Below are 288358 nucleotides of genomic sequence, written 5' to 3' on the forward strand. Positions count from 1 at the left end.
TGCATTATAACAGTCACTCTTCTGGTCATCTAGTTCTTTGTAGGGAATCATCTTCAGGCTGTAGGGAGCTGATAGCAGAATTTTAACAGGTTAGAAAAAGCTGCTTTGAAACTAAAGTATCAAACAGTTTCTAGGAATGAGGGAGATGGGAATATTTTGCTAGGGTGAAAAACAGCATAGAAGTCTGAGGAATTGCCAGAAGGCTGGTGAACAACTCTGTATTCAATCCCAGCTGCTTATGACAATACCACTCCCACAAGAGTTTGACTTGAGGCATGCATGCCTGTCCTAGGTGAGGTGTACATATACTATGAGGATAGTTAGGGGAATACGGGCACATATGTGCCCCAGAGTACACAATGTAAATGCATGCTGTGTCCCTTACCCCATGATTTCTGCATGTTGCTGCAAGTCTCTTCCCTTTGCTGCTCTGTTTTCCACAATGCGATGCTGGAGTGAAAAACTGGAGGTTGAAAGGACTCATGGCTGTAGTGATGCAATCTGGTAGAAGAGTCTCTGCTGCGGAAGAAAGGTTTTGCATTTCTTCTTTAAGAATTTACAGTGATTTTTTACTATCCATGTCTTACTCTTAGGTCTTCTGATTTAAAGTAAGCCTTGAGATGTTTTTAGTTTTATTTTATTTTTTGCTGTATATATCCCTCTCAGCAACATGAAGGAATTATGTCATCAGCCTTCCACAAACCATAATTCCCTTTAGCATCTGGCTGTGTCTAGAACAACAGTAACAAAAGAAATCAAGGGGGTGGGGTGGGGAAAGAATGTCTAGATAATGCACAAAATTTCTAAGGCTTAGGTGGGGTCATATCTAACTGAGGTATGGTTGAACACTTGTTTTAGCAGTACTGTTTTTGTGATTTTTAACTTAATATGAAAGCTCTTCCCATCAGCATAGGTCAAGTATACATGCTTTTTTTGAGAAAAAAATATGTAGAAATTAAATGGAATCTCTAGAGAATACAGATGGTGTAAGTTAGAATGCATCCTGAACAAATTCTTTGGTGATATATACAAAAAGCACATTATCTTTAATAGCTCTAAATGATTTGGACATTGGATTTCTGAAACACTCCTGTCAGTGGCATAGAACATAGTGCCAAGTAATGGAACAATACAAAAGCAGGATAAGAAATCCTGAATCATTATTAAACTTTTTACCACTTTTAGATCTTATTTGCTGATTCCCTTTGAAGCCTTGATTAAGTTTCATGCTGTTTATTTTAGCAAGTATGATATAATCATAGTTCATAATAGTGTGAAAATTGGGAAAATAAGTGGTGCATAAGTGAAGAGAAACAGGTTTCTTTTTTCTTCTCTTCTTCTATTTCACTGTGGTTTCTCTACTGCGATGAAAATGTTCAACGGTTTTAAAAAAAAGTTTCAATGTTTTCATGACCTATTCATAGAATAGCAACAACATTTGTTTAGGAGTCTAAAAATATTTTTAAAATGCATACTTCAAATTTTGTACTAAAAGTTGAAGAGCAAGAGAACATATGGTCAGGCACTTTATGAGTCTTTAGGTTGCTAACTGCTAAAATTGCATACAGAATTAAATTGTGCACAGATAAAATCTTATTAAACAGTTAAAATGTGCAAGCAAGGAGTACTTGTGAGAGCCCTTGATACACAACAGAATGGTAAAAAAGAAAACATAAACCAGCCTTTTAATTATTTATAAATTTTTAGAGGCAGTTTCATTTATAATCTTGATGTAAATGGAATTAAAAATTCAATTTATTTGCCCCCCACCGTTGTGAAACAGAGTAAATCCTCAGGAACTTACTACTAGTTGTTCCACCACTACTACATCAGCTGTAGGATTATTTGGCAGTAGATTTTTTGTTTGTTTTTGTGCCTTGGGTATTCAAAGTGTCATAGCAGGGGAAAAAGAAAGTTAAAAACAAGTGAAGTATTACAGCAAGACCCAATCTGGGTAGTGCCACAGACTGTCTGTGTGATCTTGAAAAAATAATTTAAACTTCTTTCCCTGTGAAACAAGACAACAGTACTTTCTTACTGTAGAGTGATGCTGTGAGCTGATCTAACTGTGTGGCAGTGAGGGATAACATTGATTTCTTCACAGGTGAAAAATGCTTTATTGGAGTATCATAATTGTGGAAGACACATTTCTTCATAAGAAGACATTAAATATTTCAAGAGTGTTATTTAATTTAAGTAGAAAATTATCTTTGATCTATAGATATTTTTTTCATACAGGCTGAATTTGCCATAATGTTATTACTGTTTTTATTCTTCGTGTTACTCCCCGTTAACTCAGTTTCTACCATGAACAGCTGTCAATTTTAGGAGAAAATTTCACCAGCTGAATGACTGCAGAGGTGGATCAATATCACAATTTGGGATCAATACTTGTATTTAATCTAAAGGCTGGTCAGTGCTAAAAGGTGTTGTTTCTTTCATCTGTCTGTAGTAGGTGCATGTTTTTGTTTATGTGCTGTGATTTTTTACTGGAGAAGGCTGTTAATACCAACCATAAATTAAACTGGTTAATTAAAAGATAACCAAGTAATTAATTTTCATCCTAAGGGTTAAATTGGCTGTAGGCTTTGGTTTCCCTTTGAGGCTATTTAGGGCAAGAAGGGAAATAGAGAGGATGGGGCTTTGCTAATGAATTTCCTAGCTGAAACACAACTAGGAAGCAGGAAAATGGTCTGTATTGAAGGGAAGCAGAAGCTATAAAGCAACTATAGTGTCGCTCTGTAGTAACAAATGCCACTGTGTTAGAACAGCTGCAGATATTTTGAAACAGTAAAACTACCTATAAACTGGGCATTTTGGCCTTCAGTTCCACATTTCCTTTCAGGTCTTAAGCATTTCTTCTTACACCTTTCGGTAACCTTACATGAAGAAGCAAAGCTGCAGGAGCAGACACATTCAGTCCCATAATCTCATTACTTTCCTTGATTCTTTTTTCTTTTTTTTCATGACCTGTTCTTCCTTTCAGTTCTTTGCATCATCACTCATACTGCCTAGCTGCCTCCTTGGCACAACTCCTGAAACATGTACTTCGGATGACAGCATTTCCCAGCAGCTTTATGACAAAATAAACTGGCTGGGTTTTTTCCCCCTTTTAATCTAATTCTATTACAATATGCAATAGAGCAAAAAGATAAATAGCCACTTACATGCACTGTTCAGATATGGCATTTTAATCATCATTTGAGCATCAAGAACAATCTTATTAAGGCAAAAAAGCAGAATTCACTTTATTAAGAAAAGATTCCTAAAACCATGGCTTTGCAAAGCAGGGGTCATGACACCAACGGAGTCCATGGCGACTGCAGTAGAAGACTCACTAGGGATCCCATTTTATCTGCTGTTTAAATTAATGTTACAGATTATATAAAACAACTGTCATGTAACAAACAATTATTGTTCTCTTACAGAGGAGAATCACATGGGATATAAAGTCATACTAAAAAATGTTAAAAAAATCAAAAGCTTCAATAGTAGACTTGCCCAAGTATCATGGAATATATCTCACTTAAAATTATTGCACTTATTTCAGTGTATTGATAAACTTTTCTTGCATGGATTTAGAAAGCATGAGTCAAATATTGCATGAACTGAACCATCAGGCATATGTATACCACAGGAGGATCCCTCCAGTTTTTATCAATCTTGTGCTGAAAGACTGAATAAAATCTAGCTGGAAAAAAATATTAACTCAAGAGAAAAATTCAATAATATTTCTATTTCCATATTCTTCAAACTTATTCCAGGTATAACAACCTCACCAACCAAATTGTTAGACTGATGAAGGCACAGATGTCATGCCCATTTTTTCACATCTATATTCACACGGGTTCTGCTCCACAGGAAAAGAATCACAGTGCTTGTACAATATGGAAACCAGACAATGGGCAAAAGACAAAAAGCAAAAGCTATGTTGAATGTATCTGACCAATGAAAGATGGTGACCACACTTAAGCCATGAGACAGCTGTGCCTCACTGCCCTCTCCTGGTATTTGGATTGCTCCAATTTCTATGCCTGCCGAAACTGTCTTCCAGCCCATGTAACTCGGATTCCTTCTCAGAGAAACCAAAGCACAGAGTGAGGAAGAAAGGGGAGGGTGGGGAGCAGTTGTGAAGGTCCTGTTCAGACCTGGAGCAAAGCCATGGCTTAGGTTTATTCCTTTGTCTCAGAATAAAGACATTGCTAGATCTAAATTTAAAGTAATGGATGCCCTAGCAGTGACTATACTCAAGATTTATGGGAAAGGAAAAAAAGTTCTGGGAAGGGATACTCAAATTGCTTCCTGTCACTTATTGTCATGAGTCATTTGGATGGAGTATTGCATCTGAAAATATGCTTCTGATTTTATAAATCCTGTGTCATTTCTGACACTCCAGTCAGCATACTATCATGATTTTTGATAGCATGTACAAACTGTTCAAAAACAGGAGAAAAAGGGACTTTTGCTCCATCTGATCCATTGTTCTATCTGCTATGCATAAATAAAGAACTATGCAGACAGCAGGGCTATTTGCAATTGCAAAAGTCACCTGAGAGTCAGAGTTGTTGAGGGAAACCCAAAAACTGGTATTGTGGAAAATCTAAAGAATTGAAGAGGAGAATGAAGCTGGTAATAGCAGAGTCCTCTCTTCCTTCTTTTTCGGGAAGGAAATTGTCAGCATAAATCACACTCTTGGGCTTCCTATTTATTTCCTTGATTTGTTTATACTGTTCACCTGTAATATGCAAAACAGAAAGGAAAGACAGTAAATTAAAACATGAGAACATATTCTAGCTCAGTTTTTTTCAGAACAAATCTAGGTTTTGCTAACTAAGACCACCTTGGAAACTAAACCAACACATGGTAAATACATAAATACAGAATTTGGAGATTAATTTTAAAGATGTACTGCTCTTCTGAAACAAAATATTAATGGAGATACAACCACTGACTCCTGCCATCACTTTTCCCAGAGCAAGTGCTACTTACATTATGTTGTGCTAACTTAAAACTTAGTTGCTAAACAAAAATTACCATCATTTTTCAGGGGATGATAACATGAGGTTTAAACAAACTAAGGATATTTGATTTTAAAATTCTGAAGACTGAAGGTGGGCTAGAAAAAGGAAAATAGGGTGTTAAGTCAAAGACTGTGTTTAGCAAACAAGATTTTTATCACCTCTTTGAGGCACCTTGGAAACTGTGGCAATATTTTTTATTCGTTGTCTGCACAATAAATTATGAACCCTGCTATAATTTTTCCATATGTAGGAGAAATAATCAAAGATAGGCTTACACTGAACGGTAAACATGTCTTACCCTAAAACTTCTAAAGATTTTCTGCAAACTTTAACCCGGAACCCGTGCAATAGATCCATTCACATAACTAAAGATATAAGACTGTATTTGATCTATTTTATAGCTGACAGGGAGGTGAAACGCACTTGGTACTTTCTGGACTGGCAACACACAGTTGGATTAGGGCAGAGTTTGAACTTAATCAGCCAGTGTACCAGCGAAGTACAAGCATTGCAGAGGTAGCATCTGCCTCTGTTTTAATATGTTGACCCTTATTATCTTACTGTTAGGCTTCATAAATTCCAGTTGCTTAATTTAGCTATGTGGTAGATTAATCTGGAAATCTGGAGAAAATAAATGGCCAATAGTTTAAATAAGATGTCCAGAAAAACAAATCATTATTGCATCAAAGGAACATATTTCCATGTATCTGGAGTGGAGTTCAGCTGAAAGCAAACCGAAGCTGAGTAATTCTGCAGTGAATGACTCACTGGCACAGAAAGGAGCTACCAAACAGTTGTCTCACTGATGCTGAGAGGAAGTTAAAAGAGAAAGGCAAGAAGAAAAGATACATTAGTGGAGACACTGAAATAATCTGTGAGAAGATTCTACCTGAATATAAGTGATGGTGAAAGCTATTTCTGGTTAGTTAAATGACCCATACTTTTCTTTCTGGTTTGTAGATTTTAGAGACCTGCTTGACAGGACCAAAGGCATGGATAGATTTCTCTGGTGGGTAGGGCCAGCACAAGCAGAAGGCAAGCCACAGGTCAAGAGTTTGTGTCAGATTTCTAGGTGGAAGCTGAGAGCCAAAGTCAGGTGATGAAAACCATGACAGTTACTATGAACACAAGCCAGGAATCAAGAGCTGGGCAGAGGAGCAAAACAAGTGTAAGAAGTTCAAGATAAAAATATGAAAAAGAGCTATAGAGAAAAGTACAGAAAAAGAGACTAGCTTCAGTTAAGAAAAAAAAAGAAAAGAAAAAAAAGAAAAAAGAAGAATGCTTCCGAAATTTAATCAAATATTTTGGAAGCTCAAACCTTCTAGATGGGGCCATGACTGAGAAGAATCAATCACGGAATGAAACTTACCCCTAATCCACAGTCAGTGGTCAAGACAAGAAGTATTTAATCAGATTTGTTAACAGTTAAAAGTCTCCATCCACTGGAAAAAAAGTAGTCACCATGCCTTCCTGTCTTGAAGTTTACATCTGTCTTACTTATGACTTGAATTACAATAATGTTATAGGGCATGACATTAAGCTGATGCCTCACTGTCAAAAATGAAACAAAATCAACACTGTCACAATCAATAGATTCAGGAGATATCAGGAAAAAAAAATAGGGGAGAAAGTCACTAATCCCATTTTACAGACCTGGAACTGAAGCACATGTGAATTTTCAGAGTCAGAGGATATCTGTAGTAGAGCTAGAATGAAGGTGAGACCTCCTGTATGAGAGGAAGCAGGAGTTAACACTACTGTCAGATTGGCTTATTTTGAGACCGTTATTTTCCATTCATTGGAATATTTATGTTGTAGTTGATAAAAGAAGGCAGTGATACCAGAAGACATCTCCTCTTCAGATGGTGTGGGGAACATGCTAAGCATGCTGAAGTCAAGCTCCCTTTTCTCACCCTGAGATGGACAGGAATACAGAGTAGTGCTTGTGATCCTGATTTGCTTACCAGACCTCTGAATGGTGAAATGAGGAGGAGCAAGAAACAATTGCAATTTTATGGGTACATCATACTAGTTAGGAAATCTTACAAATTAAAATCCTCTGTTCAATTTTCAAAGGGAAAAATGAAAAGCACAGGCAGAACCAGGGAAAATTAAATAGATTATTTTGTATATAGTAAATTATTCTACAGAAAAGAGTAACAAACAGGTGTTACAGGGTTCTGGCTTTTCTCCTGGTTGTTGTTGTTGTTGTTATTTTTGGTGGTGGAGGTTTGGTTTTCTTTTGTTCTGTTTTGTTTTAGTTTAGTTTTTAGTTTTCATTAACTTGTGACTTCACTCCCTTGATCTACCACCGACTCTCTAAAGAAAGAACCAGCCATATGCATCTTTGTATACTGGGATTAGCAGGTCAACACTAGACACAGAACATGCAGTGAACCAGATACACTATGTTAAATGCTTCTTGCCATTTTATGAGTCCCTGAGAAGCAACCCTCAAGGCTATTCAGGCTACAACAGGCATATTGATCTTCTTGCTCTTTATTTTATTGTGAAGCATTAAAAAAATATTTTATCATGATCCAATAGAAAATACATGTTTAACTTTGTGAATCCTGAATCTCTGTCAAAAGTGTAAAAGAAACTTTACTTACCAGCTGTCAATCCAATCCCTGGCTAATAAATCAGCTTCATTCATTTTATGACAGTTTTTCTGTTGCAGGGATTATATGTGCTTCAAGGGCAGCGTAAATATAATTGTAAGCAATGTCTCTTGAAACTCAGTAGAGCTAAGCAAATACATTTTCTTTAACATTATATATATATAAAAAAAGAGAAAACAGAGAAGAAAAAATATATTTTCTCTGCTAGAAAGTTCCATGATGTCAGGCTGTTGATCAGCAGCAATGGAGCCAGGTACCCTAGATGTGAGCTGAGAAGCATTCTTCCTCCAAATAAAACAGCAGCCAAATGGAGACAGTAACTCACTCAACCAATAAGGTGGAAATAATGTCAAGGAAAGCACACAGCTACAGGTACAGTTAATATTCTGTCAGAAGGATCTGAGCCAGGGAACCTGTCTTCAGTTATTAGTGGTGGAAGTCAACTCTTGTAGCTTTAGCCATTTGAAAGATGAGAAGCTTTTTGTCTTTGCTTCCTTTGTAGTCAAGAGAAAGAAAGAGAAGGAAGTGCCTCCATCCAGGAAGCTCATCCTCTCTATGTGGTATAATTGTTTCAAATTAGATGATCTACTTATTGAGCACCTCTCTCACCATTGTATGTAGGAATAGCTAACTACCTCAGAGTAACCCACTAACTTTTAAGATGACTAAAACTAGATGAACTGACTCTTGGTGTTCACAGCAGCAAGCCATAAGTAAGAGGGAGCTTTCTGCAGTGAAATATGCAGACAACCAAAAACTGGTAAAGCACAAAATGACCACAGCTTGTCTTATGGTCAGTGCTCTCTACCTTTCTCGGGTCACAGGAAGACAAAAGCCATCCCATTGAACTAGGACCTCAGTGTTATTCACTGACTGGTACCAACGGCAGCCAATGCCAAGTGCCTCAAAGGATGGTGTCCCTTTTAGAAAAGTTTTTGTGTTGTCCTCTGAGCATAAGCTCTGCTTCTGTGTCACCTGGAAGGTATTTTTTTTTTCCTAAGGACAGACCCAGAAACTCAGTTTTCAGGACAGTATCAAATCCACTGGACAAGTGGGAAATATATGGTAGCTCTCCATTTCTAAAGTTACTTTACAGTGATTGTTAATAGTTAGCTTGTGGTGAATCATGAATGAGTCTGGTAGTACACATTCTGGAAGTGGGAGTTCAACAGACCAGCCCCTGCTCTCAAGGATCATTTTCTGCAGAGTGAATCCATTTCATCATAAAAGCTTGAGAGGTTTTCTTCATTCCCTCTCTCCAGTACTTACTACTGGATATTAGAAAACTGTACAGTCAAATTCTGATCCCACCAAAACCGTGGACAATAAGTATTTCCTCTTTTGCTAACTTTGTTAATCAGCTCTTTCTGTTTCCCCTGTAACATATAACATTTTTTTTTTTAAAATTGCTTTTCATTTCTCTTTCCAGTTCTGTAGTTAAATAAAACAAGTAATTATGTGTCCCACCTCGGTTTTGTCCCTTCCTCTTTCCCCACATATATAGCCAATGGTGACACTCACCCTCAGCCCCAGGAAGAACACCATATTCATGCTCTTCTGTGCAGGAGGCAAACAAAGGTGATTGATGGCATTTTGATTTCAACTCAGATGCTGCTCTGAATCCTACGCTTGCTGAGAGATCCTGACTTCACTGAAGGAAATGGAAAAAAATACTGTTTGGTTCAAGGTGACTGACACTGCAGTGTTATTTATGCAATTTAAGCTTGTGAAATAATACAGAAGGATAATTTCCAAGTTGTTCTCATTGTTACACAGCTGCTAAAATTTTTGCTGGAAAATATATTAGAAAGTATTTACCATTTTAAAATTGAACAGGTGAAAGACAGCATGAAAGCCTACAACTTTTGCTTTACCACCCATGCAGTACGTGCCACATCTACTATTTTCTTTTTCTGTGAGAAATGGTTTTCAAAAATTTTTTGAAGGATAATGATGCCTTCGTAAAAATGCAGCTGTAAGATGGGATTGGGGGGGTATACATATTTCTCAGAATGTATTTTAAGAAGTTAGTTTGTTTTGTAGCAATAGTTTTATAAAGAGAACTTAAATTTAAATACATGTGGATGACAATTATTTTTACATGCATTGGGACTACTTCCAGAATCATACAAGGAGATTAAGAAAACCTGGAGTCAAAAGAAGTCTCTGTCAGTATGGGGAATATTGATGTCAGACCCTAGCTGTCAAAAATTAGTAGAGGAACACAGACCATCTAGTAAGTCTGAGTGGATATAATTCTGTAATTATGCTGTGGAATAACTCTCAGTGGAGATAACGGTACAACTGGAAAATTATTTTCCCTTTACACAATATACTAAAGTTTTAGGTTATCTTTTTTTTTTTTTTTTACCCCCTCTTTTCTCTTTTTTGAGAGTTGGTTACATCTTTCTTCCTCTCATTCTCTCCTTGTGTGCCTGTTTGTTAGCTAATGAAGATTTTAATGCTGAAGTATTCACAATATTACCAGTATCCTTTAATATGATTATGTAGTCATCTTGCATAGTTTATTTTTTTTTTTTACTCTAGAAATTCTTAAAATGGATGAACTAGTGTTTACGATCTCTGTAATGGTGACAAATGAGACAACCAAATTATCCTTCCTATTATACCTTCTAAATTAAGTATTATATCTAGACTAAATGTAGAAACAATACCTATATTCACATGCAAAAGTAGAAATGGTATTATACTCTATTCAGTGCACTCTCTGGAAATTCTAATAATAAACAACTAAGTGAATTTGAACAATTAGAATAACTGAGAATATGAACACTGATATGTGACGAACATACTTTTGACAAACAAGTATTAATTTATAATGAGGTAAGCTATTTAAGATAGACCTGGATTAAGACCCAAGTCTGAGAAGTTTCAAACGTTTGAGAAACATGAATCTGCATGTTCAGTTTGAGTTCATTTCCAATTACAGTGTCTTATGCAGAACAGAAGCTCAGCTAGCAAATTAATATAATTTTCAACTGGAGAGCAAGTGAAAAGTAGAACACATCACTGTTTACTTCAGAAGTTACCATTCTGTGACTTGATGCATACATATATATTGCACATAGAGAATTGCATTTGCAAGGCTGATGGTATCTTTTTCCAAAACAGGAAAACAAGACTCAGATTCCAACTCTGATTATTTAATCTTTTTTAAAGGTTCAAAATTAAGTATTATGTACATTTTTTCTTTGGAAACTAAACAATTCTGGCATTTTATTATTCTTTAGTCTAAAAGCAGTTTTACACTGGAAAATGACACCCAAAATAATTTTGTGTCCTTGGCATATGGAGACATAGAAAGATAAAAGTTATACCACGTTTACTATTTTGCTTTACTGTAATTTTAACAAGACATTAGACATTGTTTATATTATTAAAAAAATTGAGAAGTTGGGACATAGTGTCAGTTTGTGAGCATCCCTGATGAGAAGAACACTCAAAGGAAAACTGCCAGATTCAAATATGAAGGGGAGTTCAAAATTAGGCATTTAGTCCCCTGGCAGATCCCCAAGGGGAGCCAGATGCCTCAGAAAAAAGTTGAAAACAGCCACTCAGAGAGGGAGGACCTAACAGCTTGCATTTGTAGTGCTGTCACTGAGCACCACTTGACAACAAAATCCAGACAAGTCACTGAACCTCATTCTTTCACTGGACTACATAAAAAAATTCTCATTACTTTGCAGCACCCTCCAGGAGGTAAAAGTGTAATTTTTTTTTGTCAAGGGCAGAGGGACGATCTCACATTTACAGCCCAGTTTTTAGATGGCTTGCCCACAAGTGAGATGTAGAGTTAGTGTTCTCTGCAGCTTTTACACCAATACTCAATGTCTCATGGTTGCTTTGTGGTGGGGTTCATTCTCTTCCCACCTGCTGCCACCATGTGCTACCTTGGAAAGACAGGCACATAGGGAACGGGGCTGGAGGAAGAGGATTACAATTTGTAGTCCCATGCTTTTGCATGTTTGCCTGCTTCTAGGACAGTTGTATTTTTCAGCATTTGTTGATACATGTAGCACTGAAACTAGCCTGACCAGTGAAATTCAGCATCTTCTCTTTGCTTATAAACAAAAGCTTCTCTTTCACAGGTAGTTTCCAGCCTGATAGGGCAATTCACAATGAAGTCAAGATAGGAACATGAATTCAGGCAGTTTGGTCAAATGCACGTCCTTCCATCTGTGCTCCAACACAAAGCAGTGTCCTCTCATAAAGTATGCCCTAGGAACAGCCACTAGATTAAAGCTCACTAGGCACAGCTGTGGAGGACTCTTAATGGCTAGATAAAATACATACTTAAACAACTTGATCATTTCCTGAATCCTTCAAAGTCCTGCATATGAAAAGAGGATCTTTCATGGACCTGTAATATCTCCAAAGCTAAGCAGAAGATGACCAGCATTTTTCATTCCTACAGTTTTGAATTTAGGGACTTAGTCTTACCTAAGTCTGCTTTAGCTACTAAATCCGTTTTTGGACCTAGCTGAAAGTTTACTTTAAGTTACTAGAACTATCAGAAAACAAGGCCAAAATCAACAGTATTGGTTCAAAGACAGACATATTTACAGTTCACACTGACCTTATATGTAAGTAAAAAATATTCAATGTAGGATTCAAGTTATTATAGCAGAGTGTAAAATTATACTCATGAGGGTTGACCTCACTGTAGCTCTCAAGGTGAAACAAAAAATGAAATTGCCAGCAAACATATTACAGCTAGTGATTAAGTGGCTTTTTATACACTCTTGGGAATATTGGGACAGACAGTTCTGATGAGAAAGACATGATTACTTCTGATTACACTGTACTATCCTGCTACAGAGGTCTGATGCCACATTTCAGTGGAAAAATAGTTACAATAAACATGTGAAGTATATATCATGCAACCATCATAAGTATCCACAGCTACAGTGAAACTGAGTTACATATCATGAAAAATTACACATGGAATGTCCCTTTGAAAGGTTATCTTTATTATGCTTTTTTCATTTATGTCATAGATAGAAATCTTCAGAGCTCAGGCATTTAAAAGGAAGATATATTAAAAGGAAAAAAAAAAGTCCTTGTGTGAGGCTTTTAAAAATGAAATTAATCCTATTTTATCATGTTTTAAAATACGAAAACATGCTGCATACTGTTTATTGTAATGGGTTACTAAACTTGGTGTCAGGAGAGGCGTAGGGAAGGAGTATTCATGTGCTATCTTTACTGCTATGACTGTGAAAGGATGAGCTTATTCAAATGATATATGAGACAAGGAAGCCCTACCAGATTTTTACTTTCTGTATTTAAAGCTTGTTACACTTTTGTACTTGCTCCCTGCATAGGTTGAAATTGCATGGATACATGCATGCTCAGCCTTATGTAGTCAGTTACATGAATCAAGGAGTAATATTTTATAAAGCACTATGATATGTTGGGACATTAGGAGGAATCATTAGGAGAAATAAATATTTGAGAGGTGAAAAGTGTGACCAGAGCTCTGGCACTCATAAGATAAATAAGGAAAGGACAGGAATGTGTGACCATGAATTTTACAACTTCAGCTTGTGCAACTGTCATTCAGCAAACATTCATTACCATTATTAATAACGTGACATAAAATGGAAAACAGCAGACTTAATCCATATACTTGGCAGATATATGAAATAACAGATGGCACTTTTAATGGGATGGGGGAATACCCAGCAGATACCAACATTGCCTGGCCATAGACCTGGCATTTATATAAATGAACGAGACAAAATCTGGACCTAGCAAAGACCCCACATGTACACACTTGTGCACAATTATTTTTGTGTCTGCTAGGAAGGTCATAATTCTGGCTACGACATTCTCTCTCCCTCATCTGGGAAACGTTCCAGCCATGTTCAAACTGGAGCTCTAGCAACATAGCCACATATAATCCTGCTTGGGAACAGAAGATGACAGAAGAAGATTGGCAGGGTCCTGCTCAAATGTGTGTTCTCTGTGACACCAAGGAACAATCTAGTTCTTGCCTGTCTCTTGAAGTAAAACAATATGCTACTTGCAACGTGTCACATAAAGCCAATACAGCTTCCTATGTGGTATAAGGGTTATAGCATTCCTAAGTAAGCCTTTTTCAGAGCACTTTGTTAATGGATCCCAGTGCATTCATATGTGAGTGTACTTAACAGTCATCTGTACAATGTAATCATATAACTGTAAGTTTATTACACCTCACATAATGACCTTGGTTTATTCTATGTCATTTAAGAGAAATAAGAAAATTTAGGAATTTGTGTGATCCTTTCTAGTGGTTGTATAATCTCAAATGTTGCTGAAGTCCAGAAGACACAAGGATAGGTGATTATTCTTTCTTATAAGACACATTCAGCTGAACATACCTAAGCTATTTGTGTTCCACCTTGGTGAAAAGGCTACACTAATAATAACTTCTCCAAATCCAGACAGTTCTGAAACCCCAGGATCTCTTTTCCATTGCTCAGGAAAAGACTATTTCTAGACTTGGTTTGATTGTACTCACTGAAGAAGACTTTCATAATGTGAACATTTCATAGGTACATGGAGTAAATAGACAATTACATTACAACAGATAATTCTGATGAAACACTGTTAGGCATAGAACAAAAATTGTGTCAAGGCTTGCTTGAAGCAACTCCCACATATAATCTAGCTTCACTTAATTTTGCATGCACACAACTGTCAAATCTCTGACTGATTTTGCAGGCACATTTGAAAAATGAACTTCTAAGAACTAGATCTTATTTAATAAGTCACTTTCTGATATTCTTATATTGAAAAACAACCCTTTCTTACTTTTTTTCCATTGTAATCCAGGATCAAAATACTGCAAATACACAAACAATTACTCTACTATATTAACACATATCACTTTTGAAGGCTAAAGAAATCAGCATCATAGAAATTATTTTCATTGTATTAATGCTTGACCTCATAATACTCTCCTGACCTTCAGTTCCAGATCTACTAATTCTTAAATGTTTTGCAGCCTGGTCAAGGAAAATTGTTAATTTCCACCTTTGTGGCCATAAGAACAAAGAAATCTTTGAAAACTTACACAGCATATTGAGAATAAATTTTCGGGGGGGGGGGGGGGGCTGCTATTGTATCTGCAAGTCCTGTTGCATGAAGTCATTTCACACTAGGGCAAATTAGTGTAGCAAATTCTGTTGTGGATTTTCCCTTCTTAGTGAAAAACAGTGAGGAAAATTCTATAGGCATTATCAGTGATGAAAGTACTTATTTTCTTCAAGGAACCATTTCATAGGCTAACCTCCTGGCATGGACAATAGCATGGCTTCTGGTGTTAAAAAAACAGTCATTTTTACCTTTCACTTTGCTGAGGGTTTTTCTGTCCTGTCTCTTAATTCTTCACCATTACAGTGTCCTTTGGGAGATTTTTTATTTGGGTCAGCAAGTAGCCAAATCTATTTGTATTTGAACTCCCTTATGAACAGCATAAGTCATTGTCTGTGCTTTTCTGAAAGTGACTCATTATGAGTAGAAGCACAGTGAAAACAGTTGAATTCAGTGGCAGTTACAGATCCTTATTTGGCACACAAGTCATGATCAGTCCTGTAGGTGTGCAAATACTGCCAAGTGACCAGTGTTCAGAATGCAGAACAGTTAACCCTGAATAATGGCCTTGGTTATTTAATCTTTATAGGCAAGAAATAAGCATGTAGTCTTCTCATCTTCCTCTAGTACTGTTAGGTTTTGGGAAAAACTTCTGTAAGAACAATGCACAATACTTAACATTTTCATGGCTTACTGTGACATAATATTGCAAACAAAAAAGTGTCTGCAGAATAAGAAGAACTTAAGCTTGAAAATTATACTTCTGTTTCGCTGCCTTTCTTTCTCAGTGGAAAACTGTGTAGTGTGGTATTTAATATTCAGGCTAATTTACCACATCAAATGAGTTTAGCAATTTATATCCAACACATTCTATTTTTCCCATTTTACTTTTTCCTGCACAAGAAAAAGGGACTTGAATTGCTCTGTGTACACTTCTCCAACGCCCTTCTGCTGGCAGCTTTTTAGGGCACTTAGTGATGGGGAGATGAAATACCCTTAGGCAGGAGGGAAACAAATTACCATCTCCCACTCACTGGAAGAGTACACTGAGTACTGAGTGGTTCAGAAAGAGAATCCTAGGGAAATAAAGCAAGGTAAAATATTAGTTGCTAAACAGTCACAAAATTTACTAGGTTGAACAGGAACCACTTCAGAAGAGACTTGAGCCTTAATAACTAACCCTCAGATTTGGATACTCCATACTGGGCTCTGAACTGTGAGCCCTCTTCAGGAGGCAGGTCCATTTTTCTTCAGATGAAGATGAGAGACTTCATTCCAGTAGTAGCTCAGAGGTTACAGCTACCATGCAGGACAGCAAAGACCCATTTGCAAATCTCTGCCTGAATGGCAGGGCTGAAGGCAGCATACCTACTGCACAGCTCAGGAAGGACCAAGAAGGGCAAGAGCCTGAGATTAATGCAGCTCTCAACTCAAGAAGCAGAGAGCTCACAGGCAGAAGCCTCAGATGAGACTTGCCGACGTATTTCAGGTGCATTGGTGCACTCAGGGCTCTGACACTGAAATTTCTGCTGGTGTTGTGGTATTTGAATATGAGATTCAAATAACTGAAAATGTCAGTTAGGCTACTGAGACTCTTTGTTAATCTCAGGCTCTTTGGGAAGATGCTATATATTATAAGAAATAATTTTAAATTAATCAGCCTAGTAAAAAGATCTATCTTGAATGATCCAATCAATATCCAGAATTAAAATAGCAGTTAATGGCAATGAAGGCATTTAAAGGGTGGCAGGTTTCAATTACTGAACAGAAAAGGAGGGTGACAAAGGCTTCACAGTAGAATAGACACCACTGTCAGAAGGAGTTATAACGTTTTGGACAGCAGACATGGGCGGAGAGTTGAATTAGTCTAATTAATAGAACCTTCCTGGAAGAAGTGGTATATTACAAAGACTGTGACATGTAAATCATGAACTTACCTGTTCCTGATCCAAGATCCACGACAAAAGCTCATGTGTACCTGTGTATCACAATAATCATCACACTTGTGGGTATTTGAGAAAAATATTTCATTAGCCAGTCAAAATGATAGAAAGAATTTTTTTTTTTCAGTTATGAAGCCATTTTCTGTAATGTGTATGCAACAGTAGTGTGATCTTTAGGTAAGATACAACACAAAACAACCTTCCTTTTGTATTTTTAAGACCTATCAGGAAGACTCAGCCACATAACTGCAAAACATCCTGATGTTAACCCTACCACAGTGTAAGACAGTCCTTGCAAATATTTCCTCAAAAGCTATTGTTGCCAGCAGGACCAAGTACACCCAAAATTGTAAAGAACACAAAGCTAGACCTACACTTTTGCAAAGTTTTCCATGATTTCTCTCAATTAATAGCCTTGAGACTCAGCTTTTCTTCTTCAACTCCCTCCTTGATTACACTATTACTAAAACAAGGAGTTCAGTATAGTGTACTACCTACTGCAAGAAGGTATATATTTTTTTTTGAATGTCACAAAGGGAAAAAATAAAACTGGAATCAGGAAAGTACAGGCAGCACTTCACCACTTCTTCCCAACGTTTTTGCCATCTCTCCTTTCAATCTATTTTTATAATCAGATTAGATTATCTGCCATTGTTCTAAATTCTTCAAAAAACCCAAATCCTTCTTTTTTTGCTGCCTTTCTGGGGATATAGTGAAAATAAATAGTAACAGCAACCTCCATTACAAATGCTTGGTTTTTACTAACTAGTTTATATAGAGATGGCCAAACAGGCAGAAAATATATTTACTGAATGCAGTGGATGATGCATTTTAAAGTGTTCTGGAATTTACCAAGTATCAATAATATTTGACTACCTATTCTCTGGAGATGTTTGAATACAGCAGAACAAGTATACTGTGTTTCTTAAATCATTTGGGGAAAATAAAATGAAATTTATCATTTCGCTCAGTTGCCAAAAACTAGACTAGTGCCCACAGCAATATTTCAAAGTACCCAGCTCAGAAGAAATAGAACCATTCTTTTTGTTTAATGGCTGATACTGTTTCAGACTGGAAAAGACTGAAATCTTGTCCTTTCTTTTCCATTGACATATAGAAGATACTGCCTCTCCCTAGAAATTTTGTCAACCCTTCAGTTGGATTTAAACAGCTGGATCAGTGAGATTTACTGCAAGATTATGCCACTTCTGAAATGGAAAAGGGTCAAAAGAAGGGTTGGGGACAACCGTTTGTTTTCTGAAAAAATTGTCCTCTCATTCTGTGTAGGGTGGGAGAAGATAATTCTTGACAATATTCTACCAAAATTCTAAGCCCTAAGCACAGTTACGGAACTGGACAAAAAGTTAGGGCATTAAATTTCCCATCAGTCTTTCACCTATCCTAACCCTTTGTACATATAGCATTAAAAAAAATATTTTTCTTTTGGATGGTATTTGCAAGCTCTGCTTTACATAAACAGGTTTTGTGGTTTGGGTTTTGTTGTTTGTGGTTTTGTGTTGGTTTTTGGTTTTTGGTTTTTTTTCAAAATGGCTATGCTGTTGGCTGCTTTTTTTTTACAGAGAGATTATCCATTCAAATTGTAATAATGTTTTGTTTATTTGCACTAGGAAGTAAAGTTGAGAATAAAAGATAGCTCTCCAGAACTGTACTATCTCAGCTTTGATCTTTTAAAAAGTCACTCGAAGATACTTTTTCATCATTGCAGATGGGCTATCCCAAGAGCAGGAGGCCCATTAATAAGCAAACCTTCAAGCCTGTTGTGAGGCTTGAGAATGCTGCTTCACTCCCATTTAGAATCCCACTTATATCTGCACTGTGAGTAAACTCTCAGCTTTAAGTTCTTGCGGCAAGTTGCCTTGTATTTGCATAAACTCACATCAAAAGACTACTATTACCCAGACTACTTTAGCGAGGCTTATATGTACTACAGGCTATATACTACAGTGTCTCCCATAGAAACACGTGTTCCACATTTATATAAAAAAAATTATTATACATCTTATTCAACTTCACTAATCTTAATAATGAAAGAGATGCTACTAACATGAAAACAAGATTGCATGAAAAATACTTCTTCATGGTCATAGCTGTGTGTTGCAGAACAAACAACAGAGGTAAGGCTTTATGATCTCCTTCAAATACCTCAAATACCCAAATCCTTGGCACTCTGAAATTTGAGTATTCAAAACTAATCCCTATACATTCTCCAGCTTTCTGGAATTTAAACCTTACTCAGTTCCCTCAATTAGGATTCAGCCTGAATGATATATTTCTTCTATAGCATAGCTGCTTAGTACCTGGCCTTTGCATTTTCAGACAAAAATCCAACAACTTGTTTTGAAAACCTTAGCCCAAGTGAAGCTCAGGACAACATTCCCACTGCCGTCAGTGGATTAATGATCTCATCTATAAGGGAACAAACATTTTATCTGCTTCAAGCAGTACTGGAAGGCATTCTTTCAGAGTATTTACAGAACATCAAAAAATGTGTTTCTGGGTAATAAAATTGAAACACTTTATTGCAAGCTTTTAATTTCTTATTTAAAAATGTATGAAATAAAGCAAGCTTCTTATGCAAGTTTTGGAAATAGAAAATCTGTATTTGTTCATTTCAATATAACTCAAAAATAGGGCATTTTGATGTTGCAATTTGATCAGAAATAAAAAAGAGAAAAAACCCAAACAATACACATCTTGTATCAAAAATGTCATCTGAAGCAAAACAGCTTTCCCTAATGTGAAGCTATATTTTTGCAGACTGGTATAACTGTGTCTTTCATCCTTGTGTACAAGGTCAAACACAGTTTAACACTAATCACACACTTATAACTGGAAAACAAATTGTAAATACATAAAGACATTCTTTAAAGCATTCTGTGGAATGGGAAGGCTTTTAAATCTTTTCAAACAATAATATTTAAGTCAATGTATAGAACTGAGGCAAGAAATATTTAGTGTTCACATAGCCTAATATTTAGCCTTTTAATGTTAAAGGGTTACCACATTTTTGAAGACATATCTGGAAGAAAACACTTGACTTCACCATGACTGGTTGCTGAAGGCTTGGTTATTTAACCTTAACATTTTATTCATGCTCCATTTGTACATGGATTTTATAATTTGGAAAAGGACTTTGTGATGAAAGATGCTATATAAAGTTTCTATGTTTATTTCGATTACCACTGTAATCTGTACCTGTTACTCAATTATGATGATCAAATGCCTCTTCAACCCCAAACAATGCAGTAATGAAATGAAAAATGTATTTTATCTGTAAAATTTTGGTTTGGTTGATTAAACAATTAGAAATCATATATGAAAATATAAATTAAATCTCCCTTTATTTTACAAGACAGTGAAAAATTTGAAAAGAGGCAAGCAATAGGAGTGAAAGCTCCATCACTGGCTCCTGGATAAAAGTTGGTTGCCCAAGTATGTTGTTATGGTTCTATTTAGGTGGAGGAATTAGTTAAAAAGGGATTGAATTGTAAATTAAAACAGAATAATAAATAGGATTTTATCTTTTTATTATAATTCTATGAAAAAAACCCTACCTGTTTTCAATTAATCAATAAAAAATGTGAACACGTAGCACTTTTGTCTCTTTCTGTCCCCTTTACAGTGGAATAAGTTTCTTATTTACAACCCTGACTATATTAGAAGATTTTGTTTCAATAGAGAATGTTAAAAAGTTAGTGATTCTAGGGACAGTAATGTATTTTTGACATATGTACGACAAGGAGTTTAGATGAGATATTTAACTTTAAGGCAGCTAAATTTTAATAATATGAATTTGGTCTTATGCAATGATATTGCTATTTGTCTTGAAGCTATATGCATTGGCTTTCTTTGAATTAATGACAGGACAATGGCAGAATGTTATAAAGCAAACACTGAAACTAGAAAATATGACGTAAGTATTCAGTGAGGAATAGTATTTGTGCTTAATATATATTTATTTCCATCCTAGGGCTTGCTTTTCCTTTTGCTGACTTTTCATGCCCTTTTCAGATGCTAAATCAATACACTGAGATGTATCAAAAAAAGACCCAAGAAGAGTATATTTTCATCAAGAAAGAATTGCTAGTGAGAATTTTCATGGGTAATCTGTATCGTAAAAAATTGCTAAAATAAACTTTACCATTTTGCTGTCCAGAATCAGGCATAAAAGAGACTCAAGTCCCATAAGAACACTGCCACAGTGGAAAGTGATGCTGTAAGTTAATTGACTACACCAGCTGCCAGTCTAAGTAACTCTAAAGGTTCAGGGATTTTTCTTTTTTTCCTAAAGAACAGCCATTACTAATAATTTTTCACAGAAAAACAGTCTACTATTTTAAAAAAACCCAAATAATTCCTACTTTGAAGAGCTTGTGGGCATAGCAAACGATACATCAAGTGAAGTGTCATCCTAATGGCACCATAAGGTACATGTACTAAGCAATCTGCCACTTCAGCAATAAGCAAGGAGTCTAGTCTCTCTGGTGGTGTTGTTTTAAACAAGAATTAAAGGAACTGTGCTACTCTCAAAATGCATCATCATACTGTATCCATTTGGTCTGAAACCTTGCTTATTTTGAAAATATACAACATAAACCTCTACATAAATATGTGACACAGCTGCAGGACTTAACAATCAAGCTGGCCAGAAACACATTCATACATTTGAATATCTTTCCTGATATAATATTTTAAAATTATAGTAAATGTTTTTTAAGTTCCCATGAAACTGTGAGCTATTAGCTAGTTTATGAAAGAGGGCTAAGATATTTTTTTGCATCTTTTTTAAGGATGTACTTAACAAGCCAACAACATCACATGAAGTGTATCCAGAGAATGTCACTTTGGAGTACAATCACTGTAATGTTTTAAGCTAAAGCAAATAAATTATTTGGCTCTTCAAATAGAGAATTTGTTTCAGCTTTAAACAAATAAAGTTATAATATTCTCATATAAACCTCACAATATAGTTACTTTTTCAAAAACAAAAAGAACTCTCAATCTAAGGATAGTTCAACTCTAAATGCACATATGAATTTCTGAAAGTTTGGAATTCTAACTCAACTCTTATAAAACACTCAGGAATAAATATAAAGGAGTTTTCTATACTTAATAAACAGTGATAGACATCATAAAACTGTCCTTGATGAAATATAAGTACCAAGCTGTGACTTAGAATCATAGTTTTGAGTAAAAGCAGCCACAGAATTATTTCAGTAATTAATTGGGATCTAAAAAACATGGAATCATAGGATTCATATAAGGGTATCTCATAGATACGAATTTTCAATAATCTAAACGCACACTTTTCTTTTTTTTTCTTTTTCCATTCCACTATGTTTGAGCCTAATTTGTGCAGCAATTAGCTTTTGGACCAACTGCAAGGAGAACAAAGAGTTAACAGTTTGGCATGTAGAAAACAGTCTTACTCAATTTTTATTTTTATATTTCCAAGTAGCACACTGGTCAATTGAGAGAGATCTTTAACAAAGAGTGAACTGTATCTTTAAATACTTTCTTTGTGGAAAGTCACAACCCAGATTCACTGTTTAAAGAAAGTAGGAGCTCAGTGCATATATTTAGACAGTCTTGCTGATAGCAAATTAGTGCTGGAATTATATTGCTACTGTGTTCTCAAGTGACTGATTCTACTAAACGTTTGTTTGTAGAAATTTAAAATCATCACACTTGACACCTATGTCTTTGACATGAACATGGTTAATACCATATGGAGATAAATTATGAACTTCGTAATACTCAAACAAGCATCACGACCCAAGAAACCCTGTTAAATAGGGTTGCTGTTTTTTTTTATTCTAGCGTGCCAATTTAGTTGTGAAGTGTGTTGTCATCACTTGAGATTAATCACAGTAATGACATGTTTTTCACTAAGAACATTATTAAAAATTATTTTAATATGGACCAAGAGAAATTAGTCAAATGATATAAACATTGAAAAATGGTAAACAACTAATCTTAAAGGTAGGTTTTATGTGATTTCCATTTGGAAAAGGAAAGTACCAAAATGAGGATGATACTATAGGCAACTCTGTGGCAAGATTTTACCTACACAAAGATAAATGCTTGACAAGTTAATATGAAAAATTGTCTTATTTGGGAAATTAGAGACTGATTAATCTAAAGAAATTAATCTTTTAAAATATCAAATTATTTATGAAAAATGCTTCATAAGTGATGAGTGGCTTTTTAGTATTAAAACCCCCAGTTTATATTTCACATTCACATTTGGTTTTTATCCAGAAGACTAAAACTTGAGTTTTGGGTTGGATGTGACAGCACCAAAATCTTGTGACCTTTGTAAGCAAAAGCCTCTAACATTATAAGGTTTGCAAATCAGCTGTTTTACCCATTTTTCTAATCCCCTACATAGTTCACATTTTGCAAGATTAGATGCCCTCATATGATTTTAACCCTATCCAGGAAATAAGATTCCACAGCTAAGGGTCATTTCTGGTTCATCCTATTACAGAGCATCAGGTTTGGATATGGCAACTAAAGTAGGAACACCAGTGTGATAGTTTTGTGTGCTACCAAAGAGCAAATAAATTGCAGATTAATGAATATAAGAACTACAATCACTTCCAGAGCTTTGAAATAAACTAGAGAAAACTGGGAACAGCTGTGCTCTGGTGAAGGTGTTCTGAAAGCTGGGATTCAGAGGAAGTCTAAGGTAGAAGTTTTCTTCTGTCATTAAATAATTATTGTAGTATGGTATTCTTCCATCACCAAGAGGATATATTTCAGCACTGGAGTATTTTTGCACCATGTCAGCCTAAAGAAAGCACTGCTCCCATTCTGGAATTTATTTTGTCCTTTGGCCAAGGATTGTGTTGTCATTTGGTAAAAACCTGATTTATTTAAAATCCTATGGGATAGATTTTTTTTTCTTTTTTCAAATGTGCTTCAGGTCTTGAGTAATTTTGTTGCCTCAGCCTCTGTCATGGCTTCTGAGTCGGTGGTCAAAAGTTCATAGCCTTCAGGCTGCTTTGCTGCAGTTCAGTGCCAGAAAAGGGCAGCCTGATTCAGCGAGGGCATAAGGAGAAAGAAGAAGTAAAAAATAATGCCAGGAGCAGAAAAGGCCTGAAAGGAGGGATTGAATCAGTGCAAAACATTGACAGTGTCAGTGAACTAAGAGGAGTGGAATGGTAGACATTGATCCCAAGATTATTTTGCAACATAGATCTCACAATTATTATTTTTTTTAAAGAAACGGAGACAACTTGAAATGCTTGCAAAGGACCTGTTCATGTTCAAAGAGTCTGACAGTAAGAGTAGGGCTTATCTCAAAATTTTAGTCTCCTAAAAATGTTTTGTGTTAAATTTAAGGTCACCTGCATTCCCTGCGTAGTCCCTGATATGGGACAGGCACCTCATAAATATACTTTACTGTTCTGGTTCGTTGTCCTATACCTAGGATTTCTCTCTAAGTTGCCAGCCTGGAGAGGTTACCTTTGACTATAGACGGAACACAGCCAGCTTAAGTAGACTCTGAACTTCAGTTAGCTAAAGATATGTGAGGCAAATTCTCTTTGTCAGGATAGGACTGACCAGAAATTGGTCCATTCTCAGCCTGAAATGGCTGGACTCTCTTGGCATTGGTGCAGCTCTGCTCTTCTCTGAGCATCTGATTAAAATACCTAGTTTATCAAAAACATAAGTTAACACTCTGCCACCCCACACACTTTCCTTTATGCTTCACTGGTTAAAAAGATATCTTGCCTGAACAAATTATTCAATTAAATAACAAAAATCTGACACCTTCTTAAAAGAGATGTCAGCAATCATACATAGAGCTATACAGGACTCTAAATCCTTTTCTGACATAGCGAACTATAATCAAGCCCAATTTTAAAAGCAGTTAGGTTCTTTGAAATTATTAGGCATAATTTCACCTCCTTACTCTGGCATAATTTCACCTCCTTACTCTGGCATAATTTACCCAGAGGACAAACAAAAAAACCCTCAGAACACAGAGGAAAAAAGTGTGAATCACATTTAGGGGTAGAAATCCTAGAATTTATAGAAAGTTCTATGAGAAATATAACTCTTTGGTTACCACCTCTGCAATGAAATATCAAGCTTCATAAGTAAGTATGCAACAAATAAACCTTCCCTGTATAAACACAGCCTCTGGATAGTTTACTCAAAATCCTAAATTCAAAGCCATTAGGGAAGCTAAGAAGCATGAACATTTTAAAGATGATAAAATATCTAAGCCTCATTCATGCAAACTGGCAAATTTTGCTTTGCTCTAGGAAACAATTGTAAGATTACATTTAAGTATGTGTGTAGTTCCAATGCATTGAACAGTATTCCTCAGATTTCTGATCAAATTATGAATGTGGAAAGCTAAAGACATGCTCAAGTGTTGAGATGCCACAGTGCTCAGTATATTCCAGAAATGGAATGTGAGATGCAGTGAAGAGTATCTTTGACTTGAAATTTTACAAAGAAGTTAACTGTAGCTAAACTGCTTACATCATATGTTCAGACAAAAAAAACCCCATTGTCAGGCTAAAAAGACAAGTTTCAATCACTTCCTGAACTCTTGTTATGTCTCCCATGACCTTATTTATTTACTACATGATTTAGAACATTGGTCCCACCATGAGATGTCTGAAGCATCCCATAGGATGCATTCACATGTTGTTTTCTATAGAGAAAAAACAAATATGTATTTAGAGTTTAAATTCTTTGGAGATGGAGTAATGTCTTCAAATGTGATCATAGACACTGATACTGGCTTTACCTTCAGTACAAATTAGAAATATTAGTATAAGTAGCCCTATGTCACTTTGTCCAAAATTATGAAGCTGATGTTTATTGCTAAATCAAATAACTTACCAGCCAATAGGTGGCACTGAAACTATTTAATATTTATCTACATCTTCTATTTTCGTTTAGGAGACTCCACATTTCCCTCAAGTAAATGGTATATTATGCTCACAAATTAAAAGCCAAGGCACATATTGAATTCTGTCATTTAAAATATTCAGTACTTTTAAATAGTTGGAGAACTGTTGAGAATTTTAACAATTCCCTGGAAATATGAACAAGTGCATCATACTACTTGTATCTTTGTCGAAACCAATTCTAAGGCAGGAGATCTTTTTGAGATCCTGGGACCAAAGACATTCCAGGGAGTACCTTACTATGAAGTTTAAACTGTAAATATCTTGGGAAACTGTAGCATTCCAGGAATTGGCTTATACTATAGTTTTGCATGCTGCATGTCAATTTGTAAATACTTTTTGCTGCTTTCATTTTTGCAATCCTGTGAGGAAAGAAAGAAGATTTTGTAGCAAATATAATATAATTTTTCATCAATAGTGTTCACCTGAATTTTATTAGGACAAACTTTACAAGTACCCTCTGCATTCTCTGCGGTAAACAAGCTCATAAACTATTCTACAAATAGAGTTAATGAGACATTTCAGATCAGATTTCCAAAGAAACGTGCCTTAACATAAAGAAGCAAACTTTCCATGTTAAGCTTTTGCTAACTTTAAATGTTCTTTGAGCAAATGTGATTCAGAAGATATTAAGTATCAGTGTAATATATATTATGCTGACTGTAATGCAGTTGCTCTCTGTGCACCATGTTTCATACCTGCCCATACACTTCCTCCAGGCTTTGTATTGAAAGATATGCCAAGATGGTGAAGTAGGAGTGACTTGTTCTGAAGAAAATATAACATTGTGATACAACATAGAACCCAACTATTCCATTTTCAGACTGCTTTTCTACCACCTCTATATAACAATCTGTCTTAAGAACAAATGTAGGCCACCTAAGTTTCAGCTATATCAAATAAAATTGTGGGAGGATTCACTGTGTTGTCATTAACTACAATGTTACAGAGGACAAGAAGCGAATAGCACTGAAATCGAAGTATGTCCAAAACCGGATGGTACGGAGGGATAAACATTAATTTCTGTGGTGCTGTTTAGTGCTACCTTGCTTGGTACTTCAGTATGTAATGAGTAATGTTATCGTTTGGATCAGAGGGGAGAAAGCCATCACATCATGTGTCAAAACAGTAATTATACTTTGCTTACAGTAAGAGCTCTACTTTTGAGAGAGCTTCATTTACCTAACTGTACAATGCACCTTAATTACAAGCTACTAGGAGCTTTTCATACATTCCTTCCTTCATCATGCCCTGCTAGCAGGAAAATTAAAGTGCCTTCAAATCACAGAGCAGTAGAATTTAATAATTTAATGTTACAGCACTAGGCCTAGGCATGGTATAAGACTTTCCAGCTTTACCTGAATTGGTTCTGGAGACTTATAACACCACAGTTGGTCAGAGAATTTAGGTAGCACATCAGAAAGTATTTCCAATTAAAACTCAAACCACTAATTTAAAGTTAGGCATTGTTCTGTCTGTTCAGGAAGTAAAGCAAGGAACTAAATCCAAACGAAAGACTAAGCGAGGATGCATTCTCCATTAACAATACAACTTAAAATATCATCCTTCTCAGGTTATTTGGAATATGAGTGGGTATGAAAAAAAGAAATACCAATATTCTGCTATGAATGCTTGCCCAACTTACTCCTATTACAGAACTTCTATAACCTAATATGTAACAGACTACTTTCAAGGTATAAGCAAAAAGGGAAGTATGAATGAATGCATTTGTAAATATTCTGGGAAATAAAAGTATGGAATGTTACTGGCATCTTTGTTTATGAATATCTGCATAACCACAGCCTGCTCACAAAATGTAAAATTGTTTAAAAGGTTGCATGTCTTGAAAATACCATATCTTCTTTATAACAATTTGCAATTAAATACATTGTTGATTCCTTCCAGATGCATACTCAAAACCTCTACTAAATTAAACATTTTGAGCAGCCTTCAGATAAATGATCTGATATTGATTATTTTATTATTTACAAGTTTGGGGATAAGATATTATAAGAACCTTATATAATTTTAGTTTAACATCTGATAATTTGCAAATAGGTACTTGAGTAGAATTTGAATAGATCAAATAAACAATAAGAAAAAGCTAATGCCGCAACATCCCTCTCAAGGTTATGAAATAAGTGAGATACAGTATTTCATAGGAGCTTATTAATGAGAATATTGCATCCTGAGCTCCCCATGAAAACCCACAAATCATGCTTTGCAAACTAGAGAAAATAATTTCCATGAGGGAGATGCAATAAGTCAGAGACCACCACTCTAACAAGAGGATCATCTGTGGCTGATACAGACTCTCATAGTCATGATCACAAACCCAAGCATATAAATAAAAAGAATGGAATGCATTGTTTTTCTTTATTTATTGTTGAAGCATATAATGATATGCAAGACAACAGAACCAGTGCTTTATTCAAAAGCCTGAATTTATCATACAACCTTACAATTTAGACTATTATTTACCAGAGCTATTTCAACCATGTTCAAAAAAATTAAATCCAATTAATATATACTGCCTTTGCACTCCTCCCTACCTGTCAATATTTCTTAAAGGATTTACTAATTTTGCTGGTTTTCCTATAACAAGAATGCATTTGCACAAACATTATTCCATGGAGCTTTTACCAAAGTTTTGTAATGTGCTAGTTTTCTGTAAGTAAATCTCGGTGGTAAGTATCAGTGGTGTAAAGCAGCTCATAGAATCATATCACAGAATCATTCAGGTTGGAAAAGGGCTTTGAGATGATGAAGTCAAATCGTTAACCCAGGACTGCCAAGTCCATCACTAAACCATGTCCCTAAGCACCACATCTACACATTTTTTAAATACCTCCAGGGATGGTGAATCCACCACCTCCCTGGGCAGCCTGTGCCAATGCTTGACAACCCTTTCTGCAAAGAATTTTTTCTTAATATTCAATGTAAACCTCCCCTGGTGTAGCCTGAGACTGTTTCCTCTTGTCCTGTCATTTTTTATCTGGGAGAACAGACGTGACACCCACCTCGCTACAACTTCCTTTCAGGTAGTTATAGAAAGCAATAAGGTGTGTCCCCCGCCGAGTCTCCTCTTCCCCAAATTAAACAACCGCAGTTACCTGAGCTGCTCCTCATGAGACTTGTGCTCCAGACCCTTCACCAGCCTCATTGCCCTTCTCTGAATGCACTCCAGCAGCTCAATGTCCCTCTTGCAGTGAGGGGCCCAAAACTGAGCACAGGATTCGAGGTGCGGCCTCACCAGTGCTGAGTACAGGGGGACAGTCACTGCCCAGGTCCTGCTGGCCACACTGTTTCTGACACAAGCCAGGATGCCGTTGGCCTTCTTGGCCCCCTGGGCACACTGCTGGCTCATGCCCAGCCGGCCGCCAGCCAGCCCCCCAGGTCCTTTCCCACCGGGCACTTCCCAGCCACTCTGCCCCGGCCTGTAGCGCTGCGTGGGGTTGTTGTGACCCAGGTGCGGGACCCGGCACTGCTCCTTGTTGAACCTCATACAACTGTCTTTGGCCCTTCGATCCAGCCTGTCCAGATCCCTCTGCAGAGCCTTCCTGCCCTCTGGCAGATCAACACTGCCACCCAGCTTGGTGTCATCTGCAAGATTACTGAGGGTGCACTAAGATATTAAACAGGTCTGGCCCCAATACTGAGCTTTGGGAACACTACTTGTGACCAGTTGCCAGCTGGATGTAACTCCATTTACTACCATTCTTTAGGCTCAGGGTATTCCCTTTTAACTTCACAGACTATCAAGCATGCCACAACTTCCTAATCTGCCTTTGTTCCTCTGGGTAAATGTCATGATAAGACCTCATAAAGTTTGAGAGATTCTTAAGAAATTGATATGCAAACTTTTCCAGTTTCATACAGGCAATACTTTCTGAATTCACTGCACTGTTCATTCTGTGTAGACATCCTCCTTCCCAGACATCTATAAGCACCTGAACAAGAAAGGAGCAGTATTCTGAATGTATACTGAGGTTTGCTTGGAATGGTGGTCAGACACTAAGTGTATTTATACAGCTGATTGCACCTCAATATATATTCATTTTAGGCTATATAATTCACCCTGACGGGTCTTGGGAATCCTTTCAACAGTCATTCTTTGTTCACATGGATTCTGCTGGTGAATCCCAGTACGTCTGTGGCAGGTTGCAAACACTGATTTCCTGAAGATGATAATCCATTATTGAACTTCTTATTTTATGTTGTTTAAATGCTAGATTAAACTTTTTATTCTCTATAATTGTTTCTGTCTTTGTAACAACGTTCTAAGAGCAGATATCCTATGGTTCTCTACATGGGGTCCTGGTCCAAAATGATTTGTCCTGTAAAAATCATCTCTTATTGAGCATGTTATTTCTGGTCTACTCCATGTTCATGTTAGTACAGAGCAGCAGGATACAGAACTAGAAACTAGGGATCAGAACTCAGGATCTTTAATGCTTGTCATACCTGCAAAAAGCACCACAAGAAAACTCAAGGTGGGGACAACAATGTGGTTATACTTACTTTGGATCAATACACTAAAAATCAACTTGTCATATGTAAGCAGAATGTTTATGGGATTTTTTTTTCCACTTACAAATAAGCTTTTTGTAGAAAGTTCCACCAGGATGAAATGACTTTCAGCATATACTTTCTTTACATTTGCTACGCTAATGGGATTACATGTATAAACCACACAAGTAAATGAAAAATCAAGTCCTGGATGTAAATTACTTGGAGGGGTTCTTTCTTTGTTTGGATTTTTAAAAAATTATTTATTTAATTAATTACACCACACACCCCCAAGTAATAACGTAACATAGCCAGCTCTAATTGGGTTTGGATGCTAGTTTAGAAAGTCTAAAGTCATTACTCGTTCTTGGATATTTTTACAAGAAGTAGAAGTTTTTAGCTAATGAAGGAAATCAGATCTTGCTATAATGAGGAAACCAACAAAGTGCTGTCTAATGGGGGGACTTGTTAAAACTCTTTTTGAAACATCGCCTGGTGCTAAATGAACAGGCTTGGCAGGCACGAATTAAGAGACAGTAGCTATTGTAACCTGCCAGGGCTTTTTATGATGGGATGATCATGCTAATACAGGGAACTACTAAGGAGAACTATTGCAAATCTCCAAGTAACTGCCAAGGATGAGATTTCACCTTATGCTTCAGTGCATCCACATTCTAATTAATGATGGGAAAAATTCAAAGTAACTTTGGAATTAGCTGAAATGCAAATAAATAACAGGCAATAAATCTGTTGTTCACACAAAGGAAGACAAGGTCAGCAGGTAGCAAGGCCAGTGCACCTTAAGCTAAGTCTTTCTTTTTACAAATAGTCAACAATCATTAAGGAAATGAGGGCCCTGACTAAGACTGCAGTATTTCATTGAGCACAACACATGTGCATTAGCTCTTTTCCAGTAGCTGCCAACCACACTGAGAAGGACTCAGTCTGTTGCAGACACCAGTTGTCTCCATCCTCATCTTCCTGTCTTTTCTTTCCCTCATTATTTTCACCTTCTCTTCACTAGTCTTTTAACATTTTTCTGCAATGACATAATGTTGCAGAGCAGAACCTGTGCCATTTCAATCAGAAAGTGACTACTGTAAGTTGGGTAGTTGAAAGGTTTGGAGACAGAAAAGGCTGGAACAACCAACTGTGAATGGGACCAAACAAACAGAAAAAAGGAGATGGTACGTGGAATCCAAAGTTAAATGGGAAGACAAGTAAACAAACAAACAAAAAAGATTCTTTTGTAAAAAAACCCTAAAAACAAAAAAACCCAAAAAAGACTGTTTTATAAGTATAAATGTTGATAATATGATTCACTTCAGTATGTTTTACCTTTTCATTATAAAGCTCCAGTCTATTTCTCAGTTTCCCAATGCTAATCGAATGCAATGGTTGCAAAATTAAGCCCTGACAAGTTGGGAAATGTCAGTTGGTCTACTGGAAGCACATTATGATACAGACTCTTCCATGTAATGACCCCACTTAATACAAAATTCCTTTGGGGGTGCAGTGCTCCATTCTTCAATGTATTGTTTTCTACCCTCAGTTCAAAGTAAACAAGCAACTGTGCAGCCTGGTACTGAGTCAAGACTTGACCTCAAGTTCATTCTCAGCAGTTCTGTCTGTGAAAATTCCAGGAAGCAATAAGGGTGCTTTGAAAAAGAGGGTCTTATAGATCTCTGTGGGCTTCAATGCAAGCTCAGACTTGTTCTTTACTAAGAGTCTAGATACTCCCAGTGGTCACAACCAAAAAACATGGTTTCATTGATTTGCCTAAAATCACACTGTAGTTGTAAGGCTAGCAGCACTGATATTTTTCCTGTCCTCTGTCTTGTCACTACATAAGGCAAGAGCAGCCTCCTGTAAGTTCTGAATCAGCCTGATGATTCACACAGCTTACCAGGAGCACTGAATAAAGGAAATATACCACCAAAACAAAACACTGTAACCACACAAAACAAAATTGCATCTAAATATATACACATTTGGTTAAGGCTGCAAAGACAACATAAGTCCTATCATTTCCTAACTTTCCAGCACTTGACTTTGCAGTCTTATGAGGAATGTGTTTTCTGATTTAAAAACAGAAGAAAAATCAAAGAACGATTAGACATACTCCTGATGTTTAAGAGCATCGAAGAAAAGACTGGAAACTCAGCCATGGTACAGCCTGCTGCTCTTGGACATAATAGCACACTTCATAAAAAGTACCACTGATTTTTCATCCAGTGCGTTGATCTACCCTACAGATTCAAGTTATACTGGTAGGTGTCACAGATACTTGCTGGCAACTAGCACACTCTTAACTCAGGGGTCTGTTCTGGTGCCAAATGTCAAGTCACCTGTTCCATATTGAGTTACTAGAGCTTCAGAGTAACACCACTCCAATGCTTTTACTTGTTTTTAACTTGAAAGGTCAGTGTAGTTTTCTGCAGTCTTACTCTAGGTAATGGCTATACACTGTTTACTGATGGTTTCCAGAGAAATTCAGGCTAAGGCAAATCTCTCAGATGGAAGGTTTCACCCCAAAAGCTTAGAACCTAGCAAAGCTGAGAGAAATTGAAGGTAGGCTCTTAAAATGCTTGTGAAAATTAGATTCATAAAATGCTCCCAGACTATTTTGCCCTAATAAAAACTTGTAGGCACAAAAGTAATTTTGAACCAGAATTTTTATTTGATCCAGGCAGCTGCAGCTTTTTTTTTTTTTTTTTCCAGTGGAAGAATGTGTTCTGCATGCACATCTGTAGCAGAATCCAGAATTTCCACACTACTGTTGGTCAACAGAAATAAGAAATCCTCCTTCTAGCCAGTCCAAAAAGAAACTGGCACATAGTAACATCCATCATAAATAATGAATGGACCAATTTCAAAGTGTAACATTACATCAATATTCACACTTTTTGAATATTGATGTAAATTGGTTTAAATTGACCAGATGCTCTGAAGATGGCATAGACAGGTGCAAATTATTTCTCTCCTGTCAGAAAATCCCATTAGTCTTTAGAAGAGATGCACTATAAGGGAAAGCAGCTGTTTGTTCCCCTTAGGGACTGCATAGAAAGGCACCTCTAATGTCCCCTGGGAATTTTACAGGAGTGCTGAAAATGCAGAATAAGCTTGGGATCAGATCTTTAATCAACACTTTACCTTGACTGACTACACTTTTTACTACCCATTTCTCAGTACAGTGATTCTGTCACAGGATTATCTATGCTCTGTACCCTTTCTGAAGCCTGTGATTATGTCTACAAAAGTAAAATAAAAGAGACTAGGGCCATTTTCTAACCCTGAGGCCAGGTGATGCCCTAGTTCATATTAATCTGCTTAAGCGCTCTCCTTCCAAAAGGAGAGAGCAGAAAACCTGCCAATTTTCTCAAATATTTCTACTTGATTCAAAATCTTGACAGTTACTCATTGCATTAACAATTAAATTATACATACATTCACACATTAATGCTTGATTCTACAAGGTAATTCTGTTTTATTTACTGGTTGAGCAAAGCCTTTAAGCACAATGAAGATTTCTTCTTGAAGTTTGACTACTTATCTCTTTTGGTTTGCATCTGCATATCCATCCCAGGGGCTCTCCACCTTTTCTTTGTGACCAGTGACCAGCTTTTCCAAAACAGGCTTCTCCTCTTTCCTTGATCCTCAGGGTCACAGATGACCCTGCTTAGAAAGCAGTCTTATTTCTAGGTGTACTTAAGTCTTGACTATAAACTCAGCATAAAAACATAATTAAATTATGGTATGAGTAGAGCTGCAATGTAGTTATGCTGTTATGCTAATTGTACACTATTATTGTGCTACAGTAGGAATTGTGCTGTGTGCAATGTTGTGAATAGCTAGCCTTTATAACAGTTATACATGAGATAATAATGCATGGGGCAAGGGAAAGAAAAACAGTGTGGTGATTGCTGGAGCAAGAAAACAAGATCAGAATCAAACAGAGCAACTAAACTAGCTGAGAAAAGTATAAGAGGAAGGAGTGAGGCCATGTTAGCAGGAAAGGATGATTGTGTGCAGTACTGCAGCCCTGGTGCTACCAGGGAAAATTAAAACCCTTACCCTCTTCCCCCCTCCCTCCCATCTTTGACAAATCATTGATCTTAAAATCTTGCAATTTTGCAGAGTATTTTGCACCCTCCCCTCTACCTCAACATGCATGTAACAATAGTTTTACACTTAAGAGATTATATGGATATCATTAATATAAATTGTCCCTTCATGACTGAATATAGAATCACAGAATCATTTAGGTTGGAAAAGGCCTTTAAGATGGTCAAGTCCAACAGTTAACCCAGGACTGCCAAGTCCACCACTAAACTGTGTCCCTAAGTGCAACATCTACATGTCTTTTAAATATGTCCAGGGATGGTGACTCAACTACTTCGCTGGCAGCCTGTTCCAATGTTTGACCATCCTTTCAGTGAATAAATCTTTCCTAATGTTCAAACTAAACCTCCCTTGGTGCAACTTGAGGTCATTTACTCTTCTCTTGTCACTTGTTATCTGGCAGAAGAGACCAACACCCACCTTGCTACAACCCCCTTTCAGGTAGTTGTAGAGAGCAATAAGGTCTCCCCTGAGCCTCTTTTTCTCCAAGCTAAACAACCCTAGTTTCCTCACCACACAATATGCATTTTGAATATTGGCTTCTAGGTAAGTGTGCTGGTTTTAACTGGTATAGAATCAATTTTCTTCATAGTAGCTAGTATGGGGCAACATTTTGGATTTGTGCTGAAAACAGCATTGATAATACAGGCATGTTTTAGTTACTGCTGCTTAGTGCTTGCACAGAGCCAAGGGCTTTTCTGCTCCTCACCCCACTCCACCAGCAAGCAGGCTCGGGCAGGGGGAACAGGAAGCTGGGAGGGGACACAACCGTGGCAGCCAACCCCAACTGGCCAAAGGGATATTCCATACCATATGATGTCATGCTTAGCATATAAAGCTGGAAGGAGAAAAAGGAAGGGGGGCACCTTCAAAATATGGTGTTTGTCTTCTCCAAGCAATTGTTATGCATGATGGAGCCCCAATTCCCTGGGGATGGCTGAACACCGGCCTGCATATGGGAAGTAGTGAATGAATTCCTTGTTTTGCTTTGCTTGCATGCGTGGCTTTTTCTTTACCTATTAAACTGTCTTTATCTCAGCCCATGAGTTTTCTCACTTCTACTCTTTCAGTTCTTTCCCCCATCCCACTGGAGGGGAGTGAGCAAGCAGCTGTGTGGTGCTTAGTTGCTAGCTGGGGTTAAACCACAACAGTCAGTTTTAATCCTGTTTTGTATGCAGTGTTTGTTAGATATGTTCTTTTGATTCCTTTCTGAAAACCCATGAATATATCATACAGCAAATTATCAGTTCATCTTTTTTTCTTTTTACCCCTACCCATGCCTATTCGTGACAAAAATTTTATTTACTTTCCCCTGAAAACAAGGTTGTCCTTAATCATTACATCATGCTAATTCCTTTTGCTACTAGAAGGTGGATGTATATTGTCTGAAGGCATGTATACAACATATACACATGAAAATCAGCTTCCAACAATGATTGTTCCATTTGCATCAGATTGCTAAGCCTTTAGAAGCTTTCCAGTTCACATAACAGTGAAAATAGGGCATATATCTTCGAGTTTGTGTTGCTGTTCCTGTGTGTTACGGGAACAGCAGCTTCATTTCTGCATTCCATACCAAAAAAAAACCTAGCTCAATAAATGAAACAGAATATATGACTGTATTTGCAAACCAACCCTCCCACCTTGCTGAGTGTGACTCTTCTGTATGACCGTCTGAGATTCAGACAAAATCAAATATAAACTGCTATTGCCACTGTAGCCATTCAGCTTCATAAACACTATTTACATGGAAGCTTTGGCAAAGACATGGGCCAGGATTACAGGAGATTTACAGAGAAAAAGAAATGGCCAGAACTGGCAATGCAAATAGAAATAGCAGGAGAAGGTAATGCTATCAGAATAAATATTGGAAATGCAACTAGGAAACTGGATGGAGGCAACCAATTTTAAATCTTTTCTCTTCTGCAAATATAAAAGCTTGGAGTTACCTGTCTCTAAGGTACATAGCTTGAACCTTCCCAGTCAATACAGCTGCCACTGAAAAGGCACTGAAAAAAACAGTTGATTAAGAGAGCAAATGTGGAAATTAAAGTAAATAGTTGGGGATTCACATTTTTTGGCAGGTCAGATGCCAATGCAAGAATGCTAGTAACTAAATTTCCCCCAGTAATCTAGTGAAGTTTGAAGTTCCCAGTCTTTCTAAAAGCTACCATCTCTAGGATCCTCTGAGATCTTTCACTGAGGCTCTATTACCACATTCTTTCCTGTGTGATCTACTGCACTGGGGTGATACATCCACGTGGAATTAACAGGGAGACAGGGTGAATAACATGCTGTACAACATGCTACCTGCTATACTAATGATATCACAGTAGCCCATTTGAAAGCACATTTGAGTTTCATACCCAACAGATTTCAAAGAATTTACATGGCTATTGCATTGAAACACATTTAATTTTCCTGTCCCAAAATCAGGTACTCCTTTACAGCTGAATTTATGGACAGCATGAATGTGGTGTAGGACTTAAACTCACAGTAGGAAGAAACCTTTGGGATTCACTGGGATTTCTAAGTGTAATGGCTTAATGGTTCTCCTATCATTCTCATAATGAAAACTGATTGTAAACAAAATAAAATTTAAAGTAAGCTAAACAAAGACATTTAACAACATCTGTAGCTTCCCCCTACAAAATTTCAAAGGCTTCTGCTCCCCCAGAACACAGTGTAATAATTCATACACAGTCATTAGCAAAGGTGCATCTTATTGTCTGGAAGTATTTCACTGAGATCTGCTAAAATCACTTCCCCCTAACACATAGAAGGTAGGCTTTGTACTGGGTGAGATCTCCATTGATGCAGTCTTCCACCCAAGACCATTCCACACTGAGACGGAATCCCACACCAGAGAGTGAAATTCAGATGTAAAAACTGCAGGCTCAAACCAACTTTAATTATAAAGAGAAAAAATGTGGACAGAGAAGTTATCCTTCAACAGCTGTTGCTATTTCAGTTTGAAAGCTTGGGAGGGGGGGAAAAGTACCTCATATTTAAAATGGTGCAAGAATATATCAAGCCAAAGGGGAAAAAATATCTCTGTTTTTAAGTAAAAGTCTTATTTACTGGATGATAACTACAAGTTGCACACTGGCCTTCCTGTGTTTAAGGAAAAACTGATCACAGATTCATAAGAAACTAATCCAGTCACATGTTCAGACATGCAGTCATATGGTTGGAAAGATTAGGTGATATAATTAGCAAATGAGATAAACCAGACACCTAAAATAGATGGAAAAAATATCCTTCTTTGAAAACTCATTGTTTACAAACAACATATCAATAACCTCCTACCCAAAATAAACGGGCAAAACAACGATCAAGTAACACAGTAAGGTCACAAAAATCAGAAAGAGTAAGAAGCATGAATAAAGAAAATTTTGCAACTAGAAGGATAAAAGTGTCTTTAGATCTTAACTTATCCAGCCCCTCAGACAATGCATAGTTGCCCGCTGCAATAGCTTTTGTACAAAACTATATGGCACACATTCCTAAATGAAGAAGGGCTCCCATATCAGTGTGCCGTAAGTGCTCAGTTACAGAAACAGCATGAACAGGAGCACTTCAGGAGTGACACTTGGGGAGTGCATTCATATGCCAAGAAAATCTACAGCTGAAGGCAAATTACAAAGTGAAGGCATGCCTGCCTGCTCCCTCAGCTCCAGCTCCATGATCCAAGCTGTGAGGGAGGGATAAATTTCAATAAAAGGCCCACAAGCCAAAGGCCCGAATGCTTCATTACTTTTTCAGGCAAACCCAAAAGTCGTGTACTAATCTCAAACATTTTCTGCAAGAGAAAGGATCTTAAACTGTCTAGGGAATTAAGAAGTACAACGTTAGGGTTTGTTCTGTTTTTTTTATTGAAGCTGGCAATTATTATCCATAAAAAGGAGCATATAATCAAGGTCAGGGCCCAAGTGAAGGGCTGCAGGAGTTGGTGCACTGCAGGACGTAGTACACTACACAGAAACCTGCCACAAAGACAAACACCTGCCAGAGATATCTAGCACACAGAGGAACTGCATAAGCAGCCAACTCTTCTAAGGGACAGAATTTTCTTTTCCCCACCTACAGTGCCTTCCATAAATAACTTCCTCACGATGTTAAAGCTGCTGTAGAACTGCACACTGTGAAGCTCTACAGAGAGAAAGGATAACTGAAGATAATGCTGTACTCTTTTGGTATCATTGCTGTGTTTTAACACTGGCATTTGATATAGAACTTTGGGGGGGTTTTAGCCTTCAGACTGGCCAAACTGCCTATAGGAGAGCCAAAACGGTGTCAGGGAACAGCAAGAGATGACTGCTCCCTCAGGGCTGAGCAGCCGAGGAGCATCAGCCCCAATGGCTGCTATCCCACTGGGGCTGGCCACCTCGAGCAGGGCTGGTCACAGGGCCCGCAGCCAGCCCCAAAGAGAGCAGAGAATTATACAGGGGATCCAGTCAGGAGACAGGGCCAGAGGCAGATCTTAACCCAGGTACAACTACACCCTAGCTTAAACCAGGGCTGCTAGCCCTGGCCTGAGCTTACATAAGGACCTCAGAGCAATGGGCAGGGTGTGGGTGGGGAGCCCCAGGTGAGGCTGGCCAGGGCAGCTGAGGCCTGCTAGTGCCCTCAGGGGCCTGACAGTTAGCACCAATACAAGCTTAAGAGAAACTTCCAGAGAAACAAAGATCCCTAGCACGTTTGAGTTTCTTATAGCTCCAGACCAGCCAGCACAGGCACCGGATCTGCAGGGCAGCTCGCTGTCCTCAGTCCCCTCATGTCTTCAGAGTGCTTCTAGACTATATGTTCTTCCATGGCTTCTGCAGTAGGTTATGGGCTACACAACAGGCTCCTACAACTGAAATGTAATCCAAAGGTATGCAGCTGCTATAGGAAAAGTCAGACTTTTCACTGAACATTTTTCACAGTCAAGGAAGGAGGAGCGGGATTGCATGGATGCTAGAACTGGAAAAAAGAAAAGAGGATCTGTCTCTACTTGGCTGTCCATGGTACACCCTGCTTCAACAAATGAATGGATCGTGAAACAGATTGAGGTACAGATCTTGCAGAGAAGAAAAGAGGACTGAAGAATATCCCAGGTGGGAGAGAAGAAAACAAGGAGAAAGGACTGGCAGTTAGCAGGGCTTCAGGGCATAGAGCTGCTGAGCTGAGAAGAGTATATTTGATAATCAAACAGGGGAAGGAATACAGATGCAGTCAGATTAGGTTCATTAGAACTCGACTAAATATTAAGGATCAGGCTAAGCAGACAAACTGGGCAGCCTCCAGGGCAAAGTAATGTTAGGTGGCTGTTAATGTCTGAGAACTAAACACTGATGCTGAGGGGCTGGTGTGCCCCGTTGCTCACTCCAAGTTCCTATTCCCCCCAGTACACATCCAAGACAAGTCCTGGGTGCACCCAGACACACCTTGGCTTTCTTGGCAGGAAAGCCAGCTGTCTTGGCAGGGCAGGAGCTGCAGTGAGAACAACTTCCCATAAGCCTGCATGATCCAGAAACTAGCCCTGCACTTGCAGCTATCCTGCAGGTAATGAAATTTCTGTCCCTGGACTCATTTCTAAGGCAAACTTTTGTTATTTATCAAGCAAGCTACAAATATTTTTCTAAGATCTGAGAAGGAGGCAAGGTCTGCACCTCTCCTTGTATCCAAACTGGCTCTCCTTGTGTACAGACGTCAAACCAGTTTTACGAGAATGTTCCAGAGGTGTTGCCTTGCAACACAAAGTTATACATTACTTGTCCTTCAACAACCCCTTCCAAAGAGACAACACACACTGCTACATATTTGCTCTGTGTTCCATTGCTCAGCATTTCCTCTGATCCTTTTGCACTCTACAGTTTGTTCTCTTTTAGAAGACAGGCACAGAGTCCACCTCTTTCCCACCTCCTACTGATGAAGGCTCTGAAAACATATTTTATATATTGAGACCACTGTTTTCTTTGCCCATATTTCTACATTTAATTTGTATTTCAATAATATACACATAACCCAGATCTATAGTGTTAACAGATTTGATCCATTTTGGCTATCTGTCTCTATCCATCTTTATTTCTGTTCCATATATATGCATATATTTGTATATATACGCAGGTACACTCCCCATAATCTCTCACAGTGTTTACGACAGCATACAATAACATTATTTTTGGAAAATAATTTAATGCTCTGATTCCACTTGAGCAACATCCGAGTGGATGACTGGGAAAGGATCAGATTCAAGGATACTACCCAGTAACTTAAATACAAAATTAGCTGATATAATTTTATGTTGATTATTCATTTTTCTGGTGCTACCACATGTGGAAAATAGCAACCAACTATCTGAAATCAACAGAGAATAAAGCCTGTTGTTCTTAAATATAGTATCATCTGTGTCATAGAGATCTGCTTCAAAGTTGTTATAAGGGCAAGATATTAATAGCTATCACTATCTTTGGCAGCTTGATTTTGTGCTGCAGCTTGTGCAGTGACAGACCATATCCTCTGGGAGATGACTGCCACATGTTGTGAAGCGGTTTTTCTGACTAGGCTAACCTAGTTCCAGTATCAGACTCCTATGTCTTCCTACTTAATTTCTATCCAAAGCTGAAAAGAAATTTTCTGTTACCACAGTCTTTTCCTCTTTCATATCTGCTTGTAAATCATATGACTGAAACTGAAAAGGAGAAATTTCTGAAATTCAGAAGCCTTTCTGACTTTTTTGTAATCCTCTTTCAAATTCATGATCTTTTTCTATCAAACCTGGTCTCCCTTGGGAAAAATCAACCAACGCATTTCCTTCCTTACATATGGTACAGCTAGATATCCTTTTTCTGTTTCTGCACACTGACGTTCAGATTCAGTCCAAGCTTTGGAAGCATGTGCTATGAGTCTCAAGCAATCAACCTGCTTTTGCACAAGCATGCCCCCAAAGCTCTTCTTACAAGCATCAGATCACAGATTTGTCTGGCACTTATTGTACTTTAATGTCAGAACAATTGCTTTCTGTTTGAATTGTGTAAGAATTTCAAAATCCATGTCTTGATTGGTATCTTTTACCTGTTCTGCACTTTTACTAATTAAGACAAGCTGTTAAGAAACAACTGGACTAAGTAAAAACTTTCCCCAAAACATACTGTTCCCACAAATTTTTGTACATAATTTTCTTTCTATAGGTCAAGGAATCACCTCTATCCTATTGACATTTACACATATCCCATCAAAAGACACTTCTCCTAATTCTATGGTTTCTTTAACCTTATATTTGTTGTGTTTTAAATCTGCAACATGAACTATTTTTAGAGCTTATCGGAACACCTGATTATGTTCCTGCATTGTTTCTTCTTACATTAGACAATCCTCTGTCTCATACCTTAATAATCTGAATAGCTTCATCTATGTGTATCTTTTGGGACTGTACTTCAGGTACAAAGCATAACTCTAAATGTAAGCCAGCAGAGCCATAGTTCCCCAAACAAAGTATTAAAAGTTTACAAACTTCTTTTTAAAGAAGAAAAAATAAATCACAATCAATGCATAATATTGAACACATATTTTTTGCCACAAAATTTCTTCTTTAATAACTAGGGGTCAGAGTTTTTTTAACATAGTTGTTCAAATCCTTTGTGACAATCTCCTCCCATTGAAATCTAGCTACTGAAAAAATCCGTTCAGCATGTTCTTGAACTCTCTAAAATACCACATAACAAATCTACCTAAATTATCACTGAGATTGAGAGGTTTCTTTTGAGCATAGTAAGACTATTTTTATTACATGTATTCCAGGATAATTGGGTTCTCTTATCTGTTTCATATTCAGCTGATACATTACCTCTTCTATTAAAGATGTATGGGAAAGAGATTTTATATCTAAGGATTTCTGCCCTACATTACAGTCTTTTTTTTTTCTTTTTTTTTTTTTTTTAAAAAAAAAAAAAAAGCATGCCTGATCTGCTAGCCTTGGTATCTCTTTTTCTCAAACAATTAGGAAATCCATCTAATCAAGATCTGTTTTATCTTTGCATCCAGGTAAAATCTCCCAGAGTAGGAATGATTCTACAGCTTCCCAGTCTGAATTTTTGTATGTTCCACAAGACCCGGATTACTCACTACATTTCTTAGTGTGTCTCCAGCCAGAGTAATAGGTTGCTTTCAAGTGTCCGTGTATGTTCAATTTAATGTTCAGTTTTGGAGATGTAGCTCTCTTGAAGTCTCCATCAATAAATTTGCTATGTTTTCTCCTGCTGCTGCTCTTTCTGCACAGAAAAGGTGCACTTCATAACCTTATAGACACATGGTGTGCTCCACTAAAGCTTAGGTACCTCTCAGATGGCACTCCAGTTTCCTATCATGCCTGCTAGGCAGAACTGGAATCATCTTTCTCACTCCCAGCTGAGTGCCCTAATAATTGACTACAGACAGACTTTTCTTCTCTCTTTTCTGTCCACAGCCACAATGAGAATGGCTTAATTTTATGAGAAGGGATGAAGTGCCTATTCACACAGGATCTCTTAGAATCTGCTATGAAAGTGATATATTCTGTGTTTCAGTCCGTATGACCACCAATAATTATTTCCTTAGATGGACCAAATCCCAAAGGAATAGAAGCACTCGACATTTCCTATTATTCCCTACTATTATTTCCTATTTTTCCTTCCTTTCTTAAAAGAGGAGGGAGGTGTCTAATTTATAACTGGACTTTCCTCTGGGAAAGTTAAATTTTCTCTATTTGATACAGAAAAAAAAGAAAAATGAAATGAAAATTCAAAGTGTGGCTAAAGATAAACTGATCTCATAGCTTCCGATGTGGAAATCCTAACTCTACTGCATGCCTTCTGCCAACTGCATTTTTGGGACTCTACAATATCATAGACTCACGGAATCACAGAATGGTCAGGGTTGGAAGAGATGTGTGGAGGTTATCTAGTCCAACCCCTTGCTAAAGCAGCTTCACCTAAAGCAGTTTGCAGAGGGTCATGTCTAGGTGGGTTTTGAATATCTCCAGAGAAGGAGGCTCCAAACCTTTCCAGGCAGCCTGTTCCCATGCTCTGTCACACTCAAAGTTCTTCCTCAGATTCAAATGGAACTTCCTGTGTTGCAGCTTGTGTCTCTTGACCCTTGTCCTGTTGCTAGGCATCACTGAAAAGAGCCTGGCCTCATCCTCTTGATACTCACCCTTAAGATATTTGTATGCATCAATAAGATCCCTTTTCAGTCTTCTCTTCTCCAGGCTAAACAGGCTCAGCTTTCTCAGACTTTTCTCATAAGGCCAATGCTCCAGTCCCCTAATCATCTTTGTAGCCATTCACTGGACCCTTTCCAGTAGTTTCCTGTCTCTCTTGAACTGGGGAGCCCAGAACTGGACACAGCATTCCGGATGAGGCCTCACCAGGGCAGAGCAGAGGAGAAGGATGACTTCCCTTGACCTGCTGACCATGCTTCTCCTAATGCACCCCAGGATCCCATTGGCCTTCTTGGCCACATGGGCACACTGCTGGCTTGTAGTCAACTTGCTGTCCACCAGAACTCCCAGAGCTGCCTTTCAGCAGGTCAGCCCCCAGCCTGTACTGGTGCAAGGGGTTGTTCCTCCCCAGGTGCAGGACCTTATACTTGCCTTTGTTGAACTTCATTAGATTCCCCTCCATCCAGCCTCTGCCCAGGTCTTGCTGAATGGCAGCCTACCATCAAATATTCCTATTCAATGAGAAAAATTGCATGAAATAAGTATTCTAACCCACAAAAAAAACTTTCTCTCACTTCAATTCCATGAACTATCGAGGTAAAAAAAACAACAACCAAGCAAAATAAAAAGCCCATAAGTCAGCACCATGATGGAGATGGGACATACAGTCTAAGATCAGTTTGATCAGGAGTTAGAACAGTTTGCCTACAATATTAGACCCCACCCTCCATGCAGGGTCTACCTCAAACCAGACCGTTTTTGCAGATGTGATTCTCCCTCACTTTACTTAATATGGAGTTTAAATTATTACTTTATCATTATATGTCGCTGTATATCAATATATACTGGAGCTTTTACACAGCCTGCTGTTTTTACTTGGAAGGCAGAAAACTGGATAGCAATATTATCATTAAAGACTATCTCAAAACCCATATACAATCTAAATAGGGTTATACAGACAAACAGATCTGACATTCAGCAATTTTTGAGTGACCAGCTTTACAGTCTTCAAAAAGTTCTCTTCAGTAATTGTCAATTGCTAATAAATGACTAGACAATACATAGCTGAAATTTCTCAAGGGATTTGGAAGATGATCATTCAAACAATAAAAAATAAAATTAATAAAATGTTTGTGTGTTGTCTTAAATTAATAGTGGATGTTTAAAATATCTGTTAGTTATTTTAGTTAAAGCAGAAGTTATCTTGAAGAGCAATGCAGAGAAACAAAGCCTCTTAGTATACTGCCTTGAGTAGACAGAGATATTAAATCTAAAAGCTTTACATGCTAATAGATCATTCTTCACTCTGGCTAAAACCAATTTGTCTATTTCTTTTAATTTTCATGATGAAGTCTTGGGTTTTGCTCCATTACCACTTCTGTTTCTGGTATCTTGTCTTGCGTCTCCTTTTGTGGGATGCTACATTTGCTTCAGCAGACCCCTGAAGTCTACTCTACATTGTAGCTATGATCATCCATGTCAAGGAGGATTAGATACTGCTAATGAGTTATCAATACCCCTCACCAGGCTAGAATAGCTGGAATTAGCTAGAAAATTTGCCTAAATCAGTATACAGCCACAAAGAGCTATCTAGATGAGGAATTAAAATCAGGAACACATTTTTTTCTTTCAGGGGCATAAAAAGCAGTGTGGGGGAAGAGTCAGTAAAGCTCCTGTTCCTGTCTTTGCCTCACTGCTGTTTGCCCAAAGGAGAAATTGGTACAGTCACATGCAAGAATTCAAAGTGCAATGCAAAATTCACAGATCAGAAGAAAGGAGTGGATGAGGGTGTGGGGGGTCCTGAGGGATAATCTTAAAAACCTGTGTATTCCTTTGAAGTGGAGTGTGACCGATTCATATCCATTATTGTTAAATCTCTTGAAAATGAGTGATTACTAACAAGATGATATTTCCAAAACATTTTTCCGTTTTATAGATCTGTCCCCTGAACAGGCTGAGTTTGTAAATATGCAGAGGTTGACTGAGCTACCGTCTGTTGACTGAGCTACAGTTTTATATTGGTGTAGCATATCTTGATTAAGAGTTTTCAGTAATGTAGATAAACCCTAAAACATAGACCCCTAACACTGTCAAATCCTTCATTTGCTGAAAGGGCTTTTCACTATAAAACCTTCTTTCTTCAAAACAGATAAATGAGATTCACCAGGTAGGCTGGGCTGTGGATCTCTTTCTATCCTCCTCTTTAAGGCACTGCTTGTTACATTTTATTTTGATTACTTGTTTGAAATCACACACGATGTACTACCAGACTAAATGGTTCACCTGAGCTTTGATTATCTCTAGAAATAACTCCCATACTAAACAAGCAAAAACGAATTCAAAGGAGCAACTTGCATATTCTCTCAGCATTCACTCTTTCTGTGGAGGTGCCAGCAATGACTCTCAGTTAGTGAGACTAACTCTCTGTAAAGTACTTTTGATCATTTACAAATCCCTACACAACCACGACCCATTTTATTTCAGCAGCTGTTATCACACTCTTGTCCGTGATGATACATCCAATTCTGAAGATTGCTAGTCTGTGGGTAATTGTGAAAATTAACCTGATCTCAGTGCATACCCAGATTTTAGATTCTGTTTCTTCTTCCACGATTTAAGATCTTTAGGATTATTTCATTCTTTGACATGAATCATAAATAGTATTTGCTATCGTTAAAAGATTTTTTAATTCCAACCAATAAATGTCTCATTCTGCTATGTTTTCTTTAAAAAGAAGTAATAAAATGTGCTATTTTAGAGGTTAACAATAGTCACTAGTTTCATTATCAAGCTCTTATTCCTTAGATGCTATTATAATGCATATGATATGTAAACAAAGATCTGAATGGAAAAAAGTGCATATTTTGAAGCTGCTGGTTACAAAATTTAGAACCTAAGACAGAAATACTTCATAAAATGTATGAAGTCAAACTCACTTCCTTCTGCTCATACTTGTTAATGGTCAGGAAAATTAATAATGCCTTTATTAATTTATGACTTTACAGTAAGTCATATCTGCTATATACTTTAATAAAGCTTAAGCACTGGCAGAAATTTCTACATGGAACAATAACCAAAAATAATATAAGCAATATGAACTCAAAGACTCTTTATTCCTATATGAAACTTTGAAATTATCCATGTTATCTAAAAATAAACAGAATAAATTTTTTGGTTAACAACACTGAAAAATACTATTAAGGAGTTATCTCACATTATGAGGTAGAACAAAAATACTGCAATTTCAACATGCAAGATGAAGTAGCAACAGAAACCATCCATGTTAGTGAATGGATGCTGTGAACTTAGGGGTTCACAATTTTAGGTTGGGCATCTTCTGCCTTTGCTTCACAGAACTTAAAGGAGAGATGATGTTAAAAATAAAAATATGAATAAAATATTTTCACATTTTGGGTAAGATATATTTGATGAGCAGCCACTCTTGAAGACAAAAAAGTCTCAATATTAGGGTTAATCTGGTGTCCTTTCATTGCAGGTGAGGAAGGTGTTATTTAAATATTGATGTTGATAATGTCCCACTAAACAATGAATTATATCATGGGAAGGATATTTTACGTAAGAATAAACTCATTGATCATGTTATGAAAGCTGCATTTGAAAGACCTAAGTTGCTGAGGATCCAGACTTTGTGAGTTCACCTGGGGCAGCAGGCTACACATTATGGTGCAGATGCAGTATTATCCAGATCTGAAATAACGGCATTATCCAGAAATCCTGAATATCCCCAGACACTGGGAGTTGGTAATACTTTTTCTGTGTAGCACTGCTATTCCAGTCACGCAGTTAAACGTTGATAACACCAATCCAGCTCAACAGCTCCCTAACAACAGCTGTAGAAGTACTGTATTCACATGCAGCCTCTGTGTTACAGTAATAAAGGCAGTATTACACAATCCTATATTGGGGTATTTTTATTACTTTTTCAGATTCACACTATTATCCACCATGCACTTCTAAAACTGTATTGAGACAAAATGTTATTTAGAGGGTTGCTGGGTAAAATCTAGAACTACAAAGGTCTTGTTCACAGTCAAATTAATGTCTAAAAGATATCTGTATTTTTTGTTTTCTCCTTTGCTTTCTGCCCTTTTTTCTTTTCCTTACTGCCAAAAGTTTTATCAGATAGAGTTATTCTGTTAATTACAGTTGTGCAATTTCAGTAGCTGTTCCTGCAGGTAGAAACTGGAGATTTATTTGTAATTATCCTGCAGCATGAAAACACCTACCTTGTATGTTATGATCCAGACTGTGTGGCAATCTGGCATTTCATTTTCATAATGTTGTAAAGTTTAAAACTTTAGTAAAGTCATTGATGGATTTTTTGAAAACAGTTTTTTGGGGTTTTGTTTGTTTGTTTGTTTGTTTGCTATGTAGTCTCTTTCCAAGGTGAAAATTGGAGTATTTGTTAACAGAAGGGAGCTAGGAAATTATTTGATTCCATGCTCCAAAAGTCACTTTCCTAAAGGAAGCCTTGCACAACACTTTGAAAACTGAAATGTTTCTAAGGATTCTCATTTTTTTGATGAATCATGTGTTTATGACTTTCCTTAGATATCTTTATTCATGGCTCCCTAATGCCTTTTATCACCTCATCAGTAATCATCCCTTGTACAATGTCATTGCATGAGCGTAGCTGCACCAGAGATGAATTTCTCTAACATTCTATTTTTGCTTCCACAGGCCCTACCAAATTCTTGATCAGTTATCATAGTCTCCTTTCATGTTTTGCTGAGTGACTGGTGGTTTGGCAATATGTTTCTCTCTTGAGTCTCAAACTTCTCTCTTAGGACAAACAGAACAAAACTATTCACTTTTGCCATACAAAACAATGCCACAGATATCCCCAAGTTCAAAAGAAATCCGTAAAACTGTATTTTATTTTTGGGCTAAACTGCCTGCTGGAATTCTTGCAGATTCTGTTCTTGATCTCATTCCCTCTGGTATTCACAATGCTTCTGTTTCCTACTGCTCAGTCCCAGGACAACTATAATCTTTCTGCCAGCAGCACTACAGAGAAACCCTTTGTGCCTGTCATCTGCTTCAGATCCCAACTCCAGAGCTTTAAATCATGAAAGCATCTTCTGACCTTACCTTATTTTTCTTACTGAATCCCATGCATTCTTCTCACGTTGCTCTAGTCCACAAACTTTTTGCATGCCTCCAAGTATGTACAGAAACTCCTAACAGCCACATAATCCCCTTCCCCATTTTTCCATGTTCTGTGTGAAATGTTTCTTGGCAACTTACCTTGGCATGCAGCAAAATCGTGTTTGTTTGGATGTGAACCATGTGGTACATAATAAATGCCTGACAAAAATGCCTTTCACCAGGATTTAAAATATCAGTACAGTCATGTTCTTTTCCAGAATGTTTAATCCAGTGACTTTCAGATATCTGAAAACAAGAAAAAAAGGAGTTGATGTGTGTGTAACTTAAACTTGTGAATATCAAGAAAAATAATGCTAAAATGTGTCAGTGAAGCATTGGCTTTACTCTTCCACCCCATCTGGCAAAAGTCCACATGCATTTCAGCTGGATTTACTGTGCTAACTGCAGTGATACTGAATGGTGATGGGATTAGTTGGAGCAGCTTTGCAGTATGAGATCTGGGTCTGAGCCAGTACTGGGTGTATTCAAGAAGAGAGGTGTATGTGTCATCAGTGCAAAGAAATCCAAGCCTTGTTTCATCATGGAATTTTCAGTGTTGTAAGAGTGAAAATTCTGCAGGAAAATCAACTTAATTTATAGAGCATGCAAAGGGATTGTAAAACATTGCATATTTGGGGTTACTTCCTAGCTGTAACACATGTGGGGATAGCTTCAACACATTGTAGTTCACATAGCCCTGCCTTTTACCTTTAAAAAGGTTAAAAAAAAAAAAAAAAAGATGTTAGATATTGTTCTAAAGTTATCAAGGGCTCTGTTTCCTCTGAAATATGACCTTGTTGGCAAAGGCTAAGTGTGAATCTGTATATAGTGGACTTTTAAGGGCATTGCTAAAAGATGGCAGATTAACAAGTTCACATCCTATAATTCAGAATTTCTGGTTTTAAAAGGTTAAATTTCACTGACCCTAATCCTTAAGTAGGGCAAAACCCCACAGGCAACCTTAACTCATAGTTTATGAAACTCTTTTGTCAGAGAACATCTGTGTTGAATTGAAAGAGCAATATCTTCTTGAAAGACAAATGTGGCACCAATTACATAATAATTGCAATACCTGTGAAGTTGTGCCTGCATATAAATGTATCTGCAAAAGAAATGTTGTTAGGGAGTTATTGTCATTTTTTGCATCATTCAGACAAAACTTTCCATTAGAAAAACTCACCGCAACTTTACAATGGAAGTAGATTGTTATTTTAGCTTTATAAATAAAGGAATATGGGGCACAGAGCTGTGAAAAGCTATTAGCAGAACCGTGAGTAGATTTTGGATCTCTCATCATTGCCCAATATTACTATTGATAAATTTCCAAATAATTTATGTTCAGCTTTCTATTGTATATGGATACCTACAGGATACTGGTATACAGTAATGGAATATTTGAATGGTAGTATCTGAAGGGGTGTGTGGCAGAAATCATCTATATTCCTGTGACATAGATGATATAGACATTACTTAACAACTTCAGGAAAAAAATATGCAGCAGGATAAACTTACAACATATAACCTCTATCCAATTTACCAGATAGTTTGAGCCTTTTACATTAAGACTAGATGGAAAAAACATAGGGCTCCACAGTTTGTGCAAAATAGAAGATACCCACCTGTAGGATGTTCTTTCTATCTAAAGTCAAGGGGTCTCCAACACAGATATCAGGACAGAACACTTGGAAGTATTTCACAGTCTCATCATCTACATTGCCTGTCCTAGAATCAGCTCTTATATATGTTTGTTTAGGGGTCACCTTTTAATTTTAAAGGTATGCCACTTCTGCCTCAGTCAGAAACTATCATTAAAAAAATTACTACCTGAGACCCTTGTAAACAGTATTTTCCTAAATTTTGGACCTCAGTGCTACAATGTCTCCACCTGAACTTTTCAGTAGAAATACATGTGAAAACTTGTACTTTAATGGCAAATGCACCGCATGCAAAGAAGCAGAAGTACAATGGTCTGAGAAACAAGTTATATTAGTATGGGCTGAACAGTGCTCAGATAAGTGAGTAACCAAGCCTGCTCTTCCACAGCACACTTCAATATCCCTGCACAATCACAATACTGCCTAACACATATAAGTCTACCAAAAAGTCTTCAGGGAAGAGAACATCTTTATGGAGGTTCTATGGCATAATTCCAGTGGTGCTAGAAAAGAGGTGGTCAGTCATGTCTGACCACATCTAGATGCAAGAACAGAAAAAATAAAGTAATCAAAGTATTAAAGTCAGTTTCCACCAAATACCAGGTGAATTATGCTTCTCCTCATTAAACTGATTTTTCTGGAGTACTGAAATATTTAGCTGTACAAGTTAAGCAACATTTTCTGCATGTTTTTTGTTGGAGAGGCTGCATAAACATACCTGTGAAAAATAGAATTACAGCAAAAAAATGTTTCAGTTAAGATCACTCTTCTGCAAATGCCATGGTCCATCTTTTCCACATTATCACCATCATCTGAGACTAGATAGATAAGTCACTACTTTCAGTTGAACTTCACTACAAAGCCATTGTAAAAGACCAGCCCTGAAGTATTGTTTTCACCATATAGGAATGCCATAATCTGTAAATCCTCCAGCAGAGTAAGAATGCAACTCAAAATTTCCTACTTATTCTTATCATGGTAGTCAGTGTTCAAGCCAAATAATTAAGAGATTTAAAATGCCTTACCTTCTGTACTGACCACTGGTATTAATATATTTTCCCTGTAAGTGAAAAGAATACTAACAATTAAATTAGTTTACTTTCTCTCATCTATCTGTTCAAAATGTAAACTGTCAACACTGGACGTTGCCCAATGCAAAGGACCCAGGGAAAAATATACCAGTAGTCTTGGTATATATCCTTGCTTTATTCAGAATGCTCCTATTTATCCCCCACCCAGTTTTTGTAAAGATGTATGGAGAACATTGACATACAGGAACTGCAAGCGATTAACAAGGTAATGCAAGACTGAAGCAATAAGTAAGTTTCATATTGTCAAAAGTTCTGACCTGACAAAACCCCAAAACTTCCATTACTTTTGCCAACCAAATTCACATGGAATCTAAAGCCAGTCTCTCATTCCTATCTTGTCAGCCCAGTCTTTTGTCCTATATTGGTTTAGTATGATCACTACTGAAGTAAATGGTTACAGACTACACTCTCTAAAATTATTCCAGTATGTCTACTATTTTATAATGTGTACATGCTCTAGAAGGCAACATTTCATTGCCCATCAAAGGGGCAATATCATTACATTTTCTTTTTTCTTTTTCAAAACCCTGTCTCTGCAATAAATATCTGAAGTCTTCTAGAGAGGGCATTTGATGGGAGCATAACTAAAAGCTAATGAAAGATCCACAGAAACCTTTGATTGCAGTTAACTTCTTGGGTCTAATGAAGTTTCTTTTTTCTTCATGAAGACAGCTTCTAAACTTCCAGCCTAAATAGATTCATGGTAAATTTAAAATAATTTGATCATATGCCAACACTGTCCCGTAAGTTTAATACTTCTTTTTTTTCTCTAGCTTTTATTCTTTTGATATATTTATAAATAACAAAAATATTCTTTCACAAGTAGCCTTTTGCTCTTGCAGTATCTGCTGGTAATACTGACCCTTATTCTCCACTCTTTCTAGTCATTTACATATTCATGCATCTTGGCTGTCTTGATCATCAAAGGTGACAACTTAGTGCTTAAGACAATACATCACCAGTGTCTTTAATACTATCTACCTCTACAGAAAACATCAATGATTTCTCCTATTAGGTTTTTTCCCCCAAAAAAATATCATCCTGTTGACTTGATGACTGATTAACATATAACAGAAGTTGCATTATATGACTCCAGCTGCATCATCTGGTATTTGCAGAGCTAAATTCCACATGACTGTCAGATACAAATGTCCTGAGAAGGGGTGTAGAGAGGAGGCCTCTGGCTGGCCAATCCCACCTTCCCATCTGGGACGCATAACATTTCTGGACAGTTCATCTCTCAATGGGGATGCTTTCTGATGATAACTGTATTATTAAGTAAGCATGATTTCCAAAACCTTTGGTGAAAAGTAAATCAAAATTCCTAATTCCAAAATTCAATTTGGACCAAAACCACAGTCAGAGAATGCTGCAAACTGTGCTCACACAACCTGACCATTACAACAACTTTCATACTCTGGACAATTAACGATGCTTTTTCCTGTTTAACAGAAATCCCTCTATATAGGAGTAGCCCCAAGTATTCTGCAACATGATATAGTGCTTTTAAATGCATTTCAAAAGCTTGCAAATTTAGCTGTTTTTCCCCCCATATTTTTTTTAAGCAAAATAATTAACTGTGAATTGGAAACTGACAAGTTATAAACTTTGACAAGATTTCCCCCCAGTTTATATTGCTGGAAAATGCAGGAGACATTATTGTTAAGCTAAGTTCTACCACCCAAGATCAAAGAACATAAGCAGTTCACTTATCCAGTTGGAAGTACTGGGTTCAAAAGATAAGAAAAAGTTGGTCATCTCCTACAGTTCCTATGATTCCCCAAATTTCAGGCCTGTAGTCTTGATTTCTGATTTGCTCCCTTGCCTCAAGTAAGGCTATTGATCATAAATGTTGGTTCATGAACGACTTATAGCCATACCTTGAGGGAATTTGTCAATCAAAAAACCCCCAAAATTTGAAAATGTCACATAAAACCATTTCTCTATGTACTGTCTTATCCTGATAATCTTGATGGCCTACTAAGGGATCATTGCATAACTCAAATGTTTCCCTGTTGTGCCATTTCTCTAGATACAATCTATAAACATGCCTGTTTTTCTACACATACTGTATCTAATGAAGTCCCTGTAGTCTTCAGTACTGTCAACAGGAGACCCACACTTCACCTCACAGCCAGCCTTGAAATTCTCAGCTGAAACACAGAGAAATGTGTGGCTGAATCTTGTTACAAGGTCTGGAATCTAAATAAGATGATATATCAAAATATGTTACACTATGGTATCTACATGGAAAGGTTTTGTAGAGCCTTTCTGAGCCCTAAGATCTTTCACATGTTTTAAAAGGATATTGCAATAATCCAATTGGGAAACTCAGTGTTAAACTGTATTACTTTTGCCTGAGGACAGAAATTAGAAAACAAAAAAAAGAAAGAGGTGATTCATTCTGTGTCAAACCCTTTATTTAATTCTTAATTTCAAATTATTATCAGAGAAAATGCATAAAACACAAGACGGCATAGAATACTTTGCTACTTGATAGATGCCTCAGTCTTCAGTTAAGAGAAAGAATATGAAGAAAAATTAATAGAAATTATTTCAAGAGCAAAATTCCCAATGTGTCTGTCTTCCATATCTCTTATGCAGCTCAGCCGAGGTTGCTTTTATTGCAAAAAGAATTTTGGTGGACTCTGATATGTACTGGCTGTGTCTGCTGTCTTGGTTATTTTCCTACTGGTCCCTTAGGAAACTCATAATGGAAACAACACACTGACATTGTTTTATCATCTGTTGCCTGTGCAGAAATCCTCATTAGCATTAGAATTTCCCTTTTTATTTCTAAGGTATTTCTGTGAGAAAAAAAAGAAAACAAAAAAAAAGCAAACCCACAAAACAATGTCTCTTACTTCATATTCTAAAACATGCCTCTCTGGAGCTACTTTTTTCTCTGTACTTAAACTATTAGTTCAGTATATGGAATCCTGTCAAAAAATGCAGCTTTACCAGCAGTAAACTGATACTGTTACAACACCTTTCACTCACCACAGAAAGAGGTTGCAAAGAATGTATGAACTTATATTTCTCAAAACCTCCTAGTTCTGATGATGCTCTGTCATATTCCCACTTTCTGTCAGGAATTTCCATTTCAGTAAAGAGTTTGACATTAATGCTATCTTGCAGTATTATTTCCTAGAGGGGGAAAATATAGCTCTATCATGTCCTACCTGTAGCTCCAAAAAGCAAATCAAAATCTCACTGACTCCTGCTTCCCTATAGTATTCCATTACTTATCACTTCACTTTGAATCTTTTGCTGCTCAGAGAACTTCTCAGCTTTACTTAGATTCAAATTCCAATCCAGGAATAAAGATCTCAGCCTTCCCTGCTGAACAACAAACAGCTCACCACAACCTACCAACAGTGCAAAGAAGTTTCTAAAACCACATTCCAAGCAACCGGTTAAAAGATCTTCCACCCTTAGTACCAGTGAAGCTAAAGATGAACAAAACTCCATGTTACTTTAGTAGTTATCTTGGCTGGAAGAGGAAATTAAGGCTTTATCACCTGAGAAAATGTTCTTAAAAGAGATTATTGTCCCTCACAGGTTTATAGTGCTGAGGTAATGAGGACATTTAGCAACAGTCATAGTGAAATTGCTCTAAAGGAAATATACAATTGTAAACATTTTCAGGACAGTTGGAAGTGCTAAAATGTGTTAAGCTTTGTAGTTTTCTTCTGTATCATGTACACTTCATTATTCTTAATCTAAATATAAATCTAGTAGTTCCAAAAGAACAGGACAGCCTCAGCCATCTCCAGTCAGGCACAACTACATCATGTAGGTAACTAACACAAATATTTTTTTTTTACAGAAAAGCATTTTTGAATGTATCTCATCTAGGATTCTTTAGGATATGTTTGATTTGGAGGACTGGCTATCTCACTTGGGAGTGACAATTATGATTCTTTACATTGTGCTGAGAACGGGATCTGGTTCAAAATATTAATTAAGGTAAGGTACATAGGGAATTAGGATGGCAACTGTTAAATCTTTGTAGATTTGCAGATTCCTTGTATAGGTAAGAGTATTTAGCCAGGGACCAATTCCTTAAAGGCAGGCAGAAAGACAGGGTGGGAAACAAGCTGATAAAACAGTTCAACAAGTAGAATAGCTGCATTATGTTAAAGTTATTGCGTTATAGACCTAGTTACAGAAATGAACGCTGAGAAAAATCTGAACCGAATCACATAAATTCCAGAAATCCTGGAAGTCCAGAGATTTTGAGATTTCTGCATAACTTGTGTTTGTTATTACTGTTCATTCACCAGATGCATTTCTTCCATGTCTACAGTGCATACTGCATTTATGTTAATGAGTTTAAAACTAGTTAGAGAAACTTAAAACAAGATAGTAAAATTTTGTGTTCCATTCTAAAAGTCCACTGAATAATGACAAAATATGGAGTGATGTTCCCCACATATTATTTGCTGGAAGTGTTTTGCTTTGAAATTCCAATTCCACCAGTAGCGATAAACAGCAGCGATAAATACTCTGCATATTACACTTGTATGCAATCTAGTAGTCACACAGTCATCTTCCACAGAAGCAATGGCACCAAACATATTTTTAATCAGTTACTAGGGGCATCTTTGCATACAATGATTCAAGAAATTTTGAGTGATTCTTCCTTAGTTGGATATTTCTTTTTGTATGTAAGATGAACTGTCTTTTCTACAAATTGTCCTACTTTCATACACACTATTTCTCATCAGACATGAAGCTTGAAAAATTCACATGGCAATAGAGAAGATAATACCAAGGAATTTTCATGCATTAAATTAGCAGCTTGGATATTAAAACTGTAGTTATAACCCAAAATATTGTTAATTTATCCATCCAGCAAAAGAAGATGGAAAATGTTCATAATTAGCTTTAATTTCCTATAGAAAGCACTTAAAGAAGAGACATGAGATATTTAGCAATCACAACAAAAAGGGCCTGATCCAGATACAATTTGGTGTGTACTTTTATTTCACAGGCATTCAGACTTCAGAGAGGATCTTTATTGCCTAAACAGCACTTCTTTTATTAATGACTTTTTCTGAAATCTTTACATAGGGATATGTTTAGTCAAATTATATTTTTTTCTACTTGAACTTACTTAGTATAGTTTGACTTCTTTTAGGCAACCATCATGTTCTACTGACTTGTTTCTCTGATTTACAGGAGGTAGGTTACATGCCATGGCTCCTGGCTTGGCCACAATTCCAGATTTCCTTTTATGTTAACTAGGTCACGAGTGGGAAGGAGATAATGCACTCCCGTTATTTTGGACACAAACATGAATCTGTGTCCAAAGACCCAGACTGGGTGTTCCTGGATTATATATTTTAGGCATAGTTGCAGGCAGCCATTAATCACTTTCTGAAACTAAACCTTTATTTCATTTCATGTACTAGAACAAACTAAGAAACTACAATCATAAGATTAATTTCAGTAAATAGGTCTTCCAACTATCACATAATATCTCAATGGAAAAGTTATTTATGTTTTCCTTGTAAAATATTTATTCAACTGTGTAAACATATAATGTTCATCTTGTCAAATGCAATGTTTTTTCTGTGGAAGAAAGAAAGAAAAAAATGCACCAAACCTTTTTAAAGCAATGCTTATATTTCTCTGTAACAACATATAGACACAAAAGAACAGTTGCTTTCAAATCTTGCAAATTACATGTAATTTCTATGAGAGTATGGCATTCAACACCTAGAATTGGAAAACAGAAGAATGTACTTTCATGATAGCAGAAGATTATATATTCTATGAGGCACAGTTTATCCTCCGACATTATACCTGCAAGATTGAACTGGTTGACTGCCTTCTTGTTTTAGAGGAATTCTGTTCATCTGCAGCAACTATTCTAAAATAACATTAAGTTGTCTAATCATTGCAGCTCTATTTTCTGATTCATTCAAGCATATGCTCCCTAGAGTATCATATGTGGAAAGAATATAAGGATTTCCTTTCTTTTTAACTTCTATAGCTCTCCTTTGATGTGTTTCTGAGCTCTACACATACTGATTCTAGGGTTACCTAAAAACATACTGCATTCATTCCTTTGACAGCATTTTCACAGAAAAGTGAGATTCTGAAAGACTGAAGAAGTATATGAAGACACATTGCGAAGGAGATTTTGACACTCCAACATCATATTTGAAATTTTAATGTTTTTGCTGTCATGAAATTTTATTATAATCATCATAGTTTGTATATTGAGGGGTTTTTTTGATGCAAAAAGAATTGCTTGCTCTGTTTGCAGTAGTTATATGATTTCATAATTCCAATTGGCAGATTCAAAAATATATAAATATATATCAACATATATATAAATATACGTATGCCTGTTTATGCACAAATGTATGTGAGTAACAAAAAAAGATTGTAACATAAAACCTAGGTAATGCTTGTAGATCACATTCTGGCTGAATATTTCTAGTGAAAAATGAAAAAGCATTACTTGGAATGGAAATAGATCTCTTTATAATATGAACTATTTATTCATAGAAATGGCATAATAGCCATAACAGTAATACCAGCATGCTAAGAGCAAATTATATTTAGAAGCAAGGCTGACCTTATTTGTCACAGACTTATTTTTCATTTTCAATTTTGTTGATAATAGTTTTTCAGAAAATCAGATGAAAATTTGTTGAATTGATACTGTAGCTTGTCAAAAGCTAGGCAACTGAATAACTGTAAGACCATTATTATATCCTATTGAGTCTACCTTTGTCTCCAATACGCATACAAAAAAAGATGACAGGCAGAGCTCTGGACCGCATGTCCCTCTGCATAAATGGCTGGTTTCCTCAAGACTACAGCTCTAAACCCCATTCTGAAAAGAGGCATTACAAATTATCCTTCTCCCTTGTCCTTTCCTTTGGAAGGGGAACAGAACATCTATGAACTAGCTTTTATCCACAGCCACACTTGTGAATCACGTGTATTTCATTAAGTTTTTGAGATGGAGCAATCTGTCGAGGGAAAGAAATTATTAGAATTAAATTTGTAAGGCTAATTGTCTGTTTAAGATAGGACTTGGGAGAAAACTGTTTTGTTTTGGTTTGGTTTGGCTTGGTTTTTTTGTTTTGCTTTGTTTTGTTTTGTTTTGTTTTGTTTTGTTTTGGTTTGGTTTGTTTTGTTTTGTTTTGTTTTGTTTTGTTTTGTTTTGTTTTGTTTTGTTTTGTTTTGTTTTGTTTTGTTTTGTTTTGTTTTGTTTTGTTTTGTTTTGTTTTGTTTTGTTTTGTTTTGTTTTGTTTTGTTTTGTTTTGTTTTGTTTTGTTTTGTTTTGTTTTGTTTTGTTTTGTTTTGTTTTGTTTTGTTTTGTTTTGTTTTGTTTAAATGGGGATATTAGGCCAATTTGCATGATAGAAAGTTGATGAACGGAGACCATGCATAGGTCACATGACTATGAAAGGAAATGCTTGGAAAATAAGTGGGAATGTCAGGTGTTCAGAGAAAACTCCTCTTTTATATTTATATATATATATATAAAAGTTTAGAAAATAAAGCTGTAAAGATTCCAGATAAAGTTTAAGCACCCTGAACATATAACATGAGGAAACACAGCACAAGCTATGCCACCCTTCATTTTGTGTCTCAGCAGGATCTTTTGTTTGATCTTGTTCGGCCAGTCTCATGAAATCTTTAAGAAATTTTCTTAATGACTTATGTCAACTCTCAGTTGATTTGCACTTCTAAACAAAAGTAAACAACTACCTCCTCCTCAAACAGAACTAAACTACTACCTAATCCTCAACCATTTCCCACATTTTTCAGTATCTAAAAACATATTGTACGTTGCCATATAGGTTACTTTTCCATGTTTTCAGCATGACTTTGCCTATATACAGCTATGTTATGGACTCTTAACAAAGTATTGAACTTTGGGAGATCATAAACAGTCTGAAAAAGATCAGCTAGATTTGAGAATGAATCCAATATTTATTTAAAATTTGGAGATTTTCCTGAACTCATCTGCCCTTTATACATGTCAGGTGATTGTCTTAAACATTAATATCTCTATGGAGTTACTTCTCTTTATATAAATGACAAAATATTCTTGGTTGAGAAAGGGAAACTAAGAAACTGTTCTGAAACTAGAATTCACTCTTGTGAAGGACCACAGTAAGGTTGAAATCTCTTCTTCAGTTAATATCTATATATGTGGAAAATGACATGCAACAGGAGATGTAGAGACAGACCTTTTCTGGTTGTATAGCTGTCTCATGTTTTGGGTATTAATTTGAGAGAAGAGGCAGTGAGGTTCAAAATATATTCATTAATGGAGGATGGACAGGTCTCACTTAGGAAAGGAAAAGTATTTTAATGAAAAAGAATCTAGAATGTATGTTGTTGTGAATTATTTTTTATTGATTTGAACTTTTCAATAAACTGTTCCCTCAGAAGGATCCTCTCCTGTTCCACTTACTGCCCAAAAGTTTAGTTCTGAATTCATGAGAGTTTACCAACTCCTTGGAACAAAAAGCATTTTTGCTTTTTTTTGCTTTCTCTAACTTCAGTGTTGATGTCCCATGTATATACTGACACCATACTAATAATACCACAAAAAGCTACAAAAATACCAAAAGCAGTCTGTAATAATCTGAAAAAAGAGAAGTCCAGAAAAGAACTATGTTAAATAGGGTAGACTTCTACTGAAAAAAATTTACAATGAAATTTGCTGTGGAAGGCACTTTTTCTCATTAGCAAGTAAAAGACCAAGGCATTTGTTAAGATGAAAGATAATCTTTATTACTTAATAAAAAACAAATGTAATAGTTGCCATAACAAAAGGGACACTCCAAGAATAAAAATACCACATATTTCATATTTCTGATTTTAGCACAAACATAACTTCTTTATACTACAAATCACTGCACATTTTCCCTGGTTCTTAATGGATATAGAGAATAGTAATGGCTTGGAATAAAATAACTTTTATATTCAGTGCTTAAGAATAAAAAGGATAATGTTCATTAATTCTACTCAATACTCTTCCATAGCTAAATCTGCACTCACTCCTTATGATACTTTTATTTTCCTCCTTGAACATAGGACTATGCTCTCACTGGACCTGGTCAAACTCCCGTATTTTTAAGTTGGACTTTTCCTACTGAACGTAAAAAGTTCAAGTTTGCAACCGTACTGTGTTGTGCATAAATATACAATAAACGGCATATTTATGTACCTCATTTCACATCAGCTTTATAAATTCAGTTTAAGATACATGGCAATGCTAAGCTAAGAAAGACAAGAAGCAAAAATGTGTGGTAAGGGAGTACGGGGAACAAAATGTCTTTCTGTCCAAATGTTGCAAGGTGATAGCTATGAGTGGCAAACAGCTGACAGAGAAATGCCTCACAGTTCTTCCATTAAGAATATGCAAATGGTTAATACAAAAAAATGTTCCAGACCATTAAGCGTGCTAAAGTCAACAATAATTTTATTAAATCCTTCCAAAATCTGACAGGAAAGCTATGCAATGTCTGAAGGACAAATTGTACGTACTTACAGTGGGGTGGTAACATCACGAACAAACTATGTTAGAAATTAATTTCTCAGGTAACAATAAAAATGGAAATCCTACAGCCTTAAAGAGATAAAACCATGCAGGAAAATCATACTCACATATACAATGTGGTATTTTGGCTGTAGTTGAGTCTTACTACAACTAACTTTGAACTTTAATTATAATCTTTGCAACCAGGTCTTTGGACTTGGATTTTACACTGACTTTTTGAAGAATAGGAAAAAGCACCATGGTTTGCAAGGAAACTGAAAAACTATTTCATTAACCCATGACCTGTTAGCCATTATTACTATTTCATATCTTCACATTCTATTCTTATGATCACACTGCTCTGAAAACATGTTTTCTTCAAAATAAGCAGACATTGTCCAGAGATGAGCAGTAGATACAATATACAGACTCTCCTCTCTCTGTTGCTATTGCAAACGAGTGCCAGAAATAGTTTTGCATCCCCAATTGATACTGGTTTTTTTCAGTTGTTTTTGTTGTTGTTGTAGTATAAACTGCTGTCTAGTTGATTTCTCCTGTGTTAGAGATTTGTGGAATAAGATAATGGCCAACAGCTGATGACAAACTAGCCATCAAGAAGTAAAGTGACATCTGATCAATGTTCCATCTTTATAAAGGATTTCTTCCAGACAATGTTGGAGACCAAAGACCTACCATCTCTATGCATGCACCAAAACAGTCCTTGAGCTGTTATATGTATATTTTATATAGATGTTATGTCTAAGTTATAAAGATATGGATGCTGTATATACAGCAAATAAACAGGGACACACACACACACATATATATGGCAGAAACACCGGTAGCACATTACTGTAGCTGAGGCAGTCACTGTAAGCCATCTTTACAATTAATGGATGGAAATAGACATCTCAAGGGCAACTAATAGGAGCAATTTTGGATTAATATGTTAAGGTGAGGTGAAACTCTCTTGTAGTGTCTATTTCCCCCTATTGATTAGACAACATATCTATGGTGAACAGCTAAGACTCAGGTGTCTAATTTTCAAACACTTAATTTAGAGCAGATAAATGTAATCCTAAAGAGTATAATGGAATATGCTGAATTATTTGTCCTTTTGAGAAACAAACATGTCTAGCATGTACTATGGAAATTATATGTCTGAAGGGAAAACAATTAGAATTTGGAAACCTCAAGGTCTTTATTTAATTTTTCACTTGTCCTAAGCAATTTATTACTCTTACCATGCCACACAGCCTTCTCCATGATTTTTAGAGATATGGAGATTTTTATGTGTTTCCATTTCCAGAAATTCATGAAATATTTACAATTTGCAAATACCACTTTTACGCATTGGTGTAATTACATTTCCTGTTTTGCTCTATATTCCTTTGCTAATAAATCTTATCACTGTGATTGGTTTCTGACCCTTACTGAGCATCAAGCTTAGATTGCCTGAGAGCTAACCAAAAAACTCCCAAGATTTCTTTCCAAGTGGAAAGAGTTACACTGATGCATGTCAATGTATCTATAGCTAGGATTACTTTTCTTCCCGTGTGCATTTCTGTGCAATTATTGGTGTTGAATTTCATCTGCAGTCTTTAACAGTCACCTAGATCATTCTTCAGCTGCTCAGAATCACCTTCAGAAACATTTTGGTACAATGCTTGTAAGTCCATCTGCATATTTTTCCTTTTCTTTATATAATGTGGGGAAGTAATTCACAAACAGAAAGAAAAAATGGCTATGGAATTGTTTGTTCAGGTTCATTATTATGTAAGCCATTATTTAATAGATCTTTCTATCAAAGTACCTGCCCCTTAGTTTTTTCTAATTGCTTTAATTACCCATCTGGCATAATGCAATTTTTACTGTTACCAGGATTCATTAACATATTAGACAATCTACCAATAAAAAGCTGTGTCATAAGATACACGGATGTTTAACATGAAGCTTTGCATTCACAGCTTAAACAATATATCAAGATTGTTTTAATAATGCTTATAGTGATAGCAATTAAATCCTTAGGAATTGCTAGCTTGTTAATTAGAAATATCAGACCTTTCTTGGGTATAAAGGTACTGTTTCTGTAGTTTTCACAACTTATTAAATAAATGTGGATTCAACTGTTACTGATCCTGTACATTTTTTCCTTAGTGATGAAATTCAATTCACATTACAAAATAAGAACGTTCTAGAAAATAATGGTAGATTTATTATCCATGAAAAGAAAGGTCAAAACTATTTGTAGAATGTGGTTATCTTACACAGGAAGCAAACAAAAGCTTCACTTTACATTTCTGAAGTTGAGGGCCACTGATTTGTTTACTGAGAAACATCCATTGAAATGCTTTTCTTGGGTACAGCCATAACGTGTAAAAAAACTGGTGACGTGCAATACTTCAGCTGATCTATTAGCTAGCGAAAGAATGCTGTGACTATACAGCCACATAATCAGGAAAAATGCCAGTAAGTTTGCCACAAATACTTTCAAATACAGTATGAAACTGTTGTGTCGTCAAGGAAGATATCTGCAGTCAAATATTAATTCCCAGTTACTTGGAAATGCAGCAGTTATTCAAATAAAATACAGGGCCAAATTCAGCTACAGCATAACTAGGCTTATTTACATAATTACAAAAAATAATAATTTCTCCTCATTGGAGTTTCTCAGAATGGGAATTCTGCTCTTAAAGGCAAAATGAAAGCGACATTTTAATTTCTGTTCTGAATTGCATGGAGCAGGAGGTTGAATGTGGCATCATCTCTCTGATGTTGAGCTGTCCCTTTCCTTTTTATTAATCTGTGTTTTCTCTCTCCTCCCAAAAATGATTCACACTTGTCCTGACAAGGCATTCAGAGCCTCCCAAACACCTTGAGTCAAGACATCTGTTGTGTGAATTGTATTCTTTGCTTTGTGAAGGCAATTAATACAAAGAACATTTCATCACCAAGTCTCACAACAACCCCTTCCAGTCCTTGTCAGTGCATTTTGGCCTTCTTGCTTCACCCACAGTGATATTTGTACATGTCATCTGACCATGTTCTCTTGCCTTTTAAGATGCAAGGACATAGAAATGTTTTCCAAATGTCGCTGTCAAATAACACCACCTGTGGAGAGTGCCTGATAACAGTACAAACCAGTCTGTCTTGCTATCTGAAAATATCACATAAGCCCAGCAAAAAAAGAGCTTTGGCAGCAAGTTGTTTAGTTCCAACATGGATTTACTTTTCTATAAGAATGAAAAAGATGCTTTTATAGCCATGTAGGGCCAATATTTGCCTCTGTTGGTTCGAGGTGGAGAACTGCATATAGGTGAGGAAATTAATTTAAATTATATTTCCTTGTGATTTAGGGTTGCCAAGGCAGCAACTCACAAAACGGTAGCAAGCAGAATCTGGATGCAAGCCATACTCTTAATAAATTACTTGACTGGGTGGCTAAGGCTGATCGTCATCATCTCATCTATGCAGATCAGAGATCTTTTATGCAAGGCAGTTTAAAAGCCTTTTAATACAGTATACACACACTTCACTTAAGCTGAGTTTATTGAGTTTTGTGCTAGTAACCTGCCATCAAAAGCAGCAGTACAGCACCATTTATTATTCTACTCACAAAGGAAACCCAAATTTCTCAGGTTCATCAGTACGTGATTATAGTCCTTTGGGCTACATTCTGAAAGAGAGGTCCTTATGGTACAAAGCCCTCATGCTAAATCTGTTCTCAGATCTTCATCTTTAGATGTTAATGCAAAACATAGAGCTGCTATTCAAGCTTTCCCCACTGTCATTTTTGCTAGTAAATGATGTCCTTGATTCAGTACCTTCGCAGCTTTATATGTCTGTCAAGGCACTAAATAATGACAGGCTAGTGCTCCTGCCACAAGTAGATAGACATACAGTGCAGGGATAGTCAAAAGAATTAAACGTGTTAAAGTTATATCTCATCCTTCCTTCCCTGACTTGTTTTCTTGATTTCTCAGCAAATATTCTCAGATTTGCTCATCCCCTTGAAAAATTAAAAAGAATATTTTTCAGAGTCACACTATAAAACCATGTCCATGGGATTCTAAAAACAGTGGGCTGATGATTTACTTTGCAATGACAAAAGGCTTGGTCACCACTTCTTCAGACCATTATTCTGTGAAGTACCTCTCATAGTCTCTTAAAAATCATAATGGAAGTAAAAGGTAAAAGCACTGCATGGAGAATGAGCTGCCAATGCAGTCCTTTACAGATCTACATTTCTACTGGAGCCAGTGCACCTGGCTGAGGGTGTAATCTTGGCACTAAATTTGTCTTATTGAAATAAATAGTATAAACATGTAATTGATAATCAACTATAATGTTTTAAAAACTGATTTAACATTCATTTCAATAAATACAGCACAAAACCAACAACATGGAGTGTTGTGAGGTAAACGACACAAAAAGATTTTTTCAAGGAGCAACAACGGTGTTCTGCATTTTTAAAAAACTATTACAACTGAATTTTAATATAATTGCAATTATTTTGCTCTTCTTCAGGTATCACATCATTATACAATACGTATTGTTGCTTTGTTTTGTAAACCTGCCACCTGCAAAGACTGTTGTAATTTCTGTTGCCGTTAGTAAATTGTCTACAATCATCTTCAACCAAAGATACACAAACAATAATAGTAAGAACAAGAATGTAGTATAAGAATATTTTGGCAATCTACAAAATTATCACTTAGAATAAAATGATAATGTGAAAATCCATAAACTCAGTAAGCAATTAAACTACTGTATTTCCTTGTTTATACTTTGAATGCATCTGGATAGTTATTATTTTATTGTACTTTATGGCCACATTGCCTCCAGAACTTTCAAAGAAACAGGATGACATGTATTTTCATAATTTTAAAGTCAAATAGATTTGGAGTCCAGAGTTGGCCAAAGATGTATCAGTTCATTTTTAAAAATCAAGTCATTTTTCTGTTTTTTTGACATATATCTAGACTCATTTATTACTTTGATCTTCCATTTGAAACAAACACCTGAATAGTAAGTATCACAATATTACAGCCAACAGTCCTTCTAAAGTTCTATTGTGGAACTAGGGTGAAGGTGTCATTGCAGTCTTTGTTGTAGATATGAAAGCCCTACTCAGGACTCCTCTTCACCCATTTCTGTAGTTCTGGGTTTATAACATGTAGTTCTTTCTTTGCACCTCTGTGATCTGTTTTTCTGTTTTATTTATTTTTTTTTTCTGCACTGGTGTCCCTGCAGCATTCCCATTCTAATAAAATCCACAAAACCTGTACATGCAGCACAGGGTAAACTCATAGTTTACTTCAGCTGTGAAGGGGAAAAGCAAGTCTTTTGTGCTACCTTTGTTCAGTACTTGTTATTGAAACCAGCCTGATGTTATCTGCCCCTGTCTCCTTATCTAGTCATGTTTGAACATTATTTTTTTTCTGGATTAGGGGAAAATGAGCTCAGCAGTAAAAACTTATCTCAATTGGCTATGTCTACAGTGCTAAATAAAACAGGACTAGAGAACAAGATCAAACCCTGAACCCAACCACTTATACCACTTAATTATTAACATACTCTCTGGCATGGTTTTCACCTGTACCATCTGGTACTCTCCTAGAAAATGCTTGGGATTGCATGAGCCAGGAGCCACTCCCACACCCAGAGTTTTCTTCACCCTGCTACTCCACCCTGCTATCCCCTACTAACCTGCTACCCATCCCACCCACCTCCAGTACTATTTCAGAAAGTCTTGTATCTTAAATACACCCACAAGCCCTGTCTATGATACCCCAGAACCTGTAACAGATACCCTCAGTAACATGCCCTAAAAATGACATACTGGGATACAATGTTCTCTATATTGTTTCAAGCATATTAACTGAAAAATAAAGAAAATGAGAAGTTGTTATGTGTCCAAGGATACCATCCCAGGCACAGGTTCAAGGTCAAGAATATTGCACAGATGTGGCCATTCTGTACCAGTTGGCCTTAGAGCTGAAGAGTGTTCCCTGGCTGTTCACAAATACAGGTGTCACTACTTGTTGCTGGGGGTGGGGATTCAGGTCAGTGCTACTGGTGATGCAGAAAGTTACTGAACCTTGCAAGTTTTAGCTATTTGTAGGTCATGCATTCTCAGCATGGAAATCTGGAGGAGTCTGGAAGTCTGAAGAGGCTAGAGGAACGTTAACAGATATGTTTGACTGATCATTTTTTAATTTATTTTTTTTTTTAATCTAAAGAGGCTTCCTAAGCATTTTGGATTCAGGTGCTAAGTCCTTTCCTTAGGCTAAATGCACAAACAGTCAAACAGGGCTCACCTTTTTTAAAACACGCCTGATACTACCTACCATTGAATGTAGCCCACTTTAGAAATATATTGTAAAGAATTATTTATTTCCCTTCAACTCCAACAAACTTGAATCCACAGCTTTCACATCTCAAGCAAATGCCCTCACAACAAGTCCATAGCTTAGCTTGGGCTGACAGTGATACCCAAAGCGTCCAGTTAGAAAATTTAGGTTTGGATCTCTCCATATCAGGTGAATAATTTCTGTTGTTGTTACTATTATTATTTTGTTTTAATCCCAAACTGAATTTCATGTGCATAAATTATCTAGGGAGCAGTGATTAAAACACAGGCATATTGCTTTCCACCTGATTGTTCCAACCTTTAAACAACATGCCAAGTACATGGACAAGAGTAATCACATCTCTCTTCCCAGCCATGGTTTCTGAAGGAAGCAGTTGTGGCTGGGCATAGATTGAATCTGTGTTGCCAGTTAATGAGACTGTCTGATGTGCAGAAGTCACAGAAGAGCAGGTGCTTTCTGAGATTTAGATATTTGATCTGTTTCAGGTATGGAAAGCAATGAACCCAAAATTCAGTCTAAGAGCATCATGGAAAATAATTTTGAAAAGTCTTAGCAACAGACATTGCTCCATCAAATTAATATAAAGGCTACTATCCCAAATAGAATAGCTGCAGCAAATCTGAAACTCAGTGCTGAAGGAGATCAGAATTATGTTCTTGGTTTGCAAAGTAAGATGAAGGGAAAAAAAAGTGCTGTGAGGGAATCTTCCTGGCCTCTGAAGGCAGCAAAGCATCACCAGCTTTGAAGGGAATAGCTACTTGGTTTTGGCATAATTTTTACTGTGTGCTTCCAAACAAGTTTTGTGCTTGAGTCACCTCAAGAATATAATTAAATCAAAGGTTGACTACTGTTGTGAATAGCCTCAATCAAGAACCAGTATAAACTTGATAAATTAATGAAGGTGATTGTGTCAGTACACTTAATAATGGTCAGGTTGATCTAACTACATAGAGCAGTGAAGGAAAATATTTCACTCTCAAATTCACATCCCGAGTTCTTTGAATGAATAAGTTTTATCCTTTCATGAGTCAATAAGTAGCTAATGGGCCAATTAATTAGGGAAGCAACTTGCAGCTTGAAAAAAAGAAAAAGAAGACATCTTCAAAAAGGTAAGTCAGAGCTTAATGTAAAAAGAGCTTTGTCAAAATAAGATAAAGATAAATATGTCAATAAGGAGCGAATGAACCGAAACCTTGGATATGGTTGATATTGTATCCCATTTGAGTATAAAGAGATCATGACACTTATCAGAGAGGAGAAGTTCCAAAATGCATCTGTCTGAAGCAAGGGAGTGTGGAAAGAAAACATTGAGGAACTCTGGGAAGAAAAGTTCATGTTAATATAGATGCCTAAGCCTCAAAGTTATTGTAACAACATAGCCAGCAATAGCAGAAGACTTAACCTGATTGCCAAAGATATGCTTTAAAATACTGTTTCTGAGATGTATAAAAACCAAACATCTGATGGTGCTATATATGCACACTTCCTCTCAACAAAAGTTTAGCTTCACAGTCAGAAATTTTCCTGACTTTCCTAGAAACCTTAAAACTGCATAACCAAGAGTTCCTTTACTTAAAAAAAAAAAAAAAATTACATTATTGTTGTTTCAAAAACAATTTTTTATAACATTATAGGTTAAAATGACCTCTTGTTTCCCTTTACCCATTTTGATTTAATCAAGGCTCTTACTTTATCTACAAAGTTTTAAACCATCAGGTTATGCAAAACCACCTATTCTTAATTTTCTGAGTGCATGCCTGTAAGTGTAGGTGGCACATGGAGAGGAAGAGTTTTGTATTAAGTAGGTGCTAATGTAGCAGGAAATAGCATCTGTTGTAATTCTGAAACACACTGAGAGACATGACAAAGAAAACAAAGTCTGTCAAAAATAAAGTCAGGGAAGTCACTAGACCCCATGAGCAGAGGACTAGAGGGAGTGACTGCCATACTGCTAAATTGCCCTTGTTCTACAGTCATGTTCCAAATTTGCAATACATCAGCATCTTAACATTTTTTCCTGAATCTGCATTTATGCATTTCAATTTTTTAAGTCAAACAATTTAATTCTGTAACTCCAACGTTTGGTGTACTTGAGAAACTAGAAATAGTTCTTCTCCCGTTTCCTGTAACTGCAGTAGTTTAGTGACATGATGCAAAATGAAACCTATCCCATACCAAACACCCTTATTGTGCTAAGGGTTCCCAATGGTATCCCTTAATTTTGTTCCATCACAACCCATTGAAGGACTGCAGCTATGGCTTTTGTCAGATGAGCAGAGATGAGTAGAGATAATGATGATGTTGATGATGATTTGACAAAGTATAAATTCCTCAAAAAATGCATTTTCAGTCACTTGAAAATGATGTGAGTGCAAGCCAAATGTGCTCATTACCAGAATTTTGAAAATTTCATTACACACAAATGTAGAACTATCATTATGCCTGCTTAATCTAGTGCTCCTGACATTCATGCAAAATTTGGCAGTCCCTGCTTAAATTCCCAGCTTTTTCCTAGATCCTAGGTTAGCATCCTAATTTCAGAGTACAAAGCAGAAATGGGAGGTCAGATTTACCTTTTACTGCAGGGGTCCTCCAACTATGGCCCACGGGCTGGATACGGCCCCCCCAGGGTCCTCAATCTGGCCCCCGGTAAATACTCCTCCTCCGCCGAGGGTTGGGGGGGAACCAAGCAGCCGCAGATGACTGCCTGCCACTGCATCCGCGCACCCGACCCCTGTTTTACTGTGTTGTTTTATATTAGTGTTTTAAATCCTGTGGCTCTTGAAAGGTTTTCTGAACCCAGTACTATCAAGCTCTTGCTCTATCTGACTCAATGGTGATGATTTACACAAAACGGAGTACCTCCAACACAGGGATATCCTACCCACAAATTTCCTAGGCATTGCATGCTTCACATACCACCTGTTATGGTGCTTGTCTGAACTCAAATCTGTTCTCTTTCTGATTGAGGGTAGGAATCTGAAACAGTTTATTTCATAGGTTAAATTAATACCTTCTTCCAAGGCTGTAGATATTCTAAGAGTAATGCACAAAAGAGAGAAGATAAGACTTCTGTTATTTCTAGAATTTTTTTTTTCCTTACAAAACCATTCACAGCTTAGCGGTTAGGATTAGAGGAGTTTATTTCCTTAAGATTTAATTCCCCTAAGGTGAACTGAAAACTAAACCTAAACTGCGCAATGCAGGTGGACAGTCTAACACTCCAATAGAAAAAAATGTGTGGTTTTCTCCAGTAGCTTTGCCTGAATCTGGTCCATCTTCACCTTTGCTTTTTCTTACCTGTGTTCCAAAAAACTGGTTTGCATAAGGCCACAGAATACTTTGATATCAGACTAATTGATTTTTTTTTTCATTGGTCTGGGATCTAAAGTAAAAAAAAATGCACAAACAAAACAAAAACCAAAACGCTGGCTTCTCAGAATAAAAACTATTTCTATTGCTTAATTTAGAAGCTAAATTAAAAAATCAATTCTTTGCACAGCCTTAAAACATAATCAGTTTCTCATTGACATAAATGTGCTGAAGTACACAAGTAAATTGAAAAGTATATTCCTTTTTTTATTGCTGAGATCTGTCACAAGTAATTTTAGAATCAATTATTGATCTTTCATTATCAAGATTTAGAAAAGCACTCGTTTGCTAATCTGGGCACTTCTGACTTCATTCACAATAAAAACATTACCATAACACCACCGAAGTGAAACACCCAGACAGACAGCAATAAATTACCCCTAATACTATCCCACTATAGAGAGAACTTTTCCCCATCAGAATTTTTGGTAGGGTTCTTTTTTGAGGGGGGATGCCTGCTTGTGGTTTATTAATTTTTTTTCTTATTTTTTAAGCCAGTTTCTCTTCACCTCTTTCATTTAGGGTATTGACAGGAATGTACAACAAAGAAGTAAAGAAACACAGTTCTTTAAGATGCAAAATTAATTGTATAGTCATATATGCATAACAAAACATGAATGTTGGTTTATAAACAACGAATCAGTCTCATTGTTCTTGCTCAAAACAATTATCTATAATTTTTCTATCTTTCCTTTAAAAATTCTCACTGAGGAAATTGAATTCATCATATGTAAATCCAATTTGGCCTCCTTTGAAAATCATGCTTTATTTTGTTTGATAATTCTAAATAATCAGTATCACTACAAGAAGACTGGTAGTTTTTTTTTTAATGAATATTACTTCTTTTACTTATTTTTATAACTATGGTTAGCTAAATATTTGATGAAGGCTGTAAGAAGCAGAGAATATAGTTTTCATATGTGGGAGAAAAAAACCTCATGAAATACCAATATTTCCTATCAAAGCAGAACATAGTTGAGCATGAAGTATTTCCACCTGTGCCAAGTCTGAATACACTTGGCAAAGAGATGTTGCGTGCAGGAGAAAACTGTCTTCTCCACGAGTATCACAGATTGGCCGCCGGCTATGTGCAGGTCTTTGGTAGCTGCGTTGCTGGCCTGGGTTCATTAGCTGTAGCTTTGGACTTGTAAATGCATAAAACGCTCCTGCTCCTGCAGATCTTTATGGGGGTTCAAGCCATCTGTAAGTAGACTCTTTGTACCTTACACAAAATACAACTGCAGCAAAATTGTGTCTTTTTTTGGCTTCCGTTGTTACTGCATCTACACTACAGAGTCTATTCAAAGCATGCTTTTCAAGTAATAGCCCATATGGAGTACATAAAAGTAGTAACCTGCAGTTAAAGCATAGTGAACTGACCAACAAAGTTTTAAATCTTTATGTTTAGGGGCATATGTTGATGGGAAAGCTGAATCAGGATGAAATTTCTCTTACTGTGTCAAAAGTAAAATCGGGAAAGCCAACACAATCCATGTCTTCACCATCTTTGTCATTGTTCAGTGTTGGGGACTACAGGAGAAAGTCCATTGCTCTGAAAATTCATAAGTTCTCATGTATAACTTAATGGCTCTTTGTTTTTATTTTCTTCAGCTTAACTAACAATGTGGTTATCTAGTGCAGAACTATCAGCCACAATTGGAAGGCTGTGATAAGTCATTGTAATATATATAGGACACAGAGTGAATATAATGAACTATTGAGCAGTCAAAAATCAGCTAAAGGCAGTATGATAAATCTGTTTTGAGTCCACTGATCGTTTTTTTCCCTGAAAAAGGGTGGCAATATGCAAACAAGGGAAAAGTTAGGATGGAAGTCATTTCACTTAACTTTAGGGTTTTTAAACTGCAAGTGTTTATACCTGTACTAATACCCTGGGTTGTCTTTGTAGTCAATAGAGACAAATGGGCAGTTCTAGAACACAATTCCACTGACTCATTTTAGACTTTTTTTGATTAAATTGTGTCCTTCAGATGCCTAGTTCTAACCACTGAGAATAAGGGTAGCCTAGACGCTTAGCTCTAATGTAGCTGCTACATTCCAAAAGTCCCATTTGGTCATATGAATCTCACACGAAATAACTGAAATTCAAAATGCTCCCCCCCCCCCCCCCCCCCCCCCACCAACTGAACTCTTCAATGTGCAGTGTCTGGGACCTTGCTGGCCTTTCCTATGACCTTCCTGCACACACAGAACACTACAAGCCCTTTGAAAGGGACTGCTGTATTTCACTGTATCTGTCATCACAACAGATACCTGTTTGAAAGATAAAGGATAGGCACAGTGGCTTGCGATCATAGATGACAGGTCATTGTACCCATTCTTCTGCCCTCAGACAAGATCAGACACAGTTTTTATCAAATGTAAAAAAATGTTTTTACATTAAAGTTGTTAAATGGTTTTATGAATTATTACTGAGCAAAAAATAACCATACCAGGAAACCTGACCCTGTGATGTTCAGCTACCTCAGATCTGTGAATAGGTAGGCTCTTGAGAATAAAAATCCTGACAGAGCTGTATTCAAAGGCTTTGGCCATTCTAACTGCAGTAACTGTAAAATGTTCCTACATTCCATTTTATGGCCATGCTGCTTTTATAAAAAAACCTATATCCATTGTTCCAGCAATTTGTATGGGACAGAAATATCTGTAGATCTATCTGGTTAATGTGCAAGCTAATGGGAGCTACAGGGTAATAGTCTGCCCTTAATTCACTGACTTCTTTCAAAGATCCAGCTCTCTGTGCAACCTATTAATCTACTAATGAGTCAAACCATTTCTGAAGTATACAGGCACCACTTCCAGACTTGCATTTGTTTGCATCTCCCTGGTTTTCATCAATGTCAAAGTGCTGTCCACAGCATCAAGCTAGTCTATTTTAAGAAGTACTTTCAGAAAGGGTGTCCTTATCAGGAAAGATTTTTGGATTTAATAGGGGGGGAAAAATACACACAATGTACAGCACACATGATTTAAAATTTGATGAAAAAAATTCTATTGACATAAAAAAGTATGTAAGGGCTTTTCATGTTGGATACCAGAGGTCTATAGCATATTTTCATAATGGAAAATTGAAAAGATTTGGAGGACTGGTTTTGATATCATCTGTATCCATGGCCAATCCCACCTACCTGAGTATGTCTTACACAGAATAATGGGGAGAGTTAGTTGCAGACAGCTGTGGGTCCTCTGCAGAGATCTTTTTGTACTGTATTTCTTCTCCTCCTTTCTGTTTAATTGTCTGGTTTTCAATTGCTAGGCCTTTGGGTCAGGGTCTGCAACTATTTTGTGAAGCAATAATATGCTTTATAAATAGGATAGGAAAAGTAACCTTTTTAGCCAGTGGAGATGCGCACAGCTCATAGATTATATCTGAAAAATGTACTTCAGAGAGAAACAGGCCTTTTGTAAATAGGTTCAAAGAACAATTGAAGTACACCAGACAGAGTATACCATCATGACAAGGGAGCTAGTTGGGATACTAAAAGCAATATACCTGAGCTCACAAATCCTAGTTCCCAGCCAAAGAATGATAACTAGGATTATTTTTGCATAAACTGAAACATGCCTGTGAAGGCATGGCCTTTCTTTAATAACTCTGTATATTATGTATTTGAGGGCACAGATTGTTATGTACCTATTGTATAATTTTTTTAGAACTAAATATGTCTCAAAAGATACTATTTTTTAAATACTTTCGTTATGAGAATTTCTGTTTGAAAAGTTGCACAAGCAGCTTCAAGGACTTTGTTTCCAACTAGCTGTTGCAATTCTTGTCACAGTATATAAGGTTCTTATATAGCTTGTTTGTTCTGTATTAGAGCAGCTTATATCTGAGATTTAAGTCCTCCTCCTTTTGGCTTCATCTTCATCTGTTCAGGAATGCTGGCTGGCTGCCACTGCCCTGCAGCTGTCTAGGCTCTGTCTCTGTAGCTGTCCTGGGTTAGTAGCCACCCTGTGTAACCTTAGTCCAACCATACCTTGAATTGTGTCCTTTGCTATTGCTTTCTGTTTTTACTTGATGGTTGGATTCAAACCTTCTCTCTGGTATATCAGCTGCTGAACTTCAGATTAACCCAATGCTCTAAACCAATACCGGCTGTTGGTGCTATGAGAAGTAAAAATCTTTAGGCTAAGGCAGAAATTACTTCCCTTTCATGATATATACAATCACTGCAAAGAAAACGAAAAACTATGTTTACAGGAAAATATTTTATTCACATGGAACAGGTGAGAAAGACACTCAGACACCAAATTCAGAATAACCTTCTGCATCAACAAATACAGGCTACCAACTCAAATAATCCTGTTAATATCTTAAAAGTATTGAACAAGCCTGAGAGATTCAAGAACTGACATCATCACATTGATACACATTTTTCAGCATAAAGGAACATAAAAATTACCCAAGATTGCTTTTACTTGGCCAAATAAGCATTACCAGTTTAGAGTATAGAGGTGTATGATGTGCAGTCACAGCCAATGACAAGAGAAGATTTGACAATTTCACAGAATTCTAATTTATCTTTGGAAGAAACTCAAAGTTCTTCACACTATTTTTGTCAGAAATTTAATGATTACAGTAGAATATTTTTCCCGTTTCTGGGAGTTGCGTCATATAGAGAACTGTAAGAGACAGAAAATTACAGTACATTTTACAAGATGCCATAATTTTGCTCTGAGTTCAGATGGAGCCTAGAGAACAACTCATCTCATTCTGAAACATACGCAAAACAGCTCGTCAGCTGCCGAGGCACTGAGTAGGCTCCCCAGCTTGCATTAACTGTTGTCTAGAACAGGAGTTTATAAGTATAGCTTACACTTGAGCATTTCCATATAGATGTCTAAGGCATCTTAATCTCCACTGAAGTCTCACCCTAGACTACAATAAACTGCTGTAGAATTGAAGCCATTTGATAAGAAGTGGATATTTCAATAAAGGATATCATACCTGTGTATCCAAAGACATTACTGGCAATAAGACAATGATTGACAATAAAATGGAAACGTGGGAAATAAATTTTTATTACTGAATTTGTGGAATAAGTAAATCAGAACAGTGTGATCCCAGGGCACTAGCAGAAGCTCCAGCAGTCCTAATTGTTACAGAATAAGAGAGTCACCAAAAAAGCATGTGCAAACACATAGCTGCCATGCCACATATCTGCTGGGGAAAACAGGGTTTGGGTTAACAGTCTGAAGCCTTCCCCATAAATAGAGTTGACTTCTGCTTCCTCATACTTTCCTGAGGAACCACACACGTGTCATGTGGTTTCTTCTTCAAAAGTCTCCCAGTCTCAATTTGTGTGTTGGAAGAAGGGCGTGTTGGGTATATAGCCCCCAAAACTTAAACATATGGCTACATATGAAATCTTTTATAATACCTTTAGCTTGACAATCTACATCTTTGACCTAATCAGTAAAGAAAGTAAATACATGACATTTTGAGGATTTTTACAGCTCTGAAGCATGCAAAGCACTAGTAATCCAAACATACTTCTATTTCTTAGGTTTTACCCACTTTGGGAAAACATGACTACCCCAGAGGAGAGTTGCAAAGTAAATCATGATTTTAATAAGAAGACATAAAGCAAGAAGTAAAAGCTTTTCATGTATGACTCTGATCATATAGTCCAGTGCTTTCAACACAATGCATAACAAATGAAAGTACTGAAGATGAATTGTACATTCAATACACTCACAGCATTCAAAATGTTCATGACATTCTGTAAACCAACTCAGGAGTTGGGTTTTCATGTCACCTGAGTGCAGAATGTGATCCCATCAGAGTGTGCTCATTGACGCTTAATGTTTCTGCAAACCAATCTACTCTTAAAGGCCTTATTTAAATTATTATACCTGCAGGATGATTCGGATGTAGTTCCTTAGGCATCCCATCTCACATATAATCAGTGGGTTAAGTGTGTCCATGAGTGAATTCGGAAGCTTTAAGGAGGAAGCCTTCTCCTTTCCACTGACGGCACAGCAAATATCTTTGGGAACACTCAGCTATGAAGTTTGAACAGTTATTTAGCTTATGTTTCTATGTAGAACAAACACCTTCATCCCCTGAGATTCAGAGCACTAAATTAATTTTTGAGCACAACCAGATAATGAAGGATGCCTCCTTCCATGCACAGTTAGGGAACTTGACCAGAAACACATGCAAAGACCTCTCTCTATTTAGACCTCCTATAGCAGTACCTGAATCACAGTTACGTAGCCTCAGGCTGAGCTGAACTATTTATTCACCACTTTTCCTGTTGAATCTGGATCACAGCATAGCAAAAGACTGAAATATTCAAAGGCTTCATCAGAGGGAGAAAAAAGTATAAAAGATCTGTTTCTATCCTGATTACAAGGATGCTTCCCTGCGATTGATGGTTTCTTACTTCTGGCTCCATATATTATCTTAAGTATTATTTGCACTGTTTAGGACAACATGTTCTCAGCATCTTGTTAGTTGATAATTACTAATATACGGGACATATATTAAGGCATATGTATTAAGGCATACTCTAGAATTTTATCTAATAAGCAATTTTTTGGCCATTTCTCCTTCATCTTCTTTTGAGAACAAATAAAAATACCTAAGTCAGAAAAGGAAATTCTCCTGCTGCCTAAGAAGTTTGTAATCTAATTAAGTTAGGCATAATTTATAACACAACGGTAGTAATTTACTTGTTCTAACAAGCTGTATAACATTTAAACTGAGAAATTGGCCCAGAGTCTATCACTTGAATTATACTGGCACAATGGAAAGATGAATCAGGCCTCAAAATAGCAAATGGCCATTTTAAACTTTTCATGTACGTAAGCTGTCATGTATGTAAACTTTGATCTTTTCTAATTTTAGCAGTCATAGAATGAGATATGAAAGGAAAAACACCCTCAGCAATCACTTAGAATCAGAATCTACAGAGACACACGAGTAATTCATGCCCAGTGGCATAGTAAAACAAATATTAAAACAATACATAACAAATAAAACACGTACAACAGTTACTTTTTAAGAATTACAGAGACTGTTCAAAGGACTCACATTATTTATGCAACCAGTAACATGGACACATCGAAATTTTGTTAATGAGTTTTGTGAATTTTGTATTTTTCTTTCCTGGTTAGGACTTTATTTGACAGTGATAACTAATATTCTGAAAGTATTTGACACGTGTCTTGCTTTATGCTCTTTCAGTGTAACTCTTTTGGTACAGACAGGTATTTTTTAAAGCATTAAAGCATCTTTCAAAGCAAATTGAGCAGCAGAAGTATTTATTCCTTTTTTTTTCTTGTTTGTTTGTGTTTTTTTTGTTTTCAGCTCCACAAGAATTCTCATTACACTGACATCAGCTACTTCCTGTGGTCCACCTGAATGGTTTAACAAAATAAAGACAGATGTCAGTGGAGTAATTTGAGCACTCCTCTGGTGGAAAGATGGCCCTGATAGACTTTTCTGTGCCCATTCCCACAGAAATACTTCCTGATGCTATCTCCTTACCACCAATATAGTCCTACAAGATCTCGGAACCCAGCTGAAGTTATCACATGGTATGAGTTTCCTTGCATGTTCATGCAAGGTTTCACACTTTCCATAGCCAGGAATTCGAGAATTATAAGAGTGACTTGAAAATAAGGGTGTTTTGTAGGACTGTTTTAGTATATAGATACTAAAACCACTGCATTCTTTTCCTCATAGACATGGGCCTTTCCCTCTCTGTGCTCATGGCACGGAAAGCAGAATGGTTCAATTATTTTAAGTAGAAATTACACAAAAAAAGAAAACACGAGGACTATGCTCAGTATGGCAGGAATACTACATGATGGTTGTGCTGGCATTATAGACATGGCAGCATGGAGGATACGAAGTGGGTGTAACTAGTTTTCCATTCTGGTAACTGTGATTTCATGAAGGGTCATGGTGCTCCTGTCTTTCAGCAGCATGATCCTTCTTCATTCTACTGCAATAGTGATTTCTATAACTGAATATGTCAAACTGCATTTCCAACAACACCTTGAATACTACTTCAGAGCTGATAGGCATGAACTGCTACTGTATTTTCAGCAGTATTAGACACAGCACTGCTCTGGAAGTTGAGTTCATCAGTGACCTACCTGAGTTGTTACCTCCCCTCTAGAAGAGAGGTTTATTATCTCTCCCAGGTTTCCAGATTGCTTTTCTATTATCTATTTATCTTCTACACTTCTACTGACTACCTGCTTCAGCTGATAACTGCCAGCTGCCTCAGATTCTCTGTGATGCCTGATAGAGATCTTTTGCAGTCAAGTCTATTGCTGTAGTTACAATGTGCCGTGTTCTGTGTCCCCGGGAGCTGTAAAAGAAAAGAATTTTATTGGGCCTGGAATAGACATGGTTGATGCTTATAGAGAAAACTGATATCAATAGAAAGACATGCTTTGGCTATGTTTTATCATTAGAATTCTACAGTCTAATATTTATATGAATTTTATCACAAAAATTGAAGTAGACCTATCTCTTTCACTAACAGAACTAGGATTAAAGTTTTATGCTACCAACAGAGCTATTGGTGTGTATGAATGAGGGTGGAGACACAGGCTGAGAATGATTAGTTGTTGATATAAAGCCTACATTAGTTATTTATAAAAATTATATATCAATATAATTTTGATGATAATACTCTGTGTATTTGCTGGAGATGAGGAGCATGCACACCACACCAGCCTGCATATGGACATGAGAGAAGTTTTATTAGCATATTTATGGAATAGAAATCAATACAGGAAAAAAAACCCAAACCCACACCATAATCAGAATGTAGTCTTACGTAGGCCAGAATGACACACAATCACAAACACACACCCTTTAGGTCCAGACTCTACAACTAGAAGACATAGGCAGCAAAGCAGCAGAGAAATCGAAGCTTAGAAGAGGACCTGTAAAATTCTGGGTTCAAATGAAACTGCATGACAAGTGACTTTAAGCAGAATGCAGACACCAAGCTGTATCTGAACTTGTGCAGACTGTAGGCCAGAATCACACACCGTTATAACTGCAGCTAGCCTATGTTCAGGCTCCGCCTCGGGCTAGAAAACTCAAAGTGTGATGAAGCACACAGTAACAGTAAGTCAATTAAGATGCATACACCTTTTCTAAAGAGGGTGTTCTGAAAAAGAGGTATGGAAAGAAACTGCATGATGCCCATATGTATAGACAGAAAAAATATATAAGTCTTCATAACGGTTAACATATGTTAATATAATATGCTATTTCTATATACATATGTTAATGTATGCAGTAGTAATATAAATACAGATTTATTATATATAAACACAATACATCCATTTGTACTGCACGTAGCAGTTATACATGGGTGTGCATCATGTACTATGTAGTACAGAAAATACTGTGATATACCTTATCACACATATCACCATGTAAAAGTTGTCTATAATACATATTGTACACAGTTATAAATTTAAAAATATATATTTATATAAAATTATATCTATAGAGCTATATATAAATATAAATCTATATTTATTCTAGTTAAGGCACATCAGTGGAGGAAATAGAACCATGCAGTGAAAAACAGTTACCATTTCTATCTTCATGTATTTATTTTTCAGCTCCCTTTGAAAGTCACTTTCCTAACATTCTATAAACCAGTATGTAAACTGTAATATTACAGTGTAAAAGACAATGTACCCATGCTTTGCATTTTACAGTAACTGAGGTCCTACACAGGCTATGATTTTCCTCTGGGCATACAAATGTACTTGAATATGGAAGAGAGTTTAACACCGGCTGTAATGCCAAGTATACAACTTTGATTTCAGCTCTAGCAGCTTCTCTATGAAAGATCTTACGTCAGATTTCATCTTAATTTACACATTTTTTATCCTGTAATTGTAGGCCTGCCTGGAAGTGACAGTGTGTTTGACCATGGGTGTCTGTACCCAAGCTGCCTTTGCTTGCATGCCCAATAGTCACTGCTCGTTTGCTCTTCCCTCCGCTCGGCTTAGTTGGTCCCCCTTGAGTGCTTGTTGGTCTTCCAAAGCCTGTAGTACAACCTGCTGCTGGGCCATACACTGTGACCATGCAGGACACAGGCTCCTTTCACGTACTTGCACAAGAGATGACTGACACCACCATCTAAATTAACGCAGCTGTGACTTCCACGAGCTGCCCTGGCAGTCACCATGGACGTTTGCTCCTAAAAATGTCCCTGCACTCAGGTACATAACTATTACTTGGCTTATGTGATGTCACGAAAACAACTCCAAACTCTTCAGTCTGTTTCAGGAATAAAGATGTTTCCTGTCTCTACCAGTCAACTACTTGCTGCTCCTTGCGACTGCAGTGACCTGGCTGCTTTACTAACATATGACACAGTATTCTCTCTTGAATCTGACGAACTTGCAGTGGAAGCAGATGATACATAAATTATAACAGTAATATCCTAAAGAAAGAAGGAATGATAAAATGTTACATTACTGACATTTCTGGGTGTGTCTCCTGGTTTAATGATTATAGTTTGAAACAGAATAATGCCTAACACTTCTCATATAAAAGCAAACAGATTCACAAACGGAGCCAAAGCTACGAACTTGTGCTTCAAGATGGCAGCCCTCTATGGATGGATTTTTTGATGTGTAATAGGTATTGCCACTCATACTGCAGCTTTTTTGAGGGATGTCATGCTCCTTTCCAGATTATTTTTTTAAAAAGTTTGTTCATTGTGGCTGATGCTAGCTAAGGGATTAAAATGTTATTAATGGAAAATAAACAGAAAACCCTATCAAGTCCTTCCTTCCTTCACTAGCAGCTCAGAAAACTGGAGTATCGTCAACTACAACCCAAGTTCTCCGTCCTCCTGTTCACACACAAGCAGGTTCAGCTCCTAAACATGTCTGTAAAGAACCTCAATGCTCTGGCTAAGTGAAACACATGCAATAAAGTGTTGTTTTTTTTTTTTTAAATAAGATCACATGATAACCACATTTACTTTTGTACATATTTTGCAACGTAATGCCAACAACTGTAATTAATCCGGCCTCCCCACACTACTTTAAATGTTGCACATAATGTGCAACCTTTACCCATGAGAATAGGCATTCTGGCAAAGGCTTTAATCATGCAATTATAGGATTACGTTATATCTCTTTCCTTACAGGATTTTAGCCTTAAGGACAGAATTTCTGGAGAATTAAGTGGCCACTTTCATAAAGATGTTCATGACAGACACAAAACAGTTCCTGTAACTTTTATTTATTTTTTTTTAATGGAGAGAAAAAAGGGGCAAAGGAATTGGTGACCAAGTTTTTAATCAACAGCTGATTGCCAACTGGCCAAATTTGTGTTCCTGCTTCAGAAGACGAAGGCGCCGCGTCTAGCATAAACAGGTCTCTGTTAACTCCCCCCGCCCCCCCCCAACAGCAGCAACGTTTTGATGTGACTTTCCATAACTTTTTCCGCAGAACAGCGAGTGCAAACAGCGCTGTGATGCGCAATACTTGGCATCCCCAGAGCCGAAGAGGAGGAGAACGGGGTGGGGCCGGGGCCGGGGGGCGGCCGCGTCCTGGGCCGCCGGCAGCGAGGCGGAGGGCGCGGCACGCACCGGCGGGGGGCTCCGCGCCCCTCACTGCCCGGGGAGCGCGCACAGCCCCGGCCGCGCCTACGGGCGAGGGGGCTCCGCGCTCGGCGGCGGCCCCGGGCAGGCGGGCGGGCGGGCGGGGAGGGCTCACGGCTCGCCCCGGCGGGCGCGGGGGTCCGGTGCTGCCCGCCGCGGTGCGTCCCCCCTGCCGCGCTGGCTCCGTCTCCCCGGGCCGGGCGCCGCGCCCCCGCCGGCCCCGCGGAGCCGGGTTGGGCAGCCCGGGAGGCGGCTCCTCCGCAGCTCCCGCCCCCCCGCGCCGGTGCTGAAGCGCCTCGGCCGCTCCCCGGCAGCACCCCCGGGACAGCGGTGCCCCGTCGGCCCCGCAGCAGCACCCGGGCCTCCCTCCCTGCCGCTGCTCCGCTGCCGAGGACACCTCATGGGAAATAAATAAATTAATTACCCCACTCACCCCCGCGGCAGGGAGAGGAGCCGGCGGCGGCCGCGGGATTAGATCCAGCCCGAGCTAGAGACCAGGTAACGTAACCTACCCGCCAGGAGGGAGGAGGAGGAGGAGGAGAAGCAGCGAGGCCGCTGAGGTCGCCCCAGCCGGGGAGGGCTCCGGGGGACGGAGAAGGGGCTGCCGCAGCCGGGCCGTGCCGGCGTGGCCCCCGGCCGGCGGCGTGAGGGCGGCTGCCACCGCGCCGTGCGCGCTGCACTGTCAGTCACACACGCACCCACGCACACACGAGCCGCCGCCCACGCAGGGACGGACGGACGGACGGACGCCGCGTGGGGCGCAGCCGCCGCCCCGCCGTGGGCGCTGCCCCCCGGTACCAAAGCAGCCACCGCAGGGAGACGCCGCCCGCCCCGTCGCGCCCCGCCGGCCCTTCAGCCCGCGGCGCCCCGGGCCCTGACAGCGGGGCAGGGAGGCGGGCGGCGGGGCCGGGCCGAGGCCGCAGCTCCGGGGGGCGCGGCGCCATCCCGCCCCCTCGCCGCTGCGCGCATCCCCGCGGGACGGCGAGCCGGGCGCCGAGGCCGCCTCTGCCGCATCCCGGGCGCGGCGGCACCGCCCGCCCCGAGCGGAGCGGCGGTTCGGGGCGCCCCCGCCCCGGGGGCAGCTCCGCTGGGAAATGTGGGCGGGGAGCCGCGGCGGCGGCAGCACGGCCAAAGCCGCGCTGCAGCGCTGCCGTCACCGGGAGCGGGCCTGCGAGGAGGCTGGTGTCACGGCTCTGTGGTCGAGGTGACCTTGGGAAAGGTGGGTCCCGATGGACCCCCTGCTGCGCCGTGCCAGCTGCAGCACTAGTCACCCTGCTCTGGGCTGCGCCGAGCCGGTAGCGCGGGCATTATCTCCAGGCTTTAGTCAGTGGTTGTGTGCTGAGCTCCCAGTGTAGCTGATGCCAGAGCCAGGAAAACGCTCCTCCATCGTTCTCTTTACTCGACCTCTGCCATCACACAGTGGACTCAAGGCCCATGAGGGAAACGTTCCCAAGAGTCTCCCTGGCAAGGGGCAGTCATCCCAAGAGAAAAGGAGTTCTCTGTGCCCTCAGAGACCTCTGTGTCCTGGGTTCCTGGTTGTCAAACTGGCCCGTGCAAGACACTGCAGCAACCTTAGATGAGACTGAGAACTTGCCCTGTTCACATTTCAGAGGCCAGGGTGTCCCCTGGTACTCCTAGGAGGGCATGGTACCTCTCAGGCCTGCAGCGATGCAGAACAGACACACATTTCCCACTGCTTTTGCAGTCAGGTGGATACTTAAAACAAAACACAACAGAATGATGTTTAGAGATGTAATAGCATTTTTCAGAAGCTGTTTTGGGAAAAAGAAAGAAACTGAAGGAAGCCAATGCCTCATGGAGGCGTCCATCCTTGTTTCATTGGTCTCTATAATAGTCACTCCTGTTTCCATAGTGACATCCATCTCTGGCTCTCAAGTTACTTTATCAAATAGTAATGAAAGAGGTGCTTGCAGCTTCCGCTGCAGGAATGGGGCCATAAACCTAACAGCACACCAATCGAGCCAACAAAATACTGCCTCAGCTCTGTCTAGATGAATCATGATACAGAAGTTAGTCTTCAAGACAGAGGGATGTAGACTGATATTTAAAGGAAGGAGGAAACTGACAAGTGGTTCAATAAAGTGGTAAATGCTTTTATGTACAAGTATTAAATCTGGGAATAATGTGTGATTCCCTTCTTATTTTTAAAGACAGTACTCTCCTCTCTCCTTCCATTATTGTCTGCTAACTTTGAATATCATACTTGAGAATGAGTGCTGAATATCTACCGCTTCCACATGGTAGAATAAATTTGGAGGAGAAATTATACTCCAGATGTTTCTATTATTTGTGCAATTTATTACAGAACTGTAACTCTGTGTATCTGTAAGGGCCCAGCTAGCTTAGTTTGCAACATAGTGTTTATGATGTATGTGGCTTCAGAGCAAAACAGCTAATCATTCTGAATAAGCAAAGGATGGATGGAGGTTACGGATTTTCTTTTATGGCAGCTGTGAGTAAATCTGGTTAATGAAGTTAGCTTCATTTTATTTATATGGTGGAGGTGTGGAATAGCCCAAATATCAACTGTGGTCTTCATGGAAGGTCTTCATGGGTGGCAGAAAGCTGAATTCACACGTTTTATGGGTAGGAAAACTCGTTGGGTTATGTAGTGGTAGGACTGAAGTGAACAGGTATTTTACATGTAGAGGGGGAGACTTTGAAATATTATAAAGTGATACATCAAAGAAACAGTGTAGTTAAACATTGTGGCTCGACAGCTGCAGTAAAGAGAATCAAAATTCTGTTTCAGCAATTTTCACTGTAAATGAATGCATCATTAATAGTATATTAAACCAAATATCCATCCAGGTCTTTAACCTTAATTCTGTCTGTCATTCTCTGGAGTACATATTGCATGTTGTATTTAAGCTCTCTCAGCTCTTGCTATGGCAAAATCCTCATTCTAGAATCTGAGTTTTATGGAGGCAGGACATGCTTTGGGCAGCTTTAAAGGAGGAGCTGTTATTTATGGACAGGCAGGTTATGGGAGAGAAGAGAGCACTTCTCCTTGAATCTCAAGCTGATGTTTTTTAAAACATTTTTCTTTCATTACTTTTCTTTCTTGGATTTGGTTCACTATGTCATACTTCTCTTATTTCTTTATATATACATATATATATATATATATATATATATATATATATGTATATTTCTGGCACCCATTGTTTTTCTTTTCATTTATGCTAGAAAATAGTCCTCTTTGGTATCCTTTGTTTCTTAAATAAATTACCTTGTCATTTTTTTATGATGAGCAGGTGGTTTTGCTTTCAGTAACTCTGGTTATTATCGGAGCCCTTCCAGCTCTAGAAAAGAGACCAGCTCACCTGATGGTTTTTTCCTATTGCAACATCACAAGATGCTTTTAAAGAGTTGCATTTTTCCTGAGGAGATGTTTGCTTTAGCAAAGATGGTGTCTGAACATAATTCTAAATTAACTGTACCCTTACACCATTTGCTGGAGTTAAAGCTGTCCGTTTTCTTATATGAGCATCAAAAAAAGAAAAGTGTTCTTGTGCTATGCTAATAATCTGTGCTGTTAAATGAATTTTCTGTTTCAAGGTCGGTGTGATTATGAAAATGTAATTGTCTTTTGATTTTTATTTTAAAAAGTTAGGTCATAGCCATTAATCATTGATATGGAATAGTACTCTTTTCTGCATCTGTTCATGTAATATATATGGCCTAATGTTTGCACAATACCAAGGAGGAGGTTAGATAGGAAAAGGACCTCACTGACCAACTGATTTATGTGTCAAAGGAAAGTGAGATGCAGGCTGCATCCAACATACGCATCTCAGTCCAGATCTGCATTTCTTGACTTGCATGTATTTGTGAGACGTTGTGCCAACTTTCAAAATGTTATTGTGAATCTTGGAACATTTGAAGAAAAGTTTGCATTTTTCAAACAAAAGTAATTGGGCTGTGGGAGTAAGGGGGTAATATTCCATGACTTGAGGAGTAGAGGATGTTGGGCAGGCTGACTTGGGAGCTCTATTTGGCTTTACAATCTGTCACATCTTTCTGATATTTCTTACAGCTGTTGGTCTTACAGCCAAGCAATCAAAATAATATTAAGCTTTTATTGAAGAGCAAATGTCTAGCTAACCAGGTCATGGTGGATGACAAACTGGAAAGGGTCTTAGTTTGGTTTTTTCCCCCTGTAAATCTCAATATTATTAATCCTTAATATTTGTATGTATGTGTGTGTAGATTCATCATCATCAGCTCGTTCTTTTGTTGATTATATTTGTAATTTTAGTTTATGCAGTATCTTTAAGTAGTTCCTTTGTTTGTTATCTTCAAGGTCAAACCTCCAGTTACATGCTAGTATTTTTTTCATTTTTGGGACATGGTGCATTCCTGTCTCATGACACTTGCAGCAATATGTAATCAGAGGTGTGCATTAAAAACATCTGCAGATTAAAAAAATAGCATTTCCAAAAGGATAGTAACATAATAGGGCAATTAAAAAAGTTCCCACAAATGAAGGAGGAAAATTAATGGGAAAGAATGGGGCCTTAGCATGATACACTCTTTCCCTTTGTGGTTGTAAGACTTAAGATGTTAAGAAATGGAATTACTGTTAATTCACAAATCAGGAAGCCCTAGTGAACAAACTTAAGCCATTGGTTTTTTTAGTTTAGTTGTTGATGCATTTTCTTTCAACTTGGTGAAAGTGATTGCTGAATGTGAAGAATTGAATGTGTTGCAGTTCCACCCAAAAAGCAAGCAGTGCTCTGAATAATAGTGTAATTCATAGAGAAGTGGCTAATAACTTTAGACTGTAGGAAACTTACACTTTTAAGTCAGCTATTGACAAACTGCAGAAAGCCCAAACATTGTGGAAGTTGATATATTTCAGAGTTCATGAATTTGATATTCTTTTCACATGTTTACTATGAATGGCAGCATCTGATTTCAATGGTCAAAGCATAAAACTGCATGGACTGGAGTTGCCCAGACTTGCAGGATTGTTTAAACAGTGTTTGCTTTCTTCCAGCCTGAGTATTTGTATCCCCCAAAGAACACTTCCCAGTTGTTTTGACAGCAAGCTTGGTAGTTACTTCACTTTATCTCTCTTTGGGGTTTTCCAGTGGAGTACTCTGCGGTAGGTGATGATCAAGGTGCTGTGGGAATGCTCAGAAAGCACATTGCATGGAAGACAGCTCAGAACACCTCCTGTATTTCATGGCTTTTCTTATCTTTATATATTTTTTAAAATTTCTGGTCTTTTAGAATAAGTCATCTTCCCACACCTGCTAGCAGACTCCCACTGCAGTTTCAGGCATGACCATTGTGTAGTGCCCTCCCATTGTACAGCCTCAGTGATTGCAGACTGTTGGCAGCACTTGCAAGTTTGGCACTTAGGGCTAGCACATGTGACAAAGCATTATAATGGTGTTCAAAATGTGTTTGGCATCAAAGAACTTTAGGTGTTTGCTGTCACTACAGTGGTGGTAATGATAGTGCACTGATGTATGTTGCATGTATTCTGTGCAATAGAAATTAGTAAAATCAGTCACAAAACAGCACTACATTATCCCAACAGATGGAAATGACTTTTTTTTTTTTCCATAGAAATAGATTAATTAAGGTATTAGCATTCATGCTTGCCACTCATCACTTAGACACACTTGCATTCTATGGTACAAGCAAAAAGGAGACAAAAAAAGATGAAACCTCAATTAGCCTCTTTTATTAGTTTCAGATTCATAGTGTCAACTTCAGACATGTACTTCTCAGTGCTTGCTTTCTGCATCAAAGAAATAGAGACAAATACATATTTTACAGTACTAAAAACATGTGAAGAAAGAAACCAAAAAGAACTTACCATTTCTGTGCTGACAAAAATGGCAAAAGCATACACACAAAATGTTTATTCGATATTTTTAAACAAAATCAGTTCCTACTGTAATGCATTTGATTAGTATTGCAGATAAAGAAACACACTTTTAGCACACACTTTTGAAATTACCTGTATTAAGACTGGGTTTTTTAAGAATACAAATGAAGTGCTTTGTGGCATTTTTTTCAAATCTCTGGGATAATGATATAAATACTTGGCAGTGAAAGTTAGAATTTTTGAAGTGACACAGGAGTTCAAACTACCAACTATAACAACTTGTCTTCTGAGAGACATAGCTGCTTTTCTCTGCTGACCTTATTGAGAGATGGAAATTGGAAGCCTTAAATTGTAGGATGTCTCAACAGTTTGCCATGCTATTGAATTAAAATGCCGTAGGAGTTGCGATTCCCAAAATGAGTTCCTATAGTTTGTGTTCTTAATATGGCCCTCAGGGCAGGTTCAAAAAAGAAAAAGAACAAGTTAATGGTGCAAATAAGCTCCGCATGGGAATGTAGATGTCTGATTTCTTAACAATTGGAATTTTATGTGTTAAATTCCTTGACAATTTAACCTTTGCTGAGTACACTCTCCACCAAACAAGTCTTTTCTAGAAGTTAACTGCTTTTGCATGTTATGCCAGGGATGGATTTGGGTCTGCAACTGGGTACTGGACCCTGTGTTCTCAGCAATGTTGTTAGAAATGGGAATTGGTGAGTTATAAGCTGCAAACTGGAACTGAAGACTGGATTCAGGGGCAGAGAAAATGTGCCTAGGACAGAGTCTCTAGCTCAGTGAGCAAGGGGTTGCATCTGGGAGCTGGTGAAGAGAACAGACCAGGCTGTGGAGGGGAATTAGTGCTGGAAGCTGAAGGTGGCCAAACCTTTTTTAAGATGTACAGCTTTATAAGAATTTGTACATAGTGTAAATCTAAAGGCTTCCTTTCCTTCCTGAGGAATTTATAAGGTCTCTGCTCATTGTATCACACAGGGGTCCTAACTCCCTGTCTTCCATTAGGCACCCTCTTTCCCTTCTTCTCACCAACTCTACAAAAGGTGAATCAGGGGTCTCAGTAGCCCATGATTAGAAGCCACAACACCAGATTTTAGCAAGCAATGACAAAAGTGTGTGTATTTTGAGACCTCTGGGTTGTATATTGAAGGAAAATAGGTAGAAAAGAATATGTTGTAATAGCCTGTATTTACAAAGCATGAAGTATGCACTGTATTTGTGAAGAATAAGAAAAAAGGAGATCCTGTTTTCTTGTTCATGTGCAGATATAATTATGTTGGTTAGAGGCATAACATAGTTTTTGTTCTCCTATTTTTCTGATGTAGTTATCCAGAAAGAGATGTCTTGATGTAGTTATGCTGGATATGAGGGTTATTTATTTCAATTTACCTTGTTTCCTGATTCACACGTAATGATGTATTATAACACTAGAGCATTATGACTGCTGTGCATGGCCTGTTACAGTTTTAGCTATATTAGAATAGTGAAAGAGGTTTATAAGCAGAGCTAATGAATGTAAGGGCCAAACTCAAATGCAGTAGAGAAACCCAGGAAGGGCATTTAAAACTGAGACCTAAAAGCACTGTGGTGTTTTCTCTCAGTCAAAGAATATGTCATTGTTGCTTGATTGGCATTTCCTGCTTCTGTGACTCCAGGTCCAAACTTGAGCTCCCCTCCTCTTGTACAGTTCCACTGGCTTAAAAAGGGTTACTCATGGTTCACACCCAGTAATGGCTGAGAAGACTCTTGACTGCTTCTGAAGACTCAGTCTGTCTTCCGGATCACTTGCTTTGGCTTGCCTGATGAGTTTAAATGGAAATTATTTCTCCTAATGATTACCAAAATGATTTTTTTCTGTTTCCAAACAAATACGTTCATGTGTCCATCTTCTCTGTCGCTCTTTTTCCATCTTTCCTTCTGTGGGAGCATTTTCCTTCTCCCCATTTATCAGAATAAAAACCTCAAGGTAAAGTATCAAGTTGTTATTCTGCTCTGTTCATCCTACTGGCATACTGGGTTTTCCATACTAAACCTGGAAACTGTCAGAGACATGCTTGCTTGTGGGACAGCTTTTATATAGCACAGATGATGCTTCTCCATGGTAACCAGTATTTATGTTTTATCATGCTATTTTTGTCTTTAGAGTTACAAATGTTTACATTCTTTGCCCTTCTGTTTTTTAATTCTGCCTTTCAGGTGTTATAATTAGGGTAAACTAAAAATGTAGCCTGAGAAAAATGACAAATGGAGAAGGTGAAAACAGAGTAGAAGAGAAAGAGACGTTAACGTGAGGAAATATTATTTTGAGGATTTTCACAGAGGCAAATATCTTCAAGCTAGAAGAAGTGGAATAATGTGTCATACTTTCAGTCAGAGTGGGTTTTAATTCTCTTCAGATTTTTAGGGTTTTTTTATTTATTTTTGAGAAAGCTGTAAGAGAGAATATTGATCTCTGCTTTTATGATTTCTGTGTGATAATTGATGGCCATAGCAAGGTTTTGTTGTTGATGAATAGCTGTGTAGTCTGATCACCAAATGGGTGTCCATTCTTGGCAGTGTTGTCATGTATACCAGTAGATGCATAAAACAAGATGTTAATAAAGAAACGAACATGAAATATATGAGAAAAAATTAACAAACAATTGAGAAGTGCAGTTCTCAAACATTAATATTGCAACCTTAAAAATAAAATGCAATTGCTGAACTTTATGGTCTTTGTTTAGCCTGGTGGTTGAGAATGTCTTAAATTACAGGAGTATTTTTCAAATAATGTAAGATGCATTCAAAGCCATTACACTTAATACTGTAAAATTAAATAAAGGCTAGAAACATCATGTTGAGTAGTGATGGCCTGTCACCTCAGTGGGAGACAATATGGACTCTGCTGTATGGATTTGTTTGGGTGCTTAAGCAATGGGCGGGCAGAAAGGGGATGGTTCCTGACTTAAAGCTTGTGCAGCACCATGAAGCCACACAGCAGCATGCAGTCTGGTAACGCATCCCACTGCGCCTGTTTGTTAGGCTGATCAGCATGTGCGCAGGTGACTCTCTTTAAGTGTGAAAAAGGAGCTCTGACATGTGAAGTGTGAATATGACACTTGTATGTGGCTGTGTCCAGCAGCACCCAAATGCATATGGGAGTGTTGATCCTGTCGACAGTTCCTAGCTCAGAATTATTTTTGTGATTAAGAAAGTAATAGTGGCTTCCGCTGTTTTAGGCAATCTGGAAAATACAGTCATATTGTGATCATAATGTAACAGGATACAAAAGCCTGTCCTTTCCATGATTACAATAGGTTCTTCTGAATGTGATAGCATAGAAAGGTGTAAATAAAACAAGATGTTCTTCCTTCACTAGCTAACCAGCTTGCACTTCTGGATATACTTTAGCATTGCTGAAATATTGTATACCTAAAATGGTGACTGAAATTATATTGTTCTGAATGCAAATGTATTTTACCTATGAAGCCATGGTATTTTTTTTGTTCTTGTAGCTATTTCCTGAAAAATTAGCAAAGCTACTGTAGTGACCATGCCAAGCTTACTTTTAAATTATTATACTTAAATTGCTAGTCTAATAGAATAGCATTCTTACAGAATACTGAATGATATGTTTATTGAGGATTCAGAATATGTTTTTAATAAGGTAGTCACAAATTTTTACTTTTCTTTTTTTTTTTTCCTTTCCTCCCATTAACCGGTTTTATCCCAGGTATATAAATAACAACAGTTTTTGTATGCAGCACAATAGTCTTGTGAAACCTAAATTAGCCACCTAAATTAGGATCTTTAATTTCAGTGTTACTGGAACCTGGGTAAGTAGGTTGTTACCTCTTAACAACCGAAGCTTAAATCCTACTTTTAAATCAGGCCTCTCTTCTGACTAACACTCATACAGGATGACATCAGAAGTTATAACCGCATGCTGAACGGCCTATTTTATAAGTATTTTGAACAACAGTTGTTTGATAAGCAGAGAATATTGCATTCTGGTGTAGTCTCAAGGAAGCATCTACTTGTTTCTTGTTATGGCAACTAATTATACATAAGTGAGTAGATAGTTTTCTAATAGAAATAATCGTGTGTATGTATACGAATACAAAAAAAAAATAGGAAGAAATATGCAATATGCCGTATAGTAGGAGATTAGGTAGGGGAATGAAGAAAGCACTGGAAGAAGTGCAGGTATATTCGTTTGATGTTTCTGGAAGTTCAAGTGTTGCAGTGTGGTTTTTACAGCTTATATTGATCTGTCATGAGTACCATCTATACATGTAGATGTATTTTTCATATGAAACTTTTGACTCCTTTGGAACACTTCTGTGACCACGTGCATAGGAGTAGTAGATCCTGATGGATAAAAAAAAGAAGAGCGTTTCCTACAAGGAGACCAGTGTGAAAGAAAGCACGTGATTGATGGAGGGGAGCCTGCAAGCTGGGAGTACAGGATTGTGAGGAGATGTGGAACCTGCACCCAGTAAGAAAACAGAGGGATCGAGTGCTTGGAGAAGACATTTCACTGACATTGCTTTGACTTATCATGTGAACTGGCAGAACTGAATGGATGATTCTTTGGTCAGCGTGTAATAGTAAATTTAGCCTCGTAAAGAAAGAAGGACTCCTGTAATCAAGGAAGTTTTCACTCATCCAACCAAAGCAGAGCAGGGTCTGTCTTCCAGTGCCAAGTGGCTAAGGTTTTTTGCTTTATAGCTATTCTTGCTGCTCCGAAGGCGAGTTTGAACTGTTTGGTCAATCCCCGCTGGGTACATTAACTTTTGTGTTTGTTTCTGTTACCCCATTGAGAGGGAATGGTTTGTATTTGTGTTCCTAAAAGATTGGACCTGAATTATTTAACCAAACCCCACTGAGCATGGAACTTTTTGTATTTGGTTGAACTTGTGCTCCCAGGGTCATTTTCATCTGGTTCTCTGACCTTGCCAGAGGGAATCCCTGTTTATTTCTTCATTTGGTAGGACTGTTTATCTGGGCCCTGCTGAGGATAGAAAAGGGCTGTCTACTTTCTGCTGCAAATGGGAACCATGAGGCACTATCACTTGTCCTAAGGAGAGAAGAGCTTATTTAAGACTCTTTTCTTTTTCCTTCAGAGAATTGGTAATTTCTTGTCTTGGGAGGGTGTTGCAGTGATTCTTTAAGCCGGAGTAGAAAGGGTGGTGACAGCAGTGAGAAGACACAAGGTCTTGAAGGTAGAGGAAAAAGGAAAGGTATGTGATATGAGCTGTCAGGCTGCTGGGCTTTGATTCTCAGGCAGTTCAGCCATGCACCAGCTTGTTTTCTGCCCTGCTTTTGAGGAAAGCCATAGTAGCATGAGCTACCTAAAAAGACCTCTGTGCCTCAATGTGGAGGGAATACAGAGCACTGGCTTTAATTTCAGTCTGAAATGCAGCAGCATAAGTATTAGAGCAGGTTGAACAGTTCTGTTGTGGACCATGGGCTGACTTTTGAGAGGCGGTTTGTGTTACTGCTTGGGGTTACTATCTTTAAAAAATACATGCACAAAATAGCTGCTATAGAGCTAAAGTGAACCTGTACATTGATCTGAATCTTTTACCTGTGGGAGCTAAAGGTGGTGTATTTGTCTCAAATAGATGTACTCTCGGTGGCTTGAAAGAAGCTGATTAGTCCAGAGAGCAAAAATAAGTGAGCTGTAAGGGAAAGGTGCTGCTGTTGCGGTATTCAGGCCAGCTGGGAGTTGCATAAAATTTAGCTGTCTCCTGAGGAGCCTCAGTTGGCAGGATTTATGTGGATTTCTGCCCATAAAAATAAACCTGCTTTACCCTGGTAGAAGCTACAGCCAAGAGTTGATCCCTCAGGGGTGAAAGCTTCTGCCAGCACAGCTGCCCCTCTAGGCAAAGTAGAAAGACATTATACTACACCCTTTAATCACTATGGGTTATATCTCCTTCTTGTCTTTAAACAAAATTACTTCATCAGTTGCTGATATTTTTATTCCTGTGCTTATATGTTAAAGTAATATATACCCAAGTACAACTGTATGTTCCCAGTATAATGTGCACCTACATTTATTGCTTTCTTGCTTTAAATGCCTCCCTTAATTACGTTCCAAATCTAGTTGAAGAGCTGAGTGTACCTCCAACAAATATAACACATATTTAGCAATTTATCTATTTGTATGCAAATCATAGATTTTCAAACTGGAGACCATCTTGTATGCTCTTAACAGACTTGAAAATATTTTTTGCTTAACATAATAAATATGCAACTATAAAAGTTTGCTAAGTGAAAGCTAAGAGTTACAGGCCTTCACAAGATGTATGCCATTTTAAAAACTAAAATGCCAGTAAAGGTCCTAGTACCAGTCCATTCAAGCTCATTTTCCTTTTCACTTACATTTTGTAATGTCCTTATGGCATCCTCTCCCCTCTGAAGAGCATCCTTTATTTTCTAATACTCGGGAAGTCTCATGTACACGCTCAGTTCCAGTGAATTAGGCTCACATACATAATCTGATCAGACTAGAAAAAGGTATTTTTCTACTCTAAAAAACACACACTTGCCTGCAAATAATTTATGAAAGACAAAGGAAGGAATTTGGTATAAGAATCTGAAGTGATCTGAGTAAAACAGGAAAATTGCAAACATATTTTAGTGACTTCAGCATGTTTTCTCTTCATTAGTTACTGCAGTGTTTTAAAGAAGCAAGAATGTTAGTGGCCAAGTTTATACTTTTTTTTAAGGCATTAGGTGTTACTCAAATAAGTCACAGCTTAAATCTGCCCTGATACACTAGACTTAAAATTTATTTTGCAGGTATTGCATTTAGTTTGAGTACGATTATCCATATATTCATACAGATACATTTAAATACAAGACAGTGAGGATGACTGAAGGGAAATCGGGGAACGAGGCGAGACAGGAACTATCAGTCTTGTGGTGAACAAGCCTTAAGTAAGTTTTTCGTTACCTTGGACTTTGTGTGCTGGTTTGTTTTTGTGTTACTAAATTTGTTGGAGCAAAGGGGGTGAGTGAGCCTTTGAGGCTGGGGGATTAGAGGGGGGCAGCAAGGATTCCCATGGAGCAGGCTGAAGCCGCAGTCGCCGTTGGGGAGGGCTGGCAGGCTAAGGCAGGCTGAGGGATGGGGTGGGGGAGCATGGGTCTGTGCCACAGTGCCACTGCAATGAAGTACAGGTGTTGAGAAGGGAACTACTGATATTCCTCTTTAGTCTGTGTGTTTGCAACTTGTGTACAGGCAGCCTTTAACCCACCGATGTGTCTGGCTTGTTCTGAAAGGTGGTTTACAAGAGGGGAGAGGTATTGCCATTTTGGAGGCAGATGAGATCTCTGTCTTTTGCATTGCCCAGGTAAGCAGGACTGTTGTCCATTTGTGGTTCCTTACGGTCTGCATTCACTCCTTACTATCCCTTGATGCTAACCACTGAAAAAGAGTGCTTGCGGGAGAATCAGGCAAGAATCAGCCCAAAGGGCTGTGTGTTGGGCAATGTAACGTGCAACATGCCTTACAGATTTGCATTTTCTTCATACCTAACGCACTCAAACTTGTGCACTGTCACACCCTATGGCAGATCTTATTACTCAAGCTCTTGTGTATCTGCAGTTATCTAAGCCAACAAAACTTCAGGCCTGAATAATAATACTTTTTGAATAATTCACAGAGAATCATTTTAAATTATTATGGCCTTTTTCTTCTGCAAACAAATTTACTATATTCTTGAGTGTATTCAGAAAGACTTGGCAGTATCTCTGGCAAACAGTTACTGTTTTTCTGGTCATTTGTGAGCAGTCCCTGACGCATATTCGGTATCTGCGTCATCAGAGACAGTCCTTGTTATTCTGTTGCCTTGAGTAAAATATATTCTGCTGCCTCTACTCCAACATTTGCAAGAAATCATATTTAATACCAAGCATTTTTTGTAGAATTTTAGAATGCCACATATTTGGTTATTATGAAATATAGTCTCACAAAATTCTGGAGAAATATGAGACAAAGTATTTTATGTATTACAAAAATTAATGTCTTACTAGCAATTGAATCAGCACAGTCACAAATTGGCTCTAAAAATGCTGCCTCTCCAATTTTGCATCTCTCGGCCACTGCCCAGCCTTTACGTAAGGCAAGCTGTCCTCAATGTTGTTCTGTAAGTCACGGAACATTGTTTCAAGTTTTAATTGGATGGTTTATGCAGTGACTTAGTTGAGTAAATTGTGAATTCAAATTGCAGGTTTTAAATTTGTCACTGTCTTTTGTCTAGCAAGACAAGACTTGACTTGAAGATTTACTCTCAGAAAGTATTAGTTGCCTATGGTATGTACATAAAGCATGAGATAGTTTATCTGCACCTTCCATAAATTTTCTTTTCTGCAGCCACGATAGCCACAAAAATGTTCATAATGCAACATTCCCGAGTTGCATATTTTACAAACACAGCAACAAAATATGGGTACTGCAGCATATACTTTTCAAAGACTCATTACTCAGCCAAACTGAACATATTTTTCTCAGCAATACAGAAAAGATTACAAAATTTCGGATTTCAGCATTATACTGTTATGCTGTAGATCTATTTCAAAGAAGACAGAACATTTTTAGAATCTAGAATGTATATATTTCACTTTCTTAATTTGTAAGAGTTAAATAAACGAACTGGAAAACCCTCCTCCTACCTACCCCAAAACATGTATGATTTGAAAGTGTTAGACTGGAAAAAGGAACTGGGTTGTTTTCAGTCCCCTGCAATACAAAGAACCTATATTATGAACATAAAGGGCTGGGTTAATCCAAATTCAGAGCTCAGTAGCATAGGTAGCTATAATTAAGCAACTTATCTAGACTCATTTTATATAATATATACATACGGGCACTTGTAGGCCAAGTACCATTTCATTATGGCTTAGATGTCTAAAACAGGTCATTGAGATAACGTCCCTGAAGTCATTTCTGCCTGTTGAATATAAGTGGAACCTAGGTATCCAGATCACATGTAGATGTTAGCGCTGTCGATGTCTGAATATGTCTGTGATGAATCCCACCCTTACATCAGAAAAAGTCACTAATTGCTTGTAAACCAAAGAATATTTTACAGAGCTTTATTACAAACTTAAGTCTTTCCTAAAATGTGAAAAGCTACAACTATATACTAGTAGGAGAAACAGGAGAAATGGAGATTGTCACCCAATATCTAAGGTCTTGCAGGAGATTAGACTGGAAAAAAAAATACCACACCAACAGAAAACAGTTTGTGACCAAACCTTTGTTCTTAGAACAAACTGCTATATAGCTTTAAGTACTATGCCACTGCTAATGTAAAGCATCCATTCAAGAAAATCAACATCCTTGGATTGTGACTGAAGAAAAAATTTTGTTGTACTATTGATGATATCACTTGGCTGTGTGGAAAAGTGATTATTTTTTCAAGTGTCTATTAATAAACAGACATTGGACTGAAACAGATATTAGTGAGTAGCCAACCTGAGCTGTAGTTCAGGTCGGCATCCAGACTAAATGGTTATGGTGAACTAACTTCAATTTTAACAGTTAAAGCTCCTGGAAGAAAACTTCAGCCTCGTTCTGGTGTCTTTCTCTCTTCCAGGAAGGAATAGTGAAATTTAATAAATATATGCCTATGTGTGAGTAGGCAGCAAGGTGAAGTAAAGCAACTACATCTAGACACCTGTCTCAGAGGATCTTTCAAGTAGCTGGATATACATTTAAAAACCCACTACCATTATTGTCCACAAAATACACTGCCAGATTAGTATTGTATGGTGAGTGGAGTAATGGCCCTGCTAGTATCTCTACGTTTTTATAGACAATGGTCCGAGATGGTATTAACTTTTATTTTTGTCAGGGTCAAGCTGACGGTGAACTGCAGGCCAGCTGCCTGCCACTGGCGTGACCTGTGCCAATTAGCTCTGTCACTCAGGAGCACACTTTAGCTTTAGCTCTGACCTTCTATCTTATGCTCGGTTCCCTGAATTCAGAAGATCAGCCTCAGTGTAGGCACAGCTTTAAGCCCTTCTGTTTGCTCTCTGAAGTGGATGTACAAAAGGCAGCTGCAGTCTGCCAGTGTGATGCCAAGGTGGGGCTGTGCTTGCTCATATTGACCTTGCCATCAGCATCCTCAGACGACAGCTGCAAGCTCGTCTTCTAGGGATATTGCAGTGGTGCCTGCTGTTAATCCCTCCTTCTGTGGCTGCTTTTCACGGATGCAGAAAACTTGAGGCCAGAGATGATCTTCTCTTCCCCTGCCTGGGGCGGGATGGGGATCCTGTGGAAGGAAGGATCTGCCACCAAAGGGCACGATGGGGGGGAGCAGCTTTGCTGACACAAGCAAGAAGCTGTACCTGGGACTAAACACAAGTTGTCAAAATCTAACAGAGGGTGTCCAGCACGAACAATGCCTTGCTTCCTATTTCTCTCCAATAATAGGAAATGTGGTATTGTTGTCACCACAGGGTCTCCATCAGAGTTCAGCAACCCATGTTTACTTCCCTTTTTGTCCTCTTATGTGCTTGTGTCAGCAAACACATTGCCTTCCTGCTGTTGTCCTCAGTGCTGCGGCAAGCACCCCTTGCAAATAGTCCTCCCCACAGTCTGACATTAGATGCCTACCCATCACTGCTACGTATTATCTCCAATATATTTCATTCTTTCCAAAGGAACCGTTTCAGATACAAATTAAAGTTGTAGACAGTATAGAGATCAATTAAATGATAATATTTTTTCATGATTAGGCTGGTCTTTTTCTTTAGGCAACTCTCACATTGGGTGTGCTTTCAGTAGTTCTAGAACTTGTCTTTTTGTGAGAGATTGCCACAGGTCTTAGAAATGCAGATCATCATTAGCATCATTGTTTTCGGATAAATTAAGAAATTCATTGAGAGAATTCTTTCCTTGTGAATATTCAAAGTGGTGGGCAGCGAAAGTAGCAGCAGTTTGCTCATAAAATCTGTCCCAGAGACTGCCTAAAATTCCCAAACAAAGCACTTCTAAGAGCTTTGAGGCTTTCATATCAGTTGCACAGTGAATATCTAGGGCAAGAAAGTTTCATTTTTTTAAACCTGAATTGTCAGAATGTTTTTTCTGTTTCGTTTGGCCATGTCGTTGAATCTTTTGGAGCATTTGTTGGGTCAAGGCAAGTATGGTGTGTGAGTAAGGTGACAAATAACAATTGTAAGGACACATACACCTTTTTGTTTACTTCTCCAATAACATAGTTAAGGTCATTTTTGCAATTAAAAAGGAAGGGCTTTTGATGGAACTTGTAAAATAATTTTGCTTAGAATTCCTGAGTGAAGTTATGATCTGAAGTACAACTTTTCTTTTATGTATGCATTTATTTTATCATCAGTATTGCAGGTGATTCAGGTTTTTTTCCCATACAAAAATGGCGATTTTTTTGTAAAATTTAAGAAATAATGAAAAATAATTTTTGGAGTTCTGAAGCAAGCTCTGCATTATCTCCAGCAAAATATGGCTTTTAAAATAATGTAGTGGCTAACATTGCTTATTAGTATAAATAATTTTTTAATTGCTCTGTAAAGCCTAATGCAGTACTTTACTGTGCCTGTTAATGGAGCAGTCTAAAAAAGTCTAAGTTAATTGCATATTTGCTGTTAATAGCTGGACAATTTTGTTCAAATGAGAAAAAAATTAGACTTCTGCAATTGTTAGCTGCACTGAGTGCCTCCAATTTTACTTGTAAGCTTCTGCTGATGATCTTTAGAGCATTTTTATTACATTTTTAATTTGCTGGAAGAAACCCACCTATTAATGCTGATCTTAACTTATATATGTTTTAAAAGGCAGGTTCACAGTCAACATCTCAGTATGTGCTGAACTCCTGTAGGCGTAAACTACATTCAGGTGTCAGCAGATACTAGCGCTCGTTTTAAACGGTATAGCATCTAAATGCACATTTGGACATGAACAGAGGATGATAAGGAAAAAATCCTGCACATCAGAGAAAGAAACTGTGAAAGAGACCCTAAACAGATGATGTAGTATTCACGAACCAAGGATGCCCTTCTTTGGGATCGTGTTCTGAATGTTGAGCTTCACCATAACCTCCTGTACCTCAGTAATTTGAGATGCTGGCTGGTTTGACAATTGGTCACACAAAATAAACTATCCAAACATCATGTGTGAAAATCAGCCAATCAGGTCTCCAAAGAGTCTTTAAATGTTCAAACTGAACAAAGGCTCTGTATCTATGAAGTTCAGATCATTGTCTTGGACAGCAGCTCTCTGCCAGGTAATGTGCTGTTTTTCTATTTCCTTTTGGCTTGACTTAGTAACGATAGGTAGTTTCTGATTACTGTGGTAATCCATGTAAAACTAATTGATTACTTAAATGCAAGACAAGTCAATGCACCAGAGCATGTTGCACAATATTTGCTATTGGCTTTTGAATGATTATCTAGGATATATTGACAAAAGAGTGTGAAGCACTTTAAAGAAGAAATATATTTAGACCAACTACTCCTAAAAATTTGTAACAAGGATTAATGACTGAATGATGGCAGTCCTCAGTTGTCAGACTCTATAGATTTGATTGACATTTTTTGTTCATATATTTTGCTGACATTTGTGAGAAAATAAAGAGTTCAAATATGAAACTTCTAAAGACAAACTTTAAAGAAAAGGAAGCATCAGTTTAGTTCAGGTCAGATTTCAGGACTGATGGATGTGAAATGTGGAGCAAAGGATGTGCTGGAAGTGGTTCTGTGGCTGTGTGACTTGGACTGAATTAGAGGAATGTAGGACAGTGACAAAGAGTGCAAGCAAAGTGTATGGCAGAAACACAGCTTTGAAGATGCTCAAGAAACTCACAGCTAATGCGGCAAAAGGTGAATAAGGCCAGTAGAAGATTTGAAGCCAGGCTGGACATAGCTGAGGCAACAGGCAAGGTAGATGTGCTGTGGAAGCATGTGTGGGAATGAAGACTAGAGCCTGGGCTGGCAAGGAGAATTAATCCCACGTGTTCTGAAGTAACACATAATTTGTAAATGCAGTATCAATTTTACTTACAAGACAAATCTTCACGATAAACATCTTATTTTCATAAGGATGTGGGAGGGCAGCAATAACATAATCCCCCTGAATGAAACTGAATGATGGAATGAAGGATATTAAGCCTTGCTGAGCTCTTAACAGTCAGTTCTTCTGCAGTGCCAGAGATTTTTATAATAAAGAATGATGGATTCCTTTAAAGCAAGCAATACGGGTGTATATTTCACTGACACAAGTAGCTCTGTTTCAGGCTTTTGTGACCTCAGAACTCAGTGTCCTATGTCTGGTTTTAGCCATAGGTACATAAAAAATACTAGATTCCTTTGACTGAAGCAAGTGCAAAAGTAATTTCCAAGTCTGTTTTTCATATGTAACAACCCTCTAAAACCTCCAACCAACCTAAACAGTTTTGCCAATAGTTAATACACTAGCAGTTTTACAATGGCTGTTGATTGGAGAAAACTTTACTGAGTTTATTTCATGGAGAAGACCTGCTGATTTTGGTGCTGTTTTTGTTATCCCTGTTATCAAAGTTTAAATCCTCAACGTCTAATTCTTTGCTTACTGAGCTCAAAACTGAGTGCAAAGCTGTCTTTGATTTCATTAGAGCAGGCTGATGGCTTAGCGGCCAGAATTTTGGCTGTCATCTTCACAACTCTTCTGACGTCAGAAGCACTTACTACATAGTAAGCCTGTGGGCTTATTGTAGACTTCATGAGGCAAAATGCAAAATAAAAAATTACAAAACTGGTCAATGGTGACAGTTCTCTTGCTTATTCCCGATGCGTATTTTTATACCTTGCTTTATATTTTTTCATTTATATTTTGCTCATTATATGATTCTCTGTAAGTCTACATGAAATGTTATTCATAAATAATTTATGGAAAAAATAAAATATTGGAGAAAATATTGGGGACATAAAAGGAAAAGTAGTTTTTCCCCCCACCAATGACTGGGACTTCAGTGTATATTTTCATAGTCCCGTCCTTGTGTAGAACTGATGAAACTCTCCAACAGTAGAAACACTTGTGTGATAGCAAAAAACAGAAGGAGATAACAGAAAGGTATTCCTGTAGAGTAACAGCAGAGAGGTCCCCGAATCCTTATATAAAGGAATCATGTTTGAACAAGTGATTTTCATGATGCTTAGTGAAGTTTCAGTATGAGGACAATTCCTTCTGCTTTAACTTACCTCCTAAAATCTGCTTTTTCAGATTGTCACACAAAATTGATGTAGCAGTACAACTTCCTTTCCCCTTAAACAGTTACATGATGGAAAGAAACTGAGGGGGAAAAAAATCCCTAAGTCTCTTCTGCCCAAAGTCACAGAGAAAGGAAGTGCCGTGCTTGGCTCACATAACAGGAGAAAGCAGGAGAGTGAAAGATGTGTGCGCAGTGTAGTTACGGACATTATGAAACAATCGCTGCATGATGTTTAAACATTACTTTAAATATTCCTATATGTTTCCACTGAGATATTCCATTAGTATGTGATGATAATAAATTGATTGTCCTTCACTGAGAGCTCTTGCCATGGCTGCATACTTTTCTGATTTTTTTTTTTTTTTTTTGCTGTGGATTGCACATGGAAACGGGGCAGGGGGGAATTACTTGAAGCGCATAACCAGAATAGAAGCAATAAAACTATACTGTTACTTAGAAATGGACAAACTTTTCAACAGAGTTTCATTTCATTTTGTCAATATTATTTTATTCAAGTTAGAAGTGCAGCTTTAAATATTGTCTTGTGGGGAATGCGAAAGAATGCCTTTAAAACCGTCCCTGGGCAGTGCATATGTGTTGACAAAAGTGAAGGGTTTAAATTCCTTTTTTTTTCCACTTCTGTAGACATAGCTTGTCTACAGCAACTAATTTGAGAAAGAGCATTTTCAGCTAAAGAGAGTGACTGAAACAAGAAAAGTGCTTCTTTACTGGTAAAGCACTCAACATCTACAGCATCTGAGTTCAGCTGGCAATGTTTCTGCCAGATATAACTCCCACACGCTCAGGTGGGTAGGTCTTCAGGGCAGGGAGAAGTGCCATCTGGTGATTCAAAACAATACAAAACTGGTGGAATCAGCTTCATGTAGATGACAAATAGAACTGGTCATCAACCTCAAATAAAAGTGCTATATGTGATGTTTGCTCCTGAAGATCCGGAAAGCTGACAAAACACTCAACTATCTCCATTGTCGGATTTCCATTTAAAATTCTGTTCTTTCATTATACTGCAGCAAATTAATATATGTTCAGCAGCAGTAAATCATAATTCATGTATTTCTGCAATCACAAAAATGTCGGTGTATATGACATGTGCTGGTACAAAATCTGTATACCATATATATGCCAATTATATAAATTATGAAAATTATAAATATATACTTATATTTGTCCTTTTACATTAGATGTTGAACTCTAATATAGGGATTGCGATTTACATGGGTATTATATAGCATGTGTAAAACAGTAACAGTAATGCGTGATGTATGGAGAAATGAGAGAAATAATAATATGTTAGAATAATAATTCAAAGTATTTTAATACTAAGTTAAAGAAATTGATAGTTGATAAGCTGATGATGCACCTTTAACTGTAGGACTCAAATTTAAGAACACAAAGACCACAAAAGTGGAAAAGGGTAGGCTGTGGCTTTGCAGAGAAAGAGAAGACATAAAAATGGCAGTATTTCATTCAGCAAGTTCAACTTTTTCTGAGTAGCATTGTGTCTGGTTTATATTCTGGTTTGTGGCGAAGGTGAATTAATAGCTGAGAGAGTAAAGCAAACTCAATTTTAGCTCACTGCCTTTGTTTAAAGGCTCACATCTGTAAACATTTAGTCTGAATATTAAATTTATTTGTATGAGTACTCTGAATATCCTGTTGTTTTTTATGGAGTGCATTATGCAAAGTTGTGGGGTTTTTTTCATCAAGACTCCCTTTAAGAAGCTCATCAAGTGAAATATAATGCTGCAGGGTCTAGTAAGAATATGCACAAGTACTAAAATGCTGTGTGTAAGCATTCACAAGAATTGCTCCTTCAGTTCAAATACTGAAATACTTTTTGATAATAAGGAAGAAGCTGTAAAACACACGTTGCTGTTCTTAGATTTTCTTTGAAGTCAGTAGGCATTTAAAAAGAGTCAGATTGTATATGTATTTCTGTAAAGTGATCCTTCAGGTTTTTTTAAAAAGGAAATATATAGTACAAAAATAGCTTTTAACGAATATTAGATCATATCCATTTTTAATTCATAATTTGTGTGTTTAAAAAGGATTTACTACAGAGTTGTGTTTACACATCACTGTTAATATATAACTTTTTTACTTGAAAGCCATTTTAAAAGAGAAGAAAGGCATAAAGAAAAAAAATGTCCCGCTGAACACTTAATGGCTTTGTATGGGATTGTACAGGTGCCAGTTGCATAAAATTTCTAATAATCTGCCAAGTATGACCTCAAGGTGTCTTGTCATACCCTGTGAAGTTATAACACTTTTTTTATGCAGTGCCACAGACAATAATGCAAAGCAGCAGTGTTTCTCAGCCAAATCCTATTTTGTAATCCCCTTTAAATTGCTTGTTACATTTTGTATATTCAAGTATTGGTTCAGCTTTTCCATTAGTTTATATTAGTGCCTTGTAATTTAAACCCTAGTGTGAAACTAGCACTACAAATGAATACTGTCCTCTGATACTCTGTGTATGGCATGGTATAGATAACTTTATCCATAATAGACAGTATCTCTATTTTAAGGAGGTAAGACGAGATAATTCTTTATGTCGGCACACAACAACTAGGTCAGGGTGTGTTTGCATAGTGGAATAAGCTCCCTACAACTGTGTCCAGTCACCTTGATAATAATAAATGGCATAAATGTGTAATTTATTAATATCTTCTCACTCAGAAGGTCAAAATGAACTGGTATCTTAATTTCTGTTTCCACAAGTTTTCAAATGAGTTTTACTTTTTTTTGTTTTCTAGTAATTTGAAATATCAGAAGAACAGAATTAAACTCTAGGTGTCTGTACAAAGTTAAGACAATGAATAAAAGATAAATTCAGTTCATTGTAAATTTCAATAACAACAGTCTAATCTTAATGCAGCTTAGCTATTTTAGAAGTCAATTGATGGTCAAAGCCATCTTACTGTAAAGCAAAGTAAGTGAAAGCCATCATCCTTGTGGTGACTGGGACGGATGATGACCTTTTTGTATTTATCATATGATTAGGAAAGCAAAGAATTTTCTCCTTCAAGGGCAAGAAATCTTAAGCTGTCAAAAGGTATTTCAAGTTCTGTTCACAAAAACGGAGAAGGTTACAGCATGCTTTCACCTTATCTTAAGCAAAAAGAATTTATAGAACTGACTAATTAATTTCCAGCACAGACAACTGATCTGAACTATAAATGACTGGACTGTTTAAGGAGTAGATAGACAATTTAAGAAGTTATTTTAATTCTTGGACTTGACTGTGGCTTAAAGCCAGGCCTCCTTTGGAAGGCTGGTGTTGCATTAGAGTTAGAATTCCTTCTGGACAGCATGTGCTGCAACAGGAGCTCTACCAACCTGTGAGGTGGAACAGCATATCCCCATCTGTTGCTGGCCAGCTGTCCTATACATCCCCCTCCTTTTCATGAGATCAGCCTGACAGCAGTAGTTATGCTTTCGAGCCATCATGCAGCTGAGCTGCAAACATGAATCAAAAAGGGAAGGTGCGCTTCTTCGCAGTCATTTGCCTGTCTAGAATTCAGTCCCTGGCTGTGTTGGGCTTTCTAGCTCTGATCCAGGAAAAATACTTAGCATGTATTTGTGCACTGAATCACTGAAGAGTCTTTTCCTAGAGACAAGCATACAGCTAGGCTAGATAATGAGATTGTTTATTGAAGTTCGTTATATGAAATATTGTTGGAAGATGTGAGTGCTTTCCTGGTAACTACTGGTTTACAATGCTTTACAACGGTTTACAATGGAATTTTATATTTCATTAAGTTTACCATTGCTTTGTGTCAAGAGAGCTCTCATCACTGTCTCTAGGGACTAACTCCCACATTTTGGAATAATAATTACTCTCCCTTTTTCAAAATGGTTAATTTTGCAATATCATCAGGAAATACTCTGACAGTAACTGCAAAATGTGGCAGTCTGCACAGTGTATTCTGAAACCTAGACCTGTGTGAGAAGGATAAAACACCAAGAAAATGCCTCTCTAATGCTTGTTCTGAGAGAAAGGGATGGTGACGTGGCTGTCAGGATTACCTGAAGAGTAGGATGTCTAAGGGAAGGGTAGTTTTTGCTTGTTTGGTTTTTTCCCCTATGTTTCATGCAAGGTTCAAAGTTTATTTAGGGAAATAGAATGGAATACAATTCACTTTTTGTGAGTTTGCCTTAAAAACATGCATCATTAAAGAACCTACCTGATTGTTTCTTTGAGCAGCTCCTCATCCTTGTGAGAAGTAGCAAGAAGTTGTTACCTGCTATCCTCTTCTCTACAACACTGAGTTTTTACAGTGTCACAGACACAGAGCAGCAAGAATATGTGATTGCTGTTATTACAGCATCTTTAGATTTACTGGGAAGAGCCTTCATATGTTTTCCACTTTATTCTATCCACAGTGGCTATCTGTGGTGGCTGTATGAAGTGTTAATTTGTTTTTCCATTTTCCGTCATTGCTATCAGATTTATTTGAGCTGAAGTGCTTGCCCTGGTTGACACTAAACCTCTGGTATTTACGAAAGAAGAGTACGATAGAAATGGATATTACGAAAAAGGGATACTCATTAGATGACACAGTATGAATGTTTTGGGCTTGTGTGTTTGTTTTGCAGCCTGCACTTCTTTGGCAACGCAGCCATGGAGATGTGCTGGTGCAGCCTGGGTACCCAGGTTGCTGGTGGAAGGGAAGCCCCTGGCAGGCTGTACACAGCAGCCAGTGCTCCCAGAAGAATTTAGGAGATAACCTGAACACATGCTTATGCCATGGGTTAGCCCTTGCCTGAAAACATCTGAATTAGGGGCCAGGAGAAGAAAAACTTAATCTGCAGTAAATGGCAAGTTCAGCCTGAGGTCATTCTAACTTCAGCTGACAGCCTGTTGGTGGTGTGCAGCTCAAGCGATCTGCACTGGTGGTGTGGTAGCTCTAGAGGAGGTAGAAAAGCAAAACTAGAATAGTTGATCTATGGGAAAGAAAGTCTTTTTGAGCCCTGTAGATTTTGTCCCTTTACACAAAGGGAGTGATGGCAGACATGAAGTAAGGTGAGACCTTGAAACAAAGCAAAAGGACTGAGGAGGTGTCTGGGATGAAGAAAACATGATGTACAAGACCATACAACACGAAGAAGGCTCCATAAGAGGCAGCCAAAACCCCCCTCCTTTTGGTGTTTTCTGGATTAAGGCAATTGAGATGATGTTACAAGAAGGAGAATCAGCTCTTTTTGAGCATGATTGAGTTCAGTTATTCAAATGCAGAAATCTTTTAAGCTGTGAGAGAGAAAGCCATCCCCTTCTTCCCAGATAGTTTTATAACACCTGTCATCTTAAAGAGTAGAAGTCAACCTTTGAAAGGATCTGTTTGAATGAGGGCAAAATTGCATCTTCTGCAAATCAGAAGACTAAGCATAGTGTGAGGAGGAAGCAATTTTTCGATTTATGCACCTTCATCCCCACTAAACAGACACTTAAAATAAAGATGACGAGTAGTGAAATAAAGAAAAATGGAAATGGGAGAAGAAATCCCACCTAATGAGAAATCAGGAATCTTTAAAGAATCTGACATGACAGTCACTTTAAGTAACTAGTCATAAGTAGACTATCACTGTACTAAAAATACTGGTATAATGAACCAACCATCTAAGTGCTTTTGGGTGTCTATTTCTGTATCATAACTGCCTTGAATTCATTCATTCTGTATTTTTTTCTAAGACTTTTTAGAGAGTATCAATTGAGTTTAGTATCACTGCAGTACATAAAATTACTGATATATCCTCAATTTTCAATTCTACATGAGTTATTTTTAACTTGGAAATAAAAAAAACAGGTGAACAGGAATGTAACTCTGTAGAGTAGGAATTTTTGCTTTATTAATGAACTCTCTTCACATATTATTAGGAAACTAATTTGTATCAATCAGCATGAAATACACTGTTGGAACAAACATTAACATTTTTTGCCTAGTAGTTCATCTCTGACTTATGAGGAAAACTTTCTATAATATATGAAAATATTGAGGAGTTAATGGCAGTCTACAAAAAAGCCTTGAGATGCATTGCATCCTTCACATAAGACACATTATTTTCTGTCCATCAGAAAGTACTTTATTTGTTCAAAATGATCCCATGATATTAATTTCTGACTTGACAAGAATGACATAGATCAACAGTATGTACTAACATCTGGCTGTACAGTGCAGCTGAATTACTCGTGTGATGGCAGTAAGGGAAGAAAATGGCATAGAAATATACATAATTTTAGGCTCAAGGGCCAAGTATTCTTGTGCAACGCTGGTTAAACAGACTGACAAAGCAGAGACACTTCGAGATGTTAATATGGGAAAATGCAATTAGTTCTAAAATAAAGTTACTGTAATTTGAGCAGTAGATATAAACTGAGGAAAATAGTGCTGGCCCTGTGTGTAATCATATCATACCATAAAGCTGATGATCTGTTGGATATTGTAGAGTTGAAATAGAGATTTGAAGAGAAATTACAGAAGCAAATCCTTCACAAATAGAAGTATTATATATACCACAATGAAATTTATCAATGATAGAAATGCAGCTTCATTAGTTATTGCACTTGGCCTATCAGCTGAGTCACCAAATTGCTCCTAAGGACTCGGGTGACAATTGGTGTCTGTTCTTGAGGAGCATTTAATTTCTAAGAGAAAAGCGTCCGAAGAGCAAGTTAACCTTAAGTTCATAGAAAAGCGGGTATTCATTAATTTCCTTATGTCACTAGGGAAATCTAGTTCTTTAGCTAAATATAAATTCCTCACCTCTCCTTATCTTTCCTTGCCTACTAATCATAATAGTGAAGAAGTTGAAACTGTCTTTCCTTGCCTGCCAATACTCAATGAAGAGCAATTAATTTTCTTCTCTCTCAGGTATCACTTTATCCCCCTTTTTTTCTCTCCTTGGCTCTTTCTTGCACCTTTTTTTCCCCTTTCTTCCTGTTCTTTCTCTTCCTTCATCAAAATACACACATTCACATTTTCCTTATGCAATCTAGGTACTATTAAAGCTGTTTTTCGAGATGCCACACAGCTTCTATTACCTGGTAATAGAAGCCATTGTCATTAAGAAGATGGATGTATTGGCTTTTTATTTGCGACATGAAATGTCCACATAAAGTACAGACTGTCCTGATGCCTGTATGATGCCTGCTGGCCACATGATGGGGCATCAGACAAAACAGCATTGCTTGTCAATCTGGGAGTAATTTTAAACTGGTAAGCTAGATCTTGGCCTTCGAGGTGTCTCAATCCAGTATCTCAAAGTGGCAGGTAAGAGAGAGGCATACTTTCACATGAAGGTTTACTTCCACTATTTCCTCATTTCTTATGAGGACAGTATCTGAACTTGCTTTCAGAGCATTGCTTATTTATTTATTCATGGTGAGTACTACAATTTCAGGAATATTTTGCCTCTGTAATGAACTGAAGAGAGGATTTTTCTTAGCGTGTAGCATGAGTCAGAAGCGCCTAGTGACAGACATTTACCCACTTCTTGATCTTTCCTTTTGTTGCACAGGATGAAGAGTACAAACGTGATTCTGCCTACTCAGAACTGAAAAGTTTTATCCAACATTAGAAGTGCTAGATTTCCAGAAAATCCTCGTATATTCAGACAATATTTCTGGCAGGAGATGTCAGAGAAAAATCTGACAGCATTAGAAGTTATAAAAATTACTTTGCGTTACGTTAATACTGCCCCGAAGTTACCTGTTTTTATGTAAGCACTTTTTCTCATTTTTTTAATGCTCGATTTTATCTTTTAAACTTCTATTCTTTTTTTTATTCATTTTTATTTTCATCTTGATTTCTATTTTTTCCATTACATTCATACATTTATATATTAATAACTGGAAATGCCTTATCTATTTAAACAGGTATTGGGATAAAATGCAATTTTGCTTCATGGAAGTCTCAAAGACACATCCACCTTTTTCTGATTTTGATCGTCCTAACATCTTTATGAACAGAGAACCCACTTTATTTCTTTCCTATGCCCTGTGAGGATGAAATCCATTAAAGATAATGGATTGATGCTATCATGATATAATAATCAAATATCGATGCATTCTTCTAGCCTAAAGTCTGCTGTAAAAATTCTCATTCCAGTGTCTAATATGTGCATACCTGTAATACTAATAACAATTATTTTAGCACAGAATTAGTGTAATGCACAGACTAACAAACAGTCATGGAAATACTTAGAAGAAAAACAGTAGGCCCAGCTTCAGGGAAGCAGTTATTTACTGTGACTTTCCTTTCAACATTTGTCACGTGTGATTTTCACAAGGTTTCTTTTATTACCCTATGCAGTTGCCATAATAACAGCATGTCTGTTGTTGGAAACCTCAGGCTGTATTTGTCACAAGCATGCCTTGCAAGTAGGAAAATTGCACTTAAGCCTTGACATAATATGGCATGACTTGGTTCATTTATCTGGATTCAGCCAGCTGAGGGTGGTTCAGCATGCTACTCTGTTAGTATAAAATTTACTTCCTTGTCATTTTTGATGGATCATTAATTTTCCCTGTCAGGTAGTAGCAAAGGGTTTTGTAGTTTAAGTCCTGCAACAAGTTTGGTAGAATGTAGGGTTATTTCTGAGGTGTGCTATGTGGAATAGAACTAAAATATGGCTGGGTTTGTTTTGGTTTGGGTTTATTCCTTTTGACATAATTTCCAATGTTTGTTGCTGTGCTTTAGTTGCCTTGTTGCTCACATTTTATAAAATACTAGATATCATATGTGACATGCTTAAATTGGTTTTGCTACCTAGAAATCAGTGTCTTGGATATGAAATACTGTGATCCTGTTCTTCATTTGCATTATCAAGGGGAAGTTTTATATAATTCCTCAGAAAGGAAATTTTAGTTTTGAAATTGGAAAATGAATTGGACAGCATTTCTGCTTGATGAATTCTGAATGAATAGATAATTTGTAAATAAAATTATTTTGCCTTTCATAAAAAACCCCAGATATAAATGCAAAAATAATTCTTTCTAAATGCTATTTATTTTGTATATGACAAAGTGATGAAGAAAGGATGAATGATGGGAAATGGGATTGCCAAAAGTAAATTAAAACACAGCTGATAATATGAAATGTATAAATATTATCCAGACTATTAAAATAGGCAGAGGAAGGGTTAATCTGTGTATTTCATTGCAATGGGGTTATGCCTTAGTTCAGTACATCTAGAAGATATTTGTACCGTGATGTACAGGTCATTGTTTCTCATCTGGAAATCTTTTCAAGTCAGAATTTTAGTACTTTTTGCAATTATCCAGAAATCTCAGATATGTCTGTTGTTGGATGCACCGTGGTCTCCTATAGCTTGGTATCTGAGTCTTATTGCTTCTTTTTCATGTAAAACCGATGTTCATATTCTGCCCAGAAAAATACCAGGCCTAGGCAGAATTAATCTAAAATCTGGATATTGGACACATACATGGTCAAAGGTCTTTAAGCCTAAAGCTGCTGTAATGTTTGGAATCGGGTAATGGTGGGAGCTCTACAAATGTGGATATTTGCTTTGAAAATATATTGAATTTTGTTAGTTGCTGCTTGACAAAATTGGTCAGTGCCATGCATACACAGAACTGGGTTCCTGTTGCCTTACACCTGTGTTACTTTGCACAGTGTGTTTTCTAGTTTCTGAAAATTACTCTTTTTTTTATCTTGACATGAGTTAATTACTCAGAAATTGAAACTCATGGAATAACTGGTCAATTTTAAGAATAATCCTTTCTGATTCATCATTTAAAGCTTAACTTTTGAGAGCTATTTTGTTTTCTGGAGCAGCTTTTTATTTATATGCATGCACAGGTGAGATAGATATGCTTCAAATAGAGCATGAGTCTGGAGAAGTACTTCTTAGGGTTTTAAAATCATATTGATTTCCTTTGTTTACCTAATTTAATCTGTATCTTTTTCTTCTGCTACTTTGTCATCAAAATTAACATCTCATATGGCTTTTGTCTCAGAGACATGTTGGGGATAAAACAAACCCAAAGCTCCAGTTTCAATAGATTTAAGTGTTGGACACTGCTATTAAAGGAATCTGTGAAAAGGTTTAAATAATTTGGGATCTGATTGTTCTAAGATAAAAACCAGTTTTGCTGCTGTGTTTCTTCATTGCAGCTGATCTTTGCTGTGCCAACACTACTCTGTTGGCCAGCAGTATTTTGGAAAAGGGGATCAAGCCCATGCATCTGTATTTTTTGCAGGAAATAATGAATCTGGTCATTGCAAAGAACAGTTGGATGTATGCTGGATGCCAGGAAACAAACTAAAGATTAAGAAAACAGTTACATTTTCTCCTAAAACTGGTGTTTATTCAGACCACTTGTTTAAGAAGGTATAAACTTAAATTTCCATGAAATTCTGTGTTGATAAATTCTATCAAATAAAACCCAGCAGTTGTGCCCCGTTCTACATTGCTTCCTAAATCTGTTGAATGATTTCATAGTTGAAAGTTGTTTGGTGCGGCAGTTCTTCTCCAGAAATTCTGTGGCATTCTGCACTGGTCAGCTGAGGCAAGAACAGCTCTTGGAAAAAGTGCTGCAGGGTGACAGCAAGCCACAAGCCACAAATAGCTTTTTTAAATGCCTGTTACTGTGCTATACTGTACAAAAGAAGATACCTTAATTATTTGTGGGAAAGCACAGAATTTTTGTCTGGCTTGACTAAGAAAAGAACAGAAATGAAGTGGCAGCTGAAAGACCACCGAGAGAAGCAAATGCAACTGAGAAGGGAGAGCCGAGTGCTTCTTTTCTAGGAGGTGCATGTGGTTATGCTCATTGCTGAGCCTGCCCACATTTCATTGCGTAATCCTTCCCACCTCCTTGCATGAATTAACTCAAAATATAGTAAGGCAGGGTCAATGAGGGTGAAGCCAAGCCTCTAGTCATGAGGCTAAAAGGTGACCTTGTTCTGCTGTGATGCCAAATACTCTGAAAACTCAGCAGAGTCCTGCGATATCCTGGAGTGTAAGCATAGATATTAAAGTGTTGGACAAATAAAAGACAGTTTAAATAAGATAAATGTGATGATATGGAAAGCAGAATGGATGAAAAATACAATTGAGGCTTAAAAAAATATTTTGGATGACATGTTAATACCCCAGAATGCTTTCCTGTTTTGTTTATGGTGACTCTTTCTTTTTTATGAGTAAATTCTACTTTGGCACAGAAAATATGCTAATCAGCTCCTCTTTCTGTGTCTTTTAACAAGCACTTGCTCATGCTTCAAAATACAAACAGGCAATAGCTTGGCTAGTGCTGAATGTGGGGACTTTGCATATATGATTTCAGCTAAGTAACATATGTCACCCAAGTCAGCATTGATTTTAACTTTTCCAGTAAATCCTTACATTTTGGGATGAATGCTGGGTCCTTAACGGATTGTTTCTTTCATTTGTAAACAGTAAAAGGAAGAGGTTGTTGCTACATCATAATTTCAAATTTTCAAAATCATGATGTGTTTTTGCTGTAGAACTTGGACGCTGTATTTCCACTTGGCCCCCTGAAGATGAGATATGTTGAATTCAGACTAACCAAAAAGATACATTTGCCTAAGAGAGAGAAATAATGGGGGATGAAATGTAGAGACTGTTGCTGTCATATAATCAAAAATAAAACTGCTACTAGGCTTCATTCACTCTCAATTAAAAATGTGATTGGCATTGAAATTGCCAAGTTCATACTGAAGACAAAGGGGAAATTTTTTGCAATGTCTGAAACACTGGCTTTAATGTTTTGTGGTTTCTTATATCGATAAAAATTCTCCTCATCTGAAGTGGTGACTTTAATGCTTTTTGTCTCTTTTTCAGCTAAAAAAAGATGGTATTTTTCAGCCTGCAAAATATATGCAGCTATAAATCTTGAATGAGTGTACTAAATTAAATAAGAAACATACATTTAAAAATCTGGGGGTGTGTGTTGGTTTTTGTTTTTCTTTTTGAAAAAGAAAGTGAGAAAAATGTTTCTGAAATAGCCTTTTCCCCATTGTCTTCAGATTATGTGCATAAATAAACCTTTGATGGTTTTCCGTGAATATAGGAAAATAAATAAATAAATAATATTTTAGAAACGTTTTGCAATTTGGGATTCCCCACTATCACTCTCATTTGGGAAAGTTTTGTGCAGAGCCTAATTTTTTTGTCTGTCTGCTGTGATTGTTCCAGAGAAACTTCATGGTATCACAGCACTCAGAACACAGAGATTCTACTGCCTACCTGCAAGTAGCCTGCATGTTGTTTTTTAATCTTTGTACACCACTCTGGGGGCATGCCACAGTGAAGAGCACTTTACAAATGCGGATATTTTAAATAGGTTTTGAGATTGGCTTGTGCAAAAGGCAGTTTTAAAGAGCAAAAATAATACAGTGTTAAAGACCTTACCATTGAGAAGCATACATATGCTCTCAGACTGAAGACTGAAAAAAGAAGCAGCTGATAGACAACATATTCTGCAAGAGTCCCACTCATCACTGAATTCCCTTATTGGACAAAATAAAGCCAACAAAACTATCATATATATGCACTTAAATGGCTGGAGAAAATGGTCTTGATAGCTGTTTGCATCAGAGATGTATTTGGACAGTTGTCGTTATCCCTCAATTCAATACAATAAAGTTTGGTACAGAAAGGAGTATAAGCTTCATATGTAAGCTTGATATATAAGCTTCATACATACATGATAAGAAATACAAGCTTATATATAAATTTCAGAAATCAAAACCTCAAACAGCTGCTGTTACGATAGTGAAGCCCCTTAAATTTCTTTTCCTAGTTGGAGTGCTAACAGTCTGTTTCTTAGCACGGTCAGAAATGCCCCAGCCCTGATTGTGCTGGAAGTTTGCTACCATTGGGGTCTATTGGGTAAATAACATGAGATTATTTGATAGCTCTGAATTGTTTTACGTTTTTAGAGCTTACCTGGTCAATAGAGTGTCACACTGTTGGTTGTGTTAGGTGACACTGGCACTGCCTTTTCAGGCACTTGTCAATGATCAGAACATTACAAAATGTTCAGGTTTCTTTTTTATCCAAGAAGATTCTAGCCAGCATCTTTGCCATTTCAGGAGGGTACTTCAGTTGTGAGACTGTTCAAGAGGACATTGTCATTTCATCTTGATAAAATTGTTCTGTTCTGGGCATGATAATCTTATATTCTTTGGCTGCTGAAAATGCAAGTACTACCAAAATTTAGCCTGAGGTGGATATGTAGACTTCAGGTTTTCCTGCAGTGACTGTCTTTCCACTACAGGCATGTTAGAAACCTGTAACCAGCAACCAGTTAGCAAAGCTCTTGAGCTAAATGTTTTGTTTGAAATAAAAATGGATGTATGCATGTTCTTAGACTCTTTGTTGAACTGGCACATGAAAGGCTTCCCTAAAATTGCAAGGAAAGTTTGATGCAGAGTGAGAGAATGGGTCCAGATCACCTGAAGCCCAAATCATTGCCTTGAGTGGAAGACTATGCTTCCATGTCATGCACGGAGTTAAAAATAGTCAGGTGTATACTTAGTATTATTGGTATGCTCATATGATAAATATAGATAATGAAAAAACCATCATTAGGATGAAAGACTAAATATAGTAGAATCTACTAAAAACAAGAAATTGCAAAAAAGGAGGAATTAAATGTGTCAATCAACTTGACCCATACCAATCAACTCATACTGCACTGGAAGTATGCCCCAGGGTGAAAGAGCTAATAATGGACACCTTGAAAGACTTAATACATCTCTCCGCTTCATGTTTCCTGTCTTGGGTACAGCAACCTGTTTGTAAAACATCATACTTCAGAAGGGCTGTTTATTTTTCACATTACTCAGCATTGACATCCAGAAGAAACAACAATCTACAACCAATTATTATATTTAAATGTATCCGTATGTTTTATTCTTCTGTGAAGTGTAATATCCTGGAATGCACATTATAATACTATTTTGGATAGTGCTTTGTTGATGAAATGTATTTTTCTTTGTAATTGATAAGGATAAAGACATCATCTCAAATTATATAGTAGCTAGTTTATGTCAGTCCCATGGTGCAAATATGCCCTAGAGCCATCTTTCCTTTGCTTAAATAAACAGTTTATTTCAAGTGATTTATTGGCAATTAACAATGGGTTTGCAGTTACTTGGCAGCAAAAGGTAGAGTAATGTTACATTATTTTACAACAGAGCAGGTATGTATAATACATTAGAGCAAATAAGCCAGTACTTTGCTCTGTTAACAGACAAATAATTTTCTTAAAGTAAGGTGTAGCTATGCATAACTTCATCATAAAGACTTGTATATAGTGTATGTGAAATACGTAACTAAGTTATTTTTTCCTTATATAATTATGGAGGAGGCACAAGTACAACTTTATCTGGCTCATGTCAATCTCATTGCTATCCCTTAGTCATTTTCATGATTTTGAATGATTTTTTTACTTTATATAATGATTCACAAAGGCTGTTGTCTTATTTCAGTTTCTTAGGTTTTTAGAGATAGATACTGTTTGTAAAGAATTTTCTTTCAGACCATGTTAGCTTTTAAATAACTATGCTTTTGCTAATTTAAAAAAATTGAATTTTAGAGTTGTATGAAATTATTTGTCTAATGAACCTTGGAGGTGTTCCTCATGCAGAAGCCAAAAATACAGTGAATTTCAGTGAGTGATATAAGAGCTTTGAAGAGGGTGAACGTGGGTGATTCAAGGCTCAGGTAATGGTCAGAATAACCTTTTACAACACTTAATTAAAAGCAACCCATGGCAATGAAACGTGCAGATAGATATATTTTTCAATAGGTTGGCTTTTATTTCTTGATCTTTAAAGAAATAAAGATAAACAGAACCATTTACAAAAGCACAATTTATATTAGATGACCCAGCCACTGGTCTGAAATATATGTGCTATGCATTAAGTGATGAGTAATAACTCAGTCTTATCCTTGAGTCTACCAAAGTGTTGCTTTAATATGTTTTACATGTGATTTTATCCTACATGCCTCAAAGGATTTGAGTGCTTTTTTTTCTATATTGTAGAAGGCATGCAGCTTTATTTGACAAGACTGCTGGTTTGTTTATGTTTTCTTTTCTTACAGTGCTTCTGGTCACAATTTTGACCAAATTCTCTTACTAAGAACTATATTGTCTCTGTGTTTGGCTGCTCTAATAGTGCAAATTCAGTATAACCAAACAAGTATACGAGTGCAGAGCTTCAATCTGTTTATTTTATACCTGAGAACAATTCAAGAATTACAGTACCTGTTCTATTTAAAAGAGGTTTACTCTTTTTTTTTTTTTTTTTCCTTTGTGGGACTGATTTTTTCTGGCAGTTTTCCAGCTCAGAATTAATTGTAAAATCCAAATGAAGTTTGAGGGAGGTTTTTTTGGGTTTTTTTTGTTGTTTTTTATTTGATTTTATACTTCAGGGAGCACTCATGCTTAATTTTGCAGAAGATAGATACATAGTAGTTAGACTTCATAATCTTAAAAGTTTTTTTCCAATCTAAATGATTCTATGATAAAAATCCACTTCTTAGAAACCACTACTAGTTCAAATGTGGGGTGTGAGTGTCAAAAGTACATAAAAGTTTGCTATCACTCAAAATAATTTGCATTCTATTGTATTGCTTTTCCTCTGTTATACTGAATTGACAGATTGTAATGTATGGAATCCCCACCATGTCTCTTCCAGAAATATGACCGAAGTAGTGTACATTAGAAAATATTTTATTCATTTACATACAGAATTTGTACATCATCTTTGCATTACTATGTTGTTTTTGTTTAAATAATTGTAAAAAAATCGTGTGAACGAACATGTGAAAAACTCCTACAACAGCCTTACTTAGGGATGGTGCTGGAAAAAGTTTGTATTTTTCTTTGATTGATGGAAAATTAACACTACTTTGTGTTAATTTACCATTTTAAGTATGCACGGCTATCATAGGTAATAATAATAGCTATTTTGTAATGCATATACACTACAAATGTATGCGTGACTTTATAGAATGCAGCTCACCCTACAAGGCAGGTTCAGGTCTGATGCATAACAGAGAGAAGCTAGAGCCAATTGAAAAATTCGTAAGTAGCCAGAACTAGACGACATCTCATGCGCTCCTCCTCAAAGTCCTATTTTTGTTTTGCAAAGAGGATGAGTCATAGCTTTACTAATTTTGAAGATGAAAACAGCACTATTTGCTTCATCCTTTTGCACTCTGATATTTGCTCAGGAATCCTGAACAGAGGTATATTCTGTTACTGTCCTTTTTTCACTCCCTAAAAATTCAATTTTTATCAGTGCTGCATCTTTTAACAGTCAGCTTATTTCTGCAGGGGCCAATCACACATTTCCCCATAAAAGGCAAAAGAAAAATTCAGTGCATTAAAATTTTATTTCATAGGTACTACTACCTACATACATTGTACCATTTTCTGAGGTGCACAGGCACAGAAACTCAATTTAGGTATACTTTTCCATCCTGTGCTGCTTTTATCATGTAAATGGTGTGGTAAGTGTATGCGGCATTTTACAGACATAGTTTTTGAATCTGTAAGTTATACTAGGGAGAAGAGAAAGAAACAACCCATGCTCTTTCCTGACATGAAAGCCATACAGATTTATTTGGATTTAGGGCAGAGTTTGTTTCACCTAACCTTTGTCTTTCAGTGTAACCATTTTGTTGACTGAAGAGGTGAATCTCACCCTACATAACTTACAGGGGGGAAAAAACCCAACAAACAAAACCTGAATTACATGTTTAATATACAAAATGCAAAATATCATGAAAAGGGAATAATAATATTAAGATTGAACAGAACAGAGATTTTGTGCTTGAATCAGATTAAAAGAAGTACAACCTCCCCTCGGGAACACCTAGCAGTACATCCAGAAATATTTTGAGAGATCCGTGTAATATTGAGAAGTGTGTTTGGAGAAAAATCTGTAAAGAAAAAAAAAATGCTTACTTAAATCTAGTCATCCCAGAGGGTGGTGGTTGTTTCATCTGCAGCTGTTGACTGAGAAAGGATCTAGCTAAATGACAACTAGAAATACGGATTTGTAGCTCAAATCCATCTAAGCTCCTTTGAAGTCAGTTGGGCTGTATGTGAAAGTAAAAGTCTATGTATAGGAAGTGTATGCAAAGTCTATGCGTACCTATGGATAGGCAGAATAACAGTTTAAGACTTCAGCAGAAATGAGTAAGAGATGTCTTTAATGGTCTTTAAAAAACATAAATTCCAGGGTTGGGTAGTTTGTACACAAAGGAAAGTAGTATTGTCTTGAAGACTGAGAGAGTAATCTTCAGCGGACTATAATGCTTTTAGGCTCTGAATCCTAGAATTGTGTCACTTTCTCAAGGAAAAAACCTCGAGATTTAAAAAACTCCACTGCCACTTCCTTGTCTTGTTATCAAGACAAAATTAATAGATTGTGGACTGTGCTGCTCACATTTTTACACATTATCAACAATTTTACATGGAGAAAGTTCGGCTAACTCTTTGTTTTATGTGTAGGTTGGCCTTCAGCAGACATCATGTAACAACCAAATGTGTCTATGTATCTGCTTTTCACAAGAAAAAGCACAAGTCAGTTTTTTGCCTCTGAACTGATTAAACTTTTGTCCTGAAAGGGTCAACAGAGTCTTTCCTTAGACTGATGCACTCATTGTCCTACATTTGATATGGCTTGTTCTTGATTTATTAAGATTCCAGGTAAATATGATTTAACTAGTCTCTTTGGTGAATATTTTTACTCTGCCCTTTTGCTAATTGGAAGCATGGAAATACCACAGAGATCTTTATATTTCTTGTCTTACTTGCTATGTATTTTGTGCTGTTGAAAATGTACTGTTTCCATTGCAGCTATTACAGTGAAATTTTGAGGATTTGAATTATTTTGATCTAGATTCTCAATAATGAGAATAATGAGTGTTATGTTATCTCAGTTCACAAGAGAACAACCTGAAGTGTAAAGATTTCGTGTGATGATACAGAAATGTAAAAGCTAATGCTCATGAGACTGTTTAATTTTGTGTGGTTTTGGCAAAGAAGGGTCACATCCTTTGGTACATGGGATGCGTTTTACATATATCAACAAAAATGCATCTTGTGGATTTTTTAGGTTGCTTTTGAGTAATCACCATATTCTCTGTCAAAAATGAGTAATTTACCAGCTAAAACAGATCTATTGCGATAGCAAGTTCATATCGTGTGATTAGCTGGCTACTGCACTCCAGGAATTCAGTTTTCTGCTTTTTGGGTCTGCAACCCCAACAGTGGCCTGTTCGGATCACCCATTTGTAGTAAGAAAATTACTTCCTCTTGTCTTAGTGTCTGAAAGGAGCACTTTCATGACGGGCTAAAATAGCTGGTAAGTTCTGGTCAAAAGGCTCATGTTCCGGAAGGCTTATGTTTCCCACTGTAAGCTGTGGAAATGGATGCTATATAAGACAAATACAGTGCTGGGATTAAATAGAAAATCTATAATGGGAGCTTCAAATATGGAAAATAGGAAACAAATATGGGAAAAACTGGATTTCTAGATTCTTCAGAAATTCCTGATGTCAGGATGAGGGGGGAAGTGGTTCCAGAATTATGTACCACTTCTCTTGCATCCTTCAGCGGCTGGTCTTCAACTCTTGGAGTGTATTGACAAGCACTAAACAGCTTTTCAGTGCCACCATGCCAGAGCAGAACCACAGGCTTCACGCATGTATTCTAGATTTTCTATGGGGATTTAGTAAATGGCAGAATAGAAAAGTTGCAAATGAATCACCTAGGAAGAATATGATTTTTATTAACCTCTTGATGAATTCTAACACTTGTTGCAAATTAATCAAAGATTGTTTTAGCTCTAGCATTGTAGAACTATACTTTGGGAGGTAACAGCAGTGTGTTGTACTCTTTGGGTGTTGTGTACTGTGTTAGGAACAGACAAGAGAGGTTTTTTGATCTCCCCATGTCGAATTTCTCACAATGGGTGGAGGGGTACACATCAGAATTTGATTAAACCATCGTGGTCTTTAAAGTTGTTTTGTATATAGATATCAGCAGGTCACCTCATTAACACTTGGACAAAGTACATAGTAAGTTTGTAATTAAACATCCTCTTCCTTCCCATGGAAATCAAATACAATCATAGCTTCTTCCTTCCCTGTATTTGTTTATGCTAAAACATTGTCATTGCCTTAAATTATATTAGTTTTGGTACCTACTTCAAATGAATTTTTTATCATCATGTTCCAGACTGGACAAATAATCATCATACATGTACTTATTTTATGTAGCACAATGCCATGGTACCCAACTAGAGCTAAGCTGCCTCAATAGGATACTGAGCAAACAGCTATTCTGCTCCTACTAGCCGTGTTAACCATCAAGAGACGGCATGAGTATCTGTGTAGTATTACATTGTCCCATGTAAAAGTATACCTCCCTCATTTCCTTACCAGTGTGCTCAAAGTTATGGGCTGTCAAATAAGAGTAGAACTTTTACCATCATTTACCAGCACAAATACCAGCGTAAGAAAGACTGAAAGGTGAATGCGCTGGACATAGCTGTTTAATGCTAGGTGGTTAGAGATGTTACCTTTCCCTGCACAGTATTCAAGGTGCTATTAAAATCTGATTTCTCTACTTAAGAAATGGGAAGTGCATCTTCAAGGACGGCCCCTGCATGGGGCATGGGGCAGATATGCTCACACAAGCACCAAGCTGGCATATCTGCATGATTATCTATCTGCCTGGAATTGGAGACAGCTGGAGCTAATAGCATAGCTTACTGTCATGTTTTGCTTTTTCAGACCCATGGGTATCACTGGTCATGAGATTAATAAAATAAAAATTAATGCCTCCAGCTTGAGAAGACTGTCAGGTAGACAATGTGAGAAAAATGTTGGTATTTTTAGAATTCTTCCACTTTGTTTTCTAAAGCCAATGATTCAGTTCTAAAAAACATTTTTTTAAAATGTATAAAAAGTTTTCATCTCTGTTAAATTCTGTTAAGGTGGATGAAGTTATTTTCCTTCCTTCCTTCCTTTTTCCTTTCTTTCTTTTTTCTTTCTTTCTTTCTTTTGTTTGTTTGTTCTTTCATTCTCTCGTTCTTTCTCTCTTCTGACCTTATATATTTTAGTAGTTCTGGAAGGACTTCTTGACTGATTTATCTTTTGGCTATATTGTGCTTGGAATCCATGACTCATATTTTAACTTTCACTGGCAGAAAGAGCTCACACATCAAGCCTTTACGGGGCACAGCTGTATCAATTGGAATTTACAGTTTGAATTATCTGTATGTTTTTAATTTTATTTTATACAAATAGATGGCTTGCTTTCTGTACTCTCACACAACTTTAAAAATCTACATTAATCACATAGCTTCTTACTTATGATGTAAATCTTGAGAAGTTTTTTAGACTGAATACCTATAATTGAGGAAACTATTCTGGCTTTTCCAAGATACATTGGTTCCCGAGTAATTTCTTTTAAAAGCTCTCTTCCTCATTATAAGTTTTAGTGATTCTGCCTATTTCCTTTTTGCCTTATTTATGTAATTTTCTATATAGTACATAAGTTAACTGGAGCTTTGCTAATAGATAACCTATAATTAATTCAGTTTCCCAGTTCACACTTCTAAAAGTGTCTGTGTCATCAGAAGTCTTCCTAACTTTTTCCATTTTGTTAATAATATAGAAAATATTTCTTAAACTAGTAACAATTTCCAAACAGGCAAGAATAAATGAAATGTGAAGCCTGTATAGCTTTTGCAGTCTGGATTTATTTTCCAGCCTTGGCCTGCTATGTGTTTCCTGTCATATGCTTTTAGGAACAGAATCCAGATCGGTTTACTTTCTATTACATAATCAAAGTAGTTGTCACTGAGACTTAAGCATTAGTAACTATTTCCACCCGTGGGAGTCATGTGCTGCATGAGAATAGAAGAAAAATATTTTCCCAGTATGTGTGAGATGATGCTTCCAGGCCAAGATTTAGGCGAGGTATAGGACATATACAGAAAGTACACTGGGCCTTTCACACTACTACAATAATATTGAAGTAGAGAGGAGAGCCAGGGGTTGGATTCTGATCTCCAGAGCACAGAGTAACTTCTGATAAAGTTTACCGAAATCAACGTCAGCAGAATTTGAATTCGAATCTGTTGCATCTTCATAATGTCAAGTATTAAGCTAATAGATGGATGTGAATATTATCTTAAGCAGTAAATGAATTAAATATTACCTGTTCCAAATTGTATGTTTATGTAAAAAGATACAGATTTTGTTTTTGAAAAACTTAAGAAATAGCACAGCCTAAGAATAGACTAGCTTTTCCCATCATGGATTTTTTTTTTCTTTTTCTGCAGCTAAGTATTGAGGGAATGATATTACAATGAATATCTGTTATTATTGATAATGGAAAATCTGCTACTTCGGAAAGATTATGCTATTTATTTTTCAAGCAATGTGCAGCAGCTGTGGAGACAACTCCATTAATACTGACTTGAAACCTTAGTTCTTCCACACATAAAGTATTACAAAGAAGTTATAAATCCACATCTTCCAAACATCAGAACTCTTAAAAATATGTATCAAACATACAGCTCCAGATCTTTAAGACTTCTGTTATTCTGAATATTCTTTTTTATAACATTCACTCAATGTGGATTTTAAAGATAAGTGTTGTGATGTACTGAAAAGGCTTACATTACCAAAAATGGTTCAAAATTGGTCTATACGAAGTTAAAATAATAATCTCATACAACAGATTGTAAAGCTGGTAACTACCATAGTTAAATATGAGGGAGTGGCACTAAAATTTAAAGGATGGTACGATTGGTTAGAAATTAATTAATAAGTGGATCAATATTCTTGCAGTGTGGGGAACCACCACTTCAAGTTATAAAGGACAGGTTTAGCTGAGCTTATTAAAAGTAATTCTTTAATGGCAGAACAAAGTTTTGGGTTGGGATTTTTTGAAAGGTTGATTAGTTTGACGGTTTATTTTTTTCCAGGCATTCAGATTTTTTTATGAATCTCAATCAACTAATTGTTAAAACTGATTATATCTTCAGAGTGGTTGGCTAGCATTTTCAATTTAGCCATCAACATTTCATTTCAGTGCACTTCAGTGTGGGTGGAGTGCCACACTCTTTAGGCTAGATATTGTATTGACTGCTTTTTTTTAAGTAATTAAAACAGAATTGCAGTCGCTTTGGTTGGAATTCATTTCACTTAACTTTAGTCATCTAGGCATTTAGTCATCCAGAGTAAGCCAGTCATTTAGGTCTCCCTTAAAATCAATGAAAAAGGTAGTAACAGAAGGCATGATGAATGGAAGTCCAAGCCATGACTGTGATTATGAATACAGGTTATGGTTTCCCAAGAGAATGTGGCAGCACAACACATGACATTAAAAAAAACAAACAAAAAAAAACCAACCCACACCCCCCCCAACTCCAATGAGTTATAAACACTGCATTACTAATAGTTTTGACAAGTTACTACTCACTACTGACTCAGCAGTCCTCTGATTACAATGATGTAACCATTCCAAGATAGTTTAAATGTGATTTTTTTTCAGATGGGTGTTCCAGTTCTGTGAAAACCTGACTTTAGTGATAGTAATTTTAGTAATAGCTTTTGGCCTCAACCTCTATTTAAACCATGGTGAAATAGGGCCTTAGTGTGAATGGGATTTTAATTACAGTGTCACAGCATAATTTTAAAGTTTTTGCTTTTTATAGGGCAATATTTTACAAGGTTCACTTCTGTCTCTAATCCTGTTTTGAGTCCTCAAACAGGAAAAGGAATTACGTGACATATGCCCTTATTCCAGTCTTCTTGGTAAAAGTGAATTAGACCTTTAATTATTCCCACAGCCACCAGGAACTTACATCTGGAGTCATCCTGGTTTAACTCAGCAAGGTGTCTTTGCTTTTACATCCAGTTGTCTGCTCAGCTGATGCTGTTAGTAAGAATCGGCCTGTTACAATGCCAGACCCTAGGAAGAAAAGTTACTGGGATTGTTCATTTATTTTATGTGTGCCTTTCCCTCCCTTGTGCTTTCCTCCATGGAGCCCGCCTCTGCCAGCCTCCTAGGCATTTGGAGGAATGATATTAATATGCTTGCTTTGGATGTGTGAGGGGCTATTACTTTCTCACACTGCCTTCAAGCACATACTTGTCTTGTTACAGCTTCAGTGGGAGGACAAGTATACTACGATATTGATTCTTAACTGTAAATTATGGATGGGTTGAATAGCTCCATATTTGTTTCATAGATGTGAATATTTGGAATTAGTTCCTTCACCCTCTCTTCTTCTCTTCAAGAAAAAAAAAAGGTTGTTTTTTTCCTATAAGATACAGCTTTATACTGAAAATACCTGTAATGGTATATTTTAATATTGTTTGATACTGAACTATTAACGACTGAAGTGAAGTAGGTTTTAAAATAAAGAAAGGCTGGTGAATTATTTTTTTTTAATAGTTGCCTAGACTTCTAGCAAAAATAGTAAATCCTAACGTAAGCCCCATAAATACCACTTAATTGACTATAAATATAATTTATATTATTGTTGCATAGACCTCTGAGAAACATTCACAGACATGGCCCTTTGATTCAAGACTGTTAGAGAAACTTCACAAAACCCAGCAGCTTTCTAAAATGCCAGGTAGCCTGGGCACATTTTAGCAGTTTTGGTCTCACACAGGGTGTTTTTGTCCTGCAGGTTAGACCCTAGTGGAAAAAAAGCAATAAAGTCAGATTCCGAGTGTATCTTTCATCTACCTGGATTTCATTTATTGCATACCCCTCAGTCTCTGGATATAGATATGCAGACAAAATGGAGAGTGTTTTCCTCTTCCAGGACAATTAGCCATTTCTTTAAGGTTGGGTACCACAGCTCATTAGGAGCTATGTTGCCTCTGGAACTGAGTAGAGCTAAAAGCAGACAACAGGCTCTCTTGATCCCTTCAGTCAGAGTCTTTCCTCATCCTCCCTTTTGCCATAAAAAAATCCCAAGTCAGAACAAAACCTTCTCACAAAACTAACAATTTTTTTTTTTTCTTCAAATACTGAATATTGCTCACAAGATAATGACAATAGCTTGTAGGAGTTGGTGAGGCAATGCCATTTGATGATACACAGTATTCTGCCATGCTGCTTGGAATTCATTAAAAATCTGTTGATAAAAATAGAAAATTGATTTTTTTGCAGCTTTTAAGCAAGGATCGTTTACAAGAGTATAATTCCTATATAACTCATTGTTTTCTAATGCTACCACAACGTTGTTGATTTCAAATATAGCAAAGTTAGAGCAGCTGACTATTCCAACCTGTAAAGCAAACATTGTATCTGACCCATACTCCTAGCTCAAGCATTAAGCTATACAATTAATCAGCATTTGCTACTTAATGAGCTTCTAAAACACACATGTCCTTAAAATTCTCAGTCATAACTCACAGCTTACTTGGACATAAGTCCACATCCCAGCTCTGCTGCTGAATTGGGACACAACTTAGGTTTCTTAGCCTGTTACTATATTTGTTTCCCATGTCTGAAAGTGGATGACACTTCTTAGACACCCCACAGGGATAAGACTGAATTTGCTCAAGTTTGCAAAGCTTTTTGTGGTTCTTGGCTTACTATGCGGAACTGGAATGTGGCACACACATGCCAAATAGTCCTACAGCAACTGGGGACAGATTTTTCACATACCAGCTCTTTTACTCTGGGACAAATGGCTGCTGAGTCAAGTGGTGATGGGGCACATTGAGGACAAGGCTGATAAAATGTAAGCAGGAAAGCAAATAGTTACTTTAATGTTGCAGAAAAACAAAACTAAAACTCCCAGTAAAATCACTCTCTGTAAACAAGAGAACAACATAACCCCTTCTCAGAAGACTTTGACAAGCTGTTGTATTGATAGCTGATTCTGGCAGCTGCAACTGTAGAATATTAATGAAGCATTGGTACAAGAGCAGTCTGAACAGGTTGATTATGACTGACTGAAGTCTACAGTGCATGATATCAAGATACATTATTTGTCTGTAGCATTTGCTCTTAGTTTGACCTTGTTGCTTGCTTGCTTGCTGCATTTTTCTTTTTCTTTGTTCCCCTTTTTTTCTTCCTTTCCCTTCCTTCCTCCCTCCCTTTCTCTCTTTCGTTCACTAGTTCTCATTTGCCTAATTAAATTCAAATGTGCTGAGACCTAGATAAGAAAAAACGTTACATATCAGATGTTTGGAAAGTGTCCTCTTGCTCCGTTTCTCTCCTATTATTTGTTAGTAGGCACATGCAGCACTTACTACAGTAAGCTATGTTCTTGTTCACTGCTTACATAAATGGGATGTATACAGGGGAACTAGAAGGAGCTTAGGAGAAAATCCCTGTGCACAGTCTGATTGAAGGTATAGAGAGGCTGCGAAACCTCTCTGTATCTTATCGAGAGAAAGGAGATTGATGGCTTCACCCAGGATGCGCTTCAGTCACTGTTCCCCTGGTGCTTCCTTGGGCAGAGGGCAGGCAGTATTCCTCACCCACTGCTTGCCTATAGAAGCATAGGTATGAGCGGTGCTGGCTTGCCAGCTTTAAACACATGATGAAATCTGTGTGACTGACTGAAAACACTGGTGGTGACCTTAATTTACTCAAGTGATGCTTTTTAATTTTTTTTTTTTTGACTGGTACCATGTCCTTTAGATGAGCATCACACACACCTGCTTTTTATGCTTTCTGCCATATTTCTTTTTATTCTTCACAGTCCATAATAAGCTCTGAGAGCTCTGAAGTGGCATTTTGCTTGTCACTGCCATTCCTCCCTCTTCTGCCTCTTCTTCTCTTGTCAACAATTATATCCACTCATCTAAAATGCTGTTTTATTTTGGTTGCTAATGGATTTTGCACTAGTCTGTATACTGCCTATGCGACCCAAATCTGAACTAGTTAGGCTTAGAGTAGAGCTAGGTCTATTAAAATGTGCTAGACTGCTTTAGAAGGAGTTCCGTTTCAGTGATATTAAGTGCAGATTTTACAGGAGAAAGTTGATTTAGCTCAAGAGCAGGTAGGGGATGTTTGAGATACTAGATTTAATATTCCTGAAAAAAATGAATACTTTATTCCTCTTGGTGCAAATGTATTTTTATTTTTTTTCCTTTTCACCTTTTGTTTATCTGGCACTAAAATTGGCTCTCATGATCATAAAGGAACATCAGGGAAGCTATTATTAACTCTACTCTGTGGGATAAACAGGAGGTGTGAGATACAGTGATCCAGGCTCTTTGTGACGGTGTCGTGTCTAGTGTAGGTTAGCAGACAGGGCCAGGCAATGGGCTTTGCACAATGTGCCTCTAGGCTGAGGCACAGGAGCAGCCGATGCCCCTTTGGCCATCTCCTGAATGCCCCCTTAGTTTACTTGAAGATTTTGAAGGGAGGAAAGCACTAAACTGTCAGAGCCTGTTCTGCTGCCCTAAAAGGGTGGATATAATGGGATCTTTCCAAAGCACCGATGCCTTAGGAATTCAGCAATATTCAGCATTCATCTGATTTAAGGTGGTGACATTGATTTTCAAAGTGGTTGTATGTTATTTTTAGGTTAAGGAGTGCTTCCTCAATAAATTGATAATCCCTTTCCATTTCTGTGGAGAGCAATGCCTTGATGTCCTGTGGCATTACTAAAATTTATAATAGAGATAGAAATGATGTCATATGAATATGAAATATGTAAACAAATATGCTGAAACCTTTGAAGTGTAAGAAAACAATAGTTAACAGGGGGGGCGTTAGTAAATAACCAAAACTTTTCTCAGTTGAGTAGAACAAGAGCTTTCTGGGACAGATAGCAAATTCTCTTGTTTACTGTCATTAAATTCACAGAAATAGGGTTCTGCTTTTCTTGCCAGTTTGGGGCTTTTTTGCTGTTGAAAGCAATTGATAATCACTATGTGTGTTACAAGTTGCAGTGAGCTTTCTGAAATACTTTTCCTTGTAATGAATCCTGATTCAGTAAAACCAAACTGGTATTATCTGCTTTGCCAAAGTTAAGTCTTAGGCAACCAGAATTGTCTCTACCTGTCCAACTTTTAGCGGCAGACTAGGGTTTTCCTCACTCGTGTATTTAAGTGGATTAATACTAAGACGAGACTAGGATAAGTAGAAACAAAGTACATGACAGAGGTTCTTTCTGGACATGCATATATAAAGAGATGGATATGCTCTGTGTACCGAGCAATAGGTATGTATTGCTGCCAGCAGCAAATCTGTATGATATGATGCAGAAGTCAAACTACCTGGGTTTTTGCAACCTTGCATAGAAGCCAAATATTATAGTGGCTGATTTATCTTCCCCCTGGAGGTCTGCCAATATCAGGGTGATGTCTACAATCAGCTTCACTGAAGTGGAGAATCAAAAGTATGGTGGGTTTCTATTATAGGACTAGCCTAGCGATAGATAATCTTAAAAGGAACACTTTGCTAGTTTTGTGGCATGTATTGCACACAGTGCTGCATGGTGTTTACCCTGAAAGTACTCCAGGCACTATCCTGAGAGATTAATATAAGGTGACACAGTTTGGGTTTTAGTTTTTGTTAAGATAATCATACCACTCCCACTGCTAATGCAGTTTGCTTTAAGAAATTGGAGTATGCCGTATGTGGCATGGAAGAAATCACATAGGAACTTGCTGGTAATCATAAGTGTAACAGCAACCTGCACACCATTATCATCCACAGCTTTTGATACTGGTATGGCAGGAGACCTATCAAGAGTAATAGTTGCCTAAATGCCCAAGAAAGAAACGGGGAGGAAAGAGGACTTTTCAGTTCATGCTGTCTGTGTAGGCGGGAAGAAAGCACAGTGGACTCCAAATCTGCGTTTGACAATAAAGGGACTTGATAGTGCAAAAGTCTCAGAATTACAAAGTAGATTCTAGCTACTACATGTTTTCTAAATAGGTTATGCGAAGTGTAGAAAGCTTAAGGTGTTAGACATCAGGATGATAATAACTATATGAAATTTATTTCAGGCCTTAGGAGTTTTATATGTATTTACCTATGCTTTCTTCCACTGCCTGAGTGTGTTGATTGCATCTCTTGGAACTGCTATAAGATACCACTCTGTTGGCATCTGTTATGGTAAATTCTAAATTAGAGAGTAGCTGTGGAAAGTTCGTGAGGTTATTAGTGGAAGACTTCCTGATGTCTTCTGACATGTGGAAGCAGAGCAAAAATAGTACCATCAAGCTCCACCTTGTTCCTGCAGGTAATATCAATATCAACTAATGTGAAGATGAAAATTTTAAAACTAGGAGTGCAATATGGAGTTTTAATATTTTCTATTTTTTATAATGGATACACAGGGAATTTAAAATCTATTTAGAACACACTTTTTTGATGTTCTCATGAGATAAGCAAGTTTTATGAACAATGGTCAAAAGTTGAATACTGACAGCATATGATTAAAAAACTGTGTAATGCATTTATTCCTTGCTGTTGTTGCTGATGATTTTCCTGAAGTACAGATAAATCCTGCTAACACAATGGCATTATCACATTAGTGGTAATTTACTGTACGTTTTTTTCATTGGTTCATGTAAGTTCAACTTCCAGGCTTTTGTGTTGTTTTTTTTTTCCATTTGATTCCTGTGCTAAACCCACACTGTAGATAGTAGAGTTATGTAAATTAGCCCACACAAAAACGTCACTTTCCAGTAAGTGACTAATTGCAAACACAACTTTAGTGACTGCAAATTGTAACAGTTGCCACATACTGAACAGGATATTGCAAATATTCTTGTGACAAGTTTTATTGCAGAACAGATTTTGCTTCTAAACACAGGTACTTGCGTTCTGCGGTCCCATGAAAGCAGGAAATTGGTCTTTGCTTTGCGGATTCTTTAGAATCCCTGCAGATCATGACTGAATACTGTAATTTGATAAAGAAAAAAGGAAAACTGTTCGAAACTCTGTTTCTTCTCTTCTTTTTCAGCCTGGTTCGAGACGAGACAGAGACCAAAAATGCCACCAGCATCAGCAGCGCCACAGTACCCACCTCCAGATGGAGGCTGGGGATGGGTTGTGGTCTTTGGGGCTTTTATTTCCATTGGGTTTTCCTATGCATTCCCCAAAGCCATCACAGTATTCTTCAAAGAAATACAAGAAATCTTCCACACATCATATAGTGAGATAGCTTGGATATCATCGATAATGTTGGCTGTCATGTATGCAGGAGGTAAGACATTTGTGAAATTTGGAAATATCATAGTTTGGGGGGTTTTATGGTCTTAAAGCATTTCAGGTTAATGACTACCTGATTTTATCATTATTACCTGAAGAATTTACCAAAATACATGCTTCATTTTGTATTATACTTTATCAGAGATTACTGGTATCCACTTCATCGTTAATGCACCATTTACTTTCTCTTTCAAAATATTTTGTATTCTTTCCTTTTTCTTTTCCCCTTAGGGCCTTTTATTTGTTTCTCTACCTAATTCTGTTTTGCAAATTTGCCCTAAATTCAGTTTCTGACAGTCACGTTTTCCAACAAAGCAATGACTAAGTAACTTTTCCCGGGACTGGGGTATGTTTGCTCAGTTTCCACTGTCTCGGTGAGATCTCTCAGGTAGGTCAGATGATGGATAAACACAGAAAATTATTACAGCAGTGAAGGTTCATTAGTCAGGCATAGGTAAGCCTCTGTAGACAGGGGGTTTATATCTCGTCCCTGTTTGCTCTAAATTAAAATCCTACTTTCCATTTAGGCCAAAAGCCATGTGTCATACATGCCATCTGTATGACAGCTAAAATACAATCTTATTCTTAGGACTGAAATGAACGGTGAACATAAATTCTCTGATATCTTTTTTCTTGTGAGCGTGTAAATAAAGAACAAGACAGATGAAAAAGGATTTTGAAGTATAAACCCATCCTTAAGTACTAAGTGTCAAACCTGCTTTGGCAGGTTTTGTGTCTATCAGCCTCCAAGACTAACTGTTAAATTCTGCTTAATTCCTTCATTCTTTCAGATTATTTTTTTTTTTTTAAGTATTGGTGGGAGCTAGCTACTACTTTGGCAAAACACTTTTTTCAGGCAGTCCAGAGGTCCAAAAAAGAGGTTATATCAGGCAATAGATCTGGTGTTGCCCTGTCTTTGGATCTTATGAGGTAATCAATTAGAGCATCTCAGACTGTTTGCAATGATGGAGCAATTAAATTCTCCATATATATTGAATATTTATATGTATGTATGTATATGTACCTAAGTATAGAAATATATACATAGGAACTGAAAACATTGTGCCAGTAGCACATTGAGAATTCAGTATCTTTAAGCACTGAAGAGCATCACTCCAGTATTTTTCAGAAGTGTTATCTGTGTGATAGTAAAGTATGGTATTATCAGGTCCAGTAAACAACCTATTGAAGGAAGCATGGAGTCTTAGTTTTAGCATGGTATTTTTTTATCTCTGATTTCAGCCTACCTAAGTTTCAACACCTGAATGACCCTAACTCCTTTCACAGTCAGGGAAGAGAGGTAGATGCCTACAGAGAGGAATTCAGGCTACCTGAGTTGCTCTAAATACCTGTGTTTCCTCTCTGACTATAAAAATGAACCTGCAGCCAGCATAGCATTAGCTTAAGCACCTCAGGTAAATATTTTTCAGTTAATGGGATGGAAAAATAGATCCTTTCTTCAAATGCTGACAGAGACAGGACCTTATAAAGTCATCTTGACAAGTGGTGTCAACATCAACAAAAGCTTGCTTTTCAGACACTTTGATCCCATTTTTATTCATATATTAGTAGAGAATCATAAATTATTCATAGATTAGTATAGAATTACAAAGGATTTTATAGGACCAGCAACAAAACCCAAGTGATTCACCAAAATTCACCAGGTGAAGAAGTAACTTGAACTAAAGGAAAAAAGAACAGGTATATCCCGTCACTCAGGTTCCCTCTAATGTAATCACTTCTTTAGGATACATCAGCATTTGCACTGTGGAGTGTACCTGTGTAACCGTGGAGGCCGGTGAACAAGCACTGGACCCATGCAGAAGAAGGGAAAGGCACAGGAGTTTGTTTCTGCTTTCCCTATGCTGTGGCTTTTGACCTGGACTCTTTTTCACCACATTTTGTAATCGGAACTAAATTTTTTAAGGGTAGATTTGCATTATAGCACAGGTGCTGTTCTTTTGTTTTAACCTTTGAATTACATTTAATTTATGCCATTTCTGTCATCTCAGAGCTCACTCATGTTTTATTAACAGTACAGGTGCAAATCATGGGACATTTAGCTGTGGTCATTTTTACCTGTGAGGTTTAATATTCCAACTTTTCATGTAAAATACAAAACATTCAGTATTTCTGCCTTTTCTCTGATACTTCTTTTACTGTTTTGAGTACTAGCATACTAACTTCACCTGGACATCGACATTAAACATTATAAAATGGTTTACTATTCATTCTGCTAACACCTACCTCAGTCACTATGAAGTTTATCAGCACAGGAACAGTAGACCAGGTTGTTTGGATATCTTGTTACAGACTTGTGGTTTTAAAATGCTAAGAATGACAAGCCTGTCTGATATAAACACTCTTTGAAGCCATAGCTTCTCTAGAACCACTTCCTAAAAAATAGGCCATTTAGACAATCACTGGCAGAATATGAAATAGCAATCAGGAAAAACATTTCTGAAGGAAATCAGTCCATTGTTTTTGCTGTCTGAAGGTTTGATTCCTTAGCATTTGATGTGCTGTAATGTGAAATACACATTCAGACCATGAGTACAAGGTGTATTGTTTACTATGAATTGTCATACGTACGTCTGTGATGAACGCTCTGTTCATCATACCACTAATTAAGGTAACCTGAAAACATCTAAGATCTGTCATCCTCATTAGTGTTTAGCATTCAACCTATTAATCATCACAGTGGGGTCAGTGAGTAAGTTTAGTCTGTGCAGACACTTTTTGCTTTGGACGCCGCAGCCTCTTGCAGTAATTAGCTGGCATCTGTGTTTCAGTAACAAGGTATTAACTTACCTTTCAGTGGCTGAGAAAAAAAAAAAAGAAACTAATAAAAGGCATCCAGTAAGAAGCTAAAAGAATGTTAATTATGTTTATCAATTACTTCATACTTAGAATAAATGGCATTAAATTATAGCAGACCATCTGGCAATCCATATGGTCTCCTGCAGTCCTAGTTAATTCCAGCAAATAGGTCAAGCACAGCATTCACCCTGTTAGGAAAGCACTGAACAGAGGTGACAAATCTGATAAATCAAATCAATATGAAACACTTTTCCCCTCTCAATCTGTTGTAATATGCACTTTCATAGTGGTTTTTTGTGGTTTTGTTTATTTTCTTATGCTTTCTCTCCCCACCCCCATCTCCTGGATGTTCATTAGAGTTTACTAAAAAGCCATCCCAAAAAGCCAGATGCTGTGGTGTGACCCAGGTTACCAGTATTGCACAGGCTCTACTGTTCAGCCCATGCCTAAAGAAGGCATTCTCTGGAGAGGAGCAATAGTTCAGTCTCCATGGCAACTCCTTTTTCTACCTCTCTAGAGCAGAGACTGTCAATGGTATTAAATTAAGGGTGATGGTTTTGTGATGGACTCCCACACTCAGGGGACTGTGACTTGAGACCACCAAACTTTTGTTACTGTAGGACAGAAGCTCGGACAAAATGGAATTAGTTGAGTTATCCTGACAGGACAATCTGTGTTTCTAGATGTGTATGAACACATATGCATATGCATATAAAATGTGCTTACATGTATGTATTCTTTTATACATAAACTATATCTGTATTCATATTCTTATAGAGCCATATTTATGCTCTAACATACACAAGCATTAAGGAATTCAAGAAAAAGATCAAATAGATTTGACCTCAAGTTCTCTCAGTTCATTCTTCTCTTTTTCAGAACTTCAGCTCTCGCTTTGCTGAGTGTTAGCAGCCAAAGGTGATTAGAGAGCTTCTTATCAGAGCTCGATCTGTTTCCAGTAAAAATGTTTTCATTACTTTCAGTGTAGGTTTGATAGAAGCCTTAGTGGCAGCTATGAAAGCCATGTGACAGGTCTGGTGATTTCAGACACAACTGACCTTGAGTTTTAGATTTCCTCAGGGAAAAAACAGTTGGTTTACTCCCTTGTCTTTAACTCATTTTTCCAAGGACAATTTCAGTTTGGATGTTTTGGGGTTTTTTTGTTTTGTTTGTTTATTTGTTTTTCCAAAACAATTTTTTGGGTGTAACATTGGTTTATAGAGATTAGCTTGAGAGCTGACAAATCCTTCAAGCCATACCCAGCTGCGAAATGTATGCTAGTCTTACTGAAATTCAAAAAAGAAGAGTTAATTTAAATTCTAGATAATATTTCTAAGTAAATAATTTTTAAAGCACCTTTGGACCCTTTTTGAACAAAGATGCTATATAAGTGTAAGCAGTGGCCGTTACTTTTTTTTGAAACACACTTATAATTTAAAAATGTGGAATTTAATAGCTTCCTCTTTTTTATTCTGTATTTCTTAAGTTACTCAAGTTTGAGGTTAAGTGTTTCCAAACAGTAGGGAAAAATCCCTGAAAGGATTTTTCATGTGACAACACAAAAGTAACCTATAGACAAGTTCTCATTTTGACTTTGTCAAATATTAATTTGGAAAATAATGTATCATATGGTATGTTCAAAATATTTGTGATTTTATCTCAGTGGGTGTTTTGGTGATATTGCTGTGAAGATGAAATGGCGTGCACAGTGGAGATGACAGTTGCGAAATCCATGTAACACAAACAACAGATGGTTATGGATTTTTACTTTTGGACAGGACCTGGGCTCCTACACTTTTTTTTCCTCCCTGGTAACATTTTCTTATTTTGTTTTTACAAATATACTGGCACAAGGAATTCAGTGGCCATGGATAAGGAGATTAAGAAGCTTTCTTAAATTGACCTGTGTCCTTTGTTGTCAAGGGCAAGCATTTTTCTCCATCAAAATATGCAAAGTGTTGAATTTTAATCACTTCATTTAGAGTGTCTTTGAAAGCAGAACTTACCAGCTTTCTGAATGCCTTATGGGCATGAGGAAATGCTTCACATTTAGCCTAAAATATATGTAAAACATCTATGTCAAGTTAATTTGAGACTTGGAGATAAAGGAAAAGAAGTCATAATGAGGTGACACAAGAACAGAGCGTTTTGAATCTTACTAGCAAATGGAGATCAGTACAAAAAAAAGGTATCAAGAGTAACAAAAGTATTATACATTTACGTAGTTCAGTTTTAAAGAAAGAAGTCCTAAATGCTAAGAAAGCCTGATAAGGCCTCTGAAGTGTAATACTGCCACTTCTTATGTTTGGAAGGCTTTTAGTTCTAGTAAAGTTGTACCTTTTAGGGTGGTGTTCTGCAGTAGCAATGGCTATTTAGAACAGAGGCCTTCCCTAATTTTCAGAAAACACTCTTTAAAATGGTCATGGGAAGAAAGATGACAAATCCCAGATCTGTTGTGGGTGGTTTTATACATTTTTTTCAAACTGGTTTGTTGTCCTATCTACAGGAGCAAGTTGACTTTTTAACTCTGCAAGTTGTTATGCCTGGCTGAGTGGCTAAGATCTAATCGTTAAATATTCAGTGACTTTTGGGGATCCAATTTTTTCAAGTTTTCATGAAACATAGTTTTTACTGGGGTCTATTAAGCCACGCTCAGGAAGCCATTCTCAAAGTTAAAGACATGCTGCCACCAAAAGAAATAAGGCTTTTTTGTCTTTTGTTGTACGCTTATGTTAATTTTGAATAACTGTCCGAAAGACATTATGCATCAAAGAATTTCCAGTGTGCTTCTACCAAGCTCTTTGAGTATCCAAACTGTAGGTTATTAGTAATAATTTGATGCATATCATAGAAATATTTGTGGTCACTTAAATCTAATTAACTCAAGCCCTTTACTAAAATAGTTCTCATTTACATACAAGTAGGCAATGTGGATTACATAATGAATGTTAGTTAAGCACTCTCCCTATTTAAGGCTTTGTGTTTGTCTTGATCTTCATTTGTCTTTATAGACAGGGATTTCTATAAGTAAAGTAATCAATATTGACAGCTCTTTTATCTGCAAAGAAGATTCTTTTTTCTTTCCTGCTTAGTTTCAAGTCATGGGTCAAAGTCAAACAATAATAAATAACATGCATCATAAAATACATTTTCTAACCACTAAAACTTTGGGTTTGTTTAAGAAAGATATCAAGGGACAAACTCAGGCCTTTGATATGTTCATTGAGCTTGTAAAGCTTTGACGAAAGAATGCTTATTTTGTGTGTACTAATAATGTTGGAATAGTTCCCATATAGTTTTTCATATCACTGGATCATACAATGGTTGTATTTGTGATGTGTGTCGGGTAATTCAAAGGTAATAAAACAATGGTCTAACACAACTGGGAATCATGAGATATTTAAGCAGATACCAGAGAAGTACTGTGGGGAAGGAAAAGTCTGTGTATACCATTGTAGTCACACCAGCACTTCAAATGAAATAATAAACCCAGCACTTTACAAAGAACTTATTATAGAATTTTACTGGTCCATTGTTTTGGAATGTCTAAGAACTATTCCCTTGTTTATTTTGAAGGGTATATTCAAGGGAAACAGAGTTGTACTGATATGTTTAGAAAATGTTCTAATCCAGTATCAAATCTCAACAACTGAGACTTTTACTGATTCATAAAGATATGTAGATCTGTACTCATTAACAGAGGTAAGTGGACCAGGGACTTAGTGACAGATTTATGCTGATGCCAGGGGAGCTGCAGAAATCAAAGAATGAGGTGGTTTTAAATTATCTTTTATGATTACTTTAAACACCCTTTTAATTGATTAACTAGATTTGAAGATTTTTGCAGATACCACATATGACACAGGTACATAAACATATATACCGTATGAAGAGTTTTTGATCAGTCAGAGCCTTTTTAATCTTAACAGTGATATTCTATTAAGTTTGCATATGTCAAAAAGCACAAACAACTGCAGCTTTAGAAGGTAATATACTTTTCATTGGTGCATACAAACAAAAGAGAAGCTTACTTTTCTTTTCCAAAATTTTGGCAGGATTTTTTTAATTGTCAAGAAATAGTTAAGCATTTTCACTGCAGTTTTACCTGACTTTTGTTCAGGTGAATATGTACTAGACAGTCAAATGAAAGAATGGGATTAAAATAGGAGACTGTGATTGTGACATAAGACGTTGATATCCTCATCTAGTTCAAACACATCTTGCAACCCTTAGCCACTGATGACTGGAACATGTCCCTTTTGGTTTTCTATGTGTACTGCTTTGAAACACTTATCACTAAGTGCTTTGACTTTTAGTAAACTTTGAAGGAAGCAGTGCTACCCTTACAGCCTTTTAACAATAGTAACTGGAGATTATATGGACAAGACTCACGTGTTTAATCTTCGTCAGCATAGGCACCTACATCTGATGCAGTTGCCTAGACATCTTCTGTTGTCTGTCAGTAAAAACAGGAATTTCTGATTCATCCTTTCCTAACACACCAAATGAATCTTGTTTTAAAGTTCAGTGTCTTTTTTGAGTGCTGAAGTAATATAGAGGAAGAGTTCAGATGTCCATTTTGCACAGATCTGTGAGCGCCGCCCCCCCCCCCCCCCACAATTTTTGCCCTATACTAATACATTAAGTATTAGTATAGCCCTAGAGACCTTAAAATCTAACATTCCTGTTAAGAGATATGCACCCATGATTAGTGGTTTGAACTTGTTCTGGTTAAGGTTTGGTTTTCTTCTTTAATCTTCCTCTCATTATGTTGTATGGGTTGTAGTTCTCTCACATTTCAGTGACGCTAACTCAGTTGTACTAGTTGTGATACTATTAAAAGTAACTGGCAATTTTGAAATTACTTATTAGCTTGTAAATCTTCTCTAATCTTGTATTGACTTTCCTCATACCAGTAATTCCCTCTCTTCCATCACCAGCTAAGAAAAAAACACAACTGGGAGAATAGCTGGTTTGTCTAATAATTGACCGTTTACATTCTTTTGTAGCTGATTATAAGCTGAAAAAAAACAATGGATCTGTTACAATTACTTCTGTTCTGTGAATGATTTGAAAGTTGAATCCACTTCAGCATCTTTGTAACAAGGTCCCCAAACACTTCCTTATCAGTATCAGCTGGTGGTACCGATTTTGACACGGTACAAACCTTATTCATGCTGCTCTCCTATGGAGGGCTCCTTTGCTTTTCCAGGAACAGAACTTACTTGTCTGATTTTTTTTCTTCTATTACAAGAATGAGCTGCTCTGTCCCACCCATGCTGCTTCCAGATTTGCATATGTGTCCTAGCTTTTACCTTCTTATTGCTTTCTACATTGTAGAATGTAAGTTAAAGCTAGAACTTCCCAAGGAGTCTGCAATGGCTTTCAGGTTAGGACTGGCACAAGAGAAGGTGAGGGTGTCCTGTGTGACCTTCCCTAGAAAGGGGGTGGGTGGATGTGTGTACTCTTGTGTCCTTGGAAGTCAAATTTCACTCAGAATAGCATCAAGAGCAGCTCTGTTCTGAGTTGTTTGAATTATTGGCATATACCCAAATGGCAGAATTAATCCCTCCTTATTGTGATGTTTCTAAACTTTGAGTGTGTGTAATTACGTAGCTGAATCTGTTACTATTTGCATAAGCACAACAGTTGTAATTTCCAAAGCATCAAGTAATTAAACAAGGTGCAGGAGGTTTTACTACTGGATGTTCTACTTAAAGACTGTCTTTGCAGGAACTGTTCAATCCATAAGAAACCAAGACTGTAACTGTTACCATGAACATTTTGTTAAGGAACATAAGGTTTTAAAGCTGGTGAGAAGTAGCGTGATGTTACTTATGGTGAAATAAGATTTTTTTAGATAGTTAGTTAGTTAGTTGGTTTACCTGGACATCTATCCAGCAAAATGCAATAATGATGATGATGATGAAGATGATGATGATGATGATAATAAAGTAAAATAGCTACATTATTGCTAAAGAGCTTTAGGTCATGTACTGCATATGGTGAATCTGCAGGTCTTCTTCGAATTTATAGCCAAATGTTCTAAAGTCACAGTTTGGCTAGTGACACTGGAAAAAATAAAAGATGACAGTAGGAAAACTTACAACAGATCCATTGACACACATAGTGATGAATGACAGTTTTCAATGATGATGTTATGCTCTTACCAGAGACATGTAAAATAACTGCGTGGCACTCCATTCCAAGTATGGGCATCATGGTGCTAATCTGCAATATGTGCTTAATTTTAAATGTCTTAGTGGTCTCATAAAGTTCAAAGTTAAAATAATTTTTTCACCTGGTTAAAGTCAGCATATAAACATGTTTATATATTTATGCAAATATGTTTACCCATAGGTGTTTGTAACATCAAGCTCTCTTGACAGTGTACCTTCAATGACTTAAGTGCTCCCAGAGGCACTCATTAAAATCTCATTTTTATTTATATCAACCTTAAAAAGACATTATTCATAAATGATTCATGTTTCTTCCCCAAAATAAAATACAAATAAAATATAGATTAGCTTTGAGGATTTACAGTATTCGAGCAAAACTGGTGGTGTTCACTTTATTAAAGCAATCATTTGATTAAACTTTTGACTTATTTATCAGTAAGCTTATTTCTGCTTCATAAATAAAAAGTAAAAATCTAGGGACACAGGACAATTTGACCTTAAGTATGATTCTCCTAACTTCAATTTCAGTTTATTGGATTCTGTAGAGTTCCAGTGCTGCAAAGTACATTGAGGGGTGAAGAATCAGGCACCATGAGTGTAAGGATTGTTCTGATTATTCATTGAAGCAACGAACTTATGTAACATAACACTTGTAGAATCATAGAATCAGAATGGTTTGGGTTGGAGGGGACCTTAAAGATCATCTAGTTCCAGCCCCCCTGCCATGGGCAGGGACACCTTCCACTAGACCAGGTTGCTCAATGCCCTATCCAGCCTGGCCTTGAACACTTCCAAGGTTGGGGCATCCACAGCTTCTCTGGGCAACCTGTTCCAGTGTCTCACCACCCTCACAGTAAAGAATTTCTTCCAAACAGCTAGTCTAGAGATACTCTCTTTCAGCTTAAAGACATTACCCCTTGTCCTATCACTACATGCCCTTGTAAGAAGTCCCTCTCCAGCTTTCCTGTAGGCCCCCTTCAGGTACTGGAAGGCTGCTATCAGGTCTCCCTGGAGATTTTGCTTCTCCAGGCTGAACTTTGAGGTAGTGACCTGAAATTGTATGATTGTCACATGAGAAGAGAATGTTGTCAACGTTAGAGATAATTGTAGGGGCCAGATGGCCTGAATAATCATTTTTTCTTAACACATTTTTATTGTCACAGAAAGTTACAGAAAATCTAAAAAAAAAAAAAAAGTTTGACAAAGCACTCCACAAACCCCTCTCTCCTGTGGGCTGCACTTGCAGAAGGACTACACATTGCAGAATGTCACGGGGCAATTCATGTCAGGGTGAAGTCCAATGTGTGTTACGTGACTACATATACAATAATGAGCAACATAGTCCTGCAATTTGGCTTATATTAAAATAAAAAAATAGAGAGCTGCAATGTTTTTAAGACGATTTGGTAATGAAATGCGATGTAGTACCGAATGACCTGAAACAAGATGTTTGTGAATATTTTGAAAAGCTAAGAGGAAAAGTTAGATCATGGGAATGCCAGATATTTGTATTAGTAATTTGTTTATTCGTACAACAGAAGACGTTTGAGATATTTCAGAGTGACTTATTTGAAGACTTTTAGTTCAAATGAAAATTCTGAGGCTTGAAATTTTTATTTCAGCTTGGGAATAAAATGGATGTTTAAGCCAAAAGAATGTTTCATGCAATGCTAGTTCTAATTTTATGTATCATTCCTTAAAAATCAAATAGCATGTCACAAAGATAGTACACGTGGGAGTGATTGTCTTGTCTTTCACACAACACCATAATTTGTACCTGTGCAAAGAGTGGGCAAGGTTATATAAACCATTGCCGTTGTGATTTAGAAGCTTTTCATATTTACTTACTCAAATGTAAACAATAACCTGAGTGCAAAGCACTTGACCCTCTGCTCAGGGAAACAGAGCTGAAGTGGCAGATGGGATTAAGACAAGAACAGATTTGTATCATAGAATTTCCTCTGGATCATTTCTCCCGATGTTATAAAAATTTGCGTGACAAGGTGTTCAGATATACATATTGCCCAGATCAGTCAACTTTCTAACCAATTGCTTGTCAGTAAAATGTATTAAAAGTTACTAAAGAAACATAGTTCCTCCTGTGGGAAGAAAATAATTCTTTCATTAGTAAACCTAAGTTATATTCTTTTCACAAGCATAAATGTTAAATCCTTGCAGAAGCAGGTATATTTCAATGGATTATTTCAATATGTTCAGGTTCAAGAATACCAACATAACTCCTTAGATGAAAGCTCGCTCCAGGAATGCATGATGTTCGGGCAGTGTCTGTAATACAAAACATGAGAAGCCTATATTTCAATGGGCACTAATTTATTTTGAATTTATGATGCATTACAATCATTAGAAGTAAGCTGTTTGGCATTACTCAGTGAAGAATAAGGTTTATGCCAGTGGTGGGTTGTTTTATTTCTTTACAGTAGGTAAGAAAATATGCCTGGTTCAAAAGCCATACAAATATTATCTTCAAGTACAATAAGATGGCACTAGGTCACCAAGCCACTTCATGTTGCTTTTTGCAGCAGAACTGAGATATCCCATGATTATATAAGCAGAGCACTAGGCTTCCCCAGCCCCTCCACCCCGCCATTTTCAGAAGAACTTGTCTATGGAGATACATCCTCTGCTGCTGCAAGGGAAGGGACCGTGCAGAGAACGTTATACATGCTGTTTCCTCTCTAGTCCAGGCAAAACAGAAACGCCATAAATACCTTTGCCCAGATTCCTTGTAATATATTCCTTTTCCACTGCTTAAGTCCCAGGCTTCCTCTGCTAATTTTTTATGATTCTTTCACTCCTTACTTGGTCATATTAACATATGAAATATTGTTTTCATAAAGGAAGGCATACTTCTCCCCTCATTAAAGGAAGTCATCATGTTTTTATTGGTAAAAGTCCATGGAAAGTGTATTTGTCAGCCCAGCCCACAAAAGAAATGGCATGTGACTATACATAGGAAATGTCTAAATATTTGAATGACCCATCAGGTAAAGCTTTTCCCATTGTAGATGCAAATCTAGAAGTGTCAACTTGATGACAAATTCAACTCCGATGACAAAAAGTATATGAGGTGGGTATGGGAATATGCAAAAATAAACTGACATCTGCTCAGGTAATGTACAGACTAAAAAAAAAATGCATCTGGCTGCTCTTTCAGTTCTGTTGAAGAGAGTGTCAGGCATGCACATTTTGCTGTAAAAGGCTAGAGAGAAACAAGGGAGAAAGAATAAGGAGAGAAGAGATTAGAACTCATTCTTCAATTATTGATTAATCAGTAAATATTTTATTGAAGATTATTATTTCTAAAAAGCAGTTAAATGTAGGTTGCCTGAAGTTTAAGTAACCTGGAAGATGCTGTGATCTGAACCTGTGGGACACTTTTAGAGTTCTGGACCGTTTCACTAAGTTGTCTACAAAGGTTCCGCGTCCTCTGGGGTCTAATAAAGGCTACTGCGGTGGGCACAGCTGAAATAAAGAAATGCTTTGAAAGATAAATAAATCTTGTTAATATTGTTGATCAAGAGGCTAATCATTTGATAACTTCTGGCTTTTCGACATTCTACTTTTGATTTTTTCTTCATGCTTATAGCCATTATACAGTTTGTATTGCATTTAGTCTTTTTGACTGGGAAGAGGAAATGTTTAGTGTTACATTTACATATCATTCTATAATTAAACAGATTTTCTCAGTATACATACATGTTATTTTTTCACTTGTCTGAAAACAGGAAAAGAAAACACAAATGAATTCCCCCAAAGTTTCTCACTTTTAATTGACAACTGAATAATCATGTCCGTTATGTGTCCGTCATGTTGTGTGTTCCCCCACCCCCTACCCCCACCCCCCAGTTTCTCAGTCTCCCCTTTTTCAAAATACTGGGAAAAATGCAAATTATGTACCAGGTATGATCCCATTAATATTCTACATTGTCTGCACTTACTCTGAATACCTTAGGTGCCAAAACCTAATGAGAACACTCAGTTCCCATTTTATATATCTTTGAAACACAAATTCCCTTCCCTCTCTTATTTCCTTTTCCCTTTTCCTTCCCCTCCCTCTTCCCTTTCCCTCCTTATGTCTCTCTTCTCATCCCTCTAGTATGTTTTTAACTAAATATTATGAAAATACATTTACCTTATGCAGTTCTTCAGACATGATCTAATTTATGGGCTGTAAAGGAATTTGGGAAATTCCCACTCTTAAGCTTCTAATTATTACCATTGAAAGTCACATATGCATTTTATTGGATATTATTAAAATACAATTATAATGGAAATAATGATAAAATAATGTTTTAGAAAGTTGTGGGGTTTTTTTATAAAGTACATTTTAAGCTTAATGATACATATGTGTTAAGTAGCAAATGCATTTGGAAATAATTTTACAATCTTATTGACAATGACCTAAATATGATGACTTCTCAGGACACTTCCAAGTTATAAATACATCCAGATTTATACTTCTCATTACATATATTCTGAATATGTAGATGAGATTTAATGATCCACTCATGATCCATAATTCACAGTTAGTGGTTCATGGAAACATCATAGGCAGCAGATTGAGTATTTGCAGTTTGAAGTTTAATTATACAGTGCAAAATGGAGACCAGAATGTAATATATTAAAGGAGCAACTAGGAAGAAGCATGTCTTGTGCTTTCTCTGAAATTACGTATTATTGCCTGTAATAATATATAAGAAATCATTTCCAAGTTGGGTGAGGTAATAGTACTCTGGAAGAAAACAAATAAACTGTAGGATGATCTGCAGGGTAAAAATGGGATGTTGTATGAGCAATTAGTAGAAGACAGAGAAATCCAAATGACAGTATTAACTGAAGTTGGCTGGATTTTTCACAATGAATTCATTATCTGAAAAATGTAATGATTTGAGTTGCAGAGAATATAACCTAAGTTCATAAAAACTAGTAAATAGCCTGTGCAAGGTCTTTCCAAAGTGTTTGCTATGGTTTTTTGCTCTCTGTGATGTCTGCTAAGCTTCCAAATAACAAAGTATTGTTCTGCTTCCATGACAATTTAGATTCATGCCAACCTATGAAGTCCTGAGGAGTAAATTGCAGTTAAATATTAAGCATTAAAAATTCATTGTCTTTTCTTCTGCAGGAAACTTTCATTTATTCTTCCAAGTATCTTGTATTTGCCACTGAATTTTCTAACGTTCCTGTTGATACACTACATGACAGTTACTGCTTAAGTTACAAGCTGGTTGCATCAGTTTTCTGAGAAGAAAAGAACATTTTTCTGAGAAGACTGTTTGCAATGCACATATCATGTGCTGGTGCTGATGCTATTTCCAGCTGTCCCCATTACAGAGGCATGCAGGCCACTTTGTGAGAAGTATGTGCCTGGTGTTAGAATGCCTCTATTTATATGCATCACTTTTACATAGGTGCTTTGATTTCATATCGTGATTAGCTTGTTCTCACCTTTCTTCTTTCATTTTTCTTGCCTTTTTCCAAATAGAAAGACTAATTTTTGCAAATATCTATGCATGAGCTTCACTTTACTGAGAGATACTGAAGGTAAATATAAGGAGAGTTTTAAAAATGTTGAAATATTTTGCTGCATCTGACTTCATTTCACAATAAATGTGTCAGTGTTAAATGGGGGCAATTAATTTTGAGGCAACTTTATTTGTAGTGGGTGAATATGAATGTTTCTGAAAACTGGCAAGTGGTCAGCAACTCATAGAATTACACTCATTTCCCATTAAATATTATGAAGTTTCATATTGCTAATTTCAAAAGAAATGTCATAAATCATCATAAAGTCTTCTGCTTTGTGATCAAGCATTTTAGCCTTTCATGAAAAAAATGCTGTAGTGGAGCATGCAAAAGATAATTAATATAAAGCTTCAATATATATCCATGTAAATAATAATCAGCATGGCTTCTCCTTGATTAAAAACTGGGCAATTTTCCAACTTTGAAAAGTGCATAGATATAGAGTAATTTGCTAGCTTGAAGATGTTTTCTAAATTACATGGTCCCTAACTCCATATACATTTGCACCCTGACAAACAAGTAAAAAACCTGTAAGCCAAACAACAGCTTTAATTAAAATAGGCAATGCCCTTGGTTCATGTCTCTGATGAATCACTGGGGGGAAAAAAACCCCAAACCCACAAACAACAAAATACCAAAACAGATCAAGGATCTTTAATTTCTACACAAAAGCAATATATTTAGTGCAAGCACCAGTGCCACTGATCACTTACTGTGTTTCTTCTGAACTTTTCAGGAAAAAGGCAGCCATAGTTGCACCAGGCATACATGTTCCTGACCTGAGCACATCAGTCCAAAATTATCAGATGCAGCTTTTTTGGAGGGGGAACCATGAACAAGCAATCAGTGTGCTGAGGCACTCTACCATCAGCCAGAGCCCTATGAATTACCCCACAGGACTGCCGTATTTTTTAAAAGTCCTAAGGAATATCTGAAGGTCCAGTTAATCCAAATAACAGATAAAAAACCAAAAGATAGATACTTAATAGAATTCAAGGATCCTTCAGGACACAAGTGAGAATGTGTAAATTCAGGATAATGGTGCTGAGGAAATGTAGTTAGAGGAGAGGAAGTGGTGAGCAAAGTGTGATGGATGGTTGAACACCTGACTGCTTACCCCCCAGCATGCTGGGCTTTCAGCTGCTGAGCTACCTTAATGCATAGGTTGGTGACGCTGACTCAGTGTTAGCCATTTCTTGTCGGTGATATTTATTGCAAGAGTATTTTTTTCTCTTTGCTTTCTGTCAAGGTTACTGTATTATCTAGATTTATGGAATCAGTGCAGCCAGTTGTAGATATTATATGAAATGGAAAAATAAATACTGCCAAATGCATAGAGGAACTACAAATAAAGCTTTCCAATGATTGTTGAACTATGTTAACTTCATTGCTGTTACAGAAATGCATAGGATATGTCAGAAACACAGGTTACCATTCCCAGAAATGTGGTATAGAATCTACAACACAAAATAACACAAAAAATCTACAACAAAAAATAACACCCAAACAGTTGCATGACATTTTAGTATTTTCAAATTCATTGATACCTTTTTGTATTTTTTTCTCTCTGTCATCTCTAAATTCTATCCAAGAGTAAAAGTATTTAGCGAAAGGTTTTTGAACTAGAGATAAGACTGTCACAAAAATACTCAGTTATTTTTAGCTCTGCTTGAGAAAAGCAGCATATTTTTGAAGTGTTTTCCAACTTAATTAACAGGTTTTAAAGGTGATTAATTTTGAGTTGCTTTTCCTCTGTAAGCCAGAGATGACATTCCAATAGTAGTAGTAAGTACTTGCTTAAAGCATTTATGGTTGAAGGAGTTGTTTTAAAGTGAAAGATAAGGCTCTGCTTTAGAAAAAATAGGGGATTCTTTGCCAAACAAAGCAAGTCAGCTCCTGCAAGTAGATCTTATATTTTGGGGGGAAAGAAAAAGAAAAAAAAAACAGCAAAAGAAAAAAACACCTCTGACTGATATTAGCAAGTAGGTTATCCTGATGATAGTTCTTGCAGCTCCTCGGGTTTTTCCAGCTTTGTAGGAAACAGAAATAAAAAATAAAGCTGGACTAGAAAGATAGCTGTATTGACTCTGCAGAGCAGATGGCTGCAAATGTTATTGTGTTTCAGTCACTTGACTTGACAGTATGCAATCTCCAATATTGCATTAGTGCAACTTGAAATATTATTGCGTTTATTTTCAACTTCTTTCAGCCATTCACTTTATTTAAATAAATGTCATATTGTTCAAACTGAGTCATTTCAGGTTGCTTTGGATCAATGACACTATGAACACTGTATGGCATTGTCAATATATGTTTAAGGAATTATCTTTATATTAGGAAGGTTCATCTCTAGTTCCATACTAAAAATAATGCAGGTAGCAAAGTAAAAAGCATAAATACATTGGCTGTATGTGAAACAAGTTACAGATGTGAATGATCTTTGATTACATCACTGTATTATAGCAGTGAGAAATCACACCAGAATGAATAAATTAAATACTGAAACCTAGATTACATACTTTGCAAAGACACTTTCATTCCTCCAGTGAATACAAATACAGAATAGACCCAAAGATAACTTTATTTTGGACATAAAAGACAATTACGGCAGCTTGATACTGCTACAGACCAATCCCTAGTATTGTAACCATTCTAACTAGTTATTATACATTTAAGTTGCTGAACATTTTTTCATCCCTCACAGAAAGTGGTGTCTATTTATGGGAGAACTCTAAAGTAATTTTTTTTTCTTTTGTTCAGTTTGGTAAGAAAAAAACTGATGGAAAAGAGAAAAGGCAGCAAGAATTCTGGTGTCCTAGATTCTTTTCCTCTTTTAAATTAATGGAGTGTACCTAATACATTAGATCTTATAAATGTTATTCTACTTGAGAGATGAGCAAGATGTGCATTTTATGCCAAATAAATCTTCCTTTATTCTATTTCATGGCCTTAAAACTAATCTGCCTGTACTATTACCTCAAGGTATTATGAAGTGGAAATACTGTTATCTGGTTTGCATCCTTTAAGCTTTTAAAAGATACCAGATATGAAGACTCAGATCATTTTTTGAAGTTTATGTTTTCTTTAGGGCTGAAAAAAGCAAATAAATGGACAGATATGTGTATATGAGTGTGTGTGTATCTCTGAGAATGTAACTATAAGAGAAAGAATATTAAATTTAGAGTGTATAGTTTGAGTCCTCTATTCATTTCCACAAAAATAACAAGCAGTATATTTCTTTAAAAAGAAACTTTAGTGTTCAAGTTATGTTTAAACCATATTAGCAAAATAAACATCTTTTAAGGGGAAAAAAGGTGATTATTTCTTCAAACATCTGCCTTTTGAATCTACTTATTGTTCACTAATGTAGTCTTTTTTATTGCTTTTCATTTACAACAGTATGCCTTAGCAGAAGATGAGGATTTAAATGGTGATAGAAAAGATAAACTTGAAAGTGAGAGGAAAATATGGTTTATTGCTACTTTTCTTATTACAAGAAGTAATCTATCTCATGTGTATACAATACGTTTCTTCTAAGAAATCCTGGTATTCACTGAACACCAGAAAAAGCACCTTTGTCCTCACATTTTACACAATACAGATGTGCAAGTGAATGTTCTGCTGAGCGGTCAAAACAGAACGTAGACATCACATTATTATAGATTTTGTATAAAACATCATAAACAGCTCCCAGATGCATGAGCCAGTGTCTGCTTACATAGCTGAAATGACTTTTGCCATCTTTCCTTTGACATATGACAAACAATGTGAAAAGCTGCTATTTTTTGTGTTCTTCTAAGTCATTTGTGTCCTGCTGCACAGGCCTTCCTGAAACTGTTCTTCGGTGGCATCAGTTACAGTTGCTGCCTTATTCCTTCTCACATTCTGGTCATTTGCCTCAAACAGACAGATATAAAACAAAAATACAGCCAGGAGACTGTTAGCATATTACGATAATGGTCTTAAATTTGGTTTAGGGAGTGTATAGTCTTATGTGGCTGATGGTTTGTAGGTGCTAAGGGAGAGATCAGATTAAATATTCTTGTGGGCTTCCTGACTTAACATCTGTTATGTAGTTACTTCAGGCTTCGTGAAAGTAGACTCAGAGATCCAGCAGTCCTTTAGTGCATTAATGTGCATTAATGTATAATGTGATTTTGGTAGTGTTACAGTGCTAAAACGGCATAATCTTCCTTCTACTAAAAAGAAAAAAACTGCAAGAAATATAGATACGTGCTGTCATGTGAGCATTGCTTAAATAATTGTGGAAGCTGTTAGATGTGAAATGAAATTTGTGTATGGCTATAAAATGTGTGATGATAGACAAACAGCTGGGATTTATGTAGATTCATATACTTCAAGGTATGAATATGCATTATTTCATGAGACTCCAAAACCAGGTGTATACGCAGATGTCACAAGAAAATGTTTAAATTACTCATTAGATTGGAAAGGTTCCTGGGTAACTTAGGGAGTAAGCTTAAACTAACTTTATGGCTTATAGAACAATTAGTATTTCCCACATGCACAAATTTTAAATCAAAATATTGGAATGTACTAAAAGAAAACCCAAAATTAAATGGAGATATGATGGAAAATGCACATCATTAATTTGAGAAAAACGTCTCAAAGAGACTATTAGGTTTAAAGGAATTTTAAGTTTATAATCCATTCCAGCTTTAGGTCATTTGAAAGTACAGAGCTTAGACCCATCAGACAGTTTTGTCTTTCCTCTGGTGTCTTCATCCACTGCCTACCTAAATTAATACATCCATATTTGACCTCAACTAACAGGTCTTGTAGGTGGGGCTAACATTACCTGCTTTGATCTGAAAAGCTGTAATTTACAGTCCTGGCCTAAGCACCACAGTTAAGATCTGCAAAGATGCTGTTTTCTTATTCCTGATAAGGAACTCTCTGCAAAATTATTTCCCTCAAAGGAGAGGGAAACTTGCCATTTCTGGACAACCTCTAAAAAAGGCAACCAACCAAACACTGAAAACAAACATCTCCCCCAAATCCCTAAACAAACAAGTATCTGGCTCATTTTTCTGTCCTACAGAAGGAAGGAAGGATTGACGGAAAAGTATTAAAGAATATTAATATTATAGTCAGTACTCTTTAGGGGTGAATGTTACAGCAGAGCTCATCTTTGTCCTTGACTGTCGTTGCAAAACATTGTCAGTGCTGTGCAATGCTGTCTTTTTGATCCATAATTTTATTTACAATGCTAACAATATAGCGATATTGCACAACAATATTTTTTAATGCCATTCCTCAATTTCCAGCACTTGATAGCCTGCTATGTGTGGATTTACCTCATCTTTTTCATTTAGTTTCACACCTATCCTTCTGGCCTTTCAAGCTGTCTTTGTTTAATGAGAAAAGAAACAGATTGCTAACAGGTCTATCCACATCATAACTGAAGCATTTATGTAAGGGTAAAACTCAAGTTGCCTGTAGTGAATAAATCTGTAAATAATATGGTCAAATATTTCCCTGCTACGATGCCTCTTTGCTACATTTTTTCTAAGGATCAGCAAAGGAACATTTTAAGTATGACTACAGCAAGGCAACAGTTATTACAGCGGTAACTTGCAGGTAGGTCAGAATGATAAGAAATACTAAACAAATTTTTCATTTACAGTTTTGTAAATACATCCCTCTCATCATGGGAAGAAGAACTTGCAATAATTTTAGGAATCTGTATTTTTTTATCTTTGATGTAAAATACTGTTTTGTGTTTAGCCTTTACAACTTCTTTTTTTTTCCAGAAAATTGACTTGGTTTTATTTATTTTCAAAAATAAAAATATTACTTGATATTAGGATGAAACTTTTTGCTTGAGTTAAGCAAAAAGTTCCAGTAAAAAGGTGGGGTTTTTTTTAACTAGAGAAAATATTTGTATTGTTCCTGTATTTCAAAAGGGCTTTCTTTTTAAGTGAAACATGAGCCAAATACTGATTGTCCAAACATAGCTCTATAAATAGCAAAATCATGATTTAAGTTATTCTTCAGCATAGTTATGAGAGCACAAGTTTATTAAGACAGGAGAAGTAAGCATGATATATTTGCAAAGTGCTTGGAGTGCAATTTGTTCGTTCTTCATGTCTCACTGCTTTCTCCGTATGGTCTCAAAGGAGAAAGCCCACCTTGTCACAGTTCTGCTCAGTGGTCCCCCCAGATGGAAGTTAAGAAGTGTTAGTTATCTCATAATATAGGCTGTCAGTGAAATGTTTTAGTGCTTCATATGTGATTTAAAGTCTGTTACTAAATCTCTGGGCTGTTGTATATTTGGTGGGCCATTCCATGCTATGGGTGTTTAAGTGTGTTGGGTTTAATACATGGTTATGCTTAAGCTGCAGTTCAGTGAGCAGCAGAGCCTGATGTCCTATGCTTATGTCCGTAAGATGAGACCTAATGCCTTCAGCCTGAGCATCCTTTACCTTCTCGGTAAAATAGCCACCCTGTTTATCTTCTATGCCCCCACCTACCTGGAATGGTACAGCTGCCTGGGCAAGAAGATAGATTGCTTTTAGTGGTGACAAGCTGGGTGTACTGGCCATGTTTGTGCTGCCTGGACAGGGAGCCTGAAGGAGCTTCCCTAGACTCCTTGGGACCCAAGCTGTTTAATCAGTGCACAAACCATAAGATCTAAACATCACTCAAATCTTTGCTTTTCAGTCAAGTTAACTTCAAACTGACCTCTGGATTCATGAGCCATTAGAAACAGACAGGTAGGCAGAGGGCAACACTATTGCAGGAGCTTATTTCTGTCAGCTAAAAACTGATCATTTGGCATATGCTTAAGACTTTTGATATGTAAGTAGCAAATAACATTTACATTACATCCATAATAATACTTTAATACATTTAAGGTGATTAAAAAAGTGGGGTCTAAGCTAACGCTGTACCTATGAAAACACACTTTTAAATTTGATTGAATTTGGCTTTTTCACATTATGGGATTTCTTGGATTTATTCCTTTAGATATTTATAAAAATTAAAGACTTTAAACTGTTACCAGTACAGTGAATGATTTGCAGTGGAATCAGATACAGAGCTTGGCGTTCCACTTTATGCCAGGTGCCTGCTTTACCTTGAGTTTGAATTTTTTTGCTTCTTATTATAATTGTTTACTGGGTTTTGTTTTTTGGTTTTGGGGGGGGGGGGGTTAATTGGATAAGTTTAGTTATTGCAAAAGCAAGACTATTTGTAATGGTCTGGGCCAAATATAGTGCATTCAGATGGTATGCAGGTTTACCTAAAGAGCTTTGACAACCTCTTAATCTTGATATGTAGCATCACCGTCTATTCTAGTCATGGTCATTTAAAAAAACATATAATGCATGTCACGCTAAATTGCACACTAGCTGTTTGTTTAGTATGGCTGTAATTACACCATAAACTGAATTGCAGTTGAAACTGAAAAATGGACCTGTAGCAATATTTTCAAAGTTTATAGGTCTTTATGCTAAACCACATCTTAGGTTTTCCCAGACAACCTATAGTCATCTTACTGCCCATTAACGCTCCTTTCTGGATGAGGTAAGGAAAAACGAGCCTCAGGGGCCAGAGATTTACATTCTGATTTGATGATACTTTAAAGCCTATGTGTAGTTTTAAGTAGGGGTCCAGTACATGCTACAGTATTAAGGTCAGTTATTAGTTTGCTTGCCTGGAGATTTCCCCTGCTCTGTGAAGTGTTTTGTTATCTGCCTCATACTTGAAATTCTTCAGTCTTTGCACTTTCAAAACTTCCATTGACCGATCTCAGTATTGATTGCTTGTGAACTGTAACAATCGCTCTTGCTTGTCTGATGTCTTTAATCTTTGTATCCAGTTCCATGTCATGGAGGCAATATATCTACATCCAGGCTCGTGTATCTGCAGACTCACAGGGGATGTTTGTGAGACAAATTGCTGTGGAAACAGCTAAACGTTTTCCAAGATGGAGGAGGAACGCATTCCAACATATCATAAATACGAAACATGTATGATGGAGTTACCCGTTAATGTATTTTCTTTTTTCCCAACAGGTCCCATAAGCAGCATTTTGGTGAACAAATATGGTAGCCGGCCTGTGATGATAGCAGGTGGTATCTTGTGTTCATTTGGAATGATTGCTTCCTCTTTCTGCAATAGTGTCCTGGAACTTTATCTATGTATTGGTGTCGTTGGAGGTAAGAGTCCTGGTCAAAAGGTATTAATATATTATATTATATTATATTATATTATATTATATTATATTATATTATATTATATTATATTATATTATATTATATTATTTCTAATACTGTTCTACCATTGAGCCTTACTGGTCAAGAACCCACTGTGCAAGGCACTGTACAAATACAAGCCAAGAAGGTAGCAAGATCAGTTCATTTCAGCTATCTGAACTATCAAATTGTTTAAATTAGCTGGTATGATGTTAAATTATTTCATAGGGTATTTCAGGAACAACCGATAATTTCATTCAATAAATGCTGTATGTATGTATTGTTCCACACAGCACTGTAATTATGGTATAAAAATTGATTGGCTCATGACAGCACCTATTACAGTCATTTTGTAGATGTAGAATGTAGAAATTCACATTCCTTCTTTCAGCTTTCAATCGTTGCACGTCAAACAGAGTGGCAGAGGCTAGCAGAAATCTAGTGAAAACATGAAAGCTAGTGCCAGCTTTCTGTAGGTTCGTACATACATTTACTTTCAGTTCAATAGGTTTCTGTTTGAAATCCCCAGGGCCAATCCCCAAATAAAATTATTCATAATCATCCATCAGAGGCCTGGATATTGCCTCAGGCAATGAACTAATGTGATCATTAAGCCAGTAAATTAAATAGCCTTCTTCTATCAAAAGTTGTGGGTTTGGTTTTTTTTTAAAACTACATCCTCAGAATAAGGAAGGCAAGTGAGGTGAAATATTGGCAGGTAGTAAATGAATAAGGTAATACTTGTTCTTATATTCAAGCTTATCTTTCTTTATGTTGGGACTAAAGGACTCTGTCTTCGTTCAGTGATTATTTCTTAATGCTCTTATTTTTCACATCCTAAACCTGGGGTCTACCGAAAGAGTAAAGTCACAGTCCAGGAATGAGCCTATCTTGTCCCCTGTGCCATCCAGCAGATGTGTAGCTATGCAGACTTTATTGCCTAGATGTCTTAATACAGAGAGAAGGCCTAGAGGTTCAGCTTATACACTCGGCTGATGTGGATTGGTGCTCTGCTCCCATGCATGTCCTCTACAACTCTTCCACCTTTAGCAGTGACTTCCATACTTGTGGAAGTGTAGCTGAATGTGTCGCAAAACAGTTAGCCATTTTAAGCTCCACATTTGTACACAAGTTTGATCTTAAATAGAGCTGGAAGTAAGAAACGAGGACATTTATGCATTTAAATACACCCTGCATTCATTGTAGCTGAAGTGACATTATGTTACTTTTGTGAAATGAGCCAAGAGAGAATTGCATTATAACTTAGTAAATTTAAAAGTGATGAGTCAAGGCAGTGACACCATCATTCCTCTGTGATTCCCCTGTCACTATCACTGCTGAAATACAGTAAGGAGTTTTGGCTTTTATTGCAGTGCTATAGGGGAAATGGCAGAATGCCACCACGACACAATCTTGGCATGAACACGCATAGGCAGCAATGAAACTGTCTTTCATTCTCTGATGCTGGTTGGTTTCTGTCTTTATTGGGAATCACTGGAATAGACACTGGTCATTTAAAAATAACTTGAAAGAGGTGTGATGTGTTTTTCAGTGCATGACCTGCAATAATACTGTCTTTTATGTGTTTTTTAGGTCTGGGTTTAGCATTCAATTTACAGCCTGCCTTGACCATGATTGGCAAGTACTTCTATAAGAAGCGTCCCATTGCTAACGGACTGGCCATGGCTGGAAGTCCAGTGTTTCTGAGCACATTGGCACCTCTCAACCAATTCCTCTTTAATGTGTTTGGCTGGAAAGGAAGCTTTCTCATTCTGGGAGGACTTCTTTTGAACTGCTGTGTGGCTGGGTCACTTATGAGACCTGTTGGACCGAAAACAGTCCCGCCTATAAAAAAAGATGTTGAAAAAGGCACAGGAGATTCTCCCTTGCACAAAAACAACAAGAAGTCTTTTTGGCAAACCATGAATAAATACCTAGATCTTTCCCTCTTCAAACACAGAGGGTTTCTGATTTATTTGTCTGGGAATGTCATTATGTTTATCGGTTTCTTTGCTCCAATAGTATTCTTGGCTCCTTATGCCAAGCACAAGGGAATTGATGAATATTCTGCTGCATTTTTGCTGTCTATCTTAGCTTTTGTAGACATGTTTGCTAGGCCTTCAATGGGACTCGTAGCAAACTCCAAGTTTATCCGGCCAAAGATTCAGTACTTTTTCAGTTTCGCTGTCTTGTATAATGGCGTCTGTCATATTTTGTGCCCTCTGGCAACAAATTACACTGGCTTGGTGATATATGCTGTATTTTTTGGGTTTGCGTTTGGAATGGTTAGCAGCGTTCTTTTTGAGACATTGATGGACCTCGTTGGGGCTGCCAGATTTTCCAGTGCAGTTGGACTTGTCACCATCGTGGAATGTTGCCCTGTGCTCATAGGTCCTCCTCTAGGAGGTAAGAACCTCTTTTATACTGTTTTTTTCAGGCATTACAGCATAATCTTGCAATTTAGCGTTGCATTAATATAAACATTGTTCTTAATGTTATTTAATGTTTTCACTGTGACTAGGGACATACTGTAGCAGTAGTGTACCACATCTGTTATCTTTCGGCTTTACAGCTGCAGATCCACATGAAAATATAAAGGCATATATTGCATGCATGTGCAATAGATAGATTAAGAGTGTATCTCTACTGGCACACAAATCCAGGTGATAAATACATGTTTTCCTGATAGCACATAGTGCTAACTTTTCAACCTTGATTTACATGTATTCAGTTCCAATTTGCTCATTGCCAACATAGTTGTTACTCTCTTGAATTGATTGAATCCTCTAGTAGTTTTGTGGAGATCTCACAGATCTTCTAACTAGATTTCTCTAAACTAGTGGCAGCTAGAGGAGCACACACTTAAGTTTAAAATAGCAACTTTAGTTTGTATAAACAGAGAGGATTGGCATTTCTAGAAAAAAGAAGCCAGCAGGGAGGTACTAGAAAGGACAGGGACATGCTCAGCAGCCTAGGCAGAGTGCACGCATGGTGGGATGCCAGCATGGTGCTGTGGAGTGTTGTCCCCTGGCATAATTTCACACCACTGCCCTGCTCTCCGCCAGTCCTTTAGCCTGTTTCTATAGCAAACAGATAATGTGTAAGGCAATTCAAGAGTGTGAACTGGCTGAAAGATGATAATGTTACCAACTTTATTCTTTTGAGTGTAAGGGGAGCTTAAAGGGAGCCTATGTGTATACCTTAGACTATATTCATAACTTTTGGGCTTCTAGCACCAAAAATTTTGAAGAGTCTTATCTAAAGTGTTTTCTGTTTACTAGAATTTAGTCACTATTTAGTAATGTTAAAGTGTTTTCTGTTTACTAGAATTTAGTCACTATTTAGTAATGTTGTTAGTAAGTTTTGTAGTTTTAAGGTTTCTGATGATACAAGAAACTAAAGAAATAGATGGTCAAATATTATTGAAAAGTACTGGTTAAGAGAGTGTGTATGTGTGTTGCAGTGTAAGCCCAACTTGTGAACATATACTATACCCACGGGATAAACAGTGCCACAGAAGTCAGCAAGATTATGTGTGTCTAAAAAACATTTATACATATCAAAGTATTTTGAGGATTATTGTCAGTATTTCTATAAACAGCATTGTTGCGTGAAATTTTAAATATGGCTAAACAATTCCACTCACTTAAGTACAATAATATTTGTTAAAGTAAATTTTTAATAGTCCTCAAGATAGTCAGTGTTTCTCTCATCTTTTAACATAAAAATTCCTTTTGGTAATGGTAGAACACAACAGATTCTCACGCAGCCTCTTGCTATGCCACCTAGTGGGCGGACTGAGCCGGTGACTGCTGGAGCCCAGCCTTTTCGGTCAGGTTCTAAAATCAATGTTAGTATTAACTCTAAAGATATTAAATTTAATATTTATGGGGCAATAGCACACGAAACTATTTATTTTTCAGTATATTAGCTTTTCAGGAGTTTCGAAAAGTATGTGTTTGTGCTATAACTCTATGAAAAATTGATTTATCTTATATTATGCTGAAGTAATTTTAATGCAGAATTTCATTTTTAATCATCAGTTTTATGAGTCTGCTCGTTGAGAAAAAACAGTAAATTGTACTTTTTACGCTAATAGGTGAATTATATGCTTGCAGTGCTATTTGAGTTTTTCCTAATACTAGGCTTGTGAAATAAAGACTAAAATAATTTGATGGCTTGTAAATGTGTATCAGCTGAATAGGCTGACATTATGGCTTCAACCCAGTAAAAGCATCTAAATGCATACAAAATTGAAGTGTGCAGGCTATCCTGTGGATTCCAATGCTAGTGTAGCAGTATTCAGAGCTAAATACTTGGATACGTGCAGATGTTGATTTGGGAGTTGGGAAAATCTGGGAAGAATGGCTCATAAAGTGGAAGAACAGTTATATTTTATTTTCCTTGTCATGACCCAACTAATCTCAGAGGTGTGGATGTAATTTTTAGGTACAGGTTTCATAGTTTAAAACTCAGCAGTTGAGTATGATAGCTTGAAGGGACAAACCTTTCTATCTCTTTCACCAGTCACAGGAAAGTAAAAATTGCAAAGTTGATGTACAATGACAGCAGCATAAAAAGACACATACCTCTTCATCCTATTGTCTGTATGCAGCCTCTGTGAGTGTCAGTCATTCCAAAACAATAGGAAACAAAATTAGGAGGAAAATAAAATAAAAAGGCAATGAAATAATGAAAATTAAACAACTAAAAAAATGTCTGTCATTATTCATTAAGCTTTACTTACATTGTTCTTCAATATTTTATCACTGTCAGTGATTCCAATGACAATTGCTACTTTGACAGGTTTTGTTAGAGTTCTGATATATATGTTAGACAATTTGAACATGTTGAAATGCTTTGCTGCTCCAACTCCAAAACCAAGCTATATATAGGTATTTCTCCTAGGAAAGCATCTGGATTGTATTGGGCATCCTATTTTAAAGATGTTTTTTCTCTCTTCTTGTCTTTGTATTTCAGGTTGGTTGGTAGATGTTACTGGTGAATATCAGTACATGTATTTCGTCTGCGGAGTGATTGTGATTGTGGCCAGTATCTGGTTATTCATTGGCAATACCATTAACTACAGGCTTTTGGCAAAAGAAAAGAAGTTAGAAGATGAGAAGCAGAAAGCACAGAAGAATGCTGACTCAAAGGAAGCCGAACCATTAACAAACAATGAGAACGAAGATGCTGCCAGCAGAGCTGATAAAGCTCTTGAAGATCCTTCAGAAAGAGAAACCAATATTTAATCTGCAGTATAGCTCAGAAGGCAACATTTATGACTTCCATTAGAAATATGTCTTCAAGACACAGGCCAGGTTTTTTTTGGTAATAATGATCAGTCACAATATTGGATGGGAACAGATTTTTGCCCTGTGGCAAGACTCTTAGTTAAATTACTATCTACAGTTTATTTATTTCAGTGATACAAAATTGAGATTAAAGAGGTACTGACTCCATGCAAATGAGTCCATCAGACTATGACTGGACAATCAAGAGTCAGGTAAACCAGACAATAAAGCCTTCCAATAACAGTTTTGTTTAAAATATGTATCTAATGCAAAAGTATCTCCTAGACTTATTTAGGAAGATACTTTGCTTTCTTTAGAATATTGTTAAAGTCTGTTGAAATCATCTGCCCAAACTGTATTTACCACTAATATTAAAAAGAATATAAGCTCAAAGATTTTTTGAAAAGAGACAGAGTACCTGAGTGAAGCACACTGAAACTTTTTTCTCTTTTGTATGCCCACTAGATCAAAAAGATACATTATGCCTGTATAAACAATTATAATATGGATGTAAAAATTAAGGTTAGGAGACGAACAGTTGGTGGGCACCATCTCTAAAATACAATAAACAGCTGAATTACAATATATTCCAGAAGTTGTTTCCTCCTGTGATAGCTGACTACATTGTATTTCAACGTACATTTGAATCCAAAGTATGTTCAGACTTTGCTAATTCAAACAGAGCTAAAATCTGTCTGTATATAAAAGGATTTAAACCCAAGATTTACATTGCTAACAAGAGTGGCAATTAGGTGTTTTGCTTTTTTTTTTTTTTCATTATGTAGTCCTGTATGGCTGAAGGGTCTGCACTGGACTGTGAAACTTTCTTCCTAAAGGGACTAGACTCAGAACCTGCTGATGTTAAAAGGATGCTTACCCTTGGCTTTTGTGGCCCAAATCAGTTTGGTTTATTGGCGCATCATTAGTTGTTTGATGGTCTGCTGGGAGGATATTTAAGGTCTAACTTCAGGTATTTGCAGACAGGTAACTGTACCAGTTCTCAGCTCCCTTTCCCAAGTATTCAGTGAAAAGCTACTTCCTTTTTCTAATGCCAGTTTGAGCAAAAATGCTGCAAGGCACATTGACAGTGCCAGTCTGGAAGCTTTGTATTGACATATCATTTTTGTGCAGGATATTTGGTCTTGTGTCTACAGTTTCACACAGACACTCCTATCAATTAAAATGTACACAACTGTTCCTCTTCCTTTAGGCAAAAGGAAGCAGAAGTCTACAATTTGACTTTACAGAAATCATTTAGCATTGCACTTGAAAGCTAGAAATGCAAGCTTCTGAAGGTATTAAGTGAAAATATTTCTGTTCTGTTTGTAGGTGAGGAAATGTGTTATTTGTTTCAGAGAGATGCCTGCAAATGACTCAGAAATTGTGAAAATTAAGGGTCTGATTCATAAAACATTTATGCACTGTTTATGGAGGATACACATACACTCAATTCCAGGAAAAGAATGTAATTCTTTTTAGTTCTCTTTTAAATCGCAAAAAGTTGCAAGTATATTGGACAGACAGCTAGCTGTGTTAAACACACTTTGAAGCACCAATAATGAAGAAAAAATTAATAGTAAAATAAACAGACACAGGAGTGCTTTTAAGAAAGCCATTTCTTAATAGTAATGTTTGATATTACTATATCCACTCTTCTAAAAAAATTCTGGCAGAGCTTGCTTCTGTTTTGCTGGGTTATCATCTTACATACTATGAAGTTCCACAGTAATGCCGAACTTTTTCATTATCTCAGCACTGTTTTGGAGGAGAAGCATCATGAATCTACTCACAGCATGGTACAGAAATTAATACCTACTTTTTACCTAATTATATGCAAGAAAACCAAATGTCTTCTACAAGTCCTGTAGCATATAGGCATATCAGCAACAAAATATGTTCATTTCAGAGTCTGGGGAGGAAATATGGGTTACATGATCAGATCTGAGCAGTGAACTGTGTAAAGGAGAATGATTTAGTCCTACTAAAATCACAGTTCCTCGTTCAGCCCCCAGCTTCAGAGAAGTAATAAATACATTGCACCTCCTTCCAAATGTAGCCCTGCCAGCACCCCATGAGGTAAAAACATTGCTTGGTTTTTAGCTATACAGACAGAGTGAATTCAGTATCTATGAAGTACAGCCAGAAAGTGATGAGGAATTTCATAGACACCAAGTTTTCATAGAGTGTGGAATATCAGTTAGAAATACTGGATTGTAAACGATGAACTGAAATTTTATCCAAAGAGTAGTCCTCAGGAACATCACTCTTCTCCTGACAGCAAGTGGTAGAAAGGCAGAGATTATTTGAAAAGAGATGATTATAGAGGCTGAACCAAAATTACGGAGGCAAAATTCTCGGTGCTTATTATCTCTTTGCAAAAACCATCATGATTAAGAATACAGGGTAGAAGACAAGTGTCAACTTTTGACTTAAGTCTGGTAAAATTTGCTGTTGTGTAAATAAAGGACTTGGAAAAAAGATGATAAAAGGCTCTCAGGAAACATGCAGGCAACTTTGCTGTTGTATGCAGGATCACAGAATACAATGCAACATGGCATAGGAGATAAGGGAAGAACAAGGTTCCTTGAGCCTTAGACACACCTAACCACAAGTAACAAAAAATTGTATTACTATCTCAGAGGAAGTAAAAATTTATATAAACACAACCTTCTACAGAGACACCATACTTCCATCTCTGGTCAATTACGTTAAAAAATAATAGGAATGAAAGAGCTGCTTCAGCACCACTCACCAATATGCAATTTTTAATCCCATAAGGGAAAATGATACAGCAGGCAACTGGAGCAATATAAGGTAGTAACTGAATCAAGTGAAACATTTCCTTACACCTCTTTCATTACTTTTCCTCTTAATACTAGCAACAAAATCAAAACCGTCAGAATACTCTTGATATTACTGAATGTTAAAGAAGTTAAAATCCGGAGATGAATGAAGAAAATTGGAACCATATGCAAAAACTGCCTGAAATTAAAAAGCTGTATGTTCCAAATAACAGGTCCTAAAGAGGCAATTGCCTTCTATAGGTAGCTCTTATTTCTAAAAGTAATAATAATAGCAAATTACCTTGAATCAATTCTGTAATGAGCAGCAAAGTAGCAAAATGAGTATAACTTGCCTTCATACCCCTGAATATCACTCTGCACTGAGCTATAATTTGTACTGCAAGTCATTTCATCATTACATTTTTGCTTTCAGGATAAGACCTGGGTATATACCATCTCTCTAAATTCCCTTGGTTTCTTTTAATTACCTCACCCCAGTCTGGACCACTGTAGGGTCAGGACTAAGAGATGGCCCTGCCTTACAAGGATGAAATGTACTCTCAAACTTCAAGACATACCACATGCATCTTTTATGCACTATGGAGTCTGTAGTCTCTGTCAATCAGTGCAAGCAAATCCTTAATTGGTCTTAATCTCATTTATACTCATGTATACTTCATCCTTTTCATTTCTCTGCACAATATTGATCAGTCAATAAAAACAATGCCAAAACCTTAAAATTAGTAGGAAAGGAGATTACATTAATAATATTTTTCCTATTTAACATCCAGGTTAAATTTCATGTCGTTTCAGAGTACACATCCGGATACTTTTATTTTGACGTCGTACTCTTCTCTGGTAGCTGGAGAGGTTTTTTGTATTGCCCTTTCCAACTCCAGAGAAAGACTTCTCACCAGTAATTCCCAGTACTTTTTCAACAACATGTCGAAAGTTCACCCCTCCTGCCTCTCCTCATTGAACTGTGGTTGCAACCATTGCCAGTTCTGTATTTCCATTAAGTTCATAAAAGCATATTTTTATATGAATTCCTGTAGCATAACTAGTAAGACTACAATCCCTTTATTTCAGGAGTGTGATTTCTGAACTGTTTTGACAGAGTTAGAGAAGGTCTTATTTTATTTTCAAAGAATTTGTTTTGTTTTATTTGGTTGGGTTTTTTAAATTATGTTGTCCTTATGAGAGAAAGTTCAACTTTACTTACTGCTGAAGTGAATGGAAGCAATTTCACTGTCATCATGATTCAAAATTCACATGAATTTTAATGGTCTTTTTGCATATCAGCATCTAGTGCGCTTAAAAAACATTTGGCAGTCTCTACATAATTGTTCCTCCCAGAGAACTCTCATTCCTCTTGAAGATCCCCCACCCGCCACCCCATTATTCATTTTGATGTAAGACACATAATTTGGACCTGGAATGCTGTGACTCTTAAATACTTACTTGTCATACTCTCCTGAAATTCCTAAGCAACATTTTTCTCTTGTTACTTTCAGGCCTGGATGGTTGTATTAGTAGGGAGGTAATGCTCAGGTATATAATAATCTACAGATACCACATACAGCCATAACTGGGGCAGCCATCAGGATTTCAGTAAACAAAGCCAGTGACCATTTCTATAGGTGAACATTCTGTAACTGATACTGACAATTTTGCCTATAAAAAAAATATAAATCGAGGCAAATTTTCTTAGTTTCTTTATAGATTACTATTTTTCTATTCACATGAGAGGAATATAAAGGGGATTTTAAAACACTTATTTTCAGAGGTGACATAGTAATTTTAACAAGGCACTCTGGATTTTTTTTGGGGGGGTGTGCTTTTCTGATATTGTGCATATATATGTATTGAAAGTGTTTGCATGAATTAGCCTTTTGATCATTATTTGCATAAGCTTTGCTATATAATTTCAACATAATTTCATAGAATCATGGAACAATTTGCATTGGAAAGGACCTTAAAGTTCATCTAGCTCCAACCCCCCTGCCATGGGCAGGGACACCTTCCACTGGGCCAAGTTGCTCCAAGTTCCATCCAGCCTGGCCTTGAACACTTCCAGGAATGGGATATCCACAGCTGCTCTGGGCAACCTGTTTCAGTGCCTCACCACCCTCATAGTAAAGAATTTTTTCCTAATATCTAAAGAAATCTACCCTCTTTCAGCTTAAAGCCATGCCCCCTTATTCCACCACTACATGCCCTTGTAAAAAGTCCCTCTTCAGCTTTCTTGTAGGCCGCTTTTAGGTACTGGAAGGCTGCTGTTAGGTCTCCCCAGGGCCTTCTTTTCTTCAGGCTGAACAACACCAACTCTTAGTGTGTCTTCATAGGAGAGGTGCTCCAGCCTTCTCCAGCCCTCTGACAATCTTTGTGGCCATTGGACTTGCTCCAACAGGTCCATGTCCTTCATGTATTGGAGGCCCCAGAGCTGGACGCATTACTCCAGGTGGGGGTCTCACAAGAGCAGAGTAAAGGGGGAGAATCACCCTCCTTGACCTCCTGGACATGCTTCTTGTGATGCAGCTCAGGACACAGTTGGCTTCCTGGGCTCCAAGCGCACATTGCTGGGCCATGTTAAACTTCTCGTACACCAACACCCCCAAGTCCTTCTCCTCAGGGCTGCTCTCAATCCATTCTTGGCTCAGCCTGTATTTGCGCTTGGGATTGCCCTGACCCACATGCTGGACCTTGCACTTGGCCTTGTTGAACTTCATGAGGTCCACACGGGCCCACTTCTCAAGCCTGTCAAAGTCCCTCTGAAAGGCACCCCTTCCCTCCAGCGTGTCTACAGCTTGGTGTAGTCAGCAAATTTGCTGAGGATGCGCACAATCCCAGTGTCCATGTCACTGATGAAGATGTTAAACAGCACCAGTCCCAGTACTGACCCCTGAGGAATGTCACTTGTCACTGGTCTCCACTTGGACATCAAGTCATTGATGGCAACCCTGTGAATGCAACCATCCAGCCAATTCCTTATCCACTGAGCAGTCCATCTGCCAAATCCATGTCTTTCCAGTTTAGAGACAAAGATGTCCTCCAGGACAGTGTCAAATGCTTTGCACAAGTCCAGACAGATGACATCAATTGCTCTTCTCTTATCCACCAACGCTGTAACCCCATTGTAGAAGGCCACCACATTTGTCAGGCATGATTCACCCTTAGTGAAGCCATGTTGCCTGTCACCAATCACCTCCATAGTTTCCACGTGCCTTACCATAGTTTCCAGGAGGATCAGCTCCACAACCTTGCTGGGCACAGGGGTGAGACTGACTGTCCTGGAGTTTCCCAGGTCTTCCTTATTTCCCTTTTTAAAAATTGAGATTATATTTCCCATTTTGCAGTGAGTGGCAACTTCACCAGACTGCCACGACTTCTCAAATAGGATAGATAGTGCCCTAGCCTCTTCTTTTGCCAGTTCCCTCAGGACCCATGGATGCATCTCCTCAGGTCTCTTGGACTTGTGTACCTTCAGGTTCCTTAGATGGTCTGGATTATAGTCTTCTACAGTGGGCAGTTACTCATTCTGCCAGTCCCTGCCTTTGCCTTCTGTGACATGGGTGGTGTATCTGGAGCACCTGCCAGTGGAGACTGATGCGAAAATGTCATTGAGTATCTCAGCCTTCTCCATGTCCCCGGTAACCAGGTCTCCCGTTTCCTTCCAGAGAGGGCCCACATTTTCCTTACTCTTCCTTTTATCACTGACATACCTGTAGAAACTTTTCTTGTTGTCCTTGACATCCCTGGCTAGATTTAATTATATCAAGGCTTTAGCTTTCCTAACCTGATTCATGATCCCTTGGACAATTCTCTGTAATCCTCCCAGGCTACTTGTCCTTGCCTCTACCTTCTGTGGGCTTCCTTTATGTTTGGGTTCATCCAGGAGTTCCTTATTTACCCATGCAGGCCTTCTGGCATTTTTGCCTGACTTCCTCTTTGTTGGGATGCATTGCTCCTGAACTGGAGGAGGTGATCGTTGAATATTAACCAGCTTTCTTCGGCCCCTTTTACCTCCACAGCTTTATCCTATGGTACCCTACTAAATACATCCCTGAAGAGGCTAAATTCAGCTCTTCTAACTCTAGAGTAGTGATCTTGCTGTTGTTGAATTTGCATATTGTTGTTTTGCAGTTCACATTTTTCTTGTCATCTACCTCTCAATAGAATTTTGGAGACTTGACCCTGGAAGAATACAGTTAACAAAAAGCTTAATGATAAAGCCTGTACAGACTATTAGAAAGTCTTTCAAATATTTGAGGCCACTTACAGTTCTATTTTTAAGGCAGTGCATATTTATGACCAAATTATTTATATCAAATGACATAGCTTTATTAGGTCTAAACCCATACTTTTATAGTTTTTGCATCACTGATCTGGTATAAAAACTCACCATGACATTTAGATATCCAAAGTCTACTGCCCTTTCTGTGAGATGCTCATCCTCCTCTTTTTTTTTTTTCTTTTCTTTTTTTTTTTTTCCTTCTTTCCTTTTCTGAGTTAGTGGAATTAAATGGAAACATTACATAGTCAGAACATCCAAACAGTTAAAAAAACTATTACAGAACACTTTGCAGTTTGCATTCCTGACAAAATCTGTTTCTTTGGTTTATAAACAATAGAGAATTTTAGGTTGCTTTCCCTTTAGTGGGGTGGTTAGGGAGATGGTCCCAAAATGTTGGTTTGGGGCCAAGGAATAATGATTGTTCTTCATACGCTCTTTACAAAATGAGAGATGATTGTTTCTTCAAGTTACTCTTCTTCTTAGTCTACAAACCATTCTTGCCTTCTAGGACCTATTACAAAGTCCACTGAAGCCAGCAAAAATACCTATCAAAGTCAAAGAGCTTTGTCAGACATTGGAGGTGATGTGGCTTCAGTGGAGGCTTCAGCCTTATTTTCTCCATATCAAATCTCAGGAGTATCAGAACACAGCAAATGCAGGATTTGTTGCAACTGGCAAATCTAGCTATGTCTACATAATATTCCTAATGAATTAGTCCCTAACTTAACGCACAATAGGTGTTATTTTAATACTCTATATAAATAATAAAAAACCAAACATAAACTCTGAATGTAGATTATAAAATATAGAGGATATATTTAAATAAATATATGAACAAATCTGTTTAACCCCAAAGGAAATTATCTATTTCCTTTCAAGCCTTCCATCAGCAGTTTATAATCTTCATTTTTCTTATTTCCAGAGAAAATGGTTTATGACTTTTGGGAATGTATATATAGACACATATATAAGGGAATATGTATGCATATGTATGTATGTGTGTATTTATGTATTCCCCTATATATAAAACTCTAATTTATATATATTATATATATTTATGTATATATAAAATATATATAATGTTTTAGAGTAAGTTGCATACTGTGCCTGATAAATGAAACATATTTGTAAGTAAATAAAAGACTTTAGCAAATGACAGAAAAATGTAAAGTTTTTCTCTAAGAGTATATGTTATTATTTTTCAGTTTCTGCTGGTTTTATTTATAGTAGAGATCCATTGAGAAAACTGCAATATTATGTAACACTGATATTTCAACTATGGCACATTTCAAAGTGGCCTAAGATCACTGAGAATTTTCATTGTTAGACTGTGAAACCTACATTGTTGGCGAAGGGGTTGGTTGGGTATTTCTGCTGTGGAAGTATTAACTAGATGATCTCTGAACAGACCACAACACATAGGCTGAGTTTTCATCTCCTGTAGTATGTATGACAAGATCATAGGAAGTATTGATGGACATGATATTCTTGTAAAGGATATGGAAAATTATAATAGTCAAGGCTCTGTAAACAATATTCTCATTAAATTATTATGGGAAACTCTCCAGAACACTAGTTTTTAAAAACACTGACATTTTTTTATACCTTTTCCAGGTTTGTTTTTGGGGTTTTGGGTTTTGTTTGGGTTTTTTTTAGTTCAAGTAGGCAAGCCCATGAAAACTCGACGTTTGTCTCTGACTGTAAATTTTCTACATTAAGGTTATTGAGAGTTTTTTTTCAGAGTGGTACATAAAGCAGTTACATAAATACCCTTCCTGAAGTGTGACATAGGTGCATTTTCCACTTATAGCTTACTTGGAAAGTTCACCATGTTTGCAGTCTACCAACAGAACTTGGTATTGCTATGCAATAATTAAAAGTGCAGTAGCCATTGTTGTTGACTAACACATTTTTTTCTTTCTTTTTGTATTTTGCAATACTGTATGGTTTTTACTTGAATATACTGGCTAATTTGGGGGTGGGGGTGGGGGGGGGGTGACAATCATTTAGTAGCTAGAGGTGCTATTTATGTTCCAAAAAGATCTGGGTGAATGGTAACATTCTCTTTCTAGATGCCAAATCCTTTTTTTTGACCTGACAAAATTCATTGTTCATAATGTATATTAACCCTGTAAAATGCTTATGCACTGCATTACATAGTATTTAAATGCATTTTTACTCATTATCTTCTATTCCATGCTTGTACTAGTGTCTAATATGTCAAGTTTGTCCATATATATTTATCAAAAATTGCAAGGAAAAATGTGTACAATAAACAATTTAAAAAAATAAAATTTCCATGTAAAGTTTCTGAAAGGATGTAAATTCTGATTTGTTAGACTCTTTTATAGTAAGTTATTTACACTTTTAAAGTGTGCAAATATTCATTGGTATATTAATTGATTTATTATTCAAATGGAACTAAGGTATCAAAATCACTTCTGCTTGCATACAGAAACAGAACTGGAAGATTTCCTATGTAGGAAAGATACTACCAGTAGGTGAACAAGCTGCCAGCCCCTTGCTATTCCTAATTCCACCATAATTATAATTTAACCTCATACGTTACTCACTTACTGTCTGGACACCCATGACTTTTCCCCATTACTCTGATTGGGATTTTTTTCCTATGTTCCATGTTCATGCAATATAATTCATTTATCTCTGAAGAAGATGAATTTATCATATGGCTTGGAATAGTAGACGTATATAACACTATTTCATCTCCTCTTTCTAAGTATTCCCAGATCCAATATATTTGTCAATTGACTTAAGGTTATGATTGCTTGCTGCAGTTAAATTGGTGTTTATTTATATAATGTGATTGGATATTTAAAATTAGAAGTATTAAGGAAGTATTAGAGATATGTATTAATATTAGAGATGCTAACATCCTTTGCATGCTATCTACATACTTTTACACAGAAGCACAATAAGCTACTGGGACATAAAGGTGTAAAAGATGAACTATTGAATAAGAAAGAAATAACTGTCTATGAAAACAAATGGTCATTATTTTTGTATTTCTAATAACAGTAAAATTTATTTTCAAAGAATGTTATCAATAATCTTCTTGATATGGAAGTGTTGATTCAATTACCAGAGTATATTTAAATTTTGTTCATATTCTAGCCTTGTAATATTTGTATATTTGAGTATTTGTAATATTCATAAATAATCTGTTTTCAGGGATTGACCAAGTAAAAAATAAAAATAAAGTTAAAAATACATAGTAACAAAATTGTCCCTTTGGCAAAATGAACCAGCTACAGTATTTAACCCTGCTCAAAGACATTGTTGATATCACTTGCATGCCTAAAGATATGTTGTCTCACTGAATCTGATTGCATGACTAATAATACATTGCTGAGTAATAGACACTGAATTCAGAAAAATCATGCCTATTCGTGAGGGTTTGCATTTTGATAATTTGAGTGGCAAGACAGATAGAGACCTCAAACTGTACTCTGTCTGTAAGGTCACTGTTACTATGTTTTCCCACAAATGGTATTTGATTCCAGTAATGAGCCCGTTTAACTCTACTCGTTATTCCAAATTAATAGGTTACATTTACCACTGCAGCTCAGCAGTAAGCACTTCTACAGTTTTATTCCTGTGATCAAGACTTAAAAGCATTGCCATTCAACAAAATTCCTAATCCATAATGTGCATATACTACAATACATATAATTATATCCCTAATAGTATGTATGTGAACATTTATTTCTCCTCATGCCTCCTCTTCATATGCTTTGATATACATGCATTTGCCATAACACATTATGCTTTGGTTCATCTGCTTAAATTGAGATAAGAAGATCCCTAGAGATCAGAGATACCAAGTTTATTTTTTAAATATAAAATCAGAATCATAAATCAAAAAAAATAAATGATATATATAGTGCATTAAATAGAGACACATAATTGGTAATTGAAATTCACTGGTTGAATAAGTAGTCCAATTTTCATTAAGGAACTTCTAATTTCCAGTGCCTGATAACACCAAACTGTAAGTATATCCCATGAGGAAACAAATAATTTGGTTAGAATATATCCACCTCTTCAAACAACTGTTTTTCTCATAGAAGCTTCCTACAGGATCCTATTGTATAATGAAATGATGTTTTCACATCAAAACTGAGATGTAAAGACATGATTCTGTTGTTTCTTTGACTACCATGAGAACACAGTCTTGTAGTCTTTTCTGTACAAAGGAAATCTTGACCTAATCCACAGTTCCACACTTTTTCTCACAAGATACAAAAATGATTTACCTGGAGAAAATCCAGAAACACTCAGGCAGTGTGTTACATTTTAAGGGCACTTAACCTACTTTTTGTCCATTAGCAAAGATGGATCTTAAAACATCTGGAACCGTACCTTCTTCAATTCAGTTTAGAATTTTAGAATTGCAAATGCTAGACAAAGGAAAGACCTGGGAAACTCCAGGACAGTCAGTCTCACCCCTGTGCCCAGCAAGGTTGTGGAGCTGATCCTCCTGGAAACTATGGTAAGGCACGTGGAAACTATGGAGGTGATTGGTGACAGGCAACATGGCTTCACTAAGGGTGAATCATGCCTGACAAATGCGGTGGCCTTCTACAATGGGGTTACAGCGTTGGTGGATAAGAGAAGAGCAATTGATGTCATCTGTCTGGACTTGTGCAAAGCATTTGACACTGTCCTGGAGGACATCTTTGTCTCTAAACTGGAAAGACATGGATTTGGCAGATGGACTGCTCAGTGGATAAGGAATTGGCTGGATGGTTGCATTCACAGGGTTGCCATCAATGACTTGATGTCCAAGTGGAGACCAGTGACAAGTGACATTCCTCAGGGGTCAGTACTGGGACTGGTGCTGTTTAACATCTTCATCAGTGACATGGACACTGGGATTGTGCGCAACCTCAGCAAATTTGCTGACTACACCAAGCTGTAGACACGCTGGAGGGAAGGGGTGCCTTTCAGAGGGACTTTGACAGGCTTGAGAAGTGGGCCCGTGTGGACCTCATGAAGTTCAACAAGGCCAAGTGCAAGGTCCAGCATGTGGGTCAGGGCAATCCCAAGCGCAAATACAGGCTGAGCCAAGAATGGATTGAGAGCAGCCCTGAGGAGAAGGACTTGGGGGTGTTGGTGTACGAGAAGTTTAACATGGCCCAGCAATGTGCGCTTGGAGCCCAGGAAGCCAACTGTGTCCTGAGCTGCATCACAAGAAGCATGTCCAGGAGGTCAAGGAGGGTGATTCTCCCCCTTTACTCTGCTCTTGTGAGACCCCCACCTGGAGTAATGCGTCCAGCTCTGGGGCCTCCAATATATGAAGGACATGGACCTGTTGGAGCAAGTCCAGAAAATGGCCACAAAAATGGTCATAGGGATGGAATATCCTTTCTGTGAGGAAAGGCTGAGAGACCTGGTGTTTTTCAGCAAATCAGTATTTCAAGTTAGTGTATCTGAAAGAAAAGCGAGTTGTGAAAACTAGTATTTATCTTAAATTATTTTCTTTTTAGCATTTTGTCATAATTTAGAGTAAATGGGCCTGGAAATTAATTAATTTTCTTCCCCTCTTCTGTTCTCTTCTTCTTACTTTTTCACTAATACTGACTATGCTGAAAAAGTATCCATCAAGTATTATATATTTTAGCTACTAGACATGGATATTCTTTTAAAAAAATTACACCTAAACAACAACAGTAGGTTAAAAAAAATTTGAAACAAAATATTTTTATTTTCCAACCAGTTGTAAGAGCTTATGTTATAAAAAGCATCTTTGAGAAATTTCTTGGAAATGGAGAAGTCTCCATAAAGAAAAAACTGAACCAAAATACATGACTGGAGGGGATAGTGTTTAGCATTTGTAGATACCATCCTAAAATCTTGCACATATTATTTAAATTAAATATAAAATTAGATGGTTATATCTGGAAATTGTCAATTTTCATTTGAGTGCTTTTAAGCACTAGCATCAATGCAAGGGTGGTTTTTTTTTGTTTTGTTTTGTTACAAAAGCTATTAATTTTGTTTCTTTTATATGTCTATTTTTTCCTGAATATATTTTTTTTTCCTCTGGAAATTGTGTAACTGTAGTTAATCAAGTTATATATTTTCTGTACAATACTGTCGCAGGTTTATTATGACAGCAGAAGAATTTTGATGCCTTTTATCCCAATTATATACAGTTCCAATCAAGTATTATGGCTGTTCCCTTTCCTACTTCCCCTTCATATCATTTTTAATAAGCTGGAAATGTACACAATCTATTTGAAACCTTTAAAGTCTATGAAATTGGAATGGGAAATTTGCTAATGCCACTTTCCTTGTTTCCTAATTTAAGTCAGGCTGAAGTTCATCAGCACAATCTATTTTGTTTTTATTGTCCTCATCAGAGTTTGTGGGCACTTATAAAAAACACAAGCATTTAATAAAACTCTTTCTACGGTATTTGAATTCTAAGCACAAAAGCCACATGAATTATTTAGGAAAATGAATTGTTCAAACATCTTAAAACACATTTTCTGTTAAAGTAAGTTTGAACTGAATACTAATAGAAAAGTTTTGTCTTACATAATCTGGTTCAGATATCCATAACTTGTAAAGGTGTTTGTATTTTCCACAAAATAAATATTTTCAGAAACGGTCCTGTAGATCCCTAAAGCTGTAGCTAGGTACCAAAAGAAATGGCAAGTTTTCTGAAATATCAGACATGTATCAGTTTTCACTGACAAAAGAGTTTATTTTGGAGGAACAGTGGTTCATTTTGCCAACCATCATAATATACTTTGATTAATAACTGCAATTCCACTTTGGCCTGAATGATAGATGAGTAGCAGTTAGACACTATAATTATTCAGTTCAATCACTGAACTGAATAATTGGGCAAAAATGTTTGAGGTTGAACTGAAGATTTTTTTCCCCTCACATAAAAATTTTTTCTTTGCCTGAATTACAAAACAAAGCTTTTCAATTCCATCTTGGACCTTCTGAATGGAAATAAAGGGAAAGTTTGATACCATTTATGAAACAACAGGATTTGACAATGTTCACATTATTCATCAGACAGACATACAGACAGGTTCAATTCTTTCTTCTACCTGACATGAATGAGCACATGATTCCCTCTTCTAAAGCTGCTGGGGATTCAGGAGTGAGTTGCTGTTCTGCTGATAATTTTTACTGCCACAGAGACTGGCAATCTTCTGTTCCATTTCACATGGCAGCACTCTAGCACCTGGTCTATATGTCTTCCAACAGAAAATATTTTATGCAAAGTGAAGGAGCACTGACAAAAGGAATTGATAATACCTGCACACTGGAAAAATCCTATGCAATTGTTTTTGGGGAATATTATAGGAAATGCATTGGTTTGAAAAGATAGTGTCCACAGCTTTTGAAAGACTGAAATAAAGTGGATTGGCATTGATAATGTCCTCTTCCTTTTTACTCAGCGATATCCACTGCAAATAGAAGGGTTTGTTGCTGGGTATTAATAAAATCCACAGTCAGCTCTTTTGTGTTTACATGGACACTGGATTCGATGTATCAGAGCTACAGCCTGAGTCAATTGAAAATGACTGCCTCACAGGACTAGATATTTGTCTTCACATCCTCAAAACCCAGAGGTGCAGAATTTCAGCCTGGATACAAAATGTAACTGAAAATGGTAAATAATGATCCAAAGTAGCAATTATTTTCCAAAAGACTTAATCTTTCTGGCAATATTTTTCCCACAAGTGACTGTCACACAGTGGTCTTAATTTGCGTTCCACTCGGGTTTATTAAAGCAAGATTTTGACTTAAAATTAATCTAGTGAAAAGACATTAAAAACTCATTCATAAACTCTGCCGCAGCAGCAGCAGCAACCTGGAGATTCAGTGTAGCTGCCACAGGGTGGCAAGTGGGCTGTTAACAAAAGTATGTAGTCCCAGGGTCTCAAAAATGTGACATAATTGCCCTCAATAATTTGAGATTAACAGGAGTTTGCAGCTGGAGGACAGCTTTAAATTCTGCAGTTGGTGTAGGGCATCAACAACAAGCATGAAACACCCTGGGACCATTTACAGCTCCATTTTGTGTATCAGTTAATAACTTTTTCCCATCCCTGTGTCATCAGCCTCGGCAATGTGTTTTCTGTTTACCAAAGCAACAGTCATCGAAAGGCCTGCATGATAACCTTTCTGTCACCTTCCTCCGAGTGCAGACTAGACAGCTGACTGGAGAGCCTGGGGTGGAAATTGCTGGCCTCACACTTTTTGCACTTTCTCCAGATTACAGTTAAGCATCCACAATACACACCAACTAAGCAATGCCTTGCTTCAGTGCTGCAAGGTGGTCATTCAGGGACTCATCTCACTGACTTATGCCAAGAAGTATCTGTTTTGAACACAGAACACAGTCTTCCTCACTACCCAAAAACATGCCAAGGGATGAGCATGACACTTCTAAGCTGAACAGTTTCTGTGGTTCTTTTCCTGGTATTTGTAAGCTTCAGTGTGCATGAATATAGTCCACAGGGAAAAAGTAAAATTTTAATTTGTGAACTTCTCTTTCTGATGGATTTTCCAGAAACCTTAAGAACCTCACATGGAACCAATCAAAAAGCTTTGTGAATAGATTTTTCCACTTCAGGCTGTCTGTCCTTAGACGTGTTTTTCTGCCAAGAAATTTTCAGTCTCTTTATGGAAAAATACATTCTGGAATAAATTTTTTTGACCAACACATGTGACTGTGAAAATTCTAAGCAATCACATGCTGGAATTACCATTGGGTGGTGGAAGGAACACAAAAAAACCCTTGAAATGTAAGAAGGCTCAGGAATAACATGTTCAGGAGTCTCTTCAACTCCTGAAAATCTTTTCTCTTTTGGTATAGACTTTATGGGAAAGTTTGTATATTTAGAAAGCTGTCCTTCTAAACTATGGGCACAGGATAAATTAAAATAAATAAAATGTAAGATAATTGGAATTTGTTCCACATCTGTCCTGTGGATTATTTTGGGAAATTTCCAAGCAACTCTCTGGACTTGATTTGTCTCCATTTTCCTATGCTTTTAAGCATACAAGAAATCATATCTAGAGACCTTTGCAAAGAAAGGTGAAGCCTATGAATTCAAGGTGTAATATCAGTGATTATTAATATTTTTATGTTCTCAGAACACATACTATTTTACTTGTCACCTTTGTAGCAGCTGAAGTACCACTTCCCCTGTTACAGAATTGCAGGTAATAAGTTCTCAGCATGAGGTTGCTGCATCCCTGAAGAAAGAGTACCACACAGCTACTCACTTTCTAACACCTCTGGCCTAGAAAGAACTTTATAGTTCAGCAAAACTCAAAGCCACATATTAAATCTAATGCAACCATTTCTCTGCTCAGCTGCTTATTTCTGGTGGGGTTTACTTTCATGGGAAAGAATAGATATGGACATTTGTAACAGTGCTAAGGGAATAGTTACTAAAGAACATGTAATGGCCTATGAAGCTAAAAATATGAATCAAGCACCAGAGTTTCAGGAACAGTATCTGATCTGTCTGAAAAGTCATCTTGCTTAGTCAGCACATCTCTTTTTCTACTATGAAAACATGTATGTGTAAGTCCAGCTGGTTACCCTTCCATTGCATTAATTAGTTGACATTATACAGCTTTGTGGACGTACACAGATGTGGAGCAAAGAGAAGGTCCATGCAGCCTTCCACTTCCTTGAGCCTTCCTAGCTGCTGTTTTGAAACATACATCTCCTTTTTGTCACCAGTGGTTGGAGAGAAGGTCATATACTGCTAAGCTGGCCTAATAGATTTTTTTTCCCACTAATTTTTTTCTTCCACTTCACAAGCTAAGGCATGTTACCTCATAGTTCCCAATCTCAAGACAGGATGCAACAAAGGGGAAAGACTGCTTAAAAAAGTAACATGTAAGTAGCACCTACCCTATAAGCTAGTAAGTGGAGTCTAGGAGCTGGTCATTATCTGCGTAGCTCTTCTTTTTTCCTTTCACAGGGGCTTTCCAAATGTACTGTTGTGTCTCTCAAAATGCTCTTTAACTGAAAATATACATGATTGCTGCTGAGTAGCAAAAATCTTACTGCAATATGGTTCTGCTATTGCATGACAGGTTATGACGTGTAATGTTGTAGTCATTCAGTGAAATATTTATGTCACAGTAGCCACTTGCTTCCAGATGGAGGAGTAGATTACTTAGATCTCTACTAAGATATCATCCACAACATCTCTGTTCTATCTGCTATTCTTAAGCCTGGCTGAGCCACATCACCAAGCAAATAGCTCTCTAAACCACATCATATTTTACTGTTTCCATCCACTTGAAAAAAACATCTTCCCATACAAAGGTAGAGCAACAGGAGGTGTGTTAGGAGTCCTCACAAGCAGCATATGGACTAATGAGAAACACTTTCAACTAGCTTCTGACTCTTCATTAGTAAGGCTACAAGGTGAGAGGAGATAATGGGAAGGTCTTTTAGTGCCACATACTGTGACTCCTTCAGTTTTCCAACCCATGTATGCCTGTATATTGTGTCATAAATGAGTTGCCTGTTGGGACACTACATTGAAAAAGACAGTGTCTTTTCAGGATCAGGAAATAACCTGTTCTCCAAAGCCTTAAGGATTTTAACAGCTCAAAGACAGGGAGAAGGGAGGAAGGAAACAATGAGTGCAATCCACAAAGGATGTGATCAGCTCTGTTTGTTTCTTAGTTATTGTCTCATTTATGAAGTTCAAAGTGCAGCAGTCCCTTTGCTTCAATTAATAATAGTGTTTCTGAAACTTTTTGCCAACAGATGAAAACTGCAATTAGCCTCCTGCCTTCAGTTGCATTACATGAGTGACTCACAAGTGCAATGCAGAGGTTCTGCTTGCTGTAATATAATTCTGAATGGGCTTTTTATCTAAAACATGATTTCCATTACAGTATAGAAGAGCTGAAACAAACTAACCTCTAAGAATCTAGTTTATGGCCTTCTACAATTAACCTTTTCTAACAGAGAAAGAATGAACACACCTATTCTGATGTGCATTCAAACCTAGCATTTGATTTACAACTGATTTTCTGAATACATATGAAAACATAGGGTCTTCATGGAACCCTGCAAATTTCATAGTTGCCCAACAGCTTTGTTGCTTGATTGCAACCTGTTTTTAATGAGTTGGTGATTCTTAGCTGGAGATATTAGCAACAGCTTTGAAAATACTAGCCATATGTTTCACTGGGCAAATCCTACCATTAAAATGTACCAGCTGGATAGGCAGGTAACAGTTATTGAAACTGCCTGTAACTGTAGTGAATTAGAATCTTAAATTAATCCCTGGGAACTTATCTAAATATATATATATATATATTTATGTTATAAACATAAACACAAAAATACTCATACATCCATAAAAGTTGTTTTATCACATTTGTATACACATTTTATTTAATGTTCAATAGCCTGTAAATGTCCCTAAAACCAAAAGAAAGAAAATAATTTGCTTCAGAAAGTAGATACTTCTCAGAGTTATTTACTTGGTCCCTTTCACATTTAACAAAAATAGGGTTACAAAAAAGGTCAGACAAGTTTTCACTCAGCACTAAAAAAAATTTCTCATCTCAATCCAATTATTTAGAATCCCTGTACTGAATGCAGCTTTTTTATCTCTTCACCTTCATTTTCCCTAGCATGTGTGTGTGAAGGTCTGTAGAAATCTGCTGTACTGAATATACATTTTCTGAGGAGCTCTCAAGGTAACTTTCAGCTGAATTTCCATTTCATTAATTTCAATTTTAAAATATTAATTATTAAAAAAATGTTTCATATTTCAACTTTTAAAGCTTTCATGCTCATAGGGAACAATCCTCATATAATTCAGGCAGTTTCTCTATATTCATGATTAACTGTCTATTTTATATTTCATCTCCTTCAGCTGTTCTGTTAGGAAGATTATTAAAAAAAAAAAAAAGTATATATTAAAATGCCAGAAACTTAGTCTACTTGCACTGATCAGTAAATGAGATCTATCCTCATAATCCGAGTCATCAAGAGAATCTTCTTAGAAGATTAAAGGAATGGCTCTGAAATGTTCTGGTAATCGAAGCTGTGTAATGTCAAAAAGCCTACTTGCTGCTTTGTTCGTGCAATCCATACTTTAACAAAAGAAATTAAAGGCATCCTTGGCCTTCTCAAACTTCAAGACAGCATCTTAGAATTGAGGAGAATAAAAATTTAGGTTTAAGCCTTTAAAGTGTGATGCAAGTCTTCCTGTAAGAAATCCAGTTGGGGCTCTACATCTTTTAAAACAATTTCAAAAAGGCACACTCAAGTACAACAAATTGTACCCACCACAGAAAAAACCCCCACCATATTTAAAGCTCATCAAAGGCCAGGTCAATGTGCTGGAGCAACTTTTTATGCAACAATCTGAGAATTTACAATTTTATGGCCTGAATTTTCAATTTTTCTGACCCTTCGGCATGTCTCTGTTAACTTGATCTTCTGGTGTGCTGCACATTGCATTGCAGTAAATACCTGTGCAAAAGTCAGCAATCCTCCAGTTCTGATTCTTTTATTTCCATGGCATGATGGAAAATGTCACCACCATGACTCATCTAGCAATATGCTCTTCAGTGGCACATGCTTTTCTGTGAAATTTCTTGACTTAGTTCTGCTAGGTATTTGTATTCAGCACTGTGTGGGAAAACTAAATTGTTGATAGAATGCAAGAAATAAGTTTAAAAAATAAGATCACCCTTCCAGAATTAAGTGAGATTTGACTGGTATATAAAAGAGCTATGTCACCTGGTGTCTGACCATTTGAGGAGCTCACCGTGTAAGTCATATATCATCTAGAGCATTCCAAGCTTGGTGTTAAAAGCTGTGAATTTGTCACAAATAATTTGGGGGAAAATGAGAGGATTTGATGTGTCACAATTCTTAATTGTGAAACTGATTGAATATATACAGGGAAGTGAAAGCATTTGTTAAGTAAAAATAGATCTATGTAAAACTGTATCCATAACACTTGATTAAATAATGTTTTTGAGAACCCAGATCCTCCTCGGTTGTAAATCAGCACTATTACTATAGTTTTGCAGAGCATAGTATAGCATATACATAGAAGCATAGTGTACTTCTTTTTTTTAGATTAATTTTTCCTACATCATAGTTACACTCAACTAAAAAGAAAAAGAGCAGAAGTTACACCACAGGTTTTATGAAGTTTGAAGTCATAGTAGAAAGCATTCCAAGAAAATAAATGGAGCTCTTAATCTCCATAAGCTCAAAAACTAAATGTAGCATTTTCACTAGAAATGCATGAGCTACATGATAGGTCTTATTTTGTATCCCTACTCACAATAAACCTAATCGTTATTTATGCATTTATTGTGCTATTGAACTACTTCTACACTATTTGAAAATAACTCTCTACAGTGTACTGCTTGTATTTGATACCTCAGCCATTTGACACATAAAGTCACTTTTCTCTTTCTTGTCATTAATTCTAGAAGAGGATTTCTCCTGTCCTTAGATCTCTAAGTAAGGTGAGATTAATAGCTTTTTAGAGATGCCTGTCTCTTCCTGCACCCTGTGACTGTGGAATACCTCTCCCTCTTCCTCCCTCTTTTTCTTCTTGTAAAATTTAATTTTTCTTCACAGTGTTCAGGTTTCATTGAAAAAATACAAAAAATTAATTTTGTCCATCATCATCAACAACAAAAAATATTTTAAAAAGCCTTATCAAAGTGAAAAATCCTGTAAAAACTATTTTTTAGCAAGCAGTAAAATCCAGTATTATCATAAACCCAGTTCACCCCGGGATACAGCTAGATCAGGCTGAGTTTCATAAATCTGTTTTTCGCAGAACCCTGATCCTGATGGTGTTTTGCAAGACCAATCTACCTGAACTGGTTTTGCTCTCATCAGGAATGGTCTAATGAATTTTGGAGTACAGTGGTCACCAGCACTGATGTGATAGTAGAAGTCAGGTTTAGGAGTCGTTTTCCCCTATAACATTAGTAGCAAGCAGAGGAAATGATACAATAACCTTCACATTGCTCCCAAATCTTTTGAAGATCATCATGTTTCAACTCTTAGTTTTTTCTAGGCCTTAACTAAATTTAATACTAATATTCAGCAGGCTGAGAGGAAGCTATGATGTGGTACGCCGACTTATTCCTGTTGAAATATTAAACTGAAGTTCTACTCTTTGTTTGCAGGTTTACTATTCCCCATAACTTTGCCAGGGAAAGGGATGACTCTAGGTTCCCTACCTTATTACAAATAATTCCAAAATTCAAGACAAGACATAAATAGGACTACTGAAGAGTAATGACTACTGCATTTTCTTCTGTATGTTCACATTAATTAAAGTACATATCTTTATACATAACAGAATATTGAAAGTAAAAATACAAAAGTTAAACATTTTCTACAAAAAAAACCCCATATCATTCATTAATCACCAAGAGAAAAATATGTACATTTTCTGATGGTGTTGCTGATCTTGTCTTAAATAAACAATACATTGTTTACAGAAAATATCTGTTAATAAAACAAATTAAAGCAATTTCCATCAGGAACATTTAGACCTGGACTTTAAGCTTACGCTCCACTATGTTTTTGTTACCTTAATGTTTTTTAAACTCAGCCACAGAGAATAGAGCTGGACAGTCAGCACACATATTCCAGCTAGGTTGGGAACACTAATCAGGATCCTAACATTTTTAAAAGGTAAAGTAGCTGTAATTGAGCTAATACATTGATAATCTAGAGACAAAGCCATTAGCACAGCTGTCCAAGAGTCAACAAATGAGGGCTGCTGCAACACATGTGTTTTGAAACTGATCTGCCTAATTGGCTCACAGAGACTCACTTCAGAGATGTACTTTTTTGTGATAGAAGACACTTAATTACTAATTGTGAGATTGGGTCAGCCTTGGTAAGGAACAGAAAGAAAACCAAAACTGCTTGGCACCATATCTAGACTCTTGGTCACTAAAGAAATGACTGAAATCTGCATGACTATTTCAATCTTTTCCAGTTTGTAAATATTCTGCCTTCTTTCCCAGTCATGTTGCTATGCTTGCCTATTTCTTTTTTTTTTTTTCTTTCTTTAGTTTTGAACTTCATCTTTCCAACTCTGTAAGTGTGTGCTGTTCTTTAAAATCTCAGAGGTGAAAAGAAAATAATGGTAATTATTGTTCCCTCTTGATCATTGGTAGGAATAAAGTTCTCCTGCACAAAATATAAATCAATAATTAAAAAAAATACAGAAATCAACTCACATCTTCAAATGAGAATCAGACTTAAGATCTTTAATTTTCAAGTTGCAAGGTTTTTTTTTTTTCTAGTAACTAATTTTCTCCTCAGTTTATTCTTATGCATCTTCTACTACAGAGTTCTTTCCAGACCTTCTATCTCACTGAAATTATTTTCTCAGCAGTCAGTGATGTTTTATAGGGTGTGTAGATACTGGAGTTATTTTTTGTGTTTGTTTGTTCTTGTTTTCCTTGAGCTAGGAAAATAAAATTAATTTTGGTGGAAACAAAGTATCCTATCATTAAGCCAAATGGCCTATTTATCTACCTCAGAGGCACAGGCTGTTCTTTGTGGAAGAACCATTCTTGGGCAGTAGAGCACAGATACAGGATGAGCTAATGATGACAGCAGGAAGACTGAAGTGCTGGTTGATTTGTTAAACTTGTTCTCAATAACAGGTGCTTAAATTTGTCCATGATTTTTTTAGAAGAATAACATACCTAGGCCAGATTTAAACATCACTTTGAATGGCACATCATAAGAACCAAATAGCAGAATACACTTAAGCCATCTTTGCAGATTCAAAGGGAATAAAAAAGCTTTATTTTCACCTGTTCCTAATTTATTCTCACTTGTCACTCACACATGTAAATGACTGCAGAGTGGGAAGGACTGAAGGGTTTGAGAAGACCGAGCAAAGATAACTCCCTTCCATGTACTGTGCTTGAATCCCTGCATTAATAGTTGAACATCTCTTTCCATCACTGGCCTTTAAGTCACTCCTCGTAATTTATCCAATTCAAAACCAAAAATCAGTCATAAATTAATCCTTATATCTCTTAAGAGAATATGTACTTACAAAACCCAATTTACTCACCTTTTGTAATAATCAGAAAGTAGTAAATCCGGAGTTATTACAGAATAGCATGTTAACATACTATGTTGCTTATTTAAAAAGATGTAAGTCTTCCTAAATAACCCCTTTGGAGCTGAGCTTTGTTTTTGATTAGTATGAATAATAGAACATCATCTTGGATGTGGCTCTCAACAAACTCCTAAGGAACATACGCTACACAAAAACACTTTTAGTAGAAAATCCCTTTTATTAGCTAATTAATGAATAAGGGATCAACCAACTCAGACACAATGAGGTTATTCTTTAATTTTAGTGAACGATACTTATACAAAAATGGTTAATGCTTCATACTTCATGCTCACCTATTTGCTTAATTTTAAGTCTATAATTTTATTTTAAGTTATTTGTTCTTTTTACTTCTTTTGTGGAGTTTTCCACTGTTCCATTTTTTAAAAAAAATATTATTGACTTTAGTCAGCCTCTAAAACTTTTGCTATAATGGAATCTGAAAGTTTTTGCCTTTAATTGTTAGTAAGAACAGAATACACTTACAGGATAAACCATGGCCTACAGGTATATATGTAAGACAGAAGCAAAAAGTTTATTATTAACATTTCTATAAAATAAAAAAAAAATCAAATACTGAAAAAGAGGTCCTAGCTATAAAAGCTATAAAGAATATCTGTTCTTATCTGCCGTTTCAAGGAATGGGCAAATATAAATAGAGGAAAAAAGAATGTTAATAATTATAGGAGCATTCTTTTATGTCCCAAGGGGTTCTACTTAAACTCTTAAATGTAAGATCCTGATTTACTTTGGGAAATGCAGTCTCACCAGTTACATTTGATGGGGTTGTGATAATCACTTTCAAGACAGGACAAGAATATTACATTTGCAAACTGTATTTCTTCTTTTAACCAAAGAAAATAATGTATAAATGGTAAGGCACAGATACTTCTGTACTCTTCATCAACTTAATTTGTGGAGCAATAAAGAGGTCTCAAATATGTTAAAGAGAGTCCTAGATGAGACCTTTACAGATTCATATATACTTGGAATTGTCTCAATTTGGAAGACTGGTAGAAAAATGAAGTTTTCAGAACACCATTCTTAAGGTGTTTCTCCAGGCCCTGCCTGTGTTAACCACAGTCTGATCTCATGCAGTGCTGAAAGGCTTATCCTCACAGCCAAGAAGAAGCACAGAGGAGCCATGACAGGGAGGACCCCAATGCTCCAGTTGGAGACAGGAGCGCTTGTCCTGGCCCCAGGGCTGTCTCAGGGCAGTCCCAGTCCCATGGGCCAGGGGAAACCCAGCACCAGGAGTCAACAAGGAGGTTCCTTGGGTCACCCCATAGAACAAGGGCATTGCCCAGGAGTATGGGGCTTGCTGTGGGGTGCAGGGAAGAGCATGTTGGGACTGCACAGGACTTACTATTGGATGTTTAGGGGTGGTAATGAAAGTGGGGAAAGGGAAGGATCGCAGTGGTTGGGGGAGGAACAAGTGTGGGAAAACAGAGGGAGAAGGGGAGAAAAGGAGCCAGTCTTTTGCAAACGGGTGCTGGGATGGATGCCTGTCTGTCCATGCCCACAGCTGACCAGCACAGTCTGTCCCAGCTGCTCACTAAACTCAATGTCTAGTGATTTTCCTGGTGGCAGGGCTCTCTGGGATGTGCCTGTTTGGAGGGAGGACCTGAGTGCCAGTACTGGGGCGGACTGCTGACTGGGATCCCACGTGCCTGTGGTGCAAGCACCTGGAGAGACTCTTGTGTGTGCATGTTGTGTGAAGGTGCATATGTCAGTGTGTGTATGGTAGCTGGAAATCAGAGTGACCACCAGTCTAGGCTGCATATTGGAAAGACAAGAAGTCTGTGCCATGGCTACTGGACCAACCATGAGGTCCAAGGCAGCTCCTGGAGAAGGCATGGGGCCTAGAGTTTGACTAAAGACCCGTTTGCCTGTCTGTGTATGTGTGTGTGCACATGCACACATGTGCTGAGGCAGTGCAGGATGTAATCCCAGCTACTGGACAGGCTGAGCATCTAAGACCACTACTGGAGGATCCACAGGGGGTGTGTGCTTGTGCCTATACCAGCAGCTGTAGTAGGACTGGTAGCCCTGGGAGCTCACCTGTCCCCAGGTGCCAGCAGCTGTGCCTGTTATTGGGCAGATTAAGTGTCTGAACCCAGCTGCTGGAGGGGTCCATTTTGTATAACTTCAATGTATTCCACAGTGATGGGTCTTAATCCTGATCAGCTAGAGAAGGGAATACGATGAGGCCATTTGTGCTTTCTGTCTTCACATGAGTGCTGTGTGTCTGTCTGTGCTCATCTATGCCGTTGCCCATTTGCGTGTTTGAATGTTGTATACATGTATTTGTGTGCATGTGCCTATTAAGAGTACACACTTTGCAATCTGTTGGATCTGCAGGCACAGGGCTGTAGCAGCCTGTTCTCTATCAGGCAACTGGATTTGGCAGCTGCCTAACATTGCATGCTCCCAGTCTGCTCCGACACTGCTCTCAGTCTGACTGATGAGTGATTTGACTTGCACATTCTTGGCTTCAGGAAAATATCTTTTAATCTGTGATGAAAATCAGGAGTCCCTTTTATGGGTATATTCTTACATATGTCTTCTGTTTCTGAGAATCTTTTATGACAATTTTTTTAGTTACTTCTTAGGAATGAATTCCATTAATAACAATAATAGCTGTGCATAAGTTTTCCCTGCGTAAAGCACATACCTCCCACCTCATTAGATGCTCCACATAAACAAAATTTCAGTAAACTTCACAGAAGGAAAGTCAAGATCATATCCTCTTACGTAGAAGAAAGAGGCTATTGATAATGTAAAACTAAATTTAATAATAAAAAATGTAAAAGAGTCATAAGCAGGTTATTAATCCAGAAATAATGTTATGTAGACATATTAGGTACCTGTAGTTTTGTGATGTACGTGAATTCACCATCTCTCCACTCTTTATTCAGGAAAAATAGAGGGAAGTATAAATTGTCCTGATACAGTAGTGAGACTCTCAGAGGTGTTCCAGATTACAGATGCAGTTTGTCCTGAAATTAGTAAGAGCTGTTAAGCACTGGGGATAGTGTGATTCAGCCAACTTCTAAAGACTATGTTTCCTTGTGTTTCCACTTGGGGAGAATATTAGTAAAGTTCCATCATGTGAATAGAACTTCATTTAGTGCTATGGAGCATCTGCAGACTCTTCTGACTTGCTTTTGTAAAATTCAGTGTTATTATGAAAGATCCTTTATTAGATGTTAAATATTTATTTACGTGTCCTGCAGCCATATTACTGTGGACTGCGATCCTGTCAAATCTTACAAATGATCTATGGAAGGGAGGAAAGGCGGAGGCATTCAGCCTGGATTGGAGACCCTTGAGGAAAATACACGTGATGCAGGAAGTAGTAGTGGCAGTTATTAAATAACACTTTTCCTTCAAGTCAGAACAAGAAATAATCTCCACTTGGTGCTGGATTAAATGAAAAGGAAAAATCTTTTTCTTGAAATAGTAAGGTATAATAACTTGACCAGCCTGTCATTTAAGGTAGTACTAATTTTTTGTTCTGCATTGTTTGTCTTTTACATTTAAGCAGAGCTTATTACATATTAGAAGATAGTCCTGAAAGTATCTTCTTTGGCTAGATTGAGTTAAATTCTTAGATACGTTTAAGTTAAACAAGGAAGATATTATGCCTTTAAACTATTCCTCCTTTTCAAAGTTAATCGTCAGACTTGGGCTACTGAGCACTACTCAGTACTGTACTTCAAGCATAACAACTACTGCTTAGAAACTGGACCCTGAAATTCATTCAGAGGATTGTTAGTCAGAATGCAGCTGATTTGTTTTTCTGATGGCAGTGGTACAAGAAGCTTGCCCTTTTTTATATTGTTACCTAAAGGATCATTAAGGAGTGATGCTTTTCTTCAGTGTTCCAGGTGAAACTGGGATTCAAAGCTATATTTCCTAGGAAAGTTTCTTTAACTTCCAGCAGGACTATCTGGGGACTGAGAATGTTTCTTTCCTGTGTAATCCTGTGATGCTGAATTTTTGTCCTGTAGACAGAGGATGAGAAAAAAAAGAATATGATTATGTAGTTTTATGTTATGCATTCCCTACAAAGGGAGTTTTGGATTTTGGTCAGCAAGTTCTTTTGGTTTTTGTTTGTTTGTTTTGTTTCATTCAATAAAAGTTTAATGTAAATTGCAGAAGTGCTTAAGGGGTTTGTGTCTAGTAACACTGAAGACAGTCAGTAGCCTATTTCTAGAGGAGGAGGCTATCCAGCCTACTAAAGATTTTGTAGGAAATGAGAGGCAGAAACATAGATTTAGAACTCTTGATTCCAAGTAGGGAAGTAAATACATGCTACTTTGAGGCTCTAATCTCTAGGATGTGTAGGGTAGGTAGTAGTGAAAGCCTGTGTCTTCCATTCACGAGTGCCTCATTCCTGTTAGTGTCATTAGGTATGTGGAAAACTTATCTATAGATCAACCCAAGTGACCTTTGGGTCATTCCTATAGTCTTTAGAATTCAGTGATGCTTATGCAAAAGTCAGGTCCTAACCTGTAGGTGCATGCACCATGGCCAGATATGCAGAAATCAGGGGAACTCTCAGATCGAAGAGCATAAAAAGCATCCACAAAAAGACCTTTATATGTAAGCAGCTACTGTATATAGTTTCATTTCAGTGAAAATTTTGGACTTTGGTACGTTGTCTAACTAATCCTTTTGTTCTTCTTCTAGAAAGATTGATATTATTTACATGTCAAGTAGACACTCTGATATAACCGTATAACCACATGATAATCCTTCCTTTTTTTTTTTCTAGATAACAACCTGGGATCGGATGCATGAATTGCAATTCGCCTGCCTGAAAATTACATTTTAAAGCTGAAAGCAAACAAAAATAAATCCTGGAATTTTCATCTTAGTAACTATTGTTTTCAATAATTCAGAAAATTGTGGTAAATATTCCTTTACTACTGTTTGTAGATTGAAGGTTCTTGTTAATCCCATATAACAGTTGTTTACTTTTTATTTCAAAATATTTACATAGAATTCATCCTGCACTTTTTCATCAAATTAATTTGACATCACAAATTGTAAAGTGTAGATATTCAAGATCAGTACTGAAAATTAAATCCGTCAGTATTTGTTGATTTGACAAGTTTCAGAAACAGTGTGGATACTCGAAATTATTATTAGGCCAAAGCATATAACTTCTTGTTGTGAGCTGATTTATTTTCATTGGACTGTAGAACCTAGCACATTTAATAAGAATATATTACAAGATCAGCTTTGTAGATTAGTGACAAGGAAAAAAAACACGTTCTAACTGGCAAAAAATAGCTCCTCACAAAGGCAACAGCAGCACCGTAGTGCTTAAGCTGCGATTAGTTATTAAGCCGATGTCTTCTCGAGTTTTTTCATTGCTGATAGAAATCTAATCTGATTTTTTTATCAAACTAATCCATAATTTGAATAAACCCTGGAAAAGACATCTAATTGTTTTTACTAACATAAATTTTTAAATACTAAATCTTCATCAACAGACTGAAATATTGTAAATTGTGTAGACTATACAGTTGGAGTGGGTGGAAATCAATATAGCATTAGCATAAATTCAGGAAAGGACTGATAACTACTGTACATGCTATGCTGATTAAAACAATTAATTAATTGCAAATTGCTATGCAATTGTTGTAGAAATCAAAGTAATAGAAAAAGAAAAAATCCCCCCTATATTTTTACATTCATATAGAGAAATGTAAGACCTCACCACTTACATCCCTCTCTGTCCTGTAGACCACACAGCCATGCGTAAATATTTGTAGGGTCAGCATGGCAGGGCTTTTGAAAGAAGTTTTATTTAATTGAAGACCAGGAAATATAAAAAAATGCTATGTGTACTTCTTGCATAAAGAGTCAAAATGTCATACTTAAGAAAAGTGGGTATTAGTCAAAAACATTACCTGTTGGTAAGCACCTTAAGGAAAAACAAAAATACTTGGAGCAAGCAAAAACTCTTAAAGAAAGTAAATACATCTCCTGTCAGGTAGACTGACAGACTTCCTTTTAAAATTGATTGTAAGTATGCAACATGTAAATCAACAGCTAGGTAATGCAGCTAGCCATTTAGCCTCTAGCAATTTACTCTGCAGTCATCACTGATTTCCCACTTCTTCCTGAAAAAGCTTCCTCTTTCACACCTGCCAGCACCACATTCTTCCCTGGAAAATGAAATAATATTATGCTTTCAAATATCCCCATGCTCCTGACTGAATTTATGGGAGCACCTAAAATATTCTGCTGAAGCAACAGATTTTTTTGCATGTAAACTTGCTAAATATGTTTTGTGAATATATTCAAACTTTATTCAAGTACCTTAAGATACACAAAAAAGAGAATAAGAAAATATCTCAAATATTAGCAGATAATAGACTTCATTTCCTCTCCTCCAATAACACAAGGACATCACACTGACTATACATCTAAAGCCTATAGTTGAAACAAAAAAAAATGAGGGAAATGACTGCAATTTCTTTTGACAAAAAGTTGTTGTTCTGACTTTCTTTCCTTCCATTATAGCATCAGGCAGATAATGCAATACAAATTTTATATGCAAAAAGATCCAATCACTTTCCCAACTCAGTTGCTGTATCTGCCAGTGTAAATACAAGATACATTAAATGGCTGAAGTTTTTCCTCTGTTTCAACCGGTGAAAAGGGATCAGTTTCAATAGGTTGAGTGTTTTTTAATGATCTGGAATGCATTAACATCTTTCATATTGCTGACTTTCTTATGTTTCTCTGTAAAACTGAATGGTATTATAGATAATTTCACATGAGAAACATACAGAAACACAGGAACAGCTGCTGTATGCAGACCACATGTCCATATTTCCCAATATTCTTTATGACCATTGTCAAACATATTTTCTGCTAGCTTTTCCAGTATATGAGCCAGATTTATTGAACAATAATTTCTGAGAAGCCCCTGAACGCTTTTATAATTAACATCACTCTTTACTGACTGCCATTCTTTCATACTGAAGCCAATTTAATGAACTGAGTACACACACTTCTAACTACAAAGTGACTGTTGTTAGTTTGGCAGTTAATTCTTTTAGCTTTTTGTGGCAAAAAAATCTGGTTGTAGTGATTGCTACTGTCAATGCTATAGATTTCTTTTAAAATGATACATATTACCTACTATTTGACACAGATCGTCCACTCACCACATAAAAATATATTCCATGAAGGAAATTTTTTTAGTGTCTTCATAAAACTCCTGGTGCAAAATATATTATACGGCTTTCTGTTTTATCCTTCTTTTCCCTGAACAGTCTTTGTTTTCCTGAGTACTGTATCTTGATCGTCTATTGGCTCTTCAGTCTCTATTATGAGACTCTTCTAATGGCTTTCAAGAAATTGTTACTTGCTTTTGATGTCATTACTAAATTGTTCATAAATAGTCTTTTAGATTCATGTATTATGTTTTTTTCATTTAACTTTTTATAATCTCTGTACTTTAATTGTTCTAAACAGAAATTCCAGCTTTGCAGGCAGTTATTTTAGTTTTAATATCCTCAATTACACTTCTTTTTACACATGCTGCCTTTATTTCTGGTTGTTAAAGATGCTTTAGATTATTTTGGAGGGTTTGCTGTCATTAAGCATTCTCAGTATTGTATGCAAACACTATACTTGTTTTGATGATCCTTTAAAACTCTTCCTCATTTTCCTGTGATTTGTTTCTTAGAAGTTAATCAATAATATAGTGATATTTTTGTTTGCTTTTCACTTTTACACAGCTAACTGAATTTTGTAACTTGTAATCACTAAATGGTTATAAACCAGTTCTCAACCAGTTTCAGTGTATAGATTTGGGCTTTGTGATTAATTACTTCGAGCAACAGTCTAAAATTTTATTGCTGAACTAAATTTAATGTTATTTATCTGTATGAATAACTAGATCTTCCATTTATTCTTAGGAATTTTGTACTTTAAGCTTGACAGATCTGCAATTGTTTGGCTAATACTTAATATTACTTTTCCTATATTTGGAAATATATCCATGCTAGGTTTTAATAGGAACAAAATACAATTATAATGTGTTCATTATATTTGACTAAGGTCACTAAGCAGCAGCACTGCTTTTTCACTACTAGGCCTGTTTTGTTATTCCTGTGCATTTTGTGCAGTTGCAATGTGGTATTTTGCCAGTTGCATCACCGCTATTCAAATAGGTGGTGACAAAAATACCTTGCTTAAAGTCACTTCATTTGCTGAGCCTGTTCTTTGATAATTACAAGCTGCAAAGTTCAGTCTTAAAAAATTTCTTCTCAGTTTTTTTTTTGTTTGCTTTTCATTTTAGGAAAAAGAGCTTAAGGTCGTAGGGTGATATAATATAATTCCGACTGAAAGATCAGTAGTTCAAATCTCTTGCTCAAAGCAGGGTCGGTGTCCAGGCCTGAGGGCACCCATGGGCCTGACTGCCCCTGCCCAGCACCCAGAGCACCACTGCACACCCCCGGGGACATTGGCTCTGCCCCAATGATGCCACAGCATGGCTGGTCTCCAGCTCTACACAGCCCTGCCCTGCCAGGCCACAGGCCCAGCTGATCCAGGCCCACGCATGAACCCGTGTCCTGGCCCATTCCCAGCCCATCCCCAGGGAGGTGCCCAGGGCCCAGGGCTGGGTCTGCCCCAGTTTCCACCAGCTGCCCTGCTCCTGGGTGGGGTGGTGGGACAGGCCTTGGCTGTGGGGCCCATGCCCTGCTGCCCTCATAGGCTGCCCCCACCTATCCCAGCTCACAGGAGCTGCTGCCTTTGTGGTACCCTGACCACCAGCTCTGCAGTAAGGCCAAGTTGCTCAGGGTTTTATCCAGCCAGGTTGTGAAAACATCAAAGGCCAGAGACCTCATAGACTGCTTGGACCACTGGCTCTATTGCCTGCCTGTCCTCATGGTGAAAAATGTTTTCCTATATCCAGCACCAAGCTCTCCTTTTTCAACTTGTGCTCATTCTCCTGCCATGTAGCACTATGAAGACCTCACCTCCATCTTCTTCAACATCTCCTTATAGGCTCTCGGGGGGTGCTTCTAGGTCCACTTAAAGCCTTCTCTTCTCCAGGCTGTACAGGCCTCGTCCCCTCAGCTGTAGGGTGACATATCCTACTGATCGGTCACTTCTCCACCACAATTCACTTTCCAGTACCCTATAAAATTTAAAAAGTTTAAGCATCATAAGGTGTATTCTGTTTTGGTTTATCTGAATCTTGTCCTTCTTAGGCAGCCTCAATCTACTTCAAGAGTTTCCCCATTATCTAATAAACCTTGATAAACAGTTGGAAATCACTTTATAAAAGGAAATACAGCAAGACAGCATTAATCACTATTTAAAATTTTGTCACATAGATTCAAACCTGAAATGTAAAATTCCCTGTCTTGGTAATTTTGATTTCATTCAGTAATATTACCATAGATGAGTCAAGGGTGTGTACCAAAACTGTGACCTATTAAATAAAAATTAAACTTATAACAATGATAAACTAAACATCCTATAAATATTAATAAGGCAAATACTGATGAAGCCACACAGACAATCAGCAGCTTCATATGGGTGTTTCTTTTTTCAGGCAGGCTCCAGAGTCCTCCCCTGGAAAAGAAAAGAAAACCAAACTCAGTTCCTCCAAAGGAATCGGAAGTAATTTGTTATTAGAATGATAGAGTAATCCACCTGGTGTTGATTTTATATTCTTTTCCATAAGCATCTTTGGCTTTCCAAGCATATTTATTAAGAGGTTCAGTGAGCACGAGAGGAACAGCTCCAATGGCTGGCATTTCTACCAACACAGGCTGTCCAGGAGAAAAAACTCGTTCTCCGGGAGTACTGAGAGTCTGAGACTTTGGGCTCAAAGTGGGGGGTTAGGACAAAAGGCATTCAGTCAGGGACATCCATTTATTCCCCAGCGATCATTAACTCGGGTAACTGCATCCCAAAGGTGTTCCATCCAATGTAGCTTTTTAAGAGTCCATTAGTTTGTTCTATTATCCCGTTAGCTTAGGGATAATATGGGGGGTGGGATACCCACTTGATTCCCTCTTCCCTCACCCGTTCCTGCACTTTGGCAGCAGTAAAATGACTGCCATTATCTGACTGAATGGAATCAGGTTTTGGGAGGAAACTAAACCAAATTTTCAGGGCTCACACTGTATTTTCCCCAGTCTTTCGTGGAAATGCTTCGGCTTGAACCAGGCTAGAAATCACTTCCACGCCTACTAATACATACTGCTTCCCTTCTGAAGGTCGAAAGGTCTGATGTAATCTATCTGCCAAGTTTCCCAGAGACACTTTTTATCTCTCAAATGAAGGGGGGAATCTTCCATAGGGTGTCCCTCTAGTCGGAGCCTGCATTGTTCACAAGCTGAAATACAGGTGTTGCAAGTTTTCCCGAGTGACAGGCCAACCTCTGGCATGTGCCCCCGTTTGTATAAATCATTAGACCCTGAATGATGACACTTAATGTGTAGACATTCCAAAAGCCTGTCCCAGTTTTCCCTGGTTTGATTTTCCTGCTGCAAAGGGGTGATTCTGGCCAGCTCATCTACCCTATTATTCCATCCACTTGCTTGAGTGCCCCTTTCCTGGTGAGATGGTACCCATGCTACTGCAAAATCCCCATGTTTGGCAATATCTAAGATTTATTGCCACTTCTCCTTTTGCCACACTGGCACTAGGTTTACTTCCCAGTTATTCTGTTCCCAAAAAGGGAGCTATTCTGTGAATCCTTTGAACACTGCAAACGAGTCAGTGTAAATATACACCAGAGTCTTAGCCCGTTCTTAGCTATTAAACACACTCCACACTGCCACTAACTCTCCCACTTGGGCACTTGTAAGAGTCGGTCTAAAGAGAACAACATTGTTTCAACGTTGCCAACAGAGACCTGGAGATGGAATGAGGTCCTCATGGACACCAAGACACAAAGACCCTGGGAAAGAGAACTGCATGGTATGAGGAGTACTATGCCGCTCCCTGCAACCTGGGACTGAAAGGAACAACTACACCCTGGGAAGGAGAACTGCACGGTACGAGGAGTACTATGCCATTCCCTGCCACCTGGGATTGAGTAAAGCCACATAACAGCTGTCCAGAAGATGGATCACAACTGTGGTCACAACAACAAACCAGAAAACAATACAAGAACGCGCCTCCTGGTCTGAAGCTACCAGCCTCTGGGGCAAGATAACCTGGCTTGAGAGGGCGGAGACTGGCGGAAGTCCATGGACCAGAGGACGAGCAAGGTGTGTTGCTTGGCATAAAAAGATGCCTTCTTAACAACCAAACTTTGGAGATCTTCCCCATCAAGGATCACAACGATCGGAAGGACCGGCGGGACGCTGCCTGGACCTGGGACCATAGGGATGCCTTGGACCCGTGGTGGTAGCTATAATCCTCTTTCCTTTTCTTTTTACTTTTTTATTCACTTTCTGTCTTTCTACCTATCGCACGCCGCTTTACGGGCAAGCAATAAAATTGTGCTGTTTAATTGAAGCATAACCCCTTAGCGTGGTCGCCTTGATTTTTGCGCTTCGAGATCATAGTTAACGAACCATCACGAGTCCACTGAGTGGACTGTGACAGCACTGCCCTCACCTTCGGTAATAATTTTCCTGTTACCATCTACGTTAATAGCTACAGCTCGGTATCTCTGTTGTTTACCCTCACTCTTAGCAGAGTAATCTGTAAACCACACATTCCGCAACTCCTCTGAAAAAGCAGGAGTGATTTTTACCACAGAAGGGGAAGGGGTATCCCTCTCCAGGGAATTTGTTACTTCCTCTTGGATATTTAACTGTTTAGGGGTGCCTTCAGTAACAGTAAAGACACTACAATAATGTTCAATCTTAGCATACTGTTCTTTCACAGTATCTCTTTGGGCCACCCCATCGGGGGGGCGGGGTGGGTGGGTGGGTGGGGGGTAGCTCCTGCTAACACAGGTTTAATTACCTTTAAAGTTCCCCTTAAAATTAGAGGCTGTTGGCGTCTGGCTTGCTCTGCTTCTCTGAGAGCAACACTCACTACAAACAACCCTTTTTCCCAACTAGAGTACCGTTTCTCAGCATCCATAAAGCTTCTGAAGTAAAATCTGATCGGATGGGTAGGACCTTCTGGTCCTTTTTGCCAAAAATGAATTGACAATCCTGAGTGTGCAAACCCCCACCCAATCTGGACAGGGTCAGTGGGGTGAATAGGACCCAAAGCCTGGTGAGTGTTTGCTTCAAATACCAAAAGCTGTAATGCTTCATCATGGGCTGGAGCCCGTTTCCAAGCTGCTCCTTTTCGCAGCAGGTTATATAAGGGCCGTGCAATTATTACAAAGTCTGGGATGTGTTTTCTCCAAAAGACCAATAAGCCTAAGGCATGCTGCAGCTTCTCTTTATTTTCTGGAGTTTTTACCTAGTGTTGAGAGGTTGTCCTGAGGAATACAGGCTGAACCCCCTCTCCACTATATCCCTAAAAATTTTACTTCATTTGCAGCAGTTTGTGTCTTTTCCTCTGGTATCTGGAGTCCCAGAGAACCTAAGTGCTGTATAATCTTTCCTTGTGTCACTTGTACTGGAATAATTTCATTCCCTCCTATCAAAACATCGATATATTGATAAAGTCTAACTCCCAGTAGAATTTGGGCTAATTCTTGTGCCAAAGCACGATGTGCTAACGTGGGAGAATGTTTATATCCCCTAGGGAGGCGAGTAAAGGTATCCTGTTGTCCCTCCAATGTGAAAGCAAAACGATCACGGTCCTCCTCTTGCAGGGGAACCATGACAAACATATCTTTCACATCAATTGTGGCCATCAACGGATGAGCCTGTTCCTCAATGAGTGAGATTAGCTCAGCTCTGTCAGGCACTGCTGCTGTCAAGGGATCGGTGTTTGCGTTAAATCGACTATAATCTACAGTCAGTCTCCACTTCCCATTTGATTTATGAACTGGCCACACTGGAGAATTGTATGGGGAGTGGGTGAATGTAAAAATGCCCTGTTGTTTAAGATCCTCACAGGAGCTATACCCTCCCGGGCCCCTAATGGCAAGGCGTAGGGTTTCACATTAATCAACCTGGAAGCGGGGAGGGTAGGTGCTGCTTGCAACAGGTGCACTTCTGCCCAGGACCTTTCAGCTAATTCTCTGATCTGAGGAATGCCAAAGGACCATGAGTTTCCCTGGGTATCACACCACTCTCTGCCCTTCAATATAGCTATGCCCAAAAGATTTGTCCGAAAAGGGCCTATTGCAACTTTGGTGTCAACTGGGTCTTCCTCCCTAGGCAACCATAATGTTACCAAGGCCATAGGTACTGACTGAGTTTTCCCTAAAGCATTTAAAACAATTAGGTTTTTAGACGAAGTCAAAATTCCACATTGCTCCGCCTCACTCTGCATCAGTGCAGTGATTTGTGCTCCTGTGTCAACTAAACACGTTACTGGTTTTTTCCGTGTCCCACAGCCACTGTAATCATTAAATCTCCTCTCAAATTTAAGGTGAGTTGCCTAATAAACATCCACCCTCCGCTCCCCTCCCTACCTTCGAGGGACGGAGGATCTAGTTTCCCGTAGCACTCTTTACTTCATTAGCTTTTTCCCTGATGCCTATTGATGGTGGGGCACTGGGGGTTGGCTCAAAACTAATTTTGCGCCCTGACCATGTCTGTACAAGTTTCTCCAATTTCTGGGTTGGGAGCCCATCCATTAAATCCTGGGGAATACCTCTCTGGAGCCCCAGCTGCCACCATGCCTGTCAGCTTAGGGGTCTCCCTCTCCCAGGATCATTAAATCAGACCGATTTAGAATTCTGACTTCTCGGAGCCTGTGCTAACCATTGCTCAGCTTTTCCCACAGTTCGTACGGCTCTCATTTTTGGTCTTTGCCAGGATCCACCAACGGGACCATATTTTCTCTCAAAGTTAATTAGCTCTTGGGTAACTTCCCCCCATGTAACTCTGTCTGGTATGGGGGTATTTTGTATCTTTCCCTGTAGCTGGATCCCAATGGGTTTTAAAGAATCAGAAAGTCCTTGAATTAGGAGTCATCCCTTCTGGGTCCACAGGCATCATGTGAAAGCCCTGGAGAGATTCAAGCCTTCTGTCATACATCATCTGCACACAAGCTGCCTTTTGTACACTTTCTACCAGCTGATCCATCGTACCTGTTATGGCTAGGGGATCTCCTCTCTTCAAAGGGTTCAGTCCCTTGGCCCAATACACTGCCCTCTGTGTTAATGACCATGGGGCCTGGAGGGTTGCCAGTAGTTAAAAACACACCTGGACCCCAGTATCCTTCTGCTTCCTTCTCTGACAACAAAATCCCGTCTCCTCCTGACAAGGACACTTTCCAAACATATTCTGTTTTGGATTCCTTTGGAGTCCTTGCAAAGTCCTTCCTTAATTTTGCTAACTCAGTCCCTGTAAATGGACCCTCTTTAGTAACAATTTGGGGACAAGTGTCATTGTCTGTCTCATATAAATACTCAGTCTTTACTAGGGGATACATGTGAGGAGGGTTTTCTGCTGCCTCTTTTACTCTCTGTAGATCCCCCTGGGGATATATTTTTCTAATCCCTTTCTCTGTTAACTTCGATTCCACCTCCCCAAATGAGCCACTTTCTTTCCACAATTATTCTCTTAATGTGTCTTTTAACAAAGCATTCTGGTTTCTCTCCTGCTCTAATAGCTGTTTTGTCTCTTCTAACTGCTCTCTCAGTGCTATAACTGCCATTTTCAAGGAATCTACCATGGCATCATCTTGACACAATCTTTGACTCCTATCTTCCTTGGCTGCTGCCAAACTTGCCCCTGAAACTGCATAAATTATGGATTTTCCCTTCCCAGGTCTAACTTCAGCCTCCTTCTGCAATATCATGATCCTATCCACTATATTCTGCATTGGAACCAGTGATTTTTTGCCCATTCTCTCCCTTGGGGAGCTGGCCGACCATGGTAGGTTCCCAAAAAGTCATCCATTTTATATAAATGGATATACTTCCCATACTTCAGCCGGGGAAACATCACAAACATCAGTAGAAGTGTGGGCACTCATTTCACCAAAGAGAGATTATTTCATCCTGAGAGGGCCTCACTGTAAATTCTCTATTACTCCCCTCCCTTCAATCTCAGGAGGTCACAATTTTAAACTTCTTTAGAGACTCATTTCTTGTTCAATTCTATTGCTTCATCCTTCTCCGGCTGTTTTCCTCGTGGAGAAACAGAACCACAGATCTGGACTCTGCACTCACTTTGTACAAAGGTACGTCCCAGGAACACACACACACACAAGAGCCTCTCATAAAGAACCTGGCACTTTCTGTTTCACCAAGAATCCTGTCCGTGACACCATTTAAAATGTCGCATGCCGGTCTGAGACTGGAGCGTGGTTCTGTTTGTATTCTCAGGAACAGAATTAAGACTCAAAACAGAGTCAAGAGCCAAGGAGCTTTATTTGCCCAACAATAAATCTGCAAATGCAAAGGGAGAGAGCGAGCGAGAGATAAAGAGAGAGAAGAGAAGGAAAGAAAGAAGGAAAGAAAAGGAAAGAGTTCAAAGCAATAGATACCACCGCAGAGCTGCGGCATCCCGACAGTCCAATTTGTTTTCAAGTCTGCTGGGGAAATGTTCCACAAGATGTTAGTTGGTTCCATTTTTTTATAGAGCTGTTAGAAGCTGTTCTGCCTAACCACACCTTTCACCCGGCAATGGTATACATGCCCAACATCCTTGACCACCCTGACCCCAAGTTTGGGCACATGCACTGGGGTTTGGTTAAGTTTTGCAGGATCAGCCTCCCCCATTGTTCCATGGTGTCAGTCGATTTCCTCCTTTAACAACGTATAGATAAATCTCTGTGGTGGCAGTGGTGTTATCTTCCTGCCTTAAATCTCTTCTGTGGCGGTAGTCGTTCACTGTGGTGATGGCATGAGTTTCCTACCATATCAATGTTGAGACAATATATCTGCTGTGGCTATGATGAGTAGTTTCTCACACTCCAGTTGTGGTGCTCCCCTGCACTCCCTTGTGTGTGTGTGTGTGTGTGTAGCTGTTGTCACGTTACCTAACCGGGGACACTTTGTGATAGGGATGGGCAACATTAGATATACACATTTCTCAGTACAGAATTGTGTGTGTGTGATCGTGTCACAAATATGTGACAGGAAAAATCCCACAGAGGTCAAAAATACTTTCACATTGTCACATAGAGCTATGAAAATCAAACTTGCTTGATTCAATTTGCCAGAGGTTGAATGATGCAAGTGTGCTCTAACTCCATTGATTTACATATTTTTAGTACAAACCTCTGCATTTTTATAAGTAGAAATACATTCTCCAAGTCCAGACACTGTCAGTCAATACATCTTATTTAATCTCCAAAAGTCTTTGTTCACATGCTGTCTTGGTTTATGTGAATGACAATGAGAGAGATTAGTGTTTCCAACTTAATCATTCCTCACAGCTACATGAAAAGACCCTGAGAAGACATTGGGAACTGTTAACCTTTTACCGTGTGTCCCAAAGATGAATCACACTACAGTTGTCAGGGCAGAGTCCTATGGTTGCCTTCAGCAGTGCTTGTACTTTGTGGCAATATGCATTGCCAAATTGATGAAATTTGATTTTATTTATAGGATAAATCCACAGATATTATAAGTTAATAAAAATAATAAATGGTACAACTTTTCTTTTTTTTTCTTTTTTTTTTCCCCCCTGCAGCCTTGCTTCATTAAAAACTAATAGTTTCTTGATTAAATGTGGCTTAATGCCTTGTTGTGGAATTTTAAGACATAGAGTAAGCCAAAGATAAAAGTTCCTTAGAGTTGTGGCAGTGGAGTCATATAAGCAAAGTTATTTTATTGAGAAATGGTAGCTTGACGTGTCTGTAAAATTTATAGGAATGGAATCATCTTCAAAACCTCCTAGGAGTTGGAAAAGGAAATTGCATTTGATATAATGGGAAACATTTGTGATTTTTTAATGCAAGGCAATGTGTTCTATGCTTGCTATCAGGAAACCTTTTCAATCTTCTCCTGCCTTTGGGATGATACTTCTGAAGACTTTTAAAATGAGAGAAGAAGGCTTCATCTATACTGGGCATGTTGGAAATACTTGTATGTTTGTGATGGAAATCTGCTCTGCTATGAATTTTTACTGGGAAGTTCATTAAAAAGTCTCCTTATATATGATCTGTTTTACACAATTGCAGAAAACAATTTGATTTTGATTAAATCACATATATATGTGATTGTGCCACCAGGAAGTGAGTATGAAAAAAACCCCAATGAAAATTATGTATTTGTAAAGGATTTTTCTCTCCCAAGGATTTTGTGGGTTTATTTAATATACTGAGCCTTAGAGTGAAGTGAAATGAGTACATTTTGCTGTGGAGTACTCTTGCATGTAGATCAAATGTTTTGTGGCCCCATAGAGATATAACCTTTGACTGCATATTTATGACTTGAAATTGCTCCTGAAATTGAGTTATGAATGCAGAACTCAGATTTACCTTTGGGTGTTGATATTGTTTTTTTTAAAAAAGATATGTGTTTGCATAATAAATGTTTTAGTTTTTCTCTATATTTAAAATATTTCTTTACTTTGAAATAACAAAACCCATGTATGATTCTGTTAACCTTTGTAAGAGGCTCACTGAATCTGAACATAATAATGCAGATAATAGCTGATTTAGATTAGCTAATGATATATCTGTGTGTCCATAGTCATGGTCATCTTTTCTAAGCACTTCCAGGTGAAATTGTAGAAAGGGGAAAGAACGATAAAAGAAGATGGGGTCATAAAGTTTCCTTGTTCATTTCCATAGGAAGTTGTAATATTGATATCTATCCCTGAATTGGGACAGAATAAGGCTAAAACTCATCACTAATCACACATTCAATTGCTAATGAATCTCTCTGGAGACTGCATCCAGAGAACTTCTGCATCAAACAATGGCTTCCAAAGGTGAAAATGACATGCATCATACTGTACTGAAGTTGGTTTCTCTTTTTAAATCTTACCCAGGGATGGACCTAGTGCAGCTACTAACAGAGCTGTCCTGAAAATTACATTAAGACTCAAGCACAAACTGTTGTATTTATCAGCTTCTTGTTGCTGTTCTTGTTTAGTTTGTGGACTCTCTCACAGTTTTAACACCATGGAAATAAGATATTGTTATGTATAAACATTTTACTGTTCATTTTTTCTTCCCTCCTAAAAGCCTCTGAAATTTCATAGATGTTAATTTCATTGGTGTTTCATTCCATAGCAAAACTTAGGTTAAAAACTGAGAAAAAAAATGGGTGATCTTTTCCATTTAGCACCAAAGAGGGGGAAAAAATGACCTTCTGAGCTGATCTCACAGATTTAAACATCTGAAAACAACCACCTTACTTTCTTAAATTTTGAATTCCTACAGGTCCAAACCTGATGAATATTTGGAGACAGAGTTATGAGAGGAGTTCCCATCATTAACATTTAATAAACACAAAATAAATCATACTAAATAAAAATAATGCCACAATAAACTGGTGGATGGGGGAGCTTACCCTACCATATCCAGGTACTAAAAGGTCTATAAATATAAAGCAATTTATTTTTATGACCTTCTTTATTAATTCACCATTAAATTCTTTTTCTCTGATAAAATTAAGTCTATAGTAAATTACTAGGTATGGCTTTTGTTAAGACAGATAAAAATCTTTGAAAAGGATATTGGAATAAGACTTTATTTTCTCTCATTAAATAAAGCAGGGCCAGGGCTAAAAGCCAGGTTTGCTCATGGCAGGCTCTGAGAGTTTTCTTTCAGAGAGCAAGAGTTTCCCTGTATCATGCAGGGATGAAAATAAAAGATTCAGAACTTCTGTTGTTACCATCTGAGCAACACGTGATGATTGCTTCTGGTGAACTGCTACCAAATGGAGTGAACTAATAGTGTATAAAAATATTCAGATTCATGCCCCTCTCCCTGGCAGAGGCAGCATGGGAAGGGCCTTTGCTGACTGCTTGCCAAATTCTGTATGGACTTGCCTTTTGAGAAGAAGAGTTCAGATTTTCCTCTCCTCAGCTCTTCTTGACATTTGCTGTTTATTTGGCTGATGCTTCTGATTTTTCTGTTTTGATTCCTTTGAGCACTGCAGAAAGGGGACCAGTTCCATGTGGGCCAGAGGATAACAGAAAAACAGGTGTTAAAAACTCTTGGAAATACTATATTAAATATTCCATTGGGTCATTGCACTATCAGTCAACTTCCAGCTGTGAGCAACTTAATATAACTGCACAGACTTCTGGAATATTCTGTTTCTCTCCACTCGGGTTATTTAATTACGTCAGTTATGAAAAGACCACCATCTGCAGCTTTTTGGTCCATTTCTTCATCCCAGTGCAAAGGCTGTTCAGTTCTGATGTTAAGGCAGGAATGTCAGACGAGTCAAAGCTATGGCATCAGCACAAACTCCTTGCACATCTGTGGTTTGCCTTGGACTTGCCCTCATCCAAGCACTGAGCCTTGATGGAGATCATGACTCCAACTGCAGTCTACAGCTACTTGGCTACTAGCTACTTTTTTAGAAGAGTGGGTAAAGACAGTAAGATCCGATATTTTTCTTTGCCTTTACACAGGGGATCATCCATGGTAAATTTTACACAGTAAGGAGGTTTGACTGGTGCACTTCAGCACAAAATTGCATCCAAAGCAAGAAATGCATGGAATGAAATAATATAGTAAATTTTGTCTGGATTTGTTGGGATTTTTTGTTTGTTAGTGTTCTGTTGTTTGTTTGTTTGTTTTGGCTTTTTGTTTGTTTATTTGGTTGGTTGGTTGGTTGGCTGGCCAGGGTTTTTTTGGTGTGTGTGGGTTTTCTACTTTTTTAGGGATTTTTGTGTGTGTGTGCTAATGCTGCTACAAATCCAACAAGGGTTCTGAGTACAAAAGCCTGAACTCCCACTGATTTTATTTCATTTGATAATAGCAGGCTTTTAAAGCTTTCTTTACCTAAAAGTGGCATCTTTCACACAGAGAATCGAGATACCAGACAGAAGCACTCGTTAATGTTTACTATTCATTTTTCATAGCAAGAAAAAAAGAGCACAGAGAAGTTTTAACACTGTCATCTGTACAAGAAGATACATTATTGTAAAATGCAACTTGCTGTTATTGCTGGTATTATCATGAACAATGTATCCATTATCACTTTGTAGAGGGCTTCTTATCCTGTTATCTTGCTTTAAGGCTAGTAAAGAGTACTTGTTGTGGAGGACTTGATTATTACTCAACTTTTAGTGTAATCCCGCTTTTTTCAGTCTTTCTTTCACCTGAATAAAAAACCAAGAATGGGTATTTTGGTTGAGGGGCAGAGGGGTTGAGTTACTTGTTATTTATTTATTTACTTTCTCAAGTGTTTTATTATTGCAATGAGTTCAGAGATGAAAAAATAAATCTGATGTGAGGTAAAAAAAAAGGAGTTTTAAGGGGATATTATGTCCACCTGGCTGCAGAATTTAGTTATTTCTTTGTGTCATGGAAAGCATCAGAAATTTGTTTCAGCTGTCAACAGTCCTTCACCTATTTTACCCTGTTTCCCTGCTCTCCAAATGTATTTAATCTCACAGAGAAGCCATTCTCTCTATTTCACAGCTGATCAGTTAAGGAACAGCATACTTTGGGACAAACTTCGATGAGTAAGTGGTAAATTATTTTATGCAGGCATCCTAATGATCAAGTCCTTTGTCATAGAACTGTCTGGGTTGGAAAGGACCTTTAAAAATCATCTAGTCCGGCCCCCCTGCCATGGGCAGGGACACCTTCCACTAGATCATGTTGCTCAAAGCTGCATCCAGCCTGGCCTTGAACACTTGAAAATTTGTCCATTTGCATTGCACAGACTGCTGTTGAAGTCCTTCTTATCAGTGTATACCCCACCTTCTACACATACATATCTATCCTCTGCTCAAACTGTTACTCCTGTTTACCTTATTATTCATGGAAAGAGAGTAAATATTGTCGGGAAAGAACTTACAGCTGAAGCAAAGCAGGGTTCAAGCTTTCATGTGTCTTGCTGTCAATAAGCTTCTGCTTCTACAAAGCATGCTTGGTTTATTTAATTTAGTTAATTACAGGAGTTACCAGAGGTGGAGCTCAGATGCTGTACCAGCAAACACATTGCATTTGGACATTATACTAATTGCTGAGGTATGCCAGGTATAAGACCTCGGTGTATCAGGCTGTTAGAAAGTAAGCTGGAATCATGCTCATTTTACTTGTAAAAATCCAAGCTGGCAAGAAGCTGAAGCAACACAGTAATGAAAGACAGTTGCCTAATTAGCTTAGCAACCAAATTTCACTAATTTATTTAAAATTTTTTAAAAAATAATAATTAAATGCCCTAATTTGTGAACCATGAGCATTAAACACTTTCCAATTAGCAGTTCATTTAAGGGAAGTGCTTTCATAGGACTTTTATATGTCTAAGGCCATTTCTTTCTGTGAAGAATATTTTAAAATTCTGTCAGCATCCTTTGAGACAAAGTATTCAGAGCAATGTTATTTATATACAGCAGTGTGGTGTGAGCCAGAATTGTGACTCAGGTCTTCTGCATCTTTGAAGAATCATAGGACGGCAAGGAAAGTTCAAGGGAAATTCCCGGTGGCATGGAAATTCCCAAGTTTTATTGTTTTCTTATTATTTATATATGGAAATGTGTGGCTGTTACTTACCCCGCTCAGTTACAATATAGGGGCAGTGCTTTGTTTCTGTTCAGCCACAGAATGATCTAAACTGCTCTGAACAGCATAGGGAGCTCAGGTTTGTCTCAGGAATCAGGAGGCAAAGTACAAGCTTGGTATCATAGAGGGCTCTGTGGCTACACCCCCAGGGCACCTTCTGCCCCCAGTGCCTTGGGTTGGGTTGGGGTGCTCCCCCTTGACTAGGCATATTACTCCACACAACTGCCATTTCTAAGGGTGTGGTGAGGCAGCTTCCTTAGCCTTGTGGACCTCATAGTGAGGAATGCCATATGGGGACATGGGGACACTCTGAGGAGTGAGGGCTGTGACTGATGCCAGCCAGGACCACCAGCTGAGGTAACAACCACCTCTCAACATTCAGACCAGTTGACTGACTTTTAGGCTGCTCACCAATGGGTATTTTAAAGACACGGGCAATGGAAGAAGAGTGAAAAAGTATTCTGATTTACTGTGTGACTGACTCAGAGTGCAAACAGGGTGACACACCATGTATGAATTCAATACCTCAGACTACAGGACACAACATTTCCTAAGCTTCTGTATTGAAAGTAAGTAAAGCTGTGGTTGAGATTAAGCTGATGTCTTCTCTTGCCAGAGAAAAGTACAGATTCTGCATTATTCCTCAGGTTCTTGTTCTGGTTCTGTCCCCCCTTTTCTTTTCATCAGCCTCTTAGTTATGCAAAATTGGCTTTTTATGCCCAGCTGAAGCTTTGCAACACCCACCACATCTACTTCACCTTTCTTGTGGTTGTAGCTACTGCAGCACCTGCTCTTCCTACTTTTGCATGGTTTTATATGTGTGTGCACTCACACATGCTATTTTGGTCTATGTTAGTAGTATGGATTGAATAAACCCCCAAGTTATATATTCTTTACTACAAAATCAGCTTTTCTTCTTAGTCCCTTTTCTGACAGCTGTCTGGACAGGTTAGTTTTGGTTATAGATAGCATCTCAACATGGCTGCATCTAACTTTGATTTAGCCCATAGAAAAGACATTTGTCTAAAGACACCTAAAGTGATGACAGAAAAGACAATATCTCTGCCTTTTTGTGCTTGCAATGATGGGTACTCACAGCTCTCTGAAGATACATTGAAAAGGTTGTTCTAACTTCAAAACTTTGTAAAAAGATGGAAACATTCATTTCTAAATTACTGTTACTAACAGAAGATGAGAGGCTAACGAGGACATAGGACAGTGTGATAAAGTATTTTGCAGCCTTTAGAGTGTTGGAAGGGTGTTACACAAGTCAGAGGTAGAGTTATTCTGTTTCTATGACTCCCTTTCCTCCTTTTTTCCTGGTTCTGCACTTCTTCCTGAACAAAGAACTGTGTGTGCTATTTCTCCTTCCTCCCATCAGCTCTTTGATTAGTCAGACTAGTCAGGAAGCCTGCAGTCCTCTACCTTGTGTCTGCATAAGTGCAGTTATACAGAGTGCACGTTGTGTGACATCTAATCTTTCAACTTGTCTTATTACCCAGCTACACAGTGGACTCTGAAGAAGAACAAATGATCTCCAGCAAAGGACTCTGTGTGCGAAGGGTACTCCCTGTATTCCTCCTCCTCCTCCTAACTGATTTTAATTGATTCTTCAGTGGCTTGGAAAACTGACTTCCTCCTTTTGTTGTAACACATGCATTTTAGACCACCCGAGGCAGGTATACAGTGACAAAACCAGTGTTTGTACTGTGGCATGTACAAATTGCAGATGAAATTGTTTCCTTAGATATTCTTGCTAACAAACAAAATAACCACAAAAACACGTGGCATAAATGCCAGTGGGATAACAATCAATCTGACAAACACAGGTGAATTAAAGTAAGAAGATACTCATCAATGTAAATCTCGCAATATCTCTAGAGCAGGGGTCCTCAGACTTTCTAAACAGGGGGCCGGCACGCGGATCTGTGGCTGCTTGGTTTCCCCCCCCCAACCCCTGGTGGGGGGGTTCTGTAAATACTGGGGGCCGGATTGAGGACCCTGGGGGGCTGTATCCAGCCCGTGGGCCGTAGTTGGAGGACCCCTGTTCTAGAGTTTACTACATTTCACTAACCTTAAAAAGAGAAGCATTGGGTACTTGGTTCTTCAAAATTATTATGATAAATTTTGTTTATTTTCAATTTTTTTTCCTTCTCAATTTATAAGTTTGTGCTTGCAAAAATTTAAATGCATGTTTTCCTCTCCCCCACATCATGACAGTACCAAACTTTGCTTCACTTAATTGGCTGAAGAATGATAACTATAGAATAATCACTTTCCTTGAATCAGCAGGTTTCTCAGTTTGCTTGCTGCATGAGTGAGTAAGACCTTAATGATTACAGCCAAGTGATTCCATTCAACAATTGAGTGGAACACTTCATGTTGCTTCATCTCTTGCCACAACAGTTTTCTCTGTGGGGACAGTAATGAATCCCTTTCAAGTCAGCTTCACAGAGATTACTACTTTTTTTTTTTTTTTTTTTTTTTTTTTTAAAAAAAAAAAGGAACTTTAAGGATTGGGAGGCACAGGGGAGCATTTCAACTTGAAATAGAGGAGCTCTGCAAGAATTTCAATAGTTTCACTCTTCAGAGTTAAATTACTAGACCAGAAGTTTTGAGCATTTTAATATTTTGAGACAATGGAAATGAAAACTTAGGAATGGGCTGAGATCCAAAATTACATCTTCAGTCAAGCGTTAGAACTTTGTGAAGTAAAGCATACCATTTCTAACAACCCCATCTCAACCTCCAAAACACATATGGACACCAAGTCTTCAGCATCATGTGATTTGTTCTTGAAGAACCACTTCTGTTACTCCTGTGACTTGCTAGTGTAGACAGAGGTGGAGATGGTAAAGGTTCCCCAGGAGGATATGAAGTAAAAACTGGCCTGCAGTATAAATCCAAGTGCAAATTTTTAGCAATAAACTTTCATTCTTGAATTCTAACTATTCTGCAACTGTTTCAATCGGAAACAGGGACCCTTCTGATTAAAAAAAAAAAAAAAAGGGACGTGTAGAATCAAGGAAAGCAACATAAACTGTGCACTGCAAATCACTGCTTATGTGGAAGGCTGCCCACTGCTTATTAGCAATGTGTCTAATGGATTTTCGTGTTCATCATAAGCTAGTCTGTCACATTAAATACAGTAACTTTTTTTAAAATTATTTTTTAATGCTTCATTTTCAAGGTGGATGTGTGCCATCAAGAGAAAAGAAAATGGAATCTGAAGCCCCTATATGCTAATTAAGCCAGATGGATGCTTATCCTAGAACAGATATGGTCAAGTATTAGTCATTGGGGAAGCTACAATTGCCTGGAGTCTTTTGGAATCAGTCCACACACATTGTGTTGAGTACACCAAAAATCAGCAGGACAGAGATGAAATAGAAAAAAAGTCTCTAACTGCAAACCCAAATATTTTGTAATTATATTTGAACTAATTACATACCTGGAATGAGTGACCTCAGGAGATCTAGATGATGTCTTTGGATCTGACTTCATTTCATGACCTTGTGCTAAGAGACAGCATGGTTGCAGGTATGTGAGTCTCAGTCTTATAACAGATGTCAGGATCTTTAGTGCTCTTGTGAGCTTGGCAGGTAGCAGCTACAACCAGCCAATGAGAAAGACCAGGCAAATAACACGTTTAAGGTGATATCCGTTTCCTTGGCAGTTGATTAAGGGCTGCTCATTAGGAATCTCTTAGCTAGATTTTAAAATAGGCATATTGGAGAGAAAAATATCCTGCTTTTGAGCACTTGAAAAAACAGAAAAACTGCCATTAGATTACGGTGATGGGAACTCCACTGGTCAGAGAGAATTCAGACCCTCACTTACTTGTTATTGTCCAGTTCTGGGTGAGACTGTGACAAGCTGCCTTTTCCCTGCAGAGGCACTTCTGCAAGCTCTGCAAGATATGCAGCAAAAACAATAATAAGCAAATCCAAGTTTGACTGTATCCCAGTGGCCCGAGGACTTCCTGAGTTCTGGTCTCTTGGAAATCCTTCTAATACTATATAGAAGAAAAATACACATATGCTATGGTGGACACAGGGACAAGAAGTTGCTCTTGAAATCATTTACTGAAACTATTGATTACACTGTCTCGTTTGGTTGCTACATGCTTGAATCAAGCCACCATGAATGCACAATCCTGAACATCTGCTTTAAAATGATCTTGCCCCCTTTTCAGTGATCCTCACCTAAGTGGAGACATAATCAGTGCTTGTATAACTCTCCCAGCCTGTCTTTGAATTTCGATATTGTTTACAAAGAGACTGAGCGGTTAGATGGTCATATGCACTAGAGTGTTTAGGAGCCAGTGGGTAGGGAATTTTGGGATTCAAAGCTGGAATCTTCTTTTACTTAGAGTGTGACCATTGTTGGAAAGTATACTGTGAATTTGTCTCAATTTAAGCATATTTTGGGATGTCTAAATTTTATCCTTTGCTTGTTCCAACATGGAAAATTCTATATCCATGTCTATTGGCTGTTTATAATTTTGATTACTAAATGCTATATTAAGCTTATCTTGAACTTCTGGGTTTTATTATAATACAAACAATACAAAATTGTAACTGGAGTATTTGAACTGTATAGTATTTCCTGCCTTCTGCTGTCCTGGGCCTGGAAGCATCAGGAAAGTTCACAGGAGAAAAAATTTACACTACAATGGCTCCACCTCAGAGAGGCACCCCTAATTTCTGTTAGTTAAGCTGAATGACTGAGCTGGACTTCGGACTTAAATCTATCTCACAGTGGTAAATACTAACATATCATTTATATAAAACAGCTATCCATGGCTCAGAGACATAGGAGTGAACCTGAGAGCTTTTATGCATATGAGTAGCACCACCACAGGCTTCATTTTGAAACAGCTTTTTCTCACATTCTTAACTTGTGTTTTACACCTTGAGCTTTACAGGTACTGATAATATGCCTTTGCAAACTTAAGTTGTTTCAAATGAGCAAAATTAGAGCTTCTTGCTACATGACTAATTAGCATAAGCAATCTCTTGTCTCATAGCAGCCTAGATCTGATGATAAACACCTGCCAGCCCAGATGGTTTGTGGACAAATTTTCTAGTTTAATAAAGTACTGTTGCTGAGCTGCCTCAAAGTATTATTTAACAGGAGTTTTGCAAGTAGTCTGAAAAGTGATTATTGTGAATTCTTAACAAATAAGAATCTCCAAAATTGTTATGTTTAACTGTCATCACTTGTCAAGGCATTGCTTTTAAATAATGCTGCATCGCTGTTACATCTTATTCTGTCTATGTGTGCTAACAATAGTATTGAACAGGCATAAACTTAGGAACAATGCAAGAGCAATAGGACCTGCAAAGTTAGAAAAGCTGTTCTTTCATTATAAAATTTTCTTTTATTAGTTACAGTCTATAGTTCTAAAAACCTGTACGAACAAACTGAATGAGTCCTAGTACAAGATTTTTGTAAAATTCAGATAAATGTTCAAATATGTTAACTCTTAAATATTTATTGAACTGAGGATTGTAACTTATGGCAATAGTTCAGTACAGGTATGGGGAGAACTCCAAAATATATCTCTGTGCTAGAGATAATTGTTGCAGCAACCTCATAACTTATTGCTGAAATTCTGATCTCACTCATGTCAAAAATACCAAGATTTCTGCCACCATACATGGGGAACCTTAAAAATATCAACAATTTTTTGTTATCTGCAAATATTTAGAAAAGATAAACTTTCCTTAAGCCCTTTATTTAATCCTATTTCTTAAACTTTGAAGACATTAAAAAACATATATCTGAAGAAAGCAACATTATTAGTTTCAGTGAAAATTTTATCATGGCCCCTTGTGCATTTTAAAATCTGATACCAAATTTGACCCATATTAACAGATTGACATTTTTGTGGCTACATACTTTGCTTCGGTTTTAACACTATACTTAGAAAACTGAATATTTAATAATATAGAGATGAAGCAAATTCCTCTTGGAAATTTTGGTACTCTTTATTTTGTCTCAGGCTTCATACTATGATATTAAGTAATCAATATTGGTGCTTAATTTTAGAGATGGTGAGGCTGACTGATGGTCACAATGCTTAGGGTTAAAACAATCTTCTTAATGATTGTCCTACTTGCCCCTGTATCTCCCCTTCTTTTTATAACACCATTCAACATGAAATATGAATAGCTTGTTTAAAAAGACTAGTTTACTCTGAAGCTCCAGAAACAGCTTTGGCAGGCGCTGCGTATGCTAATATATTCCCAAACTGGAATTTAGTAATTCTCGTGATCCATGAGTAAGAAAAAAACAAAACAAAACAAAACAACCAACCAGTTTCAGTTTGTTATTCAAGTATTGACTTAGCAGCATTAACAATAAAGCCTTGGCTTTTCTCAGTAGTCTAAACAGAGAGCTTTGAGAAAATATGTAAGGTGCATATAGGCTTATGCATCAATTTACATTCCCTCTCCTGATGGAATCAACACTTGAAATTATATGTAAGATTTGAAAGGAGGGTACTTCACAATTCACTTACCATTCTTTGCAGATCTATTGTACAATTTAATCTCCTAACACATTCAGAGGTATACTTGCTAACAGTCTTCAGCTGAGAAAGAAAAACAGACCACACCATTGGCCACTTAGGACTGGAAGAACAATATCTTCATAATATCAAAGAGAAATACATATTCTCCCCAAAATACCAGGAAACCACAAGGCAAAAGAAAGAGCTACATTGGCAGAAAAGGTACAGGAGAAGCTGGAATGCGTCAGGCTGCAAGAATAGCTCAAAGCATTTCTGTTGGAACATAGAATACATATTTTGGTTAACTTATGTCAAAACTAGCCAACATTCACTCATCAGCTTATTAAACTACCTCAGTTTACATTGCAGGATTTAGTTTAGTAATATTTCCTTCCCCCCCACACACCCCACCTCCCTTGTATGTTCCTATTTTTCTTTACAGAAGAGAGAAGGAACAGAACTGCATTATTTTAAAGGATTCTTTTTTCTCCTCATTTATTTTTAAAAAGTAGCAGGTGTGATCCTATGATCCACAAGTGATAAGTATGGAATTCAAGCCTCTGAAGTACAACATCTGAAGCACTGCTTTGCTCACTAGTGAATAAATCAAGAACCCTGATTGTTCTGTAACATGCATCCTGGTTCTTAAAATAAGTATCATAAATTTAGAAAATACTGCATGTAACTGCTTACTAATAATGTTTAAAGCAAACTTACAATAGTGAGAAAATTATGAAAGTGCCACTAAATCATTTCTCCCAAATCAATTATTTAAAATAAAAATAAAAAATTTAAAATGTATTGAGGCTTTAAGACTGAAGGCTAGATTAAAACAGAGGTAGCATTAAACTTGTAAAGATTCTGAACAGGAGCTGACAGGGAGGCCTTTTATTTTCCACTTTCATGTCACATGTCTTGCTGCATACTACTTATCTCATTCTTATACTACTTGATGACAAAGTTTTCTCAGGTTTCATTTAAATTGTGGCCTGAAGCACATAGGACAAAATAGATGATGTCATCAAAATCAAGCCTCACAGACATTTCAAAAAGTATGTTAGGAAAATAGCATAACTGTCATTCAAGTATTCCTTCAAACCAAAGTCCTTGCAAATGGCAGAAGCCCTCATATATATATGAATGTTTATGGGGAATTTATACACATATACACACATACATAAGTGTGTATGTTTTTAACACACAATAAAGGAAGATTAAGTAAGATTAAGAGGAGAATATTCAGAACAGGATGAGATAGTTTATTATGGATGGCAAAGGGCATTGTTTAGGCAGGTAATGTGACCAGTTCCTGAGAATTCTGAGCAGACTCCATACCTGATCTATTTTCAAGTTTTGTGTAAGGTTAAAAATTGAGCTAAAATATGCATTTTCTCCTGAGATGAATGGATTGACGTAATAGCTAGCAAGAAATTCATTATACAAGCATATGAAAATTCTTGTATAAATGACTAAATATTCATAGAAACACATACACATGATGAAACTGTAATGTGTATATGAGTCAGGACTGCCAACATCATCACCTTTGTGGTTTAGTACAACAGAGCTTAGAAATATCTTTTTCCAGGATAGTGCAGGGAGGCCACTGTATTTCTAAGTAGCAACATATAAACCAAGAACCATTCTTTTAGGAAGTTAGACTGTCTAACATCTAAATGGATGTATTTGGGTAAATCAGAGCTTTTTTCTTCTACTGTAATTTTTAAATTGTTTTTTTGTCTTCCTTCCTGATTCTTTATCATATGTGAACATCTTTCTATGCACTGTTCATCTCAGCAGTTGCTCTGATTCTGTCTGCTCCCTGTTCCAAAAACTGACAGTTGCCTCTGCTGATCTTCAGCTCTGCTTACAACTTCTCTTCAGAAATTGTTCTTTTACTGTAGTACCATGATATTTTCAAATGTCTACTCTCTCAGACAAAGGGAGAAAACAAAGCAAAATAAATAAATAAATAAATAAAACAAAACCCTGAGTGCTTTCGGAGCTACATTGAATTTCTACATTCCTGTCTGGTCTGCTTGTGACTGGTTAACATTATAAACAGAGGAAGCAAGGCAATTTGAAGAAAGACATGAACTGTACTCCGTCAAGCTGCTTGAGACATAAGGGTACTCATCTAGAATCCTTGTGGGGAAATTATGAACCATTGATTTGAATTCTTCAGCTAACGGTCAGACTCCCAGAACAACATGATTTATAATAGCAGTAAGAATTCATACTCATGAGTCAGTCTAAAAAACACAAGCCATTTTATTCTGTAGCTAGTTCTTTGCTATTTTCATAACAGTAATTTTTCTGTAAATGTGGAGTGTCAGTTCTACAAGCTTATATCAGAAATTGCATTTAATGCTTCCTGTATAATTTCTTCTGTCCTTCAATTAATCAGCAATACAATCAACATGCAAAATAAGGCATATCTATGATTCATTCAATGTACTTTATATCCTTCCTTTCACATGAGGTCATAGAATCAAATTCTAAGTCAACATTGCCAAAGTAAACCATAATCTACCTAGCATCTTTCAAGAAGTTGCAACCCCCTAACAATTTATTTCATATTATATGAAAAAAAGTTTACTAGAAGGGAAGGAAAAAACCCTTAAAAAATACGACTGTAAAGAAATCCAGTGTTCAGTACTAGAACATGAGTGTTATGCCATAACTATGCAACCACATTACAAAGAATGGATCATCGTGAGTGCCATCATGCATCACGTGCGGGACAACCAGGGGATCAGGCCCTGCCAGCCAGGGTTTATGAAAGGCAGGTCCTGCTTGACTAACCTGATCTCTTTCTACCACAAGATGACCTGCCTAGTAGATGAGGGAAAGGCTGTGGGTGTTGTCTACCTGGACCTTAGTAAAGCCTTTGACACCATCTCTCACAGCATTCTCCGGGAGAAACTGGCTGTTCATGGCTTGGATGTGTGTACTCTGTGCTGGGTAAAAAACTGGCTGGCTGGCCAAGCCCAAAGAGTGGTAGTAAATGGAGTTCCATCCAGCTGGTGAATGGTCACAAGAGGTGTCCCCAGGTCTCAGTACTGTGGCCAGTTCTGGCCAGTATCTTTATCAACAATGTGGATGAGTGGATTGAGTGCACCACCAGTAAGTTTGCAAATGACACCAAGCTGATGGGGAGTGTTGATCTGATTGAGGGCAGGAAGGCTCTGCAGAAGGATCTGGACAGGCTGGATTGGTGGGCTGAGGCGAGTTGTATGAAGTTCAACAAGAAGTGCCGGGTCCTGCACTTGGGTCACATCAACCCCACGCAGCACTACAGGCCGGGGAAAGAGTGTCTGGAAAGCTGGCTGGTGGGAAAGGACCTGGAAGTGTTGGTTGACAGCTCGCTGAACATGAGCCATCAGTGTGGTCAGGTGGCCAAGGCGGCCAACAGCATCCTGGCTTGTATTAGAAATCATGTGGCCAGCAGGAAAAGGCCAGTGACTGTCCCCCTGTACTCTGCACTGGTAAGGCCACACCTCAAATCCTGGGTTCAGTTTTCGATCTCTTGCTCCAAGAGGGACATTGAGGTGCGCAAGCATGTCCAGAGAAGGGCAACGAGGCTGGTGAAGGGTCTGGAGCACAAGTCCTGTGAGGAATGGCTGAGGGAACTGGGGTTTTTTGGTCTGGAGAAAAGGAGACTCAGGGAGGACCTTATTGCTCCCTACAACTACCTGAAAGGAGGCCGTGGGCAGGTGGGGGTCAGTCTCTTCTCCCAGATAACAAGCAACAGGACAAGAGGAAATGGCCTCAAGTTGCACCAGAGGAGGTTTAGATGGGACACTAGGAAACTTTTCTTCGGTGAAAGGGTGGTCAAGCATTGGCACAGGCTGCCTGGGGAGGTGGTGGAATCACCATTCCTGGAGGTGTTAAGAAAATGCATAGATGCAGCGCTTAGGTACATGGTTTAGTGATGGACTTGGCAGTCCGGGGTTAATGGCTGGACTTGATGATCTCAAAGATCTTTTCCAACCTAAATGATGCTATGGTTCTGTAAGTCCAAATATCTATGCAACTGTTGTTTGTTTTTTCTAGTTTCAGAATGATTTACCAGGGCCATTTTTAGTAATAATTTCCTTCTTTTCAAGTTTATTTAAAGTTGTTATTGTGCAATAGAAGCTGAAAGGTGTGGCTGCAAGATGCAAGATAATTAATTTTTTCTAGCTCGGTCTCCTCCACTGCAGGATTAAGTTATGTCCAGGTTCAATATAAGTTCTTAATACTGAAAAGAATATGGTGAACAATACAAAATCTATTAGGAACATTCTTTGGAATTAAAAATTAATCCATTTGACAAAGTTCCAGGGTGGGTTTTTTTTATATATTTGCTTTTCACAAACACTGGGGAAATGTAGTTTACTAGCATGAATGCTATTGAAAGCAGTGTTAAACTACCTTTAATATTCGTACTGAAGAGGGTTGATCTCTCATCCAATCAGGGAACAGGAATAATTTATAGAATCATAGAGTACCAGGTTTGAAAGGACCACAAGGATCATCTGGTCCAACCTTTCTTGGCAAAAGCATGATCTAGACAAGGTGGACAGGGTGCTGGTTTTATCTTAATCTTAAATTAAAATTAAAAATAAAAAAATAAAGAAGAATAAAAAATCTTAAATGTGTCCAGTGTTGGGAAATCTACCACTTCTCTGCAGAGATTATTCCAATGGCTAATTGTTCTCATTCTTACAGGTTTCATCCAATATGAATATTATAATAGGGTAATTGAATTTAAAATCTTCTTAATTGATCCAGTGAGTGCAAAACATTATTGGACAGGTACACTCATAGTAACAAGACAAGGAGAAAACATAATATATTCATCCAGTGAAATGTGTTAGATTATCCATTCTGCTATGAAGATATGAAAGTCTGCTTTCTGAAGCTTTCTTAACACGTGAATGGATCAATAACTTAACTAGGAATAGAGAATGAAATTTTATGGATATGTTGTCTGAGTCTGTAAATGAGGGCAACAAATCAAATAGACCAAAATAAAATGTATAGAAATTAAAATTCACTAGTTGTTCCAATTATTACTTGTTTAAGCACTTCCTGTGCTTTGCCTAATGTGCCAGTCCCTTCTGAGAGCCAGCATAAGAGTTACCTTTCAAAAGAATCAAATTAAAAAATACATTACAAGCGCTGTCTCTGTAACTTGATTGAATGTGGGTGACAGCAAGAGATGTCAAGAAACTGTCATAGGAAGGTTACAAGGAAAGGGTCTGAAAATCAGGAATGCTGATTGGGTGAAATATAAAGACATTTAAATTGTAATTTGAAGGACACAATCTACATTTCATCTCATATGCATATCTATGCACTGAGCTTCTTTGTTCTGCAACCAAATAAAAATGTCATGAAAGTACAGACTTGGCAGGTCTTTCAGTGCTCCCATTACTGGTAGAACTGGAAATACAAATTTACTTGACCTTTTACTTATTCTAGGATTTTTCAAGGAGGAAAATGCTTGACAGCTCTTGAATCTTTCAGCTGACTATTCTGTAGCCATAATGAAATGAAAAGATAAAATTCTTCTTCCTTTCCTTTCTCTTCATAATTTCTAAACATGAAGGTGGTACTGAATGGTTGCCTTCTGTGAGATCTAGATTTCTAAGTAGTCCTCCTGGATTCATATTTGTATATCACTTGGATATCTGTAAGCTGAGGTCTAGATCCACTGCATAAAGTCATGCCAAAGCTCCTCAAAAGAAGTGGACCAAAGTGCCTTGGTTGTTTCTACCTCAGTTTTGAATTCAGTCAGTATTTATTGTAGAGATACAACTGTAATTCTTCCACTTAATTTTCACTGATTACAGATGGATCTGTACTGCAGTCCCAGGATATCTGTCTAAACTTGTAACTTCAAGGCTGATGATATCTGTTGGCTTAGAGACTCTGCAATGATTTATTCTTGTCCTGCTTCAGCGCAACTGCTGAACAGAGTCTGGATCTGAGAAATCTAACAAGGTAGTAGGATGCACAGTCTTTGCTGTGGAAGACATCCAAACTGAATTCAGGCTGTAGAGATCAATTAATCATATTTGTTCTAGGCGAGAACTCATGGGCATAGGCAAGCTATATATATTTATTACAAGAAATAATGTTTGAAATGTTTACCTTAAACTTCCATTGACAGCAGTGAATGACTGTATTCTTCATGCTGTTGAATAGACTTTCCACTACAAGAATGGAGAATGCTTAAAACATTAATGAGGAGTTCAAAAGTCCAGTAACCAAGGAAGATGCAATATCACTTATATTTTCAATGGTAGATTAATGGGAGAAGAGAATGTTTTCAAACACAAAACCACCTTTCAGACCTTACTTATAAACAATAGTCTAACCATGCATATGTATATTTAATTTCCAGTCACTAATCGTAAGTCAATACTGTTTAATAAAATGTACTTTCTTCTACCCTAAACAGTGTACAATGTATTTATACCTATGCAGCGTAAGTGCAAGTATTCTACAGGAAGGGGAATGAGCATTAAAATCTCAAATTCCAAAATCCTCCTACTCAGTCAGTGAATGAATCAAGATGCAGTAGCTACCCACACAGAATTCACAATAAACAAATGTTAGTTATGAAAACCTTACGTTCTCTGCTAATAGTTAATATGAGAGATAAGTCCCTTAAATGGTATTTAAATGATTTTCAAAACTTATGTAAGAGTCCCAGTCCTTGGTTGGATTGAAGTTAACATTGCTACCTTGTTCACTCCTACATAATCACTGGAGAAACTATATTCCTTTATTTGACTCTTCTGACAGGATTGTTCTCTACTCCTCCTCCATTTTGGAAATAAAATGAATGTACTTAAAGATACTCAGTTTTACCATGACTTGTCCATTTTTTTTCTCTAATTGTGACAAAACTTTCTAACCACCCAAGAATATGCCTTAAAAAGCTCTGCATACTTAATTGAAATATATATTTGAAAATGCAGCATGACTGCAAATAGAAAATTATTGAGGAATAAATTACAATATTTCATGTTTTAAGTAAAAACAAATTTCAAGCGAAGCTTCTAAAAAAAATCGTTAAATTTTTCGTAAAATCAGTTTCTAAGTACTTGAGTACTCTTTTATGGTACATTTTTTTGACTGTGAGTATGTTTGCTTCCACATCTTTTCTGGCTGTTTCTGGTCCAAATCTAGAAAGTGTCTAAAATTTAATGGAAATCAAAGTTAAAATACTGCAACTGCTTCCATGCACAATATTTATCATAAATGACTATTCTGAATTATCCAGCAGTGTGTCTCATAAATGTTTCCTAGGCAAGGAGCTCTGAAATTTGTTCAGAAAGTGCTGGGGACCATGACTATTGAAACATTAAAAGATGAAGTAGCAACAGCAGCAATGCTGACAATAGCAAGACACGCCAAGCCCTGAAGTAGGTTCATCTTAAGCTGCAGAAATGAAGGTATTCCAGGGCTGCTGTTATAAAACAATTGTAAAGCTAGCGCAGCTGCTGAATTCAGAGATAGAGCATATTGGGGACATTTGGGCATTGGGAATGATGATTTCAGATGGAAGGTATAATTTGCAAGCTGTAAATAAATTATCACACAATACATTAAATTAAAACTCTAGTAATTCGGTGCCACTGAGCTCAAGTAATTCCCTAGACATATATATACTCAGGGAAATGAACAGTAAGCAGCAAAAATGGAGAGAATACCAAAATCTGGAGACAAAGTGACAGGACAGGGCACACTAAGTGATGCTTAACTGCTGTGTTGTATATAGTTACACAATTTCATACAGTAGAAAATATCTCAGCAAAAATACAGTTGGTATGGAGATGTAAAATCAAGCTTTTTTAGGCCAATGTATTATCATGAGCAGTTAGTATCCAGCAGAACCTCTACTCAGGAAGCATGTTAGAAGAAACTAGATATGAAATAATATGAAAAACATCAAGTTACTAGCTGAAGCAATGGAAAAGTTCATTGCAGTAAGGTCATTTGTTATCATAATAATGACAGAGAAGTGGGAAATGTATCTGAAAATCCTTGTCTCTGAAGAAATTGAGACTCCTAGAACTTCAGTATAGGATATTTATTAGTATAACTTCTTACCTTGTACATATATTTGTTGGGGACTACATACTAGTACCTACCAGAATTTGTAACAATTAAATGTTTTCTCAGCTGTAATGACAATTTCAGTTTAGTTAGAGATGCAGCCTGGATGTGACTTGGAAGGGGGAAAAGGCTATATTTTGAAAGCATGTATAAAACATCAGTCTGTTTGCACTGAAACTAGACACAATTCCAACATGTCTGCAGGTGTTGAGCTTACAAAATAAATTATTCAATACAAAAACAAAGAAGCAAATAAGAAGGCCTTTTCTCCTTTTACTAGCCTTTCAGTATGGGAAGCAGTAGTTTAATTAACACATGCTAAGAAGAGTTAGGAAAAATGCTTCCAAATGTCTGGAAAAAGGGAGAGAAAATGCTGATATCTCAACATATTGTATGTTTCTATGCCAAGAAGGTAAGGAGAAAATTGATCTTTTGGAGTAACTATGGGGATGCAACTGGTATTTCGATAGGGAGGAAGCTGCTGGGAGCACTGCGGGCCAGCTGCTCCCTCAGGGACAGGAGATACATGTGGCCCCTAGGCCAGAGGGCTCACCAGCAAGGGGCTTCCCAAGTACCCAAGCAAGGCAGCAGGACAGACCTGGAGACTGCGGTCACATCCAACGAAGAATCCTAATCAAAAGGCAGTTTCATGGTGATGAGTCAGGTCTAAGGTCAAGCCATTAAGTTAGTCTGAAGGTCAGGGTTAAAATGAGATACATCATATCCCAGACAGATACATTCTGATAAGGCAGGGCTAGGAAAACAGGCTATAGGTCAGGATCAGTATCAACAGGACCCATGGCCAGGCCATAGCTCAGCTGAAGACTAGCACTTTTCTGGTATAGTCAGTCAGAGACTGAATGCCCCAGGCTGAGCTTAAATAGAGATCTGGGGATGACTGGTGTATGTGGAGGCTCCAGGTGAAGCTGTTCAGGGCCCGGAGAGAAATAGTGGTGAAACAGAAACTCCACATTAGTAAGTTCTTTTATGGTGGAGATACATTTAGTGGTTTTTGGTATGAAGAACTGGAGCTGGAAAAAGTACTGGAATAAAGCAGGCAGAAACCTAGGTGAGAATCTTTTCTTCCTTTGGTGGAACAGATCTCAGGCATTCAGAATATGATTAAAACATCAGTAAGAAGATATCAAACTCTATTTGGCCTTTCCAAAGGAGTAAGAAAGGTTGGCTATTTTACTGTTGGCTGTCCAGGGCAGTGAGGCTGGTGAAGGGTCTGGAGCACAAATCTGATGAGGAATGGTTGAGGGAACTGGGGTTGTTTGGTCTGGAGAAAAGGAGACTCAGGGAGGACCTTATTGCTCCCTACAACTACCTGAAAGGAGGCCGTGGGCAGGTGGGGGTCGGTCTCTTCTCCCAGATAACAAGCAACAGGACAAGAGGAAATGGCCTCAAGTTGCACCAGAGGAGGTTTAGATGGGACACTAGGAAACTTTTCTTCAGTGAAAGGGTGGTCAAGCATTGGCACAGGCTGCCTGGGGAGGTGGTGGAATCACCATTCCTGGAGGTGTTAAGAAAATGCATAGATGCAGCACTTAGGGGCATGGTTTAGTGATGGACTTGGCAACAGTTGGATTAGTTAATCTCAAAAGTCTTTTCCAGCCTAAACGATTTTATGATTCTGTTCCAGCTGGGAAAGAAATGAGGCAGCAAGAAAGGTAGAAGTGGATCTTGTACACTGTCTGAGAAGAGATTTTTGTAAACCAATTAGCAAAAGCTTCTTTTTTCCTCAGCTTTTCTATTTGATAGGTAGTACAGTAGTAAGTGCCTCCTTCAGAAGTGCACAGTTTAACTGTTAACTTAGTCAAACACAGTGATCTAAACTCAGAAAGAAATGCTGGTAGGAGAGGGACAAAGCTGAAACAATATTATTTGCTAGCTGTAAAGCCAAAATCTTTAAGGATCTGGCCAATGTAAATTAAGTAAGAAAAACTTTTTTGTATGAGGTGGCGTTGCAGATTCTCAGGCCTTTAGGCAATTACATATTCTTGGTACTTTTGCTGTAGGTTTGATGAGTCAGTGGGACTGACTCTTTAGGAGGACCTCCTTTAAAGGGTGACAAATCCAGAATTCCTGCTGGTGTTTTTATCTGGTTTGCATTGTCCACATTCTACTTCCTTGCATATCTTTCATAAAACAGGCTACTAAAAGTTTTTGTTAAAACTGGACAAAGCTGTGATGTTAGGATACTATTCCAATCAGGCTGGGGGAATTTTATGGCTAGAACTTCAACTGTCGAATGAATAGTAGGGGAGTGATAAATGTACCTGCTTTAAAACAGTTTTTTCAAGAGACTATTTCAGCTTCTAAATTCTCTCAAGATACTTTCAAATAAAAGCAAGTTATTGTGCCAAATTTTATAGTAGTGTTGTTCCATTTTCTTGCTCACTCCAGTTGAAGATGACAGGCTTGCTTTGACAGGGTTTTAATTAGTTTCCATATGTGATCTATTTGTACCATGTGGCTCTGAGATTTTCTTTGTGTATGGAAAAAAAGCAATTTAAACAATTGTAATTATTTATGTGAATCAGTTCTAAATTCCCAAAACAGATGGCTTGACATTTTTTTTCCTGTGTGTAGAGGTATAGTGGATACATATGAATATCAATTGTTACATGTATTTAACAACAATACAAACATATATTGCACACACAGAGATATAAACAATACAATATACATATACAATATATTGTTATATTCATGTATGTGTGCTGTTGTCATTCTAGATTGTTTGGATAGACTTTTTGCTCTATGACCAATAGTATTAGAAGAAGAAACAAAGATAGACAGGAGGTCAACTGAAGGATTTTCAGCTGTTAAACTCAATTACGAGCAATGACTGAAATGAATTTTAAAATGTCTTTCCTGAAGGGTGAATGTACTTTACTCTGCAATATCTGTCGTGACAGTGCTTGGAGGCCCTTTCTGAGATGAACTGAGCTCTGCTTATTATTTTATTCATTCCAGAAGGAGTGGGGCTTGTTGTTTTGTTTTGGGTTTTTCTTTTGCATCGGTTTTCTTCAATTTTCATGGGTGCACTAAAAAAAACCCTGTCAATTTGCTGTATTCCCAAGAAGAGCTATTCATGTGACAGGAACAATTAATTTACAATACGCAAAGCATAAAAAATGTTTTATTCAAAGTTGCAACAATTTTAAACAGTAAAATGATATGCCAAAGGACAATTTGGTATAAATTATGGGGGAAGAAACCAAACACCTGTTCTGAAAGAAAACTGATTGATTACTTTTTGTTTTTAAACCCATAAAATTCAAATAAAAGAAAGATGTGTTGTTTTTTTTTTAAATGCTTTCCCTGATTCAGAGCATAGGTGCTGACATATTCCTAATTATATAATTATCTCCTCTGCACAGTCTCTAGGTTTGTGGGCTGCTTCAGACTGCTCATTATAGTCTTTTTAAGTAATCACAGTAAAATATTTGCATCTTTGTACTGAATCCATAATTAAAAGTCTTTGGAATTACTTCTAGAAATGGTTTTTACTCACTACAATTAAGACCAAGTATATTGTTGGTAAGATTTTTATTTTTTTTTTTAATTTGCAGAGTAGTGTTCCCTTCTCTTCGAATCTTCCAGTTGCAACAAAAATAATTTTAAAACTTAGAACCTGGTACAGAAAAGCACTTAAGTACACATCTAAATCTGTCACAATTCAAGATAGCAAATGAACATGTTCATAGGTTTTGATCCTATAAGCAACAGTTAGACTGTCTAGCCTGACACTTTATATGACAAAACTGGAAAATTTAATGCACTTATTTCTGTAGTGAGTTCTGTAAATTGTCTTTGACTAAAAAAAGTTCCTCCAAAAATCTGATCTTGACTTGATAATATCGGGTTACAGTGTGTTCGCCAATTGTGTGTTCTTACCCATTAATACTGCATGAAGGAAATCTTTGATTTATGGGATTTAGATATATATTAAAAATTAAGCAACTATTTTCAATAAAGGAATTTTTTTTTTTCCCCAAATCAAAGCCCCACACATGGACATCACTGAGGGATCTAAATCATGCTAGCATTCAGATATGCTTTTGTTACTGTGAATGGCAAAAATCCTAGTTGTGTGAATATGGGCAAAATGGATCTTAAAGTGTAGTGAGTTCAGGAGGAGACTAATTTTATAAGGCAGAATAAAACAAACTCACAGTATTATGACCAAAGAGGAGTACTAATATAATTTTAATGTAGACTTTCTGATGGTTCTTTAATACTATGAGGTTTTTAAAATACATCTTACAGTTTTTGCTGATTGGACTTATGAATTTGATTTCTTGAAGTCTAACAAAGTATGTTGTCAGGAATATATCAAATAAGATTTTTTTATACATGTAACACTAGATCACATAATCATAAGAAAAAGAAAGGTTGGATCCCAGATATAAGCGTTAATCAAGAAATGGAAACTGCAGACTTCTATACAATACAAAAGGTTTTTATACAAAATTAGATGTTTTGTATGTATGATAGTGAACAATTTTATAGTTTTGGGTTTGTTTTTTTCTCTACATTTTTTTTCCCTTTCCTTTTCTTTCTCCTTTTTCCAGAAGGCAAGGAAAAGAAGTTTAACAAGAACACCAGTTCTGGTTTTTTTCCAAGTAAACTTGTCAATTTTTTAAATTGATGTCAGCTTTGCCCTCAGTTGAATTTTTTGTCAAATTTTACCATTTTTTAATGAGAGTGGTTGAAAGCCCTTAATAAGAATGATTTTACCCCTGTAGTCATGCAGTTCAATGACAATAATAAAGGCAAAAGTGACAATACAAGGCTCACAAGCTTGTCTGTGAACCTTGGGATGCAGGCTTATTCTTCAATGCCTTATTCTTTTCTAGGAGGATTTTTCACTTGCCTGTATGACTTCATAATTATTATTCCCCCAAAAAGGTTCCTATTTCACTAGCTGTTGATCAATAAAGGTGAGAAGATAAATATTACCTTGGGCATTCTCTGAAGTCCTAAACTAGAGAATTCAACTGTCAGAATAACCCATTTGGCTCACTGAATGTGTTCCAAAGGGATGGTGAGCTCTGTTTTTAGCTTGCAACCATGCATAACACAAAACAATAGAAGATAAGAACTAATCTGGGGGGGTGTGGGTGTGGGTGGGTGTTTGTTTCCAAAACTCAGAACTGGAAACAGAAGTACAATAATTCATATGGCAAACAGAAGCAAACAACTCCCCCTCAGAATCAAACCCAAACACCTACCTTCCTCTTTGTCCATTGGTCAAGCTGGACTCTCATTTCCTGTATAGCCTAGAATGTGGGCTCCTAGTATGCTGCCCTCTCAAGAAGTATTTACTTGAGGTAGAACACTGGCATTTTTTACCCATAAAATTGGAGGAGGGGAGGTTTACAATGTCAAATTTTCCTTTCCTGAAGTATTTATTATGGAGGCATTCTAAACCTTTTTGACAAGCCTATCAGCTGCTTTTCTCTTTTTTTTAAAGGTTTATTGGACCCAATAGAAATGTCAGTTACTCAACAGAACTACTAGCAAGCACTTAATTATTTCAAGTACAAAATGTTGTTTTCCACTTTATTCAATAAACTCCACTGTGATCCAGCATTATGATTTCTTTGTTGGCAAAACGCTATTAAGAACTAGTCTTCTTTCCACTTCTCTCTGCTCCTTCCATTTAATCAATCTATCATTGCTTGTGCTGCTGTAGCTGATAGTGAGGACCTAAGGTAAAGGAAATATGTCAAAATAGTAAAAAAACCCTGCAAACAACAACAACAAAGCAACACCCCCATCCTCTCACTTAAAAAAAAAAAAAAAAAAAAAAAAAAAAAGGAATGGTTAGCAAACTCCTAAACTGACAGTCCTGCTAGAGATATATATCTGTGGTACCACCACCTGCTTGGGCGTGTGACTGCTCCTTCCCAGGCTTTGACAATTTGCATGATTTCAACAAGTATATCAGCAGTTCTACATTTAACAAAAATAGAAAATGGATTGATGCTCACTGCTTATTACTGACTTTTCACGGAGATCAGACAAAATATTAGTCACTCCTTTGAGGATAATAATGGAGTTGGGGTGACTATCTATCAGCCCTGTGTTTGAGAAATACTATGAAAATTAGACTAACACAATGAAGACAGTAAGAAACTGAAAGTAATTAAGTTTTGAAATGAAAATTAAATGCTAGCAAAAATAATAATTGCTTGGAGATTTGGATGAGATTAGGAAAAATCACCCAAAAATATGGTTTCCACTTTTACTATGTTCCCTGGGCGGCTCAATGAAGATACAAGATAGGATGTTAAGTAGTCAATAAATATAGAAGGATATGGTACCAACTAGTATTTGAGATGCCAAGAAAAGGGATTCAGTTAAATGTCTATACGTTTCATCCTCCACTTTGTTGTGAAGGATTAATATGAGGCTTGCAGGTCCAAGGATGTCTGATACTGGCATTTGTTTAAACCACACTCCTTTTTGGCTGAAAATCCTTGAGGATACCAACTTATTCACAAGTTTCGGTAGAGATATGTGTTGCTATGTCACCATCCCATTCTCCTTCAGCCTGCAGCTTCTCTTCTGCTTCATTTAACCCCAGCTGGTAGAGCTCCTGCTACCTGAAGGAGCTAGAGCTCCTTCAGCAGCTGTGGCTGATGAAGAAAGCACCTAAGAAACAGTGGTGTTGCCCCACCAGTTTTATACACTGATGAGTTCCGTCATGCAGTAAAAATTCCTAAACAATTCTCCCATTGCTTCACTTTCACATTCTTCCACAAGAGCAGCATGAAATGAACTGATGGCCTGGAAATACAACCTGCATTCTTTATATCGGTACACTTTATGATAAATAGAAACAACCACATGAGTCAGCCTGTAGCTGTTGAACTTAAGTTCTTTAGACAACTTCTTGTGTTTCCTTATATAGCAGGAAAAAAAGTTGCTTTTATGACAGTTTTGAAGGTAATGGCCTCCAGTTCAAGAGGAATACTAAGAACTGTGACTAAATAGAGTATTTCTAAAGCATAAACTGTTAACAAGCTCACTGTTAAAACACTATTAGGCAATGTCTACTGAAAAAACTATTAGGTGGCTTTATTATAAGTAAATAAAAATATATATATTAGTGTAAGTGTTATTTCTAAAAGAGTGATAATTTAGGCATCCTTAGATTAGATGTTTATAACAGAAAAAAAATTTTTTTCTCACAAAATGCCTTTTCTTCTCCCATACAAAATGGAAAAGTTTTTCACCAGAGAAAATAAAAATGGCTTAACACAAAGTGTCTTTTTATATTTTTTTTTTTAAGTGTATGGTTTTATTTTGTTTACTGTAGTGCTTTTGATTTACTGCTGAAAATGGTAACGTTATTCTCTGGCAAATTCAGTCTCTCTGGTCATATCCTTCTACTCTCCAGTGTGTCTGTGTAAAATTTAGAATTTCCTACCATTATGTGCATCAACTTAGTTCATAAGTAGAACAAAAGATTAAGAGATTTTTGCTTGCTTCATCGGGTTTTTTGTTGGTTTTGGTTTTTGGTGTTGTTTTGTTTCTTTCTTTTTTTTTTTTTTTTTTTTTTAATGCAACTGTTCATTGCATGATCCATGGTCCATTCTAGCTTAAAAAAAAAAAAAAAAAAAAAAGAAAGTATTGACTTTAGAAGGTTTTTAAGAAGACCCAGGCTTCACAGAAGGTTCCTGTCTTACATCCAGTGAAGAGATGCCAATGAACCCAACTACCTTATGAAAGCTCTGCTACTTTATATCATTGTATTTCAATCTTTTAACTCTTCAGAACTGAGTGTGGGAATTGAGATAGAGGGGAGCAGCGTACAGGGTTGTGTAAAAGATGGAAGCTAGATTCCCAGTCAGCTTTTCAACCATGGATGGATTTTCTTCAGTGTTTTAGGTAGTCAGTGTGAGAATACATGAAGCTGACCCACCTAAAACTAACTTTAGTGTAGCAGTTCCCTTTATGAGGCATGTGATCCTCTGGAATCTATATGTTACCTTTGAAGGTTCTGTGTAAGAGAAATAACAAAACTGTCTAGGATCCAGGAAGCTTAGTTTATTCAAGAGTATTAGGGACTAATTTCCAAGCTGAAAAATCAGAATGTTTGAAGAATGGCTTTCATAAATGACTAAGGACTGGAAAAAATGATGTTTTTTTCCACTTCTGATTAGGCTTAAGAGCCTTCTATAGCATGAAGTGAGCCAGACTCTGCCTTTCCCTAAAGAAATAAGATAGAGAAGGAACAACACCTCAAAAGCATTTTTATCAGTACAGCTACATATAAGTTAGTTGATCACTGGCAGCTAGCTAAAGAATACCTAATTTTAAAGGTAAAAATTCGGTTAAAAATACCAAATTAACATGACCTCATTTACTTAGTGTTTTATGAAATCCCACCTGCAACCACAAGTACAACTCTTTCATTGCATTTCAAATATTTTTATATGATTTATATAGCTTGTGGTGCCTTTTTAAGCTTTGAAACTTTTATATTTTCAGCTGATATACAACTTTTATCTCCAACAGTAAGGGCTTATGCTTTAACATTCTGAAGTTCTGAGCAGTTATGAGAAATGTAAAACCATGACAATCCATGCAGCCCTGTCAGTGAAGAGCTGTATTCTACAAGGGAAAGTGTTTCTTCTAACTTCAAGAAAAAATGTAATGATGCCTTTTTAAAAAAATTGTCCAATATATTGGGGAAATAATAAATTATTAAAGAATAACAAGTCTAATGTATTCTGTGGTATACTACAGGTATGAAATAAATGTTTTCCCTTTAAATGTGAAGTTATTAATAGATTTTTTCTATAATTTGGGCATATCTAATCATGTTTTTCTAAAACATAACATTAGCTTAACTGCTTTGTAAGTAAATTATATCAACTTTTTATAGGTCTATAATATTACAATATATAACAATTATAAATATGACAACTTCACAGTCTCTTTTTTGACCTATTTATTTCAGCACGTTCTACTGTAGACCTTAGCACATTATAATTCATCTTCTAATTAGAGTCATGTTTCCATTTTTTTTTTTGCCATTAAATTGTGGATATTCAGTTACAAAACAAGCAAGCTTTGAAGACAGAAAAGTAGCTGAACCCTGACAGCTAACAATGGTAGATGTCTGATTTAGGAGTTACCTTGCTTATCCCTAACAGAGAAGTTAATATCTCATTTTGATGCTTGATGTTCTCTTTCTGGATTTATGTGCACGTTCCACCCTCATTTGTTTGAGAAATGTCCTTCAGAGCTAGACAAGAGGTTATTTATAGTGCTGTGGTGATGGTTGTTTTTTGGTTGTTTTTTTTTTTTTTTTTTTAAATAAAAAAAGTCTTCTTGATAGCAGGGTGTCAAGGGATAGAAGAAACAGCAAAAATGATTCTGAATATTCTACTTCCAGTTCCCAGACAAAAGCCAGTAGAAAGCATGTTGATTTTAGTCGTTCTTGCTGGCTATCATTGTTTATTGAGGACTCAGCACCATACAGATAAAAAGCCTTGGGAAACTAATTCTTATTGGTGCATTTGTATCCTTTCCTCAAGATACATGTGCGTTCACATATAATGCATGAGTACAAGGGAGATGAGCAAAATTTGTTTTCTTATTTCAGTGCAAAAGAAAATGTGGACCTGGACGCAAAATGCTGGCATGCAGGAATGATGCCATTTGTTTTCAATTGAATGTAACTATAGACTCCTCAAGCTGAATTCCCAAATCTGGGTCAGTGCTGCAATTGTGATTTCAGCAAAAATTCTGGATAGCAGTTAAAAATAAACTTCAACAACAACAACAAAAAAAAAAACAGAGTTAAACTTTTCAGAAGTGACTAGCAATGTATTTTTCAATGAGAATCAGATATTAGATGGTGCATTTTGCTAAACAGTTTAGCCTTTTGCTTTGCTCCCAAATCCTGATTGGTCCCTCAACAGTCCATCCTGCATGTACATTTATCACTTAATTCTCTTTTGCAATTAACTGTTCATTTCCCTTTGAGACAAAGCCCGGATACAACTTCTGGTGTAGCATGCCTCAGGGGCCACCGACTGCATGTGGTGCAAGTAGAGGAAGACAGAGCTACTTCACCATTCCTTGTTCCTCAGGATTATTCCCAAGGACCTTTGAGGACTTCCACTCGCTTTAATGCCATGGCCCAGGCCTGGCATGATACCATGACTGTAACAGCATTCATGTGAGCAGCAACACAGTCATTTCAGGAATTTCAAACTTCAATAATCTAAACAACTGCTAATTATGTTTTTGGCCCACAGAAGTGTCATGGAAAACTCAGAGGACATCTGCGCCAGAGCACTGTGTGCTGTAGTCATAGCTGACCTACTCCAGAGGGGCAGCCCACAGAAGCACAAGCGTAAGGTTTCCCCTTTTGCTTGGGCTGGGAAACACTCCCAGCAGTGGAATATTTCTTCAGATTAGACATAGTCGTTGCTATTTACACAAGCAGTCTCAGAAATCCATTAAAATACCCTAGATAGATGAACCAAACCTTTTAAGCAGGAATGTATAAAAAAGATGTTTTTAAACTGGTTGATGTGCACATCAAAAATAAATGATCTCAGAACATGTTGTGATGCAATATTTTTTTTCTTTTCAGTGCTTAGGTAATCAATTTTTTAACTGGAAGTCATTAATTTTTTCCTAACTTAGGTGAATTAAGTAAGCTGCACCATACAGCTTTGTAGTGTAACATCCATCTTCGGTGACAGAAAATTAGTCATGAACCAGACATTCATTTATTGTGAGGTCACACATATTTAAATTAATTGATAAAATTTCTTTGGGACAAAGACATGATGTAATCTCTTGGCTTCATTGCAGTGTGGGCTTATATTTATACAGGTCACTTCTATACAAAAACTCTGCCAGGAGGGCAGGTTCTCATTGTTCTTGTAGCTGGTGCAGATTTCTTTAATGTAAGTGCTAGGTAAGCATAGAGGGTACTTCTCCACAGCCGACTACTGGAAAATGACAGCACCTGGTGGGAAGTTAGAAACAACAGGCCCGAAGCAATATGTTGAAAGATAGAATTCAGACACACAAGGCTTGAGACTGTCATCATGCAATGTGTCAAGCTAATAAAACAGAACCAAACTTGGCAGGCGATGAAGCTGGCAGCTCCAGGAACATCCTCAGGGGACAAGAAGACTGTGGAGAAGTCACCATTGTGCACAAAAGGCAAATTTTTCAAATCCATCTTCAAGTCAAAATTATTTGCTTTCATGTGGCTGCTCTTCCTCTAATTTAGGGGTGTAGTTAAGAGCCCCACAACAGGAGGGAAAGATATATGTTACTTCCAGGGCTGTCAGACCTGCAATACCTGCTATCTCTGCCTCAGTTGCATTGACCATGTTCTAAATATATAGACCATACTTAGTTATTCCTTCATGTAGGAATCATCTGACTGCCCCAAAACCAGAATTTAAAAGCCTTAAAAGACTGTGACTAGGATTTTATAAATACTCCTTCATTAAAGACTTTAACAAAGACAAGCTTGTAAACTATTTTGGAGTAGCATGACACTTTGACATCTGTAGCTTATAACCTGATTCAGATAAGTATGCTGTTGCTCCTGTAAAATAACATGAAAATTTATGAAAAAAGCTAAATATTACCAGAAGGTATTTGTTTCATCAAATAGTAACAAACTATTTGTTTGTTTGGTAAGAAAATATGTATGCTACCAAGACTGAAATATTGATTATGTGGAATGTTATCTGCAGTAAATTGAGTAGTTTATATATCGATTTACTGAGAAAGAGCACTTATTTATTGGATTTTGTTTATTTTTTAATTGTACCAATATAGAAAATTACACAATAGGTTAATGAAATCATAAAAATAACTTAATAAATTTCATGTCAGCAAACTAAACAAAATATGAAAAGGTATTATTTTACAATGTTCTGTAGGATTAGGTCCCAATGGCCTAACTTCTTTCTGCATCCCTTGGCCTAGCGTGTCCTATTCTGATTCCAGCTATTGCCAAAGCCCCTACAACGAGTCATCAGCAAACATTTCTTTCAATAAAAACTAAACTATAGGAAGCGAGTGCAAAATTAGGCAGGATAACCTATTATTTAGTTCTGCTTCCTACTAAAACATTTCTACAAATATTAATAACTAATGAAAATACTTTCAGCTGTATTTCATGTAATTAATTATATAGCAACAGGAAGTAACATTATTTCTACTGTAAAAGTTTTTAAAGACTTCATGATTTTTCCCATCAGCTTCACCACTGAACCCTGCAACGGTACTCTAGCACAGTGTCCCATAAGATACCCATAAAAGTTCTAACGTAGTTGAAGTGAAATCTTAGAATGAAAACCTGTCTGTACAGCTTTATTAAAAAAGAAAGGTTCTGCAAAATCCTTGGTGTCATGATGTTCACTTGCTTGTGGCTTTTATTTATTTACTGCTAAGATACCCACTGTCTGCTGCCAAACCAAGCTTTTACTTCAATCTGTTATCTTAGATAAAAAGGCAAAAAAGAAATCAGTTATTGCCAAAGGAACTCTGACAACTTCTTGGAAAAACAGTGTCATGGCTGTCATGGTTTAACCCCAGCTGGCAATCAAGCCCCACGCAGCCACTCCCTCACTCTGCCCACAGTAGGATAAGGGAAAGGATCAGAAGAGAAAATAGGAGAAAACTCGTGGGCTGAGATAAAGACAGTTTAACAGGTAAAGCAAAAGCCACACATGCAAGCAAAGCAAAACAAGGAATTTATTCACTGCTTCCCATGGGCAGGCAGGTGTTTAGCCATCCCCAGGAGAACTGGGCTCCATCATGTGTATCAGTTACAGGGAAAGACAAACACCATAATGCCAAATGTCCCTTCCTCCTTCTTCTTCCCCCAGCTCATATATACTAAGCATAGTATATATACTAAGTCCTATGGTATAGAATGTCCCTTTGGCTAGTTCAGGTCAGCTGCCCTGGTTGTGTCCCCTCCCAATTTCTTGTGCCCCTCCATCCCTCTTGATGGCAGGACCCCAGGAACTGAAAAGTCATTGACTTAGTATAAACATTATTCAGCAACAATGAAAACCATCAGTGTCCCATCAACATTGTTCTCACACCAAATCCAAACCACAGCACTGCACCAGCTACTAAGAAGAAAATTAACTCTGTTCCAGACAAAACTAGGACAATGGTTTGATCAGTGCCATCAGAATGAGCAACATAATGGAATTACATGAATGAGTTAAATTATATAGAAGATAAGAATATTTGAAAAATAACTATGAAGCCTAATGTTTAGTTATATATTAATTTCCTAATAAAACTTATGCATTTTTTATTTTAATGAAGAATGCTCAAGCAGTCATCTTTGCATTCATTATTATTATTTTCTTTTGCAGTAGCAATAAGGGAGCATAAAATAGAAGCTGTATTGGTGACACTCTTAAAATTGATTGAAAAACAGTTCCTTAACTAAATTACTTACTGTGAGTCTTTGTGACGCACCTTGAGAAATGACAATTATGTGGTGAAATAAACAGGTATCTGAAGAGGAATAGAATGAAAGAGAAGCATACCCACAGAGATAACAGAAAAGTGATGGTCACTACTTCCGTTTAGTAAAACCCATTTTTGATTAAATCAGTCAGCTGAAAACTATAAATAGGTATCTGAGATGCTGTTTGGGCTATACTGTATTTTTTTTCAAGCATTCTTTATTACAACATTTTCAGAATTCAGGTAAAAGCAGAAGGGATATGTTTCAGGTGAAACTTCAAATTACTAGGTGTGATTTTATTATCTGCACATATTTTTTAAACAAAATAACTGTGATAGTGGAAATAAGTAGTCCCATGTATTAAACATTAAATGACTTGCTATTATTGTTTTAAAATAAGTCACTCTTAAAAGACTCCATTTTTACACTGTTCATTACTTAATTTGGAGTGGATGATTGGAGCAAGACAGAATGACTTAGAGAAAATAAATTATTTTTCAATAATCCACTGAGAATTAGCTGATGGCAATCCAGATCTTTTATATATATGCACTTTTATATCAGAAGTCCAGATTAAAATTATTACAGTACATGACCTTACCTAATTACTTATTAAGCACTACCTGATGTTGAACCTACATGTTTTGAGGTAATACATTTCTGTAGTATATTGTACTATAATCTCTCCTGGTACTGACTTGCCTGAAGGTCGAAGGACAACCGAGTTGATATGGAGCAATCCAGCAACTGGCTGCTGGTGAGCCAGCATCTTGGGCACATGAATGCACCTGGGAAATCTTGATGTTATATTTCTTTATTAAGCATTCAGAAATTTGATTCCTAAGAACAAGCAAGTGACTGTGATACAACACCACACCACACTTGCTTGGTACGTACAATACAATTTTACCTAAAAAACTAACTCTTTTTTCATTTAAGTGAAGTTAGTAAATTCTATTGATTCCTTTAAAGGCACAGAATTTAAAATTATGAAACAAAATCTGAATGTATGATTTAATTAAAAAAAAGCACTTATGAAAATTATGGGAAATTGATGACAAATGGGAACTCAAGAAAAACACTACTGCATGCATTCTGTTATTATTTTTTGCCATCATGAATATTTTCATTATTCTCTGTTGACACTAACTGATGACAGGGATTTTTGTATAGAAAGTACAAAGAGTGAGTACAGGGGATTATCATCTAAATGTGACTTTAACTGATACAGAGAAACTTCTCTCTCATATGAAAATGAGAAGCAGACTGTAAGAGTGATCTTGAAATGGCAGGAGTTCATGATCATTAGGAAGGGAAAGAAAGAGCACCAAACTGAAAACAATGAACTTCACAAGATCTCAGATAATAGTCAGGTAGGAGCTCAGGGAAGCAAGCCCAAGGAAAACTGCCCATCCTTCAGAGAACTACTAAGAACAAAAAATAAGCTTTACTACTATAGACAGGAAAAATTATTGGCAGATGATGTGAGGATGATGCACCTTTCTAGTGATTTATTGCTTTATTTTGACAAGTAAGCTAGTCTATGAATAGGAAACAGGTACAATTAATACTAATCAAGGGGGAGTGAAAAGATTAGGTGAGTGAGAATGTGAGGACATATATGTTGTTGTGGTCTTCCTGAGTTTCATCTTAAAGGCTTTCTGAAGTGGCTGAAGTGATGTCATAATTTTAGTGATAATTTTGATAACCTTTGGTTGAGGTAAGTGAAGAAAGAAAATGTTACCAATCTTCTGAAAGGGGTAAAAATTACAGTTGCACACTACCCAGAATTATTTAAGTTCTGAAAAAAAGTATCTGAAGAATTAATCTAAATGTTTTTAAGGACTGAAAATTAATAAAAAAATATTATGATCATAATTTGCAATTTTGGAAACCAATTTGATTTCCTCCAAATATGTATAACATTCATGACAAGAAGTGAGATTTCTCTCTGTGCTCATGGGAAGAAGAAATAAATGTCTAATACTATGATTTTCCTAAAGCTTTCAGCAGTCTCATGCTTTTTTCCTAATGAGATTAACAAGCTGAGCATAGTTGAAAGAACTATGGGGTGAGGGAAAAATCAGAGGAATGACTGATCATAAGTTCTGTTTGGGTTTTTTTTTCTGTTTGGGTGGGGGTTTTTTGTGGGTTTTGTTTTTGGTTTTTGGTTGTTTTACTTTTTTAATAAGGGGTCTGTTGAATAAGGATTTTACTTTCCAGAATTTGGATTATTCTATATTATATTAGATAATGGAATAGGGGACATACTTATTAAATTTGCAGGAAACATGAATCTATGTGGGAATTCTAACAGTTTGGGAAGAAGAGTAAAAATTTGAAGTTATTGTGACAAATACAAGAATGTGATTAAGCATAATAGTGACAGCTGAGTGGGCAACATTTCCTCAGAAGAGGATCTGGGAATAATAGAGAACTGCAATCTGAGGCGCTAGCTGAGCAAAAGGTGGCAAATACTGGATACTTACTGGATTAAATAAACTTGAACATAGCCTGGCCGAATCCATGAAGTAACTCTCCCTGCTCAACAATGACAAAGCCTAACAGGAAAATATATGTAAACTTTGGTGCACTGCTTTTATTGAATAACTAGATCAAATGGGTAAAGGAGTTTAGAAGAGAATAAGAATGAAGAGAAATGCAGGCAATAGGGCCTAGGAGAAAAGCTTGAAATAGCTAAGGGAGTTCCAGCTAGAGAAGAAATCATAATAGACTGCATCAGGGAGGAAGAGACTAATCTCTTTTCCACCTCCATTGCAGACATGAAAAAGAATGATCAGCACATTCTGCAAGAGACATTCAGATTAACTGCCTAGTGGTAAATTTAGGAAAGCACAGGAGCAGACACTAGCAGAAGCTGTGGAATCTCCATCACTGGACATAACTGAGCAAGTATCTTTCAGGAATGGCAGAGATGCACCCAATCTTGGATCAGTTGAAGAAGATGGACTCCATGACCAAGCCATTCCATCTCTATTTTCCTACATTTGGTAGGGTATATATCCTGCATTCTATATACACAGACTTTTATTTTTGAGAGGTGCTATGATAAACTATATAAAAGAGGGTTTTCTGGAAATAGAGGGAATATAAGGATTAGGCTGTTACACTGTTATTTACAATTATTAATTAAATCTATTATTTGTCCAGCATTATAGTCCAGTAGCTTCTTACTGAAAATAAATGTGGAGTAAAAAGAGCTATTTGACTTCCACACTCTACTTGGAGTGTTTTAGTTGGTTGGGAGCACTTGTAAGGAAAAAAAACCCACAGCACAATAAATACATCTCAGAAATATTAAGAATTTAATCTGTGTTTGTTTAATTAGCAGTGTTGCAAAGCTGTAGATAATAACTTCGGACTGACCATTGAAACACTTTAAATATTTGAATTTATATTCAAGTGAAAAACTGTCTGGCTGGTTACAGCTTGGGGTGAAAATAAGGAATAAATGATAATTTGTAAACCAATTAGATCGTTGTCATGAACTTTGTTCACAGTCATGCTTCACTGCACCAAAACAGCATGGTAAAAATGTTGAAGTTATTATCTTCAAATTTCTCCAACCAGCACACATATGTATGATTTGAAATTGTCTTATGAATTCCACACAGCTCTCTTTGCAACAGCATTTTATTGTCTAATGTGCAACTCAGTTCTACTTCAGACTGGAAGAAGAATCCTTTGGGACCAAGTTTTTCTTTGGGTTTGACTCAGCTGGAAGATTAGGCATTTAATGCTTTCAGAAGTACCCTAGGGTATCCCACCATTCCTCCAGTTTTCATTCCAGGAGGATGCTCGTTTCCATAATCCCATGTCGTACCTGTCAGACACATAGGGATGTCTCAGGTTCCCTAGGCCATCTCAAATGGCACTACACACCTATGTTTAGGCATTAGTAACCTGAATCTCTTCTGCCCAAAGCTTTGTTATGAAAGTTACGTTAAAAAAAGTCTTCATCTCTCTCTAAAGAGTAATTCTTATCTTCTGTTATTCTGAGCTGTAGGTTATATTGAACGTTATGGATCTGTGCAACAGGAACCTGCTAACTATCAGCATAACATATTTGTAGGGAATTTATTCCCATTACTTCCGATATCCTAAGTGACTTTAAACATAATTGGCCAAGTAAAATGATGCCTTGTAGATTTCAAGATACATTAGTGTATTGGGTAGACCAAACCATTGTGATCCCCTAGTATTTTCAGTACAGAACTAAGAATCCATATAATATATGGTACTTCTAATCATAAAAGATTCTAGTATGGGGTTTTGTGCATAGCAATTTTAGACTTCTATGATGCTTCTTTTGAACTTTGGCTGTGCTGTTAGGTTAAGACAAATTACCAAAGTTTTATATAGTTCATCTACCAGTTCAAACTATAAAATCTCTTGGATTCCCACATTGAGGGCAAATTTAAAAATCCACCTGTTTGGAACAGATCTGGTACTATCACACAGGAAATGATAAGTGCTATCTTGCTCCTAGTATCGGAAAGTAAAATGATTAGAAATTTGAAAAAAATGTGTTAGAAATTTGTCAAGGAAATAAAGTCACACTTAGATCATATATATCAGTTGTAGGAAATGAAATACATTAAAAACTGTGTTGGGAAAGCTATAATGTGTATTTAAATTTAGAGAAAATAACACCCATACAGAAGATAATAGGATTTCCAGATTTAAATGTGATATTTTATTTTATTTTTTGTGAAAAAGTTTTAATGGACTTCAACTGAAGCAGGATTTTCCTGTAAAATGAAGTTAATGCCAGCAACTCCTTCAATGGTTTAACAAACTGTGACAAATCTTTCAGCACATACGGTGTTTTAATTAGACATCATAGTAACAGGCAAATTGATCCCTTGCTTTTTCTCTCAAGTGTCAGTTAGTTTTAGGTGAAGTCCCAGAATGAATTCAGCTGGGGGGAGTGGAATTAGAGCAGCAGCTCAGCTCTGGCCATGAACTGAGTTTGGGTGTCATTACTGAAGCTAGTAAGTTTCCTTTCTCAAGTGTGTACTCATGCAGCTGAATGGGTGAATGTCAGTAACCACATGCTGAGATCCTGCTTAGTAGAACAGAATATTAAAGATGTGTATGGTCTGTTATTTTCTAGGTCAAACTAACAGTCATTGAGCTGTATGTGGATGTGATTCCAAAGGTGCTGAATTGCTCCTCTGCTGTCATGTGAGGCAGGGGATAAAGCAGCCCTCAGTCCCCCTTTCGTATGTCCTTGATGCATAATAGGATTAAGCTTGCTGTCTTTTAAAAACCTGAAACTGCATCTGCCTTATATATAGTGCTTTGTATATGGCAGTGCTACTGAAGCTAAAACAACGGTCGGTATGGAGCAATTTAAATAAGCCTGACAACAACATCGGTGCCACAGAGACTGAACAGATAGTGGCTTATCGCGAACTGCTGCAGTCCCGTCTGGGTATTTATCTGTGCTGGGAGAAAAGGCAAAACCAGGAGTCACTCTGCTCTTCCTCACTTTTGTTCTTTTGCAGGATAAAGCAAAAACTGTTAACACAACCCACATCGAAGAGGAATACTATCCTTTTGTGGGTTTAGGTCTGCTTTCCATTACTAGCCCTTATTTTTATCTTTATACATTTAAAGAGCAATGGGCCTTATCACAAATGCGTTGGATGATATATATGACTTCAGTAACATTACCATATACCTTTTTCACAATACTCTGGTGGAGAGAGTACCCTGGAAGTAGAAGTACAGGCTCATTTCCTTTCTCTCTGTGTAAAAAATCACACCTTTCACTTCCCAAAAGTATTCTCTAGTCACTAGTCTATAAAATAAAATACTTTTGTAGGCTTCTGAGGCTGAAATACCGAACAGTGAGTGTGCAAAACCATTTTAAGTTGTAATGCTCACTTGCAACTGCCATAGAAACCAGGTAGTTGACAGGTATCACTGCACACCTGCGTTTTCTGCACAATATGTTATTAAAATATGGCTGAGGTGCACTTGGTGTTATATGTTACAAAGTTAGAAAATACTCCTGGGACTACCATTTTTAAGTTATCTTAGAAAAAAAATGAACATTTTAAGAGAACAAAGAAACAGCCTGATGTTTGGCTGGGGGAGACAAATTAGATTCTAGTATTGTTCCCTATTATTTATATTTTTACTTTGTGATTTAGACCCTACTGGGACTAAGGACTGTGACATTCAGGATTTCAAGACTGAGTTCTGAATATGGCTCCTAGTAACTGAAAGGATCTGGAAACGGCTAATTGAAGGGAAAGAAAGCATATTTTACATGAGTTGCTGCCAAACAAAAAATAACTGGGAGAAGTAATATCATACTATATGGTAATGTCACTGTGAACAGGATAGCTACTTGGCTTCTAATGGTAAAGTAAATAATTAATAAAAACCATGAACTTTTTTATTATGTGGTAAGTTTTGCTAGATCATAGTGAGATAGGACTTTTTACAACAGATAATTGAACATTTTGAAGGTTGTCTCTTTGCTGAAATTTCATTTAAGAGGATACGATCATGTCAAAAGGACTTTGAAGTTCCATCATATTCCAATAATGACTCTATTTGTTAATATATTTTATGTTTAAATGTATAGTTTTTAAAAACTGCAGAAAGCTTAAGAAAGAAATTAAACATTTCTGTTATTTAAATAAAATATTTCAACAGAATTCTACAATATTTTATTTCCAAGAGTTGGGGGGGGTTTATGTCTGTTGAGTAAATGGATTTAGTACTGAGTCTTACTTGACTCTTAGCACATTTTGCAAAGCATACTTATTGCTGACTTTACCAAGCAGCCAGGGCTAAGGTCAGAAGAGATAATCAGAATGATAATCAGCAAAATCAAAAAGACGTCATCAAAAATAGTCAGTGTTTCATGTAATGCAAATAGCAGTATAAATCCTCAACTGTTTTGGTTAATAAGGTGATATTACTTCACCTAAAATTCCTCCTCTTGTTCAGTAAGAAATAGTGCATACAGCATTACAAAGAAGTCCTAGATACTGAAATTGTGTATTGGGTCTGGCTGAGATGGAGCTCTTCACAGCAGCCCCCACAGCGCTGTGCTTGCATTGGTGGCTGGAAGGTGTTGACAACACCCCAGCGCTTTGGCTGCTGCTGAGCAGTGCTCACACAGCATCAGGGCTGTCTCTGCAACATCCCCCCTCACCAGCAGGCTGGGGGTGGGCAAGGTCTTGGGAGGGGACACAGCCAGGGCAGCTGAGTCAAAGTGACCAAAGGGCTATTAAGGGCTGTTCCATACCATATGCCGTCTGCTCAGCAATAAAAGTTAAGAGAAAGGCGGGGGGGGGGGGGCGGGGTGCGTCGGCATTTCATTACAATGTCTGTCTTCCCGAGCAACCACTACAGGTACTGAAGCCCTACTTCCAAGGAAGTGGCTGGACATTGCCTCCTGATGGGGAAGTAGAGAAGAAATCCTTTGTTTCCCTTTGTTTCTGTGTGTGGCCTTTACATTTGCTTTGTTAAACTGCCTTTATCTTGATTCACAAGATTTTTTCCATCTTATTTTCTCTTCCATTCCCATCCTGCTGAGGAGTGATAGAGCAGGTTGGTGGGCACCTGGTATCCAGCCAAGGTCAACAAATCACAAATGGATATAGGAATAGAATTGCCTCTACCCAGTTTCACAAAGGATAAAGCACTGCTTTGCATCTTAACCTGCAGGAATGACTTTTTAGTTAGAGATAAAAATGTTTTTTATTCTGGTTCTAAAGGTTTATATTTTAAAGTCCACTACTACAGCTGTTCTTACACCAAGCAGGTGTTGCCTGGGGTTCTAAGAATGATGGGCTTCAGCCTGAAAACAGAATTTTCTTTCTGCAGGAAACACATGGTACTTTAGTCAGTGGGTGCATTGCTTCCAGTCCACAAAGCTGTGAGTGTGCTGTGGGTCCTCTCTGGCTGCAGTCAGCCTTGCGTGTTGGGCCTCACTCCCCAGTCAGCTGCACTGGCCACCTACTGGAGGTGTTACCATCCTGTATGCCCCACTGCATCCATGCCCTCACCCTCTTCCTTATCAAGGACCTTGACAAGGTTGGTCCTTGTCCAATACCATTTCCAGTTTGGAGCTGGTGTTTTATTCAGGCACATAGTGAGGACCACAATGGCTCTTTCATCCTGTGGCTCAAGCATATCCTTTGTGATGCTTTCTCCTCTAGCTCACAAAACATTGACCTGCAAATTTAGTTACAGAAAGTACTACGATGGTCACTACTGTGACAACGTTCAAGTCACTACAAAATATTATTTTTATGTTCCTAACTGTGCTATAAAAGCAGATAAACTTTAAATAATTCTGATAACAAGACTTCAGAAGGTGGGTTGCTCAGATACTGTGAGTCCATCATCAACAAATGTGGGGTTTTGGGTGAATTAGAGCATGCGTACCTATAACTACGTCTGGAAATAGTAAGAGAATATTTCCTAAAACATCTTCATGCTTCTATTTAACTTGTTAGAACTGAAGGTAAGAGAAGCAAATTACACATTCAAAATGTATATTTAAAAGTCCTTTTGAAAATATTCATAGGCCATTTTAATTCAAGGTAAATTTAGCTCAGACCTTTTAAAATTCCTAGCAGGAGACGTATTCTCAAGAGAGAATGTTTCAGAGCAGATGTGCTTTTGTCTAGGTAGAGATTCATGTTTATCCTGAAATGGTCATCCATCCTTCAAATATCCAAAAGAAATTTACATAATTCTCCAAATTCTGTTCTTGACTATTATTCATCCATATAAAGACACTGCCTATATGTCCATGTTAGAATTTTATTTCAGTATCATTAAAAAGAATCCTATTTTTCCAAATAGGATAAAAAGCATCAGCAGATAAATCCTGCTTTCAGAAACATATTTTTGTTACTTGCTTTCTCTTCCAAACCTGTTTTACATTTCTTTTGTTGATGAGTTTTACAGGGTTTTTTTAGTTCCTATTGTTAAGAGGTTTTGGGTTTGTGTTGGTTTTTTCTTTTTTAATATTTTATTTATGGGACATGTAAACTGAAGGCAAAACACTATTTGTCACAGAACCCTTTACTTATTTATTAGGTGCCCTACACCTGGTTGCTAGAAGTCAAAAAACTTTCACTATTTTTAAATCTCTCTCAGTTTTTTCCAACTAAAAGTCCTTGAAAGAAGAGTGTATGTTACCAGCTCTGCCTAATTAAGAATATTTTGTGTTTATTTGCATTATTTATACACTCTACAGGCTATTTTTGAAGTCCATTCTTTTCCCCTAACAGTAGACTTCATATGGATACTGAGTTCCCTGACCACCCTAAAGCTGCCATAGCTGTAAATTCCAAAGCAAGGCATTTTCAAAGAAAGTAGGAAGAATCCCTTTTGAACCCAGAGTAGAACAGATATGTGCAGAATAGCTGTTACTAGTGTCATGGGGTTTTTTAGAGTCGAGCCTGTGCTGCCTCATGAGCAATTCAGTTGTTCCCCACTAGACCCTTTCAAGCACAAAACCAAAGGAACAGGTTACCCTGTGCATTTTAAATGTATGACCAACTCCATAAAAAGATGTACATACTTAACTGCTATAAATGGACATAAATTCCAATTGACTTAAATAAGAATTTAAGGATTTCAAGAACAGTTACAAACTTTTGTAGATTCGGCTCCAAGGAAAGGAACATAAGGGAGTGTGCTATCCCTTATGTGCTATCAAAGATATTCAGCTGTAATCTAATAGGAAGCATTTATCTTCCAAAGTTTACAAAAATGCACTCACTCCTTGCTGCTCCCACTGACACAGTTTCAGTTTTGTTAGAGGATAGTGTCTGCTGTGATTACTTGACAGGAAAAACCTTTCCTCAGACAGGCATATCTCCTCCTGCTGTTAAATGGATTACATCTGTGTTTGTCAACAATATGCATAGCTCGAGCTCTGCAGTCTTACAGTCCACTGAAATATCTCCTCCTTCAGATGAGCAAACATAGATCTGTGCCACACAGCACAAAGAAGAACGATTTCTTTATATTCCTAAGGTTATGTAAATAACCTGCATTTTTATATTCAATATCTTGATAAAGGACATAGCTGGCTCTTTTCTGCGTAGCTCCCTCAGTACAGCTGATGATATAGAGCATATCATAGAAGCCTGCACAGAAAAGTTTATGTTCATTACAGGGCTGGCTACTCTTAATTTCTAGGAAAACTCCAGACTGTGCTTAATTAAACTGGCTGGAATGTTTCATTCCAACAACTCATGTTCAGTACCTATGCAAATATAAAATGATAGACTTACAAAACAAATCACCAGAATTTCTTAAAAGAAAACGGTCTTAATGTAACGTACTTTTAATCTCATCTGCAAATAATTCCTTTTTAAAATTATCTGTTCAGAGACTGTAAACAGCAGAGGACTCACTGTTCATTGTCTCCAGTGAAATAATCTGTCTGAAGAGTGCTGATTAACATTCTTTTAAAGAGCTCAGCTTGTTTCAATGAGAATTGTGATTGCTTTTTTGGTACGGCAGCTGCTGTGAGTATTTACACTTCTTCCCACTTCAGCTGTATGTTGCTGGAGGTTTTACAGTCGCATCCAGGCATGACTTCAATGATCTGAAGCCATTTGTCACATATTGTGGAAAAATTAGGAGCCTTAATGTAGAAGGATTTGAGTGAATAATTTTCAGTGAATAATTTATTTAGGAAATGTAACCACCTTCTTGCTCAACTTCTCTGTGAACAATGATTTTAAGAATATTTTTGCTTTTTGTCACTGCTCAATTTTTATAAAAAGATCCTATACTTTTCCTCTCTATTGTATGAAGATGGTATTCATTGGTTGAGATCAGTTACTTTTGCTTTATGATTTAGTATTTTGATTGATTTCCAGAAGATATCAATAAGCTAGTCATTGAATGCAGAAACAGATGCTAAAAAGAGCTGTCTTCCAGAGAGTCACCTTTAAATCTCATGTAGGCCTAGCAGATGTCCAGTATACCTACCGATTTACATGGCCGAGTGGCTTTCCTTATTCAATAATTCAAGCAGTGATGGTTCTGAGTGAGGATCACTGTGACCACCATAAGAGATGGAGCTCAAAGTCAGGAGCTAAATGAACTCGATGAACAGTTTGTAGACATTTCTGGACATTTTCTTGACATTTTACAAGGGTGGTCCACAGACTAAGGGAGTGATACCTGCATGTTATATCAAAGGATGGGAAGGACGGGGAGTGGTTGATGAGGATGTGTTGGATAGTATGAGACCTGAGCATGCCATAAATAGTGTGGAATAAGGGGTGGAGAATGTGCTGGGTTTGGGTGGGATAGAGTTATTTTTCTTCATAGTAGCTAGTAGGGGGCCATGTTTTGAATTTGTGCTGAAAAAGCGTTGATAACACAGGGATGTTTCTGTTATCACTGAGCAGTGCTTGCACAGAGCCCAGGCCTTTTCTGCCTCTCACCCCACCCCAGCAGCAAGCAGGCTCGGGGGGCACAGAAAGCTGGGAGGGGACACAGCTGGGACAGCTGACCCCAACTGACCAAGGGGATATTCCTTACCATATGGCGTCATGCTCAGCATATAAAGCTGGTGAAGAAGAAGGAAGTGGGGCTGTTCAGATGTACGACATTTTGTCCTCCCAAGTAACTGTTTCATGTGATGGAGCCCTTGGAGATGGCTGAACGCCTGCCTGCCAACGGCAAGTAGTGCATTAATTTCTTATTTTGATTTGCTTGTGTGCACAGCTTTTGCTTTACTTATTAAACTGTCTTTATCTCAGCCTATGAGTCTTCTCACTTTTACCCTTCTTATTTTCTCCCCATCCCACTGGAGAGGAGTGAGCAAGTGGCTGTTTGGCACTTAGTTGCTGGCTGGGGTTATACCAGAACAATAAGAGAAAACTTAAACAGGAAGGAAGGACTAAACCACACAAACTCCATTTTTAGAAATCTAATTTCTGGTTGAAACACTATCCAGCAGAATGAATCTCAGACTGCCCATGCAAGATGTCTGTAGATTTATGTATCAGGTCCATAAACAGGAAGATGCTTAAAGAAGGCATAAATCTACCCACATATTGGGAAGGTGGTGATATTTTGTAGTGGGAACATATTCCTCTGGGAGATGATTGCTTCCACAAGCCTTGCCCAACAAAAGCAGAGGGAAGATAAAGGTATGATGGTTCCTTTTATCCAAAAGGCAGTGTCTGCATCACTGATTCTGGGTATTAGAGGTATAAATCCCTTTTCTACCTGTGGTTATCCAAACCTATAAATAATTGGTAGAGTGGTGGTATTTGTAATATGACCTTCTTCACAAACTTTCTGAATTTTTGGTTTTCCTCCTCTCCAACAGCCTAGCTCCTTCCCTCCTGTATCAATTGTCAGAGCACAAGTTTTAAAATAGTTTCAGGAACACTTTTCATTTACAAATGCATGTGCAGGAACGTCACATTAGTTTCCTGCAAATGTTCTTACTGATAAAAAAATCACCAACCTGACTATACATGAAAAAAAAAAAACCCTTCCCAAAGAGACCATTCTTATACTACTGCCTAACTCCAGATTTCCTCAGGGGAATATGATGTCAGAATAGAAAAGGGATGCTGCATTCACATTATTAAAATACCACAGCTGCAAACCACTGCTGCTGTATGTGACACAGCAGATGCAAAAAGCAACACTTTGGAGGGTGAGCATGGTGAGATGTTGTTTGGATAATGCAACAATCCATTCTAAAATTGTCATTCATAATTAATTCAGCACCAGAGGTTGTCTAGACAAGTGTCACCATGTTTTATTTACCTCATCCAATGCCATTGCTCCTTCTGAGAAGTTCCTTATTTCATGCTTCACAGTTGGTCCCATTCTTTGTACTGTTCAACATGAACAGTTGGAATCTGGCCCCCACTGAGACACTTGTTTCACCTAGTGAGAAAGTGCATGTATTACTGAGAAAATGGTATGATCTGGGCAATGTATTTTAAAGATTTTCTTTCACACTGGTGTTTCATATTCATATTCTTTTGACCTTTTAGGATTAGCATTGCCTTTGAAGGAAGAGAGTAAAGAACCTACTTCGCTTTCAACAGATTTCACAGTCACTGCTGGTTTCTTTATACCCACATTCTCAAGTTTATGACTCCCATTTTTAAGAGTTTCTCTTTTCAGTCTCTATTTCAAAGTGGTAAACATACTTTTTGTTCTTTCCTGCCGCCCACTTACTCATACAATAATCCCTTTTTCTTGTCCACAGCCACATATATTCAAACTAAAACTTGTACAGTGCATTCACCTGATATACTTCATTTACAGCCTTGGCTGATCTTGAGCTCTTATACTCTCTTCATTATTTAATACTACTAATTGTTCAAAGTACTGTAGAGTCCAAAACTTCTCTTAAACAAAGATCCAACCATGCTATTTGCCATGACCTGAAAGAAAAAATGTTTTTGGGTGGATGCAGACAGATAGGAAGAGAGTATAAGAAAATAAATCACATATGTAATAACTTTTTTTTTTCTCCTCCTGAGAAGTCAGCAACAGCATTGAAAGGAGTCATGTTATACCCAGATGAAATGCAGACCAGAGGCAGGGGAAGTGAGTGAAATATCATAGTGAAAGATGTAAAATACAACAGTCAAGAAAAGCATTGGCATACATTTGTAAGTATAATCTTAAAACTGCAGTAAAGTCTTTTTTCCCACTGATTATCTTAAGCCACATAGCTTTAGGAAGTGACAATTTTTAAGAATTTTCTCTTCCTGAGAGTTTCTTATACATATTGCAAAGATTAGACTTACACTTTGACTAAGAAATGGCAAATGAGCATTCAAAACTAAGCCTTTTTTGCCTCACAGCAATTACTGTATGCAATGCATAAGAATGTCTCATATTGTTAGTATACATAACAGAAATCAGACAGCAGGATCTATTCTCTATTATGAATGTTAATAAAATCTGCAAGTTATGAACCAAATTCAGCTAGGCCAAAATATTACCTCTACATTAACGTGTAAGCCCTGACTGTATGATATAAAAGTTAGGAGGAGTGATTAGCAGAGATTGAAATGTCATTGGTATTTCTGGTACTATCCCCTGATGATTATCTCTGTATGTGACAGAGATGGAGGACTTCCTTTTAATTCTACTGTAAATGTATTTCAGCCTTGTACCTCAAAACAATGTGTGTGTATGTGTATACACATGTATGGCTGCATGGGTGGAATACAAGTTCAAGGATGTATAACAGATAGGTTACAATTTCTTCCACTATTTTCCTTTTAACTTTTCTGATATGTAGATCATATTCTAACTTTTTAGAAAACATTACACAAGACCTACCTTACGTATGATACATTTATTAAGACTGAAATGAAGGGTTAAGATCCAGCCACCTTGACAGAAATCTCTTAATTTCCACTGGAAGAGTCCTGTCTGTTTTTCCTGTTTAATTACTTGTGAAACTGACTTTCAGAATTGCTGTTATGATTAATGTATAGAGCTGTCAGATAAAAACAGATCATCATTGTGCTAGGTGCCATACTGATGGATGGTGAAAGACTGACACTGCTTCAAAAAACTTACCATTGAGAAGGCAAGGTGTATAGTGTGAGGAAAGGAAATCTGTTTCTAATTAAATTTAAAACATTCATCTAAAGTAAGGATGTAAATAGGTTTTCTGAAATGTAACCCTATTGTTTGAGATTCATTCATGTTCTTTCAATGCATACAAATTATCTTGAAAGATAAATGAACAGAAAGCATATATACAGCAGTTAAAATGGAAAATAATTCACTTCTGCTTTACTTCTGGCTTATTCCCTCTCTTATGCTATGTTGTATCCCAGATATCAGCTGTCCCAGCCTGCCTGCATTCAGAAATCCCTTTCACAATGCTAATGAGAAAGTGAACTAAAAGGCTTTGAGGACTGTGATACAGTCCTGAGTTAAAGGATTCCTACAAAGAGAACTAAGTTCTGCCCTGCCATGACTGTCCTGTGCACGCGTAACAGGAACAAGAGCTGAAAAAAATAAAAAGGCTAAACTCTAGCACTCACATTGTAATAACTTGCCAAGACAAATGCTGCTTGATAAAAATGTGTTACTGTTTCTGATTCTTAGTGAGTGAATCTAAAGAAACCCAAACAATCTATTTCAAATCCCTATTAGCATACAACAACCATTCTTCTGTTCTGCTGCACACTTGGGCTTAGTCAAAGTGGAGATGCAGACTGGAACACTGGAAGAGAGGCCGATAAACACAACAATTTGCAGTTCTTTACAGAAACCTACCTTGGTGGTGGTCAGATGCTCAGCCACTGAGATCTTCAGTTTAAAGAAACAATACTGTCAAGAAAATCTACCAGTTCCTGCTAGGAATTATGAACATATCATCATCTCACTTTTCTCAAAGGCAGCTGGCAAACCTAATTAAGCATTAGGTATCTCGCTTCTTTTGACATGGCAGGAAAATGCACCTCTGCTAGACAGACACGTAGAGGTCAGAACTGGCTCCTCTTAAGGAGGGCTGACCTAAGGATTGCAGATACTGTTCTGGCTACTTACACTACATTGGTTTTATGCACTTTGTTTAATTATCCTTATTTCTACCGAAGCTGAGTGATAGGCACCTAAATGTGTTCCATGTAGAGCCCAAGTAAAGCTTATGTATCTTAGTATATACTATCATTAATTCTGCCAAATACAGACTTGAATATCTAACATGCAACTGCACAGGCAAATATCAATAATGGGCATACCATGTTCATTGATGTCTGCCTTACTTGGACACAGTTTACTTTTCATAACAATCAAATCTAGTCCACACTATTGTCAGGAGTTAGAAACATCTACCTACATTTTTTACCAGAATAAGGTTAACAGCTAACTCCCATATTTCAGTTACATGAATGATGTAAATAGGTCATTCTTTCTATCTTCATGTTTTCTTCTCATGTGGAAGTGCTTAAATAATATGCTAACATGGGCATCTATAGTAATATGGACATAGTATAATAATGAAAGTGTAGTTATTTGCAAAACATTAAATAGATCTACGAATCTCAGTGAGATGAATTTCATCTTTTCTAGAACTGAATCATAATTTTCTCAGGGTTGAGATTGGGTAAAGTTCACACAAAGTAAGTAGCTTTGCCCAAATTTTAGATTATTTCCTTACTCAGAAATAATTTATTCTGAGGTAAGAACAGCTTTTTATGGCATTTCACTGAGATCACAGTGTAACGATAGAAGGCTCACATCATCATTTATTTCTGAATTTCAGTACATTTATATCAGTAATGGACTTAACATTTCTACCTCTCCATCAGCCCAAAGTCAACTTTGTTCTGTTAAGCATCTAAAACCCCAATTGTTTAGAACTTTATGTTTTCTTTCCAAATTTTTATATGAAATTTGATTTACTGATTGCAAATGTGGAAAGTGAAGAAATGTAGTTTAAACAGATATCTTTATTTTCTCCCCAAAGTTTCTCAAAGATTCTAAAATATATGCATGTTTGGAGAAAGATTTGTTGCCACTGAATTACAGGTTGCATGTTACTATATTATGTGTACACTTATAGAGCTAAATATTTAATGGCAATACAATTTTAGTGCTTCTGATGGGGAAGCTGCACAGGAAATGAAAAATTCCATTAGAGATTTACAAAGAAAATGTGTACTAATAGTTGATTGAGACATAGCTATCTATTTGTCAGACTGAAAGAAGACAAATCATCTCAGAAGCTGAAAAAATGTTTCCAGCAAAAAGGAGACACGTAGCATGGGAAACTTACTTTATCCTCCAAGCACTTCTGGTGGTTATCACTATTTTTATTCTATTTACTATGTTTCCCTGATTCACCTAAATGAAGAGAAATCTTGCATTTCAAAGGTTCATTAGTGGCACCTAACCTGCAATTGACTTATAAAAGTTTCAAAGAATTGAAAACACATCTCACAAAGATTTGTGAACTTTGTAGTCAAGAGCTTCCTGAGGATATGTCTACTTGATAATTGATTATCCATTTTATGCAACCGTTCTCTGCAGCTGAAAGGAAAGTCATTGTAGGATTCTTGTAATGATAAAATAAACTGAAAACAAAACATGAAAAAACAGCACTGGGTGAAGCAGAGGTGCAAGGGTCAAAAATCACTAATATTATCCTTAATACATTTAAGACAGATGAAATATTTGAAAATGACGGATAATAAATATTCTTATTTGCCTGGTATTACTGTATGGGTTTAGTTGCTCTTCTAAAGAAAATATTTAGACCCTGACTCTGAATGATATAAGTAATGTGTTGTTTTTCCAAATCTAAAAAACATTACCCCTAAAACCTCAAAATGATTCTTACTATCACTGTTCAGCTGGGATTAAGCTACATAGAACCTACAGCCAGTAGGGTTTTACATTTTGACAGTAAAATGTCCTTAGGAAGGTAAACCTCTGTTTCCAAATATGCATGTCCATGCTCTCTAAATTTGATACTTACTAATGAGAAAGGCCTTGGGCATTGTGAATAAGTATATGTGTGCATAGAAATCCACTGTGCTTATGATGAGAGTCCTATTATGCTTGCAAAGCAAAAATTTACATTTTTCAAGTAAGCTGCTCATGCAAAGACCCCATTACGCAGCACAGTGAATTAAATCCATCTGGCCTGTGTCCTCCTTTTCAAACTGAGGGTCCAGCCCAAGGTTGTCAGTAATATTACCACAAAAGCAATGTAACCAGGCATCTTTACCTCACCAACTTCCTATTTATATCTTGTTACTAAGAGTTTTAGTGTAAGTATTTAGAATAAAATATTTAGCTTCAGCATGGACAGGAGATGCTGGTAAAATGGGATGGATTCATGTTGTGTTTCTTCAGAATGGCTAATAAAAGTGACTGAAAGAAATATTGATGAAAAGATACAGTTTCAAGTGCTCTCAAATGTGAAAAAGATTTTATTGGAGGTATTCTGATCACAGTTAAATATTCTTACTTCATTTTTAAAGAAATGTCCAGTGGACATATCCACTGTCAGAAGACACTTATGGAGCAGCAATTCTATGTAGCTAGAGGCTTCATCCCAGAAGTGAATATCTCAGCTACAGCTAAATTGCTGAGCTTGCTAAACCCTCTTTTCAACTGTTTTGATGTCTGACACATTGCTTTCTTCTGGCTGCCTGTCTGAGGTGCTCAGAAATACCAGTGGCTAGCATTTCAACAACTTTTTGCTAATCCAGCCTACAGTGCTAAATTCTGTAGAATAAATTTTTCATTACTGCAAGTCAATAAAAAGACTGAAGGGTAGACTAGCTGGAGAACATGGAAAGATGTTTAAATCTTCCCCTGTTTCTACTATAATTTATATTCTGTTGAGAAATTCAGTCCATTAAACTAAGAAAATTCACAACTAAGAATAAATAGTGACATATCCTCTTGAGTATATATTTTCCTTTATCCTTCCCCCAACAATAACAGTTGGTATATGAATGATAGTTTGTACTTTCAGAGAGCTCTAGAGTGATTTATTTAATGCAAGTTAAAATGTGAATCTTGCTTAACTGCACTTTTCAAACCTCAGTCTCTGTAATTTGCACCAGATAGGCGACCTTTATTATGGAACAAAGAGCTAATATTAGCATCCCTTTGAAAAGTTTCATACCACTGAGACTTCATTATCATAGCAGAAATGCTACATATTTAAACATAAGTAATACAAAAAGCATTGGTCAAAGTCTGATCTAATTGCACCAAATGATTCTTTATAAATGGTCTTCTAAAAATGAAAATGACAGACTACCATTCAATGCAAAGCTTTTATAACCTGGCACCTAAATTATTATCTTGTAAAAAAAAAGAATAATAATAACACACACACACCAATCCCTCCCTCCTAACAAAAATCAACCGAAGCTCAAGCAAAATTAGGTGAATAAATTTTATGATGCATAGTTCTCATTTTTTACTCACTTGTGAACTCATAAGACTAATTAATTCACAAGTAGTCAGCCATCAGCCAATGGTTATGGAGAATTTTAAAATAGTGATTTATATGTATTTTTTGTTTTAGTTGTGTTAACAGTTATATTAATAACCAACATTACTTAACCGGTATTTGCAAAAATCTCAGAATGCCTAAAAAAACGTGCTTAATGTAGCTTTCAGGTTAGAAACAGCAATAACAAAGATCCTGTAGCATAGTAAGATTGAAGGCTGGATTTTCATAACCTCACATTGTCTGTAAAAGAAGGAGGTGATGTTATTAATGAAAGAAGCTCAAAAAAAAAAGCTTTGTAGCATCTACAGAGGAATATAGGAAGAGTTTAGAAAAGTGAAGGAAAAATCTTATTCCTGAAATCTTTCATTTATAAGCTGACAGTGGAGATACTTAAACTCCACAGGAAATTCAGTTTAGTCTTTTTGCCTTAGTTTTTAGAGAAATGAGTTATACATTCATACTCTCCATACAGGTGTGCCTACTTGTCTGCTAATCCTTCTAATAAATTTAATGGCTTAAATTATGATTAAATAAAAAGTAAACATGTATAGTAAATTTCTCATATCAGATCAACCTCTGAATCTGATGATAACACTTGGCTTTTTAACAGTAGATATGAAATTGTGTTACAAAGGAGGTTAGTATTGTTTCCGTAGTGTCATAGATCAGAGCTTGAAAGGTCATCTAGCCCAGTCTGCAGATCCAAGGCAGAATCAGCTATAGCTAACCCACCCAAGACACATATTCATCTAATCTGTTCTTAAAAATCTTCAGTGATGGAGAGTGCATACCTTCCAGACAATCTACTCTATTGCAGATCTGTCTTCAAAGACGTCATTCTCTTTAAATGCCTCCCACAGTCATCTCTGATGAACTCCAAGCCCATTACTTCTTACTCTGTCCCTCTAAAAAAAAAAAAAAAAAAAAAAAAAAAGGTTTTATTTTCTTCCTCTTGCAGCTCCCCTTTACACATTAGGAAACTCTTATCATATCTCACCTCAGTCTTCTGTCTAGACTAAGAAACTCCATTTTTCCCGGTAACTCTCATTGATCACCTCTGTTACTCTCCTCTAGACTGTCTCTAAATGGCAAACGTCTCTCTTTAAGCACAGTCTCTTAAACCTGAGCTTCCAGGTAAGGTCATAATGCCAATGGGTGGAATGAACAGAGTAGCTAACATGTTTCACAAATGTTTCTTTTATTCATACATAGGTACATGAGGATTACTTATGTAGAAAAATCACATTAAATAATTTGAAATCATATATAGATCTTTTGCTGGTCTGTGTTAAGGCAAAGCTGGAAAGGAGAAATTTGTTGAAGTAGAAATATGATCCTGCCTGATACTATATGTGTTAGTCTTAAGTGTAGATTATTCTTCCTTGTTGCCCTTCAGGTATCAGGGCAAGACAGCTTTTTGTATTCAAAAGTGAACGTAAACTAAATCACTGATGAACACCATGAAGATCAGACTAGCCGAAGAATATTTGATTCAGCAATTAAATAGGGATTTTAAGGGCCAGCAGACAACTCGTAGGTGAATCTGGTGGGGTTTTGGATCTAACAGAGTTCTCTAATACCACTTGGCTAGATGTCCTCATCCTCAGGTCCACCCACTAGTGAGGCTCACACATGCACACATACAGACACACGCATAACTGATCACAGCAACCAACAGGGAGAGAGCAGTGCCTGAACCAGTAACCAGGTGAATACAGTGAATGCAGACAGCCCAGTCCATGTGCAGCTGCTCTGACATCTGGTCACCCCAGCAGCTGCCTGCAGACTCTTTCACTTTGGTGGCTCCTAGACGACTAAGTCCTTTGTAGTCATGGTCCCTTGTTGGCAAGGGCACCTAGCATTTGCCCAGGCTCAGAACAGAGAGGACACTCACACAGGGATAAGGTTTAGTAAGAAGATAGGATAAACAGAAATGATTAGACACAGGGTTGGCCAGAGAAGCGTGCTGACCATCAGCCTGACTAAATTTACCCATCCAGTTTTATTCCTTTCCCCTGCATTTTCCCAGACTCTTTTTCCTCTGATTCACCTTTATCCTTCCTTTTCATTGCCTTAGGTCCTTTCTCCAAAACATCCTGTAATAAATTCTACACTTTTCCACAATCTCCTTAAAACACCCCATAGTAAGATTTATATGATCCCAAAATTATCTGTGCTCTATTCCAAATTTTATCTTGCCTGTGCTTTCCAAAATAAGTCCTATACTCCTTTAGGCAATAATCTCCCTTAGGTTACAAGGCAATTGGGAAACAAAATTCTCCTGAGTCATCTTTGGTGGGTTTCACAACATGAAAATGGTCCAATCATTCTCTTCTGAAGGTTTCAGCTGCAGCTGCTGCATAATGCACCATTTTCACTGAATCCTTTAGTAACGTTCTGCTGCTGCCTTTGCTCCCCTTATCCTTACCTTCTTCTTTAATTTGCTTAGCCTTTAGTCAGACAACCTAACAGTATATAACCAGCTCCCCTCTCTGTTATTTGCGTTGGATTTTGGCTATTTCCTCAAGGTGTATTTAAGCTAGTAGACTTTTCTCATTGAAATACTTTCTTTATGAAAATGAACTTCAATGGGAAAAAAGTAGGTTTTGAGATTATTTTTCCCAAACAGAACGCATATATATATATGTGCATCCATATGTGCATAAGGGGAAACCATATTCAAAACTTTTAACTTGTCAGACAATGTCTAAACTTCTTGTCCTCTTTTAAGACTCCATGTTATGAACTGCTGAAAATGGAAAGAGAAAACAAATATTGGCAAATCTTAACAGTAATCAATAACATAAAATTTGTACCTAATAATTTCATGATGAAAGTATATTTTGAATTGACATGAAGTGCAATGAAATAAAATTATTCTACCTTGTGTCTGAAATAACTACTTTCTACAAAAATATCTGATGTGCTCTTCATTCTTACACAGTCAATCCATTATATGTAACCATCTCCCCACCAGTGAGAACAGTAAGTTTCTCTTCACTCCCTTCTCAGCTGATAAAGGATAAGTTGGCTAACAGAACTCCAGAGGAAAATTGAACTCATGTTGCTGTGAGTATCTTGGGTCAAGTTGTCTGCTCTTTGTATGTGTTTGTTTCCTCCCACCTACTCTAAAATCAGCCTAAGAGGTAAGGCAAACTTCTCTATTCATCTGTTTCTCTAGCTGATAGACACATAGGTTAGTACAAGTGAATGACATCCACTGAAGCAGAAAAATATAATTTCTGACACAATCTTGTAAAGCAGGAATTTGACAAAAAAAGCTGTATTCTCTGTTCCAAATCATTGAATGGTTTGGGTTGGAAGGGACCTTAAAAAGCATCTAGTTCCAACCCCCCTGCCCTGGGCAAGGACACCTTCCACTAGACCAGGTTGCTCAAAGCACCAACCAGCCTGGCCTTGAACACTTCCAGGGATGGGGCATCCACAGCTTCTCTGGGCAACCTGTTCCACTGTCTTACCACCCTCACAGTAAAGAATTTTTTCCTAATATCTGATATACACCTACCTTCATTCAGTTTAAATGTTCCATAATCATTAGTTGGCTCTCCTTCTTCCCCAAATGATGAAGATTACAATAAGGATATAATTAATTACAATGAGGAGATATGTATTGCATAACTACATTTTAATGAAGGTGTCATTAAGTTGATCTGAGAAAGAGCACAATTTATTCTTGTGTTTGCTTCTTGAAGTTTGAATCTTTATGCTGTTCTGCAAACACTATTGACAGATTTTCTTTAAAGGTACAGAGCAATTTTTTTTCTTTTGTTTGAAAGCTAAGCTTTTCATATTTCTAAGAGCTGGCCCTGTAATGAGACAAGTAGTAATATTTGCAAAACCTACCACCAAAAAGGTTTTCATTTGTTCTTTTATTTGCTTTCTTGGAGCTTAAAGTCATTAAACTCTAGCAGGCCAGAGGTTACAATGCCAGAGGCAAAAGTAATGGATGAGAATGTAATTAAATGTTGATGTTAAAACATTCTCCAGACAGCTGGCAAGATTAGGAATCTGTTCTACTTTGATTTTTCATGTCTATTGGTGTTATGCTATTGTTATGTATTTCTATTCAAAATACTAAAATAAACTCCATTTTGTTAGGTGTTAAAAAAACGTTCTTATAAGATAAATTGTTCATTATAGAGGCACTGCCTTCTGTAAGTACCGCATTTTAGAAATCAATTACAACAAATGGATTTTTACAGTGAGTCTCAACTTGACAGATTACTTTTGAACATCCCCATACAAGAATTCTCAGCTGTACTCTGCGTTATGGAAAATACATCTTAATTTTATAGTTAAGATTGCATTTACATCCTTGGAGATATACATATTTCTTTGTTTACTGGCAAATATTAATTTCTTTTGTGTTTAGAAACATTCCCAAGTTTCCCCAACTCTTGAAACAACTCTGACTCTGAAAAGCTGAATTTTTAGGCTCATAGGAGTCTCATAAGTGCAGAGCTGGAAGTTCTGCAATGCAGCCTGAGTACTTGGACACTGATTCTTCACTCAGGTTTCCTATCTCCACACCTTCCATCTCCTCCTTCACCCCAAAACCTGGAGACCTTTTGTCAGAATTTGGAATAAATATCCCTTAACACCTTCTACATACCGTGTACTAAATGTGATGGCAGTTGCAATCTTGTTTGAAATCATAATTCAGTTACTGATTCATAGCATAATCAAAACTTATTTTTGAGAGAATTGAAGTTTAAATTTCAAAGTCTTTTTCAAAGGCTGTGCTTGAAAATGAGTCATGTTAAGTGTTCAACACAGCCCAACAGCCCTGTCTCTCTCAAGTGCTTACTCATTGTTACAGAATTTTATTTTTCAGATAGAACTTTAATCTTATTCCCAAAAATACTTAAAAACAGATCTACAGGCAACTCGTTTAGACATGACAGTCAATTAAAAATATTAATTACAAATATTTACTTTGTGCTGCATGCAGTTTATCAGCATTCAATGGTACTATTAAATGGCTGACACTAATCACCTGGAATTCTCAGTTCCACACACTAATGGCAGCATTTCTGTTTTTAAGCCCATGGATATTGAAGCTTTGTGATATGAACATGTATTTGTGAAGTAAAAGAAAAATAAAAGATCTGAGAATCACAACATGTAATTATGCCACCATTCAAGATCAGGACCAAATATTTCATAGTATTTTATAGTTACTAGTAACAGCAGGTTTAACTGTTTTTTTCATCCTTGCCTTTGTTGTTTAGATCACTTGGATGTGTTTCATATTGTTGTTTGCAAAAGCTTAGTATTCTCTCAGATGTTCATATGCCTTCAGATCACTCCTCAATAACACTCTCACCTTTGGCTGATTGATTAACGGAATTTTGAATCACATATTAATTACGTATTTAAGCAATGAAATTTTTGGGTTTTTTTTTTTATAAGGAAGTGATTTTTCATTTTGAGTGAAATCTATAGCTCTGAGAACTAACGGAAACTTAGCAAGGCTTAATAAAATGCTTTAATGGTTTGCCAGTGTAGACTTTATATTTAAAGCAAAGAAATTACATGGTTAGGTCTCTTTAGAACTGCGGTCATAAATTACTAATCTTTTAAGTAAGCCTTGCAGCTAAACAATTATGGATTATGTTGTTTAGGGTAAAGGAACAAAGGAAAAAAAGGAAGAGATGCTTTGATTTCCTGATAATAGCAATTAAATAGTTTTATCATCTTATTTTTCTTTCCACTCCATTTTTTTGCTGTAGGCTTCTCTCATTCTGTAGAGACCTCAAGGGGCAAAATCTCAGCTGCTGGGGTTTAGTAAATTTCTCTATTTAAACAAAGGATGGGAAGTGTAATTTCCAGCTATAAGTTGGAACTCAACAGAGTTCAAAGAATTTGCCCCAAAGAAGCAGGCATTCACAGACTTAATAAGAGGGAAAAAGGAAAAAAAGAAAAAAAAAAAAAAGAGAGAGAAGGAAAAAAAAAAAGAAGGAAGAAACACCCAAACTCTCATGAATTTTGCTTTGCTTTTCCAAACATAATGCAATAAACAGATCAAGAGGACTGTTGTTTGTAGAAGGTATTAAATCATTCTGTAGTACTGCATTCTTCTTTGGGCAGGTAGAAGGTTCACATGTAAAGGAAGGGCTGGGATTTGCTGGGATTGTCAACTTGTTTTGAAACCTGCACTCTACATTTAAGTATCTTAAAGAGGAAGGTGTCTGGACACTGGCTTTGTCACATACAGGGGTTGTGTATCCATATTATCCTCATGCAGCATAGAAAAAAATATCTATTCTTCTTTTATCAGCCTTTGCTGATCCCTGCAATATATGCAAAATATTTAATACCCAGTTTTTACTGGGAAAAATATAGGTAATAGTAAGACTACTGGAAAAATAATGACAGATGTGTATACGTATATGTTTTTCATCAAGATTATATGTTTAAAAAGCTTATACATTAAATTAACAAGAAAGGTTAATTTTCTTAGGTTGATCTTATGCTAAGTTAAAAAAGGAATTTATTAATATTGTTCCCCGTCACACCCACGTAACTCATCTTTGTGTGAAATCATCCTCCCTCCTCTCAGTTTCAGGTACACATACCATTTTTCTTAGCTGGTCTAAAAAATCTTCAAAGAGAAGATACTTTTTTCTCCCTTGTAATTATATTTAGTTTTGGTTTTGACAGGTTTCTCTTCCTTGATATTGTCAGCCTGGGTTTTTTCTGTGCCATTTTTTGTTGGAACCTATGTGAACTATTTTTAGAAATGCATTTTACTGTAGTCTGTTCAAATAAGCACTGCAAATATGCTAGTGAGGTCTGGGCCTGGATTTTACATAGACAACTCACTCTGTATGCACTTTTATTTATATTTTTATTCCTAATCATAGAACCACTGAGCTGATATGACTGGAAAAGACCTTTTGGGTCATCACTTTTGATCTTTTTGCACATAGGGTTTTTTTGGTGTATGTGTGTGTGAACACATGAACACATGCACACATATACACAAGTATATATACATCCCTAAAATTTAATGTAATCCTCTGTCAAGCAATTGCAGCAACCATACCTCAACTTTCTCTCTGGGAATAACTTCATTACCTGATTTTTTTTAATGCTAAAAGAAATCAGATGTAGTTACCTTTTTTTTTTTTTTCAGTTTTAAGTACAGTTATGCTCTCTCATACACTGTATATATTCTATCCCTCTCCTTCGAAAAACTATGTTTAAAACAGGATTCTAAGATATAGTTGTACTCTGCATCTTCTCTTTCTAGAAAAAACTGATTATGTGACAGAAAACCCCATAAAACAAGAAATATTATAGAGAATATGATTGTGGGTGGCCATTCAACCACCTGATACTCTCATTCCATCTCCCCCACTTTCTACACATTTCAGGTATTAATGACTGCAAGTAATAAAACTACTTAAGAAATACAATTTTCTGGTACTGCCTTGGAAAAGGACAGAAAGTTCCTCCATTATTCCTTCACAGTAATGCAGGTTTTGCTCAGCTATAGTATAAAGCAGCTTTAGAAAGGAAAAAAAAATCTCAAAAGAATATTCTTTTAATAATAATGGTACTCACAGATTACTGGACTCAATGCGACTGCTACTTACAGAACAGGAGATTTAATACTCTCGCATTTTCAGTTTTTTCTTTGAGCCCTTGATAAGCTAGGAACTCTCTTTAAACAGGAAGCATTTAATACATTACCCAAATAGAGGGTATCATAAAGGAGCTGGCTTAAAATTGCACCAGAAACTGTAATATAGGCATTTTATGACCTGAGGAATTTGTATTTATAAATTAAATATTCTAGACATATCATTGTTTGAAACATATTTTTTTTCCTGCAACTTTTAAAACTAAATGTTAGAAATAACAAAAATTACAGTCTGGGTAACAGTATCTTCCTCTATCAGGATGATACAGTAGTCAAGATTGTTCAACTCCAAAAGTAATTCTGTATTTATCTAACACAAGTCTATTCTGAGAAGCTGATCATCATCTTTCGTTGATTTGTTGTTTAACCTCAAGCTTGAAGGCAAAGGTATCATCTGAAATTCTAGCATCACAGAACAACAGAATGGCTGATTCTGGAAGACACCTCTGGAGGCCATCTGATCCAACAACCTGCTCAAGCAGGGCTGACTAAAGCTGGTTGCCCAGGCCATGTCCAGATGTCTTTTGGGTCCCTCACTTCATAGCTTCTCTGGACGTGTTCCAGGTCTCAGTCACCCTCAGTAAAAAAGTGTTTCCTGAAGTTCAGACAGATGCTTCTGTGTTTCAAGTTGTGTTCATTGCCTCTGGTACTGTCACTGGGCACCACTGAACAGAGCCTGGCTCCCTCCCCTCATTGAATCCTTCCTTTGGGTATTTGTACATATTGATGAGATCTCCTGGATCCTCAACTCTCTCAGCCTTTCCTTAGATCCTTAATCCTTTTAATGGCCCTTTGCTGGATCCCCTTGAGTAGCTCCATATCTCACAGCCCACGACTGGACCATTCAATACTCAATGCTGAGCGGAGAGGAAGGATCACCTCCCTTGACCTGCTCACAATGCTCTTCCTAATGCAGAATTAAATTCTTTCATTGTTTTATAACAAAAATAAAATAGTTTAAATGGTGAAGGGCACCCTCAGAGTGCTTTGTTTCATGTTTGAGGTTTTTTTTAATTCAAAACATAGCATCTGATTAAACTTCAACATGATATTTTATTTCTCATTTTTTTCACTTATTTTTATGTATGATCAAATGATTTAAGCATACAGTTTTGCCATGTTTCTGGTGAAGCAAACCACTTTTTCCTTTTATGTTTTAGGAAAAAAAAGTGTTGTCACAAAATATTACCTCAAGCAGTAAAATATGAAGACTATTGTTTTTAACAAATAACAAAGAGATGCTGATGCAAAAATAATGTATTCATTTCCATGTCCAGCAGGGAGTATTGTCTAAGTTACAGATGTATTGTGTTTGCTACCACACAATTTTCCCTGTTTTCACAGAAATCTCCTCAGCCTCTTCTAGTGGTTAAGTTCACAATTCTATTAGCTCTTCATCATGTTTCCTCAGCTCACATGCTCTTGCTCCTAAGCTCTCCGTCTTGTTCCCTTTCAGCCCTACGTGCATATCTCCTATCTGGTTACTCCCATTTTTCCTGATGCTTACTTTATCTCCCTTACCTTAGTCTCTCTAGTGTAGCATGGGACTGGGAAACCATCTTTTACACACTGAAAGCACAACAGGCTTTGAGAATCAGCTTGATAACGATTTATGTGCACTAAGAGCTGGCAGGGGATGAAGTACATTTAGCAAGGATCAGCTTTTGTGAGGAGTGAAAAAAGCAGTCTCTACTCAGCATACATAAACTGAGTTTGCAGAAGTACACAGTGTTTTTGCTAAAGACTGTAGGGCTTGGTAAATTTAACACCCAGTGAATCATTTCCTGCCTATATAATGGCATATTGTCAAATGCTCTGATTCATCTCAAGAATTTTGGGGTTTGTTTGGAACATGGGCAAAACAGCACCTTCTCACCAACAGCTGATTTTATTGAAAAATATGAACTTGAGACATTGCTTCTTGCATATACTCAGCTTACTTTTTGGTTTTTTGCCCAAATTTAACAAATTTACTGTACAAATCCAAGCTATGTAACAGCTCAGTGATTTGTGGCTGTGTTGTTTTAGAAAACTTTCCAGATATTATTTAAATATTATTTTAATTATTATATATAACTTTTAATCTAATATTCTTGATGCAGTTGTCCAGAGAACAACACTTTCATTTTGCAATGATTTCTTAAACTTCAAAATATTTTTTTCTCATCAAAGCAAATAAATACCTTTTAAAAAGTATTTAAAAGTACAATTTCTTGCATCTTTTTTAATCGGAACTGGTGGTATTGATTTGGAGAGAAAAAAAAATATTCTGTATGGTGCTTGGTGGTCACTTCTGTTGAGAAATAAATTCACACGCTTTTAATCACTTCATTAATGCATAGGTCCTGGGTAGAGGAAATACACATTCAAGTCTCTGATCTTCTTGTATCAAAAGGATCTGATATGAGAAGTGCTTCACAGCAGAAAAAGTGACATCTGAGTTCCTCCATACTCAGGATGGATGCTTTGGTTAGTTGTCCCATAAAGGATGGTAATCGCTTTCTTATCATCCAGAGGAAATTTCTAAAAATCAATAGGATCTTTGGAAGAATGGGGTTTTGGCTTGATTACAAATGCTCTGATGTTTCTTGCCTTTAGATTATGGATGTGCTATTCTGCCTGTTAAGAGGACACAGATTAATTCCTCTCAGAACACCATGGATGAACGTCTCGCTGTCACAGCCACAGTCATGCTTATTTCTGAGTTAACAAAAGGAGGATTTATTGGAGTTCACAGAAGAGAAAAAGAAAACAAAAAATTAAGTAGCTGAATGGTGCCTGTGACTAGGGCAGAAACTTCTCTTACACAACCTCATGTGTTGTGTAGCTAAGCCTTTATTTGGTTCATCTCATTGTCAAAGTTTTAGTGACAGTAGTTGGATAAGTACAAATGTAAGTGAAAGGAAACCCTTCCTTTCCAGTGCCCTTAATCGCTTGGCGAAGTGGCAGAGAAGACAAAATTGAAGTTATAATTCATTCTTTTTCTTCCTCAAGCACTGAACTTTTTTTTACTTACTGGATTATATATTTGAGAGCCTCCCCAATCTTACCCTGTTTTATTCCTAAAAATAAGTTATTATCAAACTGGAGAAGACTGTGTGCAGGTTTTGTGGATTTTCCATCAAATGAATGCTAGAAGAACAAATTAGACAAATGTGAAAGATCTAGGTACAGATAAGCATCTCTGAGACAGAACATGGAATACATAAACTCCTAAGGTCCCTTCCAGCTGTAAGATTTGATAAGGAAGAATGATAAATTACTAACTCTTCCTTATTCATCCAATTGTATTATTTTTTGTTTGGAATATGTGCAAAACAACAGCCACAGATGAAAACCTGAACTGTTCCAGCACAGAAGCATAGACTTTCAGCCTTCCAATACAGAAAACCAGACACCTTACTGATAAGTTAATCAACCCTTCCTGATTCTGGGTAAAGACTGCCTCTCTATTTCTGTTCTGTTGGGCTGATGAGGAGGTGAACTGATATATATTTCAGTTCCTTGCCAGTTTGGTATCAACCTTAGCAATGCCTTTCACTGAGAATTCACAGATCCAAAAGCTGTCCTCAGTACTCTATTTGCTGGTACTCAGTCCAAGAGAAAGCATTCAGAATTGTCAGAGAGAAAGGGAACTTTTTACCTTTCCACACATACCAACACATAGTTACAGAGCTGATCTTGTAAAGTAGAAGTCAATGATGCTGCAATGGTAACCTGTAAGTGGTCAGGCAGAAGCATGCTTTGCAAACAGGTGGAAGAGTTACATTCCCAGCTACTCATTGCCAGCTCTCCTCACTAGTGATTATCACTCCCTTAAATTTCTCAGCACAGCTGCTCATGTCAAAATTGCAGTCAAAGTGAGTTAGGTTAAGTTAGCAGGTTTAAATACAAGATTTTTCCTAAGACAGAACACTGAAGCTGTCTAGGCAGCAGCAGAGCTAGCATATCAGAGTGACAGTGAATTCTGCCTGTGCGTCAGGATGGACAGAGGCAGTGATAAGCAGCTGGAGATGTCCGTAAGGTAACATAGATCTAGAAAAGAATGTATGTCCAAAGAGTAATGATACATTATCACATTGAAAACAATGTATTTCTTTTCCCTTTTTGTTCACCCTTAGCTTTCTCTCCTTTCTCAGTATCATACTTTCTCTTAGCTAGATCAGCTGTTTGTGCTGCTATGTACTGAACCAGCTAGCCACATTCACTGACTTAGAGAGAAATGTTTTATCTGTGGTTACTCTATTGTTCATGTTATGTTTATACACTGTCAGATCACCTGGGAGGCATTGATAGATTCTCGATTGCATTACTGTTGAATTAACAGGCCACAAGGGTTTTTTCCTGAGTTTATGCTTATACATCGTTTTACTGCTGGCTGCAGGAAGATGGGCATGATGTCTGCTTGTACCAAGCTTACCCACTGATTTCTGTTTAGTAAACCGAACTGCAAGAGTTAGTTTGTGCCAGATGAGTACTTCACTAATATGGTACTACCTCATCTTGCTGAAGGATTCACGCTAGATTTAAGCATCATTGAACCACAGTATTTTTCTTCCAGGATCTAATTCACAGCATGGGCTCACGTCTCTGAATCTGTTACACTGATGGGATGGAGAGATGGAAGAAAGGAACATCATCCAGATCTTGCAGCAAAGCATTAGTAACAGAAAGAGTGCCTACAGAAGGACTTTCACTAGCTGCAGTGAACTAACTTGGCAGACCACAAATTCAAAAAGAGGGAGTTCTTTTCCATCTCACTTTTCTTTTCCTCAGTCTTGTCTGCATAGTCCTTGCGCAGCTCACCTTGATGTTTAGCTGAGGCTTTTGTGAGTTACTTCATTTCAGTAGCTCAGCAAAACTGCTAACAAAACCGTAGCCCAACTGTAGCTTATCAGCTTTTTGCCAAGCTGATAAATAGAATTGGCTCAGCAAGGTATCCTCCAAGCTATATAACACAAGGGAGGGAACGATGCTGACAAGGAGGGGAATGAACAGTGAAATTGTCACTTTTGCTGGCAGGAAGTCACTCAGGCATCTCTGCTGCTCAGGGAAACGCACCAGAAGACTTTAAAAAGGTGGCACTGCTCCTGATCACCTGGGACATCATCCAAGTCCCATTAAAATAATTAAGTTTTCATAGTTATTTAAATGACACCTGGATCAGATGCTGTATAAACAGACTGGTAAATCACTACTAGTAAGTTATTAACATGTAAATGAACTTTGATCTTTGGTATGGGTGTACATTATTCAAGGATGGTAAATAGTTAAGAATCAAATGCACACTCCAAATTTATGAAGCACTTTGTATGTACCTAGTAACCTTCATATCTAAATCTCAAAGTAATGATTTAAGAATCATCTTTGATTAGACATCATCACTACTACTTATTTGATAATTTTAATTCTTTTTCTCTAAATTTCCTCTGATTAATGGGCTTGAATTTTGCAAGGTATTGAAATTTGTAATAAGCATCTTAAAAGTAAATGTATAACCTTTTAAATATTACAGACAGACTTGTTCTTCAGATGGTAAACTGAGGTGTTAATAACCTCCCTTGCAGACAACTTAAAAGTCTTCTCTGTTAACACAGCCTGAAAGAGTTCTTTTCTTTCACACAGCCATTTCAATTTCAGTGCTATTTCTCAACATTCCCAGCTTTTTTAACTCATGCTATTAATAGCTGACAAACAGCAGAAATTCACCATACAATGCATGTGAGGGAACGCATTATTGCATGCAACTGGTTTTCCCCATTACTTTCTTTTTCTCTTTGCCATGTCAGTTAATACTTGGATGCTACGGTCATACTATATGTGGTCACAGCCAAAAAAAAAAATAGCATGACACTCACATGATTCAAAGGGCTGATAGTGAGTTTTAGGATGAATACTGCAGACTCAACTTATTGCATGTTCTACTGCTGACTAGACTTTTCACCTCATGCAAACCTGAGCACACTAAATAACCTTGGAAACACACCTTGGAAACAATCTAAGATAAGCAACATAAAATGTGGAGACGGCTAAGATATTTAGGACCGAAGGGGCTGCAGATAGACACTTATTCTTAGACATAAAGTGTTTCCTGTCATGTTCCTGCCCCTAAAAATTTCCCTAGTAAAATGTACTTGGCACTTACCTCTATTGTACTATAATGTAATTTGTATTCATCGAAATTTTACATATATTATTTAAGGTGGCAGCTAGTGTAATCCAAAACTATGTAAGCTAATAATTTAAATTGTGCTATTGAATGTGTTTAATGTATGAAGTGCTATTATTCAATAATTTGGCATGTTTTTTGCAGTGACTATAGAAGCTTGTTTAGTGATCTTAATGTTATTATGTGTTTAGCATTGTTACTACTTTCATCCTATAACTAACTTGTGGAGTTATTGCAATTAAAATTCTCTATGTCTATTAATATGGAGATTGAAACTAGTAACTCAGTCTGTGTCTTTGTCCAGTTTCTTATTGAATTCTGTTTCCATTTGTTTAAACACCTTCCTTCTGTTCTGTGTATTTTTGCACGTAACTGTCCAAATAGTAGGACTAGTAGTTTTGCATGCCTCTTTGTTTAGTATATGGAGTACGCTGGAATTTTCAGTACCTGAAACTCTACAGCACTGTTATCTCTAAAGAATATTACTGAGTGCCTTTGTATAGGCTGCATACCTGACCAAAGAAATCCACATTACTCTTGAATTGATGTCATTTAGCTCTAATGAGATATGACAATGAAAAATGAGGATGCCTTTGAACTACTGGGAACTCTTCTTATCTTTTAACCTCACTCTAGTTCCATGTTGAACAATTTCAAGCAAGCCCAGCCCTGTGGCACAAGTTTTTTTTCTTTGTAGCTAGAAATAAACTCTTTCCTTTCCACTAAGATAAATTCCATAATTGATAACAAACTTGATCACATGATCACATATCCCCCCCCCCCCCCCCCCCCCCCCGATTATTATATAAACATAGAACTGTTTATCTTGGAATTAGCTTGGAAGAGACCTTAAAAACCATCAAGTCCAACCATCACCATCAAGATGATTGTATATTTATTGGATATGTAAGCCTTGTATATTGAATTACTGTGGTGTGCCCTGTCTCCTGCCCTTTCCATTTTTCCATCATTTTTCCATCATTTCTGAACAGCTGGAAAGTGTTTTTTTCTCATTTTAACTGTTGTAACTTCACCTACTTGAAAAATGCTTCCATATCACAGCATCTCTCTCCATAAAAAGCTGAGTATAGGGAGTGTTATTCTGCATGATGTGAGCATAATGTAAACATTTGAAAGGTAAAGGTTCATATTTAATATCCCCCTGTTGCCTAACATTAGTCTTTGTCTTATGTGTAGATAGACAGAAAGGAAGAGGAAGAAGGAAGATACTGTTGAATCATAGAACTGTAGAATCATTGAGGTTGGGAAAGACCTTTCAGATCACCGAGTCCAACCATTACCCTAGCACCACCAAGTCTGTCACTAAACCATACCCACAGACAAGGCATCCACACGTCTTTTAAATACCTCCAGGGATGGCGACTCTACTACTTCCCTGGGCAGCCTGTGCCAATGCTTGATCACCGTTTCAGCAAATAAATGTTCCCTCATAGCCAATCTAAACATCCCCTGGCACAACTTCAGGCCATTTCCTCTTGTCCTGATTCACTTGTTACTTGGGAGGAGAGACCGATGGCCCACCTCACTACAACTTCCTCGCAAGTAGTTGGAGAGAGCAGTAAGGTCTCCCCTGAGCCTCCTTTTCTCCAAGATAAACATCCCCAGTTCCCTCAGCTGCCCCTCATCAGACTTGTGCTCCAGACCCCTCACCAGCCCCGTTGCCCGTCTCTGGACACGCTCCAGCGCCTCAACGTCCCTCTTGCAGTGTGGGGCCCAAAACTGAGCACAGGATTCGAGGTGCGGCCTCACCAGTGCTGAGTACAGGGGGACAGTCACTGCCCAGTCCTGCTGGCCACACTGTTTCTGACACAAGCCAGGATGCCGTTGGCCTTCTTGGCCCCCTGGGCACACTGCTGGCTCATGCCCAGCCGGCCGCCAGCCACCCCCCCAGGTCCTTTCCCACCGGGCACTTCCCAGCCACTCTGTCCCGGCCTGTAGCGCTGCGTGGGGTTGTTGTGACCCAGGTGCAGGACCTGGCACTCAGCATGGTTGAATCTCATACAATTGGCCTTGGCCCTTCAATCCAGCCTGTCCAGATCCTTCTGCAGAGCCTTCCTACCCTCAAGATCAACACTCCTGCACAGTTTGTTATCATGTACATATTGAAACTATCCTTAAAACCTGTAAAATTAAGTGTGACTTTTCAGTTGGCAATTTTATCACATCAGCTTCCTAAAGGTATAATGAAAGTGTTCTGAAATGCAACAGTACTAAGACCTCAGGAAATGTGATGGAATTCATGCCTGTATTCATAATTATGCATCATGAATGCAAGAAATGTAACAAGTAGGATTTTGAATAGTCATACTGGAAATTATTGAAACTTCAGTTTGAAAGTCAGAATAACACTTGTGAAAATAGCAGCATAATTCACAGCCTTTGTGCAGATGCATAAAGTGGCAAAATATTTTAAATAAATATTCAAATATATTTTTTATCTTAAATATAACATGAATATCCATATAAAAGCAGATACATCAAATCTGAATTTATACAGGCATACACCTACATATCTATATATACATAAACCTGTGTCTACATCTCTGTGTGTGTATCTCTAAATGCTTGTATATATGTGCAGTCATTTGTGTCTTTAGACTTCTACACAGCAAATAAAAGCTTAAGGATGGAAGATTGCCTGCAGAAATTGGAAAACGCACCAGCAAATTAAAAGAATGCAAACTGAAAATGTTTCTTTTTGTGGCAATAATAATTCTGTAACAGCTATGTCAATAAATACATTGTAATTCTATTATATATTTATGTAGCTGAGTAGCTTCACTCAGCAATATTTAAAATTAGCACATGCACATGGTATGCTTATATTTTGCTACTATTGTATCTTGTGTAGATAAAATACATTAATTGTTATATTAGAATAGCATTGTCATGGAATAGTAATCCTAGTTTCACTCCAAATTATTTGACTACAATTATCTTCAATGTAAAGAATACTATCTAGGCAGACGTGCCTGGTCATAAGTAAATGTTGCAAAATACATAGCATTATTTACTCAGATAGCAGTGCTTAGGTACTTTTACTTGAACTACATGCTGGCTGAAGAAATATAAAGAGAGGCTAATGAGCAATGGCAAAATGTGAATTTGCTGGAAGGCTTTTACTGGAAGAAATGAGGTCTCTGATGTCTCTTCTTATTTCCAATCTTTAAGGATCTAAAAGAACAAAGAGCATATTCATGGAATTCAGTGATAATCAGCTGGAAAGGAATATTGAACACAGTTGAAAGAGTGAAAACAAAGAGAGGAGATGTTAGAAAATAGCATCTACAGTAATATGAAGTCAGACATAAATATAATGCAAGTTAACATATATACAGCTAGACTGAAATAAGGTCACTGCTGAAGGAGGTTTCATCGTGCTGGATACTACCAGAAAGTATTGAGACATCATGGAATATTATACTAATCAACTACAGGAAGCATTTAGACACAGGGGCATGCTTTCCACAAAGGAGGGAAAAAAAAAAAAAACCAGAAGGAAAAAAACCATACAGCATAAACTGTGCTCATGATGTCACCTCAGAAGCTATCAGCACAATATGATTCTGCAACTGCAGAATTAAACAATGAAGACTATATGTTGATATTTTCTTCAACAACAGCACAGACCTCTGTCCCATCTTCAAAGCTACTTTTCCACTTGCACTCTGATCTGTTTAGGTTATGATCTCTTCAGAGCAGGGAGTTTATTTCTGCAGAAGCCTTGATTGCAGCAATATTTCAAGACACTCTCATATCATCACCATAGGTGCTGATAATTATGGTATAGTGTTGCTTCTTCCTCACACATTATCACACTATTACCTAATGATACCCCTGACACTACAAAGGCCTATAAAATCAACCTGTAGTTGACTTAACATAGTTAATATTTTTAAAATGTATATTGTATGTACTTCTAAATATTCATCTTCTGTCATTTGCACTTCCAGGTAGCAAAAGCCTTTTTGATTTTTAGTAGATTGGTAAACAGTTTTTCCATTACAAAACAACTTTTAATTATTCAAAACCTGTTTCTGTTTGATGTTAGAATTAAATCAGAACCTTTTGAAATTTAAATTTTAGTGGATAAAATAACTAGAGGAACTGCAGGATGCTGGAGGACAGCCATCATCAGCACAATTATTTGGGTCATAGGAAAAAGAGTTTCAAGTTCCTTCCCTGCTAAAGTTAAAATCAGAGCTGCATATTCTGCATGCATGTCTCTTTACCTGACAATTCTGAAACAGAAATCTTCCTTGCTGGAGTTCCTCATGATTTCACAAATAGGAGGCTAGCTGTATCTAAAGTGTAGTGAATAGGGTACTCTGCTAAACTAAAGCTCAACTAGGTCAGTGTCACAGCACTCTCAAAACTAGCCAGCTGCAACAAGGTCTTTTACCATCACGTACCAAATTAACTTCAATAAGTAGTTCCCACACTTTGCCCCAGCACAGCCACCAATCCCCCACAAGGTTTGTATGGTTTAACTACTGTTCATGCTGTTTCTTCATACTCTTCAGGACAGTCCACCCTGTTTCTTGCCTCTACTGTATCACTTCTCCTTGACTCTCCTGCTTCTTCCAGGTCTCCCTTCATTGACTTCTCCTCTTCCATTGGCTATTTAACCTTTTAACAGAATCAGCCACAGCTGCACCCTATCTACATCAGCCAACCTGCTGCCCCTCAAGCCAGCCCACAGCTGTATATTATCAATGTTAATTAACCCAGCTTCATTCCTCTACAGGTCAGGACTTCACAAAGTTTTTGCTCATCTCCTGCACATCCATTTTGGTTTCATTCAGTATTTGGTTTCCCCTCAGCTATTTCCCTGGCCTGCTACAGACTCATATAAGATTGATAACCAGGGGCATTTAAACTGCCCCTTGGTGTTTAATTTTGGGCAAATGACATCCTTTCTTGCAACCCAGAACAGCAGCCTAGCCACTTTGTTAAAATCTTGTCTAAGGTACCACTGATTAGGACTGCAATTGTTCCCAGAACTCTATCTTAGAAATATCTAAACATTTTTTGCTCAAACGTCCATGAAAACTGGTGCATTATTACCCAAACATACATACAAATAATTAATTATTTAAAAAAAAAAACCAAACCACCACAAAATACCAAAAAACCAAATTCCTCCCTAATTCCACTGAATAGAGCAAAGGAAATAAATCACTTCATTTTTTTCATAACTTCCTGCTCCCTTCTCTGTCCCCATTTACAGTACCATCTGCAACAGGACAAAATCTTCCAATATAATTTAATAAGTGACACTTAAATATATGAGATATTGCAACTGCCTAGCAAATGCTCAGGCTTTTCAACTCTTTTGTATCTCATGATTAGTCTTGAATGGCAGAGAGTTGCTCTGAAGAAAGGTGGTGATAAAAAAAATCATAGAGTTATAGTGGATGACACCACAAATATTAAATATATTTACCCCAAACTTCCATGGCTTCTTTATCCATAATAAATGATCTTAAAGCACGTTACAAAAAAGCAGAGAAGAGATCACATTCTAGACCACAGCAAAAATCATCCAGCCTGTAGTATTAGACCTATAGGAATAACATATAAGCTGCTATAATTTTTAGTGTAGCTATGGACACACTGAAATAATTTATGTTGTCTCCAGATTCAAACTGTTTCTTTGTGTACATCTCCTTTTGCTAGATGAAATCTTCTTAGTATTTATTCTTTCTAATCTGATATTTGGGAAAATATCTCAGTGATTTATTACGAGCTCCCTAGGAGTGACCCATAGCAAAGCACAATGCCACGGGAGAGGGCAGGATGCAGTGTTTGTCGAGCAGCATGTCTGCAGCAGTCAGATCTGCTGGGGAGAAGCAGACTGTAAGTGCACATGTCAATGGGGCAAACATATTTTGAAAATTAAACTAAGCATATTCCAAACCAGCATGACATAGCTATGGGTCTTTTTTCCCAAGTAATAAATGATAAGACAAGAGGAAATGGCCTCAGGTTGCACCAGGGGAGGTTTAGACTGGATATCTGTTCACCAAAAGGGTGGTCAAGCATTGGCACAGGCTGCCCAGGGAGGTGGTGGAATCACCATCCCTGGAGGTGTTAACAAAATGCATAGATGTGCTGCTTAGGGACATGGTTTAGTGGTGGACTTGGCAGTCCTGGGTTAATGGTTGGACTTGATGATCTTAAAGGTCTTTCCCAACCTAAATAATTCTATGGAAGGAGTCCAGATTCACCAGTAGCAAAAGTAGGAAACACCCCTGCAGAAAAAGCCTTGATGAAACACTTTCAAGGACAAAAGTTTTTTTTACTGATGAGTTATCAAATCCCCTAAGATGTCCTATACAGCTATACAACTGGCAATGTTGCTTTCGATATACTTCTGACTGCATCACTATTTAGTTTTCTTCTTCAGTTTCTAACAGCACTCTCATGTGTATTTAAAGTAAATGATATGCAAGCGGGTGGACAGCAACATGAGAGGCAGATAGAATCAGATATGGTATTCATAAAATAAAATTCAGACCTTTTCCAAGTTCCTGACAGACACTTAAAAAGCTAATTCTATTTTAACAGTTTAAGAGGTTTTCCTTCCTAAATAAAGTAGAAATAAATTTAAATATTTGAGACCAGCATAGATGACAAAGTGTCAATAACTCTTTGCAAGGGAAAAAATTAGTAGTCCAGGAAATATTTGAAGATTAAAATTCTTTTCAATGCCGCCACTGGCAAAAGGCAGATACAAAAGAATTTTAAGATCAGAAGCAACCAGAAATCAAAATTCAGGGGAGTGGGGTTTGATGGAGAACTTCAGGTGATGATGAGCTGGAGGAAGGGAAAGGCATTATGTAAAATCCAGCTATCAGATTAAGAAGAGGAAGAAAATGCTTTTATTTTCTTTGATGTTGTGTAGCATTTCTCTTGAGGGCACTATAACAACTTGAGGACATTGCAGAAGCAGCATACCACAAACCGATCTCTCGAGAGCAAATTTGTAATGTGGTGCCTTCATTCTATCTTGTGATAACAAGTGAGATTTATAAATTTGAATATAAAATACGATTTTATAAGACTATTAATAAGATGGGACTTTTACAAGGGACCATTTTATTTGAATCCTTGAATGTGCCTTTTCCTTAAATTTCACCTGGGTGGTTTAAATTAAACAGAAAAACTTTTATCTTCTTTTTCACCATATCAGGATGTAATGGGTTTTTAGAAAATCTCCCAGTCTTGATTTGAACCTATCAAGAGATGCAAAAACCTGTCACTACCATTGATAGATTTTCTTCCATAATTGATGAAAATGCACAACTTATTTCCAATGTGAATATCTGCTTTCAATTTCCAGCTACTGGTTCTTGTTACGATGTCTTCCGCTAGATAAAAGAGCTCTGTAGTACTTAATGTATTTTTTTTTCCTGTGAAGATACTCACACACTGTAATCAAATCACCTTATAATCTTCTTTTTGATATGTTCTATATTTCACTTTAAGGTACTTTCTCCAGCGCTTCCATCATTTTTGCTAATCTTTTTTTCACAAACTTTCCCTAACTTCTATCCTTTTAAAATACCTAGAGACCAGAATTATACGGAATGTCCTGATAACACTCCCAGAAATGGTAAAATTAACTATGAACTCTAATTAACTTTTCTCTTCCTTCTCTTAGAAGCAGAAAACTTCTTATTGCTATAGCGTTGTTCTGAAAACTGGTTATCTTGCCACTATTGACACTCAGATCTTTTCAACATCTTCTTTTCAGAAAAAGAAAAATAAATCTTAATCTACAGCTGCAAACTCTGTTATTAAATTAATAGCTTTCTATCTGGCTGCATTATAGTTCATTTGGATATGAACAGTTTATCAAACTATCCAGATATCTTTATGGCATTTACATTCTCATTATTATTTACCATTGTGCTAAATTTTATGCTTTCCATACATTTTGTTGCTGGTGATTAGATAACTACTTCCTTATTATGTCTCACTGAACAGTGTTCTGTGAATGTGGAACCCCATTCTCCTTTACAGTGATGATTAACCAGTGATGGATTATTTTTAAGAGGTCAGCTAACCAGTTCTTGATCCATTGAGCATATTATATTTTATGATACTGTACTGTGCCTACTACCTGGATTTATTCAACAGTGAAAATTAATGGCATGGAAACCTTCTTAGAAGTTCTTTCAGCTTCAGATTGTTCTAGCCTGCCTTCAACAAAGACTGGTCTCTTCATTAAGGAGACATCAGAAATCATAATTATGTAGTCTTCTTCTGCACTAGAAGGTAATCTATCATTAAAACACCATAATAACTTGTTTTCAGACAAACAAGTTTGACGCTAGCAACATAAAGGGCAATTTACAATCAGGCTTTCCTGCTTTTCCCTTCATGGGATGAAAACAATGGCTAAAAAAAAAATTCTAATTAAAAATTCTTCCAACATCTTGAAAATCTGGAATTGTGTCTGCATTCTGATGTAATATTCCTTTTATCTGTTCCAACAGATTATTACCAGTGATTTTCTTAACCAGCTTACAATTCTTATCAGTCTTGCAATTTCATCTCCTCTATTTTTGATTGAGGAAGACAATGGATCATAATCAATCTATCAGAGAGCTCCTCTGTCTCTCAGCAACAAGGATGCATTGAAAAGAGGCTCCACCCCATCTTTAAGTTCTTCTGGATTAATTGTACTTCTTCAAGTAGTAGTGTTCAGCATAAGAAAGATCATGTACCTATATAACCTCTCAAAATTGCATCATCCTTCAACTTTGTGAAAGTTGATGAAAAAAAGAGGACTAAACAGAAAATTAAAAGTCTGTTCACCAATACAAATGTAGAAGTAATAATTACAAAATTATTTAGGAATATACTAGTTGCATAGTTCTGTTTTCAAAAACTGGTGACACTAAGCAAACAACATTTGCAAGATATTTTGAAAAGAGTATCTGGGATACTTTTAACTTCTGGGGGAAAAAAAAAAAAAAAAGCGCCAGTGTCCTGTTGGTATTAAAAGGAAAAAAATATTATACAGTTAGAGCATGGATGACATTTTTAGGCTTAGACTGGTTCAGGTACTACAAGGAGGAATATTCAGGTCACTGAGTTTTAGAAACCCCTCTCACCAATGCATCAATAGTCATGTTAGCTTACAGCACAGGCCAACTAGTCTTCACTTGATATGATAGTGGTGCTGCAAGATGCACTGAGACTGTCCATCATGAGGACAGAGTAACATCTGCTGATGCGTTTTACAGCCTCTGGTGTTTTGTACTTCAGGCAATGCCTGAACCAGAAGTACTAATTTTGTCCAACCACCTTTTGAAGTACTGTGGACTTGTAGTAAATTGAAAGTACTTAAAGATGGGGATCTATAGTTTATGTAATGTAGAAAACCTTTACATTTGTCTTATTTACATGTGCTATACTGGTTTCATGTTATGCCCGTAGTTCACAGAGGGAGTGAACAATCATTGCCATTCATGATTTTTGAGATCTTCATCGTATTTGTTTGTACTATCTCATTTTGAGTCTGCAGAATCTGTTTCTTTTATAGAAGCTGTTCTTGCCATATTCTTTCTCTATCTTTCCTAGTGCAGTTCTGCTCTTTGTTTTAGTTTAATTCTTGTAACTTTACCACGTTGAAAAATGCTTCCATATCACAAGGTATCAGAATTATTTCAAATGTGGATGCATGATTGGTTTGTACAGTGTTGTAATGATACTGCCTCTGCTGTTGGCTGATCTTTTCATAGCTTCTTTCCGGCTCCACCTTGCTGTTAGAAGGTTTTCTTTCATGGTCATGGTAGCTAGAGACCTGTCTCTTCTTTATTTGTATAATGCAGAAAACATTCACTGATTACCATATATCAGAAGTGTATGGAAGTTTCTTATCATTCTCTTGCACAGCCAGCTAAGAGAGCAGGTTCTCCTAGAGGACTGTGTTACTGCCTTAGCCAATATAATTTCTCTGAGCTCCTTTCTCATAGGGTAGATCAAAAAAGATTAGTAGACTTCATGGGGGACCGTGGCCATTAGACAGTGTCAGTATATAATACCTCTTAAGATTTCTGAGCTCTAAAATAGATAACTGTGTTATCTACAGATTGGATAATTTGTCACTGCCATTTTTATGCATAGCTTAACTTTTTAAAAAATGATATTAATTTGCTGATTTTTATATTAATGTTAGAGAACATTTTCAAATCTTCATTTGCAGTTCCTATTTTCAAATCAACTTAAGTAAGCACTAGAAACAGGAATGTATTTTATGTCTTTTAAGTCTGTCCCCTGCCAACAACATTGCAGGCTGATGCATCACAAATACTATTTTTGTGTAATCTCTACTATCCAAAAGGCATACATTTTAGACAAATAAAGCAGTGGGATTAAGTTAGTGGATGAAAAAAAAGGCAGTAAATTCATTATATTTGAAAATATTACAGGAGTGAGCAAATTTCATTGCATTTCTCAGACATTTCAATCAATATCACAAGGAAGGATTTGATCTGTATTCCTTGCACTTGTTACAGCCTTTGTCATCAGGATGATGAATTTAGTTCCAGTGCCATGTATATTTCTTGAATTACAGTGGTGTGCCCTCTCTCCTGCCCTTTCCATTTTTCCATCATTTCTGAACAGCTGGATTTTTTTTTCCCGTTTTGTTTAACTGTTGTAACTTCACCTACTTGAAAAATGCTTCCATATCACAGCATCTCTCTCCATAAAAAGCTGAGTATAGGGAGTGTTATTCTGCATGATGTGAGCATAATGTAAACATTTGAAAGGTAAAGGCTCATATTTAATATCCCCCTGTTGCCTAACATTAGTCTTTGTCTTATGTGTAGATAGACAGAAAGGAAGAGGAAGAAGGAAGATACTGTTGAATCATAGAACTGTAGAATCATTGAGGTTGGGAAAGACCTTTCAGATCACCGAGTCCAACCATTACCCTAGCACCACCAAGTCTGTCACTAAACCATACCCACAGACAAGGCATCCACACATCTTTTAAATACCTCCAGGGATGGCGACTCTACTACTTCCCTGGGCAGCCTGTGCCAATGCTTGATCACCGTTTCAGCAAATAAATGTTCCCTCATAGCCAATCTAAACATCCCCTGGCACAACTTCAGGCCATTTCCTCTTGTCCTGATTCACTTGTTACTTGGGAGGAGAGACCGATGGCCCACCTCACTACAACTTCCTCGCAAGTAGTTGGAGAGAGCAGTAAGGTCTCCCCTGAGCCTCCTTTTCTCCAAGATAAACATCCCCAGTTCCCTCAGCCGCCCCTCATCAGACTTGTGCTCCAGACCCCTCACCAGCCCCGTTGCCCGTCTCTGGACACACTCCAGCGCCTCAACGTCCCTCTTGCAGTGTGGGGCCCAAAACTGAGCACAGGATTCGAGGTGCGGCCTCACCAGTGCTGAGTACAGGGGGACAGTCACTGCCCAGTCCTGCTGGCCACACTGTTTCTGACACAAGCCAGGATGCCGTTGGCCTTCTTGGCCCCCTGGGCACACTGCTGGCTCATGCCCAGCCGGCCGCCAGCCACCCCCCCAGGTCCTTTCCCACCGGGCACTTCCCAGCCACTCTGTCCCGGCCTGTAGCGCTGCGTGGGGTTGTTGTGACCCAGGTGCAGGACCTGGCACTCAGCATGGTTGAATCTCATACAGTTGGCTTCAGAACAGACAGGGAACAGAAATAGTTTCAAAGCCACTTGGTGCTAGTATGGAGAAGGTGGTAGCCAGCAAAGGCTGCCAGGCACTTAATGTCTAAAAGTAGGGAAGGAGAAGGGAGAGAATGCAGAGATAATTCATAAAAGCATGTAGTTGTCTATATATATATGTGCACTGCCACGAAAACTATCATCATTTTTTTAATGAAAGGTCACAGATATATCAAACTGTCTTTGCCTCAAATATTATGAAAAAACCCTGAGATTCCTAGGGAAGCGGCATTTTTAGCTAGAACTGGCATGCACAGCAGGCCATTGTTCTTGCATTTCTGTAAGCATATACAGTACAGAGAATAAGCAAACAATGGAATTTCTGTGGACAGTGAGAAGGTTCTATCCTCCATATGTCATCGGAAATCTGGGTTCTTCACTGGGAGTGCAAGAGCTGATCCACACACAGAGCTGAGATATTTGTTTATTGTAAGTCTGCACAGAGATGGGTGCTTAGTGGTAAATTCACAAAGCTAGCACCCCTTTTAACACATAGCAAAACTTTTTATACCCTTTGAACTATTATTTACAATTACCTTTAGTCACACTTAGTTTTCATCGGTTCTCACAAGCCTAATCTCCATTTGAAGGTACAGCATTATTTTTCTTTCACCCCACTTTCTGTGGGGAGGGGGCTTTGTAAGTAGGGGGCTCTCTTTGCTTGAAGTGGATCTTTTATTATGCTACTTAGGATAGTCCACACATACTTCCAATAGTTTTCTGTTTAGTCTCATTAACCATTTGTTTCTCCTTGAGCTTATCTTGTTGTGCCCCAGCTTGATAGATTTATAGTGTCTAGTCCTTCTCCCAAGGCCATGTTTTGTTAATGTTTGTAAGGATCTAACATCCTCTGTTTTTCAAGTTCTTTTTTACTTTTCACTATAGATATTTATTTCCCACCCACCCCCCACCCCCTTTATTTTTCTTTTTTAAAGTAAATAATTCTTGTATCAAGTATTGGAACTGTGTTATGTCTAAGGATTCATAGAATTCATTGAACATTGCCATTTCCAAGAGAGAAATAGAGGCAGTTGCAGTAAGTTTCTATTATAATGTATCTAGTAGCTGCCTTTTGCTTTGGCTGTTAAATATTTTTCACCATAAATGATTTCAGGAACCTTCCTTCTGGAAAACAGTAAGATGTCTATTAATTCAAAACCCCTCAATCTTCAGCAAACTGATTTTCTTTATAGCAGCATTTCACCTGAAGTAAAATATATTAACCTTTCTACCCCTCTCCTCTTTCTCTTCATAAGCTTCGGGAAAATGTTGCCATGGAATATTTAAAACAGCTCAGTTTACTGTGGGCTCATTTCAGCTTGCCTCCAATAAAGAGATATTCTCTTAGAAGTTCAGAAGCATTCTAAGCACTAAATAGTAGCAGGAGTTGAGAAAAAAGAAAATTGGGTTTGTACCTTGTTGTTCTCCCATTCTTTCCTATCAACGTGTACAGAGAGACTGAAAGGTAATGGAGACAGTGTAAAACTGAAATGTTTCAAAGGTGAAAAAAATTTAAATTAATCTTTATTTTCAGCATGGTTTTCACCTGGACTTAGGCCATCCTCTCTGTGTGTTTAATGTTATCATTACAATTATTCTTCCCTCTTCACTGAATAATGAACTGTGATTTCCTGGTCCCAAAATAACTGCTTATGACTTGTCTTTACCAGCTTGGTCTCACTGTGTAAGATGTAAGTGCAGTAGCTTTCATGCAATATTTTTCCCTTTATGTTTTTTCCTTCTTTTCTTCTTTAGAAAAACTCATAATAAAGAAGTTATGTCCTCAAGACATTATCTTCTTCTTAACATTAGAGAAGAATCAGACAGAGATCCTTTGTGTTACAATTTAATTTTGAGAATTTTGTACACAATATGAATAAGACTTTCCCGTTTTTATCTTACAAATATATTAAGAAAATCTGGTCAACTCTTTGTAATAAAGATTCAGTGGACATGAGGATATACATGCCACAGTGCCTCATAATTCATATGTGCTTCCCCTTCCACAATGAAACCTATTAAAAGTTTTCACATGTGTAGTAAACCCATAACTTACTGGTTATAATCTTCTGCTGAAAGCAAATATGCTGTTTCTTATGAGACTTTTAAAATGTGGCGTGTAGGGTTTGAAAAGTATTTATACAACCATTTTCCCACAAATAAACGTCTGTTGTTCCATCTTGTAATGTCAGAAAATGATATATGACTGCGTATTTACAATGAGAGTAACACCTTCAAATTTAAATTTCTATTTCATTCCTTGCTTATAAAACTTCTTTTTTTTTTTTTTTTTTTTTTTTTTTTGTGAAACTTTACAGTTAGAAAAGATAACATGGTAAATTCACCCCTTCTTAAAAAGGAATTGAAATTAAAACGGAAGTTTTATTAAGTGTACAAAGAATGATATTACCCTTAGTGCAATCTCTGGAACATAGAGGGCACTGTTACATTAATGAAAATAGCATTTTATAAACTGAACAATTTAGAATTGCTTTTAATGTTAGGAACTAAAGCACCAGTATGCTATAGGACAGTGATAGTTATGATGTAGGTGTTCCTGTATATAAACTGGCAGCTCATACAAGGTGTAAATGGAATCACGTATGAAGTGTGTTTATCTATAATGAGGAAGAAATAAAAATTTATATGTAGAGATTAAATCATCACCACCATCATCACCATCATTACAATTATTATTATTACAATTATTATTATTATTATTATTGTTATTGTTGTTGTTGTTATTTCTTTGAGTAAATTTTGCCATTTATACTAGTAAATTCTATGGCTTTATAACAGCTTCATTGTATTCTAACTTGCAGAGATACATCCTTCATCCTCCTAACACATTTTGGAAAGGATATTTAGCACATATCAGGGAGATTGCAAAGTACCTTACACACTAAAGAGAACCATAGTCACTATTTTACAGATAGAGAAACTGAGTACTCTTGCTTCTGCTCTGCTGGCTTCGCGAGCAAGTCTACTTATAGCAGTGCCATAGTTCATTGCTTTTATCTTATCCTCCCCCTGCAACAGCAGTATCAGAAGCAGAGGAGCTTATGCATACTGTTATTTTGGATGGCCATACTTTATTCTGTGCTCTGGAAGACCATGCAATTAAGAACTACACTTGTAGATCAGAAGACAGAAACCAGGCAAAGAAGCCATGTGTCACCAGACTGTGATACAGCAGAGAATAGGAAGTTTTCCATTTGGGGGAGTTAAGGAGTTAAATCTGAAGACCATACTTGAAGCCTTTTGGAGCTGGCTGCAAAACCTGTGCTGGGGCAGCACAGCCTCCTGAGGAGGGTCTGTGCTTGATCTCAGTAGATAATGTACTCTGCCACTGGCTAGAAACTTTTGTTTAGAACTACTCTGATGCTTTAGGTCAACACTGCATTTATTATTCAGTTTCACTAGCAAAAAATCCTCTCACAGGCTTCATTACTTCAGGAGGAAAGTTGCTAATGCTTCTACATCTGAAAGACTGAGAAGAAAGGTAATACCCTCTTTGGCACCATCTTGTGCCTTGTAGCCCAGTCTTTTGTGCACGTTTACTTGAAAGTGATGAACTGTATAGTAAACAAGTTCTGAATATTTTAGTTCACTCCTTTATGGAGGGAGCCTGGTGACTTTAGCAGCTATCTTACTCTGGGAACTCCCATGGCAATTGTCATGAATCTTACAGAACACATATTATTATAAGAAACCCCATTTTCCTAGCAAATCACATTAAGTGTAGGACTAAGACAATGGCCTGGGATCTACTTTAATTAGAGCTTCCTAAGTACCAGCATGTGACATACCTAGTAGAAGTGACTCTGTTATGTTGGAAAACAGTGACTGTGCGATTGAAACTATTTGCTTGCTGCTATTCTGTTGTTTGCAGGTAGCCTCGGGTTAAAAAGAAATATCCAGCTTCCAATGTTTTTTATTCTAAGTACTTAAATGAGTGTGTGTGTATACTAGTAGAATCAGAGGTGGTTGTTTTTCTTTAAAGCATGATTGATTAGGAATGCAGCCCTAGGCAAGAATTTAAGAGGATACAGTATTAGATACTAAAATTGTTGTTTAAATGTGTCAGCTGGCTAAGGATGCTGCAACATTTGAAAAATCATGATCTCAAAACTCTTCAAGTATGGCCTGCTGATTCTTTGGTCCAATTCTTATTATTAAGTCTTAAAATAATCCTCCAGAGACCTGTAGTTTCTCTGTATGCTGTTATGTACTTCTAGTGCCCTAAGACACCACAATAACACAAAAGTGTTATTTTAAAACCAACTACCAATGTTGGTCCCCGCTACCAAGTACCAGGGTCCACTCTTGCTATTCCCAGTGGAGACCATACTCTTCTCTAATTACCTTTTACAGAATCATTTCTGTGCTGCATACGACAACACTTCTACAATTGGGTATGAACATGTATATTGAAGATAAAAGGAAAAAAGGTACTTTTTAACTGAAATTTTAGAAAGTTGAATATAATTTACTTTTGTCTGTCATTGTAAAAACAGTGACTATGGTCCTACTGTGAACAGAAATTTTGCTGTTGCCTAAACAAAGACTATGACTAGACATTAATCTAATTAATCCTAGTTTAGAAAGATATCTAGAAATTAATAAAGTGTCATTCATGTTTGACACACACTTTTTCAATGCAGTGAAAATTTTTAATAGTCACATAGTCCATGTTGAAAGCTAGCTATTACAAATCAATTACCATTAGCAGACAGTTAATCTGAATTTCCATGCCCTTACATTTTCTAAAGTATAACAAAAAATTTTCCAGGAACACCTCTAAAAAAAAAATCTTGTAAATAATTCTGATACATAATAACATTCTTGTGACACCAGCTCCTGGAGTAAGGTTGTTGTTAGAAAAGAATTTTTGGGATTCTGATCAAGTAAATTTCTGGACATTTGTGATAACACAGATAAGTTTAAAAACTGCAAAAATCAAGTTAAAAGAACCTCCAACATTTAAATTATATTATGAATGGCATCAGATCTTGTAATGGTAGAAGTATGACTATGATTTTGAAATGCTATGAGTTATTTTACATTTCTGTAGTCCTATGCAAGAAATAAAAAATCTAGCTTCTTGCAACAAATTATGGCTATATTTGAGAAATATATTTATTAAAGAACCTATATTTAACTCATACAAGTTTCAGATCATTCCAAAATTGCTAAAATATATGGGTTTTCTACAGTATTTTTTATTCCATGTATCATATTACATTCTTTCTTTTCCTCTGTCTTTGTTTTAAATGTCACTTCTCCAAATAAAAGATACTTAATTTCAGGTCAGGAAGAACATTTGAAAAACTGCATAACCTAGACTAATGTCTTGTAACTCAGAATCCTACTTAAGAAACATTGTGAGCTTTGCTAGAAGCAGTGAGAATGATTTAAGAAGACTGATACTTTCTCATGTCCTCAAGACTGAAACACTGGACTCAAAAAACTGACTCAGCAGATTTTTTCCATGTCATAGTTGTGGCATGTTTTTAAACTTGCTAGTATATTTGAACTTCACACTGCACGGCACTTTTCCAAATGTGAAAAACTGCAAGATAGTCTATCTTAACCATGTCATAAGCGTCAGACTGAAAATATCCTTTTCAGAACTTCTGGACAAGACATGAAAGAAAAATTTCTCAAGCAATAGTTTAAGTATAATTCTAGTGAACCAAAAAACCCACCCTGAAGTAGTTGAAGGAGCCAGATGTAGGTGGCGTAGAGAGTTAGGTGCCTTAAAACTAATTAACTGCATTATAGACTGGGGAGACATGAGGAAACATTTTTCGTGTGATTTGGAAGAATTACACATATGAACTGGCAAGCCTTTGAAAAATAAGGCATTTTTATGACATTAATAGAAACCATAGATTTTTCTTAACATAAACTCAGCATATCTACAATTTATAGGCTGCAATTTAAAGTTTTGTTAAAAAAAACACCCTTACCATTAATATGCCTACTGATGAAAAGTGAGACCCACAGATTTCATATAAGCTGCATCATAAACGAGTTTCTTTTTTGCTTAGCACTATGTGTTCAAATAGACAAGGAAAAAAGGCAGTTTAAATGCTTATGAGCTTAATATTCCCAAATGCTTTTATTTTTTGGAGTTTGATTAATATTAAGAAGGCAGCTTTTTATCTTTAAGGTAACCTGTCATAGCTGATACATCTCCTGGGACAGTCCCCTATGACTGGTGTGTTCTATTCCGCTCCAGGCAAACCATAATAATCTCACATTCAGAAAACCTCAACTCTAGCACTGCAATTATCACTGTTTTTCTTTTCCAGTTCAGTTCACAACTCTCTTCACCCAACCACTTGCAGCAGACTTCATGCTGCAGTCTTTTCTTCTTTCACATTGACAAGATTCTTTGCTGTTAGCAGACTTTAAGCAGCAAAACACCAGGCTTTGAGGAATTTTAATCATAAATTAGAATGAAGAAAAGCCAGATCTGCCATGTTAAAACTGTGGAAAAATAAACCTCCTTATGCTAAGGACTGTATCTGGTAAGTGGGAGTTTATACATAAGAGATGGGAAATACTCAAATACCATGATCATGTCGCATCTTCTATGCCCCTGATTGGGTTAGTTTATAGTGACTTGCTTGGGACAAATTTTGCAAGGAAAACAGGAACGTATGAACTGTGACTGCATGCTGTCACAGTTAAATAACTCTTAAGAACAGTATATTTCACAATATGTTTTTATTGAATGAGAGCTGCTTCTTTCTGTCTAGAACTGCACACTGCTGAAATGTTTAAGTATGTAATACCTTTTTCCTCCCACAAACTCTGCCACCTCCACACTTCCGACATCCTCAGTTTCTTTGACAAGCAGTAGGTATAATAGGGAAAATTTTCAATTCACATATTCTGAAAATTGAATATGAAAAAGGCATCAAGAGAATATCCCAACTTTTACTACATTATTCAATTTAAGACAAAGTGAGATTGGAAAGTTATTTCATACCTTTCAGTTCACAGAACTACCCATATAATTTCTTCAAGACTGAAATACTACCCACTTTATATTTTTTCCCATAATGCAATCCATTTCACAAGCAAAAGCATTACAGATTGTGCATCTAGTTATTTACTTTGAAATGTTTCTGAGCATTAATTAGTGCTTCTGTCAACTTATTCATTTGTGTCATTCAGAAGACATGCAAACCACCCACTCCTGTTCTATTGCTCCAGCTCCAAGAAGGTTTGGATTTGAACAATGCAATAAGGTGCTTTTGAAATGGAGTTCATTCACGTTTGGTTTTGGTTTGTGGTTTTGTTTTTTTTTTTTTCTGTATTATTTGGGAACTTGGGAATTACTTTCTTTTTTTTCTTCCAACAGGCAAATTCTGCAAACTATATGAGTGAATATGCACATAAAATCATTTATTCCCTATACATTTCTCTTGTGACACTTATAGAGAGATATTGGTAGTAGTAAAACAGCTGTAAAAATGAAAGTTTACAGACATGTTATTCCATAATGGGATGATAAAAAGGCATTCATCAGTACTTAAAAGTATAGAATAATTACTAAATAAAACCTGACAAATTTCCAAATTCTGCTTTTGAAATGTTGGAAAACAGCAGAACAGTATAAAGCACAGTACTGGAAACAGAGACAGCCCAGAGTTGACTAAAATTTCCATCTCTAGAATGTATTTTACTGAATTTAATAAAGAGGTTCAACAAACTGTTACATGAAATAAATTAATCACAATATTTGTTTGTGTGTGTGTGCACAGATAATGGGAAAATACCTTGTTAGGAGGCTTGTGTTTCTATTTTAATTGAGACATGATTTTTGCTGACAGTTCTTAGTCTGTTTCCTTCATCCTCACAGTTTCATGTTGATATGACTGCTCTCTCTTATAAGAGCTAGCACAGCCTGTGGCAGATAGAGCTGCTCCCACACAGCTGCCCTGAAGAGCCATGCAATGACAGATGTGTGACAAAACTGTGGCGCCTACTCTGAACGCCTGAACATCACGTCCTGAGAGAAGGATGCCAAGCGCATCCTTTAGCATGTGCAATGTCGGAAGTGGGAGATAAGGTGAGACTGTATCTGCCATTTTGATGGACAATGTCTTCACCAAAAAGTGGGTGTCAGGTCAGCTGAAGATAAGCATGAAGGGAGGCAAGAGTATCTAGAAAATGTTATTAATCTAAATAGAGTTTCCAGTTAGATTGACTATCTCTTTTTGAAGAAAGGAGGAAATTATGAACATTTTTAAGTTACTGCTATTCCAACTGTTGTTTTTGAAAGAACTAGATTTTAATTTTTTGCCTGTTTTTCTGATTTTGGGAGATGTATTTCTCTTTAGAAATATTCCTTTTTCTTTTCCAAACACCTTTAACCTTTTATAGCTCTCCTTTGTCCTTTTCTGTTATCATTTTAAGAAAACAATGATGAAAGAGTAGAGAAAGGAAGTAGAAGAAATAATTTTTTTAGTCCTGGCATCACTTCCCCTATTTTTAAAATGAAGTTCTAAAATAAATTGATTTGAAAAAAATGTTCATATTTGGACCAACTCTGGCCATAACCAGTGTTAGCTTTCTTCAGATACAAAGATGACTATCCAACACTGTTGCTACTGTTTTCCACAACTGCAGCGCAGATCACACTATGGTACTTTTGACAGAACACAAATGCAGAATACCAGATTCTCCATCAGGCAGCCATGCGTTCTTTTTCTTTTTCACTCCTGGATGAAGTAATTTCCAGCTCTATAATAACATTTTCATTTCACTATTGTCTCCCCTTTCAATCCCTCCTTAAGCAACATTCATTCCCTGCTGAAAACACAACAGCATCTCTCATTCACTCTCACTTGCGTACTTTTCTCCCACCTCCAACTTTCATTTTACTGGAAAAGTGAGTTTTCCTGTTGTATTACCTCATAGTCTTTAGGAGGGGTAGAGGATAAATTCTGCCATTGCATTTTTTTCTTTCTTTTTTTTTTTTTTTTTTTTGCTTTTATTTTTTTTTCTTTGACACAGAAGCTCTCTTCCCACCACAACTGCCTAAGTAACTATGTATACCCAAGGCAGGTTCATATTCCCTGTGTTCACCTAGCACACACATGGGTCTCAGGAACCCTTGGAATTAAATATTAGTGTTCCAGCAGAATCACAATTGGAATGGTGTGATGCAAGACCTGCATTATTTTGAGATTTTGGTTTTAGTTATGTTCAACATATTGCCTGTCATCAGAACAGAGCTGGCCACTGAATTATGTGTAGTTGTTCCTTCCCTGGGCTCTATATCATTTTAAATTGCAGAATAATGAGAAGTGCATAATAAATGACAAGTATATGTCTGATCTGAATTTGTAGATTCATGACAACATGGTAGAAATGTCGAGGATTTGCAGAACTTGGAGTATGAAGTTGGCTGGTTATTTTTACAAGTACTGTGGTTTGTGAACTTTGGCAAACCAGATTTAGGTACTTGGGAATTACAAACTGCATATATTCTGGTCTCAGGCTGGTCTAATAGGACCCTCACATTATGTGAACGCATATGTAAACCTAAGTGTTCATTAATATGCCTGCAAAAGCCTTCAAAAATAAAATAATAATTTTAAAAAGCAGTTGGAAACACATTCATTATCTGTTTTTTAAATCTCCAAAAGATTTCTTCCTAGTCAGAGCTTTATTAAAGTTAATATAGAAAATTTTTTGCATATCATTGAATGCTTGCTCCATTGAAAACTTTCTTTCAGACAAAGATACTGCAGTTTTCTCTCTTCAGATAATAAAGCTGCAATTTAAAAAGTGTTGTATAATAATATTTTAAATTCCACACAAGTTTCCAAAGCCTGATACTTCAAGCTTATTTATAGTTTTAGCTCATTCGGCATTGTAATTCCCTTTTTGTGGCTTTTATATAGACAATGACAACTCTTCAGTTCTTTGAGTATACACATGCACATGTCCAAAAGAAAAAAGATAAATGGTTTGCTTTATGGTAATTTTATTTTTAGCCTAATGAAGAATGCTGCAATTCTGAAAAGCATGCAGACATCTAAAGTCAACCAGATTTTCATGAGTGTGAGGAGACTGAGTGCTTGTGAAGATGTTAGGCCAAGTGACTAATAGGACAAATTAGATCATGACAGATTTCTCTAAAGTACTTAAAATAATCACAATCTTCAAATCATTCACAAATATAGATCTGAGACAAGAGGACTAAGTATTAAAGAGCATATTCGTTCCTTCTGAGAAAATAGCTCTTTACACAGGCTGGCATAATATTTCAGAAGCTGGATATATTTTAGAATCATCACATTTGTGTCAAATTCATCAGAGGGGAGTAAGAAAAACAATTACCTCAATTTTAACCATGACGAAGGCAAGCAGCACTGCAGAAAGTTGGTTATATCCACAATGATTGCATGAATGTTGATGGGAGCAGTGCTGTGTTGTGTGAGACTGATACAGATAAGAAACCACTGTTTTGCTTTCTAAATTTTTAGGACACTGTAAGGGGGTTAGAGGGTTAAAGAAGATTTACATGTGAAAGGGGGAATCCTAAAAATGTCTATGAGGACCTAAGTATCAGATGCACTGGAAATACAGATAATTTTAAAATCAAATACTGAATTACTTTTTGCATCCCATTGGTTTGTGCATTCTCCTAGCCTTTGGCAAAGTTTACTCTTTACTATGATATAAACTGCAGATTGATTTGCTGAAATCTTGTTACCTCTGCTAATGTTTCCCCCCCTACTAATGTTTATCCAAAATGACAGATGGAAGTATGCTGTGTGCTTGAGATGTTGCAACAGAGGGGCATTACACTTCTGGATGTTACACTTTCTTATTCTCTACCCCAGCCTTATGCTGTCATGCTCAGGTCAAGGCGAAATAACACCATGTATGTTAGCTGGTCCTAAGAAGCTGAGACTTTTTGTTTCCAGGCTCCACATCATTTCTTTCCATCTCCTGCACCATTTTCAGGGCATAGACAGGTAGAACAGCT

General features: G+C 37.2%; 2 protein-coding genes across 3 annotated transcripts; one reads left to right on the forward strand and one right to left on the reverse strand.

Moving 5' to 3' along the window:
- Positions 1-81275: 81275 nt before the first annotated feature.
- Positions 81276-162686, forward strand: SLC16A7 (solute carrier family 16 member 7). Of its 2 annotated transcripts, none has more exons than XM_055712021.1 (5): positions 81276-82758; positions 131352-131594; positions 154182-154325; positions 155955-156767; positions 159342-162686. In XM_055712021.1, exons 2-5 carry the CDS (start codon positions 131381-131383, stop codon positions 159611-159613), a joined length of 1443 nt encoding a protein of 480 aa, XP_055567996.1. In that variant the 5' UTR covers positions 81276-82758; positions 131352-131380; the 3' UTR covers positions 159614-162686. The 2 variants fall into 2 exon arrangements, with proteins under 2 accessions (XP_055567996.1, XP_005444067.1); XM_005444010.3 differs by lacking the exon at positions 81276-82758 and adding an exon at positions 131053-131201.
- A 32678-nt stretch (positions 162687-195364) lies between these two features.
- On the reverse strand, positions 195365-197876 carry LOC102046851 (uncharacterized). Its single transcript, XM_014283932.2, is given in 5 exon segments — positions 195365-195941; positions 196734-196937; positions 196939-197150; positions 197152-197801; positions 197804-197876. Coding segments are annotated over 5 exon segments (1716 nt in total).
- Positions 197877-288358: the final 90482 nt, after the last annotated feature.

The sequence above is a fragment of the Falco cherrug genome, chromosome 5, assembly GCF_023634085.1.
Source record: "Falco cherrug isolate bFalChe1 chromosome 5, bFalChe1.pri, whole genome shotgun sequence".
Taxonomy (NCBI): Eukaryota; Metazoa; Chordata; class Aves; order Falconiformes; family Falconidae; genus Falco; species Falco cherrug.

Bases quoted from the DNA above. Each gene is read 5' to 3' on its own strand.
- SLC16A7 (XM_055712021.1), top strand. From the start codon at position 131,381: ATGCCACCAGCATCAGCAGCGCCACAGTACCCACCTCCAGATGGAGGC. The intron at 131,595-154,181 runs GTAAGACATTTG...TTTTCCCAACAG, and splicing joins GGCTGTCATGTATGCAGGAG to GTCCCATAAGCAGCATTTTG. The intron at 156,768-159,341 runs GTAAGAACCTCT...TTTGTATTTCAG, and splicing joins CATAGGTCCTCCTCTAGGAG to GTTGGTTGGTAGATGTTACT.